Source organism: Delphinapterus leucas, chromosome 16 (genome assembly GCF_059928025.1).
Source record: "Delphinapterus leucas isolate spDelLeu-1000000601 "Yukka" chromosome 16, BTC_Dleu_Yukka2, whole genome shotgun sequence".
NCBI classification, from domain to species: Eukaryota; Metazoa; Chordata; class Mammalia; order Artiodactyla; family Monodontidae; genus Delphinapterus; species Delphinapterus leucas.
The window spans coordinates 50,639,725-50,928,082 of NC_143144.1; the positions used below are offsets into that span (position 1 = coordinate 50,639,725).

At 39.2% G+C, this 288,358-nt stretch overlaps 2 protein-coding genes and 1 non-coding gene across 9 annotated transcripts; 1 reads left to right on the plus strand and 2 right to left on the minus strand.

Annotated features, from left to right (window-relative positions):
* Positions 1-36,570: 36,570 nt before the first annotated feature.
* Positions 36,571-148,026, minus strand: PANK1 (pantothenate kinase 1). 2 transcript variants are annotated; one of them, XM_089897905.1, is made up of 8 exons: positions 147,465-148,026; positions 141,761-141,907; positions 63,884-64,236; positions 55,034-55,287; positions 49,843-50,019; positions 49,211-49,334; positions 40,959-41,084; positions 36,571-37,677 (listed from the first exon to the last, which is right to left on the minus strand). In XM_089897905.1, the coding sequence occupies exons 3-8, from the start codon at positions 64,217-64,219 to the stop codon at positions 37,618-37,620; spliced, it is 1,077 nt and encodes a 358-aa protein (XP_089754031.1). In that variant the 5' UTR covers positions 64,220-64,236; positions 141,761-141,907; positions 147,465-148,026; the 3' UTR covers positions 36,571-37,617. The 2 variants fall into 2 exon arrangements, with proteins under 2 accessions (XP_089754031.1, XP_022425087.1); XM_022569379.3 differs by lacking the exons at positions 141,761-141,907; positions 147,465-148,026 and adding an exon at positions 104,771-109,305.
* On the minus strand, positions 57,110-57,217 carry LOC115801515 (U6 spliceosomal RNA). The gene has a single exon (XR_004021819.1). It is a non-coding gene; the product is annotated as a U6 spliceosomal RNA (small nuclear RNA).
* Positions 148,027-148,124: 98 nt separating the features above from the next.
* Positions 148,125-222,926, plus strand: KIF20B (kinesin family member 20B). Of its 6 annotated transcripts, none has more exons than XM_022569373.2 (33): positions 148,125-148,229; positions 151,644-151,791; positions 159,976-160,062; positions 160,164-160,280; positions 161,044-161,182; positions 162,089-162,273; positions 164,272-164,308; positions 164,774-165,001; positions 166,539-166,650; positions 167,766-167,837; positions 167,929-168,075; positions 168,729-168,891; positions 169,449-169,739; positions 173,640-173,779; positions 174,053-174,191; positions 175,058-175,286; positions 176,058-176,110; positions 179,049-179,202; positions 188,336-189,566; positions 189,907-190,045; positions 195,867-195,986; positions 198,320-198,380; positions 204,112-204,237; positions 204,872-204,999; positions 206,497-206,652; positions 210,369-210,545; positions 212,533-212,679; positions 214,085-214,282; positions 215,072-215,140; positions 216,844-216,945; positions 217,558-217,708; positions 221,000-221,142; positions 222,292-222,926. In XM_022569373.2, the coding sequence occupies exons 2-33, from the start codon at positions 151,645-151,647 to the stop codon at positions 222,367-222,369; spliced, it is 5,466 nt and encodes a 1,821-aa protein (XP_022425081.1). In that variant the 5' UTR covers positions 148,125-148,229; position 151,644; the 3' UTR covers positions 222,370-222,926. The 6 variants fall into 6 exon arrangements, with proteins under 6 accessions (XP_022425081.1, XP_022425080.1, XP_089754030.1 ...); XM_022569372.3 differs by lacking the exon at positions 148,125-148,229 and adding an exon at positions 148,255-149,327; XM_022569377.3 differs by lacking the exon at positions 148,125-148,229 and adding an exon at positions 148,256-149,327 and having other exon boundaries at positions 175,178-175,286; positions 222,292-222,924.
* The last annotated feature ends 65,432 nt before the right edge of the window (positions 222,927-288,358 follow it).

A 288,358-nucleotide genomic window follows, 5' to 3' on the forward strand; every position in this document is an offset into this window, starting at 1 on the left:
GCAGTTCAGAAAAATACTTATCTTAGTTAAACATTGCTTTGGGTGGTCAAGAAGACCCAATTTCCACTTTAATGTAGGACAACCAGTTATTTCTTTTTTCTTCTTTTTTTTTTCTTTTACATCTTTATTGGAGTATAATTGCTTTACAATGGTGTGTTAGTCCCTGCTTTATAACAAAGTGAATCAGCTATACATATACATACAACCCCATATCTCCTCCCTCTTGCGCCTCCCTCCCACCCTCCCTATCCCACCCCTCTAGGTGGTCACAAAGCACAGAGCTGATCTCCCTGTGCTATGTGTCTGCTTCCCATTAGCTATCTATTCTACATTTGGTAGTGTATATATGTCCACAGCAATCTCTACTTCGTCCCAGCTTACCCTTCCCACTCCCCATGTCCTCAAGTCCATTCTCTATGTCTGCATGTTTATTCCTGTCCTGCCCCTAGGTTCTTCATATCCTTTTTTTTTTTTTAGATTCCATATATATGTGTTAGAATATGGTATTTGTTTTTCTCTTTCTGACTTACTTCACTCTGTATGACAGTCTCTAGGCCCATCCACCTCACTACAAATGACTCAATTTTGTTTCTTTTTATGGCTGAGTAATATTCCATTGTATATATGTGCCACATCTTCTTTATCCATTCATCTGTTGATGGACACTTACATTGCTTCCATGTCCTGGCTATTGTAAATAGAGCTGCAATGAACATTATGGTAGATGACAATTTTTGAATTATGGTTTTCTCAGGGAATATGCCCAGTAGTGGGATTGCTGGGTCATATGGTAATTCTATTTTTAGTTTTTTAAAGAACCTCCATACTGTTCTCCATAGTGGCTGTATCAATTTACATTCCCACCAACAGTGCAAGAGGGTTCCCTTTTCTCCACACCCTCTCCAGCATTTATAGTTTGTAGAATTTTTGAATATGGCCATTCTGACTGGTGTGAGGTGATACCTCATTGAAGTTTTGATTTGCATTTCTCTAATGATTAGTGATGTTGAGCATCATTTCATGTGATGGTTGGTAATCTGTATATCTTCTTTGAAGAAATGCCTGTTTAGATCTTCTGCCCATTTTTGGATTGGGTTCTTTGTTTTTTTGATATTGAGCTGCATGAGCTGCTTGTAAATTTTGGAGATTAATCCTTTGTCAGTTGCTTCATTTGCAAATATTTTCTCCCATTCTGAGAGTTGTCTTCTTGTCTTGTTTATGGTTTCCTTTGCTGTGCAAAAGCTTTTAAGTTTCATTAGGTTCCATTTGTTTATTTTTATTTCCATTTCTCTAGGAGGTGGGTCAAAAAGGATCTTGATGTGATTTATGTCATAGAGCATTCTGCCTATGTTTCCTCTAAGAGTTTTATCGTGTCTGGCTTTACATTTAGGTCTTTGATCCATTTTGAGTTTATTTTTGTGTATGGTGTTAGAGAGTGTTCTAATTTCATTCTTTTACATGTAGCTGTCCAGTTTTCCCAGCACCACTTACTGAAGAGGCTGTCTTTTCTCCATTGTATATTCTTGCCTCCTTTATCAAAAATAAGGTGACCATATGTGCGTGGGTTTATCTCTGGGCTTTCTATCTTGTTCCATTGATCTATATTTCTGTTTTTGTGCCAGTACCACACTGTCTTGATTACCATAGCTTTGTAGTATACTCTGAAGTCTGGAAGCCTGATTCCCCCAGCTCAGTTTTTCTTTCTCGGTATTGCTTTGGCTATTCGGGGTCTTTTGTGTTTCCATACAAATTGTGAAATTTTTTGTTCTACTTCTATGAAAAATGCCAGTGGTGGGATTCCCCGGTGGTGCAGTGGTTGAGAGTCCACCTGCCGATGCAGGGGACACGGGTTTGTGCCCCAGTCCAGGAAGATCCCACATGCCGCGGAGCAGCTAGACCCGTGAGCCATGGCCACTGAGCCTGCACGTCCAGAGCCTGTGCTCCGCAATGGGAGAGGCCACAACAGTGAGAGGCCCAAGTACCACAAAAAAAAAAAAAAAAAAATGCCAGTGGTAGTTTGATAGGGATTGCATTGAATCTGTACATTGTTTTGGGTAGTATAGTCATTTTCACAATGTTGATTGTTCCAATCCAAGAACATGGTATATCTCTCCATCTGTTTGTATCATCTTTAATTTCTTTCATCAGTGTCTTATAGTTTTCTGCATACAGGTCTTTTGTCTCCTTAGGTAGATTTATTGCTAGGTATTTTATTCTTTTTGTTGCAATGGTAGATGAGAGTGTTTCCTTAATTTGTCTTTCATATTTTTCATCATTAGTGTATAGAAATGCAAGAGATTTCTGTGCATTAATTTTGTATCCTGCTACTTTACCAAATTCATTGATTAGCTCTAGTAGTTTTCTGGTAGCATCTTTAGGATTCTCTATGTATAGTATCTTGTCATCTGCAAACAGTGACAGCTTTATTTCTTGTTTTCTGATTTGGATTCCTTTTATTTCTTTTTCTTCTCTGATTGCTGTGGCAAAAACTTCCAAAACTATGTCGAATAATAGTGGTGAGAGTGAAGAAGACAGCAACCTTGTCACGTTCCTGATCTTAGAGGAAATGGTTTCAGTTTTTCACCAGTGAGAATCATGTTGGCTGTGGGTGTGTCATAGATGGCCTTTATTATGTTGATGTAAGTTCCCTCTATGCCTACTTTGTGGAAGGTTTTTATCATAAATGGATGTTGAATTTTGTCAAAAGCTTTTTCTGCATCTATTAAGATGATCATATGGTTTTCTCCTTCAATTTGTTAATATGGTTTATCATATTGATTGATTTGCATATATTGAAGAATCCTTGCATTCCTGGGATAAACCCCACTTGATCATGGTGTATGATCCTTTTAATGTGCTGTTGGATTCTGTTTGCTAGTATTTTGTTGAGGATTTTTGCATCTATGTTCATCAGTGATATTGGCCTGTAGTTTTCTTTCTTTGTGACATCTTTTTCTGGTTTTGGTATCAGGGTGATGGGGGGCTTGTAGAATGAGTTTGGGAGTGTTCCCCCCTGTGCTATATTTTGGAAGAGTCTGAGAAGGATAGATGTTAGCTCTTCTCTAAATGTTTGATAGAATTCACATGTGAAGCCGTCTGGTCCTGGGCTTTTGTTTGTTGGAAGATTTTAAATCACAGTCTCAATTTCAGTGCTTGTGATTGGTCTGTTTATATTTTCTATTTCTTCCTGGTTCAGACTTGGAAGGTTGTACTTTTCTAAGAATTTGTCCATTTCTTCCAGGTTGTCCATTTTATTGGCATAGAGTTGCTTGTAGTAATCACTCATGATCCTTTGTATTTCTGCAGTGTCAGTTGTTACTTCTCCTTTTTCATTTCTAATTCTATTGATTTGAGTCTTTTCCCTTTTTTTCTTGATCAGTCTGGCTAAAGGTTTATCAATTTTGCTTACCTTTTCAAAGAACCCGCTTTTAGTTTTATTGATCTTTGCTATTGTTTCCTTCATTTCTTTTTCATTTATTGCTGATCTGATCTTTATGATTTCTTTCCTTCTGCTAACTTTGGGGTTTTTTGTTCTTATTCCTCTAATTGCTTTAGGTGTAGGTTAGGTTGTTTATTTGAGATGTTTCTTGTTTCTTGAGGTAGGATTGTATTGCTATAAATTTCCCTCTTAGAACTGCTTTTGCTGCATCCCATGGGTTTTGGGTCGTCATGTTTTCATTGTCATTTGTTTCTAGGTATTTTTTGATTTCCTCTTTGATTTCTTCAGTGATCTCTTGGTTATTAAGTAGTGTATTGTTTAGCCTCCATGTGTTTGAATTTTTTACAGATTTTTTCCTGTAATTGATATCTAGTCTCATTGCATTGTGGTTGGAAAAGATACTTGATATGATTTCACTTTTCTTAAATTTACCAAGGCTTGATTTTGACCCAAGATCTGATCTATCCTGGAGAATGTCCCATGAGCAGTTGAGAAGAAAGTGTATTCTGTTGTTTTTGGACGGAATGTCCTATAAATATCAATTAAGTCCATCTTGTTTAATGTATCATTTAAAGCTTGTGTTTTCTTATTTATTTTCATTTTGGATGATCTGTCCATTGGTGAAAGTGGGGTGTTAAAGTCCCCTACTATGATTGTGTTACCGGCAATTTCCCCTTTTATGGCTGTTAGCATTTGCCTTATGTATTGAGGTGCTCCTATCTTGGGTGCATAAATACTTACAATTGTTATATCTTCTTCTTGGATCGACCCCTTGATCATTATGTAGTGTCCTTCTTTGTCTCTTGTAATAGTCTTTATTTTAAAGTCTATTTTTTCTGATAAGAGAATTGCTACTGAAGCTTCCTTTTGATTTCCATTTACATGGATTATCTTTTTCCATCCCCTCACTTTCAGTCTGTATGTGTCCCTACGTCTGAAGTGGGTCTCTTGTAGACAGCAAATATATGAGTCTTGGTTTTGTATCCATTCAGCCAGTCTATGTCTTTTGGTTGAAACATTTAATCTATTTACATTTAAGGTAGTTATGGATATTTATGTTCCTATTACCATTTTCTTAATCGTTTTGGGTTTGTTATTGTAGTCCTTTTCTTTCTGTTGTGTTTCCTGCCTAGAGAAGTTCCTTTAGCATTTGTTGCAAAGCTGGTTTGGTGGTGCTGAATTCTCTTAGCTTCTGCTTGTCTGTAAATGTTTTAATTTCTCCATCGAATCTGAATAAGATCCTTCCTGAGTAGAGTAATCTTGGTTGTAGGTTTTTCCCTTTCATCATTTAAATATGTCCTGCCACTCCCTTCTGGCTTGCAGAGTTTCTGCTGAAAGATTAGCTGTTAACCGTATCGGGATTCCTTTGAATGTTATTTGTTGCTTTTCCCTTGCTGCTTTTAATATTTTTTCTTTGTATTTAATTTTTGATAGTTTCTTGGCATGTTTCTCCTTGTATTTATCCTGTATGGGACTCCGCACTTCCTGGACTTGATTGACCCTTTCCTTTCCCATATTAGGGAAGTTTTCAACTATAATGTCTTCAAATATTTTCTCAGTCCCTTTCTTTTTCTCTTCTTCCTCTAGGAACCCTATAATTCAAATATTGGTGCGTTTAATGTTGTCCCAGAGGTCTCTGAGACTGTCCTCAATTCTTTTCATTCTTTTTTCTTTATTCTGCTCTGTGGTAGTTATTTCCACTATTTTATCTTCCAGGTCACTTATCCGTTCTTCTGCCTCAGTTATTCTGCTTGGTTCCTTCTAAAGAACTTTAAATTTCATTTATTGTGTTGTTCATTATTGTTTGTTTGCTCTTTAGTTCTTCTAGGTCCTTGTTAAACATTTCTTGTATTTTCTCCGTTCTATTTCCAAGATTTTGGATCATGTTTACTATCATTACTCTGAATTCTTTTTCAGGTAGACTGCCTCTTTCCTCTTCATTTGTTAGGTCTGGTGGGTTTTTATCTTGCTCCTTCATCTGCTGTGTGTTTTTCTGTCTTCTCATTTTGCTTATCTTACTGTATTTGGGGTCTCCTTTTCGCAGGTTGCAGGTTTGTAGCTCCCATTGTTTTTGGTGTCTGCCCCTAGTAGCTAAGGTTGGTTCAGTGGGTTGTGTAGGCTTTCTGGTGGTGGGGACTGGTGCCTGTGGTCTGGTGGATGAGGCTGGATCTTGTCTTTCTGGTGGGCAGGACCATGTCCAGTGGTGTGTTTTGGGTTGTCTGTGACCTTATTATGATTTTAGGCAGCCTCTCTGCTAATGGGTGTGATTGTGTTCCTGTCTTGCTAGTTGTTTGGCATAGGGTGTCCAGCACTGTACCTTGATGGTCGTTGAGTGGAGCTGGGTCTTAGTGTTGAAATGGAGATCTCTGGGAGAGCTTTTGCCGTTTGATACTATGTGGAGCTAGGAGGTCTCTGTTGGACCAGTGTCCTGAACTTGGCTCTCCCACCTCAGAGGCACAGGCCTGACACCTGGCTGGAGCACAAAGACCCTGTCAGCCACACGGCTCAGAAGAAAAGTGAGAAAAAAATAAGTTAATTAATTAAATTAAATTAAAAGTTATTGAAATAAAAAATTATTAATATAAAAAATAAAAAAGTAATTAAGAAAAAGGAAAAAAAAAGAAAGAAACAAAGAAGAGAGCAACCAAACCAAAAAACAAATGATAACAAGCGCTGAAAGCTATACTAAAAGAACAACAACAACAAAAAAAAACGGACAGATAGAACCCTAGGACAAATGGTAGAAGCAAAGCTATACAGACAAAATCACACTAAGAATCATACACATACATACTCACAAAAAAGAGAAAAAGGAAAAATATATCTATATCTATATATATATATAAAAAAAAGAAGAGAGCAACCAAATCAATAAACAAATCTACCAATGATAATAAACTTTAAATACCAAACTAAGATAAACATAAAACCAGAAACAAATTAGATGCAGAAAGCAAACCCCAAGTCTACAGTTGCTCCCAAAGTCCACTGCCTCAATTTTGGGATGATTCGTTGTCCAGGTATTCCAGAGATGCAGGGCACATCAAATTGATTGTGGAGACTTAATCTGCTGCTCCTGAGGCTGCTGGGAGAAATTTCCCTTTCTCTTCTTTGTTTGCACAGCTCCTGGTGTTCAGCTTTGGATTTGGACCCGCCTCTGCATGTAGGTCACCTGAGGGCGTCTGTTCTTCGCTCAGACAGGATGGGGTTAAAGGAGCGGCTGATTCGGGGGCTCTGGCTCACTCAGGCCCGGGGGAGGGAGGGGTACGGATGCGGGGTGAGCTTGCGGCGGCAGAGGCCGGCGTGACGTTGCACCAGCCTGAGGCCTGCCAAGTGTTCTCCCGGGGAAATTGTCCCTGGATCACGGGACGCTGGCAGTGGCGGGCTGCACAGGCTCCCAGGAGGGGAGGTGTGGATAGTGACCTGTGCTTGTACACAGGCTTCTTGGTGGCAGCAGCAGCAGCCTTGGCGTCTCATGCCCGTCTCTGGGGTCCGCGCTGATAGCCGCAGCTTGCACCCATCTCTAGAGCTTGTTTAGGCAGTGCTCTGAATCCCCTCTCCTCGTGCACCCCGAAACAATGGTCTCTTGCCTCTTAGGCAGGTCCAGACTTTTTCCCGGACTCCCTCCCAGCTAGCTGTGGCGCACTAGCCCCGTTCAGGCTGGGTTCACGCAGCCAACCATAGTCCTCTCACTGGGGTCTGACCTCCGAAGCCCGAGCCTCAGCTCCCAGCCCCCGCCCGTCCCGTTGGGAGAGCAGACAAGCCTCTCAGGCTGGTGATTGCTGGTCGGCACCGATCCTCTGGGTGGGAATCTCTCTGCTTTGCCCTCTGCACCCTTGTTGCTGTGCTCTTCTCTGTGGCTCTGAAGCTTCTCCCCCTGCCACCCCCTGTCCCTGTCAGTGAAGAGGCTTCCTAGTGTGTGGAAACCTTTCCTCCTTCACAGCTCCCTCCCACTGGTGCGGGTCCCACCCCTATTCTTTTGTCTCTGTTTTTTCTTTTTTCTTTTGCCCTACCCAGGTACGTGGGGAGTTTCTTGCCTTTTGGGAAGTCTGAGGTCTTCTGCCAGCGTTCAGTAGGTGTTCTGTAGGAGTTGTTCCACATGTAGATGTATTTCTGATGTATTTGTAAGGAGGAAGGTGATCTCCACGTCTTACTCCTCTGCCATCTTGAAGGTCTTTCTTCCAACCAGTTATTTTTTAAAGTTTTGAAGAAGAGAAAGAAAACCTCACAGGCTTTCTTCCATGTAGGTCACCTCACCAGCTATAGAGACTCTAGCAAAGCACAGAGCAATTCTTTTGTTTATGTCATTAAATGCTGTGTGTGTGTGTGTGTGTGTGTGTTTGTTTGTTCAGGTTTAGCTCGGCTGATTCTATCTGTGGCAGAATGATTTTCATCTTTTGAGAGCTGAGTAACTGTGGATCGTTGATGCTGCTGCTGGAGAAGGTCACTCCCATCTGCTTCCCCCTTTGGGGCTCCCACAACCCAAGGCTGTTGAACAAGCTGGTGCCATGGGGTGGGCAGCGTGGAGGTGAAGCAGGAGAAGGTGGAATGAGGAATCTCCTTTCTCTAAGCCTGGAGGGTTGGAGGAGCTGGGAACGGGAGAAGAAACCCCTTTGCTTGCCTTGGAATCCAACCAGGGAGGAAGGGGGAAATGCAACATTTCTCCTAAACAGTGCTATCCAATAGAATTTTCTGCAATGTTGAAGGTGTTCTATATTGGCACAGTCCAAAACGACTATGAAATGTGGCTATTTACATTTAAGTTTTAATTAAAATTCACGTTTTTTGTGTGTTTGTTTCTTAGTGCGAGTCTGTTGCAGTAATCACATTTCAAGTGGTCTACATTGATGTGCAGCTCGTAGCTGCCATACTGGACAGCATATAAAACATTCCCTTCATCACAGGAAGTTCTATTGGACAGCGGTGGCTAGAGGCCAGGATTTGGGCAAGGAGGTGAGCCCAGATATTTCAGCTTTTCCTAATTCTACTCAGAACCTCATCTGTCCTAAGGGAAGTGGAGGACTTGATCATTAAACCTAAGCCATTGAGTCCTTTTGTGAGAGTCAAAATGGGATAATCCATAGAATGTGCTGGATGCCATGCCCTGCACATAGTAAATGTGCAAGAAGTCTTAACCGGTATCAGTATTAATAATAATTTTACATTTTTAAAAGTTGGGGGGGACATGGTACCACAGTTGGATCGTTATTAGTTAAATAACCTTTCGCTAATGTGGTCAGCTACTCTGGTACCTCAACTACCATTTATGGCTGTGCTCCAACCCCCTCCCCTAGCTTCTTCCTTCCCTCTCTGAGTTGGACACCACCTGTACTGTTCTGGCCTAGAGACACAGCATACCTAGTCAAATCCCTACCATTTGTAACCAATAAATAACAAGTGTGTGAACTAAAATCACACTGCACCATGGTTCAGGGGAATCAATTTTCACATGAGATTCTCGGAAGCATAACACCTTAGGGCACATCCGTTATAGAAGGAATTGTTTGTTCCGTCGTTACTTTGGCCAAACAAGGATGTGTGGACTCAGCAGAGAGAAACGAGAACATTGGCTCCAGATAAGTGATATCTGGGGTGTCCACGTCAGACTGGAAGCTACCAGAAGGTTGGGGGTAGGGGATGGGAATGTGAAGCTTTTGCCTAAAGAGAATTTGAGAGTTTATTTCCATGGCTAATAAAGATTCTAAGGATAACTACAAACAGCATAAAAAAGATGCAAGTATATTATGCTGTCAGTTATACAAATGAGGGCAATACATGGCATGGGAAATTGTGATTCTTCCCAGGACACCAAGAAACAGACTTCTGAATAAGCTTTTCTCCAATTCCTGTTCTTCTGACCTCTTTAACAAGATCACATCCTATGGGCACCTTTCAGATTCCACTTTCTTTATCGTCTTCCTTGGTCCCTCTTTCATCACTTCTTTTCTTATGAAGGTTTACTTAGAATTTAGCCCCTATTTCTCTGCTTTCCCTCCTTTGCCCAAATCCCGATCCCCCTCTTGTCATGACTGTGGCTAACACCTGCCTGTCAGAAGCAGTGCATTTCCAATTCTGACCTCTCTCTGAACTCCCTTTATCACCAGACCCCCAGCGGATATTGTCACTTAAATCCTTCCCACCCCATCACTTCGAATGTTAACCTATCAGGAACTTGCTAGCTGGGTGACCTTGGATAAGTTACATAACAACTCAAAACTTCAGTTTCTTCACTTATGAAACAAGCAAAATAACAACACCGTCCTTCCAGGGCTATTGTGAAGGTTAAATGAGACATATATGTGTGAAGTGCCTAGCACAGTAGCTAACGCATAGTAAGTACATAATGAGTGTTAGCAGAATGATTCACAATAGCCAAGACATGGAAACAACCTACGTGTCTGTTGACTGATCAATCGATAAAGAAGATGTGATCTATATATATACATATATATATGTGTGCATATGTATATATGTATATATATATATATATATACACACACAATGGAATATTATTCAGTCATAAAACAAGAAGCTGCCATTTGTGACAACATGGATGAACCTGGAGGACATAATGCTATGTGAATAAGCCAGACACAGAAAAACAAATACTGTATGATCTCACTTACATGTGGAATCTAAAAAATTTAAATTCACAGAAGCAGAGAATAGAACAATTGTTGCCAGGGCCTGGGTGTTGTGGGAAATGGGGTCAAAGGATATAAACTTTTACTTATAAGATGCATAAATTCTGGGGATCTAATGTACGGCATGGTGACTATAGTTAATAATACTGTATTGTGTACTGAAATTTTCAAAGTAAGTAGACTTAAGTGCCCTCACCACACACACAGAAAAGGTAACTCTGTTAGGTGATGGGTGTTTCAATTAGCTTGGTTGTGGTAATCGTTTCACAATGTATGCATATATCAAATCATCACACTGTACACTTTGAGTATGTTGAATTTTGATTTGTCACTTATGCCTCAATAAAGTTGAGGGGAAAATTAAAAATAAAATAAGTGTTAGCTGAAAATACAGCAAATACAAATACTCTTCCCTTGACCCCATAGAATATAAGCTATTTGATGGCAGAAAACTTCTCAGTCTCATTTACTGTTCCCCCAATGCTGACAGAGTAGGAACTTCAATAAATCTTTGTGGAATGAGTGAATGTTAGCTACTCATCACCTTTGTTGTCACCTCTGTGATTCTTCCTCTTATAGATTCATTCGATTAGGATTTATGACATTTATTCTGAGCTAAGTCAGCAACTGTGGGCAGGACCAAGATAGCCCCACACTATGACTTTCTTCCTGGTTCAGGGCTGCTGTGCAGTTTGAGAGTTCTCTGACCCAGCTAGGACTCCTTCCGAGAACACATCGGGGATAAGAAAGTTTACGTGGAGAATGGGAAAGATAGAGAAACTGCTGGTTTTATCACCCAACCAGATGGGGAGTATGACCCAAAAAGCGATGAGAAAGTCCCCATGGTCTGCCCCACAGACTTTGTGACCTGCCCTTTCTTGCTCCCATAGGATCAGCTCAAAGGTCCTACTGATTTTAATAACATTGAGCTTTGTTTCCCAGTTAATTTCTTCAAAATCTTTCAAATGACTGCTCAACCTTTTATGTCATTTTTTTCCCGAATTATGCATTTGGGTTTAGCGTTTGGTTTCTCCAAATCAAATTTAAATAAAATTATCTAATTTTCATCATGTTAAGAGATGATGTACACCTCTTTCCCTTCTCTAAACAGCTGTTGGGAGAGCTGTGAGGAATTTAATGAGTTCCTATAATGTCCCAGGCCCTGTGTATAGATTTCCTTTGAGTCTTACAGGACCTATTTTCCAATTGAGGGAAAGTGGCTCAGAGTGGGTAAATAAATTACCCAATATTATGCAACTAGAAAACTGTGCTGGTATATGAAATCAGGTGTGTCTACTCTGGGATAGGTTGATTGCAAGAACAGCTGGGGTTCTCCATCCTTGTTTCCATATCCTTTGCAATGTGAATTAGCTCTGCCCATCGGGAAGTGGGGCCTGTTTCCCCACCCCTTGAATCAGTGGGGAAGAGGAACAGTGGTGGGCCAGTGCTGAGTCTAGATATTAGGCCACCACTTGCTCCACTGGCTCTCTCTCAGTACCCTGCATCACCATGAGAATGAGCCTGAGCTAGCCTGCTGGAAGATGAGCGAACACATGGGGCCAAGCTCAGTCAGCTCAGTCACCCCAGCCAAGGCCCCAGACACCAGGAGATCCAGACCAACATTAGCAGAGCCGGCTGCTACCCCCATGGCAGGCTTCAGGGGCATGAGTGAGCCCACCTAGACTAGCTCAGATCAGCAGAACTACCCAGCCAACCTACGCGCTCATGCACAAAAATAAAGGTTTCTTGTTGTAGCCACTGCAGGGTTGTTGTGGTTTGTCACGCAGCGTTATTTAGCCAAGAGACGACTACTATAAATTCAGTGTCTGCGGGTCTTGTATTTACTTTAGAAGAGTATAAGAGAAAAGTTTTTGCAAACACATCTATCAGAAGTCTTTTTTGCCCAGTTTTTATTGTGCTTTTCAACGACTTAAGGGAAAAAAAAAAGTGTTGTGAGCAATATATTAGAAGAGAAAATAACTTATTTGTGTTTAATGGGCCAACTTAATGAGCGACTGAATTGAAACTGAATTACAGTGCGTGTCTCTCCATCTCTATCATCAGACAAATCCAACTCAAACAAATCAACCAGTATTTTTGAGTGTCTAGCCTGTGCGCAGTACAATGGTATTTAAGACAGCGTTCCTGTCTTCAAGGAATTTACAATCTAGTTGAAGTAACCATGCAAATGAGAGAAGTTGAATAACAATAAAGGATTTCAAAAACACCTTCACCACAATCTAACATTTCAAAAAGAAAAGGTGCATGATCATTTTGATAAAGGAAGTCAACACCTGCTAGAATTCAGAGGAGAAGCTAAATGCTTGGGACAGATGCTGCTTAAGATAAAGGCTGACTTTACAGGTGAGCCTGGAACTCCTTGGAGCATGTCAATAAGCAGATAAGAAGGCTCTCATGGTAGGTGAAACTGCAGGTAATAATATTAGCAGTGGGAAAGTGCAAGGTGTATTTGGTGGTGAGTAAATAAGTCATTTTGATGAGAACAGGGAAAATCAATAGGACAAAGTGACTGATTAGAAAGGGAGTGAAAGAGACACGAGAAGCATGTGTGTCTCCAGCTGGGAGGATGGTGATCATTAACAGAGAGAGGAGTTAAGAGGTAGCAGTTGGTGAACTATTCAATATATGACACGTGGGGCTTGAGATGGGAGTGAAATACCCAGCAGACTGTTGGAAATTTAGGTCGGGGCCAAGGGAAAAGGTCAAAGTTAGAGATAAGGCTCGAAAATCTTCAGAGCAAGAGAGCTGAGATGAAACCAGAGCAGAAGGACAAGGCCTGGACCTCGGGGAATGCTCGCAATGTCTAGTGGGGGAGATAGGAAAGATGCACAGCTGACTGCTAAGCGGGATGGAGCGAGTGCGTCATGAGTCGCATAAGTGTGATAACCATTCAGAGGCAGGAGAGAGGTGTACACCAGCAGAGCGGAAACATTCTCTTTCAAGAGAAGAATGAGTGATAATGAGCAGGACCTGCTCACAGCAGGACCAGACGCTTCTGTAAGTCATTTGAAGGGATGCATGGTTCCAGCTAGACAGCTCATCTGCTAACATCAGAAACACAGGGAAGGCTGATTAGACTTTATTTACAAAAAAAAAAAATCAGCCAGCTTTGTTTGGGGCTGACTTACCCTCTTTGACTCTCTGTGTTGATCTTGTTAATGGATTAATTAGCAAGTTCCTGCTTCACCTTTATTCATTTTTGATAAATTCAGAAAGTGCAAATCGAAGCAAGTATTTGATGAGGATAAAGCCAATCCAAATAAATAAGGCATCAAGGTAAAAGAACAATGGCCAAATGCCCTTTTAGTTTCTGTGCTAAAGTATATCTTAATTGTTACACAAATTAACACATACTGGGTACTGTTGTATCAGTCTTTTTCAGCAGAGACACATTTATACATTCATATGAATTAGTTCTCGTGATTATAGTCGATGACACGATAGCATCATTAAGTGAAGAAAATACAATATCTCCCAACCACTGGAAGAACCACTCAAAGAGTTTCTAGCGATATAAATAATAGCCATTGGTTCTATTTTATTTCAGTAGAATGTGAAGAGTGGAAAAAACACGAAGTAAAAAAAAAGGCTACCTTGGTTTTTACACATATATAAAAAGGGGCCATAAGTCTGCCAGCAAACGGCTTGCCAGTTGCTTTAAATGTTTCCAACCAATCTGAAGGTTAGTTGAAAGCAGTGTAGCTTGTAAGCAGACACATCAACATTAACCTTCTGGTCTATATCTGCTTCAAGTGCTCTGTTCCAGAAACACTACATGTAGAAACCGGTATGTTAATATGCTTTCCAAACGGCTCAGCACCCTAAAATTTAAGAATCATGACCTAGGTATCCTAGGGAGACCCAAGGACAGTTGCGAAGGCGCCCCAGTGGACAGGACCCAGACCTCCCCTTTTCCTTTTCTCTCTCTTTAAGCAGAGCAGTTCTCCTCTATGACTTTATTGTTTTGGGCTTCCAATCCATTCCATTCATCAAGCCAGAAATCTAAGAGTCGTCCCTTACCTCCCACATCAATCCATCTGCAAGTCCTGTCAATGAACTCATCAAAATCTAGCTCAAAATCTGCCTCACTTTTCTCCATCTGCATTGCCAACACCCTAATACTGCTTGCCACCTTCTCTTGCCTACTCCTGTCATAGCATCCTAACCCATCTACTTGTTTTTGCTCTAAGCCTCTGCCAGTCCATTCTCACGAGAACACCAAGAATTTTTTTCTCAAAACTTAAATTAGATCACATTGCCTCACAGCTTATAACTTTTCTATGGCTCCCAAAGCACCAATCTGGGCTCCTCTGACCATGGCCCCTAAGTGTGTCATGCCCCTGCCTATCCCTGCATCATCTTGTGTCACATTCCCCATGTCTGTTTTTTTTCTTAGCATCAAGCCAAGGACGTAGAGTCTTTACATCTGTTCTTCCTCCTGCCTGGAAAGCTCTTCATCTTTTTTTTTTTTTTTTTTTTTTTTTATTGCAAAGACCTCAACTTAAATATCACCTCCCCAGGGGTCTTCTAAGACCATTCTATTTAAACTCAATCTCTCTCCTCCATTATTCTCCATCTTAGCATTTTCTTTCTCCTTCATCATTTTTATCTCAACTTGAGTTTTTGTTGCTGCTTGCTTTCATTTTGTTTGGCCCTAAACTAAAAGCTCAATGAGAATAGGAACCATGCCCATCGTGTTCACCACTGTGCCTCTGGTACCTAGCATGGTGCTTGGCATATATCAGGAACTCAGTTATTGGATGAATGAATGGTTAAAAGGATTCGAAGTTTTCAAGGTGTGGAGTCCCTGAGATAGACAAGTTAGACATTTTGGTTGGGGTGAGAGTGTGCATTTAGAAATTAAATTCCATTCCAGAGTTATACTGCTGACCGGTGATCTGAAATTCTCAAGCCCATGCTCTTCCAGCCTAGTGGAACTACATCACATCATTGTTGGGAAACTTCTATGAAGCTAAAAGGTTATTTTGCCCCTTATGAAGAGAGATGTATTCCTGTTTATCTGTAAGTACAAATTTATCACAATAAGAATTTGAGCTCTTTGGGGGAGAATGCCAATTGATTATACAGCATGCATTATTAATACTTGTTACGGTTATATTAAAACTCATATGGGGGCTTCCCTGGTGGCGCAGTGGTTGGGAGTCTGCCTGCCAATGCGGGGGACACGGGTTCGTGCCCCGATCCGGGAGGATCCCACATGCTGCGGAGCGGCTGGGCCCGTGAGCCATGGCCACTGAGCCTGCTCATCTGGAGCCTGTGCTCTGCAACGGGAGAGGCCACGGCAGTGAGAGGCCCGCTTACCACAAAAAACAAAACTCATATGAATCTCATGTAATTTCATTTTAAAAGTATAGGCTTTTGGCCAAGAACATTATGACTATCTAGTTTGGCCTTAGCATCATCTGGAGAGGGTCTAAGGCAGGATTATTGAAGTAGATTTGACTGCTTGCTAACAGCACATTGTATTTCCCATCACTGACGGAGGGGAACATGGAAGAGGAGGGGCTGGTATCGTGCTGGGAGGGGTGGAATGGATGAGGATGCTGAGAACTAGCTCTAAGCTCCCTTCCAATTGCTTCTGATTCTTCAATTCCAGCTGAGCCAATTCAGCCTAACTGAACAGTTATTGACGACCTTCTGAGAGCCAGGAACTGAGCTGGGAGCATGACCGTGAACAATATAGACATCCACTCTGCCCTAACAGAATCTGGAGACGGTCAGTGAGAGGTGAACACGACTTGGTAAAACCAGGTGGTGACATCAGTCAGTACTTGGCTGTCCTCTTGGAATGTCAGTTTGGCACAAGAATTAGCCACGTGTAGTGAACAATAAAAAAATTAGCACTTTTGGGCTTCCCTGGTGGCGCAGTGGTTGAGAGTCCGCCTGCCGATGCAGGGGACACGGGTTCGTGCCCCGCTCCGGGAGGATCCCGCATGCCGTGGAGCGGCTGAGCCCGTGAGCCATGGCCGCTGAGCCTGCGCGTCCGGAGCCTGTGCTCCGCAACGGGAGAGGCCACAACAGTGAGAGGCCCGCGTACCGCAAAAAAAAAAAAAAAAAAAAAAACTTTCTTAAATGGTATAAAATATTTCTAGCCCCCATATAAAAAAATGACCACTGGACATGTTGGAAATGACCCCAGAATTTGAAGTCCCAACTGGCTTCACTTAAATGTTCCTTCATCCCCTCATTTGTTTGAGCTCTTTAGCAATACCTACATGTTTATTGTATTTCCTGTGTGATATTGAGCCATTTTTTTCTTAATTTAATAGTAAACTCCATATGCACTTCTCTTATTAGATTTATGAAATAATGGAATGTCTGACTTGCCCAGAATTTCTTGATATGTAAGCCTGCAGCTGTTTTCCAATACCCTGTTGTGTGCATAGTTACTTACTGAAATTTGATAGAACCATCACGGTGCTGATTTGTAACTCATGGCAGTCAGAGCATCTTTTATTTTCTCATTAGCCCCTCTGCAATCATCATTTTCCACATTAGGTACTACATTCATTGTTAGTATAAATCATACTCTTCTGAATTGTCTCAACACCAGCATTGCCAAGTAGCTGGCTCATATCGCACCTACCTTTCATTTAAGTTGACAATAGTTGTCTCACTAGTTGTAAGACATTGCCTCCACTTTTTTCAGCTATTTTATGACTTAGAGGAAAAAATACAGATTATGTGATGATGTTGGGCAAGTCATTAACTTCTCTGGGCCTGTTATTTAATCTGTAGAATTAGAGGATTTAATTAGGTTAGAGGTTAAGCTACTGGACAAATGAGGCAAAGTTAGCTCTCAGATGAGCTTGGAATGGCCTTCACAGCATTGAGATAATTCATTGGCACCTCTCTAAAATTGGGAGATTCCCCATGAAACTCCAGATTTCTGACTTCTCTTTGAAAGATCAACATCTGAATTCCCTTGACAAATCTGGCCCCAGAGACTCCTTGCCTCCATCTTACATTCACTAGTGACAGGGGAGGAAGACACAGCTACACCTCGCATTTCTCTTCCGACAGCACCTGAAGATGGTTACACTGCCCTGTTCCTGCTGAACGCTAACAGGAGACTTAGAAAAACCAGACTCAGAAAGGGAAGCTCTCTTAATGGCCTAGAAAATTCCTTGAGGAAGGAGAAAAACAGCGACCTCACCTATACCGTAGCCTTTGGCCGCTGTTCATGTTGTGGTCTTGCATTGCTCAATATTTATCATGGTTTGGGTTAATATATTTGTTTAAAAATATTGGGGGGGAGGGGTGGGGTGGAGGACAAGGTGATTTATCTTGACTCCTTGCCCTTCCTGGTTCTGTGAATCCACCTCCCTTAAAACAGTTCTTTCTGTTTGGTAACTTTAGGAGAAGGCGTGTGTGTGTTGAGGGGAGCAGGTCTTGTTTTGGGTTTAAAAAAAAAAAAGAAGAGAGAAGAATATTCTAGCCTGAGCTTATTGGGAGAGAGTGGTCTTTAAATTAGACACCTGCTCTTCACTTAATTGCAGAGCCCAACTGGCCCATTTTATTTATCTGTCTGGCCCCTCTAAGCATCTGAGTTTCCACTAGGTAATCTCTAAATCCTCTTCCATCTTAACAAACCTAAACGTTTTAAAGATATGCTTTCAAAGGGGCCGAGCCTCTGCAGGCAGGTATATCCCTCCCTCCCTCTCCTGACAGAATATCACCAGTCTAAACACAAAGATACAACCCTTGTCTGGGTTCCATTAAATCCCCAGAAAAATCCCTAGCACATAGAAGGCACTTAGTAAATATTTGTGGAATGAAGTATTCAGGGTTAGCAATTACCTTTGGAAAGGATCTATGGTGATTAACAGAGCAAATTAGTGTTTAAGAGAGTCCAGACAATCACCTTAATGGCAATATCATTATATTTTATGTTACCCAGTAGAGAGGGATAGCCAGCCTAAAATGCTTTGGTTTAAGTATTTTGTTGTTTTTTAAACTCCCTATTAACATGTCCTGGATATAAATACAGTCAGGCTTTTAGATTTCAATTTTATTTCTACAGAAGGGTAGGTATATATTCCAGGCAGTAGTGAAGAAAAACAGCAAGCCTGAGTCTTAAAGGAATAAGGATTTGCCTCCTTAACTAAGACAGGCTTAAAAAAAAGCACTTCATGAAAATCAGGTGTCTGAACGGAGCCAGGGCAGGGATAAGTGGCAGAACGCTGCCCCCTTGTGTTTAGTATTAGAACTTACAACCTAAGTGCCCACACAGATACGGAGAACAAACCAGTGGTTACCAGCGAGGAGAGGGGAGGGGGACGAGCAAGATAGGGGTAAAAGATTAAGAGATACAAACCTCAATGTACAAAATAAATAAGCAACAAGGATATATTGTACAGCACAGGGAAATATAGCCATTATTTTGTAATAATTTTAAGTGGAGTATAGTCTATAAAAATACTGAATCACTATGTTGACCACCTGAAACTAATACTGTAGATCAGCTGCACTTCAATTAAATTAATTAATTAACTAAAAGTTCAGTCTGGAAAGCTAAAAGAAAAGAATGCTGCAGTATTTGGAAAAGTACACGTAAATAATCTTGTCAGAGGAAGAGACTGAGAAAACTGCCTCATTTGACCTCAGTATAAACTAGCAGTACTAACAAACCAGCCGGCAGCTCTGGATGGAGAGCAAAGATTTTAGACATTTAAAATTACTTTAAAAACCCACCAACAAATACATATTGAACATCTAGATGGAAGTCATTGGAATGGAGGTGGTGTATAAGTTCATGGAGTTCCAAGGAAGAATTTCATGCCCCTAAATTTGCATGGTTCTTTGTAGGGTTTCATTGGTCCTACTTCTCTGCAAGACAGGGAGCTTTGTGTCCACCACCACCCTTCCTTCAAAGCCTTACCATCCTAAACCCCATGCCTCAAGACTGTCAAAGAGTTGATACCACTCTGCCTTGTCTGTTATTGAGAAATAGTCTAATATTGATAACAATACCTAACGTTTTATGGAATATATACATTTGCCATGCACTGTTCTATGTGTTTTACATACATTCAGTCATTCACTCTGCATAATGACCCAGCGAGGGGAATATTAGTATTGTCTCATTTTACAAGTGAGTAACCAAGCCACGGAAAGATTACTCTGTTACAAGGTACCCACTGGTAAGCTGGGGAGGCTGACTACTCACTCTGTCATGCTGTCTCTCGATGACAACAGCTAGTTGGAGGGCCTCCAAAAATTGTTCTGCAGGTTGTTCATTGTGCAAGGTTGCTGCCCAAGGGAGCTTGGGAACAGTAATCCAATCCCCACTCAGCTTGCCAAACTGTAGGCCTGCAGGGCTGCATCTGTCCAGAGAGGTCTTTACCTAATTAGCACAAAGGTGCTGGGAGCCAAGTACTGAATTGAATGCTTTGTATTATCTCATTTCATCCATTTGTCCCCAAGCCTCCGCCCATTCTGTTTTCAAGACCCCAGTGCTTCCTACACATGCAAAGAACTCTGTATTGCTTATGTTTTAAGAACTTTAGGGCACATGAATCATTTGTAGACCTACCTATGAACACTACTTACCTGCTTTGATTTTTTGTCTGTCAAAAGATGCGCCAGGTGTTAACTGCTTGGGCAGCTTTAATTAAGCAACTAGGTCAACTAGGGGAGAATGCACAACTTTGAAATAAGCTGTTAATAATTTAAAACATAAACTATTTTAAACCTATATTTTCTGCATCTTTAGTAGCAATATTTGTATCCAGTAATTTACTCATTTTGCATACAATGAATGCTTCTTTTTTTGTTTGTTTGGTTGGGTTTTTTTGTGTTTTTTTCGACTGCCAGGCACTATTTGGCAATGCGAATTCAATAAACAATAAAATTATTGTTACCCTAAATAAACTCCTAGTCAAATAAAAGAGAAATATAGGAAATGGAACTCACTTATTTGTCATTATATGTTTAAGGGTTATTATATGTCAAATTCTCTTGGGCACTAGAGGTACAAAGAAGCTCTGAACTATTATCACCAGACAGGACAAATGCTTCTCATACTAAAATATATTTCATTCAAGTCAAAGTTACCTCACCTAACTAAACTAAACAAACTAGGAGTATCCAGTACAGAGATCACTTACTTAAAATTGCTGTAATTTCCTCACAGAATCTTCTCAGACCACTCCTCTGATAATAGTCTCAAGAAGATACTCAAAACGGAATTGCTTTCTAAACTGTTAAAATTCTTGAGAAGCCCTGAGCTTAATGACACTGACTACCTTAAAGAGAATAACATTTTTATGCATAATATAAACACGGATGAGTATGAATCTTTAAGTCTTCAAAATTGGTAACAAGTAGCATAGTGCTTCCCAGATTACAATGCATTTTCACTGTCATTTTTCATTTGATACTCATAAAACCCCAAAAGGAAGGTTTTAATTTACTTTCATCTCTTTCTAGAGGATTAAGCAAGACCAGTGAGATTTGTCCATGGTCCTTTAGGTAATAGGAGGAGCCAGGTCTATAAATCAAACCAAGTATCATGTAGATTTCACAATAGCATTACAAAATCCCCTATAGTATTTTGTTATTCCAGTCCTGACTGGGGTATTATTATTTACTGCCAGATTAATAAAACGATTCAAGCTACAATAATTCAGTATGAAATAGATATTTTAAAAACACATCTGGAAAGTAATCTCTACTTACCCAGAAGCCACTGTTGCTTATAACAGCATGTAATGGCCAGATCCACGGCATATTGTATGCTGTAGTGTCAAAGCAGCCATAATGGCTGATTCATTAGGGCTCATTTGGCTTTGCAGTGAAAGCAGTTCTTTTTTTTTTTTTTTACATCTTTATTGAGGTATAATTGCTTTACAATGATGTGTTAGTTTCTGCTTTATAACAAAGTGAATCAGTTATACATATACATATGTTCCCATATCTCTTCCCTGGATAGGGAGGGTGGGAGATGCATGAAAGCAGTTCTTGAATTGATATAATGTTACAGTGTAATTTAGTTAATTTCACTAACTAGTATTGGGACAGACCAGGAAATTCCCAAGAAAGTAATGCCATCTAGAGGTAAAATCGGGCAGATGACATATACCTGCAACACATTGCAAATGAAATATATAGAACAGTTTATTTAACCACAAAAAGGAATGAAATATTAATACGTGCTACATCATGGATGAATCTTGAAAATATTGTGCTAAGTCAAAGAATCCAGACCCAAAAGATGATGTACCGTATGATTCCATTTATATGACACATCCAGAATAGGTAAATCCACAGAGACAGAAAGCACGTTAGTGTCTGCCAGGGGCTGAGGAAGTAACTGCTTTATGGGCAGGGGGCTTTCTTCTGGGGTGATGAAGAGGTTTAGGAACTAGATAGTAGATGCATAAGGTTGTGAATATATTAAATGCCCCTGAATTGCTCTCTTTAAAAGGGGCAAAGTCGGGCTTCCCTGGTGGTGCAGTGGTTGAGAGTCCGCCTGCCGATGCAGGGGACGTGGGTTCGTGCCCCGGTCCGGGAAGATCCCACGTGCCGCGGAGCGGCTGGGCCCGTGAGCCATGGCCGCTGAGCCTGCGCGTCCGGAGCCTGTGCTCTGCAACGGGAGAGGCCGCAACAGTGAGAGGCCCGCGTACCGCAAAAAACAAACAAACAAACAATAAATAAAATGGGCAAAGTCAATTGAAACACTTCTGGAAAGGATTCACCCTTCTAGATGCCATTAAGTGAATTTTGCCTCATTTTAAAATGTTTTAGATAAAATAAATATATAGAATGTATTCATCTATAATACCTTCATTTATACAAAACGAGTGTTAAACCATACGTGTCCTGTCATTTGTTGACTGAGGCAATGTTCTAGGCACAAAGAGAATATGAAGATGCATAACCCAGTTTCTATCCTTAAAAGCTACAAGTTAGTGGTGAAGGGTTGTACGTTCAAAAAACAGGACTAGGGCTTCCCTGGTGGCGCAGTGGTTGAGAGTCTGCCTGCCGATGCAGGGGACATGGGTTCGTGCACCGGTCTGGGAAGATCCCACATGCCGTGGAGCGGCTGAGCCTGCGCGTCCGGAGCCTGTGCTCCGCAACAGTGAGAGGCCCGCGTACCGCAAAAAAAAAAACAAAAAAAAACAGGACTAGATGGTGGAACGTGATAAGTGGCATAAGGGGGAGAAAAGATAACTACAGGCATACCTCAGAGATATTTTGGGTTTTGTTGGAGACCACGGCAATAAAGCAAGTCACATGAATTTTTTGGTTTTCCAGGGCATATACAAGTTAATTTACAATATACTGAAGTCTTTTAAGCATGCAATAGCATTATGTCTAAAAAATATATACATACTTTATTAAACAAAATTTATTTTATTTTTGGCTGCATTGGGTCTTTGTTGCTGTGCGCAGGTTTTCTCTAGTTGCAGCGAGTGGGGGCTACTCTTCGTTGCGGTGCGTGGGCTTCTCATTGCAGTGGCTTTTCTTGTTGCGGAGCACGGGCTCTAGGCACGCAGGCTCCAGTAGTTGCGGCGCTTCGGCTCAGTAGCTGTGGCTCACAGGCTCCAGAGCGCAAGGTCAGTAGTTGTGGCGCACGGGCTTCGTTGCTCCACAGCATGTGGGATCTTCCCAGACCAGGGCTCAAACCCGTGTCCCCTACACTGGCAGGCGGATTCTTAACCACTGGGCCACCAGGGAAGTCCTACATACTTTAATTTAAAAATACTTTATTGCTAAAAAATGTTAACCATCATTGGAACTTTCAGTTATTTGTTATCTTTTTGCTGGTGGAGGGCCTGGCCTCGAGGCTGAAGGCTGCTGGCTGATCAGGGTGGTGGCTGAAGGCTGGGGTGGCTGCGGCAGTTTCTTAAAATAAGACAACAGTGAGTTTGCCACATCAATTGACTCTTCTTTTCATGAACGATTTTCCCTGCAGCATGCACTGCTGTTTGAGAGCATTTTACCCACAGTAGAACGTCTTTCCAAATTGAAGTTAATACTCTCAAACCCTGCCACTGCTTTGTCAACTACGTTTATGTACTATTCTAAATCCTTTGTTGTCATTTCAACAGTCTTCACAGCATGGTCACCAGGAGTAGATTCCATCTCAAGAAATCACTTTCTTTACTCATCCATGAGAAGCAACTCCTCACCTGCAAAAGTTTTATCGTGAGATTGCAGCAATGCAGTCACATCTTCAGGCTCCACTTCTGATTCTAGTTCTCTTGTTGTCTCCACTACATCTGCAGTTACTTCCTCTGCTGGAGTCCTGAACCCCTGAAAGGCATCCATGAGGGCTGGAATCAACTTCTTCCAAATTCCTGTTAATGTTGATATCTTGACCTATTCCCCTAAGAATGTCCTTAATGGCATCTAGAATGGTGAATTCTTTCCAGAAGGCTTTCAGTTGACCTTGCCCACATCCATCAGAGGAATCACTATCTATGGCAGCTGTAGCCTTATGGAATGTGTTTCTTCAATAATAAGACAGTTGCAATGACTCCTTGATCCCTGGGCTGCAGAATGGATGTTGTGTTATCAGCCATTAAAACAATATTAATCTCGTTGTATATCTCCATCGGAGTTCTTAGGTGACCCGGTGTTTTGTCAATGAGCAGTAATAATTTGAAAGGAATCTCTTTTTCTGAAGCAGTAGTTCTTAACAGTGGGCTTAAAATATTTAGTAAACTATGTTGTGAGCACACATGCTATCATCCAGGCTTGCTGTTTCATTTATAGAGCACAGGCAGTGTAGATTTAGCACAGTTCTTAAGGGCTCCAGGATTTTGGAATGGTAAATGAGCATTGGCTTTAACTTACTGTGTGATGAGCTGCATTCGCCTGTAACAGGATAGTCAGCCTGTCCTTTGAAGCTTTGAAGAGAGGCATTGACTTCTCCTCACTAGCTATGAAAGTCCTGGCTGACATCTTCTTGCAACAGAAGGCTGTTTTATCTACATTGAAAATCTGTTGTTTAGTGTAGTCACCTTCATTCATTATCATAGCTAGATCTTCTAGGTAACTGGCTGCAGCTTCTACATCAGCCCTTGCTGCTTCACCTTGCCCGTCCAACTTGTGGAGGCAGCTTTTCCCCTTAAGCCTCATGAACCAAAACCCCTGCTAGCTCCAAACTTTTCTTCTGCAGCTTCCTTACCTTTCTCAGCCTTCGTAGAATTGAAGAGAATTAGGGCCTTGTTCTGGATTAGGCTTTGGCCTACGGGAATATTGTGGCTGGTTTGATCTTCTCTCCAGACCACTAAAACTTTCTCCATATCAGTAATTAGGCTGTTTTACTTTCTTATCGTTCCTGTGTTCTCTGGAGTAACACTTTTAATTTCCTTCAAGAACTTTTCCTGGGAGGGGGGAGAGATAAATTCGGAGATTGGGACTGACATATACACACTACTATATATAAAATAGATAACTAATAGGACTTACTGTATAGCACAGGGAACTCTATTCAGTACTCTGCAATGGCCTGTATGGGAAAAGAATCTAAAAAAAAAAAAAAGAGGAGATATACATATATGTATAACTGATTCACTTTGCTGTACACCTGAAACTAACACAGCATTTTAAATCAACTATATGCCAATAAAAATTTTTTTAAAAACCCAACTTTTCCTTTGCATTCACAGCTTGCCTGACCAGAGCAAGAGGCCTAGCTTTCAACCTATGTAGCTTTTAACATGCCTCCCTCATTAAGCTTAATTATTTCTAGCTTTTGATTTAAAGTGAGAGACGTGCATCTCTTGGGAATTCCCTAGTGGTCTAGTGGTTAGGACTCCACGCTTTTACTGCCGTGGCCTGGATTCAATCCCTGGTCGGGGAACTAAGATCCTGCAAGCTGCACAGCGGAAAAAAATGAAGTGAGAGGTGTGCATCCTTCCTTTCACTTAGAGGCCATTGTAGGGTTATAAATTGGCCTAATTTCAATATTGTGTCTCAGGGAACAGGGAGGCCCAAGGAGGGGGAGTGAGATGGAGAATGGCCGGCCAGTAAAGCTGTCAGAACACACACAACATTTATTGATAAAGTTCTTGGTTGGTGCCCCCAAACAATGACAATAGTATCATCAAAGATCAGTGACCACAGATCACCATAACAAACATAATAATAACAAAAATGTTTGAAGTATTGTGAGAATTACCAAAATGTGACACAGAGACATCAAATGAGCAAATTGTTGGAAAAATGGCACCGATAGTACCTGCTCGTTGCAGGGTTGCCACAAACCTTCAGTTCTTAAAATATACAACATCTGTGAAGTGCAATGAAGCGAAGCACAACGAAAGGAGGCGCGCCTGTATTCTGCCAACTGGAGAAGGGCGTCACACTTCACAGTGGGGGCCGAGGCAGGGTGGGGCAGTGCAGGAAGCCTCCTGGAGAAGTTGGCTTCAGATCTGGAGTTTGATGGAAACCAACACACTGTGCAGAAAACTCAGCTTAAATTTAAACACGCTGCCACGAAGCCCAACCGGTGCAGCACTGTGCGTCTCGTTGATGCCTGTTCTAGCAGTGAGATCCAGGCGCTAATATTCTGAAAGGCAGCTCTCACCTATGGGCACTAGACAAATAGCTGGAAGTGAACTCTCACACTCTGTTGTGACTGAGAGAGGAGGGCAGCTCTTTCATAACCTTATCTTGAACTTCATGTTTATTATTTCCACGCATATGTTTATATGTCTAATATATAAGTATGCATCCGTAACTAATATATGTTATTAAAATGATATATTTCCATGAGTGCCTATAAATGCAAATGAATAGGAAAAAATTGGCAATGTATGTACCGAACTGACATCAGTGCTTACTTCTGGGGAGACAGGAAGAGTGGAAATAGGTAAGAGTAAAGTGGGACTCTCATTTGATGTGTTATTGAGTTATGACATGGAGGTTGTGTTAGTTTTATAATTTTTAAATCAGCAAAACAAAGAAACATGGTTTATTATTTTTTAAATTTGTTTTATTAAAGTGTATAGTTGATTTACAATGCTGTATTAGTTTCTGGTGTACAGCAAAGTGATTCAGTTATACATATATGTAATAATTTGCATGTGCTCATCCCAGACTCCCAATCCATCCCTCCCCACCCCCCACCTTGGCAACCACAAGTCTGGTCTTTATGTCTGTGATTCTGCTTCTGTTTCATAGATAAGTTCATTTATGTTGTATTTTAGATTCCATGTATAAATGATATCATATGGTATTTGTCTTTCTCTTTCTGGCTTACTTCACTTAGTATGATAATCTCTAGGCCCATCCATGTTATAGCACAGGAAACTATATTCAATATCTTGTAATAGCCTATAATAGAAAAGACTGAAAAAGTATATATGTGTGTAACTGAATCACTTTGCTGTACACTTGAAGTAACACAACATTGTAAATCAACTATACCTCAATTTTAAAAACCCAAAAAGGCTGAGGAAAGTCTAGCTGGAGAAAACATTCCGTTGTTCAAGATTTACTGAGTACCTACTATGTGCCAGACCCTGTGCTAAGCTCTTAGAATCTTTAAGATTCTACCAAGATATGGACTTTTGGGTCATTAATAGCTGAGGTCAGCAGAGAAATGCTGGACTTTGCATTTTGCCTTCACACAGTCTTCTATTCTTTTCTTAATCTTTCCTGATGAGGAAAATGAATTGTCTCAGTGTGGGAATGTGTGCCAGCAATAAGTCTCCAGAGACCCAGAAAATGAAGTAAACGCCTTAACAAGGAGACAGAATAAGTGAGCTGGAAGGGGAGGGGAGGGGAGAATCCTACGGGTACCTGCCTCTTATATTCACTCTCCTAAACAGCTGCACACATCTTCAGTGTCATGATTTCTGAGTTAGCATCCCTAACCAATTCTGTGCTCCCCTAAGGACAGAGGAAAAGAGAGTCAATTATGTCCCCTCAAGCTTCAAAGCTGCAAAACTTTAAGAAAGTTCAAATGGTCCACTTCTGCCAGTAATGCACAGTGCCAATATAGTCCTGCCATCTGTTTTAAATTCTAAGTGCAACAACTGCTACATATCTTAAATAAATATTTAAACCAGCTGCCAAGACAAAATTTGGTTAATGGCATATTTTTAAAGTATCTAATTCCGAGTGTGATATGGAACAGAAGTATGAAGGTTTTTTAAAAGGCTGGAAAGCCTTTTTCAAGTAGAATGGAATGCAAAGGTCAATTATATGCTTATTTTGTTTCTCTACTAAAACCAGAAAACTTTGCCCTTCCTAATCATGCCAGCTGACTTTTTGAGTCAGTGTGTGTTATTAATCGCCCTTATAACCCTGGCTTAATTTAAACACAAAAATGTGGTGCGGTCATGTGATTGGAATGTTCTTTATAGTCCTTGCCTTTGGGGGATTAAAATACTAACTTTAACTTTTTTTTTGAAAGAGTGGTCCCCATTCCCCAAATTAGTTCCTTCAGGAAAGTGAAGATTATTGAAAATAAAGTATTGGGGGAAAAGAAACAAAAAAGAGAGAGAAATAATCACTATGCAGTGTTGATTCTGGAAGCAGAATATGTGCCTCAAAGTCTTGACAAACAACCCTGCTTGGTGGGCCGGGTGGGTAGCCAGCCATTAGAGCAGCCAGCTGAGATTTTAAGAACAAAGAGTCTTGGCTTAAGTGATGTGATTGGTCCAAATGTCGAAATCACTTGGGGATTTTGTATCCCCCCTGTTGACTCTTTGTTTAAGTGCTACAAGGAAGCTGTAGGAGGTCATAATTACATGAAATACAACAATTAGTAAAAGCTTGCTTTGAATAGAGTTTTTTAAAATTTTAAAAATTGTTTTTATTGAAGTACAGTTGATTTACAGTTAATTTCAGGTGTACAGCAGTGATTTGGTTATATACATAAATGTTTATATATATATTTTTTCAGATTCTTTTCCCTTATAGGTTATTGCAAAATATTTAGTAGAGTTCCCTGTGCTACATACTGTTGGTTAACTATTTTATGTATAGTAGTGTGTATATGTTAATCCCAACCTCCTAATTTATCCCTCTCCCCACCCTCCTTTTCCCTTTGGTAACCATAAGTTTGTTTTCTATATCTGTGAGTCTCTTTTTGTTTTGGAAATAAGTTCATTTGTATCTTTTTTTAGAGTTTTTAATATAATATAAATGTTTATTAATGATAAGATATAATAGCAATCTATGAACACATATTGAAAGTCATGAAACAGCTGTATAGACGTAGATATAGATATATGTATATACCTTTGCAGTGAAACGATTCATATACCTTAAGCTTTCAAAATGATGGACCTTTCGGAATAATAGAGTGTATACAAAGCAAAAACAAAAAGTGGGCTTTTTTCCTTTCTATTTTCACTTCATCATCACCTCCTTAAGTGGGAAAAAAAACGTGCTTTAGTTTTAGATAAATTAAATGACCCCGGGGAGAACATTTTTAGCAATTACACAGTAAGACTGAAGAAAATATGTTTATTTTAATGATCTTTAATTTAATATGGTGCAGGTTTTTCAAAATAACAGTGTTTCAGGATATGCTGGAAATTTATACCTAAATACCTAGGTGAATAATGTACCGAAATAATTAGGTATATTAATAAATATACCTAAATACCTAGGTGAATAAGTGACTTGCAGTCATTGGGAATTTAGAGTAACTCCTCTTCCTGAGCCTGAAGAATTTATTTTTTCTTATTATTTTTAAAAATTAATTAATTAATTATTTTTGACTGCATTGGATCCTGGTTGCTGCGCACGGGGTTTCTCTAGTTGTGACGAGCTGGGGCTACTCTTTGTTGCGGTGCACGGGTTTCTCATTGCCGGTGGCTTCTCTTGTTGCCACGAACACGGGCTGTAGGCGTGCGGGCTTCAGTAGTTGTAGCACGCGGGCTCTAGAGTGCAGGCTCAGTAGTTGTGTTGCATGGGCTTAGTTGCTCCGCGGCATGTGGGATCTTCCCCGACCAGGGCTTGAACCCGTGTCCCCTACATTGGCAGGTGAATTCTTAACCACTGCGCCACCAGGGAAGCCCAAGACGTGGAATCTTTAAGTTTCTGTGCAAATTGTCCTTAAAGTTTCCGGTGTGTTTGCAGAGCACTTCAAAAATGCAAAGTGTTTATTAAGTAACCAGAGTTGACAGCAGTAGTAAGTGCAGGCTGACCTTATGAAGATGTCTTTTGTTGCTTCCATTCTTGGAGAGAGACTAGTGGCTCATCCGAGATGAACCTCAGACAATCTTAAGCAGAGTAACTGCCCAGCTAAGAGATTCCTTCTTCCCTACAAACTATATTCAGAACACCGAAAGAGGTATCAGAAAAATGTGGGAATGGAACAGAAATTGAAAACCAAGCTATAAAACTGTGCTATTTGTGTCTATTGTTTTGAAGGGTGTCAGTCATTATGTAGTGGCCATGGTTGATTAATATCTATGTGGTGCCATCGTTTTTAACAGACAGCAGCTGGGTTTATTTAATCAGCAGTTGATCATCGAACAATGTTGCTTTCCTGCAAATGGGTGTGACCTGCCAGAGAATCAGGAAGGTTTATTTAAATGTGGATATGATTTTTAATGTTAGTAGTAATATAACCTCTAAGACAGTGATTCTCAAATTTTAGGTTTTTAAGGATTATTTGAGAAGATCTTTTTTCATGCATTCTGGGACCCCAATCTTAGAGATTCAGATACAGATGGTCCAGGGAGAGGTCCCCAAATAGTCGTGTTAAACAAACTCTCCAGGTTATTCTGAGGCATGTTGGCCTATACCACAATGTAAGATATTCTGTATCCCGAACATCTGCTTTTGTTAAAGCCATCTGACATCTGAGATGCTATGAGTATTTAAGCAATTTATCTCTGCGCTAAGTTATTGAGAACATAGGATTCCCTTTGAAAAAGAAAACTGTCTTTGACCTACATCATTTCTAGGGACAAAAAAAAAATTGAACAGGAATAAAAATAACTCAATAAAGAACTCTTCTTCTATCTTTGAGGATGACAGTGGATTTAGAAGACACGCTCTTCCTAATAAAAATCATAATCAAGACAAAATGATAGGTCATTTAAATATTAACTATTGAAAAGAGGTTTATTTGCTGATACTAAAAATTGCATAACTACTAAAAATTTAAAATCTAGTGAGAAACACTTAAAAACCAAATACCATAATGTCTATATACTCTTTCAAAATTTAAGAATTGAAAGATTAATTAAAAATCACATCAAGATGAACTGTTTCATGAGAAGAATAAATTTTCAAAAGTAATATCAGAGCTCAGAAATGTAAGTTACTGACTAAAATAGAAATTATTTCAAATTATAATAGAAAAAATTAGTACAGAAGTCAATAAGTATTCCATTTTGCAAAAATAATTTTGGCATGGGTCTTCACAATAAGCCAGTATTTTGTAGACTCAAATATTTCTTCTTGGACAAGATGAAATACAGATTATTTTAACTGCATAGAAGTTTAGTCAATAAGCTTTTTGTTTTCTGTCTGTTTTATAAGCACTCTAGTATGTGCAAGTCTAGCATCAACGCTTGTATAGAGTGTGGTGGAAGTGTGACTAAAGAGGAAAGAGAGAAGGCCAGGTGGGGAATGTTACTATTAACCGAATAACAGAGAAGGAAGGCCCTTGAGCTAGGACCTCAGACCAGCCAATGTGAAATATTGAGCCTGGGTATGAAGAAATTTCAATGAGATGAATGGTAGGAGTGATAGTTACACAGTCAGACATTGTGTCTATATACAATCCCTTTGGAAAATGGAAGTAAATGTCTGGATCATTTGGACTCAAAGAAGCCTTGATTTTTCCCGAAAGGCCATTTCAAGATTCTTGGTGATGGGTATCGTGGGCATGCTCCTTTACCTCTCCAAACCTCAGTCTTTTCTGTAAAATGGAGACAGGAATCCCCACCATGTTCATTTGCTGGGTAGATTAAAGGAGGTTATGTACACGGAATGCCAAGCACATGAAAGGCTTAATCCCTCAGAGCTGTCACTGTTATGAGCTCTTTTCCGTGTAAACACCATTTATTCTCATGTGATAACTTTATAAAGGGTAGGCTCAATGCCCAATTCTTAGAATCAAAGAAATGCAGGTTTGGAAGAATGTTAAAGGTCTTCTCTGTCCCAAGCCCTCCCTCTTCATCCGGTGCCAGGTCAGAACCTGTGAGAGTTCAAGAGAGTTTAAAGCAGGCTAATAAGTTGGCTCCTTCCTAACTGATATTCCCTAAACAGTTCACATTTATTTAGGAATTTAAAAATTAGAATAAAGGCAAAAAGTTTAATTTTCGCTTCTCATACTTGGTAACCTTACTCTGGGCAAGGCTTTTAGCATAGTTTTGCAACTTACCAATTGAATGATCAAAACTGATTTCCCCTGAGTTGAAATGTAAGACTCCATCATTGCTTCCAAATTCTCTTTTGCAGCACTGGGTCAATAGGTAAAAGCTGACATTAAAACATGAGCTTTAATTAACTAACTAATCGATAGTTAACATTATATAATGAGTTAATAAATCTTAAAGTTTGCATGCCAGTGTTTGGAAGTTGCGTGGGATCCGAAAATGAGACTCAGTTTGGCGTTTTCTTTTTAAAGCAAATCTTAATGTCATATACCCTTTTTAAAAGGTTAATTTCTTATATCCAAGGGTGGTTATATCTTGGTAGTATCTTTCTCGATGGCCACTAAAATAGATTATGCCACAGGTGAAATGGTCCTTAAGGTTCCCCGAGACCAAGCTTTGTAATGGACAGGGATTCCTCCAGCTTGATTTTGCTGAGGCAGTCGTCGTGGTTAATTAACGACCACAGTCATGACTGACACGGACAGCTGAGGCCAGGCATGGAATGTAGAAACGCAGGCTAAAGGACAGGAAGAATTGCATAATTAACTAAATGTTCAGGGCAGAGTCAACAAAACAGTTGTTCTTGACAACCAACCCATTTTCTCTGCAGTTGCTGAAAACTGTGTGGGTAGGATCCACAGATAATTGGTTCCCTTCTCCATTTCATTTTGCCTGTCTAAACATTGCATAAATAATTACTTGATAAATTCAATGTTGATGTTGGCACGTGAACAGACAGACAAGAGTGACTGCTTCTTTCAAAATTTATAAATCCAATATAAATAGTAATCAAACCCCAAAGGAGAATGCTTAAAAATATTCCTGTTTAACGTTCACAATCCAATTTAACTTGCCTAATTTTAACCCACACACTTGTGGAGCTTAATACAGAAACACTCTTGGCCTACATTTAAAATAATGTAACATTTGACAAACTGTTCAAGTACTGAATTTAAAAATACACTCTGCATAAATTATGGTTCTCATATAAACTCCAGATGCATTACTTGCAGGATTAACCTGGGGTTTATTTCTTCCTCAATGCACCATGTATACACACTCACACAAGTATGCAAACACAAGAAAAATGCTAGAAAACATAGTCTGAGAACATACCATGAAAAAATATTTAATAAGTCAGGGTAAGTAAACGAGTAGTCAATGGAAAACAATTATTTTAAAATTTAAGTTTTCTTTAAAATTACAATTTAAGTATCTCTTAAAGGTACACAAGAAGACATAGACTACCTGCCTCACTCTGGAACTAAAATAGACAACTCATTAGCCACATTATGGCAGCCAAATGACATGAGTTCTTTAGATGCTGAACCTGGTTAAAATAGCAAGAGCAAATTTCATGAACAGAGTGAAGGGGAGGAAGAGAAGAGAGAAGAAAAAGTCTAATATAAAAAAAGTCCAATTCTTTCTAGTTGTTTTAAATCTAAGGGAAAATTAAAACTCTTATTAAGCTGTAACTGCAAAAATTAAAAAGGAAATCCATTTGCTCAAAAAAAAGAAACCTTAGGCAACGGGGGCTGAGGCTGCTGACATTTATTTATTATTTACTATTGTAACCACATCAACTCTGCCATACACATCTGACTAAATGCACTTGGTTGTTGTGTCTAAAAATGTTCAAGGAATGTACAGGAGAAAGAAGGTAGAAAATCAAATACAACGAGTAGAATATTTTACAAAACTGAAAATGACACCAATTAGGTTAAAATAAAGAATATCCAATTAACATACCTAATTTCACTTTTGTGCTGTATTTAAAGGATTTTTTCAACCTTCAAATTTAACTTATTTTTGAAAAGTACCTTTACTGAAATATAATTCACATACCATTTAATTAATTCAGTGGTTTCTAGTTGAGTTGCACAATCATCACTTCAATCAATTTTAGAACATTTTCATCACCAAAAAAGAAGCCTCGTAACTATTAGCAGTAAGTCCTCATTTATTCCAAATCCCCAGCCCTGGGAAACCACTAATCGAATTTCTGTCTCTTTGCCTATTCTAGACATTTTATATAAGCAGAATCACTTTGCTCTATTATCACTTTGAAGCCAGATTAATTCTAGTTTCACTTTACTTGACACTCTTTGATGGCTTCACACTGACTACAGAAACATCTTTTACATGGAATACGAGTCCTTCCATAATCTGTTTTCTTCTCTCCTAGTATCTGGTTTCGCTCCCACTAACCACACTCCGGCTGAAGCAAACGGCATCCCGGACAAGCCAGGTTGTTTCTTCTCTCAGTGCTTCTCTCATCCTGCTCTACTCGGTGGTCTCTACTTGTTGGTTAAGACTCTGTGAAAACTTTTCTTGCACCCTCCTCCAGGAGAGGGGACCAATGCCTCCTTCAAGGGCAGTTTTCTACCCCCAGTTGTGGGACTTTGTATAGGACCTGGTCCACGGCTACTCCTAAAACTGCATTTCCCACCACTCTGCCCGTTGTTTACTCCAGGCAGACTGGCCTCCTTACAGGTCTTCACAACCTCCATTCTCATTTTCCAGGAGTAAAAGTATTTTTCCCAGGTATTTCCATGGTGTGTTCTCAGCTTTATTCACCTCTGCTCCAACGTCACCTCCTAAGAGAGATTGTCTTTGAGCACTCTAACCAGAGAAGTTTCAATCCCCTTTTCATTTTCTAAACAGAATTACCTCCTTCTGAGGCCCCTCTACCTTACTTTTTCTCTTTGTAGTACTGATGTAACATTATGTAATTAGGTATGTATCTGTCTTTCCTTCCAGAATGTAAGGTCTGTGAGGATGGGTCTGTTTTGTTCACTGCTGTGAATATTTGTGAATGAATGAATGAATGACACCTGTGACACTTAATTATATGTGTTGGTTTAAGACTTCTGTCTTCCCCACACTGGACAGCAGGGGTTGTATCCTATTCCTCCTAGTTTACTCAGTGCTCCTTCCTGGCACAAAATAACTTCTTAATATTCCTTGTATGACTGAATGATGTCAAGTATAAATTACCTGTAACAATGGTTCCCAACAAAGGGACTCTGAATCCATGTAAATATGGAATATGGAAAAGTACATAAACTGAAGAATACAGGTAAATCTTTCCATGAGTCCTTTATCTGAAACTCTTGAGACCACTTTTAAGATTCACACTTGTTCCCTACTTTTTTTTTTTTTTTAGAAGATGTTGGGGGTAGGAGTTTATTAATTAATTTATTTATTTTGGCTGTGTTGGGTCTTCGTTTCTGTGCGAGGGCTTTCTCTAGTTGCGGCAAGCGGGGGCCACTCTTCATCGCGGTGCGCGGGCCTCTCACTATCGCGGCCTCTCTTGTTGTGGAGCACAGGCTCCAGATGCACAGGCTCAGTAGTTGTGGCTCACGGGCCCAGTTGCTCTGCGGCATGTGGGATCCTCCCAGACCAGGGCTCGAACCCGTGTCCCCTGCATTAGCAGGCAGATTCTCAACCACTGCGCCACCAGGGAAGCCCTTGCTCCCTACTTAATTAACACCTCTGGTAGGGTCTCGGGCAGACCCTGTAATCAAACACATTAATAGCTTTGCAACAAAACATGTGAAGAGCCCTCCAGAGAATGATAAATAATGCTCAAATCAACTTTTTCTGTCTTGAATTTTTCTGTCAGGAGAAATGTTAAGAGTTTGGGATTTTGGAAGTGTGGATATGGGGCTGTAGACGTGTACTAGCATATGCAGATCTGTGTGATGTTTTATGCTAAAATGGATTCCCCACATTCCAGTTTAGAAATCACTGATTTAATGCATTAATTTACAAACATCTATTTTTTTTCCAGCATAGCTAGCATTAATGACGCTTTTACTATGTGTTAGCCCTTGTGCTAAGCTTTTTAAATACATAGGTAAAAACTACTATTTGCCCCATTTTATGAGTGAGAAAATTAGGGTTTAGAGAGAGGGTTAGCAGCTTGTCCACAAAGCTTGTGAATAGCTGAGCTGGATCAAAACTGCAGCTGTCTCAGAACCAAAAGTCATGTTCTGGACCACCTGGTCACCCTGAATTCATGGAGTTCAAGATAAAAATTCTTTAGTCTTGCCAAGTTTCTTCATGATGTTGAGACAAAGGAAAGTTTCTATAATTCAAGTGAATGTAAAAAAATTCCTCAGGCTACAACTCCCTCATTAAAAAAAAAAAAAAATGCTGGCTATAAGTAAACAACATTTAACTGATATTTGTATAACGGAGTAATTTATCTCCTCATGTTTTAAACATTTGTAATGAGAGATCAAGTAATTCCAGATAATTAAAAAATTATGTAGTCATACTAACTTGCCCTGATTTTATTTTTTGCAGAACCATGATCCAAGGGGTGCTATTCCCTAACAGATGAGAGTAGGAATGGCAGAAGAGAACAATCTAAAAAAGGTACTATCACAGAGGATATGTGGATTTTCACACTTACCTTTTTCAAGAGCATCTTAATTGCTTGAATTTTTTTAAGCCAGGCGTAAGTTGATCAAATATAATTGTGATGACCAAATTTTGGAACTCTTTCAGAATAACAAAATATAGTAGTGATCTTTTGGGAATAAGGAGTTAGTTGTATAAGAACAATAAAGCTACATTAAAAAAAAAAACAAAAAAACCCTGCATAGGGCTACAGCTTCAACTGAAGACACAGTGTTTTGGACCTTACCATGCTTATGTGAAAGCTTCAAGTTATGAAATGTAGAGTAGCAAAAGTACAACACATATTCATTTTATGACACAAAAGCAGATAAGATGGACATAAAGGTTAAGAAATGAAAATAACATATACACTAAAAAAAATCACAACAGAAACAGGCTTTATTTCAACCAGACAAGAGAATACTTCCATTAACATCAACTTCTTCAAGACTTGAAGACATGGAAATTAAAGATAGTGCCCAGAGGCAGAGAAGGAAAGTTTCATCATGGAGCAATTGTACTGCCCTTCAAAAATCCCTTTCAGCAATATGCTCAATTCAAAAGATTAATTAGTTCTAAATCATTAGATCTCATGTGTTTCAGTATTTGTATGAGACTCTCATTTGAAAGTTACCCATCAGTCCCAATGATCTTTCAAACAAAAAAAATATATAGATCAGTATAATAATTTTTTTTAATTTTAGAAAGTGGGATTGAAATACAGTTTAAAATATTTCAAATAAAAAACAACTTTATTATTATTTAAGACGCCTTGTTACAAAGCTCCTAGCTACATACATGTACAAAACACAGATATTACCACATGACATCTCAACCCATGACTTCTCCTAAACATCCCAACGTGAACAGTTAATCTACCGGGAGACTTTCCCCTGTAAATCCCAATATCTTGCACAAGGATTTGTTGCCATTCATACGCTGTGCATGGATGAGGACACTTCATCAGAGAACATTTCAATTTAACATAGCCTAACATAAAATAAATCTACCGCAACACAACATGTTCATAAGGGATACGACAAAATTGCATATAATTTTCAACTTTTGCCAGACTCACTAAATTCATGAACACTTTTTCAGAGTTTTCTCTTCAAGGGCACTTTTGAGAGCTTTAGATCTCGTGCTTAACTTTGTATTGAGTTGGTCAGCACCTTGATTAATATGAACAATTACATTAAAGAACGGTATTGGAGGGGGGATGGGGAGTCATCTGAGGACAGAAACAGGGGGAAGGACTCTCTTTTTCCCTAAGACATTCAAACAGAAAAAACAAGACCCAAAAAGGTAAACAAACAAACAAAATAGTGTTCACAGTAAAACATGACAGATTTGTAGTTTCATTTGAAACCAACAGCAAATCATGAAACGTCATGAAAAATATAAGTCAAGGTAAAATCTCCTAGAGTAATTACTAAATGAAGTTAAAATTACCACACTGATCAGTAAACCCCAGAAGAAAAATAAACAGCACTTACATTTCAGGTCCTTCTTAAACATCATATCATTTTTCAAAGTCAATGCATAAGACTGGTAGGTTTGGCCACGCTGCACAAATTTTTTTTAAAAAATACAGTATACAGAAAAGACTCTTGTATTCCCCATTTTGAATCATAAGCTCAAAACCCAAGAGTAAAAGATCAGCTAGAAGGATTTTAATTATTTACAAATCCAGCAGGTTCATCTGCCATAATGGCTTGGCTTCCGTCCCACAGTGGCTTTCACCCTCTCCAGCCGCAGAGCTTGGATCCCTGTCCCATCTCTACTGGTCATCAGTCATTTTGAACAGTTCCAGCAGTGCCCCAACAGCTCCAAAATAACCCTACAACAACAATGAGAAAACTTCTGTACGATTATCTCTGAACCTTAGTCCAATACCTACTGTTTTTCATAATTCGAGGAATGCTACCTCCTAATGCTATAGATACAAGATACTTAAAACCTGACCTCTGGCATGAAACATGATATAATAATAATAATAATAATAAATGCATTGGATATCTATTTGTTTATATACATTAAATAAATTAACTGATGTAAAGTGCGTAGAAAAATATCTGGCACCACAGTGTATACTACATCAGTGTTGACAATTTTTAGGATTAGGACTATTTCATTTTAATCCTTGTCATGGCAAAATTCACATTAGTACTCCCATTCCACAGATGAGAAATGGGAGGTCATAAAGTAAATTACCCTTTCAAGGTCCCATGAGTTGTGCCAGGGTTCAATCGCAAATCTATCTGACTTCAAAGTTGTAATGTCTCACAAGGTATAGCTCTAAGCTTCCCTCAGTAGATCCCAGAAAGGCATCTAAATCAGCTCAAGTTTCCCTTTGCTCATCTGTAAAGGAAAAGCTCACGTATCTGTGAAAATGAAGGAAGCTAAAAAATGGAAATGTTTAGAGAAGCTGGTTTCCAAAAGGCAAGAGACTCTACTCCTCTGGTATTTGCCTGACTCAACAGTTACTTACTGCGAAATGGGTGGCATCTGGCAGAACACTACATGGTAGGATCTTTGCCTCCACTGCCAGCTGACCTCTGAGGGCTCACTATATGCTAGAAATTTACATGGATTTCCTCACTTAATCGTCACAGTAACTTTATGAGACAAATAATATTATCACCCCATTCCACAAAAGCTAAAACAGAAATGGAAAGGTAGAGTCATTGCCTAAGGTCTCCAAGTCAGTGAGGGCCTGTGCTCTCAACGGCTTGGCTAGACTACTTCTCTTAGGAGACGTGCACTTACATAAGTGGAGTGAGTGGGACTGAGTGAGTGAGGACTCCAGGCAGGGCAGGAAGGCCACCTCACCAGCACCTCCCAAAAGTCCTCTCTCCATAATATCCTCCAGGAAGACCTGCCTAAGTGAGAGTGAACCTAAGAAGGTAGAGAAATTTCTGAGAAACACCTACAAGGAGATATAAAATTGCTCTACTTTCATCGGTCATAGAGACTGAGTTATGATACTTAGTAACAAACCAAAGCCATCATTCACAGAGGCCTAAGATTGTACAAGGGGATGCCTTTTTATCCAGAGAAGTAGGTTTCCCCCAAATGCTGGCTCTTTTTCCTTATCTTACCATCAACTAACTACCTGTGTGCCCTTGTAGATGGCTTTTTTTTTTTTTTTTGCGGTACGCGGGCCTCTCACTGTTGTGGCCTCTCCCGTGGCGTAGCACAGGCTCCGGACGCGCAGGCTCAGCGGCCATGGCTCACGGGCTCAGCCGCTCCGCAGCATGTGGGATCTTCCCGGACCGGGGCACGAACCCGTGTCCCCTGCATTGGTAGACGGACTCTCAACCACTGCGCCACCAGGGAAGCCCTTGTAGATGGCTTTTAATCCCTGACGGCTTCCAGGGTTTGTTTTCTGCCTTAGTCCAAGAGGATCTAAACTTAGGGTTGCCAGATAAATGCCAGGTAAAATAACTGTGTCCTATATTTTTAATCGCTAAATATGGCAACACCAGATGGGCTAGAAGAGTGGTCTTCTTTTTCATTTTAATTATTTTTTAAACAAAATCTTACAAGGGAAATTGGTAACTAAGCAGATAAAAAAGGAGCTGCTCTGGTTGGAGGAGGGGGAGTGAAAATTCTGAGACTCCACTGCCCTCGCCCCCCATAAAAAAGTTATATCACTTCATGCCTTAGCCTCCTTAAAAAGACAAAAACAAAAACTTTCTTTAGTACAGTTAAACAGTTAACTATTTGGTATTTAACTTCGTATTGTTTTAGATGCTTTAATAAAACAAAACATAGGCTTAGAGAGCTCTAAATAATTTATAAGTGCATCAGCAACTTTTCAAATAAATAACTCAGTTTGGAGATGAGAAAAATGCCACAGTAGTTATTCATTACAATTAAAATTTATGACACTCGTTCTCCCAATGTTCTTTCTGCTGCAATATACCCAAGGCTTTGGGTACCTCCCGTGATAAACAGCTGCTCTCTACAGTATTGATTTTAAAGGGGAATAGAAGAGGTGGGAAGAGATGAGGGCTCCCCACTCAGTTTTAGAAACCTCCGATTTGTATTAGTGTAGAAACTGGATATAAGGGCCCCTTTGCATTAACCGGAGCGCTCCACTTCTTCTGTAAACAGGCTGCCTAATGGCTAGCACACCAGCCTCTCAAGGCCACCAGGCTACTCGGAGCAGCCCAAGCACTTCTGTTCTCACCAGCTGAGTTGTTTACTTGCCAAGAGTCACCTGTGTTTATCCTCAAATTTGTTTATGACAGTTTGATTGTTAATGTAATAATCTAATGTAATTATATGCCACCTAAACCAATAAAAAGAGTACAAGATGAATGGTCACCTCTTTGAAAATCCAGTTAAATTCTTGAGAAAGATTAAAAAGCTAGTTAACAAGTGAAAGTTGCTAGGAAAGTAGATCTTAAAAGTTCTCATCACAAGGAAAAAAAAATGTAACAATGTGTGGTGATGGACGATAACTAAACTGACACTGATAACCATTTTACAGTATATACATATATCAAATCATTGTTGTGTACCTTAAACTTATACAATGTTATATGTCAATTATATCTCAATAAAAATGGAAAAAAATGAAACAAAGATTGAAAAAGGTAGTCACAAACCACTGCCCTCTATTTAGGTGGATCCTACATATGAAAGATTGGGAAAATCTAGAATGACTCTGCAACCAAATTGCTTCATAAGTATCTTTAATTTCTTGATCTACTTTAAAGAAACAAACCAGAAATCATAAAAGGTGCATAATACTTGTGGATTATGGAAAAAAAAAAGACAATTACAGAGCTCTGATCAGCAGAACCCATGCTCAAAAATAGGTCTTGGTCCTACATCAAGAAATTGGTGAGTGAATGAACATTTATACATTTTATATTAAAATAGAATGGTAAAAGTAGGAAGATATTTTTTCCATGATTAATCATTTAAACATTTTTTTTGTTTTTTTAAATTAACCATCTACTAGTCCTGATTGTTGGATAATAGAGCTTCCATTTTATATAATGTTCTTCCTTATCTTTTGCATAAATGCAAACTAAGGAACCCACTCATATGTTAGACAACCCAAAAACTTCCATGTAGGACAACTAAGTCCATGTGAACTCAACCTACCTCATGTTCCAAAAACAGAGCTTTTAGCTGTCCTTTGGACCAAAAATCCATGGCATATGCTAGCAGCTTCATGGAGACCATATTGATTCTGAGAAAATTCCCAACAAACACAACTCTGTCAATATTCTGGAAAAAAAAATGAAAGAAAAACAATTGAACCATGACATAAAAATAACATTTAGCAACAGACCCAATGTGCTGTGTATCACTGTACTCCGGGACCTTGCAGAGTGAATTTTTTTTTTAAGTGGAATTATTTCAGGATTTCCAAGATGAAGTTAAACAAACCTCAGAATGCATTCCACAAGAACATGAGGGGGAGAATTTGGTTGGGGGAGGCAGAGACTAATACTGGGCTCATTTACAGGTATTATGTTAGGCTGCCTTAGATCTGATATGAAATTCAGCTCCCAACATTCACATATGAAATTAAAACTGGAGTTCATCTAAATTTGCCTGTGTATTCCTTAAATCCCCCAAACTTCCAACTATAAAATATATTATTACCAACTCATAAATTATTTTTTAAATTTTATTTATTTATTAAAAAAAATTTTTTTTTAAAATATTTTGGCCATGCCATGCGGCTCATGGGATCTCAGTTCCCCGACCAGGGATCGAATCTGGGCCATGGCAATGACAGCTCCAAACCCCACCACTAGGCCACCAGGGAACTCCCAACCAACTCAATAAATTAAATGGCTATGGCATGGTTATTCATCTAACAACTGTGGTCAGGCTGCTCTGTGCCAAACACTGGGAATACAAAAAAGAAACAATACCCAGTCTCTACCTTTAGGATATATGGTGAAATATCCTGTTTGGTCAGTATGTGGGTTACAATATGATAACAAAAAATACATTTATATTTTTGTTGTCACGGATACAGATTTGTATTCTGAACACACCGCTCACACTGAGCTCAGCCTATCTGCCACACAGACACTGCTCACTCCTCACTCGCTCACAGAGCCAGTTGCTATGGTCACTCATATCAAAGGGAAGGGAGTCTTGGGAGCTGGCATTATTTTCTGTTCAGTCTATCAAGAGCAACCAGGGTCTGGGAACATCGCCTTCTAACTGTCTCAAGCTTTAACAATACATGAACCCATTAACCACTGTGAAAATTTTCCCTGGGTAGAGGGGTGGGAGGTGGGCCCACGATTAGGGGTCCAGCAGGGACAGGGGAGACCCTGGGTGGGGGTAGGCGTGGAGGAAGGGAAGGGAACGTGGCCAGTGCTTTCCTTGTCCACTTAGGCACTGGGGAGCCTGTTGGGCTCCCAGGCCTAATCCTCTGCCCTGGAGCCTCCCTCCTACCCTGCAGAGCCCAAGCCTCACCCCACACCCCCACCCACGGCCCTGCCTCTGCACTCGGAGACCCCCTCTGAGACCCCCTCCAACACGCTGGGCATAAACCCCAGCCACACACCCTCACCCAGGGCCTTACCTCCAAACTCTGGAACTCCACACTCCAGAGGCTCCCGTTTGGACGTGCTGCCTGTCCCCTCCTGCACAGGTCCTAAGCAGAGGCCCCACCTCATGCTTGAGCATCACCCCTGCCTAAGTTCCACCCCCTGCCTAAACTCTGCCCCCCATAGCCAAGGCTTTTTTTTTTTTCTTTTTTCCTCTTTTAGATTGGGGTTCTGTTTCACCTTGTAGTTGATTCATTTACATTTTCATTTTTTCTAATAATTCTTTTATTTTTGGAATTTTATTTTGTTCTTTATACTTTGTTATTATTCTGCTCCTTTTGACTTGTTCCCCCTCCGTTTTTTTTCCTTTTTTCTGTGGTGGATTTGTTTTACCTTGTTGCATTTGTTTCGATTATATTTTTATTTTTCCTAATGTATTTTTATCTTTCTAATTTTATTTTAGTTTTTATTCTTTGTTATTGAACTGCTCCTTTTTTTTCTCTTTCTTTCTTTTTTTTTTTGCCACACCATGTGGCTTGTGGGATCTTGTTGGGCCCGAGCTCCTGTGGTGGGAGCACCAAGTCCAAACCGCTGGACTAACTGAGAAGCTCAGACCCCAGGGAATATTAATCAGAGTGAGGACTCCCAGAAGTCCTCATTTCACACCAAGACCCAGCTCTACCCAACTGCCTGCAAACTCCAGTGTGGACGCCTCAGGCCAAACAACCAGTAGGACAGGAATACAGCCACACCAATCAAAAAAAAAAAAAAAAAGAAATGACAAAAATATGTTACAGATGGAAGAGCATGGTAAAAACCTACAAGACCAAATAAATGAAGATGAAGTAGGCAACCTACCTGAAAAAGAATTCAGAGTAACGATGATCCAAAATCTCGGAAACAGAGTGGAGAAAATACAAGAAATGTTTAACAAGGATCTAGAAGAACTAAAGAGCAAACAATGACGAACAACGCAATAACTGAAATTAAAAATACTCTAGAAGAAATCACTAGCAGAATAACTGAGGCAGAAGAACGGATAAGTGACCTGGAAGATAAAATGGTGGAAATAACTGCCAGGGAGCAGAATAAAGAAGAAAGAATGAAAAGAATTGAGGACAGTCTCAGAGACCTCTGGGACAGCATTAAACACATGAACATTCGAATTATAGGGGCCCCAGAAGAAGAAGAGAAAAAGAAAGGTTCTGAGAAAATATTTGAAGACATTATAGTCGAAAACTACCCTAACATGGGAAAGGAAATAGTCAATCAAGTCCAGGAAGTGCAGAGAGTGCCATACAGGATAAACCCAATAAACTATCAAAAATTAAATACAAAGAAAAATTATTAAAAGCAGCAAGGGAAAAGCAACAAATAATATACAAGGGGATCCCCATAAGGTTAACAGCTGATCTTTCAGCAGAAACTCTGCAAGCCAGAAGGGAGTGGCAGGACATATTTAAAGTGATGAAAGGGAAAAACCTACAACCAAGAAAAAACCTACAACTTTACTCTACCCAGCAAGAATCTCATTCAGATTTGACGGAGAAATCAAAAGCTTTACAGACAAGCAAAAGCTACGAAAATTCAGAACCACCAAACCAGCTTTACAACAAATGCTGAAGGAACTTCTCTAAGTGGGAAACACAGGAGAACAAAAAGACTCATAAAAACAAACCCAAATCAATTAAGAAAATGGTAATAGGAACATACATATCAACAATCACCTCGAATGTAAATGGATCAAATGCCCCAACCAAAAGACACAGACTGGCTGAATGGATACAAAAACAAGACCCTTATATATGCTGTCTACAAGAAACCCACTTCAGACCTAGGGACACATACAGACTGAAAGTGAGGGGATGGAAAATGATATTCCATGCAAATGGAAATCACAAGAAAGCTGCAGTAGCAATACTCATATCAGATAAAATAGACTTTAAAATAAAGACTGTTACAAGAGATAAGGAAGGACACTACATAATGATCAAGGGATCAATCCAAGAAGAAGATATAACAACTGTAAATATTTCTGCACCCAACATAGGAGCACCTCAATACATATGGCAATCGACAGTAACACAATAATAATGGGGGATTTTAACACCCCACTTACACCAATAGACACATCATCCAGACAGAAAATAAATAAGGAAACAAAAGCTTTAAGTGACACAACAGACCAGATAGACTTAATAGATATTTTTAGGACATTCCACCTGAAAGTGGAAGAATACACTTTCTTCTCAAGTGCACATGGTACGTTCTCTAGGATAGATCACATCTTGGGTCACAAATCAAGGCTTGGAAAATTTAATAAAATTGAAATTGTATCAAGCATCTTTTCTGACTACAATGCTATAAGATTAGAAATCAATTACAGGAAAAAACAGTAAAAAACACAAGTACATGGAGGCTAAACAGTGCACTGCTAAATAACCAAGAAATCACTGAAGAAATCAAAGAAGAAATTAAAAAATACCTGGAAACAAATGACAACGTAAACAAAACGATCCAAAACCTATGGAACGCAGCAAAAGCAGTTCTAAGAGGGAGGTTCATAGCAATTCAAGCTCACCTCAAGAAACAAGAAAAATCTCAAATAAACAATCTAACCTTACACCTAAAGCAACCAGGAAAAGAAGAACAAAGAAAACCCAAAGTTAGTAGAAGGAAAGAAATCACAAAATCAGAGTAGAGATAAATGAAATAGAAACAAAGAAAATAATAGCAAAGATCGATAAAACTAAAAGTTGGTTTTTTGAGAAGATAAAAAAAAATGATAAACCTTTAGCCAGAGACTCATCAAGAAAAAAAGGGAGAGGACTCAAGTCAAAAAAATTAGAAATGAAAAAGGAGAGATTACAACTGACACCACAGAAATACAAAAGATCATAAGAGACTACTACCAGCAACTATATGCCAATAAAATGGACAACCTGGAAGAAATGGACAAATTCTTGGACAAGTACAGCTTTCCAAGACTGAACCAGGAAGAACTGGAAAATATAAACAGACCAATCACAGATAATGAAGTTGATACTGTAATTAAATATCTTCCAACAAACAGAAGTCCAGGACTAGAGGGCTTCACAGGCGAATTCTATCAAACATTTAGAGAAGCGTTAACATCCATCCTTCTCAAACTCTTCCAAAAAATTGTGGAGGGAGGAATACTCCCAAACTCATTATATGAGGCCACAATCACCCTGATACCAAAACCAGACAAAGATATCACCAAAAAAGAAAATTATAGACCAATATCACTGATGGACATAGACACAAAAATCCTCAACAAAATAATAGCAAACAGAATCCAACAACACAGTAAAAGGATCATACACCATGATCAAGTGGGATTTACCCCAGGGATGCAAGGATTCTTCAATACACACAAATCAATCAATGTGATACACCATATTAACAAACTGAAGAATAAAAACTGTACGATCCTCTCAATAGATGCAGAAAAAGCTTTTGACAAAATTCAACACCATTTATGATAAAAACTCTCCAGAAAGTGGGCACAGAGGGAACCTACCTCAACATAATAAAAGCCATATATGACAAACCCACAGCCAATATCACTCTCAATGGTGAAAAACTGAAATCATTTCCTCTAAGATCAGGAAAAAGACAAGGATGTCCACTCTCACCACTATTATTCAACATAGTTTTGTAAGTCCTAGCCACAGCAGTCAGAGAAGAAAAAGAAATAAAAGGAACGCGAATTGGAAAAGAAGAAGTAAAGCTGTCACTGTTTGCAGAAGACAAGATACTATACATAGAAAATCCTAAAGATGCCACCAGAAAACTACTAGAACTAATCAATGAATTTGGTAAGGTTGCAGGATACAAAATTAATGCACAGAAATCTCTTGCATTCCTATACACTAACAATGAAAGATCAGAAAGATAAATTAAGGAAAAAATCCCATTTACCACTGCAACAAAAAGAATAAAATACCTAGGAAAAAACCTACCTAAGGAGGCAAAAGACCTGTACTCAGAAAATAAAAAACACTGATGAAAGAAATCAAAGATAACATAAACAGATGGAGAGATATACCATGCTCCTGGATTGGAAGAATCAATATTGTGAAAATGACTATACTACCGAAAGCAAGCTACAGGTTCAATGCAATCCTTGTCAAATTACCAATGGCATTTTTCACAGAACTAGAACAAGAAATTTTACAATTTGTATGGCAACACAAAAGACCGTGAATAGCCAAAGCCATCTTGAGAAAGAAAAACGGAGCTGGAGGAATCAGGCTCCCTGACTTCAGACTATACTACAAAGCTACAGTAATCAAGACAGTATGGTACTGGCACAAAAACAGAAAGATCAATGGAACAGGATAGAAAGCCCAGAGAAATCCTCCACACATACGGTCCCCTTATCTTTGACAAAGGAGGCAAGAATAGACAATGGAGACAGCCTCTTCAGTAAGTGGTGCTGGGAAAACTGGACAGCTACATGTAAAAGAATTAAATTAGAACACTCCCTAACACCATACACAAAAATAAACTCAAAATGGATTAAAGACCTAAATGTAAGGCCAGACACTATCAAACTCTTAGAGGAAAACATAGTAAGAACACTCTATGACATAAATCACAGCAAGATCTTATTTGACCCACCTCCTAGGGTAATGGAAATAAAAACAAAAATAAACAAATGGGACCTAATGAAACGTAAAAGCTTTTGCACAGCAAAGGAAACCATAAACAAGATGAAAAGACAACCCTCAGAATGGGAGAAAATATTTGCAAATGAAGCAACTGACAAAGGATTAATCTCCAAAATATACAAGCAGCTCATGCAGCTCAATATCAAAAAAACAAACAACCTAATCCAAAAATGGGTGGAAGACCTAAATAGACATTTCTCCAAAGAAGACATACGGATGGACAACAAATACATGAAATGATGCTCAACATCACTAATCATTAGAGAAATGCAAATCAAAACTACAATGAGGTATCACCTCACACCGGTCAAAATGGCCATCATAAAAAATTCTACAAACAATAAATGCTGGAGAGGGTGTGGAGAAAAGGGAACCCTCCTGCACTGTTGGTGGGAATGTAAATTGATACAGCCACTATGGAGAACAGTATGGAAGTTCCTTAAAAAACTAAAAATAGAACTACCATATGACCCAGGAATCCCACTACTGGGCATATACCCTGAGAAAACCATAATTCGAAAAGAGTCATGTACCACAATGTTCACTGCAGCACTATTTACAATAGTCAGGACATGGAAGCAACCTAAGTGTCCGTCGACAGATGAATGGATAAAGAAGATGTGGCACATATATACAATGGAATATTACTCGGCCATGAAAAGAAACGAAAGTGAGTTACTTGTAGTGAGGTGGATGGACCTAGGGTCTGTCATATAGAGTGAAGTAAGTCAGAAAGAGAAAAACAAATACTGTATGCTAACGCATATATATGGAATTTTAAAAAGTGGTACTGGTGAACCTAGTGGCAGGGCAGGAATAAAGATGCAGATGCAGATGTAGAGGACAGACTTGAGGGCACAGGGTGGGAAGGGGAAGCTGGGACGAAGTAAGAGAGTAGCACTGACATATTTACCCTACCCAATGTAAAATGGATGGCTAGTGGGAAGCTGCTGCATAGCACGAGATCAACTTGATGCTTTGTGATGACCTTGAAGGATGGGATAGGGAGGGTGGGAGGGAGGCTCAAGAGGAAGGGGATGTGGGGATATATGTATACATATAGCTGATTCACTTTGTTGTACAGCAGAAACTAACACAACATTGTAAAGCATTTATACTCCAATAAAGATGTGAAAAAAAAATATTGTGAAAGGAGGATGTCTCTCTTGTAACTCCAGAGTTCAAAGGCAGGGCTGCCATCCACCTGTTATAAAGACTGCCTCATACCCTGTTTAACAGTCCGCTATTCAACTAGAAGGGGCTTGGAAAGGGTTTCTGCAGTACCTGTAATGTTCTAATTCTTGATCTTTGTGGTGGGTATTAGGTGTGTGTGTGTGTGTGTGTGTGTGTGTGTGTGTGTGTGAAAATTCGTCAGGCTGTACACTTGTGATTTGAGCCCTCTTCTGTAGGTATGTCATATTTCTCTTAAAATTCATATTAAAAAAAAAGTCTACTACTGATGCTACTAGATTCTTTAGTGCTTCTTCTACTATTACCTATTCCATGCCCCCTCTTTCTTGTCTTCCTAATACAACTCAGCTGTATTACACATCTACTTTACACATCTTGTATTTCAGAAAAGCGTTCCATTCTTTGCAAAGGAATTTTGCAGTGTTTTAACACATGGTACCAAAGCTTGGTCTGTCATCAGGTCCACCCTTTCTTGTGCCTGGGGCTCTGGCTGGCCCCAGCTGTAGCAAGCTCTCTGTGCTTTGATAGCCCTGTACAATGCTGCTTGAACTCCATGCCACAAGGCAACACTGTAAAGAAGCTGAAAGCAGAGAGAATATCAAATATTGCAAGTGGAATGTTTTACCTGCAATTATTTGCAAGGATGCAGAGAGATTTTCGCCAGCTTTCATTAGGTGTGTGTCCATGAGGTTGGAGAGGTTATGGTATAGATTGTCATTTTTACCATGTTTCCACAGTTAGATGGTTTTGTTTGTCATCATCTAGTGCCTACTTAAAACTAAAACATACTCCTGTCCCTCCCCGCAACACACGCCCCTCATGTCCTACCAGGTGTGACTACGAGGAAGGGCAGGTTTCCTAAGGATCTGTGGTTTCGTGAGGGTCAACAGTTATTGCACTGCCAAACGATGTTTATGAGTGACACATGGTTTTCCCTAGGTTAAGGCCTTACCTCATTCAATGCACACATCCGAGCAATGGAGCCAATGTTGTTGGTGATGGTGACCAGGGTGGCTCGGGCGAGGTCTTCCTTGCTGATGGAATCTCGCTTTTCCTTACTCATCATGTTGCCAAAGCTATGTTGGAAATAGTAGCGAGAGTGTTCAAAATCATCCTTAGGCAGGCCCCATGCTTCCACCAAAGTACTGTGGAAAGCTTTATGAATAACTCTGATTGAGCTCAAATGACCTGATTTGGCTACCATGGTTTACAAGCAGACAGGATTACGGTATGAATGGTTGGCTGCCCTTTTCTTAATAGGGACAAAGTAGCATGGCTATTAACGGGGAAAAAAAAAAAAAAATTAAATGCCTCTAGATATCTGGACAAGAATGGAACGGGGGAAACTGTTGCAGTTTTCCAGAACCTTCTTTCAAAGCTGCCTTATTTTAAGCACAAGCATCAGGAGCTAAACATCTCAGTGCTTCATCAAGGGCAGGAGATCAAGTCTGAGCTCCAATGCTATAGATCCTTGCACCAGGCTGGTGGGTTGACATTTAAAAAAAACAACAACTAAATGAACAGCCAGGGTGGAGAGGTTGCCTTGTGTTTAATCGCTACTGCTCCTAGCTACTTAGTCTCTACCTTGATGCTACCGCAGATCCTTGAAGGCCAAATCGTTCATAGTCTCCTCCGTAAATGTCCTTCACCAGCTTATCAACATTGGTGCTGTCGCCTTTAGCTGCCATTTCCAGAGCTTCTTCAAAGGTCTCACAACCAGTCAGCAAGCAACATAGGCCTAGGAATGTTCCACCTCCAAGACTGAAGGAACAATAAGGTTTATTTTTTAAGTTTTACTTTAAGAGATGCCCATCCAAGTCCCCAACTACATCAATATCACTAATATGGGTTAATAAGTACAGAAGAAAAACAAAGGGGCACTTGAATCAAAGTGCTGGGTGAAAAAGAGCTTTAGGGTAGATTGGATAAAAAAAGAGGGCAGAGACTAAAAGAAACATCAAGGAAAACTCGCCCTGAAGTTTAAGAACAAAACCAGAGAAAGACTCTCACTGATTTCCGTTGTGAGACCTTGAACTAGCCACTGACCTAAGTGCTTCATGCAATCTTCCCACCTATATAATGGGGCCAAATCATGATCTATCTCCCTTATTTGCGTGGTCTGAAAGCAGCAAATAACCAGAGAAATGACCTCTATTAAAAAGAAAAAATACAAACATATGTAGCTAAACAAATACTTAGAAAAAGAAACTGTGTGTACCTGAAGCACAGTTCATATCTATAGAGACAAACTCTGTGGTGACAAAACTGAACTGGGACGCTGCCCGGAATAGCTGGTCCCCAAGCTGTATCTTTCATCTGACCTTGCTTCTCTAGCAGAAATAATTTCATTTAAGCTCCTCAAAAATTTCAAAAAGGAAACCACCGATGGATCTCATATTGGATTTTTTCTAGTAAACTCTAGAAAAGGTTATTAGTACTTTACTTACCACCCAATAGTCAAAAAATAGTAACAAAGATCTTAAAATGGTTTCAATGCTCAAACCATGTTTTAAAAGCTTTCAGTTGTTTGGGGGGAAATTCTTCTAAAATAGTCTTTTGAGAAAAAATTAGAAACCAATTATGATAGTTGAAAGTGAACTCAATTGTGTATTAATATCAAAGTTACCTGAGGGGAAGTAAAGCAGATTCAGAGTAAAGCTGTCACCAGTGAGCTCCTGGCAGGAAAGAGCACTGATATGGCCATGAATGGGCCTTACTCTTTACCTACTAGACAGAAGAGCAAATGCACATCAATTTGTTCTGAAGCCTCAAGAGCTGCTAGCCCTGGGAATTCCACATGTGTTTGGCTACTGGCTTTTAAGAGAAAATTCAAGTTGAGATCGAGGTTATTTTTAAAACTTAAATTTGAAAAAAGAAAATTTAGGGTAAATTATACTGACTGTCAATAACTGTTACCAAGAAGGCACCAGATTATAGACACACGGTTCTTTAAATCACACCTAAGGACTAACTGTGATATTTCTTAAACAGTGATTCTTACAAAAATACATACTTGATTGAAATGATGGGTTCTCATGGACAATTAGGTAGCTGGGCACAAGTCACAGTATCCAAACTGTAGGTGCAGTACCACAAGGACAAAAAGAGCTCTGTGGGCATTATTGCCTTGACACCTCAGTCACAGTAGAAAGTTTGGATTCCCTCTAAGAAAGTTCGTCTTCATTTACATTTAACAGGGCACCTCATGCGACGTCCTTAGTTTCAGTCTACCCTAGAAAGTTAGCGTGGTTTAATGGGAACACTTTTTGGTTTGCATGTCATCTGAATTTGCCTTGTTTTCTCTCTTTATAGTCTTTTAAAAGGGTTGGCTCACATTTCTAGTTCCTACCTTTCATCCACACTAATAACCTTTCTTTGAATATCAGGTATTTGGATTCATCAAGGTGTTCAACAACCAACTCCAAACACAGGCACCTGAAGACACTGGCTGACTTAGAAAGAAGGCAACTCATCATCTGATGTGTTGGTATGAGTGAAAAAGGACACGGGCTTTGTATGACTGGAAAGTGACAGGTGACTCCAGACAAAGAATCAGAGCTGAATGGAGAAAGCGAGCATGAATTGGCACAGCTGGAGCACTGCAGATAGGAGGAAAGAATGCACGGTTGCAGAAGAGCACTTTATTGACCTCCTTAACCTGGCTAACCACTCTCTAGTCTAGTGATTCTCTCATAATCAGATACATGTTTGTTTCAGCAGACACACAGCAAGATCCTCAGCAAATCAGAGACCAAAACATCATTTTTTAAAAAAAACCCAACCAACTTGTAGTGAGGAATTTTCGGAAGAAGTAGAAGAATCCAATTACTTAATTATCCATGCCCTTAAAACTGATTCCAAAAGAATGAAATAAGCTGCACTGTTCGTTTCACTGAAGTTTTAAAATTCTTTTCATTCCTCTTTTAATAGATTACACATTCTAACAACGTTAGCTGTTAAGTTCTGTTTTTTCAGTTGACTTCTATAATAAAATTGGACTTGGTCAACAGAAATGTTGCTACTAATCTAGGATGCAGTAAAGTTACAGACAACACTGAAACAAACCATTTAAAATCACATGCTTAAAAGAAAACTGATATCCTGTAACGATGTGGCTTCCTAAAAATAAAAATGCTTAATGGGAAAACAGGGTATATGAGAATAACAAAAAACCTAGAGTTATAGCTATCACAGTAGGAGTAACAAAATTAAAACTGAAGCCTTTGCTTAAATCAGTGATTCCCAAAGTGTATTCCACACACTGATGTTCACTGCTGACCAAAATACAGGCACACCTCATTTTCCTGTGCTGTCCTTTATTACACTTGGCAGATATTGCATTTCTTACAAATTGAAGGTTTGCAGCAATCCTGCATCCGCAAGTCTATCGGTGCCATTTTTCCAACAACATTTGCTCACTTTGTGTCTCTGTGTCACATTTTGGGCAATTCTCCCAATATTTCAAATTTTAAAGTTATTATTATATTTGTTATGGTGATCTGTGATCTTTGGTGCTACTATCGCATAAGGATTATTACCCACTGAAGGCTTAGATGATGGTTAGCATTTTTTAGCAATAACATATTTTTTAATAAAGGCATATACATTTTTAAAACATAATTCTAGTGCACACTTAATAGGCTACAGTACAGTGTAAACACAACATTTATATGCACTGAGAAACCAAAAAATTTGTGTGATTCGCCTTATGGCGATACTCGCTTATTGCGGAGGTCTGGAATGGAATCTGCAGTATCTCCGAGGTATGCCTCTAGTTTAGATCAGTGGTTTTCTAACTTGGATCAAAAAAAACCTTTGGCAGAACAACTCTGGTTGGACAAGATCTGGGGCCCAGAAACTTGATATTTCATTCCCCTCCCCCACCTGTGGCAGCCCAAGAAAGGGCTCTCTAGCAACCTTCAGTCTCCTGTAGCACCTTTCCAAAACTACTGGTTACAGAGAGCTTGTAAGGAAGCTTGGGCATCCACACAGGATTTGTTGATGATTGCAAATCAGTGATCATTAACTGGCATTTACCAATAACTGGAATGGATAGGCATTATTGCACATGTGACAGATGCCAAACGTCACAACTGGGCTCATTATTCAAAGACAACCCAGATCCTTGGAACCCCCAAGTTTGAGAGAGCGTACCTGTGATATAATTCATGAATTTGTTAAGTGTTAATGAACAAAATTATAAATATCTCTAATTCTGGAAAATGTTTAGCTTGTTGTTACCTTGAGACTAGCTCTACCAATTCAATGGCTCCTTTGGGGAAGCAGTTTGTAGTTTCTTAAAAATTATACCATTCTCAGGAGATCACTCTCTCAAGGTAAAACCAGCTCAGCCGAATTCTTCATTTGTCTTGGACAGTTCTGACAGTCCTAATGAGGCCACTGGGCCCGTTGTGATTCTCATGGGAGCAAGTAAGGTTAGTGCTGTATTCTCAGTGAGAAAATGTATTGACTAGCGGCAATTAACGTACACACCAAAGCCTATATTCCGGACACAAGCGGGATCAGTCAGAATGTGTGGTTCAGGGTTTCTTAACACCACTAACTGTTAACATTTGGGGCTTGATACTTTTTTTGCTGTGGGGGACTGACCAATGCACTGTAGGATATTTAGCATCGTCCCTAACCTCTGGTCACTAGATGCCATTATCATTGGACCTCCAGTTGTGACAACCAAAAAATGTCTCCAGACATTGCCAAACGTCCCCTGGGGGCCTCAATCTTCCCTTCCCCAGTGATGAACCACTGATGTCTGCAGAACCCATCACAAGTCATGTCAATACGGGAGAAAAGCAGTGCTCTCCTCCTAACGGGTGAGTAGAACCGCAGAATTTCAGTACTGGAAAAGCTTGTAGAAACTAAGAAACAATTCACTCACTTCATGGCGCAAACAAGGAAACCGAGGCCCAGAGAAGTTATGTGATATCTTCATCTATCAAAAACAAGGGTTTCAATACCATGTTTCAAAGCACATACCACACACTAGTTCCTTAAGTTGTTCCTCCAAAACTGGGCTCTGTGGTCCAATAAGTTGAAGAGACACTTCATACCAAATCTTCTTATAAGTAAGGAAAACCTGTTTAATTTTGTTTATACTACAATTTCTCAAAGACTTCTGACCCTGGGTCTTTTTCCCGTGTTGAATCCCCATTAACAGGAAGCTGAGCCCACGTGCCCTTGGGGAGTGTGTACATTAAGAAACATGGTACTCTGCTCTGCTCTAGTTGCAGGGCTGTTTTCCCGTCCACTGCACTCCCAAATTCCCTGTGAGGTGTGCTGACTATTCCAGTTTGCAGCTGGAGCATTTACCTGAGGGTAAAAAACACTCTTTGTAAACCCAATCTGGCTCACTGATTGGAACGCCTATTTCAAGCAATTCTTCCTGTGCTAGGCACCAAGGTACTTCCAGAAAGAAGCCCTCTTTGACCATCCCAAGCATCCTTCCACCTGGATTCTACTGTGCTTGTGGTCCCTGCCATTCACCTGGCACTTAATATGTCTGCCTTTGGGAAAATTTCTGGTATGTGCAACACTTTTTCCCACAACCTCACCAGTTTCCAACCAAGGCTGTGTTTTATTAACCTTTATAAATCACCCTGTGTAACATATCCAATAGATCCTTTTTGGTTGGCTGAGGAGGGTAAGATCTTTCTTTTAAAAATGTATTAAATATAAATAACATTTTCAGAAAGTGGTCTTCAAGGAAGAGGCCTGGGTTTAAGCACAAAAAGGTTCTTCTAGTGGAAACCACGTTTACCTGGTCCCTGTAACTCTTTTGTAGTTGTCCTTGGAGTACACTGCTAGGATGCTGACACCTGAGCCCATGTTCACCAGCAACATAGGGTACGGGTTATCCAGACAGTACGGCCTTTTTTGACACAATTCGGGATTTGTGGGATTTTCAAAATAGTAACATTCCGGCTTGCCGTTGAAGCCAACAGAGTCAACGTAAAGCAGGCCCTGAATCAGACAGTCCAGTTCGTCCAGTTTGTGGAGCTGAAGGTCAGCAATCTGAAAGAGAAGGAACCCTTGTGAGAGAGACCACTACCACCTCAGGGGAAGCCCCTGGAAGCTTTCAGCTGAACTTAACATGTGTCATGAACAGGAAAAGCATGGAAACATCCTTCAAGCACCACGCTGTGAAATCTTGTTGAGAACCAGTCATTCCACTGGAAAGGCAGCCTTTACCGGATGTCGTGTCTACCCACGGTGCCTGCTGAGAGACAGGACCCTACCTGATAGCTGGCAAGGAAGCCACTAGCACGTGGGGTAGGCAGAAGTGTTGCCCCTGAAAGTTACGTCCATGTCCTAATTTTCAGAACCTGTGAATGCTGCCTTATTTGGAAAAAGGGTCTTTGCAGGTGTGATTCAGTGAAGAATCTTGAGATGCAGAGGGCATCCTGGGTTATCAGGGTGGGCCCTAAGTCCACTGACAGTTTCCTTACGAGACACAGGAAAGATCTGACAGACACAGAGGAGAAGGCCGTGTAAAGACGCGAGGCACAGCCTGGAGAACTGCACCACAGGCCAAGGAAGGCCGATGGCCACCAGACGCTGGGAGAGGCAAAGAATGGATTCTGCCCAGGAGTCTCTGAAGGAAGTGTGGTCCTGCCAACACCTTGATTTCGGCCCTCTGGCCTCCAGAACTATGACTGAGTAAATTTCCGTTGTTTTAAGCTGCTAGGTTTGTGGTAATTTGTTAGAGCAGTCACAGGACTGTTAGAGCACTCACCCAGCATACCTCAGGGTGAGGCAAGTGAGAAATGTTCTGAAAGCAGAAAGGCTCCTACACTTCTTGGCAGGATACGGAGTCCTGAGGGAGGCATGTGAGCCTGGGAGCTGGGGACAATCTCCTCTGAGCCCACACAGCCCAACTCTCCTTTTCCCAAGCCTGGGCTTTGGAGTTCGACAGACCTGGCTTTGAAAGCTATAACTCCAACTCTTACCTAATTGAGGGATGTGGGGCAAGTTACTTAACTTCTCAAGCCTCAGTTTCCTCCTCTGTAAAATGGGAATAATACCCACAGTGCAGTATTGTGAAGGTTACATGATGATAATATATGTAAAATGTTAACACAGGGCTTGGCAAGTGCAAAGGACTCAAAAAATATTGACTCTTTTATTAATAGCTGAGGTGGTCCCAGAGTGTCCTTTCATGCTCCTATGAAACAAAAACTCCTATTCTCCTAGGTACGGGGGAAAAAAGTAAAGGGGAATAAGCTGGCTGAGGGCTAGCCTTAGCAGAGGATGGGTACTTTGCATCCTCAAAAGTTTATTCACGATCCTCAAGAGTGATATTACTGCTGGTCCAAAAAAAAAAAAAAGAATCTAACATTCACCAACATGAAACTGAACCAACGATCGAAGATCATTTTCAAGTTTTAATTTAAATTAAAAAAAATCTCTTTAAGAAAATAATAACTGGTATTTATTATTTACTATATGCCAAGCACCTGTACTGGATCATTTAATTCTCACAAAAGCCCTATGAGGAGGTATGGTTAAGGCTCATAGAGCTTAAATAATTTTGCCTAAGTGATACAACTAGCAAATGCCTCCTAACACCTCGCTGTTCTTCTCTTGTCTTCATTCATCATGAGTCCTGCTTCTGGGATCTGGAAACCACCTACACAACTACTATACTTAGGTATTTTGCCCCAAAAGCATCATCTTCATTATAAAAGTTAATAGCTAGAAGAAAACTTTTGACTTTTTATCACTCACCTGAATGTCCCATTCAACAAAAATCCACTGAAGCTATACCTGCAGAGCAGAATTAGTTAGAATAGGTTACCAGCAAGGTGGTAGACGTGTTCTTTTTTTTAACATCTTTAAACATATGGAACACTTCACAAATTTGCGTGTCATCCTTGCGCAGGGGCCATGCTAATCTTCTCTGTATCGTTCCAATTTTTAGTGTATGTGCTGCCGAAACGAGCACTAGACGTTTTCTTGATACACAGAAACAATCATTCTAAATGACACTTGGTGATAAAGTTCATCTATCTCATAAGTGATTTTGAACATTTCATTTTTCACCAAGTGGAACTTTTGGGTGAGATGCATGTCATGATTCACGTGTTCAGGGGGTAATACTATAGGTATAAGGCTATCTGGAGACCTAAACGCTATAGTGACACAGCCGTGTAAACGCTATCTTCTCATCCTCCGGGATTCCCTGGCCCTATCAACGTCTTCCAACGCGCTCACAGCGTGGGTCACATTCTGGCTTGTTTTTGGTTCAGTGGGTGCCCCTGAGCACCACGCTCAAAGGCCTGTCCATAATAATGGCTTAATAAACACTTCTTAAATGGAACAGGGAAAACTGTCCCCTCCTGGATCACCACAAACGGAAAAGTAGCGATTTCATCACCCAGTCTTGGGGCCATAGGTTCACCTGCTTAAAAATTAATCGGAGGTCCATCAACAATATTGACAGCAGTGCCCAGAACCAACATCACAAACACGAACAGTGACACCGTCTGTTCAGGGGACATCCTGAAACTATGTTCGGGAAAAAGAAAAACCTGTCAGGGCAAGTAAACAAAGCACGTAGCTTTGCTCTGAAGGGAAAGATCTCACCTTTCCCCTCAAAATCACTTTCAAATAAAGTGCTAGCAGCAAACGAACATCTCTTCTATAACATTTTACTGAGGGATGGATATTTCTGAAGCCTGAGGTCATGCATCCCCAACCTGGGGAACAGAAATATTAGTCACTTTCATGGAGACCTATGGAGGCCTCCCTCAAAGGTCTTTTCCATCCAGGAATAGAGACAGGCTCCCAAGTGTAAGCGATGAGTCAAATCATTACTTGGACAGTATGTTCAGATCCCAGCTATGCAGAAACACTCTTTCTTTGGGTTTAGTTTTCTTTATACCAGGGTAACAAAAGCAAATGCTGCAGGAGCCAATAAAGGAGTGAAGTCCCTTGACTAAATGTTAAAGTAACAGAATGATGGGGATTGTGGCACACAGACAATCAACACGTATTTAAAATTCACTGCAGCCCGTTGTTGCCATGTGGTAATAAGGGCTTAATGTTGCCAAATGATTCTATTTCTCAAGAGCTGGAAACCCAGATTTTTATGTGAAAACTTCCAATTTTTAAATGCTGGCAGCTAGTTTTAAATTAAAAAAAAAAACCATCAGATCCAGCAAACATACAGATGAAGCTTCAGTTAATGTGAACATAACCTTGTCACCAAGGCGTGCGGGTAAATGTTTAACAACCAGCTCCCTGGGAGCAAATGCCCTGGTTTATAGCATTTACCAATTTCCACGGTATAATCACTCCCACCATAGCCAGCTTCAAGCTACCAACACGATGTCACTAAACACAGCGTTGGGAAGACACAATGCGCTCTCATGCACACAATGGGCTCTCGTGAACCAGTAGGAGCTGATTTCAGCACCCCACTGCTTGTGACTCTCCTCAGCACTTTTGGAAAGTATGAGTTCTGCCAATTCCTAAATCATTAAGCTTAAACTATTCCCCAAACTTAACACCAACAAACCAAACTTGCCCTAAGACTCAAACTCTGTAAATAACGGAAGTAGGGGAAGAAATAAAGTAAAAAAAATAATTTTTTTTTCAAACTACTACTATGATAAACTAACTTTGCTTTGCCTAGTCCCAAAGTCACCCAAGCAAGCATGGGTGCAGTGGGGTTCTCAAATTTTAGGTGCCATCAGAATCACCTGGGGGGGCTTGTTAAATCACAGATCGCTGGGTCCCACTCCCAGAGTTTCTGATTGCATGTCTAACAATATCGCAGGTGACGTTGACGCTGTTAGTCCTAGGACCACACAGACTTTGGAGCTGAAGAGCTGGGATTAATGCATGACCCCACTCCAGTACAGTGACAACAGGCCTTCAATAAAATCACATACTCTCCCCAATAGCAGCTGCCTTGGCTAACCGGCAGGGCTGTTTTCAAGAATCCAGTGAGATGGCTGTGTGAACACGCTTTGGAAACATGAGTTATACATGCATTTTATATAAGAAGTAAAATAATTCAGGTCTTCTTATCTCAAGTTGAAATACATTTGGAAACATCATTTTCAAACTGAAAACTCTAATTTCTCAAAGGAATTCAGTGATTCCCTGTATGATGAAATTAGAAAAAATATGGATTCTAAACACATGTTCAGGATACAACTCTAAGAGGTTCTCCTTATGTGCTTCAGTCTGTCAAAAATAAATACTGTTACATATAAGATGGCTAAACAACAAGGTCCTACGGTATAGCACAGGGAACTATATTCAATACCCTGTGATAAACCATAATGGAAAAGAATATGAAAAAGAAGGTATGTATATATGTATAACTGAATCACTCTGCTGTATAGCAGAAATTAATGCAACATTGTAAATCAACTAGACTTCAATAAGATAAACTTCAAAAGTAACTAAATAAATAGCTGAGTAAATAAATCCGGTAAAAACCATCCCAGGAGGTTCCATACCTACTCTCTCTATGGACCTACCCCAAACCAGTTCCATCACTCTTGTGTGCTTGAGAAATGAGTCACCAAATCGTTTTGCACGAAATGAATAAAATACACATCTGTGCAATACCCCACACTTCCCAAGGTGCTTTTGCTGACCCTGGCTCCATAAATCATAATGGAAGTGGCAGAAGAGGTTATCTTACTAAACCAAGAACAATTTGCATATAAAATGGTTGACTCTGGATTATAAATTACACTCGGGGCTCTTTTCTCCTCACACAGGACAGCTAACTGAGACCTGAGAGAGAGATGAATTTCAAATGTGTTCTGTGAGTGAGAAAAATAACAAAACCTCAAAGATGGCTTCTTCCTCCTGGCACCCAATGATAAAAGGGGTACATGAATGGCCAAAAGGGTCGAGCCAGAATGAAGTGTAGGATGACGGTATCTACAAAGCTTATGGTCCTGCAATATCACAAATCAGTTCCTGGATTAATAATAGGAACCCAGCTAATAATGAATGGTCTACTTAGATTTAGAATTTCACACATCCACAATTACCTTATTATCCCCTCCTGATGATTTTTCCACCATTATTAACTTTTTTCGGTTGTGTCCTTGGAGATTTCTGGCTTAATGAAGGCCAATTCTTAAGTCCTCACACCTTGAAAAAAATGTAGTGAAGCAATAAGAGAATCTTTTACTGTTCCCTAAATCTCATGTAAACCCAGTAAGATTGTTGTTATATCCTGCTTGTTTAGACGGTAGGTATTTGTTTTCTTCTAAAAAATGAAAAGAGTCACTTCTAACTTCTAATAAATGTTAGTCTTGGACTGAACAAAACTTACAAGGAAAAGTATCTCTTGTAATGAAGAGCTAAGTGGACAAAAGGGATGACTTTTTTCTGAATATTTTCTATCATTAGAATACTTTGCATTCTAAATAGGACTCCTGTTGAAGTTGGGAAGTGTACTTGTGGATGAAAATATTAGATTTGGTACATAAAATATTCTGGTAGGTTATTTAAAACAACACTCGCAGAACATAGACAGTGGGGAGAAACACAAAGTTCAATAAAATCTACAGGATTAAGTGCCCTGGTACACAACCACATGGGAGCCTCCCCTCTGAGAACCACTTTCTCAGATTGTAGGATTCTTTATTGGCCTACCAATCTCTTGGAGCATATGTTGTTTAAGTTTGTCTTTTGTGTTCCATTTTGTTGAATCATTAATTTTGAAGGCAAACTTTTGCCAGATAGAAATTTGTTTGTGACAGTGATCCTAAAATGTTGAAGGAAGGAAGGAGAGAGGAAGGGAGGGAGGGAGGAAGGAAGGAAGGAAAAGGGGAAAGGAAGAAGGAGGAAGGAAAAAAAGAAAGAAAGAAATGCAGCTTTGTTCAACTGAAAGTATTCTACACAGGGGTCTAGTTTAATGCTTGTCTCGTGGCTTTGTAACTCTTTCTTGTACATTCTAAAATTGATGAAGACTAGTTAACATTATCTAAGGATTTAAGTACATTTACTATATATGAAAAGGACACAGTCATCAGACATAACAACTGCTAACTATTCAGGGTCGGCTGAACATCATTTAGATAGCCCTAGTTACTCGGGTTTTTAAAATACATGTCTGCAAACTTGTATTATGCTCAAGAGTGATTTTATATAACAACGACAGGACTTTACAGGTACGTATATACACTGCTTTATTATTTGTCAGATTGTTTACTACATAGTATAGTAGCATATATTGATCCTTTACAACTTAGGGTGCACCTTCAATTTCCCATTCTGGAAAAGGGAAGAGCTTGGATACATTATACCTAAGGGCCTTAGCACTTACTAACCCTAACTCTTCCCCATACCAGCCTGGTTTGCTCTATTTCTTCTTCGGGTTCCTACTCCAATGTTACCTCATCACGCAAAGACCTGCCCAGCACTTCCTATCCCCCTTACCTATTTATTTTCTCCACTTATTGCCATTTGATATACTCCATAATCACTTATTTGATTATTGACCATCTCCCTGCACTAGAATATAAGCTCCAGGAAGGCAGGGGCTTTGTTTTGTTCATAACAGTACTTGTTGCATTGATAGAGTATGATAAATACTTGTTGAATGAGAATGAATGCTTGGGAAAGAGAATGATAAAACCTATTCATCCTCACAAACTTTGGAAGGATCAGGGCATATCACTTACTGACAGACGGGCTACAGGAAGAGATCTGTCTTCAATTGTCTTCACTTTGGCCAAGACTGAGCATGGAAATAGAAGGCAGGCCATATAATACTTTCTTTTATAGATGGCCAGGCTGTTAGGCAAATACTCCAAACTTGCTCCCTGCACCAGTCTGTTCATTAGGCTCCAGAAACCTCCTGAAGGAGCAGAGGCTCCTTTATCTTGGCTGTAATAAGATATGACCTTTCTCAGTTCAGAAACTTGAGAAACACACTTGCTCGTGGCCAACACAGATTGAGTAACTTTCTGGAATCCAGGGCATTACCCAAGAGGAGGGACGGAGACTTTGATGGAGCTTGCTTAAATGTCCCAGGTCACCTTGGTACACTTCAGGTTCCCTAGTCGAGATGGACACAGAGGACATCCTTGAGGGACCTGGGGAGCTCACAGCACTAGGGGTGGGTCAGCACTTCCTGAATCAGAATTGAGCCGACACCCAGCTCTCACCTAGGGGACGGTATTTAGCACCTCTTCATCTCTCTTTAGCTTTAGTTTCCTTATCCGCCTAAACACCTTACTGCCACTTTCTGAAAATGATGAAACTGAGGCCCACAGGAGGGACATGTCTTGCCCAGTCACCCAGCTAGTTAAATGCAGAAACAGCACTAGAATTCAGGATCAGTGCTTTTTCATTTATGAATTTGAACTTAATTTTCATGCCCCTGGATCTCAACTTTCTCAGTTTCAAAACTCTTCAATCACTGGGTCCCTTTAGTGGGAAAAAGATCCCATGGATCATTTAAGTAAGTGGCAGTGTCAGATTCTGCTGGCAAGGGAAAGGCGACACAGGAGGAAAAGCCAAAACCTGAATATAATCAATCTGACTTGATATAATGCTCTAGGGCTCTATTGCCAGCTCTTGTAGAAACTACTTATCAATGAGATAAATGATGTTACTTTTGATGATGCAAATAAAATTTGCAATTATAGCTTTATTAAGTACCATGAATAATGCATTGATTTATTAATTTATTCATTAATGATAAACTTTCTGGCGAGACTAATCCCCACATCTTCCAACCCTTCCTTCTCCTATGTTCAATCACTACTGTTAATTGAATTTTCTTTATTTTCTCTATCTATTGTTTCTCTTTCTTCTCATTTTATTCCCTGTGAGATGAAGCTAGACAGTATCGAGATTATCTTGACTGTAGAAATGGGGAAATTGGAACACATAGGTGTTAGGGATTGCTTAACAAAGAGAAAGTTAGGACTCCATGTCACTCATCCATATCTTCCACTTAGCCAACTTTGTCAAATCTAAAGAAGCAACACTGCCAGTCAGGATATAGTATTATTCTTATTATGTAGAGCCATACTCCCTAAATCATATTCACCAATAATGCAATTCACCTCCAAATAATGTCAAAGATTTCATTTTTGTTTGTGAGCAAAACTTCTGAAGGACATTCATAAAACACAAATGATACAGAGCAAATGGGTAGAAAGAAGTAATCATTTTTAGTAAGATGCGTAGAAAGCCTTTCCTGCAGGCCTCAGTCTATATATCTATGAAACTGGCACAGTGATTATGGTTTTCATGAAACATAAGAGTCTGTGGAAAACTAAAATACTTCAGAAGGGGATTTACATCACCTCGTCTTTGGCATATTGTGCAGAAGTAATTGTAACAAAAATGATGAGGACGGCCAATATGTATTGAGCACTAAGGGCTGGGTACATATTATCTCATTCAATCCTTCATGTAACAACCCTATGAGGCAGAAACTATTTTTACTCTCCTATAGATGAGGAAACTGAGGCACAGAGGGGTGAAGTAAGCTTGTCCAAAGTCCCAAGCCTAGTGGTCAGGTTCTTCCATAAAAGATGCCATGATCATGGCCATGGGAGAGGTTTTCTTTCTTTCTCTAAGAGGTGGTTTTGTTGTTTGCAGGGGGGTAAAGCGGACCTACCGTTCTGAAGTCCTCTTCGAACTTAAAAGCCCCGCCTCCCGTGGCACAGAGAGTGGTGTGGAGGCTGGAGAAGTTCTTCTCGCTGCCCATCTGGATGAACCTGTGCATCGCGCAGCTGGGAAAGCGGATGAAATGCAGGTTCCCCTTCCGCCCACACATGGTCAAGTTTTTCAGTTCCAGGTGAACGTCTCGGATCCCGGTTTTCCCGTAAGCCGTGTTCGAAGTCAAATACTTCCTGATGCTCTTCAGGTTCTCCACTTCCTCTTGTTCCTCTTCAGCTGTAATATCCTTCGGTTCAAAGTAGACCAATTTAACCAGCGTCCCACCGATATCCATGCCGAACCACGGGAACGCTAGCGGACAGAAAGACAGAGTGCCCTTGAATTCTGGACAAAGAAATGGGCCGCCTTTGAATAGTCAATAATGAAATGCAGTGGTGTTGCATCTATGGCTGCATTTACCATGCAGTTTACCTGAATTCAACTATAGGTGCCTAAAAGAAGAGACAGGCGAGGAGAAATTCACACTTTAAATGGTGTCCATGATTCTGCCTACATTTCATTCAGAATCGGCCTCGGAATTGAGTATGAGATGAGAATAAGATTCCCTAAGCCAGTCTCAATTCCCACGTGGTTCTCAGGGCTCCAGAATCTCACCAAATAGAGTTAACTCCCATACTTAAAGATACATATTTTGCATACACTCTGGCTCCCAAATGCTATTTTATCAGAATCTCAGCCAAAGAAAACAGTGATCTGTTCTGATGCCAGAGGAAACGCTGGCTATGCTAAGTGTACCAAGAGATGGTACGTTGACCTCTACGCCTCACGGTGTCTTCCTAGCTCATTCTTCGATGATCATTTTTACAGCATTCAATTTTTGCCTTCATGAGCTGACTTTATATGACATGACTCCACTGCTTTAAACTACAGAATAAATAGGAAAGAGAAAGGAGAGAGAGTGGGCTGTGAGAGCTGAGGGGCACACATGATGATCCCTATGGCGACAGGATTCTCAGAAGAACAGCTTGAGCTACAACTCATTTCTTTCTTTATTAAGGAGAGAAACTCTCTCCATCTCAAATGGCCCGCCCAGAAGTCCTCACCTCACCCATGTGTCCTCTGCCACAGATTCTGATTTAATTCGGAGGGAGGATCTAGGCATGAGCATTTTTTTTTTTTTTTTACGTTCCCCAGAGGTTCCAACTTGCAGGCTTGCAAACAGCTAAGCCACAAGAACCATGACCACTGAGAGTCAAGCCCACAAATAGCATAGCTCCTGACCAGGTCTGCAACACAAAGGCATGTTTTGTCTGCAACACAAAGGCATGTTTTGTGTTTTATATTTATATATATATATATTTTGCAGTACGCGGGCCTCTCACTTGTTGTGGCCTCTCCCGTTGCGGAGCACAGGCTCCGGACGCGCAGGCTCAGCGGCCATGGCTCGTGGGCCTAGCCGCTCCGTGGCATGTGGGATCTTCCCGGACCGGGGCACGAACCCGTGTCCCCTGCATCGGCAGGCGGACTCTCAACCACTGCGCCACCAGGGAAGCCCTGTGTTGTATTTTTATATATAAATATATATTTATATTTTAATCTGCTGGAGAGGCTTATCTATGACAAAATGAATTTCCATCGTAATTATTTTTATTGTTATTACAGAACGGGCTGAGCTCCCTGAACAGGCTGACTTTATTTAGAGGCAACCTGGAAAGTTAACGCTGGGCTGTCATATGTTCTGTAATGAACACAGAGCAAACCCAAGTGGGAATCCAAAATTTGGAGTCTCCCTTTTCACCTTCCTCAGCAGACTCCATGGGCTAAAGCTGAAACTTCTATTAAAACTGAGTCTAAAGACTCAAGAAAAGTGGCTTCTTTCAAAAAGCTTATTTTATTCAGCCCTAGAGAACATCCATTTGAGCCCTGGTCAAACTGTGCACATTACACCTAGAGATTACACTGCCAGGAACATACCTGGGACCTAGAGGGCTTCTTTTTTCTAGGCAGCCCCACTATTAAGGTCTCTTCATGGGTACACTGGGGAGGGAGGAGGAAGGAGTACATAGGAGGAAGCCATTCCTGAACAGAATCTTCTCTCCTGTGCTTCCCTGTTGTCATTTTAGCTGTGATCCAAGCCAGCTGCTCCACACTTAGTAAGCAGTAACTCTAATGGTATAGAAAAATAAAACCTCAAACTCCCAAAAAGATTAAGAGCAGCAAATGCCACTGACAAGACCAATTTAACAAATGTCCTATTATCTTTGCAGAAGTTTGCAAAGCAAATCCCACACAGCCCAGTGTAGGGTGGGAAGCTTGCTTATCCAGCCTAGCAGGAGAGAATAGAAAACTGGAAACAGTTTATCCCTATCTCACAGATGACATTTCTTGGTCCATTCTCTAAAAATTACTGTCAGCATGGCCCACAGTGTAGGTAGTAGGTAAATCCTTGATTTAGAATTCAGACCAATTGCTTCCCAGAAGCAGCAGCCAGTAACTAGCTCACATTAACTCCCTCCACCTCCCTGGATCTCAATTTCCTTATCTGTGAAAGGAGTGGACTGCATAAGAATGGCCTCCAGTTCCCTCCCTCCCATAAACTTTCCTTGGATTTTTAAAGAAACACACACAAAAAATCGCAACTACCCCTAATCACACAGGCCATCCAGAGCCGTAGTTTTAAACCCCACTGAAATACGCTATAGTACATCAACAGGTGCCCAGGCTATGCAATTGGGGCTGCAGGTGTAATCCATTCTCATCAAAGTAGGAAAGACGTACTACTGGATAGGATGGGGGAAGGGTATTCTGGAACATTGCTAGGATAACTATTTTTGAAAGACAACAACATCTATTAAACATCTAGCAACATCTATTAAAATTAAAAGTACACATACATTTTAAATGCAGTTACTCCCTCTCTTGGACCATATTAGAAAAAGGACCAGTATTCAAGGACGGGTATAAGGAAGTTCACTGCACCCCTTACAGTGGCCAAATTTAAGAAAAACAAAAAAGCAAGATCAAGACAAATTGGAAACAATGTGCATACCCTTTAACAGAGAAACTTCAATAAAGCATGACTTCCAAACCATGGAATATTAGGCAGACATTAAAAAGAATGAATGAGATCTATACTAACTGCCTAGAGGGATACACCCCCAATCTTCTGTTAATGAGAAAAGCAAGAGATACCTAGAAGTGTAAATAATTTATTAACCCCATCTGGTTTCAAAAAAAAGTAGGGGAGGGAGGGAGGAAAGAAAGGAGGAAGGGAGGGATGAAGGACAGCAGGCAGGCAGGTGGAAAGAAGACCCTTAAGTGTTTATGATTTTATGAGCCCACAGGAAGGTACAGAGGGCCACCCCTTCAGGTTGTTAATATTGTCAGAGGGTGGCAGGATAAGCAGGTTTTATAGGTAGAGGTTAGAAGTCAGGGGAGAGGATGAGAAAATTCTATACTTAGAACTTGCAGTATATAAAGAAGTAAAAAAAATAAGAATTCAGTGATAATGGAAAATAGGAGACACCTTAGCACAGAATGGACAGAATAAGTTGTGTGTAACCCAGAAAAGCCCCTACATGGCCTTTATTTGGTTGGATATTGTTAAGTACAGGAAACTGAAAAGAGGTCTCACTTTTTAAAATGCATCAGGGGACAGCTAAGCATTTTATAAGTTATTTACAATTCCAGTTTCTTCTTCCTGCTTCACCTCCTGCGCAGTTTTGAGCCATTTCAAAGCTTTTGTTAGCAGCTCAGCAAAACAGGGGGGGAAAAGTGTAGAGTTTTGGAAATTCAGTTAAATGTCATATCAGCAGTTTGGGTTAAGGTAAAAGGGAGCAAGGATTGGAAAACTATAGTTTGAATGGCAATAGAAATTGCTTTCACTTACCTATATTCATTTCTTACCTTCATGAAAAATTAAATGCTCTTCTATTCACATTTTAATGCTTTTATAGGACACTGTCATATTTTAAATGTTCAGTTTTATTTATCTTCCTGATATCAAGGTCTACCTAAACTACACTTCCCGTTTACGAGCTGTGGATGGGGACAGAAGAGAAGGGGAAAGAAGAAATCCCAATGTAGCTATAATCCATGACTCACGCTTTCTTTAATCCAGGGTATGCAGATGCTTTGATAAGTTCAGCTGAACCACTAAGGGCCTGTTCTGTGTTTGCCAGAAGTGATGCTCGTTCTAGATACAGAATGTCTGCATTCACCCTTTACTCCTCCCTTTTAAACCCAGATGCCTTTTTTAGTTCAGAAGTCTCTAGATCAAGAGGACCCACATCCAGAGTTGATGTCAAAATGACCCCCTAATTTAGTGCCAACTGTGCATCATCCAGGTGCTGTGACTGGGTGGGACTGTGGGGTTCTCTCCTTTGGGGAGGGGATGACTGTTTCACCTGCAGGAGGGGCAGCAAGCCAAATATCTGGTAATCAGAAGAGCAAACTGTGGTTGTCATTAGGGCTGCTGCTTCCCTTGCTTCCTGGCCCATGGGGTCAGACTACAGTTCCTGGCCATTTCTGAATGGAGCCGGGCAATGTGCTTCATCTGGACAGTGAGTTAGGAATGGAAATGGTGTGTGTCACTTTCAGGCAAGAGTACTTACGGCTAGTGTCAGACCTTGCAGAACTCTTTCTCTGTTACCGTGACCACCAAAATTAAAGATAATGATTGCTCCATCAGCCAGGATGCAGAGTCAAGACGAGCCATATTGGAACCCCAGCTGCCCATCAATGAACTTACAGTGCGAAGGAGAAATAAACCTTTGTTGTTTTAAGGTACTGAGATTTGGAGGTTGTTACCGCAGGATGATCTTGCCTGTCCTGACTAGTATACTTTCCATCAAAATCTTTGGCTGTTTTTTTCCCTGGAGCCTTCCCTCTCCTGCAGAACCAGATCCAGGGACTGCCAGTATCGCTGATAAACATGTGGTAGCCGAGTGTTAATAAAAGGGTACGTAGGCTCTGTTGCATTTACTTGTGTAAAAATTTCTGGAAACACAAACCTGAACTGGCAGTCTGATAGTAGTTAAAGCCCTGAAATAAATCTGTATTCTACATAGTGTGGTGAAAATATTTAAAAATTTTATTGGTAGTCAATGGCTTTAAGACAAAGCCTGTTTCTTAAAGACCTTTTTAGAACACTAGAATAGTCTCTGAGGGGCACTTAAATATATATAACATCTTTACCGGAGTATAATTGCTTCACAATGAAGGACACTTATGCTTCTTGCAGTAAATTTCAAGGGTTACACAGTGAATTCCAAATAGCATAAATGAGTAAAGACTGAGAAAAAACCAAAACCAAAATCAAAAACAAAACAACCACACACAAACAGAGAGAAAAGGTTTCCTACAAGTCAAGGAAACAATCTTAAAGAGCTAAGGGGGCCTGACATGAGAAAATCTACCTCCTCTCAAACAACCGGCCACAGAGCTTTAGGGTATTCCTAGTGCAGCAAGTTTCCCTACCATCGGTATGTCTTCCTGTGTGTAAAGTAGGTGCCCAGTGCTCAAGATTAGCTCCTCTGTGCACGGGTCTGACTCAGCAACCTGCTGCTGTCATGGACAGTTTTCCCTAGGTTCACCAACTTGAAATTTGTTATAATAGTTGTGAACAGGAAGCAAAAGGACTGCATTTCTTTCCCCACTATTTGTTAATAGGTTTGTTAAGCAAACTAATAAATAGGTGGAAAAGATGTTTGAAGATGATGTGTGATCAACAGAGAAAAGAGACTTTTCAAGCACTTTGGAGATATTTTTACACTATGTGAATACTGACTGTGTTCAAGTTGCCTAAGGATCTCTGCAAGTTAAAAACAACCACAACAACTTTAACTTAGATCCAAGTGTGTAATACAAACTGTATTTCTTTAAAAATTTCCTGAGTGCTAGCCTTCCCTTCACTATGTCTAAATTTGGTTGATAGTATAGTGAAATTCTTTGCTAATATATTCATAGAAACATTGAACTTTAAGAGGTAGAAGGGACCTTTGGTGGAGTTCAACACCCTGTTTACAGATAAGAAAATCAAGGTTTAGAAAGATCAAGGAATTACCCAAGGTCAGTCACAGTAGGTAACAGAACCTATTTTTAGTTTCGTGAGCAACAAATTCCCCATTTCGCACCGCTAGTCTGAGTTGCCTGTCACTTGCAAGAGATAGAATGATTGTGGGTAAGTTTCTTTCTTGAGCCATTTACTAATCTGTAAGATGGAGGTAGACTAACCCAACTAACTAAAGTTCCGTCTGGTTCTCATATTCTATCATCCTAAATACACACACACAAAGTTCTCCAAAACCGTACTTTTAACAGCTTAAAACGTAACAGTTGAGACCCTAAGAACTATTTAAGGACCTTGAAGAAAATGGTAAATGTAAAATTTAATAAAAGGGTTTTCATAACATTGTGAAGAAACCCATAATTACTGCACACAGAGCAATCTGCTAAACATTAAATACTCTTATGCAAAGAAACCTGAATCATGGTTTCTTTCAAATTAATGCATACCAGATTTCTTTAGTTTATATTTCAGTCACATGGCAAGGATACAAGAACACAAGCGCTTACAGAGTACTAATGGGAATATAAACTGTTGCAATCCTTCCTCTGCACTATTTGGAAATATGCATCAAAAAGTTCCAGATTCCTATGCCCTTTGATACATTAGTTCCACTTTACCCTAAAGAAATAATTATGCATGCATTTAAAAATTTATCTTACAAAAATCATTAAAGTTTTACTAATAATGAGGATGTGAAATTCAATGTCCAAAAATAGAAGGCTGGTTAAATAAATGATTATCCACTAACACAAAGGAACAATACATCACCATTAAAATCATTTTGTAGGATGGAAATTAATGATGTAAGGAGAATGTTCATCATATACTGTTAGGTGAAAAGTGTGGATGATTAAATGGTACATTTCATACGATTACAATTTTGTATAAAAATTAAACAGCTATTGTTCGCAGAAAACAAGACTAGAAACTTCAGGCCAAAATGTTAACAGGCATTATGTATAGTGGATTAAGGTGTTTTTCTTCTTCTGGCTTTGCTGATATGATGTTTTTCAATTTTTTACAGTCAATATGTTGAATCTTCATAATCAGAGTTATTTTAGAATTCTCAAACAAAAACTTCTCTGTAACGATGCAAAAGAAAAAAAAACTGTTTTAATTTTGCTTCAGTGAGCAGAGAGCAGATCTGTGGTCTTGTCCATGAAAAAAAGTATGCCTGCATTCCTCATCTCAACAGTTCCTTCCTGTCTCAAGCAATATTCTGCCCATCTCAAGCCTGTTACCGAAATCCAAGATGGCAATATAAAAAAGATGTGGTACATATATACAATGGCATACTACTCAGTCATAAAAAAAGAATTAAATGTTGCCATTTGCAACAACATGGATGGACTTGGAGGGCATTATGCTTAGTGAAATAAGTAAAACAGAGAAAGACAAATACTGTATGCTATCATATGTGGAATCGAAAAAATAAAACAAACTAGTGAATATAACAAAAAAGAAACAGACTCACAGATATAGAGGACAAACTAGTGGTTACCAGCGGGGAGAGGGAAGAGGAGAGGGGCAAGACAGGGGTAGGGAAGTGAAAGGTACAAACTATTAGGTATAAAATAAGCTACAAGGATATATTGTACAGCACATGGAATATAGCCAAGATCTTGTAATAACTATAAATGGACTAAAACCTTTAAAAATTGTGAATCACTATATTGTACACCTGCAACTTATATAATATTGTACAGCAACTATACTTCAATTTAAAAAGTTTAAAAAAAAAAAAAAAGAATGACAGGGGAAGCCTGACACCCAAGAGCAGAGTCCTTTAGCCAGTTAGATGCTTGACATCACCAGGGCTCCTTCAGGTAGAAAGAGACCTGAATTACTCCCTTATTGTCAAGGCAAAACCTGTATGTTAAACTTGGCAATTCAAAACACAGTTAAGGAAGCACAGGTATGTTTGTGGGGATGGATCACCACAGGAAAGGCTACATACCCCCGTGTGACAGTAACCCTTCTTCCACTGACACAGCCTCAGATGCCCATCAACTTTCTCCCTCTCACCCGGACAAGGGTGGGAACAAAAGGGCTGATCATAGTATCACATGGGTAAGAGCAAAAGGATAGTGAGGATTCCTTTCAGAACTCCCGAGACAAGTAGAAGTATTATCACATCAGCCTCCAGGACTAACTTCTGGATTTCACCACCTCTGCCATGCAGGCCCAAATTAACTGTTAGGCACAATGGGCTCGGTGCCTATAGTATTTTTAAGCCATCACGAAAATATTGCAATTTCTTTTAAAATCAGAAGAAAATATATGAATTTTCAGGTCAAAGAAAATGTTGTAATACATCTTATCAACACATCCATCTTTATATCAAAAGAGTCGTAAAATACAATTTTTATTTCTTTTTTATGGAGCAAGGGGCCCCGCAAAGGCAAAAGTGCCTGAGGTCTATGAAAGTTAACCTGTTTATATTCTGCTCTACACCCAACCCCAGGTTAGAAATGACAATACGCGACCAGAGTTTACTTTGTGTGTATAATTTGAACTGGATCTCTACAATTTGTTTACAATTCTATTTCCGGAAAGCAACTTCCATTTTAGTATTTTATGCAACTAAACTTTAAAGTCAAATGTTTTAATTATCTTTATTTTTTAAAACTGGCTGTATTCAACCACAATGTTTCTCAAATTTGCCTCATCATAAAAACCATCAAGGGCACTTGTTAAAAATATAGACTCCCTGGGACTTCCCTGGCGGTCCAAAAGACTCTGCACTTCCACTGCAGTGGGTGTGGGTTGATCCCTGGTCGGGGAAATAAGATCCCACATGCCGTGAGGTGTGGCCAAAACGTTAAAAAACAAAACAAAACAAAAATTCCTAGGCCACTGCCTGGAGAGCCCAAAGCAGTAGGACTGGAGAAAATGTTTTCAAAGAGGGGCCCCTGGAATTCTCACAGGTCAAGCTCAAAACCACAGTTCTAGCTGAATCGCAATGAATGCTCTAAGTAGCTGGACCACTATTTGAAAGTGACAATCAGAGTTTGAATGAGCTGCCTTTGCTCCTAACTGCCAGGGAACTCAGGCTGCCAGCTGAGGGCAATGCACGGTAATTACCCAGCTGACATCCCATTCCCAGGAGGGACTTGGGAACAACTTATCACTTGTTAATTAAATTATTTCTGGGCAATTTATAACATGAGTGCCACAGGTGATTTTCACATCTTAAATACAGCTTCTGAAGTTTCCAGTTATCATTCATCTGGGACTAAACCCCACGGATATGGGTCTAGAAATGTTCCATATATAATTAAATTTCATCCATGTGCTCTTCTCTCCCAGTGACTCCCATTTTTAAAAATTTAATTTAATTAATTTATTTTTTATGCAGCAGGTTCTTATTAGTTACCTATTTTATACATATTAGTGTATATATGTCAATCCCAATCTCCCAATTCATCCCACCACCCTCTCCCCCCACTTTCCCCACTTGAGGTCCATACGTTTGTTTTCTACATCTGTGTCTCTATTTCTGCCTTGTAATCTGTACCATTTTTCTAGATTCCACATATATGCGTTAACATACGATATTTGTTTTTCTCTTTCTGACTTACTTCACTCTGTATGATAGTCTCTAAGTCCATCCATGTCTCTACAAATGACCCAATTTCATTACTTTTTATGGCTAATATTCCATTGTATATTTGTGCCACATCTTCTTTATCCATTCATCTGTCAGTGGGCATTTAGGTTGCTTCCATGTCCTGGCTATTGTAAATAATGCTGCAATGAACATTGGGGTGCAGGTGTCTTTCTGAATTATGGTTTTCTCTGGGTATATGCCCAGGAGTGGGATTGCTGGGTCATATGGTAGTTCTATTTTTAGTTTTTTAAGGAACCTCCATACTGTTCTCCATAGTGGCTGTATCAATTTACATTCCCAACAGTGCAAGAGGGTTCCCTTTTCTTCACACCCTCTCCAGCTTTGGTGTTTGTAGATTTTCTGATGATGCCCATTCTAACCGGTGTGAGGTGATACCTCATTGTACTTCTGGTTTGCATTTCTCTAATAATTAGTGATGTTGAGCAGCTTTTCACGTGCCTCTTGGGCATCTGTATGTCTGCTCTGGAGAGATGTCTATTTAGGTCTTCTGTCCATTTTTTGATTGGGTTGTTTGTTTTTTTAATATTGAGCTGCATGAGCTGTTCATATATTTTGGAGATTAATCCTTTGTCCGTTGATCTGTTGGCAAATATTTTCTACCATTCTAAGGGTTGTCTTTTCGTTTTGTTTATACTTTCCTTTGCTGTGCAAAAACTTTTAAGTTTCATTAGGTCCCATTTGTTTATTTTTGTTTTTATTTCCCTTACTCTAGGAGGTGGGTCAAAAAGGATCTTGCTGTGACTTATGTCAAAGAGTGTTCTTCCTATGTTTTCCTCTAAGAGTTTTATAGTGTCTGGTCTTACATTTAGGTCTTTAATTCATTTTGAGTTTATTTTTGTGTATGGTGCTAGGGACTAATTTCATTCTTTTATATGTAGCTGTCCAGTTTTCCCAGCACCACTTATGAAGAGACTGTCTTTTCTCCATTGTATATCCTTGCCTCCTTTATCATAGATTAGTTGACCATAGGTGCGTGGGTTTATCTCTGGGCTTTCTATCCTGTTCCATTGATCTATATTTCTGTTTTTGTGCCAATGCCATACTGTCTTGATTACGGTAGCTTTGAAGTCAGGGAGTCTGATTCCTTCAGCTCCACTTTTTTCCCTCAAGACTGCTTTGGCTATTCGGTGTGTTTTGTGTCTCCATAGAAATTTTAAGTTTTTTTGTTCTAGTTCTGTAAAAAATGTCACTGGTAATTTGATAGGGATTGCATTGAATTTGTAGATTGCTTTGGGTAGCATAGTCATTTTCACAATATTGATTCTTCCAATCCAAGAACATGGTATATCTCTCCATCTGTTTGTGTCATCTTTGATTTCTTTCATCAGTGTCTTATAGTTTTCTGAGTACAGGTCTTTTACCTCCTTAGGTAGGTTTATTCCTGGGTACTTTATTCTTTTTGTTGCAATGGTGAATGGGATTGTTTCCTTAATTTCTCTTTCTGATCCTTCGTTGTTAGTGTATAGGAATGCAAGAGATTTCTGTGCATTAATTTTGTATCCTGCAACCTTACCAAATTCATTGATTAGCTCTAGTAGTCTTCTGGTGGCATCTTTAGGATTCTCTATGTATAGTATCATGTCACCTGCTAACAGTGACAGTTTTACTTCTTTTTGAATTTGTATTCCTTTTCTTTCTTTTTCTTCTCTGATTGCCGTGGTTACGACTTCCAAAACTATGTTGAACAATAGTGGTGAGAGTGGACATCCTTGTCTTTTTCCTCATCTTTGAGGAAATACTCTCAGTTTTTCACCATTGAGAATGATGTTTGCTGTGGGTTTGTCATATATGGCTTTTCTTATGTTGTGGTAGGTTCCCTCTGTGCCCACATTCTGGAGAGTTTTTATCATAAATGGTGTTGAATTTTGTCAAAAGCTTTTTCTGCATCTATTGAGACTATCATATGGTTTTTATTCTTCAATTTGTTAATACGGTGTATCACATTGATTGTGATATTGAAGAATCCTTGCATCCCTGGGATAAACCCCACTTGATCATGGTGTATGATCCTTTTAATGAGTTGTTGGGATTCTGTGTGCTAGTATTTTGTTGAGGATTTTTGCATCTATATTCATCAGTGATATTGGTCTGTAATTTTCTTTTTTTGTAGTATCTTTGTCTGGTTTTGGTATCAGAGTGATGGTGGCCTCGTAGAATGAGTTTGGGAGTGTTCCTTCCTCTGAAATTTTTTGGAAGAGTTTGAGAAGGGTAAGTGTTAGCTCTTCTCTAAATGTTTGATAGAATTCACCTGTGAAGCCATCTGGTCCTGGACTTTTGTTCATTGGAAGATTTTTAATCACAGCTTCAATTTCATGACTTGTGACTGGTCTGTTCATATTTTCTATTTCTTCTTGGTTCAGTCTTGGAAGGTTATACGTTTCTAAGAATTTGTCCATTTCTTCCAGGTTATCCATTTTATTGGCATAGAGTTGCTTGTAGTAGTCTATTATGATGCTTTGTATTTCTGTGGCGTCCACTGTAACTTCTCCGTTTTCATTTCTAATTTTATTGATTTGCATCCTCGCATCCTCTCCCTCTTTTTTCCTTTTTTTTTTTTTGTTGGTACGCGGGCCTCTCACTGTTGTGGCCTCTCCCGTTGCAGAGCACAGGCTCCGGATGCGCAGGCTCAGCAGCCATGATTCACGGGCCCAGCCCCTCCGCGGCATGTGGGATCTTCCTGGACCGGGGCACGAACCCGTGTTCCCTGCATCGGCAGGCAGACTCTCAACCACTGCGCCACCAGGGAAGCCCTCCCTCTTTTTCTTGATGAGTCTGGTAAAGGTTTATCAATTTTGTTTATCTTTTCAGAGAACCAGCTTTTAGTTTTGTTGATCTTTGCTATCGTTTTCTTTGTTTCTATTGCATTTATTTCTGCTCTGATCTTTATGATTTCTTTCCTTCTATTAACTTTGGGTTTTGTTTGTTCTTCTTTCTCTAGTTCCTTTAGGTGTAAGGTTAGATTGCTTATTTGAGATTTTTCTTGTTTCTTGAGGTAGGATTGTATTAGTATAAACTTCCCTCTTAGAATTGCTTTTGCTGCATCCCATAGGTTTTGGATCATCATGTTTTCATTATAATTTGTCTCCAGCAAGTATAATCAAAATTTTTTAAATTTCCTCCTTGATTTCTTCAGTGATCTCTTGGTTATTTAGTAACGTACTGTTTAGCCTCTATGTGCTTGTGTTTTTTACATTTTTTTCCCTGTAATTGATTTCTAATCTCATAGCATCATGGTCAGAAAAGATGCTTGATATGATTTCAATTTTCTTAAATTTACTGAGGTTTGATTTGTGACCCAAGATGTGATCTATCCTGGAGAATGTTCCATGTGCACTTGAGGAGAAAGTGTAATCTGCTGTTTTTGGATGGAATGTCCTATAAATATCAATTAAATCTATCTGGTCTATTGTGTGATTTAAAGTTTGCGTTTCCTTTAATTTTCTGTCTGGATGATATGTCCACTGGTGTAAGTGAGGTGTTAAAGTCCCCCACTATTAGTATGTTGCTGTCGATTTCCTCTTTTACTTATTTTTTTTTTTTTGCAGTACGCAGGCCTCTCACCGCTGTGGCCTCTTCTGTTGCGGAGCACAGGCTCTGGACGTGCAGGCTTAGTGGCCACAGCTCACAGGCACAGCTGCTCCACGGCATGTGGGATCCTCCCGGACCGGGGCACGAACCCGTGTCCCCTGCATTGGCAGGCGGACTCTCAACCACTGCACCACCAGGGAAGCCCGATTTCCTCTTTTATAGATGTTAGCATTTGCCTTACACATTGAGGTATTACTATGTTGGGTGCATATATATTTATAACCGTTATATCTTCTTCTTGGATTGATCCCTTGATCATTACGTAGTGTCCTTCCTTGTCTCTTGTAACATTCTTTATTTTAAAGTCTATTTTATCTGATATGAGTATTGCTACTCCAGCTTTCTTTTGATTTCCATTTGTACAGAATATCTTTTTCCATCTCCTCACTTTCAGTCTGTCTGTGTCTGTAGGTCTGAAGTGCGTCTCTTTTAGACAGCATATATATGGGTCTTGTTTTTGTATCCATTCAGCGAGCCAGTGTCTTTTGCTTGGAGCAGTTAATCCATTCACGTTTAAGGTAATTATCAACATGTATGTTCCTATTACCATTTTCATAATTGTTTTGCATTTGTTTTTGTAGGTCTTTTTCTTCTCTTGTGTTTCCCACTTAGAGAAGTTCCTTTAGCATTTGTTGTAGAGCTAGTTTGGTGGTGGTGAATTCTCTTGGTTTTTGCTTGTCTGTAAAGCTTTTGATTTTTCTGTTGAATCTGAATGAGATCTTTGCTGGGTAGAGTAATCTTGGTTGTAGGTTCTTCCCTTTCATTACTTTAAATATATTGCGCCACTCCCTTCTGGCCTGTAGAGTTTCTGCTGAGAAATCAGCTGTTAACCTTACAGGAGTTCCCTTGTATGTTATTTGTCATTTTTCCCTTGTTGCTTTTAATAATTTTTCTTTGTCTTTAATTTTTGCCAATTTGATTACTATGTGTCTCGATATGTTTCTCCTTGGATTTATCCTGTATGGGACTCGCTGCACTTCTTGGACTTGGGTGGCTATCTCCTTTCCCATGTTAGGGAAGTTTTTTACTATAATCTCTTCAAATATTTTCTCTGGTCCTTTCTCTCTCTCTTCTTCTTCTGGGACCCCTATAATGCGAATGTTGTTGCGTTTAATGTTGTTCCAGAGGTCTTTTAGGCTGTCTTCATTTCTTTTCATTCTTTTTTCTTTATTCTGTTCCGCAGCAGTGACTTCCACCATTCTGTTTTGCAGGTCATTTATCCGTTCTTCTGCCTCAGTTATTCTGTTATTGATTCCTTCTAGTGTATTCTTCATTTCAGTTATTGCATTGTTCATCTCTGTTTGTTTGTTCTTTAATTCTTCTAGTGGTCGGTTCTTTAATTCTTCTAAGTCTTTGTTAAACATTTCTTGCATCTTCTTGATCTTTGCCTCCATTCTTCTTCTGAGGTCCTGGATCATCTTCACTATCATTGTTCTGAATTCTTTTTCTGGAAAGTTGCCTATCTCCAGTTTATTTAGTTGTTTTTGTGGGGTTTTATCTTGTTCCTTCATCTGGTACCTAGTCCTCTGCCTTTCCATTTTGTCTGTCTTTCTGTGAATGTGGTTCTCATTCCACAGGCTGCAGAACTGTAGTTCTTCTTGCTTCTGCCGTCTGCCCTCTGGTGGATGAGGCTATCTAAGAGGCTTGTGCAAGCTTCCTGATGGGAGGGACTGGTGGTGGGCAGAGCTCAGTAAAACTTCAATGCACTTGTCTGCTGATGGGTGGGGCTGGGTTCCCTCCCTGTTGGTGGTTTGGCCTGAGGCGACCCAGTACTGGAAGCTACCTGGCTCTTTGGTGGGGCTAATGGCAGACTCTAGGAGGGCTCACACCAAGCAGTACTTCCCAGAATTTCTGCTGCCAGTGTCCTTGTCCTCAAGGTGAGCCACAGCCACACACACCCCCATCTCTGCAAGCGACCCTCCAACACTAGCAGGTAGGTCTGGTTCAGTCTCCCCTGGAGTCACTGCTCCTTCCCCTGGGTCCCGATGTGCACACTACTTTGTGTGTGCCCTCCAAGAGTGGAGTCTCTGTTTCCCCCAGTCCTGTTGGAAGTCCTGCAATCAAGTCCCACTAGCCTTCAAAGTCTGATTCTCTAGGAATTGCTCCTCCCGTTGCTGGACCTCCAGGTTGGGAAACCTGACGTGGGGCTCAGAACCTTCACTCCAGTGATTGGACTTCTGTGGTATAATTGTTCGCCAGTTTGTGAGTCACCCACCCAGCAGTTATGGGATTTGATTTTATTGTGATTGCGGCTGTCCTACCACCTCATTGCGGCTTCTCCTTTGTCTTTGGATGTGGGGTATCTTTTTTTTTTTTTTTTTTGGATGTGGGGTATCTTTTTGGTGAGTTCCAGTGTCTTCCTGTTGATGATTGTTCAGCAGTTAGTTGTGATTCCAGTGCTCTTGCAAGAGGGAGTGAGCGCATGTCCTTCTACTCTGCCATCTTCAACCAATCTCTCCCAGTGACTCCCATTTTAAAGGCAACCAGGCATTCTTCCATAAAGAAGAGCGCTCTGGCAACAGTACTCATGTATTTAGGTCAGGCAGGCAGATACTCTTTGATTTGCAACCCATGGCACAGACAACCACATGAAATCAGAAGAACACACAGATACAACGACATAAAAGCTATGTCACTTTTTTTTTGTAGGTTAAGATTTGGGAGGAACAAAAGGTCTTGCAGGGCGCCATTCTGGTGGCACCAATAAATGTATTCTTAGCTTGGGTCTGGGCCAGGAGTTAGCAGGACCAAGTTGGAGGCAGACATGAGGGGACCCAAAATGTCAAAGCCATGAGGTTAAAACAAACTTTTCCTCGAGTCTCTTCCTCAAGTCCCTGAGAGGCTCAGTGAGGTGCAGTTTCTTTCCCAAGGTCCCAGAGCCTCTTTATGCCAACTTCTTATGAGAGAAATCAGAGCAGAGAGACCACCGAGCTCATCTTCTCCCCCTCACCCCTGCAGTCAAGCCCTGAATCTGTTCCAGGTCTTAAGGAGGGAAAATGAGAGGCAGATGAAATTTGTTTCCCATTCCACAGCAATGTTCTCAGGTTAAGCGGGGGAGCAGGGGTGGGGGGTGAGGAAAAGACAATTACAGACAGTTACGGTCATCGTCCCTATTTCTCACCCAGAAACTGCCTGTCCGGCCCAGTCTAGAGGCAAGGGAAGGTGAGTATCAACCTTCCATGTGGTTCTCACCTTTAACTACACCGCCTTATTCATAAGAAATAGTCCATGGACTAAAAACATTCCACCGTTTTGACCATGCAGAGATATGCCATGGGGACCTGAGTACAGTGCACCTGTGCGACTATCACCAGTGTGAGCGTTTCAGCCACCAGAGCTGATCCCAGCATCCACCCAGGAATGGTTCTTCCAGCTACCTAATGCCATGCACTGAGGCTCAAGATGGTAATCTCATTACCTACTTAAACAAATCCCAGAATAAACCACCAAGAGGTTTAGCTTTCTGTCTTGACAAGCCACCAGAGCATGCTTACTTACTCTAGGCATGCTATTGACAATTTAATACCAGGGAGTGGTTAATTAAAGAGGCTTCGGGGAGAACAGCATTGCTAGGCGGCACTGCGGGGCAGAACAACAGGGCTACCAGAAATGGGCTTTGTTCATTTATTTTAGCTGTGAAAGCCTGTCAAATCTTTCAAGTCAAGATGGGTGGGGACCGAGAAAAGATGTGCTACCTGCTCACATGGCAATGCAGGCTGCAATAAAGAGGTCACAACGACCCTCCTCCAACAATCTGAGACCAAGCTACATGCTTATGCCTCCACTGATTCATTAAACAGATATTTTGTTCCTACAGACAGTGGGAGCCACTGTGGCAGAGTCAGGATGCAGCAATGAACCTGCTTCCCTGGCACTTACATTCTCGTTTACAAGGACTGATCGTTAATCAAGAACAGTCTGGACTCACAGACTTAGAGAACGAATTTATGGTTACCAGGGGGGAAGGGGAGGTGGGAGAGATAGTTAGGGAGTTTGGGATTGACATGTCCACACTGCTATATTTAAAATGGATAACCAACAAGGACCTACCGTATAGCACAGGGTACTCTGCTCAAAATTCTGTAATAACCTAAATGGGAAAAGAATTTGAAAAAGGATAGATACATATATATATATATGGCTGAGTCACTTTGTTGTAACCTGAAACTAACACAACACTGTTAATCAACTATACTCCAACATAAAATAAAAAGTTAAAAAAAGAAAGTCTGGAGAGGAGTGAAAACTCTGCTATGAGTTAAATTCACATTGCCGTTGTACCAGACACTACTTAATTAAAACAATCCTTTAATATTTACAAATGGCAGCAGCTCTTTGCAGGGTTCCCTTCTGAGCACAGTAACTGTCACAAAGTAAAGCCTGACACCAATTCCTAGCCATTCAAGAATCTTCTTTTTTTTTTTTTTTAAAGTCCTGGGATTTTTTAAAAAAATAAATTTATTTATTTATTTATATTTTATTTTTGGCTGTGGTGGGTCCTCGTTATTGCGCGTGGGCTCTAGTTGTGGCTAGTGGGGGCTACTCTTTGTTGCAGTGCGTGGGCTTCTTATTGTGGTGGCTTCTCTTGTTGCAGAGCATGGGCTCTAGGCATGCGGGCTTCCGTCATTGTGGCACGTGGGCTCAGTAGTTGTGGCTTGCGGGCTCTAGAGCGCAGGCTCAGTAGTTGTGGCGCACTGGCTTAGTTGCTCCGCGTCACGTGGGATCTTCCCGGACCACCGCTCGAACCCATGTCCCCTGCACTGGCAGGCGGATCCTTAACCACTGTGCCACCAGGGAAGTCCCCATTCAAGAACCTTCTAACTAAACTGGATATAAAGTTTGAACATACAAAAAGTTTCAAAATCACAAGGATGTTAGTGTTTGAGGGATGTAAGACACCTTTTAGGGAAATGCACATCAAAACCACAATGAGATACTACTTCAAGCACACTAGGATGACTATATTTAAAGCACGGAAAATAACAAGTGTTGGTGAGGATGTGGAGAAACTGGAACCCTCCTACACTGCTGGTTGGAATATAAAATAGTACAGTCGCTCTGGAAAACAGTCTGGCAGTCTGCAAGAGGTTAGACATAAGCTAGTATATGATCTAGCAAGCTCAGCCTCAGGTATATGCCCAGGAGAAGTGAAAATATATGCCCACACAAAAATTTGTATGTGAGTGATCAGAGCAGTATTACTCATAATAGCCAAAAAGTGGAAACAATACAAATGTCCATCAATTGATGCATGGGTAAATAACATGAAATATTATTTGGCAGTAAAAAGGAACGACATACCGATACATACTAAGACACGGGTGAGCCTTGAAAACACTATGCTAAGTGAAAGGAGTCAATCACAGAAGACCAGGTATTATATGATTCCATTTATATGAAACATCCACAATAGGCAAGTCTATAGAGACAAAAAGATTAGTAGTTGTCCAGGGTTGGGAGTTACGGGTATGGGGGAAAAGGGGAGTGATTGCTAATAAGGTTTTTTGGGGGGTGATGATGTAGTCTAAACTTAATTGTGGTGATGGCTGCACTCTGAATATACTAAAAAACACTGAACTGTACACTTTAAATGGGTGAATTCTATGTGAATTCTATCTCGGTAAAGCAGATTTTATAACATGTATAAAGCTCTGGCCCAATCCCTGCCTTTTATAAATGACTTTTAAGATATAAATGCCAAGTTATAAATTGTTTTTTAAGGAAATCTTCCTAAAATGCATGACCCACCTTCTCATATTCTTAAAGAAAATAGAAGAAAATCTTAGCTCTTTCTGATGACTTGGAGTCATGTAAGAATCAATTACTGTACTACACCACTATATACTGATGCCCTCAGGAACCACATAAACTTGTGCTGCCCAGGCTGCTAGGTTTGCGTATTCTTCTGTCTCTGTTATAGCTTTCTGTGTCTTGCTTTTTAGAAGCTAACGCTGTTAATTTCTTGGCTGCTGTCAGTGTACTGCAATGTCTATCCCGAACCTGCCATGTATGATTGCAGAGAAACCAGAAAATCAAGTCTGGTAAAGCTGTGACTTTGGTAAGAGTAAACAGACTCCGAGAGAGCCCAGAAAGTACTCCAAGTGTAAAATGCATGAGCATCTCCAATTTAATCTACTTTCCAACAGTGATTTTTGGTGGCTCAGAAGTGTTTGCTTCCCTCTAGGTTCTCAGCTGCCTTCTGGGTTATCGCTGCCAAGATGCCAGAAGTGATGATCACTGTGATTAGTAACAACTGTTTTTTTTACTGTAACAACTTTTGTCAAAGGCACAGCCAGATTTAATATCTAACTGGGAAAAGAGATGAAAACTTTACAAATATAAATATGAGTATTCAAAATATTTTATTTATCTGGTACCATTTAGTCTGGGGGCACACTGCCCTTCTCTATCACTGAGAGATTTTCAAACTCTTTAGCACTGGAACCTTTATTTTTTACACTTTAACTCTGGACCTCACATTTGAAAGAGATCAAAGCAACATCTTATTTAAATTGGTTTATTTTAAAAACATATCACACATTTAATGTAAAGTTAACCAATAAGAATGATGCTGTTTCGATGAACATAAAGGCTGGTTAACTGTCATTTATGGACGATAGCTGCAGTTTCAGGAACCTCCAGCATCCAGTTTATTTGTGTACCTTGTTTGGATTACACAATATGGAGACAAGCTTGATTCGCAGAGAGCAGGTGCAAATCCTAACTGGTTTTCTGAATAGCTTTCCTCACAATCTCAGAGATTTCTTGAATCAAAACTGATGCAGTAGCTTGAAAAGATTTACTGGAAAATTTTCACAAAAAGCTGAATACTAAAATATCTAACAACTCCTCAGTTTGCTTGTAATAAATATAAAAATCGAACAAAAAGCATCAAAACCTTATAAAAAGTGCTAAAACTCTAAGACAACATAATCAGGACTTGACAGGTTACCCACTTACTTGTTAGAGCATTTGCTAAAAGCAAATATGCCTAAGCCTTGCCCCAAATTTAATCGAGTGTGGTAAGCATGTGCTGAAGTGATGTATTAGCTTGTGTAAGTTTATGTGGACGTAGATGCACAGGCCAAACTTCAAAAAATACTTCAGAGCTGCACACTTGCCAATCAATGGTCTGCTGATAAGAATTCAGAAGAAGCTTATTCCAGGGTCTGTAAAAAAATGCAGCAGCATTGTATCAACTAACATTAAGGGTTTACTACGTGGCAGGTGCTGTGCTAGGAGCTTCACATGTAATATTTAATTTAATTCCCATAGCCCAATGAGGTAGGCACTGTTATTATGCTCATTTTACAGATGATGAAACTGAGGCTCAGAGAGGTTAAGGAAACTAGCCAAACATTAAGTTGGGTGATCTCCACCTTTTTAATTACAGCTTTTAAATAGACAAAAATATTTTTAAAGAAGAATTTTGTATGAAATATTTGGATCCCCTAAAAGTTCTGTCCTGTATAAAACTGAGGTATAACAAACATCCATTGACTGGAAAACAAAAGAGCAAACGCAAACACTTTGTACGCCATTACTTTTATAACTCAGCATAAAAAATGATATTAATAATGTCCCTAGATTGTTAGAAGATATTAAATGACACTCATTATTCCATCAAAGAAGGCAGGGGTGTATAAAATGCATTTGAAGCACTTTTTTCACAGAACTGATAAAGTCATAAAACCGACAAAAGTAAACCAGTTCTAGCAGTTATATAGATAAGAATTCACTGATGTTTAACTGGTTGTATTCCTAGGAATGCTTAACAAACAAGAGTGATATTAGATAGATTCAGGATCTTTTTCTTTGCTTTTGTGGTTAACTTGAAATACAGGGTCATAGGTAGGGAGATTGCGGAGAATCCCGAATATCTCACAAATTTCAGCAATGCCTCTGTTAGTTCAACCCTGAATCTAGCACCTCCAGATTCCCAGGCCTGAGTCCAGACCTACATCCTCCTAACTGTCTTCATCTTCAAACTGAGTGCTAGCTTGCCTGTTCCCACTCTGATTACTCCAGGGGAAAGGAAGGGTGTGGAATTCTTTTAAGACTGTTCCTAATCTCTCAATCTCAAGATAAAAACTGTGTAGGAGATAACAATCGCTTCTAGTTCAGTGATTTTGGGGTGATCCCAAAGCACCTATTTTGGGGCACAGGACCATTTCATTACAAGAATTAGGTTTCAAAATCTCAGACCATAAAGAAATGGTTGAAAATTAATCATAAACAAACAATAAAAGGTACTGGCAAACAGAGGAATCCTCCAGGGCAACATGATACCAGATTTTCATCTATCAACAAACAGGATGTAACAATTTTAACTGTGGTTAGATAACTGAATTTCTACATCTAATTGTGCACCATAAAATACTATTGTCTCAACTGGATATAATATGTTGTTAATGTTTTTAACAAATAACAGATTATGGTTATGTTTTTTTAAAGAGTTCTTATCTTTTAGATATATATATGAAAATATTTACCATTGAAATGTTATGATATCTGAGATTTGCTTCAATATCATCCAGTTTGGGAGGGGAAGGTTTGCATGTAATAGGCAAAATAAAATAAGATTGGACATGAGTTGATAATTGCAGAAGCTGAGTGATGAGTAATTAGCAGTTAGTTATACCATACACTCTAGTTTTGTATAATGTTTGAAATTTTCCTAAATAAAAAGATTAAAAAAAAAATCCCAACACTTTCCAAACAATTCTTCAGGACAGTGAGAGAATAAATGGAGAACAATGAGTTACCTTTAGAGTAAAATGCAAAGGGGTATGAACTGGGAAAGTCCCTCCTGAGAGATCCTGTTCTGGAACCAAACATACACACCAAGTTCCTTCTCCTCTTGGCTGGGACAAATCTCAACCTTCCCACCCTAACCATAAACATGATATGAAGATATTCTGGCAACTCCACCCTGCTGTTTCAGCAGCAATAAATTCTAAATCACCTTACAAAGGTGCAAGGCTCAACCGAGGCCAGATTTACACCTATTTAAAGAAAAAATTATACTGTTCCCCCATCCACAAGCAATAAGTGTAACTCAAAATAATTTGTCATTCAAAATAAAAACAATAGTGAATTGTGAAATAAGTATAAAGAAGTCCAAAGTTATGATTTTCCTATGATTAATACTTGGGTGAAAGCGTGTGTGTGTGTGTGTGTGTGTGTGTGTGTGTGTACACATATAAAGACATGTATGTTATCTTCTCCTTTCCGTGGTTCCCATGCTGGATTGCTGGTACACTAACACCTGCTTGTTCTACCTATTGGGTCATCCAGCACTGAGCCCAACTATTTCTGGTGTAGGAATTTCAGAGGGAAAAAGGGTGGCAGATAATAGTTGTCCAACAAAATCCGAGGGGGATTCGTTCCAGAACCCTGAACCCCTCCCTGCCCAGCAGATACCAAAAAACTTCGGATGCTCAAGTCCCTTATGTAAAATGGCATCGTATTTGCATATAACCTACACACGTCCTCCCATATACTTTAAATCATCTCTACATTACTTATAATACCTAATACAATGTAAATGCCATGTAGTTGCCAGTGCATGGCAAATTCAAGTTTTGCTTTTTGGAACTTTCTGGAATTTTTTGTTCAAATATTTTTGACCTGTAGTTGGTTGAATCCGCAGATGCAGAATCTGCAGGTACAGAGGGCTGACCGTAATGTGGTTCTAAATTCTACTCTTATACTACAGTGGGCTCTCAAAAATTTGTAGAATACTTTCTTTCCTGAGAATGAGGGTCCATCACCTAACTTCTCATCTTCTGGCACTGTCCTACGTATCAGAGGATATGTTGAGCTTTTTCTCCCATTCTCTGCCCCAAATGCTTTAATAATTCAGTTTGTATTACTGATGCCCTCTGGGACTTTTCTCTGAGTGACATGTGATATGTATTGCAGGCAGTGGTGCACTGGTAAGTATTTCACAATTAAGTATTTCAGGGCTCTGAAAATAAAGCCCTGATTTTCAGCATTTGCCAATTTCCACTGTGTAAATACACCCACAGTGGCCAATTTCAAGCTACCAACACAAGGGCATCAAATGCAGAGTTGGGAAGTAATGTGTACAACCAGCTCCCAGAGCCTGTAGGAGCTGGATCCAGCACACCACTGGAACTCCTGGTTTGCCCAAGATGGTCCTGGAGTAATTATTAATGTTACCCTCTACCTCCTTTTAAGATTGCTGATGAAACATTATGTGGTCACTCCAAAGAATAAATCACATTTGGGCCACTTCTTCATAGTAGAAAGCTTCCACAGAAGGTAAGATGTGATATCTCCTTGACCAAACTAATACTACCTTCCTTCCCCGAAACATATAGTATCTCTTTAGGTGTTTTTCATCAAATGTAGGTAGTGGGGGAAATATGAATGGTAAACAGCCTCAACTACGTTCAAGCCCTCTGACTCAAACACACAATTTAATGACTTAAAGGAACTGCCATAGCATTTGAGTAAAATCAAGTCATGTAACTGGCTTCAGGCTACACTACAGCTTGGAATCACATGAAACCAAGTATCACACCCAGGGTCTAGCACGGTGCCTTGGCCCAAAGGAATAAAAACTGACTAGCCCCTGTGCGACCCATGAGGAGTATTAAATCTCCGCGTTCAAGGTCACCCAGGTCAATACTTACCTGATCTCCTTTATGACAACACAAAGAAGCCACCCTGCAGTCTAAACTTTAATACTTTCTAGTATTTCAATACAACCTGTACTGAATCACATGGGTGATGGAGTCTGGCAGGTGAGAGCACGGCTTTTGGTTCTTCAGAGGGTAGGACCCCAAGGAAAAGTCAAAATAAAATAGCCGTCTTTAAATATCTAATGAGCTGCCATGTATAAGATAAATTAGATGCACTGTACTGCCAGGGAACACAGGGTAGAAATTATGAAGCAGGTTTTTTTTTTTTTTTCATTTTAACTTCTTTATTGGAGTATAACTGCTTTACAATGGTGTGTTAGTTTCTGCTTTATAACAAAGTGAATCAGTTATACATATACATATGTTCCCATATCTCTTCCCTCTTGCGTCTCCCTCCCTCCCCCCCTCCCTATCCCACCCCTCCAGGCGGTCACAAAGCACCGAGCTGATCTCCCTATGCTATGCGGCTGCTTCCCACTAGCTGTCTACCTTACGTTTGGTAGTGTATATACGTCCATGCCTATGAGGCAGGTTTTGGTTTAGCATAAGGAAGGACATCTAAGACCACCCTCCCATAATTTTTATTGAGTGATGATGTTTTGATGGAAGATTCACCATCCTGCTGACACATGAGTTTCAAGCCAACTAAGTCCATCTCTGCCTCTTTCACTCCTGAACTGCCTACATCAGGCTGTAAAGGAGCTGTTTGTCCAGAAGCCCCAGAGGATTTCCAGTAACTGGCACTGCCCAGGCTGGCCTCAGCTCAGAGGTCCATGCATGTCCAGACCGTCCTGAGCCTCTATCTAAAGTCCTGTGGCCTCAGATTCAGTGTAGAGTCAAGGCCAGGCATACCAGAAGGTTCACGTGCTAATCTTGAGGGCAAGAAGCACCCAGAAATATCCATTTTATCATCTGCCAGAACAAAGTTTGCTAGGCTGAGGGTCCATCGACAGATGAATGGATAAAGAAGATGTGGCACATGTATACAATGGAATATTACTCAGCCATAAAAAGAAACGAAATTGAGTTATTTGTAGTGAGGTGGATGGACCTAGAGACTGTCATACAGAGTGACAGAGTGAAAGAGAAAAACAAATATGGTATGTTAACACATATATATGAAATCTAAAAAACAAAAAAGATATGAAGAACCTAGGGGCAGGACAGGAATAAAGACGCAGACGTAGAGAATGGACTTGAGGACACAGGGAGGGGGAAGGGTAAGCTGGGATGAAGTATGAGAGTGGCATGGACATATATACACTACCAAATGTAAAACAGATAGCTAGTGGGAAGCAGCCGCATAGCACAGGGAGATCAGCTCCGTGCTTTGTGTCTACCTAGAGGTGTTGGATAGGGAGACAAGAGGGAGGAGATATGGGAACATATGTATATGTATAGCTGATTCACTCTGTTATAAAGCAGAAACTAACACAGCATTGTAAAGCAATTATACTCCAATAAAGATGTTAAAAAAATAAATAAAATAAAAAGATAAAATAGAAAAAAAAACACCTAGGCCTAAGAACTAGATGCGGCTGTTCTGAATTCTGAAGCCGTGTTCAACTCATGCAGCTTTTATAAAGGAAAAGCGCTCCCTTTCCTAATCTTTCTCCTCTCTTTGGTGCCTATCTGCCTCACACAAGGGCTGAGATATCAAACAGTAAAGATCAAAGAAAGATACTTCCTGTTTTAAAAATAACTTTGTCCTGACACTAGATTAGCAGTAAAATAAATTACACAGTCTTCTTATCCACAAAGTTGCCAACATCACTCTCAGGCAGGGCATGCTTGTACTTGGTCTCAGGAGTTGCAATGGAGTAATCTATGAAAGTGACAATGAGATAAAGACCTGACACACAGGCCATGTGTCCTGCCTCCAGAAACCTCAGAGGGAATTAGGGAAGCTTCCATTCAGGAGGTGATGTCAGAACAGGTTGGAGGATACCCTGAAACCCGGTCCCCAAAGGTTTTCAGTTGGAGCAAGATGAGTTGATGAAAATCCTGAGATTTCAGAAAGTTTTGAAAGCTTCTGTGACTAAACAATAGCAAAAATATTAATATTAAATACCATTTATGAATAGCAGCTAGTATTAATAGTAAAATATCTTTTACTATGCACATATCAGGGTCTAGGCATTCTACTATAGACTTTATCTACATTTTTGATGTCTGGTCCTCACGAGTGGTAAGATGGACACCAGTTATTTCTAGTCAACAAAGTGAGCCTCTGAGAAGTTAAGCATCTCAACTGAGGCTACACTGGTTAGTAAGTAGTAGAACGAGGCTCTGAATACAGATTTGGTGGCTCCAAAACTCCTTCCACTACAAAACACTACCGACACGTCCTAGGAATCCACTAGGGTCCTGAATCTGGTCCCCTGGCCCAGCAGAGTCCAAATCTGAGCTCCGTCTTCCCGAGTCCGGGAGCCCTCGCACAGTTTCTTCATCTGCAGAAGGAAGATCGTGATGGTACCTGTCTCAGGCTGTTCAGGCTGCTGTCACAGAATACCGTAGACTGGGTAGCTTATAAATTACAGAAACTTATTTCTCACAGTCCTGGAATCCAAGATCAAGGCACTGGCAGATTCGGTGTCTGGTGAGAGCCCGATTCCTAGACAGCTGTCTCTTTTGTGCTGTAACCTCTAGAGAACTCTCTGGTCTCATCCTCGTGACCTCATTACCTCCCAAAGGCCCCACTTCTTAATACCATTACCTTGGGGGTTAGGATTACAATATCTGAATTTTGGGGGGACACAAGCATTCAATCTAGAGCAGTACCTATCTCACAGGGTGCTGGGAGTGTTGGATGAGATAATCCATGTACTGTGTGCCTTCCTGGCACAGAGTAAGCATCTCTAAATGTTGGCTACTGTTAGTTCCACAAATACATGAATGAGCTTTTTGCCAAAGGTGTACCAACTGCACACACTTATCTCTTCTACAAGTTTTACAGAATGCACTTCCTTTTCGCACAATAATAGGCTGAATGTGGCATAAAAGAAAGCTGGCTAGCTGGCAATGGAGTTAGACTTGTTTTTGAATTCTGGCTCTGCCATTCAGACTTCAGGCAGCTTGCTTCACTTCTCTGGGCCTTGCTTTCCCCATCTGTAAGATGGAGTGTGGGAGTGGTAATCACATGCTTTAGCAATGGGACACATAGTTGTTGCAAAATAATAGCTACGCTAATTACTCGGTCAATCAAAGTGACTACCATAAGTATCCATTACTGTCATGAGTCTTTTCACCCGCTTTCCAAACCATAGAGAAATCTGTTAGAGGCCCAGATCATTATTTTGATGTAACTGCCCCTAAAAATAACATTCCCTTATCCCGTGGAATCATCGGCTGCGTTCAAATATATTCCCAAGGACAAAAAACAGTCCCACACGTACACGTGTATGATTAAACAACTCTAAGCATATAAAAGATGTCTTAAATTAAGTAATGAGATACGATTACCATTGACGGCTGCACTAACTAGAGAAAAGGTCTACTTAGAAATTCTGGGGGGGACCTTTAAGATGGCGGAGGAGTAAGATGTGGAGATCACCTTCCTCCCCACAGATAGATTAGAAATACATCTACATGTGGAACAGCTCCTACAGAACAACTACTGAATGCTGGCAGAAGACCTCAGACTTCCCAAAAGGCAAGAAACTCCCCACGTACCTGGGTAGGGCAAAAGAAAAAAGAAAAAACAGAGACAAAAGAATAGGGATGGGACCTGCACCAGTAGGAGGGAGCCGTGAAGGAGGAAAGGTTCCCACACACTAGGAAGCCCCTTTGCGGGTGGAGACTGCGGGTGGCGGAGAGGGGAGCTTCGGGGCCGCGGAGGAGAGCACAGCCACAGGGGTGCGGAGGGCAAAGCGGAGAGATTCCCGCACAGAGGACCGGTGCCGACCAGCACTCACCAGCCAGAGAGGCTTGTCTGCTCACCCGCCGGGGCAGGCGGGGGCTGGGAGCTGAGGCTCGGGCTTCGGAGGTCAGACCCCAGGGAAAGGACTGGGGTTGGCTGCGTGAACACAGCCTGAAGGGGGCTAGTGCGCCACGGCTAACTGGGCAGGAGTCCGGGAAAAAGTCTAGAACTGCCTTAGAGGCAAGAGACCATTGTTTCGGGGTGCAAGAGGAGAGGGGATTCAGAGTACCGCCTAAACAAGCTCCACAGATGGGCGCAAGCTGCGGCTATCAGCTCAGACACAAGAGACGGGAAAGAGATGCTAAGGCTGCTGCTGCCGCCACCAAGAACCCTGTGTGCAAGCACAGGTCACTATCTACACCTCCCCTTCCAGGAGTCTGGGCAGCCTGCCACTTCCAGGGTCGTGTGATCCAGGGACAACGTCCCTGGGAGAACACACGGTGCTCCTCAGGCTGCTGCAATGTCACGCTGCCTCTGCCACCTCAGGCTCGCCCCGCACTCCGTACCCCTCCCTCCCCCCGGCCTGAGTGAGTCAGAGCCCCAGAATCAGCTGCTACTTTAACCGCATCCTGTCGGGGCGGGAACAGACGCCCTCAGGCGACCTATACACAGAGGTGTGGCTAATCCAAAGCTGAACCCCAGGAGCTATGCAAACAAAGAAGAGAAAGGGAAATCTCTCCCAGCAGGCTCAGGAGCAGCGGAATAAATCTCCGCAATCAACTTGATGTACCCTCCACCTGTGGAATACCTGAATAGACAACGAATCATCCCAAAATTGAGGTGGTGGACTTTGGGAGCAATTGTAACTTGGGGTTTGCTTTCTGCACCTAATTTGTTTCTGGTCTCATGTTTATCTTAGTTTAGTATTTAGAGTTTATTATCATTGGTAGATTGGTTTATTGATTTGGTTGCTCTCTTCCTTTTTTTTTTTTTAATATATATATATATATATGGTTTTTTTTTCTTTTTATCTTTTTGTGAATGTGTATGTGTATGCTTCTTTGTGTGATTTTGTCCGTATAGCTTTGCTTTTACCATTTGTCCTAGGGTTCTGTCTGTTTTTTTTCATTTTGGTTTTTTTTTTGTATAGTTTTTAGGGCTTCTTATCATTGGTGGACTTGTCTTTTGGTTTGGTTGCTCTCTTCTTTCTTTTACTTTATTACTTTTAAATTTTTCTTATTTTTAATAATTTATTTTTTATTTTAATAACTTTCTTTTCTTTCATTTTCTTTTCTTTCTTGCTTTCTTTTTCTCTCCCTTTTCTTCTGAGCTGTGTGGCTGACAGGGTTTTGGTGCTCTGGCCAGGGGTCAGGCCTGTGCCTCTGAGGTGGGAGAGCTGAGTTCAGGACATTGGTCAAGCAGAGAACTCCCGGCTCCATGTAGTATCAAACGGCAAAAACTCTCCCAGAGATCTCCATCTCAACGCTAAGACCTAGCTCCACTCAACGATGAGCAAGCTACAGTGCTGGACACCCCATGCCAAACAACTAGCAAGACAGGAATACAATCACACCCATTAGCAGAGAGGCTGCCTAAAATCATAATAAGGTCACAGACACCCCAAAACACACCACTGGACATGGTCCTGCCCACCAGAAAGACAAGATCCAGCATCGTCCACCGGAATACGGGCACCAGGCCCCTCCACCAGGAAGCCTACACAACCCACTGAACCAACCTTAGCCACTGTGGGCAGACACCGAAACCAATGTGAACTACAAACCTGCAGCCTGCGAAAAGGAGACCCCAAACACAGTAAGTGAAGCAAAATGAGAAGACAGAGAAACACACAGCAGATGAAGGAGCAAGGTTAAAACCCACAAGACCAAATAAATGAAGAGGAAATAGGCAGTCTACCTGAAAAAGAATTCAGAGTAATGATGGTAAAGATGATCCAAAATCTTGGAAACAGAATGGAGAAAATACAAGAAACGTTTAACAAGGACCTAGAAGAACTAAAGAGCAAACAAACAATAATGAACAACACAATAAATGAAATTAAAAATTCTCTAGAAGGAATCAATAGCAGAATAACTGAGGCAGAAAAATGGATAGGTGACCTGGAAGATAAAATAGTGGAAATAACTGCTAGGGAGCAGAATAAAGAAAAAAGAATGAAAAGAATTGAGGACAGTCTCAGAGACCTCTGGGACAACATTTAACACACCAACATTCGAATTATAGTGGTCCCAAAGAAGAAGAGAAATAGAAAGGGACTGAGAAAATATTTGAAGAGATTATAGTCGAAAACTTCCCTAATATGAGAAAGGACATAGTCAATCAAGTCCAGGAAGTGCAGAGAGTCCTACACAGGATAAATCCAAGAAAAACACGCCAAGACACATATTAATCAAACTATCAAAAATTAAATGCAAAGAAAAATTATTAAAAGCAGCATGGGAAAAGCAACAAATAACATACAAGGGAATCCCCATAAGGTTAACAGCTGATCTTTCAGCAGAAACTCTGCAAGCCAGAAGCGAGTGGCAGGACATATTTAAAGTGATGAAAGGGAAAAACCTACAACCAAGATTACTATATCCAGCAAGGATCTCATTCAGATTCGATGGAGAAATGAAAACCTTTACAGACAAGCAAAAGCTAAGAGAATTCAGCACCACCAAACTGGCTTTACAACAAACGCTAAAGGAACTTCTCTAGGCAGGAAACACAAGAGAAGGAAAAGACGTACAATAACAAACACAAAACAATTAAGAAAATGATAATGGGAACATACATATCGATAACTACCTTAAATGTAAATGGATTAAATGCTCCAACCAAAAGACATAGACTGGCTGAATGGATACAAAAACAAGACCTGTATATATGCTGTTGACAAGAGACCCACTTCAGACCTTGGAACACACACAGACTAAGAGTGACGGGATGGAAAAAGATATTCCATACAAATGGAAATCAAAAGAAAGCTGGAGAAGCAATTCTGATATCAGACAAAACAGACTTTAAAATAAAGACTACTACAAGAGACAAAGAAGGACAGGGCATAATGATTAAGGGATCAAGCCAAGAAAGATATAGCAATTGCAAATATTTATGCACCCAACATAGGAGCACCTCAATACATAAGGCAAATGCTGACAGCCATAAAAGGGGAAATTGACAGTAACATAATCATAGGAGGGGACTTTAACACCCCACTTTCACCAATGCACAGATCATTCAAAATGAAAATAAATAAGGAAACAAGCTTTGAATGACACACTAGACCAGATGGACTTAATTGATATTTATAGAACATTCCATCCAAAAACAACAGAATACACTTTCTTCTCAAGTGCTCATGGAACATTCTCCAGGATAGATCATATCTTGGGTCACAAATCAAGCCTTGGTAAATTTAAGAAAATTGAAATTGTATCAAGTATCTTTTCTGACAACAGTATGAGACTAGATATCAATTACAGGAAAAAAATCTGCAAAAAAATACAAACAACGGAGGCTAAACAATACATTACTAAATAACCAAGAGATCACTGAAGAAATCAAAGAGGAAATCAAAAAATACTTAGAAACAAATGACAATGAAAACATGACAACCCAAAACCTATGGGATGCAGCAAAAGCAGTTCTAAGAGGGAAGTTTATAGCAATACAATCCTACCTCAAGAAACAACAAAAATCTCAAATAAACAACCTAACCCTACACCTAAAGCAATTAGAGAAAGAAGAAAAAAAATATCCCAAAGTTAGCAGAAGGAAAGAAATCATAAAGATCAGCTCAGAAATAAATGAAAAAGAAATGAAGGAAACAATAGCAAAGATCAATAAAACTAAAAGCGGGTTCTTTGAAAAGATAAACAAATTGATAAACCTTTAGCCAGACTGATCAAGAAAAAAAGGGAAAAGACTCAAATCAATAGAATTAGAAATGAAAAAGGAGAAGTAACAACTGACACTGCAGAAATACAAAGGATGATAGATTACTACAAGCAACTCTATGCCAATAAAATGGACAACCTGGAAGAAATGGACAAATTCTTAGAAAAGCACAACCTTCCGAGACTGAGCCAGGAAGGAATAGAAAATATAAACAGACCAATCACAAGCTCTGCAATTGAGACTGTGATTAAAAACCTTCCAACAAACAAAAGACCACATGGCTTCACAGGCGAATTCTATCAAACATTTAGAGAAGAGCTAACACCTATCCTTCTCTAACTCTTCCAAAATATAATAGAGGGAGGAACATTCCCAAACTCATTCTTTGAGGCCACTGTCACCTTGATACCAAAATCAGACAAAGATGTTAGAAAGAAAGAAAACTACAGGCCAATATCACTGATGAACACAGATGCAAAAATCCTGAACAAAATACTAGCAAACAGAATCCAACAGCACATTAAAAGGAACATACACCATGATCAAGTGGGGTTTATCCCAGGAATGCAAGGATTCTTCAATACATGCAAATCAATCAATGTGATAAACCATAATAACAAATTAAAGAATAAAAACTGTATGATCATCTCAATAGATGCAGAAAAAGCTTTTGACAAAGTTCAACACCCGTTTATGATAAAAACCCTGCAGAAAGTAGGCATAGAGGGAACTTACCTCAACATAATAAAGGCCATACATGACAAACCCACAGCCAACATCACTCTCAATGGTGAAAAACTGAAATCATTTCCTCTAAGGTCAGGAACAAGAGAAGGTTGTCCACTCTCACCACTATTATTCAACACAGTTTTGGACGTTTTTCCCACAGCAATCAGAGAAGAAAAAGAAATAAAAGGAATCCAAATGAGAAAAGAAGAAGTAAAGCTGTCACTGTTTGCAGATGACATGATACTATACATAGAGAATCCTAAAGATGCTACCAGAAAACTACTAGAGCTAATCAATCAATGAATTTGGCAAAGTAGCAGGATACAAAATCAATGCATAGAAATATCTTGCATTCCTATACACTACTGACGAAAAATCTGAAAGAGAAATTAAGGAAATACTCCCATTTACCATTGCAACAAAAAGAATAAAACACCTAGGAATAAACCTACCTAAGGAGACAAAAGACCTGTATGCAGAAAAGTATAAGACACTGATGAAAGAAATTAAAGATGATACAAACAGATGGTGAGATATACCATATTCTTGGACTGGAAGAATCAACATTGTGAAAATGACTATATTACCCAAAGAAATCTACAGATTCAATGCAATCCTTATCAAACTACCAATGGCATTTTTCACAGAACTAGAACAAAAAATTTCACAATTTGTATGGAAACACAAAGGACCCCGAATAGCCGAAGCAACCTTGAGAAAGAAAAATGGAGCTGGAGGAATCAGGCTCCCTGACTTCAGACTATACTACAAAGCTACAGTAATCAAGACAGTATGGTACTGGCACAAAAACAGAAATATAGATCAACGGAACAGGATAGAAAGCCCAGAAATAAACCCACACATATATGCTCACCTTATTTTTGATAAAGGAGGCAAGAATATACAATGGAGAAAAGACAGCCTCTTCAAAAAGTGGTGCTGGGAAAACTGGACAGCTACATGTAAAAGAATGAAATTAGAAGACTCCCTAACACCAGACACAAAAATAAACTCAAATGGATTAAAGACCGAAATGTAAGGCCAGACACAATAAAACTCTTAGAGGAAAACATAGGCAGAACACTCAATGACATAAATCATAGCAAGATCCTTTTTGACACACCTCCTAGAAGCAACTGACAAAGGATTAATCTTCAAAATTTACAAGCAGCTCATGCAGCTCAATATCAAAAAAACAAAGAACCCAATCCAAAAATGGGCAGAAGACCTAAATAGACATTTTTCCAAAGAAGTTATACACATTGCCAACAAACACATAAAAGGATGCTCAACATCACTAATCATTAGAGAAATGCAAATCAATACTACAATGAGGTATCACCTCACACCAGTCAGAATGGCCATCATGAAAAAATCTACAAACAATAAATGCTGGACAGCGTGTGGAGAAAAGGAAACCCTCTTGCACTGTTGGTAGGAATGTAAATTGATACAGCCACTATGGAGAACAGTATGGAGCTTCCTTAAAAAATTAAAAATAGAACTACCATACGACCCAGTAATCCCACTACTGGGTATATACCCTGAGAAAACCATAATTCAAATAGAGTCATGTACCACAATGTTCATTGCAGCTCTATTTACAATAGCCAGTACATGTAAGCAACCTAAGTGTCCATCGACAGATGAATGGATAAAGAAGATGTGGCACATATATACAACGGAATATTACTCGGCCATAAAAAGGAACGAAACTGAGTTATTTGTAGCGAGGTGGGTGAACCTAGAGTCTGTCATACAGAGTGAAGTAAGTCAGAAAGAGAAAAACAAATACTGTATGCTAACACATATACATGGAATCCAAAAAAAAAAAAAAAGGTTATGAAGAACCTAGGGGCAGGACAGGAATAAATACGCAGACGTAGAGAATGGACTTGAGGACACGGCGAGTGGGAAGGGTAAGGTGGGACTAAGTGAGAGACTAGCATTTACATATATACACTACCAAATGTACAACAGATAGTAGGAAGCAGCCGCATAGCACAAGGAGATCAGCTCGGTGCTTTGTGACTGCCTAGAGGGGTGGGATAGGGAGGGTGGGAGGGAGATGCAAGAGGGAGGAGATATGTGGACATATGTATAGATGATTCTCTTTGTTATAAAGCAGAAACTAACACACCATTGTAAAGGAATTATACTCCAATAAAGATGTTAGGGCTTCCCTGGTGGCACAGTGGTTGAGAGTCCGCCTGCCGATGCAGGAGACACAGGTTCGTGCCCCGGTCCAGGAAGATCCCACATGCCGCAGAGCGGCTGGGCCCGTGAGCCATGGCCGCTGAGCCTGCGCGTCCGGAGCCTGTGCTCCACAACGGGAGAAGCCACAAGAGTGAGAGGCCCACGTACCGCAAAAAAAAAGAAAAGATGTTAAAAAAAACTAAAGAAATTCTGTGTGCCCTATCTGATTCAGAATATTGTCATCCCAAGGTGAACACTGGCCTACACAGTAAAGCTAAAGCACATAATTGAATATAATGGAAGTCAAACCTTGATTGATTTTCATGGTAATTGGTTTGTATTAAAACATAACACACACTATTAAAAGTCAGGCTATCAGACAGATAAAAAAACCAACCTCAAACCTGTTAATTAAAACCAGTACTCTGTGTTTACCTACCAATTATGTCTCCAAACACCAGGCTGGAGTTTGTTTCATTCACTTGTTGAATGTCCGACATGTTAAAAAGTAACAGTACTTTTTCCATCTTTTGTTACTATGCCGAACAAAATATGCTTTGTATTAACGTTGAAATTCACTTACTGGCCTTTTGGGGAAAAGCGGTGTTCATGTCCCTAATAAATCCTGATATCTGACTTAACCACTTAGACACTGAACACTTGGGCCATTAAATTCTTAAATCTCCAGTTCAAATGTGCATTGTACAATTCATAACTTCATTGACAAACTTAGAAATCTGACCACACCCTAGAAGGGAGCAATCTAGAATGTGCCCTCGCTTTCCATTTTAGTCTTTTGCTCTCGATTCGCAAAGTTCCCTGTCCATCTAGAAGTTCTGATTGTTTTTAAAAATGCATATATATTCACACTCTATGCAGATACAACCAGAAAATTCTACCTGTTTATCTTTTTATCCTGGGTTTTCTAATTAGCCTGACTCAGAAGTAGGGGAAATTCTAAGTGCCAAAGGTAAATATCCCAATATTTAGAAAAGTGAAGCCTTACACTTTGACAATGGTGGCTAGCTAAAACCGGTAACAGGTTAGGGTTTCTTCAGTTTGCACCCACGAATGTGTTACATGCATAATGAACTCTCACCCATCTTCTGCTATTTTTCTGTCTGGAGAATCTCAGAATTCGGAACTTCCACCAGGAGGCTGCGGGCACTGATCCATCCCTTATTTTTGCCTGTTGCTACACACTGGGACGGAAGAGCGCAGCTCACATCCTTGAGTCTTCTGATGGTACTCAGGTATTTAGCTTTCTGCAGCATAGTGTTTGCTGGCTCAAACAATTACCTCCTTTGCATTTTTCTCCTCTCTTCACTAGTGTGGCTTGTCTCCAAGCATCCTTAGAGTCTAAAATATCCAGGTATGGAAACAACCTAAGTGTCCGCTGATGGATGAATGAATAAAGTGTGGCATATATGTGCACAATAGAATATTATTCAACCATGAGAAAGAAGGAAATCCTGTCATTTACAACAACATGGATGAAGCTGGAGGGCATTATGCTAACTGAAATAAGCCAGACAGAGAAAGACAAACAGTGTGTGGTATCATTTATATATGGAAACTTAAAAAAAAATAAGTGGAACTCATAGAAACAGAGTTGAATAACAATGGTTGCCAGGGACTGGGGTGGTGGTAGTGAGGGAAATAGGGAGAGCCCGGTAAAAGGGTACAGGCTTTCAGTTATAAGATGAGTAAGGTCTGAGGATTTAATGTAAACATGGTAACTATAGTTGATAACACTGTATTGTATAACTGAAATTTGCTAAGAAAGCAGAATTAAGTGTTTTCATAAAAATGTAAATATATGAGGTGATGGATGTATTTCTTAACTTGATGATGGGAATCTTGTCATAATGCATGCATATATTAAATCATCATGTTCTACACTTTAAATATATTGCCATTTTAAATGTCAATTATACCTCAATAAAGCTGAAAAAAGAAACTAAATGAATAAAATATCCAGGATTTCAAGGCAACAGCTACATACTCCTTTGTGCCATTTCTGTTCCTTCTCCAAAAAGTACATATTCACCAATTTCATCAAAAATAAAGAGTTATGTACAAAGTTGTTGCTGCAGAACTGTTTATGATGTTTAGAGACTCTAGCTGCAGCCTAAAGCTATGAGAGACAGGTTAAATAAATTATGGTATATCTATATAATGGAACATTGGGAATATAATACAACCATTGCAAATGATGCTCTAATGCTGTAAGAAAATGCTTTTGCTAACATTTTTAAATAAAAAAGGATAAATTGGGAGTTGGGGACTGACATATACATACTACTATATTTAAAGCAGATAATCAACAAGGACCTACTATATAGCATAGGGAATTCTGCTCAATATTCTGTAATAATCTAAATGGGAAAAGAATTTGAAAAAGAATAGATATAAGTATATGTATAACTGAATCACTTTGCTGTACACCTGAAACTAATACAACATTGTAAATCAAATACAGTCCAATAAAAAAAAGTTATCAAAATCTTATCTTAGGGTGATCCAAAATTACCTTTAGCACATTTTAAACAGTCATTTTCTCTGAGTGATGGTACTGTGAGTACTTTTTCCTGCTTTTTTCCTCCATTTTTGTACTACCCAATATTTTGGGAGGCAAAGGGGGGAAAAAGGTAATTGTGGGGCTAGGAGTGTCATAGTTAATCAAATAAAACCTTTTGGTCTTTCTTATTGTAGCCCCCCCCCTCCTTTTTAAGTAAGGAAGTCATTCTGAGGTGTCTCTGCCAGCTCAGTCGTCTTGTCCTGTGGGTTAGTGGTGGACAGTGTTCTATATGGCGGTGATGACAGCTGGCGTTTACTGAATAACTGCTATGTGCCAAGCAGGAATCTAAGTTCTTTATATACATATTATCTTATTTAATCCTCACATCAACCTGGTGAGGTTGTATGATTAGCTCCATCTTACCAATACTGAAACTGAAGCACAGAGGTTAAATAAATGGCCCCAGGTCATCCAGCTGCAATTCACACTCAAGCCCTCCAGAATTTGAATAACTACACCATTTACAAACATTAGGCTCTTGGCATTTTACTAGGACTATCATTAGTTTAGAAATATTTGGTATATGAGTTGACTCCATAAGGAGTCAGCTACTTTTGTATGCTTCAAAAACATCAGAGCACTAAGGAGCACGCGAAAGGAGTCTCCCTATAGAGACCTCATGGAAACTCCACTGAAGGACTTTCGCCATCGTCTGTCGTACAGATGGAAATGGCTACTTCAGTGAGGTGGTGATGATGTCACCTGTACCTGTTTCATCAACATCAATCAAATACTCAAATATCTGTACCCAAGTTGCACAGCATATGAAAAAAACTACCAACTATAATAAGACTTCCAACTTAATTGCGGAGAAAAGACCAATAACGTACATGGAACAATCAGCACAGGGCAAAAATAAAAACTTTTAAAATAATAATAATAAAACGTTAAGCCATGTGGCAGACTGGATAACTAGTGTAGAAGTCATGTAGAAAGAACCATCAGCTCTGAAGTATCTTAGAATCTGAAGGTACAGTATAAGAAACAATACTTGAAGATCATCTAGCCGACTCCAGCATTCCAAGAGGAGAGCTAACTTGGTTGAGGGCACCCAGTTGCTAGAGTAACCAAGAAAGCTTGAAGAAGCAGTTAAGTCTTGGAAAAGCTTTCCAAGGATAATAAGCACAGTGGGTGAGGTGATCTTTTGATTAAAAGAGTGGACAAGATTTCCTGATTTAGCAAAATCAACCTGCCACTATTCTGATTTTTAGATTACAAGGTTGTGACTAGTCCTTGCACTGAGAGATCAGATTTAAAATTTTTAAATAATCAAAAACTACTGAATTGTTTGTTTCATTCCATTCATTGTTTTTAAACATGAAGTTTTTTAATGTTTATCACACTCTACCCAAAATATTAGCAAACAGAAACATACCTACTCACATATGCAATCCAGGTGCCTATCTGAGAGAAGTGATATCTGGCTGCCCTAAAACACCTCTGGTTTGGACAGAAGCAGGAGTTTGAAGTTGCAAACTTTAAGTAGGAATTAATTATTTGTCCAGCTTTGATGCTTTTATCAACCACATACTCAAATTTCATTTAAAGCATGTAAATACTCTTTGTAATAATTGCTTATGTAAAAATCTATCAGTCATCAGAAAATAGGGATGTGCTTGAGTCTAAGTAGATTTGTCTTAGATTACCTAAATATCAACTGATTGGGCAGTATTTTTTTTGTAAAAAGATACTTGAATGCTAATAGGCAAGGTATAAAGATACTAAATTAAGCCTAGTTTTAACTAAGAGATTTTGGTAGTCAACACAGCAGATGTGGCTCAGAACATATAAAATTTATTTCAGAAATGTTTGTTCAAATTTGAGAAAAAAAACATGATAGGATAATGAAAAGTCAATTTTGATGAATTCTTTTTAAAAGATAAATAAGTATGATCGCTAGACTTAAAATAACTATGGTTTTCATTAAAAAAAATACAAAACTAATACCTGACAAAGCACACAGGCATAAAGTTATACTTTCCTGTATTCTAGAATAATACTTCCTGCGGATCTGCAAGCAAAAGTTAAGGCTCAAGGTTATTTTTTCTCTGCCTTCATGCTATTGTTAAGAGAGTGTATCTTCAATTCCTCAAAAATTACTTCAAGAGGTATTATACACTCAGTTAAACACAGACCATTTAAGCTAGCAATACTATATACTCAAAGCAGTTCTCTTTCGTTATGTTTTAGCTATTTACATTGTGAATTCTCATACAGTTTGTTAATGTAAATCAGAGAAATAACTAAAATGTGGCTTCAAAATAAGTAAAACAAGATAATAAATCATTAGGAATCAATGCTAAATCCATAAAGAAAGTCATTTTCTAACAAGACTCAAAAACAAAAGTAAACAGAAATTTAGGTGTTAGATGCCTTCCTTATAACCGTAGCCAATCTGCTGTATGGGTTCAAAGTTCCCGACAAGACGTTAACTTTCAACCGAAACATTTCAGACCTACAAAATACAAGTATCAGAGTTACCGCGTCCCACAGTCGAGTTAAAACGCTTTCCAAAGTCTCAGAGACTTTAACTGAATGCAGAAAAGCTAAGAGTCTAAGTTGATAAACAGAAACAGAAAAAAGTGAAGCTGTGTGCCAAATATCAAGCTTTTACAGACGAATCCAAAGCATATCTAGCAATTTCCCTATGTGAAACAGAATAACCTGTATGCAAAAGGTGCATGTTTGAATGCAATCACTTATTAGCATGCATTCTACTTACTTTGCTTTCTGCCATTTATAAGCTTCATTAAGGAGACCCAGAAAGAGGTAACAAATTGAATTAAGTTCAGTTCAGATAAGAAAATCCTGTTGTAAACTCGAGCTACAATTTGCATCTCAGAATTCCAAATCCTCTGGCGGATTTGGCGGATTTGGAGAGGGAGAATTCCAGCGGGGAAGGGACTCTTCACAAACTAACATATATACAAGCTTTAGATGGTGAAATAACGCATTTCAGCATTCTGCACTGTACGGTACTATTAGAAACCTCAACTCCACCTCCCCACTCCGCGAAAAAATTCACCTCCAATCTTCATTGGTCCACATAGTTCCGGCCCACATGGTATCAGTGGGTGTGTCCCTCCCAACAGGTCCTCTCATTGGCTGCGAGGAAACAGCGTTTAATAGGCTGTGATTTTCCGGGGCTGTCAAACTCCACGCCTCCAGACCTCGCGCTTGCGAATAGGCCCAGCGAGCTGGCGGCTTCTCTGCGATTCAAAGGGCAAGCTGACTGCCCTGAGCGCCAACCCAGAAAGACAAGCTCTCATAAGGGAAAGGGGCGAGGAGAAGAACAAGGGCAACTCAGGCTCTCCACCCACTGCTGCTCTACCCCTACTCCCGGACCCCACCAAATGTTGACACACGTGCATTTCCCCACCGACAAATTAGTAAGGTAGCCAGTGCATTTGCCTTCCATTGAGCCGTGACCTGAGGAGCAGCTCAGACTCCGAGTCCAATCGCCTATTCTACAGATGGAAGCAAGCAAGGGTCAGGCTTAGGCAACGATCTGTAGTGCTTGCGCCCCCTCAGAGCGGTCCGCCGACGGTGGGCGCTGGTGTGCACGACGCGCGCTTCGGTGCCTGGCCCGCCGCTCCCGGGTGCCGGACCCCGCGCTGCGCCTGCCTGGCGCCCGCGCTCCCCTCCCGGAGGGACTTACGCGGCCTGTTCTTCCTCCCCGAGTCCATCCTCCTCCGCAGCCGGCATTTCTTGGCCGGGGAGTCGTGCTGAGGGGGCGGCGGCTGTGGCTGGAGCTCTGGCTGGAGCGGGAGGCGCGGGGGCGCCGCGTCTCCGCCGCCCGGGAGGCTCCGGCTACAGAGGCGCGGCGGCTGGATGGGCGGCGGGTGGAAGCCGTTGTGCAGCACTCCGTTCACGGCTGCAGCGCCGGCGGGAGTCCCCGGGGCATGCGAGGCCGAGCGCTCCGGCTGCCCGCCGTGGTCGCCCATGCCAGGGGCTGGTGGGGCGGCGCGCGGGGCCCGGCTCAGGCGGCCTCGCTGGAGGTCATTCTCGGGCGTCTTTATTTCCCCGGATCCTCCTTGCGGCTTCCGATTCAACAGCCGCAGAGCCGGCGCCGAGGGATGGCGAGCCGGGCGCTCCTCCCCTCCTGCCGCCGGCGCTCCAACCTCCTCCACGCCCTGCCCCCCGCGCGCCGGCCCCCCGGCGCCGGCCTGGAGCATGCCCACCCCCGGCGCGGAATCGGGGATACCAGCGCACCCCCGGCCGGGGCCCCGGCAGCCCGCCTTCCCCGGATCTCCCAGCCGCGCGACTTCAAACGCGGCTTCCTCGCCTCCCAGACCTGTCCCCGCTACTGAGCATGCCCAGTCCTGCCCGCCACCGCCGCCGCCACCGCCACCGCCGAGCTTCAACATGGGGACTGAAGTTCTCTGGCTTTGCAAAGGAGAGATGGGCGGGTTGGGCTTTGTATGGCGGAGCGAGCCGAGAGGGGACCGGGCGAGGCCGGCGCGAGAGGAGCGAGCAGCTTCGGGAGGAATGTGCAGGGAAGACAAATATCTGTAGAGGTTTGGGTTTGCTAATCCTGTCCCCAGTGAGCTAGATACCTTTGCAAGGTCATTCACGTCGTACCCTCCTCCCCGAAACCTTTGTGAGTGTGTGTGTGTGTGTTTAGTGAAGTGACCAAACTACTCACAGGCCTGAGGGGAAGGAGAACGATTATTTATAGAAAGATAGGCGGATTTGGAGAGGGAGAAGCGTGTAATTTCTTTGCTGGCACACACAGACACCATGTGGCCTCGTGGAGTTGTCTTTTGCAGAGAGGAAGCCTAGGAATTCAGTGTAAGGACAGTGAAGGTCACAGATGTAGGCGGGATTAACCGGTGCTGGAAGAGACCAAGTAAACAGAAGCAGTCCCAAGCTATAAAAAGCACTTTCCTCACCCAGAAAGGACGTTTAAGAGACAATGTCACTCTATTTATAGAGTAAGGAGTTGCCTGTGTTTTATGAAGGGAAGGCAGCATCGCAGGGTAGACAACCCCATAGGCTCCGGAGTCAGAGCTGGGTTCAAATTCCAACTCAGCCCCTGATCAAACCAAGAGAAAGTCACTGCTCAAGTTAACACACCTGGTGACAGGGGACAGGACTGGAGACGCTCAGTAGGCAGGACAAATTTGGGTGGTGAGGACCTTCCTAAAGCTGTGTAATCCCGTGAGGCCTTTTGAATCTAACTAGGAGCTGTCATGAGAAATCTATCTGAAAGTACCTGGTACAGTCCTGGCACACAGTTAAACGCCCACAAGAGGTGGTTATCCTTATTACACCGTTATTATTAGCAGATCACCCTTCACTTCCAACAAGGGGAACAAACCATACTCACAGCCATATTTACTGTGTAACTTATTGTGTGTGATGTTCTCCATCATCTGTATTTACTTAATCTACAGAGGAGTCAGAGGCCTCGGTGCATCCAGCAGCAGCCAGGGCTCGCACCTTGATCGGAATTCCTTCCAGCAGAGCCTGACCTAGAATCAGAACTTTAGAACCCATGACCACTTGAGTGCTTTGGTCCATTCACACATTTTTTCAGATAAGGAAACGGAGCCACAGAGGGATGGCTGAGGTTAGTAAGAACAAAGCTAAGAATAAACCTTAATTCTCCTATCTTTGCTTCCCTGACCTTATTATACTTTTGAAGACATGGAGAAAAAACCTAGGTGATCTGGCCCCTGTCTACCTCCCCTGCCTCGTCTTGATCTCCTGATGGTCCCTCTACAGAGAAGCCTTTCAGTTCCTCAAACACACGAATATCCCTTTGCATCTGCTGTTTCCGTTGCCTGTTCCCAGACCTCTTTGTCTACTAGATTCCAACTCAATCCTCAGATCTCTGCTTCAACTGCTTATATTTAAAGAAATCTTCCCTGACCCTTAGGACAAGATTAGGGCTCTCTCCTCCTACACTTGACCTTCATGACTCTATCAGATGCAATGCTACAATGGGGGTAATCACAGAACATCACTGAGTTGTTACAGTGACGAAATGAATAGATACGTAAAGTGTCCAGCACATCATAGGTGCTATGAAAAAGTTAGATATTATTTGATTGTCTCCCTCCACTACACTGTAATCTCCATTAAGGCAGATGACTCTCATTCATCACTGTATCCCTAGGAAGCTCTTGGTAATCATTTGTGACTGAATAAATGACTTTGGTAATATTTCACCCAGGGTGTCTCTCACTTTCTACTGTAAATTTGCTAAAAAAAACAGAACAACAACTAAAACCTCCATTGTTACACCTAAATATTCAAACATAAAGTTTTCAAATTCCTACATAATTTAAGCTGAGTAGTTTAGGAAGCACTTTACATCCGAAATGCAAATAGAAGATTTAGCAATGCAGTATCTCCAAGGACTTATTCTCTCCAGCTTGGTTCCCAGGCATGGTGAGGAAGGCCTGAGCCAGGTGGCTCAGACCCAGGTAGGGCAGAAGTACTGGTTTGGGGACAGAAAGTCCTCCACCTGCTTCCTTTCTCTCATCATCGTCAGGCTGGTGCCCTGGATCAGTTACACCCTGCATGTGGTAGAGAGGAAGCCAGGAGGCATCTCACAGGTGTATGGGGGCGGGGGGGGGGGGCGGGTTCAGAGGTGTAATTTTGAGGCGTGAGCTATCATGTGCTCCAGCAGGGGAGTTGAACAGATAATATTTGGAAGAGAGGGAGGGAGGAGAGTGCCACAAGGCACTCTCTCCCTCTGTTCATTTTTTTATTTACTAATCATTTATTAAGCATGTACTATATTGTAGGCAGTAAAACAAATGCAGGGAGTACAAAGCCAAAATAAATGTCTTCGTTGTCCTCTAGGGGCTTACAATTCAGAGAGAGAGGGAGAGGAAAGTCAATGTTCTCCATCATAAGAATAACCTAGGGAGCTTTTTCCTTTTAAACTTTCTGTTGAAAATAACATACATACAGAAATGTACACATACCCTAAGGGTAAAGCTCAGTGAATTTTGCACAAATGAACACCCTGTGTAGCCAGCACCTGATCAACAAACAGGACATGACCAGTAACCTCGGAGAATTTTTAAGAGCCAGTTTTGGGCCGAGGTTCATAGACCTTCAGTAGGTTTGGAGCACAGGAGTCTGCATGGTGATGATGGTGATGATGATGAAAAATATTTTTTCAATTAAAGAAACAAAACAGTAACTTTTTTCAAAACAGGATTAAAAAAAAATGCAGATGGTCCTTCCTTGGAGCAACAATGAATGAAACAAAGTATGTCACCAATGCCATGGAAGGGAATTCCAGGGGACTCCAGAGAGTGAGCAATGATGGAATAGGAAGACAGAGGAGGAAGATGGTGCTGAGATGGATGTTAAGACATGCTTCAGAGAGGAAATGACCCGTAAACTGAATTTTGAACAATAATGGGATTTCATCATGGAAGGTGGAAGGAATTCCATTCAGAACTGAGGGTGTGGAGACTCTGCAGGTGTTTTGAAACCATCTGGCATGTTTGGGAACCTGCCAGGAGTTCAACAAGGCTGAAACACAACCTACGAAGGGAGGAGGTAAGTGATGGACAAAAAGGTTAGATGGGGTCCAAACCTCAGATGGCTTTCTGCACCATAGGAAACAATTTGGACTTTCTCCTGAAGGCCATGAGAAACCATTAAAGAGTTTTAGGTTGTGGAAAAACTACTAGATTTGCATCCTGGAAGGACCTCTGGCAGCAGTCTGGAGAATAAAATAGGGGAGGAAGTTCCTAGCTGGAAAGCCTAGATAGAAGACTACTGGAAACAACCAGGAAAGAGGTGAGAAGGGACTGAGTGAAGGACCATTCAGAATGAGATCATCAGGCGGATTTAAAAATTATTTAAAGAATCTATAGGATTTAGTGGCGAATTGCAGGGTGAGGGAGAGGTAAGCCTAGGATAATTTCTGTGTTTCTAGTTTGGGCAACTGGGAATGTGGTGGTTTCAGCGTGCAAGATAAAATACGCAGAAAAGGAGCAAGATCTTCTACCTATATTCTCTCTGGGTTTTATACTCTAAGAAGGGTGAGCCTTTAAAAATACAGATCTGATCATGACATTCTTGTACTTAAACTTACATTGATATGTGAGCCATATCAATATTTGCCTATTTCAGTCTAACTCAACCCTTCCTCCCCTCCCCTCCCCCTTCCTTCCTTCCTCCCTTCCTTCCTTCCTTCCTTCCTTCCTTCCTTCCTCTCTCCCTCTCCCTCCCTCCCTCCCATTAAAAAAAAGGGACATCAGCACTAGTTTTCTATTACTCTAAATAAGACTTGTAATTTACTGTTGTTTTTTGAAGACACAGATAAAACCTGTCCACCATGCCATCATTACACATTATCACTGTAGAAATTCTAGTTCCTTGCTAAAATGGAAATAAAGCCAAATTTGCCCAAGTTTCTACCCCTTAATAGCCACACAGATGGCAGTAAGAGCTCGGAGAAAGGGTACTCTTCAAGATATAGTTTAAAAAGAATTACTAGAACTTTAACTGCCAGAATTATATCGACCCAAAATGACTTCTTTTTTGCTTTCTTGCCTTTTTGCTATCGGTGTTGGTACCTTTCTTAGAGATTCACATGGGGCACCTCACACAAGACACTATTTTCGAGGACAGTGCTACTCTCAATGACCCTGCTTCTCATGCTGCTTTCTTCAGGGCCCCGGGGAGGAGCGCTGCTGCAGGCAGTCAGAGGCCACCAAAAGCAAACGCACGCTGCTCTGGTGAGTAACGTGCTGTGGGGAGATTCTGATGACCCCTGCATCAGAGCCTCCCTCTTTTCCTTTCTTCAGAATTGAGCAGCTACTACACAGCAGGCACCAAGCTAAGTACCAGGGATATACTCTTAAGCAAAAGCCAAGTCCCTGTCTTTATCTAGATGAAAGAAAAGACAAGCCTTAAGCACATAATCACCACAAGAGCAAAACTGTAAGTGCATTCCGCGAAGTGCAAAAAAAGGTAAGACTTGGGGCTTCCCTGGTGGCGCAGTGGTTGAGAGTCTGCCTGCCGATGCAGGGGACGCGGGTTCGTGCCCCGGTCCGGGAAGATCCCACATGCCGCGGAGCGGCTGGGCCCGTGAGCCATGGCCGCTGAGCCTGCGCATCCGGAGCCTGTGCTCCGCAGCGGGAGAGGCCACAACAGTAAGAGGCCCGCGTACCGCAAAAAAAAAAAAAGGTAAGACTCCTGGTGCCATGAGGGCACACGCCAGGGGGACCTGGCCTAGTCTTAAACTTTAGTAGCTGAAATGATATTTAAGCTAAATTCTGAATATCGAATAGAAGTTAACTAAGGTGGGGGTGGAAGTGGAGGAGGTATTCTTAGGAGGTATTCTTACCATAAATATGGTAGGCACTTGCTGACTGACAGGATGAATTGACCCTGTCCCTCTCAATAGGGCAAATCAAAAGTAAGGAAGATTATTCACTGGAACAAACCATTGGAGAGGGTTCTGGCCAATCCCATTCTCTTTACTGTTTTTCTATATGGGTTGATGGAGCATTTTCTACTCGATACTATTGTTGCCTATTTTAGTTTTTTGTTGTTGGGTTGTTTTTTTTGTTTTGTTTCTGGTCAACAGAGGTGGAAAAATATATCATTAGCAGCTGCCACTACCAGTAATAACCGTGTGTACAGGACTGTAGCCCACCTCACATGAACCAACTTCCTGTCAGTCACTAATATTTTTTGAGCAGCTACCAATTATGATTTGGTGAAGGGAGGTGGAGTGTGGCTGCCTAGAAATTTGATAAGCTATAATCAGAGCGACCCCAAGTACTGGGCATAAGTTTAGGAATGGAGCTGGGTTTAGCAAAATGATAGCAGTCTTCTTATCTAACATTTATTGACTTCTTACATGTACTAAGCACACTATTGTCATCTTTTTAAATTAGCACAGTAGTCACTTGAGTTGGGTACTGTTATTATCCTCATATTTTGAAGGAGAGAACTAGAGCTTAGGGGGGCTAACCTGCCCACTTTCACACAGCAGGAAATGTATAACAGACATTTGAAGTCAGGTCTGGGTGGCCCTAGAACCTGCACGTTTCATAACTCAGCCACAGTGCCTCCCAAAAGGTGGCGTATCTCCGGTCACCTGCAGACTTTACGCCATGGTTGCGAACACCTGATATAGTATTCCACTGCCCACACAGCATTGCTCTTCACAACAATTACTGGGTCCCTTTATTTCTCACTGAAATGTTTTTGCAGTCTAGTATCTTAAATTTTTGTCTCCAAAAGAGCCTTTTTTCCCTTTTTATTTTTTAAATTATTTTTAAAATTTATTTATTTATTTATTTATGGCTGCGTTGGGTCTTCGTTTGCTGCACGCAGGCTTTCTCTAGTTGTGGCGAGCAGGGGCTACTCTTCATTGCGGTGTGCGTGCTTCTCATTGCGGTGGCTTCTCTTTGTTGCGGAGCGCAAGTTCTAGGCACGCAGGCTCAGCAGTTGCGGCACGTGGGCTCAGTAGTTGTGGTGCATGTGCTTAGTTGCTCCGCAGCATAGGGGATCTTCCTGGACCAGGGTTCGAACCTGTATCCCCTGCATCAGCAGGCGCATTCTTAACCACTGCGCCACCAGGGAAGTCCGTCCCATTTTTTAAAATTAATTAATTAATTTTTGGCTGCATTGGGTCTTTGTTTCCCTTTTTTAAAAAAATGTCCTAGCGGGTTTCCCTGGTGGCCCAGTGGTTGGGAGTCCGCCTGCCGATGCAGGGGACACAGGTTCGTGCCCTGTTCCGGGAAGATCCCACATGCCGCGGAGCGGCTGGGCCCGTGAGCCATGGCCGCTGAGCTTGCGTGTCCAGAGCCTGTGCTCCACAACGGGAGAGGCCACAACACTGAGAGGCCCGCGTACTGCAAAAAAAAAAAAAAAAAAAAAAGTCCTAGCTATTACCATTCTCTATTTTATATACTTATTCAACTAATATTTTTAAATGATGCTACCACGTGTAATCCACTGTTCCCAGTTACAGTGATGAGCAAGGTAAAAAGTCCCTCCCATCATAGAGCACACCTTCCTCTGGGGAGGGGGGCAGGGGAAGTCAGAAAATAAACAATTAAATAAATAAATACAGACTGTGTTAAGTAACATAAAAATCAAATAAAATGATGTGAAAGAGAATTATTGGAAGAAAGGAACCAGTTTACATGGGGGTAGTTGAGGAAGCCACATTGATACTGGTTCCTGAAGGTTGAGAGACTGAGGTGCGAAGTATCATGTAGAGAGATTTGGAAGAGCATTCCAGCATATAGAAGAGGAAAAAAAAATGTGTATCTATATCCATATCCATATCTACATCTCTGTGTGTATGTGTGTGTGTGTATATGTATTCATCTCTTCAACACCAAAGTTCCAATATTTGGGGGGATGCTGGTGAAGAGGGGGTGCGCACATTCCTTTGAGAATATTATCAGTGGAAGGGACAGGCTTTGATTAGGGTCCCAGCATTCAGGGCATTCAAATTTGTCTTATAGCTTCCCTGTTGTCTGGGCGAAGTCTCCTATGAATACTGAAGTTTCTTCAGCTGCAAGTGATAAAAGCCACTTTAGCTCATTTCCTCATAAAATGAATCAGTGCAGGGAATTGGGTAAATAAAAATCACTGGAAAGTTTGAAGGAACAGCCTCTAGGCTGGGCTCCCAGTAATGAATCCCAGAATCCCACCACAGGATCAGCTTCCTAAGGGAACTTCTGTAAGGGAACTGCTACTTCTTGTACAACAGTAAACCAAGAAATCAGGGAGGGCTTCCCTGGTGGCCAGTGGTTGAGAGTCCGCCTGCCGATGCGGGGGACGCAGGTTTGTGCCCTGGTCCGGGAAGACCCCACATGCCGCGGAGCGGCTGGGCCCGTGGGCCATGGCCGCTGAGCCTGCGCGTCCGGAGCCTGTGCTCCACAACGGGAGAGGCCACAACAGCGAGAGGCCCGCGTACCACACACACACAAAAGAAATCAGGGAGTCACTGCTCCTACCGCCGGGTCCAAGACTGACTGTCTCAGGCTGAATGGAAACCTACAAAATTCTTGTCCTGTATTCTGTCTCTCCAAATCCATGATTGTATTTTTGTTTTAATTAATTTACGATTTTACGATTTTAAAAAATTAACTTATTTTAAAAACCACTTTATTGAGCTATGACTGACATATAAAAAAACTGTATATATTTAATGTATACCACTTGATGAGTTTAGAGATAAGTATATACCTGTGAAACCATCACCACAATTTTTGGCATAAACTTATCCATCACTTCCAAAAGTTTCCTTTTGGCCTCTTTCCCTACTATTACATTATGATGATGAGATGATAAGAACATTTAACATGAGATCTACCATCTTAGCAAATTTGTAAGTACATGCTATTATTAAGTATAGGCATTATGTTGTACAGTAGATCTCAAAGACTTAGCTTGCATAACTGAAACTTTGTACCCTTTGACTAATACCTCCCCATTTTCCTCTCCCTCCAGCCCCTGGCAATCACGGTTCTAATCTCTGCTTCTATGCATTTGAGTATTTTAGACTCCTCATATAAGTGGTATCATGTAGTATTTGTCCTTCCGTGTCTGGTTTATTTCACTTTGCATAATGTCCTCTAGGTTCATCCATGTGTTGCAAATGTCAGGATTTCCTCTTTTATAAAAGCTGAATAATATTCCATTACATGTACATACCACATCTTTTTTTTATCCATTCATCCATTGATGGACATCTAAGTTGCTTCAATGTCTTGGCTACAGTGAAGAATGTTGTAATTGACATGGGGGTGCAGATATCTCTTCAAGATCCTGAGATCAATTCCTCTATATATAATCCCAGAAGCGGGATTTTTGGATCATATGGTAGTTCTGTTTTTTTAAGTTTTTAGAGAACCTCCATATTGTTTTCCATAGTAGCTGTACTATTTAAATTTAAATAGTAACATGTGGCCGCTAGCTACCGTGTTGGGCAGCAATGTATACAGTGGGGATAACAGTGGTATCTACCTCATTTGCTTATTTATTCAACAAATACTTATAGAGTACCTTCTGTGAGCACCTACAGGTATTGTGCCAGGGAAAATATCATGAAGCTTACAACCAGTAAGGCAATCAGACCCATTTAACAGGTGAACAAATAAAATAACTACAGTTTACAGCTAGTAGTATAAAGGAAGTAAACAAGATAGAGCCTTACAGAATAATAGGGGGTGCATTCTTTAGATGAGGCATGAGAGGAAACCTCTTGCAAGAGATGGTGAATGATCCAAACTACCACTACCTTCCAGCTTAGCGGAGCCATGTGTCAAAACTCTGGCCAGCGGGACAGAAGTGGAAATGAGCCAAAGGATGTTTCAGGAAAGATCTGGGTTTTTTTCATAGCAAAGGAACTGGTGAACCAATTTGAGGACACTCCCAAAGGGCAAAGATGAGACAATTTTAGCATTAATAAGGATAATAACTGCAACGTATTGAAACTCATCAAATATGTTTAAATCCACAAGTTCATAAAGACAACTTTTTAAAAAAGGCTGACTGGTTATCATTGGAGGACACTAGTGAATCAAGTCATTATTTTGAAAACTGGTAAACTAAGGAAAAGAATCAAGCATTTTATCTTTCCTTTGTTTTCTGTACCCATTGAGTAACCTAATAATAAAGGCAGGAAGTTTCTCTTTATAGAAGTATTCCAGCTAATAAATGAAGAAGGAATGATATAATTAAAACATCACCATTTTATAACATAATTAATGGAGCTAGGCAGCAATCATCAAAAGCTGCTAGTATCACAAAGAGAAACAGTCAGACATTAGGTGCTTTCAGATAGCAGAACATAACGAAAAACCTGAATCTAATCAAACCTGTAGTTCCAACTATGAACTTCCAAGATATAGAAGGCAGAGGACACCATCCGGATGCAATTAGGAAAATCCAGATTGTAGGAAACTGTACAAGGCAAATGACCTGGTTTCTTCAAAAAATAAATTGAGAGAAAACAAAAGAAAGGGGATCCTACAGATCAAAAGGGACTTCAAGGATATATCAGTTGCAAGTAGTAGTCTTATTTGGATACTTTAAACTATAAAAAATATGACTTTTATGGGACACTTGGAAATTTGAACACTGGATATTTGATGATATTAATGAACTGCTAATTTTTGCGTGATAATGGTATTGTGGTTTTGTTTAAAAAAGAAGAGTTTTATCTTTTAGAGATACATAGTGAAATATTTGGGGAAAATGATACAGTGTCTGGGATTTGCTTCAAAATAATAAGGGGAGAGGGAGCGTGTGTGCAGAGGGTATAGATGAAATATGACTGGCCACAGATTGATAATTATTGTAGTTGCATAATGGATCCATGGATGGGGAGTGTCTTCATATCATTCTCCTTGTTATGTTTGGAATTCTGCGTAATAAAAAGTTAAATCAGAAGTGGGCTTTGCTCCTTTACTCTCCTCTTATTTTGCCTTGAAGATAGAGTTAAGGCCTTAAGGTATACCAGCCATCTGTGACCATAAGGCAGCAAGTATGAGGTCAGACATGAGAAGGACAATACATGAAGGATGGTAGAGCTGAAAGATAGAAAGAGGCTGAGTCCCTATAAGCTCACGGAGCTGTTGTGCCGGCCCTAGAATGCCTACTTCTGGAAATTTTGTTATAAGAGATAAACAAACCTCCACGTGTTTAAACCCCTCTTGGATTTGCGGGCAAGACCGTTCTTAGATCGTACTGTTAAGATCCAAAATATGAAAAGCAGCAATCTAGGTGAAGAGCAAAGCAGAGGGCATCACAGTCAGAAGACCCTGGGAGAGTTAAGAATCTGGAACTCACAGAAGGCCTGTGTGACTACAGCATGATGAGGGAGAAGAAGAGTAGGGTAAGATAAGGTTGAAGGTGTAGACAAGGGCTTGAAGGCTTGAGGCACGGTAGTCTCTGGTAAGCACTTTAGATTATTCTAAGCATAATGGGAAACCCGTGACAGTTTTGAGGCAGACACGTGACAATAACTGATTTATTTATGTTTAGAAAGATAACTCTGGCCGCTACATAGAGAAAGGACAAGGGCAGGGGCAAGTGGGAAAGCCTGGAGGCAGCCATCCAGATGAAAGATGATGGGAGTCTGGCAGCAGAGATGGATAGGAGTGGGCAGTTTTGAGACCTATTTTGGAAGTAAAATCCACAGAAATTATTAAATAAATTTATAAAATTAGGGAAGGGGAAAAGTCAAGGGTGGCTCCTAGTTTTCTGGTTTTAGCAATAAAGTAGAATTGGACGAGGTAAACTTCATATGCCAGTTGGATATCCTAGTAGGTATGTCAATTAGGCAGTAGGGATGTGAGTATGGGGATGGTAAGAGAGGCCTGAACTATAGATATACATTTGGAAGCCATCAGCATAATATTGCATTTAAAGCTTGTGATGGATGAGATCACCTAGGGAAACAGTGTAGGTACAGAAGAAAACAGGACCCAGGATCGAATCTTGAGAAATACTAACATTGACACATGGAGCTGAGAAAGGAAAAAAGACTGAGGATGGAAACTCTCACAAAGGAGAAGGAAAACCAGGTGATAATCTGGTTTGGTTCACCATAAGGTATCCCAGAAATTAAGAGCAGGGAATATTTCATAGTCCAAGTGGGCCTCATACTGCTGAGAAGTGAAATAAGAAGATAACAATAAAGGAGACACTGCTGTTGATAATAAGAAGGTCATTGGTGACCCTGACAGGAACAATCTCAGAAGAGTGGTGGAGCTGGAATCCAAATCTGAGTGAGCTGAGGAGTAAATAGGTGGCGAAGGAGAGACAATGTGTGTAGAAACTTTCTTGAGAATCTGCCATAAAGGGAGCAGAGAAACAAGGCAGTAACTGGAGGGACTTTAGGTGTCAAGTTTTCAGACAAAGAGATGCTGGAGCCTATCTGAATGCCGATAGAATGATCCATTGGTGAGAGTAAAAGGTGATGGGATTTAGAACACAAATGAAGGACTGGTCTTTAATGGGAGGAGGGGCACTTCCTCCATGGTTGAAAGAGCAATGGAAAAGTAGATGCAGATGCAGGGAGAAGTCTAGATTTGGTGACTAAAAGATGACATAGTTTCCTTCTCTTTTATTGGTGAAATATGATGTGAAGTCATCAGCTTAAAGTGAGGGAAAGAGGGTCTGGGGAAGGTGTGAAGAGAGAGGAAGGGTATAAAATAGTGCAAATTCCCCTTACTTCTGAAACTGCCAGGGAGTATTTCTGAAATTGCCAGGCAGTGTTGAGAGACCTCTTGAGGATGGTGATGAGGGATTTAAAGTTATTTGTGAGATGCTCAGTAAATATAAGCTATCATTATTCTTAAATGCCAGTTAAGTATTTAAAGTTATTTGTGAGATGCTCAGTAAATATTAGCTATCATTATTCTTAAATGCCAGTTAAGTAAGGCTCACTTAACCCTAATAACATACCTACAAAGTTAGATGTTATTACCCTCATTTCAAAGAGAAAATTCAGTGTCCCCAAATTCATTAAGTTGTCCAGAATCATACACTGGTTTAGGCGGTGGAGTGGCATTTGAACCCAGACTGGGTACCCATAAAAGCCAGAGCCTCCCCCACCAAACCAGGTAAGCTGAGGTAGCATTGTCGTATCTAGCTGCAGAGTGTCTGGAGCACCCTCTGCAAGTTAGAGGAACACCAGCTTTCACAGATCACTCCTGGTCCTCTGAGCTAAAGCAGTTGAAGAAAATTCTGCCAGGGTAAGTTTTCAGATGCCATCCCTGTTGCTGCTCTGCAGAGGTCACACATATGACTTTGAATCAAAGTCAATGCCAATAACGAGCTACTGTTTTTTTACACAGGAGCCAATTCAGCAGCTAGGGTAGGGATGGCACTTATTTTCAGCCAGTGTTTCTCATTCAAATACCTTTTTCAAATTCCATGGTGGATAAAAAAAGGTTTCGTTTGTTTACTGGCATTAAATAGCATGTATTATGCTCCTGATTTTGTGGATCTGGAATTAGGACAGGGCTCAGGGAAAATAGCTTGTCTATTTCATGATGACTAGATGGTTGGGATGATTCAACTAGGGCCATATATCTGAGGCCTTAATTCTGATTGCAGTTTAGTTCCTCAGTTTTTCTCCCCATCGTGTCTGCTGAAGCTGAAATGTCGAGGATGACTTCCTCACTTCCACGTCTGGCACCTAGGCTGGGGTGGATGGAGCAGCCTGGGCTGGCTGGTCATCATTCTCTTTCCACATGATAAGTCTGCTGGGCTGGCTTGGGTTTCCTCACAACATGGCAGTCTCAGGGTAGTCAGACTTATGTGGTGGCTGGCTTCAAAAATGTATATTCCTGTTGTATGTTCTATATTCATATTATAGAATAGTATAATAGTATTTTTATTTTTTTAATAGCCACTTCTGAGCTATTACAAATAATGCTGCTATGAACATTTATGCACAAGTTTTTGTGTGGGTACCTATTGACATTTTTTTTTTTTTTGGCTGGGCCCGCGGCTTGCAGAATCTTAGTTCCCCAACCAGGAATTGAAACTTGGCCCTTGGCAGTGAAAGCGTGGAGTCCTAACCACTGGACCACCAGGGAATTCCCTCATATTGAGTTTCAAAGTATAAAAATGCACAGGGGGATGAGGGATAATTTTGGGGGGCAATGGGTATATTCTATATCATGATTGTGGTAGTGGTTACATAACTGTATATACTGGTCAAAACTCATTAAATTGTACACTTAGATGTATTTGTATTCAAAGTATATCTCAGTAAAGCCAACCCCCTAAATAAAGGATGGAATGGTAGGGGGACAGATTTGGAGGTGTATTAATATATATAATGTTTCAAAAATATATAATGCTTTTCTGTATACCAATATCTTCACATACATTTTCTCAATAAAGCAAACAAAAACTATGATCATTTCAATAAGCCAGTGAGATAAGTAAGAAGATATTACTGTGTCCATTTTAGATATGAGGAATTTACACCTGCATAGTTTGGTTGTGTGGATTGTCCAATATCACAGAGCTGCCAATTGGCAGAGGCAGAATTTCTTCTACCTTTTTTTACCTCTGAAGTTTTCAAATGCTTAATCAAATTTGCTTACAAAAATTGAGGGAGAAAGAAGCTACACCTGTACAGATTTCATATTTGGACACAGAATAAAGAAGTTCCCCCACATGCTGGGTCTTCCATGACCTAAAATAAAAAATGAAAAAAAGTGATGACTCAAATCACAACTAGAACAGGACCTCTGAAAAGCAAGAAATTTAAAAATATCCCACCTTTGATTGCAACACTCTTTTAAGTTGCTCTAACACTTGAGCTTTGATTTTATTGAGAATCAAATGTTCTGTATCTCTTCCTTCTCTTACCAGATTCTGTGGGTCCTATGCTTATGTGCTCAGATCCTTTGCCTGCCATACCTCTACCCTGCTGCTGGCTCCTGAAGGCCGGCTCTCTCAGGATCCAGGGTCAGCTGTCTTCCAGCTGGCTTAGTCAATGGGAGGCGCTGGTGAGAATGGCAGAGTTGTCTTCTCCTTCCCTTGCTGCCTTGGGAGGCATCTCCCCGAAGCTGCTGCCCCTCTTCTGAGTCTCCAGCAGGTATGGGACATGCCTGTCTTGACTTTGTCTTCTGCTGGGTGATCGTAACTCCTGGGATCTGATGATACCACCTTCTTGCTGCGTCTTGTCAGCCTAAGGATGGTGGTGGCTTCTTGCTGTTGCTAAAGTCTATGCTGCCTCGCTGTCCTCTGATTAGCTTCTCTGCCTCTTCTTTCCTGTACCAACCCTCTCTTTTGCGGGATGTTTTACAATAGACCATCTGTGATATTGACTTAGGATTGGGCCTAGGACCATACCTGAAAATAGTTTTTTTTTTTTTTTTTTTTTTTTGCGGTACGCGGGCTTCTCACTGCTGTGGCCTCTCCCGTTGCAGAGCACAGGCAGGCTCTGGATGCGCAGGCTCAGTGGCCATGGCTCATGGGCCCAGCCGCTCCACAGCATGTGGGATCTTCCCGGACCGGGACACGAACCCATGTCCCCTGCATCGGCAGGCAGAATCTCAACCACTGCACCACCAGGGAAGCCCCTGAAAATAGTTTTAACCACTTCCCTTGGCATCCGTTTCTGGTCCACCCTTCAGGCATGTTTAGATATGACATTCGTTATTCCATTATGGATGGGTATATTTGTGTCATCAATGCAACCCCCAGAAAATTAAAATTTATTTGTCATATCAGCTAGTCTGCAGTCATCCAACAGCTGAAATAATGTATTTAAAAGTTCTGGAATCTCCGAGTAAACCTTAAGCTGCCCATTGGTCATAATAACATTTAGCATGTTAAATTAGTACAGTGGAAATTTTATTAGTCAGCATACTTAATACTAGGTTCTGTAATAAATAAATCCAAAATCTCAGCGACTTAATACGATAAAAGTGTATTTGTTGTTCACAATGAGTTCAATGTTGTCAGCTGGGGGTGTCTGCTCTGTGCAGTTAATTAGGAAACTGGTGTTGCCCTAGATGTTGACATCAGCTAGCAGAGGAGTGACGACAGAGAGGATTGTGGAGGTGTTTTAGGAACCAAGACTGGAAACAGCATACATCAACTTTGTCCACATCTCATTGGCCAGAACTCAGTCATGTGCCCCTCTGCCCACCCACCCCAATTGCAGGAGAGCCTGAGAAATATAGTTTAAATTAATGCCTAGGAAGAAAAAGAAATGACCTTGGAAAACACATGGTCAGTCTCCGCCACTATTTTCCCTTTTGGTCAATAACTTTCCATTTCATCCTTCCTCCCACTTATAGAATAAACTCCTCTCCACCCAACTCGCTAGAACATTATCCGAAGTCACTGCTGAATCCAGCTCAAAGCCCTGGGTGATGCTCAGTCAGCTCTATCTGGTTCACATGTGGTTCTTTTTGGTTGAGTAATTTGTAAAGTAAAAAGAGGAGTCATCTGCCCCCTGCTCCTTTCTCCTCCCCAAATATACACTGGTAAGCAGAGACAAGGAACTTCAGTATCCCATACGGAAAGGGAAGAAATGAAAGACAGAAAGCCGACAGTGGTCCAAAGCGGTAGGTCAGGCACTGTGACATCTCCCTGACCAGGAAGCACTGGAAAATGTCTTTGACTGGACTCTGTTTCTCCTCTATGAGAGATATTGTTTTGTCCATATTTTTCTGTGACCCCTGGTTCCACTCTTCAGGAATTCTCTTCGTTGTTTATTATCCTCTGTGGCAATATCTAAAGTGGGTGATAGAGGGTAAATTATTTCCGGGACTATGCAGAATTTGGAGTCTGCTTCCTTCTCATGGAAACCTGGGAGTCCAAAGCTGGTTGTTGTTTCCTGCCTTGACTAGGCTTTGTCCCAGACTTCTGTTTTCTTTGGAAATACTATTTCCTCAGAAACCTAACAGGCTTCCCATTGATTTCCTTCTAGACAGTTCCTCTGCCACAAACTACAGCCCAAACACTTTCCTAGACATAGTTCTCAATATCCTTTCTGTCTTTGTTCCCTTATCCTCATGCCTCCCTCTTCTTACTGGCAGCCACCTTGATGCTATCAGGTTGAAAGGGAAAGCCACGTGTGATGTGGCTTGTGCCAAGAGGTGGTGGTGACTGAGCAGTCCTGTGTTGCTCACAGTTTTCTCACTCTTATTTTCTACTATTTGGGGTCTAGAAGTAGTCTACTTCAAGACCCCCAATTTATGTAATTTTCCTATTTTCTTTCATTTCTTGCTGCAAACTGCCGAAACTTGCCAGTCACTTGTGGCCAAAATGCACTAACAGTTTGATTCCTTCCAACTGCTTCTCTTGGAGCCAGCAGTCTGTAAGCATATGGCCTGCCTCTCAAGAGAGAATTTTTGCCAAGTGTTTTGCCATGCACAGCATGGATTGCCACCTTTTCTGCCTCTGGGATCAGTTTCCTTTCTTCCCACAACTGGCACGCTAAGCCAGTGCCACTTATTTTAGGTTTTGGGGTTTTTTTTAGGAGTACCCCACTTCAAGGTCCCATTTGTGGCTTTTGTTATAGTATTATTGCTAGTCGCATAAAAAGAACTTCCAAATCTCAATCTCAGTACCTTAAGACAGCAAACGCAATCAAATTCATTTCTCACTCCACAGTCCAGAGTAGGGGTGAGGGCGAGTGTGGAGAGAGGGAACTCTGCACCGTGCAGTCAGAGATGAGGCTAACAGAGGCTCTACCATCTTCAGTGCATGACTCGCAAAGGTGCTCTGAGTATGGATATCCAGCCAGCAGCTGGAAGAGGACAGAGAGCATGGACAACCACATGGATGTTTTAGGAGTTAGGTCTATGAGTGGTGCATCACTCTGCACACATTTCATTTGTCAAAAGTCAATGATATTGCACAGGAGCTGAGTAGGTTACATAAGTGAGTTGAATGGGAACCAGGATGAATTCAGGAAGTGCATATTCTTTCTAAGTGAGCGGTAGCCATTCAACTCCAACTAATCACTGTCATGTGGGAATGCAGGGCTGCCAGATCTGATCTTTCTAGAGCAGTCAGAAATCCAGATTCCTATGTGAAGTCTTGTGATGTTTAAATGTTCATGTGATAGACAGTCCCTGAGATGATCTCCAATGATCTCGTGTAGTCACTTGTGTAGTCATAAGTGACTGTATGTCCTTGTGTAGTCACTTACACAACGTATATCATTGTGTCAGGGCTGGTCTGAGTGACCAATAAAATATGACGGGATTGATGATATGTGACCTACTTCCAAGGTTAGGTCATAAAACATATGAAAGACTGTCTTGCTTTCTCTGGGATTACTCACACTAGGGGAGGTCAGCCACTGTGAAATGAGGACAGTCAAGCAGTCTGTGAAGAGGCCTACATGGGGTATAATTGAGATCTCCCATCAACAGTCAGCACCATCATGCCGATCATGTGAGTAAGCCACCTTGAAAGTGAATCATCCATCCCTAGTCAAGCCTTCAGATGATACAGCCCCAGCCAACATTACATCTGCAACCTCACAGGAGACCATGAGACAGAACCACCCAGCTAAGACACTGAGATAATAGATTCTTATTGTGTTTTAAGCCACTATTTTTTTTTTTAATATTTTGTTGCTCAGCAATAGGTAACTGATAATGGTCATAACTCACTTTAAAAAATTTTTTAAGTTAAACATTGTGTATAAAAAATTTCCTTTTGCTGAATTCAGGCTACCAGTTTATAATATCTATAGAGAAGAAAGCAAGAAACAGTGGGCTTCCATTTTCTGATTTTTGCTTGCTTTGAACTGAACTTTTCAAGCATCATAAATCCAAGAGGAAAAATGATTTAATGAACTGCATTACTTTTGCCAGATTCAGTAAGACTTGTGTTCAAACACAACTCCACTACTTACTAGTTATGAGACCTTGGAAAGTTTACTTAACCTCTTTTGGCTACAGTTTCCTTATTTGGAAAAGAGGAATAACAACAGAAGTACTTCTCAGGAAAAATTGTGAAATACTCTGAAATGAGTATAAGAAAAGATTAGTGGGTGTCCTATCTAGTTTATTCATCCAGATTATCTCTGCATTTCACTGTCTTTGAGTTAATTCACAACTCTATAATTTGTAGAAAACAGAGTAATGCAATTTTTTTTTTTTTCGGTACGCGGGCCTCTCACTGCTGTGGCCTCTCCCGTTGCGGAGCACAAGCTCTGGACGCGCAGGCTCAGCGGCCATGGCACACAGGCCCAGCCGCTCCACGGCATGTGGGATCTTCCGGGACCGGGACGTGAACCCGGGTCCCCTGCATCGGCAGGCGGACTCTCAACCACTGCGCCACCAGGGAAGCCCTAATGCAAATGTTCTTATTCATAGAAATGCAAATTGTGTCTACTGGTATGCAACTGATTACTGCCCCATGGATAAAGATCAGTTTTACACCAATAAAGTGAGTTCATTTAAGCATTCCTGACGGCTTAATGTATTTGCTCTTTGGATTCTCATTTGGACTGGCTGTAACATCTTAGTTATTATGTCATTAATTGATATGTTAAATAAAACCAGAGTCATATGTTTATTTTATATTTGTATGTGAGTCATGATTCAACTTAAAAAAAATTTACCCTTTGACAGATATCAGTGTTGTTATGATGCATAAACAAATCAATGCATGTGAATCCCTTAGCACTGTGCCTGACACAGAGTGTTCAATAATAATTAGCTCATTTTGTAATGCTAACGAAAAGGGTAGTGAAGAAGCAATGATGTGAGGTCACCAATTTAGATGAAACAAAGGTCCACTGGTCCACCTATTCACCCATTCCTGTTTTCCCAAAAGGATACTCAGAGAAAACAACTTTGCAAATCAACAAAGTAGCACTCAAAATGCTAACCAACACAGTAATTACACAACAAGATCTCTGAAAAATCATCTAACCTATCCTATCCTGATGAGAAAGATAATACTTACTTTGACAGTTGCTGGTAAGGCTTGCTAAAGTAACACACATGGAATGGGGTTACTGTGAATGAGCTAGAAGGGGTGTTAATATGAAAACAGATTTAGAAGGCACATGTCTGAGTGTTCTTTCAATTCTGTGCCTCCTGGTAAGTAACTGAAATGCCTTAAGTGGGCCAGGTATAAGGAACAGCTCTATCAATTTTTGTTTTAGATAAAGATCAAATATTTAATAGAGAGAATATTTTTTATTATAATGCCAACTAAAACTTGTCACTTGCCATCTGCCTCCGCAAGGATTAGGTCACCAGCCACTGCAGTCGTTGACCTGCTTACCCTGAAAGGAGTTCAGGGTGGAGATCAGGAATGAGGTACTCTGTGCTTCGGGAAAAACTGGCAGAACAGGTCTTCCCATAATCAGATATTTTCAGCATATTTTATGAGCTCGATTTCTTGCATCTCCTCACATCTAGAAAAGCACTAAAATCATTACTGGAGACATCTGCTCCTCGTGACCAGCAGCAACCTTCTTGTGACCAGCAGTAACCTGCCAAAATGTGTGCTTGATTGCATGTATCCCTCTTCACCAAAATCACATATATATATACTGACCTCTTTGGAGCAGTTCCTCAGAGCTATCTGAGAGGCTGTCTCCCAGGCTATAGTCTTCATTTTGCCCCCAATAAAACTTAACTCACAATTCTCATGTTGTGCTTTTTTTTTCAGTCGACATTAAGAAGAGAACAAACCTGATGATCATTGGAAACAGATACTCTGGCTTAGCATCAGAGAAGCAGTATGGAACGGAATGGTGTACTGGAGTAGGGGCAGCTCCAGTCAAATGGTGCCACCCAGGAATTCAGGCCACGGTTTTGTAAGAGCAGCAAGAAATCTCAATTATTATGGGATATTTCTTAGCTCAAGCAATTAATTAAGCATCCAAGCCGACTAATCAAAACACATCTACCATTTCTTTGTGACCTCTGACTTATGCCATGATGTTTTGGATGTGCTCTGTGGGTGGCAACTACTTGTTGGTGACACTCATCAGGAGTTGGCTTATCACAGTTTGATGCCTTATTTACTGGCATGAGTAGAAGATGAAGTGTCAGTGGTCATGTTTGCTTACCAGACTGGGATTGCTGGTAGTCAACAAAGAGAACGAATAAGTAATATTTGTGGCTCTGCCGTCAGACATTGGACGTTTTGTTTTGCCCATCACACTTTGCTTTGTCCATCAGACTGTGTGAATGGGGGAAGAAAGAGTTCTGGATATGTTCAGGAAGCTTTGTACTGTAGTAGAAAATAGACGCCTCTGGAGTCATATAGACGTAGATTTGAATCTCAGCTGCACTGCTTAAGAGCTAACTGACCGTGGATAATTTGCTTAACATCTCTGAGCTTCAGTCTCCTCATTTATAAAAAGAGAAGACCGGGTGCAGAAGGAACCAGGTTCCTTTAATCTTCCTGCCCTGCCATCTTTAGTATGTGGCTTTCTGCCCCTAGGTTGCAAGCTGGCTGTTACATCTACAAGCATTGCTTCTGAATTCCAGGCAGGAAGAAGCGGGGAGAATGAAGGTTAAAAGGCACATGTCAGCTGTGTCTCTTTTATCAAAATTCAGCAGCTTTCCTTGAAGTCACCTCTAGCAGACTTTTGTTTCCTGGCCATATTCGCCACCTCTGACCGCAAGGGAACTTGGGAAATAAATTTTTTTTAGCCCATAACATTTCCACTTACTCATACAGCAGAGTTCTACTATGAATGGGAGATTGGCTCCTGGCTTAAAAAAAACCCCAGCAGTATCTGCTAAAGTGCTCAATAATCCTGGATATTATGTTTATAATACTTTTAATCTCAGCTAGTCTCTCTCCTTTGTCATTACATCCAAAGTGCTGGGCATATGGCACGCGCATGCACGCGTGTGTGTGTATATTCAGTGTGCTTTCTTGCTCATTTAACTGGTACATCAGAAGTATTTTCTTCCCACTGAGATTTACTAAAAGGCTAAAAATTAAAAAAAAAAAAAGAAAGAAAAAAGAAAGGGCACTTTTTACTTAAGGAACTAAGCCAAGAAAGTACCTTTGGGTTTTCTTTTTATTGAAGATTCTTATAATAACCAAAATCATTATTATAATAGCTAAAAATTTACTGAGCATTTATGGTATGCCAGAGACTGTGCAAAGTTATTTCTATTCATTATAACCACCATAAAAACTCTATAAGGTAGACTGCTTAAAACCACACAGCTAATACACAGTGGAGCCAATATTTGAATGTGAATCTGTCTGATTCCAAACTGCTCTTTATCACCTGTCAGATTGCGAGATATTCCTCACCTACTTCTGGAGACTCTTTCCAATTTTATTCTAAAGCCCAAATCTTGGCCTCACATTTGGCCAATACCACAGTAATAATTGCTTTAGGTTAAGACTCATCAAATTAGTGGGACAAAGTTTGATGAGAAACAGGATATATGCATATTTAAAAAGTATCTCCACACGAGATACTTTTAATTATAAAGAGAATAACAGGGGCTTCCCTGGTGGCACAGTCATCGAGAATCCACCTGCCAATGCAGGGGACACGGCTTCGAGCCCTGGTCTGGGAAGATCCCACATGCCCCGGAGCAACTAAGCCCATGTGTCACAACTACTGAGCCTGTGCTCTAGAGCCCGTGAGCCACAACTACTGAACCCACGTGCCACAACTACTGACGCCTGCATGCCTAGAGCCCTTGCTCCACAAGAGAAGCCACCGCAATGAGAAGCCCGCACACTGCAATGAAGAGTAGCCCCCGCTCGCCACAACTAGAGAAAACCCGCGCACGGCAATGAAGACCTGACACAGCCAAAAATAAAATAAAAAAAAAAAGAGAATAACAGTAACTTTACAGTGGTGAAATCAGGCTCACAACACCGTAACCAAGTAATCAAAGTTAACGTCACTAGTAATGAGATACACCAACACCACATGACTCCTCAAATGACACCCTGAGAAGGACACAGCATCACTTCTGTAGTATTCTTTCCAAAAATGCATAAGCTAAATTTAATCATGAGGACCTCAGACACACCCAGCTTGAAGGACATTCTACAAAGTAACTGGCCAATATTCCCCCAAAGTATCAATGTCATGAAAGACAAAGAAAAGCTGAGGAAATGTCTTAGCCTGAAGAAGACAGAAAATATGACAACTAGATGCAATATATGATCCTGGATTGGATCAAGGACCATAAAAAATCATTAGTGTGACAACTAGGGAAATTTGAATAAGATCTATATATCAATTAATAGTATGGTATCCAAGTAAATTTTCTGTTTTTCATAATTGTACTATCATTACATAATTGTGTACATTTGGAAACTAGGTGAAGGATATATGATAACTGATTTTTGTTTCCTGGTGACTTTTTCTTGCATCTTTTTATAAGTCTGAAATTATATTAAAATGACAAATTTAAAAAAACAAAACCCTTATCTATCCCAGTTCACCTGGTAAAGGTGTTTACTTATCAAAATTATGTCTGAACTACAAGTCAATGGACTGCAAGTACATCTCCACCAGCTTTCTCATCTGCTCGGCATTCTGTGTTCTGTCTCTAAGAGGATGCCCTGCTCTATGTCCAGATGGTACCATGCTCAATGGTGCCAGATATAAGAGAGAACTATTTACACCCTAGATAGCATACATTTGTATATTCATTATGACAATTTTCTGGCAAATGAGAGAAAAATATTTTGTGCTAACACAATCAATATATTGTGACAGTTTACCATCATATGGAAGTAAAGTGTCTTGGGAAGGGCACTTTTTTTCTAATTCATAGTATGGGTTAGCAGTAGCCCTGCCCTCCATTCCCTTCAAAGTCATCAGCAGGGTACAACCTCTCTTCTAGATTAGGTCTAGTCATAGGCCATCTCCTGAAGGAGGGATATCCCCTTTCCTCATCTCTCCTTCAGCTACAAAATGGAACTTTCTCTTAGATTTTAAAATGTCCTGGGGTGCGACATCCCCAGGTTGGTGGTGGGAAGACTACACTGACCAGCCAACGTGTAAAGAGGAAATGCAGCAGGAGCAGTTAGACCTCAGAGTTGTAAGATGGATAGGTAATTCTCAAACTTTTCCCCAAAGGTTCCTGAATAGCAGAGAAGAGTTATATCAGGTAGGATGCTTTGGGCTGCAAGTAACAGAAAACCCAGTTCAGACTAGCTTACACTGTGAAGAAATTTATTAACAGGCAATCCAGAGCTCAAAAGGGCTCCAGGCCCAATGTCATAAGGGCTGCACTCCATTTCTTTGATATTCTCTTGGTTCAGTATTCCTTTGTGTATCAGTTTTGTCTCCAGACCAGGGTCCTCACTGTTAATAAATGGCTTACAGGAACAAATAGCGATACACATTTCTTTGTTCATGTTCTGTAGGAGAAAAAGACCTTTTACCCATTGTACCACAGAAACTTTTCCCTTCAGTCTGACTGGGCCAACTTAGGTCACATACCCACTCCTCTGCCAGTAACACTCCCCAAGAAAGAGCTGTGCCGTGAATGATTGAAGTCTGAGCTCCTAAACCATGCAATGGCAAGGTTGTGGGATTCCCATGAGCGGTTTAGAGTAAGCAAGATATACTCCCAAAGCTGGGGATGAGGTTAAATTTCTTTGAGTAATGGGCCTTCTGAAGAAAGAATGGATACCTGAACAAAAATCAGGGCTTTGTCAGGGAAAGGAATGGGGACAATTGACATGGGGAAGTGAATTCCTGCCCCTTGTGAATCAAGAATGTTGGTCCAACATGACCTTCTACAAATAGGATGTTTCTTTGTGTGTCTTCTTCCTTTTTAAATGGGTTATACCACTATGGAAAATAACATGGAGGGTCCTCAAAATATTAAAAATAGAGCCATCATATGATCCAGTGATCCCACTGGGATATATATTTGGGTATATATCCAAAGAAGTTGAATGCAGGATCTCAAAGAGATATTTTCACACCCGTGTTCATGACAGCACTATTCACAATAACCAAGAGGTAGAAGCAACACAAATGTACATCAATGGATGAATAGATAAACAAAATTTGGTTTATAGGAATATTATTATCCACCCATAAAAATGAAGGAAATCCTATCACAAGCTACAACATGGATGAACCTTGAGGACATTATGCTAAGTGAAATAAGCCAGTTGCAAAAAGACAAATATTGTATGAATCACAAAAGACCATCACATTGCAAATATTGTATGCATCACAAAAGACCATCACATTGCAGGATGCAATGACATTTCACAAATGTTAATATTTTCTCTTCTACCACATTTCATTTAATTTAAAAAATCCTTTTCCTGCTTTATCTTAAAAATCATATACATTTCTTGTTCTATTCCATAATTCTGGACTGGGTTTATCTAGAATGAATCTCCTCTTCCAATTTTGTCAGAAATTGGTTACTTTAAGAAGGTATTTATCCTGTGGCATCCAGAAACCCCTGGCACTTAAGCCACATTTGAGAAGCAAGGTATGGAATCCAGAGGAATGGATTTTCTGGAAGACAATCCCTCTAGTTAAGTGAATTGTAATGCAGCCATATGATAGACTATTAGCCATGAAAAAGGCTTATGAAGACTCTACTTTTTAAATGGGAGAAATACTTATTTTACAATAATAAGTAAAAAAGAAAAAAGAGAATGCAATGCCGACCATGACTATAAAAGAAAGAAGTTACAGTAACAATAGTGGGAATCTGAAACACATATATAGGAAGACACCCCAAAAGAAACCGATGAAAATGTTAACAGTGGTAGCCTTTGGCTGGTGCATCTTCAGAAGAGTTTTTCTTTGAACTTTCAATTTTCTTGTTTTTGTTTGTTTGTTTGTTTGTTCCATAATTTACAACACATCTAGAATGTTTAGTAAAGGAAAAGTGAACCGGGGTAAACACAAAAATTGTGGGTCCAAGGGTCTCACTTATGAAAACATAAACATTATAAACACTATTTTGGCTGTCAGAGGAATTACACCATCTCTCACATCCCTGTTTTTTTATTTTTAATGTGTTTTTGACAGTTGAGGTCAATATAAAAATACCACTGTATACATAAAAATAAAGATAGATCCAAAATTAAGTTGTTCAGTTTTCTCTGTGATTTAACTCCTTGGCCATTTAACATTTTATATCTGAATAATAACAAACTATTCGTATTAGCATTGCAAGTAAATTAATTTAGAACAAAATTAAATTCTTGGTTGTTTGAAGAAGGATTAAAAGTCTTTCATCTAAAAATATGAAATTATTGTTCAAAGGGATATAATCCGAAAATCTGTAAGCACATTTATGTGTAAAAAGTCATTTCCTTTTAACTCTCCCTTACATGATGCATGTACTAAAATCTGAGAAAGTGCCTGGGTTTGTTCCATTTAAGTGCTTTTTAATAGTGTTGTCATTCTGTTTCTGGCAAGCAAAGCTTTACATAAGCCTAAAGATGCAGAAATTCTAAGATTAGAATTTTTTTTTTTTTTTTTCGGTACGCCGGCCTCACTGTTGTGGCCTCTCCTGTTGCGGAGCACAGGCTTCGGACGCACAGGCTCAGCGGCCATGGCTCACGGGCCCAGCCGCTCCACGGCATGTGGGATCTTCACGGACCGGGGCACGAACCCGTGTCCCCTGCATCAGCAGGCGGACTCTCAACCACTGCGCCACCAGGGAAGCCCTAAGATTAGAATAATTTAGATTCTGTCCTTGGGACACACTGTTTGTCTAGTGTAAGATGATGGAATGTCCCTGTAGGTGAGTCAGCTCTCGGCTCGGACTGCAGACTCTGCTAAGACTCTAGTCTCTGGATCTCATCCACTCGTGATCTCCATCAATGTGGTTACAGGGCCACTCTGAGCTAGAATCTGCAGCTGCTGCTCTCCCCTGCCCAGGAGCACCTGCTCTGCAGCGACTGGAGCTTGGTCTACCCGTGCGTGTCCTAGTCAGGTGGTGTTGGTGTGCCTCTTACTACTGCGGGGCTTTGGGTCAATCAGTGACTTAATTTTTGAGGCAGGAAAACTTAGAATCAATTTTTCATATTCTCTATATCCTGTGCTCACCACTCCCTTTCTCAGCAAAAGACTCATGGTATTTATTGCCTTGGGGTTTTTTTTGCACAAGGAAAGCAGACATTTCCATGGAGCACTTTTTGTTTTGTTAAAGTTCAAACTCTGCTAGAGTCTTCTACACATTCTTTCTTTTTTTAAAAAATATTATTTATTTGGTTGTGTTGGGTCTTAGTTGTGGCATGTGGGCTCCTTAGTTGTGGCTCAAGGACTCCTTAATTGTGGCATGCCAACTCTTAGTTGTGGCATGCATGTGGGATCGAGTTCCCCGACCAGGGATTGAACCTGGGCCCTGGCATTGGGAATGCAGAGTCTTATTAACCACTGTGCCACCAGGGAAGTCCCCTACGGATTCTTAGAAGGAGAAAGGGAGACTCTTCGAGGGCAGCAAGAAGGAAAAGACAAACATACCTGTCACTAAAAATGGGGGTCTGTGGGTGGGAGGATTCCTGAGATCTGAGTAGCCTCAGTGCAGTGGCCGGAGGAGGAAGCTAGTGCTCAGAGAGGATGGCTGTGAGGTGGGGTGTACCTTGACCTGCCCCAACCCCTCAAAGATCCTCGACATCGCAAGTCACACAGAAGCCATGGAGTGGCTCACTCCAGAGGAAACTTTTCTAGTACAGAAAATGGGGATCCAGCAGATATACAGGCAGTTGGAAGAGAGAGGACAGGACAGGCCCTCTCCATGCGTTAGCACACTGGGCAAGAGCCAGAATCCCGAGTCAGGTCCCTGAATGGCTGAGATGTCATTTCCTGCCAATCTAGTGGAGTCATGCTAGGAGTTAGTTTTAATTAAATTTAAGAAAATAAAATAACTGGACACTTCTTACTCATTTGAATTTGTGTACATTCCTGCTATGTCTGTCTGAGCTCCTATTTCTTCATCATATCCTGGAGATCAAACACTTGCCTCATAGCATCACTGTAAGGATTAAGCCAGGTTAACATGTGAGGGCCTGGGAGAGTGCCTGGGTATATTTAGTAGGAGCTCAACTGCTGTTGATTCTGTAAAAAAATTGTTTTCCTTCTCTCCAAGATGGGACTGCCAGAATGAATGGCAGAAGTTGGTATGAGGACCTACGGAAGGCCTTGGGCTAGGGAAGGTAGAGGGGCAATGTTGTTAACAGTAATAATAGTGATAGTTACTTTTTTTTGTCTATTAATTGGGGACTTTTTTTTACTGAGTTATAAGTTGATTTACAATATTATACGTTTCAGGTATACAGTACAGTGATTCAGAATTTTTAAAGATTATACTCCATTTATAGTTATTGTAAAATATTGGCTATAGTCCCTGTGCTGTACAATATATCCTTGTGCCTTATTTATTTTATACACAGTAGTTTGTATCTCTTATTCCTTTACCCCTGTCTTGTCCCTCTCCCCTTCCCTCTCCTCACTGGTAACCACTAGTTTTTTCCTTATATATGTGAGTCTGTTTCTTTTTTGTTATATTCACTAGTTTGTTTCATTTTTCAGATTCCACATATAAGTGATATCATACAGTATTTGTCTTTCTCTGTCTGACTCATTTCACTAACCTAATACACTCTAGGCTCATCCACGTGGTTGCAGATGGCAAAATTTCATTCTTTTTTATGGCTGAGTAGTATTCCATTCCATCCGCACAGCACATCTTCTTTATCCATAATGATAGCTAGTATTTATTAAGAACCTATAATGGGCCAGGCATTCCTGGACTATAAATCTTGTCAATGGTTTTTCATCTGTTCTGCAGAGCTCTAAGATTCCATAGAATCTTAGAATCTTAGATTCCACAGAATCTTAGGGTTGGATTCCATTCCAACCCTAAGTTCCTGAGGGTCTCAGGAACTGCAATGAAGAGCCAAAGGGAGACCAATGAGTTTACATGCAGGGCTGCTTCCTCTACTTCAACTAGATCAGTTTTGCTTTTACCTGTTTAATATGTTGATCCTCTACATGAGATCTTGTTTGAAAAGTAGTGTGTCTCTTAAAAATGTTGGAAAACTTCTACAGAGATATTGGATCAATATGGCAATATTAACAAACACATGTTCAACCAGCCTTCCTCCCCTGATCTAAACCCTAAAACTAACCTAAAAGATATATATATATATGTAGATATAGATATTTGGAGGTCATGTTGACTTACAAGATGAATGGCTCTAAATGGATCAAAAATTCTGCAGAAATTGCTGAAAGACAGAAAGTAGAACTGGGATAACACTGAAGGAGGGATCCACTGCCCAACACTAAAGAAGAGGGCACCTGTAAGTTGTGAGTCAGGCTTCAGTACTGCTCCAAGCTTGGGGAAAGCGAATACAGGGACGGGAGGCAGTCCCAAACTAACATTCAGTGTGATTTTGGTAGCATTACAGCAGTAGGAACCATCAGGCAGTTCTTCTTCTCCTTCCACCTGTGCTATGCAGCAAACAGCAAAGGCAATTCCAATGGGACCCCCTGGGCATTATAAGCAGGATAGTAACCAAGAGGTGTGTGTACCCCAAAAGAAAGTGGGAGTTCCCGTGCCCAGAAGATGAGCTACTGATCCACTCAGTCTGGTAGCATGTCCTGCCTCTCCCCTATAACCACAGGAAGCAGAAACATTGAACAGATAAGCACTCAGACATACAGGGAAGGCTAAGAGACAACTGAAAATGCAAACAGAAGGACAACCGAGAATCACCAAACGTTTGAAGAAAAACAAAGAGGAGTCCCTGAAGGAAAGAATAGAGGGAACGAAGAAGAGGAAATATTCAAAAAACAACAGAATAAAACAGCTCATTGTCAATGAAAGATATGACACCTCCAATGAAAGGCCCCATGGGTGCTGCTTAGAATGAACAGAAAAACAAACAAACAAACAAACCCCAGATCACGTCTAGACACTTGATGGTAACATTTCAGAAAAGCTCCATTAGTAACTTGCTTTTCTGTTTCTAGTCAGTCTCCTAAAATTTGGTCACTTTATTGGACAAAGAAATTTTTTTGGTATTGTGTGCCAAGATGATTTGAGTTGGAATATTTTTTAGCAAAGGAACCTGATACTCTTGGCTGACTGACACAGCCAGTAGTTGAGCCCCATGCTGGATAGTGTGAAGATGTGGTAAGAAGAGGCTGGATAGGCTAAATTTATAGTCATTGAATATAGATGTTTCTTTTTGTCCCAAATGATCTGTTTGGTACTTAATCTGCCTAGTTACTTATTGCCCCACAATGAGTAATCAGAACAAATGAAATAAAACAACCCATTTCGGATCTGTCCCAAACACTCCTACAAATATCCCCTAAATATTCACTCATTTGAATGGTTTTGGTTTTTTTTAACATCTCCACAAATTGTATATCCTAACTGTGACTCAGAATTATTGTTAATCAAGTTCAGAATTAAAAACGTATTTTAGACATTCTACTGAAATATTTCCTTCAACTTAGAAATAATTCATTAGAATTCTGAATGCCTTTTAAGTGTTTGTGGTTTGGGCCCTACACCATGTGTGATTTTATGAGTTCTTTTTGGACAGCCAGCTTTTCTCCCTCATTCTTCTCATCCTCTCATCATATTTGTTCAGATCTTCATCGAACATCTAACATGAACTGAAGGTTGTTGATTCAGTCCCAAGTCTTTCGTCTTTTTCCATTAGGTGCAAGAGCAGTCCTTAGGACTGAGGAGTTTGCAAAAATGAGTAAAGCACAGTTCCTGTAAACCCAGAAGTGTTTAAAATCTAGTAAATAAATATGAGAAATGTATAAAATCCAATGAGGATTCTCTCCCTCAGGAGAGGAGAAGATCATATTTGTTATGATCTAGGCCATGCTCATGTTATTTTTCTACATGGGTCTCTCCTGTAAGATTGTAATAAGAACTGCCATTTATTGGTACCTTCTGTACCCAAGAGAAGCTGGCGTTTGATGACCTAGACGGGTGGGATGGGGGGAGGAGTGGGAGGGAGGTCCAAGAGGGAGGGGGTTTATGTATACATATAGCTGATTCACTTCGCTGTACAGCAGTAACTAACACAACACTGTAAAGCAACTATACTCCAATAACAAAAAAAAAAAAAAAAAGAGAGAAGCATCAGACTCAGAAAGGTCCATTGACCTTGCCCCGTGTCACAAACTTCTAAGTGACAGAGCCTGGAATTGACCTGTCTACTTGACCATAAAGCCCTATTTATTTTTCCCCCAGCTTAAACATACTCTTTCCTCTGTCTTGAGCATACATTCTATGTTCCCACCTCTCCCTTTACTATGGTCCATTCTTCTACTTTAGAAAAGAAAGGCATACACTCACTTATCTGGAATCTTCTTATGGTGCATTGTCCCAAGAAGTAAAAATCTCCTGGTTACCTAAGAAAGGGACAATTCAAATGACTGGGGAAGCCTCCTTGAATAATTAATCAAAGCACATAAAAAACTGCCCAATGCCTGTCTTCCTTATATGTATTTCTGATAAGAGCAAAATGTTGCTTTAGAACCAGGGTATTTGGGCTGATGTTGGGATATTCTGAATTAAATCAGAATGGGTAGTGGGGGGTGACTGTACTTCTGCCCTTTTTGGACTGCAATCAAAGAATGCAATGCCCTTGAAAATTCTATGACAGCAAAGCAAACACAGCTTAAAAAAATTTTTAAAGGAAAGCAATTCTTTTCAGATATTTCAAAAATACTCATCCTGGCCCTTGTCATTAGCTAGAAAGGAAAGCACCTTCAAATAGCCTATGAACGGTGGTGGTAGCGATGCCGATTATTTTTCAGTGTAACTGGATTTTTTTAGGAATACCAACTTTTTAAAGATACATTGATTAACACCCACAGGTAAGATTTTTACAAGATTTTTCTCAGATTAGTTGTATATCATCCAATAAGGGAGCTAAATCCTATTTTATCAAATCTAGATCATGAGATATTTATTCTGATTATAGTACATTCCCATTTTATTTCATCTTCTGAATTATTTACTTTTTACTATCTCCTAATAACAACATGTGAATTTGCTAGCTGCTGGACCAATTAGTTATTAGCTATGTGACAGGGATGGGCTATGCGCTCATCAGCTGGGCTTCCTCCTGAGTGTGCAGGAAAACCACATTTCCCTTTCTCCCCTGCAGTTAGATTGAGGCCACATGCCTGGGTTCCTATCACAGGAACATGAGCAGAAGTAATGGACACCACTTTCCAGGCCTCGTTATAAACTCCCCCAGCACCATTATTCAAGCTCTCTTTCCCTTCTTCTGGGCCCATGGAGTTCAATATTGCAGATTACCAGATGAAAGGAAACAAGCTGCTATTTTGAAGACAGCTGCCCCGGAGTCACCCTACTTTCACTGGGGCTATGAAATGAATGACAAATAAAACAGTGTGGGGCTTCCCTGGTGGTGCAGTGGTTAAGAATCTGCCTGCCAGTACAGGGGACACGGGTTCGAGCCCTGGTCCAGGAAGATCCCACATGCCACAGAGCAACTAAGCCCGTGCTCCACAACTACTGAGCCTGCGCTCTAGAGCACGCGACCACAACTACTGAGCCCGCATGCCACAACTACTGAAGCCCGTGTGCCTAGAGCCCATGCTCTGCAACAAGAGAAGCCACCGCAATGAGAAGCCCGCGCACCGCAGTGAAGGGTAGCCCCCGCTCGCCGCAACTAGAGAAAGCCTGCGAGCAGCAGCAAAAATAAAATAAATAAATTTATTAAAAAAAAAATTAAGAAAAAAAACAGTGTGGAATTTTTTTTTACAGCAGCTAGCTTCAATTACCCTGATTAATATAAACAGTGTATACTTTTATTAAGCATTTCAGATTTTGAATCATGTATTGTACATTTCCTAAAGAATATCATACCTGCTCTCATAGGTCCTGATTCATACATAACTTCTACTCTGGGTACTACATTGTATTACTGCAAATTAAGTAATGAAAAATGTATTACTTTGTTTCAATGAACTAATGTAAAATTAATTATATGAGAGTTGTATCATTTTAATCTTGATTGCTTTTAGAAATATATTGTACAACATGGATTCTATAACTTACTTCTCAGTGTTTTTGATACAATTGCTTAAAAGAAATATTAACACATCTGAACTGAAAAATAAAATAAGACGTTTTTTGGGAGAAAATAAGTCGGATTTTAGTGATTAGCTTGCAAATGAGGACTGGCTTTGTCAATTAGGTCATATGGCTTTGTCATTTGTGGTCTGGTTGACCACAGGATAGGACCGCTTTCCATGCATTCAATGAAGGAAAGCTTTAAGTTTTGACATAACTATATTTAAAACATGTGATAAGTTTGTAAAAAATACTGTATAAATGTATAAATTTGCAGGCCCCTTTACTGTATAAATTTGCAGGCCCCTTTACGTCTCTAATATTCTATAACTCTGTGACTAAAGACTCAGAAATATTCTTTTGGATGACTGAAAACAAAAAATATCCAAATATGCATTTCCTCTTTTTCCCCTTTCTCATTTCCCTTCTTCCCTCCCAATATCACTAAGGCCCTGTTGGCATAGAGCAAAGATTGTATGTTTTGAGGGATTTACTAAAATTGGTCTCATTATGTATCAATTAATTACAGTAATTCATTGGCTTCCCTCAACCAAAAAATAATCAAACTATTCATGACATCATTATTCTCTCTAGTAATTGAAATCTGAAAAGCATATAATAAAGATAATATTTTCTAAAATAAAAAGATGATATTGGCACGATCCTGCTTCCTCCTTCTGAGGAAGCTAGAATCTTGAAATAGCTCATCAGAAACAGAAGTCTTTAGAATAGAAAAGTTGACCAGAAAGGCTATAATTGTTGTTAAAAAATATGTATGTGAGGTCCACTAGCACCGCCTTGTGCTATTTATAAAACAATACAAGATATGATGTATAAATAGTACTATTTTGGTTTTAAATATTTCCATTTTGGTAACAGAATGTTGTGGTTTTTCATATTTGCAGTGAGAAAAGGTCCTGAAATATTAATGCTGTGTTTTTCTTTCTTGCCCCACACTTCCGTGTAGTTACATGTATCCATGTTGACTTGTGGACAACTGAGATTGTTATATCATGGATTCAAAGAGAAAGAGACATTTAATATTCAATTGACTGACTTCCACAAAAGGGCAGAGTGGGGAGAGAGCCCATGTGAGATGGTTGCTGACCAACCCTGGAGAGCTATGTGGAAGGGAGGCCAGTGACTGCAGCCCATCCCCACCATTCAAGTGAGCATGCCTCTTTGTGTAGAAGAGCCACAGGTGCTACTGTCATCACTGTCAGGTCATCACAGCACCTGCGCTCGGCCTCTTAGCTCATCCAGGTGAAGGATGTCCACCTGTGTCCTACGACTTTGGTAGCCTCCCACGTGAACTGCTGTCTGTTAATTTTACCCTTGTTAACAGGACACAAATCTTTTCAAAATAGTGTGAGATCCTTCACCACCAGAGGACATTGAAAATGAAGAAGAAAGAGAAGCCACAGTTTTGGCACTTGGAAGAGTCTGGACTGTGAAACCCATCTCTGGTGTATGTGTGTGTGTATATATATTTACATGTATATATTTATACTGGAGAAGTATTAGGGTCTTAAGACTAAATGAGATGGCATATAGGAAAATGCACAGTACTAATTCATCTATACAACCAATTAATAAAATTTTATTGAATACCTAATGAATATTTATTGAGCACCTACTATGTGCCATGCACTGTCCTAGGTACTAGGGACATAGTAAACAAGATGGATGAGGTCTCTGTCTCATAAGCTTGCACTGTGGTGGGGGAAGACATAGTGTAAACAGATAAATAAGGTAATTTCAGTTATTGTAAGTGTCATGCAGAAAGTAAAAGAGGCCAACTGGATTGAAAGTGACTGGTTGGAGGGTGAAGGGAGCAACTCCAGGGAGGGTGGGCAAAGACAGCCTCTTTGGGGAGGGTAACATTGAATAATGAGGTGGACTTAGTCATGCAGAGACATTTGGAAGGAACAGAGGGAACAGAAAGTGCAGAAGCTCTCAGGCACATAGTAGTTTAGCATGTTTCAGAAAGATGGCAAAAGATGCAACCTCTGCAGGCTCAGGAGTGGGGAGCCTCCTTCACTAAGATGATGGGGTCTTACAGCTGACACAGAGTAAGTGCTTAATAAAGAAATGTGTCTTTGCTCTGACACATTACATTAGAAAATGTTTACTCCAAATTTTAAAAAAGTTTATAACGAAAAGCTTCCCCTGCCCACAACTCCAGCCCTGCTTCCCAGAAGCAATCACCCTCATAATTTACTTTTGGTTCTTTTGACATACCTTTGAATATAGCATGCTCTTAATGTTATCTCTTCATGTATCAATTATAGATATTATCTATTTACTTCCTACAATGACAGAGAAGCATTTAGCCAAGAGAATTATGGTTATTTTTCTGCCTCTACTGGTTACCTTTGCACCTATAAATAATAAACTTCTATGTCTTGTCCCTTCATATCTTGACTCCCAGATCATGAGACTGAGATATTATAGATCTAATTCCTTCTGCTGCTTCTCTTCCTCTACTTTTCCCTCCATGTCTCTGCTGGGCACAACCTCCTATGCCCTATAAACTTTAGTAGTTCAACTCTTTTTAGCAGTTATACAGGGCTCTTCATGCTCTAGGTCCCACCTACTTTTTCATCTCCTGACATTATCCACTTTCACTATTCTCACAGTTTTACAGAACTATGTACTTACAGTTTTTGTAAACTTTTGTGTGCTCTTGTCTTTTTTCTTATTGCCTCATATGTTTTCATTGCTGGGAAGGGCTTCCCTCTGCAATTCACTGGCAAATCCCATTCATTCATTTTAGCCTACATGCCACTTTATGAGATCTTCCTTGCTGGATGCCATTTATTAATTAAATACAAAAAATATTTATTCAGTGGCTGTTATATGCAAGGCACTGTTCTAGGTGTCAGGGCTATAGTGGTCCTAGACAGACATTCATGAGCTTGCATTCCAGTGACTTAATAAGCAGACGATGAAAATAACCACCATAATGAAACACACGATGTGTCAGGACTTTACTAAATAACTCACAAATGCTATTTTAATCCTCACACCTTTATGGGACTTTAAGAAGTTAAATATCTTTCCTGAGGTCACTTCCTGTAAGTGGCTGAGCTTATATTCAAATTCAGATCTGCCTAACTTCAGAAGTGTCACTCTTAAATCATACTCATTCTGCAGCTATTACTCCTTGTACACTTCTACCATAACATTTGTCATACTGTTTTGAAACTGTGCATGGAGTTCCCCATATAAACCACAGGACATAAAAGAATTATTTGTGTCACTATTTTTCCAATTTTCTCAGGATGGTACAGAAGTAATACCGTTCTAGAGACACAGGAGTGAAATTAATGCATTACATACAGTGGGTGCCTTAGGGATTAACTCTTGAAATCTCAGACTGAGAAAGGCTTGCTCTAAACTGAAGACGTCTTAAGGGTAGAGATACCTGCTGCATAATGGGTGCTCGATAAATGTTCATTGAACCTGTTATTCAAATCTTTGTAATCAATACATGTCGAGTTTTGGGATTGTAAAACTATGTTTGTCCTGCGTTTGGAGGTGGCTTTGCAGCAGGAGCTAGGCACTCAGTCTTTTTAATAGAATTCCAAGGGTGTTCAGTCCAAACTTTAAGAGGCAGTAGAATGCAGTGGTTAACTGCACAGACTCTACAGCCAAACTACCCAGATTCCAATTCCAATTCCATTGTTTACTGTTTATACAACAAATTATTATTTAACATGTGCCAGCCACTTTTATAAGTACTTTACAAACATTACCTGAACTAAACCTAACACCTCCACGTAGCAGATACCTTTACTATTCCTCAATAGTGCCATGTCTCAGTTTTCTCCTCAGTTAAATGCAGGATACTGATAACAAAATATAGGGTATGTAGGATTGAATGAGTGTAAAGTGCTTAGAATAGCAACTGGCACATAAAAAGTTAGCTATTACTACCAGTAGACGCTGTGACCATCGGCTTGACGTAACTTAACAATTTTTTCATCTTATGCTAATGTTCACTTCAAGGGAATTATTTGGAATGGGGACTAAATCTTAAGCATCTCCCAGTCAAGTTGGCTCTATGTTTCTAAGGGAAAACCCAGCGGCTGGTGCTGAAATGGAAAACGTAGGGAAAAAAATACCTCTGAAATCCGTCCAGTCTTCTGCATCTGCTCAGGCATCTCCCAAGTCCACATTATTGTCACCTCTTGCTGGGATGCCTGCAATAGCCTCCCATCTGGTTCAACGACATTCTCCTTGGCTGCCTCTATTCTCTGCTCCAGATTAACCTTTTCAAAACACAGAGGCAAATTGTATTGTAGGGTGCGCACGTTTACAACAGTCCATTGATTTCTCATTGTTCTTAGAATAAGGACCCAAATCAGTAACTGAGCTGACTAAGCCTTGTGGGATCTAGCCTTGGCCCATCCCTCTCCGTGGTATCTACCCACCCCAGGCACATCAGCCTTCGTTCATTGTTCAGCAAATATTTATTTGATCACCATGTATTTATGGAGTCATTGAGGATACATCAGTGACAAAGAGAAACACAGTTTTTGTACTCATAGAACTTACCTTTAGGAGGTGGGAGAACAACAAAAACCAGACATATAATAATTATTATAAAAAATATAATAATTGCTGGTTGTAAAAAGTAGGAAAATGGAATTGAGCCCGCAAATAAAAAGAGGGTCATTTGAGATAAGATGGACAGAAAGACTTCTCTAAGCAGGTAATATTATATAGATGAGATGTAAAGGAGGAAGAGAAGTGAGCCACATGATGAATGGGGAGGAGAGAATTCAGGTGGACAGAACCCATGCAAAGGTTCACATATGCTGGAAACAGCCTGGTGTGTTTGCGGTACCCAGAGTAGATCAACTCACTGCGCAAAGGTAAGAAAGTGGGGAGTGAGATTGGCTGGCGCCTGGTCCTGTAGGGCCTGGTAGGCCATTGTAAAGAATTAGGAAGCTTTTTCCCTGTTCTCTTTATTTTAGAAAAGCTCCAAGCTGTTTTGAAAAGTTGAAAGAGTGGCACAATGTACATCGCTATACCGTTTATTTAGATCCACAAATTATTAACTTTTTGCCACATTTGCTTTTTTGGTTCTATTTTCTCTGTTCTTTTGTTCTCCCTAACATCTTTCTATTTTGTTTTTGTTTTATTTTTTCCCCAAATCTTCTGAAGGTAAGTAGTTGCAGACACTGTGACACTTTGCTGCTAAATACTGAAGCAAACATATTCCCAAAACAAAGACATGGTTCTACATAGTCACAAATTATCACACGTCCAAAATTTAATACTGATTCAGTATCATCTACGTTGTAGTCCATATTTGTATTTCCACAATTGTCCACAAATTGTTTTTTGCAGTTACTTTTTAAAAAATCTATGAACCAATCAAGATTCATGAATTTCATTTAGCAACACCTCTCTCCTGACTAAAGCAATCCACCACCTTTTGATTTTCTCTTTCCCGAACACTGACATTTTTGAAGAGCCTGGGTCTGTTGTAAGATGTTCTACTTTCTGATTGTTTCCTCGTGATTAGATTCAGGTTAAACATTGCTGGCACAAATAGTACCAGGTGATAGATAGTCCCATTACTGGTGATGTTGTTTCCTCACTTGATTAAGGTATGTCTCATAAATAAATCTCTACATTGTAAAGTTACCTTTTCCCCTAATTAAGAGTTAATCTCTAGGGTGATTCTTTGAGATAGTGTTAATATCCTGTTCCCCAACAACCTTTTAGCCAATGGTTTAGCATCCTTTATCCATTGTTTTAGTATTCTTTGATAAGCTTTATCTATGTCAATTTTTACAATGGGAGTTGCAATATGGGGAATATTTTATTATTCTTTTTGCATTCATTTTTGCATTCATTAACTGGCATTCTTGTGTAAAGAAGAGCTTTTCATTGTTAGTCCTTTTCTCCCCCATCCACCCCGCTAACGAAGAGGACTTAAAAAATTAAACCTGGGCTTCCCTGGTGGCGCAGTGGTTGAGAGTCCGCCTGCCAATGCAGGGGACACGGGTTCGTGCCCTGGTCCGGGAAGATCCCACATGCCGCGGAGCGGCTGGGCCTGTGAGCCATGGCCGCTGAGCCTGCGCGTCTGGAGCCTGTACTCCGCAACGGGAGAGGCCACAACAGTGAGAGGCCCACATACCGCAAAAAAAAAAAAAAAAAAAAAAATTAAACCTGTTTTAATCTATTACCATCATTATTCTTATTCTTTTTGAGGTTCAAATTGTTCCAAGCATGGTTAGTGGAAGCCCCTTTAGGCCAGATCCAGTGTCCTTTTGGAATGACCCTATTAATTTCTAAGGACTTCTTTGCTTTCTGACAAGAATGTTCTAGGCTCACTTTATAATTTCCCTGCTCCAGTCCTGGAATCAGCCTTTTCTCCAAGGAGTACTGGTTCCTTTTAGTGATAAATGGTATTTAGAAACCATTTGTGTGGCTTGGTCCTAGGGGTGCTCATTGTTACTGGGGTGCCAGGGCTTCCAGACCTTCAGGCCCTCTCAGTGAACCCAATTAAGATAAAAAAATAATAATAATAATGTCATTCTACTACCAACTCAAATCCATCATCATGGGGTTCTTCCTTACTTTCTATCATACCATATTTGTTATTTCCCTTCTCCCACAGTGAGAGCCCCGGTACCAAACAACATGAATATATTCACTCCTTTGCTTTTTCCTATAACACATGTATAATAGATTCAAGATTACTAAACCAATACCACTTTAAACATCAAACCTACTAAACCAAGTTATTGATGTCTTTACATTTCTTTTGCTCTTACATTGGATCCCACAACTCCTAACTCCAGTATATAGAGTACTATGCTCAAGTTAATTGAAGAAGTTATTTTTCTCTGTGTGGCTATGCTGACAATTTGATATACAGGTAAGTTCATCTCTTTCTTTGTGTTAAATTTTAGGGCTTGCTTTTATTTCCATTGTTTTAGATTTAATTTTTTGAAAAGGCAAAACTCTTTTTTTTAAATTTATTTTATTTATTTTTGACTGCATTGGGTCTTCATTGCTGCACGTGGGCTTTCTCTAGTTGCGGTGAGCAGGCGCTACTCTTCGTTGAAGTGCTTGGGCTTCTCACTGCAGTGGCTTCTCTTGTTTTGGAGCACAGGGTCTAGGCACACGGGCTTCAGTAGTTGTGGTACATGGGCTCAGTAGTTGTGGCTTGTGGGCTCTAGAGAGCAGGCTCAGTAGTTGTGGTGCATGAGCTTAGCTGCTTTGCGGCATGTGGGATCTTCCCAGACCAAGGATCGAACCCATGTCCCCTACATTGGCAGGTGGATTCTTAACCACCACGCCACCAGGGAAGTCCTCTTTTTTTAAAAAAGAAGTTTATTCAGAAAGCCACACTCCTATCACTAATCCTTGCAAAATATTCCCATCTCCTATAGATAACCATTTTCAACTAATTTTCTGTTTTATAGTTTTTGTATTTCTATCTTCAAAAATAGGCCAAAAATGGGTGTGTGATATACATACATATAAGTATGTAGACTCTCATTTCTCCTTCTTGCTTACACAAAAGTTAGCATACTTTGTATATTCTTTTGCACTTTTTCTTCACTGAACCATATAAATATTATTTTATTCTAAAAATTCATTGAAGGGCTTTAAGCTAGGGACTGACATGATCATTTCCATTTTAAGATTGGTTTCGTTGCCCTATAAAGAATGGAGAACAGGACCTGAAGCAGGTAGACAGATGGGAGGCTGCAGTGGTCGGAGCAATGAAAAGGGAAAGGAGTATTTATTTCACTTATAACACAAAAGTACAACAGATACATTTATGAGCTGGATGAGAGTGGTGAGGGAAAAGGAGGACTCAAAAATGATTCTTTCTCATGAGTAACAGGGTAGATACATGGTGGTGTCATTTACTGAGACAGAGATTTGGGAAGAGAGGCTTTAAGTTTTGGAATGAAAAATCAAGGTCCCATACTGAATATGTTAAGTTAGAGATGTCTGTTATACATCCAAGTGGAGATGATAAGTGGATAATGAGATATTTGCATTTGGTTGAAGTTCAGAGGAGAGGTCTGGGGAGGATAAGGAATTTAGGAGTTATCAGTATAAAGATATTTAAATCCATGGGAGTTGATGAGTTTGCCAAGAGGAATACTGTAAAGGAGAGAAAAAGGTGGGGGAGAGGGGAAGCTCAAAACCAAGCTCTGAGGATTCCCATAATTTAGAGTTTAGGCAGAGGAGACAGAAAAGAAGACTAAGCTGGGCAGCTAGTAAGGTTAAGAGTAAACAAGGAGAGAATAACCTTTTGCTGACCCAGAGGCCAAGTGAAGTTTCAAGGCTGAAACATTTAACTGTGTGGATGAAACAAACTGTGTGGAATGCTTCTGGGAGCTAGAATAAAATAAGACAGAGAATCCATTGGATCTTATATAGTATTTATCCTGCCCCTGTGCCTGGTATTATATTCCTTATGCCTGGAGTGCTTACTCGTCTCTTTTTTTTTTTTTTTTTTTTTTTTGCGGTACGCGGGCCTCTCACTGCTGTGGCCTCTCCCGCTGCGGAGCACAGGCTCCGGACGCGCAGGCTCAGCGGCCATGGCTCACGGGACCAGCCGCTGCGCGGCACGTGGGATCCTCCCGGACTGGGGCACGAACCCGCGTCTCCAGCATCGGCAGGCGGACTGTCAACCACTGCGCCACCAGGGAAGCCCTCCTCTGTTTTTTAAACCTAGTTAATGCCGAATGACCCTTGGAGATCCAGATCAAACATTATTTGCTCAGGTTCCCCTGTGACATAGTCTTTCAGCTGTAAACATTTCTTTCAAACCACTCAGTACAGTTGTAATTTCTCAATTATTCGTCTTTGCAATTTTTTCTCAATTATTAGAATATAAGCTCCTGAAGGGTTAGGGTCTGTTTTGCTAGCTCTCCTCCACTGTTTCAACTGACTCCTAGCCTAGTGTTTGGCACATAGAAGGTTTTCAATAAATATCTATTGAACATAAATAAATGTAGCACCTGGAGCTGGAAATCAGTAACAGCTAGTAAAAGCAATAAAGGCATTATGAGGTATGGCAGGAAGGGCAGATTTAGGGGTAGAAGTGCCTGAAGGAGAAATGGAGACTTTGACACAGCGGCCCCTAAAGACTTAAGTTCCAGACAGTACAGTAAAGCACCGTTTTATTCTATCTTCCCTCCTTTCTTCCCTTTCACACCTACTTTCTCTGTTCATTTTTACTCCTGGTCCTGCATCTTCTTCTCTACTCCAAACTAGCTCACCACAAATATGATTTTTTTGTGGATAAAGAAGGCAAACTGAATAAGGAGGCAGTGGGAAGTTAGAGAAGGAAGGGGGAGGTTATGGGAAATATAAATATAGAATAAGAAAAGGAAGACAGTAAGCTCATCAAACCAGGTACTATTCTACAAATGCTACTAACCAAGTAAAAGAGTCAAAAATAAGATCACATGTGAGAGGGTGGGTCTTGAAGTCATTCAGCTGAGTTTAAAATCCCAGTTCCACCATTAATAGCTGTATGCCTTTGAGCAAATTACTTAATCATATGAACTCAGTTTCCTCGAAACCTATAAAAGGGGCATAATAACAGTACCTATCTCACAGGGTTGTTCTCAGGATCAGTACAACAATCAGTTTTAAATGCTTAGCACCATGACTGGCACAAGGTAAATGCTCAATTAACGTTAGCAGTTACTTTTCTTTAAAATGAAGTACAGCAGGGAGAGATGGCCTAAGTAGTAAATACTTGTCATATGACTGTAGTAACACCGCATCAAAAGAAGAGGATCACTTTAAAAGAAGCAGATAAGATGTACTGGCACTTACATTTTGGGTACAGCAAAGACCTTGCCTGTGCATGGAAGATAGACTGTCACAGTACAGCGCCTCACGCCGGTAGTTGCATTATATTTTCAGAATGGCAAAAACAAGAAAACAAAAAGAGAAAGAATGCTTTTGAAAATCTTTTCTGGGAAAAATGTATCTCGTCCACGAGGGCCGCTGTGGACGACAGGTAGGATCATGCAGCGAAGGAAGTGACCCTCCGAGGGCGGGCAGCGCTCAAAGTGACTCTCCCGATGCGGAGCCTATTCCGGCCCGCAAGGACAAGGCCTGCCATTCGTTGGCTGGTCCCTAGTTGTAGTCGCGGGGCTAAGTGTGGCAGCTACCTCACCTCGGGGCCTCCGCCACGTCTTTATTGTCTCCAGGATGGAATCCGAGATCCGCGCCGCCGCCAACAGAGGGTGGTACCCACTGCAGCCCCGAGGCAGCGCCCTACCTAGCCCGGCAAGCAGAGCCCCAGGGAAACTCCGCCCACTGGCCGCTCACCAGGCCGCTTCCGCCCATTGGTCGTCCGGCATTCCGAGACCCGCCCCCAAATTTGAAAGCTTCTCCCGGGACCGGGTGGGAGGGAAGCCCACAGCTCTAGCCGGCTGCGCTCCGGGGCGTCGTTCCGGAAGCTCCGCCCACTCCCAGCGTTCCGTTTGAATTTGAAAACGAAAATAACTTGGAGCTGCTACCAGGTTGGGCCGGCGGGGCAACGTTTGCAAGTGAGGGTACGCGGAAGGAGGTGGGGGACTGCTCACATACCAGGTGAGGTGAGGAAAGGTCTCAGGCAGTGTGAGCACCTTCCGACGGGGCTCGGGACATCCCTGAGGTTACTCTCAGGACCTGGGTTGCGAAGCAATGAAGACGCCTGGGCCACCGGGTGCGCTTCTGTGGGGAGTTGAGCCGTTGTACTCGCGTTGAGGTTTAAATCTGGTCTCCGCCGCTTATTGGCTGTGTGACGCAAGGCAACGTCTTTAATCTTTCTGGGCCAGTTTCCTCATCTGTAAGAGGGGGTAATAATAGAACCTACCGCTTCGGGCTCTTATGAAGATGAAATGATAATATGTAAACCTGTTAGAAAGTGCCGGTGTATAGTAGGCACTAAGTATTTGCAATCATTAATATTTTTATTATTGTTGCTGCTGTTAGTGTTGAGGATCAGGCGTCCATTGCCAAATCTGGTGTCCTGAATCCCTAAGGTGAGCAGTTTGCTCGGCAAGTGACGTGCTGTTATTTGGGAGGGATGGGGGCCCTGTGGTGGCCGTCTGTGCAGTTATTTACAGGCTGCTGCCGGTGCCCGGGGCTCGCCCTTCTTGGGCTTTGCAGTGCTAAGCGGAAGGGGGTGTGTGTGACGAGTGCAGTGACTGCTGTCATCGCCCAGTTTGGGAGGTTTCCCCCATCTCGTTCTACTTTTTGGCTCAGTGATTCCTGCCTGGTGCAGCTCTTTAATATTCCTTACTGAAGGACTAATTGACAAAAGGTCATGCCTTATAGGTTAGCTTATTTTTAATCCCCAAGGTGATCAAACTCAGGTTTGTTTTTGTTCTTAAAACAAGGCAACATGTTCACCCCGAAGCAGCATAACAGCGTGTACTTTTTATTAGATGTCCAAGACCTGAGACTTCAGCTTGCAAAATAATATAAAGGACTCATCAGTTGTGAAGACTTTTCTTGAGACTATATTTTGTGGATGACATTCAGAAACGTCATTCAGTAGCAGATTTTATTTTTCATCAGTCTTCAACCATGAAATCTCACTGGAGAGAAGATAAAAGATGCTGTTTCTCAGTCGTGGGAACAGCCTTCCGAAATGAGAAATGAGGTCTTGAACCTTGCTGTTGCTAAAGATAATATCAGAAAAGAGTAAGACCAATTTTTTTTTTTTTTTTTTTGCAGAAAGGATTTTATTTATTATTATTAAGCCACTATACAGGGAGTTTTTATCACTACATAAATCTCTGAATTTGTTGTAGGGGATACAGAGTAGTATAAGACAAGGTCCTTGCCCTCAAGAAGTTTCTAGTCTAGTTAGGGAGGCCACACATAAGTAGAAGTTAACTAAAAGTACAGGAAGTGATAGTACCTCTCATTAATTTTATAACTGTTAAGAGGCAGTTTATTCATTGAAAACTGAACATATGAGCATGTACAAACTACTGTAACCTTACTTTTTTAAGGAGGTACAATATTCTTTTTAACTTAGTAATTTCATAAAAGATTTATCAATATGTTTTTTTTAACCAAAAATTAATTGAAAGCAAAGATTGAAGCTTACCTTCCAGTTTCCTGGGCATTTCTATGAAATTTGAGTTATGAAATGTCAAGCCAGTACTTTCATATTTTTGCACACTTTCCTCCCATATTCTAGATCAGTGATTATTTTTTATTCTATCAGATACCTTTTTTCTTAATTTTCACCCATAAATTGCATGTTTGAAATACTCTATCAAACTGCCTTTAAGTAATTTTCTCATTTTGATTACATCACTGATTATACAATAAAAAAAGCAATAAAGATATTAAACTTACTTAATTGTATGATTGGTGATCTTGTAGTTTGCTGGGTTTTGTTGAAGGTAAATGTGTAATTTCTTTAACTCTTTTTGCAGTTTAGGAAAAACAAAACCAAAAACAGCCCTGTTGGATTGAATTTGGGGGTTTCAGGACTGATCAAGGAAAAAGATACACCGCAAGGTGGCAGTAACGTACGAGGAGCTTTACTGGGGTAGCACTTTGACAGGCACTTTGCGTGCTTGGCAAGTTGCCCACAGCATGAGACTTTCCAGAGACTAGAGTGAAGGGCCAGTCACCTAGAAGGGGACGAGGGTAAGGGAATTGGGGAGGGGTGGGGGTAATAGGAGAGGGAGCTCTGTGTAAGTGATATATTGCTCAGCAGCGCAGTAGGGAGTCACTATGTCAGAGACCTCCAAAGGGTAGCAGTGGCTTGGGGGTCTTATAGTCCTGGCTTTTATCTGTGGCTAAGCAGATGGTTGGGTGCCGTTTCATGGGATGTGGGAACCAGTTGGGCTCTAAATGGCTAAAAATGAGCTTATTTTGGCTATATGTAAAGCAAACAGATGTGTAAAAATTTGAGTTTGACACCTCAGTGGGTTTTGTTTTTTTTTTTTTTTTTTTCTGCGGTACGCGGGCCTCTTACTGTTGTGGCCTCTCTCTTCCCGGACCGGGGCACGAACCCGTGTCCCCTGCATCGGCAGGTGGACTTTCAACCACTGCGCCACCAGGAAAGCCCCTCAGTGGGTATTTGAACTAATGATCTTGGCCTGCTGTGAAGAAGTAAACAATGCAGGGCCAGTATACAGGGGCCATCTTTGGCTCATTTATTTAACCCCCATGGTTGCCCATTACTAACTACCTTCTTGAACCAGGAACTCTAGTGGGCAGTCACTGTTCTGAATATTTCATAATATTCAAAGAATAGAGTGCTCTCTCCATTTCTCCCTGGTATTGTTCACCTAGTAGATTCTCAGTAAATATTTTAATGTTAATATTTTATCAGTGAAGATTACCCCTAAGTTTACCTTTAAATTTAGTGACTTGATGTTTAATTTAGTTGTAATAGTTTACTGATGCATTATTCCATGTTCACCTTAATTTTTAAGACCTGTGATGTATCAGGTACTGTTTTGAATATGTTCACATACGTTATTTCACTTTTTACTTGCATTATTTGGAAGAATTCAGTTGAACGTAATTGTCCAGATTACCGACTCCTAATTGCTAAAACATTACAAAGTCTGTACGTAACATTCTTCAGAAGACACTAGATAACTAAAATAACACAAGGTTATAATTTACTCCGCCCTTACTGTTTGATTTCTGAGAGGATTTCAGGCAGAGTCTGAGTGTTTTATACTCTCTTATTTTATGGGTTACCTTTACTCATGAAATCTCTTTGGCTGAATCTCCGCATAGGCTGCAGCACATGAATAGTAGTGGTAGGCTGTATCCAGTATTATTTGACTTAAAATCTGTAAATAATTGTCTTTTGTCCTTTCCATGGGTCATCATGTTATAGATGAAATAGTCTAATGTTTTCCTTTTGGAAATGTAGTTACATGGCAAGAAGTAGTGGGCTGGACTCACAGACTTTATAAACTATGGATAGCTTATATGCTGATTTATTAAGGTTATCTAAGGAAGTTACTGTTATTCTTGCAGAATGGAATCTAATGTAAATCAAGATGGAGTGCCTAGACCATCTTATGTTTTCAGTGCTGACCCAGTTGCGAGGCCTTCGGAAATAAATTTTGATGGCATTAAGCTTGACCTCTCTCGTGAATTTTCCTTAGTTGCTTCAAGCACTGAGGTAAGTACAAGAAAAGTATTATGTTGATTATCATGATTGACAGCAAGTGGGCACACACACACACACACACACACACACACACACTTGTGGACAGGTACAACTAGAGCAGAGCTTTCCAAACTTTGTAGGTTTAAGGCAAACTTCTATCTCAGCAATTTTTTCATGGTGCCCTAAATACATAACAGTTCCTTTTCACATAGTAGGTGCAGACATCTTAATGACTATTTATGCCCTGACCTAGTAGCCATTTGAGAAAAAAATAACTTATGAAATTTTTAAATATTAGTTTTCAATAGCCACGGTTAGTTACTAATGGGCAATGTGTGCATTGGGGGTGCTGCACAACTTCTCAAGCTTTGGGATCAAATTAGACACTGCCACCTGCATTTCCTGTTCTTCATTGTTTTGGGGTCATACTTGCTTTTTATCACAACCACCACTGGAAAATCCAGCTTCACTAAGATATGACATCATCAAAAGAAATAGTGTGATCTAAGGTTGAAACTGAACTTCTTCAAGCTAATAGTTCGTGGTGTTCAACATGTGTCAAGTACTGCTGTGGTTCCCTCAGAAATGTAAAATATTCCACTATGCCCCTAGGAATTGCAGGCCTTAGTTTAAAAAATAATGCAGATTAAAAAAAAATTAACTTAGTAGTGTTTAAGAAATAAGTCTTTCTACTACCCTACCTACTGTCACTATGTTTGCTGTGTTTATAGACTTTTTCTTATACATTTACTTTCAATCCATTTATATTCTATTTATTACAGATTAGATTATTAATTTCGATGCCTTAGAGAGATGGACTAACCCATTTTATAAAGAAAGATGGAGGGGGAAAGAGGAGTACAGGGAACATAGATAAAAGGATAATAATTATTTAATACCCATCATGTGCTAGGCTCTTTTACTTTAGCTCATTTAATCATAGATAAAGAAGAGAGGAAGGGATAAATGCCTCTTGGTGTATAAATGGAATTATACATTACTAGACTTTTGTGTGTGCCTTCCTTCACATAATACAAGGGTTGGTGAATAATGGCCTGGTTTTATATTTCCTGTTTTTGTATTGCTTACAAGCTAAGAATGGTTTTTATATTTTAAAATGGTTGAAGAAAAAAAATCAAAAGAAAAATCATGTTTCATGACGTAAAAATCAAATAGCACAAGTCACATTCATTGGTTTACTTATTTTCTAGGTCTGCTTTTGCAACCGAGTGGCAGAGTTGTGTACTTGTGACAGTCTGTAGAGCCTGTAGAGCCTAAAAATATTAAGTCTTTTTTCTTTACACACAAAAAATTTGCTGATCCCTACTTAGCATGTTGTTTTTGAGCTCCATCATGCATCATGTGTCAGTAATTTGTTACTTTTTATTGCTGAATAGTAGTTCATTGTGCAGATGTGCCACATATCCATTTACAGTTTGATGGACATATGAGTGATTTCCATTTTGGGGCTGTTATAAATAATGCTTCTCTGAATGTTTATGTGCAAGCCTGTCTGTGGACTTCTGTTTTCATTTCTCTTGGGTCGACACTTAGGAGTAATTGTGGGTCACATGGTAAGTGCATATTTAACTTCATAAGAAAACTGAGACTGTTTTCCAAAGCGACTGTACCAGCACCAGCAATGTATGCAGGTTCCAGTTCTTCCACCTCTTTGCCAACACTTGGTAATTTTATGAGTGTGTAGTAGTACCTTGTTGTGATTCTAGTCTGCATTTCCCGAAATGAGCACTTTTTCAAGTATTTCTTGGCTATTCCTATACCTTCTCTTGTAAAATGTCTCTTCAAATAATTTCCCTACTTAAAAAAATTAGGTTGTTTGTCTTATTACTGATTTGTGAGAGTTCTTCACGCATTGTAGATACATATCCTTTATCAGATCAATAGTGTCTTGATTAATAGAGGTTTTTAATTTTAAAGAAGTCTAATTTAACTTTCTTTTCTTTTACAGTGATTTCTTTTGTAAGTCCTAAGAAATCTTTGCCCAAGGTGGTGAAGGTTTTTTAAAACATTTTCTTCTAGAAATGGTTAGAGCTTTTGTTTTAATGGTTACATTTGTTATCCATCTTGAATTAGTTTTTATGTATAGTTGGTGTAGGGATACAGGTTGATTGGTTGGTTGATTTTTTTTATTTTTTTAACCTCCATTTATCTAGTTACTTTAACATTATGTGTTGAAAAGACTTTCTTTTCCCCATTAAATTGTTTTGGTGTCTTTATTGATAATCAAATGGCTGGGTATCTATGTGTGGATCTATTTCTGGATTATTCTCTTTCATTGACCTATTTGCTTATCCTTATGCCTATACTTCACTGTCTATTTCTGTAGGTTTATAATAATACGTGAAATCAGGTAGTATGAATTCTCTAAATTTGCTTCTCTTTTTTAGGAATATTTTCCCTTTTCTAGGTTCTCTGTAAATATATTCATAAATTTTAGAATTGATTTACCAGTTTCAACAAAACAGCCTACTGGGATTTTTGACTGGGATTGCATTGAATCTAGAATCAATTTGGAGAGAATTGCTATTTTAATAATACTGGAGAGTTTTAATTCATGATTGTGGTATATTTCTCAATTTATTTAGGTCTCTAAGGTTTTAGCAATGTTTTATACTTCTTTTGTTGAAGGCCCGTGTAGGGGCCTTCAATATCTTTTGTTAAATATATTCTTAAGCATTTCATGGCATTTGATGCTATTGTAAATTATATTTTTAACAGCTTTATTGAAGTAAAATTAAGATACAATAAACTGTACATATTTGAAGTATAGTGTTTGACAAGTTTTGACATAATGCATATGCTTGTGAGAATGTCACTACAGTCGAGATAGTGAATATTTCCATTACTCCTAAAAGTTTCTTTGTGCCTCCTTGTAATCCCTCCCTCCCATCACACCTGCAAGTAACGGCTGATCAAACATTAGTTTGTACTTCTAGAGCTTTATATAAATGTAGTCATAAAGTATGTACTCTTTTCTTACTAAGCATAATTATTTTGAGTTTTATGCATGTTGTATGTATCAATAGGTAATTCCTTACATTGTTTAGATATGCCACAATTCATTTATCCGTTTATCCATTCACTTGCTGAGGGACATTTGTGTTTATAGTTTCTGGCTATTACAAAGCTTCTAGGAACTTTTGTGTACAAATCTTTATATGGACATATATTTCCTTTATTTTTTTCCCCTTGGATAAATACCTAGGATTGGAATGGCTGGATCATTTTTAAGAAACTACCAAACTTTTCCCAAGTGATAATAGCATTTTATATTCTCAGCAGCAGTGTAGGAGAGTTGAGTTTCTCCACGTCTTCACCAACACTTGGTGTCGTCAATCTATTTATTTACTTATTTGTTTTTAAACAGACTATTTTTTAGAACAGTTTTATGTTTACAGCAAAAATGAGCAGAAGGTACAGTGATTTTCCGTATACCCTCTACCCCCATATAGCTTCCCTCATTATTAACATCTCCTACCAAAGTGGTGCATTTGTTACAACTGATGAATCTACTCTGACACATGATAATCACCCAGAGTCCTTGCTATATAGTTACATTGTGGTTCACTCTTGGTGTTGTACATTCTGTAGGTCTGAACAAACGTGATGACAGGTAGCCATCATTATGGTATCATACAGTGTATTTTCACTGCCCTAAAATTCATGTGTTTCACCTGTTTGTCTCTCCCCCACCCCCAGTAACCACTGATCTTTTAACTGTCTCCAAATTGTTGCCTTTTCCAGAGTATCATATAGCTGGGATTATACAGTAGCTATTTCAGATTGGCTTCTTTCAGTTAGCAATAGGCATCTAACGTCTTGTCATGGCATCTTCCATGTCTTGTCATGGCTTGATGGTTCATTTGCTTTATTTCTAAACTATATTCCATTGTATGGATGTACTGTATCCATTGTATGGATATTTTTATGTATTGGTATCAGATAGATGTTTGCATTTACCTAATGTCTAAAGATGTTGAATATGTTTTCATGTGGTCATTCATTCACCTATTGAAGGGCATCTTGGTTGCTTCCACGTTTTGGGAACTGTGAATAAAGTTGTTATGAGCATTCACGTGCAGATTTTGTGTGGATGTTAAGTTTTCAGTTCCTTTGGTTAAGTACTAAGGAATGTGATTGCTGGAGTGTATGGTACTAATATGTTTAATTTTGTAAGAAATTGCCTATCTTCCAAAATGGGTGTAACATTTTGCATTCCCACCAGCAGTGAATGAAAGTTCTTGTTGATCCATATCCTCAACAGCACTTGGTGTTGTCAGTGTTCAGATTTTGGCCATTCTGATAGGTGTGTAGTGATATCTCTTTTTAATTTGCATTTTCCTGATGACATACAGTGTGGAACGTCTTTTTATATGCTATTTGTCCTCTGTATATCTTATTTGGTAAGGTGTCTGGTAAGGTCTTTGGCCCATTTTAATCAGTTTGTGTTCTTATTGTTGAATTTTAAGAGTTCTTTGTATATTTGGTAGTAGTCCTTTATTTGATATATATTTTTGCACATATTTTCTCCCAGTCTTTTCATTCTCTTTACTATGTCTTTCACAAAGCAGAAAACTTTAATTTTAACGAAGCCCAACTTATCAATTATTCCTTTCATAGATCATTTCTTTGGCATTGAATCACAAAAGTCATTGCCAAAGCCAAGGTCATCCAGATATTTTAAGTTATTTTTGTGAAGGGTGTAAAGTCTATGTCTAGGTTAATTTTTTTGCATATGGATGTCCAGTTGTTCCAGCACCATTTGTTGAAGAGACTGTCTGCTCCATTGTATTGCCTTTGCTTCTTTGTCAAACGTCAGTTGTCTATATTCATGTGGATCTATTCCTAGGCTCTCTTCTGTTCCATTGCTTCTGTTCTTTTGCCAGTGCTACACTATCTTGATTACTGTAGCTTTATAATATGTCTTGAAGTTGGGTATTGTCAGTCCTCCAACTTTATTCTTTCAATTTTATGCTGGCTATTACGGGTCATCTTTTTATTTTTAGTCATTCTAATAGGTGTATATTGGTATCAGATTGATATTTGCATTTACCTAATGTCTAAAGATGTTGAATATGTTTTCATGTGGTTATTTGCCTTTTGTATATCTTTGGAGAAATGTCAATTTAAATCTTTTGCCCATTAAATAAAATTGGATTGTTTTCTTATTGAATCTTAAGTGTTCTTTATGTTTTCCAGATACATCTATCTGTCAGATATGTCCTTTGCAAACATTTCCTCTATGGCTTGTCTTTTCATCCCTTAAGTGTTTTTGGAAGAGAAGTTTTTAATTTTGATGAAGTCCATTTTACCAGTTTGTTCTGTTACTATTGTGCTGTTTGTGGCGTATCTAAGAAATCTTTACCTAACTCAAGGCCACAAAGATTTTCTTCTGTGTTTTGTTTCAGAAGTTTTACAGTTTTAATTTTATATTTAGGTCTATGATCCATTTGGAATCAATTTTTTGTATAATGTGAGGTATATATTCAAATTCCTATTTTTTTATTGCATATAGATATCCAGTTGTTCTAGCACAATTTGTTGAAAAAACTATCCTTTCTGTACTGTATTTCCTTTGCACCTTTGTCATAAATTAAATGCCCTTGTATGTGGAGGTTTATTTTTGAATACTCTATGTATTCTGTTTCATTGATCTTTTTGTCTGGCTGCCAATACCCCACTGTTTTGATTACTGTAGCTTTAAAATAAGTGTTGAAATCAGGTGGTAGTGTTAGCCTACCAAATTTCTTCTTTTTCAGAGTTGTTTTGACTGTCCTAGGTACTTTGTATTTCTCTGTGAGTTTTTAAATGAGCTTTTAAATTTCTACCAAAAAAAAAAAAGCCTCCTGTGGTTTTGATTGCAATTCCATTGAATCTGTAGATCAGTTTTGGAAGAATTGACATATTAACAACATTGAGTCTACGAAATAATGAACAAGGTGTATCTCCATTTATTTTGGTCTCCTTTACTTTCTCTGAGCACTGTTTTTTAGTTTTCAGTGTATAGGTGTTTCATATCTTTTGTAAGATTTGTCTCTAAGTAGTTCATAATTTTTGAGGTTATCCTAAATGGTATCGCTCTTTAAAATCAACTTCTATTTCTTGCCAGCATGTAGAAAAACAATTGATTTTTGCATTTTGATCTATTATGCTACGTTGCTAAACTCATTTAATAGTTCTAGTAACTTTTTTGAAGATGTCAGATTTTTGTATGTTCATGTTGTCTGTGAATAAAGATGATTTTATTTCTACCTTCCCATTCTGGATGCTTTTCCTTTTTTTTCCTTTTCCTCCTCCTCTTCCCTTTCTCTCTCTTCCCCCGTCCTTCTTCCTCCTCCCCCACCTCCTTTCACCTGATTACATTGGCTAAAACCTCTAGAACCTCTAGTACCGTGTTGAATAGAAGTGAGAGCAGAAATCCCTGGGTTGTTACTCATCTTGCTACTCATCTTTGATTCAGTCTTTCATCATTAAGTATGATGTTAACTATAGGTATCTTATAAATGCTCTTTATCAGGCTAAGGAAGTTCCCTTCTATTCCAGTTTGCTAAGAATTCTTATTATGAATGGATGTTGAATTCATATATCAAATTCAAGTCATCATTCAAATGCACTTTTTTTGCATCTATTAGAGATAAAAGTTTCTTCTCATTCTTTTAATGTTTTTAAGTACCCTAATTGATTTTTGAATGCTAAATTGACCTTGCTTTTCGGGGATAAACCATTTTTTGTTAGGATGTACTATCCTGTTTTACATATTAGCTAATATTTTTGTTAGGGGATTTTTGCCTCTTTTTTATTCTGACAGAGAACTTTTATCCAGAATATATTTAAAACAATTACACGTTAATAATAAGAAAACAAACAGTCTAATAAAAGTGGACAAAAGATTTGAACAGACACTTCACAAAAGAAGATATTTGTAGGGTCAATATGCACCTGAAAAGGTGCTCAACATCATTAGTCAAAAGGGAAAGGCATAAATTAAAACCACAATCAGATACCACCCTCACACCCACTAGAATGGCTATAATGAAGAAGACTGGCCACACCACCCATTGGTGAGCATGCAGAGCAACTAGAATGTTCATCCATTGCTTGTAGGAATAGAAGATGGTACAACCACTTTGGAGAACATTTTTTTTTTTTTTTTTTTTTCCGGTACGCGGGCCTCTCACTGCTGTGGCCTCTCCTGTTGCGGAGCACAGGCTCCGGACGCGCAGGCTCAGCGGCCATGGCTCACGGGCCCAGCCGCTCCGCGGCATGTGGGATCCTCCCGGACTGGGGCACGAACCCGTGTCCCCTGCTTCGGCAGGCGGTCTCTCAACCACTGCACCACCAGGGAAGCCCATGCCTCTATCTTAATAAAGGATATTGTTTTGTAATTTTTTTCTGAGGGTATCTTTGTCAGGTTGTGGTGACCAGGTTATGGCAAACTCAAAATTCGTTGAAAAGTGTTCTCTCTTCCTTTATTTTCTTAAAGAGTTTGTCTTTAATTTGTGTGATTATATCCTTAAATGTTTGAGAGAATTTACCAATGAATTACCAGGTTTGGAGTTTTTTTGTGGGATTATTTTGTTTGAATGTAAATTTAATTTCTTTAATAGATATAGGGTTATTCAAATCGTCTACTTCTTGTGTCTTGTTTGGTGAGTTGTGTTTTTCAAGTCATTGTTTCCTTTTTTAAAAAAAAACATTAAAACATTTATTTAAAATTATTTTTTAAAAAATGAACTAAGCTCATTTCTTCCTCAAAGGAAGCAGTAAAGAGAATGCCATACAGCAAAAAAAATTCTGTGTGTGGTGCAATTGAGCATTTGGGTTAATAGACTATTCTGGTTACTTTTGATTTATTCTACATTTCTGTGTTTTAGTGACTTAGAGCCTTGTTATTTGTATTGGTTTTAAAGGTTAGGATCTTATGGCAAAGAAGCATATTGTAAACTTCAAGTATAAATATAGAAGGCAGAGGAAATTGAGTCTTTTGTGGTATTTTTGTTTTTTTAAAAACAGATTTGTTTTTCTTTAAACATATAAAGTGGTTAAAAACAGAGTCACTGTTTGCTTAGAGGTTTTGTATAATCTCAGATTGTTTTATAGCAATCAGCCACTTTAAAGAAAGATGATCTCTGAAAAGCCATATTTTTTATTTTTAAAATATTTTCTCCTTTTAAGGCAAGCAGTTTGGAATCCAAAGATTATCTCCAGGTTTGTCTTCGAGTAAGACCATTGACACAGTCAGAAAAAGAACATGAGTCTGAGGTTTGTGTTGAATTTAATATGTTTTACTTCCATTAAATGGGCAAAATACCATTGTTTTAATTTACTTATTGTTAGTTTTTATTTATTTATTTGTGTTCTAGGGCTGTGTGTATATTCTGGATTCACAGACCATTGTGCTGAAGGATCCTCAAAGTATCCTTGGTCGATTAAGTGAGAAAAGCTCTGGGCAGATGGCACAGACATTCAGTTTTTCCAGGGTAGGTACCCATGTGAAATGGAAGATTTTTCTTTTCAGGAAAAGAAACTTGGCTTAGGCTAAATTGCTACCTAGTTATATATAATGAACTATATACATCTTGTGCTTATGAAACTTAAATCTTAGGTACTGGTATTTTTTTCTCAATGGTAGGACTCAAATTTCAGGTGTGTAAATATATAATTGGAAGTGAGAAAATCTTTGTAGAGTTCTTGCAATCTTTTTTTGGTGGAGGGAAGTATCCTTTTCAAAATCTAGATGAAAAGTTATTGGTTGGGGGCTTCCCTGGTGGCGCAGTGGTTGAGAATCTGCCTGCCAATGCAGGGGACACGGGTTCGAGCCCTGGTCTGGGAAGATCCCACATGCCGCGGAGCAGCTGGGCCCGTGAGCCACAACTACTGAGCCTGCGTGTCTGGAGCCTGTGCTCCGCAACAAGAGAGGAAGCGACAGTGAAAGGCCCGCGTACCGCGATGAAGAGTGGCCCCCGCTTGCCACAACTAGAGAAAGCCCTCGCATAGAAACGAAGATCCAACACAGCCAAAAAAAAAAAGTTATTGGTTGGGTCAGATTTCTATCTTGAAAGCTTTTTGAAAGTAGTTAAACTAGCAGGTGTATTTGTGGGAATTGGGGATATGGCAACTATTTTAAGAATGAATCTTGTAGGACAAAATCTTTTAAATATTAAAAACATGAAAGGGTAGAACTCATTGTGGATATTAACTTGAACATTCTAAAAAGATTTTTTTAAAAAAATGCTTGTTTAGGTTTTTGGCCCAGAAACTACACAGAAGGAATTCTTCCAGGGTTGCATTCTACAGCCAGTTAAAGACCTCTTGAAAGGACAAAGTCGGCTGATTTTTACTTATGGGCTAACCAATTCAGGAAAAACTTATACATTTCAAGGTAAATAGTTTTATTTTTGCTAGAAAGGAAGAAAGAGGCACTAATAATGTACTCATTTTCATAATACTTCTTATAGTTATGTTTCCATTGCCTAGCACATTTGCTCCATTTTTAATAGTAATAGCATATTGAATGTGTATTGCCAATGGCTTTTAATTCAGATCGACTACTTTACCCATATGTAGAGAATTACATGATGATAAAAACTCAGAACGGGGCTTCCCTGGTGGTGCAGTGGTTAAGAATCCACCTGCCAATGCAGGGGACACGGGTTCAAGCCCTAGTCTGGGAAGATCCCACATGCCACGAAGCAGCTAAGCCTGTGCGCCACAACTACTGAGGCTGTGCTTTAGAGCCCGTGAGCCACAACTACTGAGCCTGTGTACCACAACTACGGAAGCCCACACACCTAGAGCCCATTCTCTGCAGCAAGAGAAGCCACTGCAATGAGAAGCCCACGCACCACAACGAAGAGTAGCCCCCGCTTGTTGCAACTAGAGAAAGCCCGTGTGTAGCAACAAAGACCTGATGCAGCCAAAAATAAATAAATTAATTAATTAAAAAAAAAAACCTTAGAAAAAGGATTGATGTGACATACGGAATTAAGCATGGATAACCAGGGAAACACTTTATATTTTATTTTACTTTTATACTTTGTGATAATGAATGATAGCCAATCTTAAAGCCTGATCTGAATGTAAAATTTCAGGTTTTGCATCAGAATAATAGTTGATAAAATGTCAATTATACAGTGAAGACCAAAATGATGGAAAACCGAGTAATCCTTCAACTTCTCTCACTTTTGTCTCAGCTTTTTACTCTTGCCTGTTAGTGGTATAAAAGGAGCCTTGGTAGTTCAAGAATGTTTTTTTCTAAGAGAGTATAAAACAAAAATTCTTTTCATAGGCACAGAAGAAAATATTGGCATTCTACCTCGAACTTTGAATGTATTATTTGATAGTCTTCAGGAAAGACTGTGTACAAAGATGACCCTTAAACCACATAGGTCCAGAGAATACTTACGTTTATCACCAGACCAAGAGAAAGAAGAAGTAGCTAGCAAAAGTGCATTGCTTCGACAAATTAAAGAGGTATGGGAGTATTTTAGTATGTAAAATATACATAATCCTGACCTTTTAGTAGCTCTTTAGTTTGTTTCAGCCTATATTGGACTGTTTTGTGGTGCTTGTGGCTATTGTCTTTTCTTTTTGAGAAAAGCATTAAAAGCTTTTTTGAAGTCATCTCTTCTTATTTCATACTGTACAAACAGCAGAAATGTTTAAACAATACAAATGTAAATGGTTCTTAAATCTATTTTGGTTGCTGTAGAAACAGCAACTTTCTATATAATGATTTTTAAAAATTCTTTTTTTTAATTGTAAAAGTAATATGTATACACAAAATCTAAACAAGAGGATGTGAAAAATAAAAGTGAAAATTTCCTATAATTCCATTCCTGAAGAGAAAACCAATATTAGCAGATATGAACATATCCTTTTTGATCTTTTTCTCTCTGTACACACACAAAAAATCTATGTACAGAGCTTTCTGTATGTGTCTATATATACACACAGAAACATAGTCATATATAGTTGCATATATCTTCATATCTTTTTCTCTATATGTAGGATATGGTCTTTTTTTTTTTGCGGTACGCAGGCCTCTCACTGTCGTGACCTCTCCCGTTGCGGAGCACAGGCTCCGGACGCACAGGCCCAGCGGCCATGGCTCACGGGCCCAGCCGTTCTGCGGCATGTGGGATCCTCCCAGACTGGGGCACGAACCTGCGTCCCCTGCATCGGCAGGCGGACTCTCAACCACTGCGCCACCAGGGAAGCCCTGGTCTTTTTTTTTCTTAAACAAAAATGAGATTTTATTATACAGACATTCTGTAACTTGCTCTTTCATTTAACATGTTGTAAATCTTTTACTACCTTAATTCATGTGTCTTATCTGTTAGGTTATGTTTTTTCCTCTTTTCTTTCTTCTTTTTAATAGTTTTTTATTTAATAAATTTTTTTTTATAAAGTATACTTGTCTATTTATTCCTTCTTTGCCTTGTGGATTTTGTGTTATGCTTTCAGACATTTATTTTATCTATTTAAAATTGTTAAAAACTATTAACAGTCTTTATAAATATATTCAAAACACTGATGGGGATTTTCTTCTTAAAGTAATTTAGAAATCAGTGTTTCAAGGTAATAAAATATTGTTGCTCAGTGGAGAGCAAAGTTCAGAATCCATGATTATGGTCTCTGCAAGTAAAATTGTGAGTATTTTAACAAAATTTATGGAGATTGGTGGATAATTGCATGGATAATTCATAGAGGAAATTAAAGTCATTAATAATGAGAAAAACTTTCCCTATCAAGTTACCTGGTTAAAACAAAATATTATTTTGCCTATGAAATTATTAAAATTTTAAAAACTTGATATATGCACTTTTTTTAAAAGTTCTTTTTATTGAGGTATAGTCGATGTACAATATTATAGAAGTTTCAGGTGTACGATGTGAAATACACACTTTCACTTTCATATATTGGTTGTAAAATGTGTCTCTCCAAAGCAATTTGGCAATACTATACTAAGAGTGAGAACTTTAAAATAAGTTCATATTTTCATCCACCAATTCAGATTTAGGTATATGGCCTAAGGGAACAATTAAATTACAGAAGAAAAAAATAATATATTAAGACGTTTATCTTAGTATTATTTAGTTAAGTCATTTCACATCACATCTCCAGTTAGGCAGCCACCAAATGTTTACAAATAATTTTTAATTACAGAGAGAAAAAGCTTACAATGGAATAAGTGTAGGGAAAAATATAGAAGGGAATATATTGAAATTTTACTAGTAATTGCCCCTGAGTGGCAGTGATTATATATGATGATATTCTTTTTAATATTTTCTGTGGTTTCCCAAATTTCCTATTATTAGGATGTATTATTTCACTAGGAAGGAAATTAATAGAGGTCGTTGAATTGAGTAGATGAAAGGCAGGTGGCTTACTTGGATAGGCAATTAATAAGCTGGTTATTTAATCTTAACTAACAATGTTTTTTAACTTTTTAAAAATAATCTTTTTCAGGTTGTTATGCATAATGACAGTTATGATACTCTTTATGGTAAGGTTTCCTTTCTCATTTACTTTTAAAATGTTGATTATTTGAAAAGCTTTTAATTTTTGAATCACTTCTGGTGATTTAATTTCTTTAATAAACAGTAATACTTGGAAAATTGTACATAACTATATGAAATATCAGTCATTGTAAAGTTTTATTTTGACTTAATAAATAAGTCCCTTTCACTGGTTAACTTTCATGTTGTTTCGAGAGAGACACTATTTTTCCTTTGTCCTTTATGTTTAATTTTTACGTAAAATTATTTTTACATTTATTAGCATATTTGCAGAAAAGAAAAGAAAGATAAGCGGATTTTGGTTAATACAAATATTTATATCTGCTTTGGTCCAAAAAGTTTTTAACATTGCTGGTCAAAAGATTAAGGATACTTAGTTTTTCAAGTCCAGGAGCCTTGATCTATCCTATTGTCTCATTTAATTTTGTGATTATCTTTTTTATTTTCTGTAGGAAGTTTAACAAACTCTTTGAGTATCCCAGAGTTTGAAGAGTCCGTGAGAGACTGTGAACACGCGAGCTTGAATATGGATAATAATATAAAATTTTCTGTGTGGGTTTCTTTCTTTGAGATTTACAATGAATGTATTTATGATTTGTTTGTTCCTGTCTCATCTAAATTCCAAAAGAGAAAGATGCTACGCCTTTCCCAAGATGTAAAGGGCTATTCTTTTATAAAAGGTATACTAGTGAGTATTTTTTACTTTATTGCTCTGAAATTCCTTTCTAGGCTTTGTTATAGGAAAGCAGACTGGAAATTGAAAATTTTTATACTAATTATTTTTCCTTTTTTAATCTATTTATTTTTGGCCGCATTGGGTCTTCGTTGCTGTGCACGGGCTTTCTCTAGTTGTGGCGAGCAGGGGCTGCTCTTCGTTGCAGTGCACGGGTTTCTCATTGTGGTGGCTTCTCTTGTTGCAGAGCACGGGCTCTAGGCACGTGGGCTTCTGTAGTTGTGGCACACGGGCTCAGTAGTTGTGGCTCGTGGGCTCTAGAGCACAGGCTCAGTAGTTGTGGTGCTCGGGCTTAGTTGCTCTGTGGCATGTGGTATCTTCCCAGACCAGGGCTCGAACCCGTATCCCCTGCGTTGACAGGCGGATTCTTAACCACTTCACCACCAGGGAGGTCCTGTATACTGATTATTAACATCAAGATAATAGTTTGTGCTTTGAAAGTATGTTTTGGTATGTTAATTAAACTTGAAGGTGAAGGGGTCTAGTTTAATGTTGTATTTGCTAGAGTATTATTGATTGGATTTTAGCGGACGGGAAAAGCTGTGTGTGTGGGTATTCACATTATTCTGCTGCTTTGTAACAGTATTCAAACTTCAGAGCCATGTATCAGTAAATGTTTCTGTTCCATAGTGCTGTTTTTCCAACCTTTTAAAAATCACTACCCCACAGTAGGAAATACATATTAATAACATCATGATCCTGTACCTGCATATGTATATATATACATATATACAATTGAAAAGTTTCATTAATTATACTTACCCTTACTACAAGGAATGCACTTTGTTGTTTTCTATATTGTACCTCATTTTTACAAAATGCTAGTTGTGACTCAATAAATTTGACTTCATGACTCACAAATGAATTGCAGTCTATAATGTCTCATAGCTAGGTAATTTTCTAGGTTTAATCTGTAATGTATTTTGTCTTTTTTTTTTTTCTGGATGTCTAATTCTAAGGAATCTTACCTATTTTTAATTTTCCCTGTGGCAGATTCTGTTGAAGAACATTTACTTTCTGTGTTTGTACTACTTAAATACTGGAAAATCATTATAATATCCTCTTCTTGCATACTTCTTTTTTTATATTTATTTATTTGGCTGCATTGGGTCTTAGTTGTGGCATGCGGGATCTTCATTGCAGCACATGGGCTTCTCTCTAGTTGTGGCATGTGGGCTCTAGAGCGTGCGGGCATAGTTGCCCCATGGCATGTGGGATCTGAGTCCCCCGACCAGAGATCGAAACCACGTCCCCTGCATTGGAAGGCGGATTCTTAACCACTACACCACCAGGGAAGTCCCTTGTGTAATTCTTTTCTAATGGAGTATGGAATAGCTGAGTTGACTATACCTAGGGCGTGTTATTAAAAGAAAGATTTTATTATATGTCTTTGGGAAAGAGATTACATATCTTCAAAGAGATTACATTGTACTGCAAATGCTGTGTTTTTATAAATTGATATGTGTCCTCTTTATTTTTTAAAGATCTACAGTGGGTTCAAGTATCTGATTCCAAAGAAGCATATAGACTTTTAAAACTAGGAATAAAGCACCAGAGTGTTGCTTTCACAAAACTGAACCATGCTTCCAGTAGAAGGTAAGGAGTAAACCCTGTGGTGTAAGGCTGAGGTGTGCTAATTTAAACACAACTAATTTAAGATTAAAGTGGACAGTAGGTTCTCTGATATATTAAATGAATCCATAGGCATAAAAACATTCTGTAAACTGAAGAGCACTAAACACATAAGATTATCAGGACTGTTTCTTGTTCTAACGTAAGATTTACTAATTTACACTCAGTCTGAGGTATTTTTACTCTTTCTGTATGTGAATATCTAAGCTCAGTATTTTAGTTACCTGTAACGGTGGACTTTTCTCTGTGTTTTTCCTACTTACCCCATGAACACAGACACTATATGCATACTGAGTTGGGCCAAAATCTCAAAGGGCTAAGGAAGGATTTTTTTAAATGTTTATGATATATGATATACATATCACGTATCATATATGATATGTGATATACATATCATATATGATATGTGATATACATATCATATATGATATGTGATATACATATCATATATGATATGTGATATACATATCATATATGATATGTGATATACATATCATATATCATATATGTATGATATATGTTTTTGTATAGCTAAAGAAAAAGGAAGGATGTTTTTGATGGAAGGGATTGGTGGATGAGAGGCAAAAGAAAATAAGTTTAAGTTTATACTTAAAACAGGTTTTCTCTTAAGGGGGAAAGAACCCTGTCCCCCATGTGTGGAGTGAAGGTAATATATAATCCAGATAAGCCTGTATTTAGGCCAGATGTATACTTTGCTTTAGGTATATATTCAAAGTAGATTAGCTGTAAATAACACCATTTTAACTAGTAATATCTCTGCAAGCAAATTGAGACTTTATTATAAATGATTTCGTTAATAGAAATAAGAAGAGGAGTAGGTTTGAAGGATTTGGGGCTAAGTGCAAGAAAGATAAGATTTGGTTTTAGGTAGTTGGGTGGTATGTAGGTGATAGTGGAGCACTGAATTGAAATATCTGACAGCTAGTTGGAGAATGCAGTGCTGGAGCTATGGCTAGTATTAGGATATAAATAGATGTTGATTTAGATGCTTGTCTCCTATTTAGAATGCAGAAATTAAAAGTGAACGATAATATTTGATCTTTGTTTACTTCTTTTAGTCACAGCATATTCACTATTAGAGTATTACAGATTGAAGAATCGGAAATGCCTCGTGTAATGCAAGTCAGTGAGTAAGTTGAGCATTCTTTAAATTGTAATTATTCTGAATTGTTTTGTTTTGAAGAATTTTTTAAAGTTTTTTTTTTTTTTTTTTTTTTTTAGATTGTCTTTATGTGATCTTGCTGGTTCAGAACGAAGCATGAAGACACAGAATGAAGGTGAAAGGTTAAGAGAGACTGGGAACATCAACACTTCTTTATTGACTCTGGGAAAGTGTATCAATGTTTTGAAGAACAGTGAAAAGTCAAAGTAAGAGTTGCTGAACATGTTATTAGCATATTAAGTATTACAATATTTAGACCTTCAGCTTTGCTGGTTTTAGAAAGTTCTCTTGTTTTTAACTTGCTTCTTATGACTATATATGGATTGTAATTAAAATTACTTAGAAATCTTGGATAAAAAAATGATAGAAATAAAAAAAAATGTCAGTCAGTGCCAGTGGCTCATCAGGTAAACACAATATTTTCCATAGCAAATATATATCAACAGACATCTTGGATAGTGCTTCTGATGATGCTGGTTTAGCATCTAAAACCACATTATTCTTATTAATGCATTCTGTTTTTCTAGATGTGATAGATTTCTGCATTAATTATGAATCAGCCTATACCATTTCTAGTTAAGGTGTATATATTGTGTAATTGGCCTACACTGGAAAACACAACCTGATTCAATGTGACTTTCTTTACATTTTGCCTAGTATTAGAATTACTAGTATAACTAGTAGTAGTATTTAAAGAAAACAACATGAATAAACAGAAAATGATTATTATGGGTGGAACTAATTATTAACCTAGAATTTAAGTCCATGATAGCTATATTATTTCTTTGTAAAATTTATCAGCATACTGACTTCATGAGATATGTTTTAACTTACAGTTTTTTGAAAAATTTTTCCGTAGGTTTCAACAGCATGTGCCTTTCCGGGAAAGTAAACTGACCCACTATTTTCAAAGTTTTTTCAACGGTAAAGGGAAAATATGTATGATTGTCAACATCAGCCAATGTTTTCTTGCCTACGATGAGACACTCAATGTGTTGAAGTTCTCAGCCATTGCACAAAAAGTAAATATAATTAAATTTCTGCACAATTTATTAAGCTTCCTATCATTAGAGTATTAATTATTTTTTTCTTGGAGTAGTTAATACATTTTGCACTAGCTCTAAACCTAGAAAATAACTGAAAATTTAAAATGTAATACTTGATCAAGTAGTAGGACATAGGAAAAATATTGAAAGTAACCCCTGCTTAAGAGTAAAATGACCTCAGTAATAAATAAACTTACCCATTACAAATTTCGAGTAATTCTTGCAGCAAATTGTCAGCTCTGCTGTCCATCTGGTTCATTTAGTGGCTAATCAGGAAACCCCCTGCTAGGAATAGTATTGATACTAAGAACTTAACCCAGGAAAGTAAATTAATCTGTAGTATACATGTGTAATTAGCTTTTTTCTTATCAAATATTTATTTAAGGATGCTAATTCCTTCTTGCATGTTTGTTTGCATTGTTTTTGTTTTTTAATTCTCAAGTTGTCATTCGACTTAAATTTATAAAATTTTTGTTTTGTGTGGACAGTTCTTGCCTTTTCTGTTTTAAAAGTTACATTGAATATTTTAACAGGTTTGTGTTCCAGACACTTTAAATTCCTCTCAAGAGAAATCATTTGGACCTGCCAAATCTTCTCAAGATGTATCACTAGATATTAATAGTTCAGATAATAAAATACTAAATGAAAAGAGATCCACAATTTCATGGGAAAGTAGTCTAGAAGACGTGGTGGAAGATGAAGATTTGGTTGAGGATCTAGAAAAAGCTGAAGAAAAGCAAAATGTGGAAAGTGAATTTACTGATGAAGATCTAGATAAAACATTAGAGGATGATAAGGCTTTCAGTAGCCATGAGGAGAAGAGAGTATGTATTAAGAACTCATATTCTAAAGTTGGCTTATTTATTATTCTGAAGTTAGGGTTAATAATTCTTAAGGCTGTTTCTCTCATTTTTTTAACAATACACTAATTTTGTCTTTCATCTTCATATTTTGAAAATTTTCACATCCACAGAAAGAATAATACAATGAATACACATTTGCACTTCACCTGAATTTGCCAGTTGTTAACATTTTATCATATTTACTTTAATTCTCTTTCTGTGAGTGTGTGAATACACATCTTTTTGGTGTATCATTTGAAAACATGATGCAGACATAATGACACCTTACAAATAACTACTTCAGCATGTTTCCCAAGAACGTGGACATTTTCCTCATGATCAAAAGACCATTTTCATACCTAAGCAATTTCACATTGATACAATAACGTAATGTTATATTGTCCATATTGAGATTTATCCAGTGGTCAGTATTTCCTTTATAGCCACTTTGTTATTGATCTACAACCAAAGTTAATACATTGCTTTTGATTATCATGTTTCTTTAGTTAATCTCTAATCTAATCTAGTGTAGATGGTGAGTTGTCTTGTAGAGTATCTCCAGTCTGGATCTGTCTTATTATTTCCTGATTCAGGTTTAACACTTTAGATAAGCCTATTATATAGGTGAAGTTGTGAATTTCCCATTACATCACATCAGGAGGCAGCTGATGTCTGATTTCCCCATTTTTGGTGATGCTAAATTTTGCTCATTTGGTTAAGGTTTTGTGTTTAGATCTCTCTTCATTGTAAAAGCGTATCATCTGTGAAGATGCTTTGACACCATGTGACTATCTTGTTCCCCAGTATCCTTTCACCCAGTGATTTTAGCATACTCCACCAGACTTTTACTTTGCGGTCTTAAGTACAATTGTGCAAAATGTCTGCCCAGTACTGATTATCCTATTTATTCAAAAACAAAAATTATTTGGTTGTCTTATATTTATGGTAAACAAATAAGATTTAATGGTGGTTCTTTTTTTTTTAATTAATTAATTTATTTTTGGCTGCGTTTTGTCTTGGTTGCTGCACGCGGGCTTTCTTTAGTTGCAGCGAGCGGGGGCTACTCTTAGTTGTGGTGTGTGGGCTTATTGCGGTAGCTTCTCTTGTTGTGGAGCATGGACTCTAGGCGCGCGGGCTCAGTAGTTATGGCTCACAGGCTCTAGAGCACAGGCTCAGTAGTTGTGGCTTACGGGCTTAGTTGCTCCGTGACATGTGGGCTCTTCCCGGATCCGGGCTTGAACCAGTGTCCCCTGCCTTGGCAGGCAGATTCTTAACCACTGCACCACCAGGGAAACCCAGTGGCAGTTCTTTTATCCTCTGTCCAAATACAATTCACACATATATTTAAGTTGTTATTCATCCTGAAATGTAGATCATGTCCACAGTACCAGTTCCCCTCATGAACTGCTCATAACTATTACATATGTATACATGGAGTATTCTTACCAGCGTCACAGGAACACTAGTAATCCTGTGCTCATGGATGTGCTTCACTGGTATTGCCACATCTGACATCATAGTACTCTTTTGGACTGTAGAAGTCTAAGTAAATGGATGATGTATTGAGTTAAATACTCTCATTTTAATAGTTTATTTCAGTGTCCCTGAAAGCTATAGTTGTGCCTGTGTTGTTTGGACATGAAAATGAAAGCTTCAGATGCCACTAGTCTCAGTTAATCTGGTTACTATGTGATTGGACCTTGTTTACCTTGGATCTCTGTAATGTAGTACTTCCCTCAGTGACAAAATGAGCCATTAATAGTCCTATTTTAGGTTTTATTGATCTTCTCAAAACTGAAGTTTATATAGAATATCCATTAAACTTAAAATGTTAGTAGAATTTCAGAATTTATTAGGGAAAAATAGTGTAGTTTATAAAGGATTATATAGTGTAAATGCATATCTTATAATGTTGACTAGGTACTTTATTTTTATTTATTTATTTATTTTATGACTAGGTACTTTAACATTTAATCGAGGTTTTTTCCTAATATTTTAAAAAATGATTATAGACTTTGCATGCTTTACATTATTAGCATTTTAATTAGAGGATTGTATTAAAGATCATTATGAAATATATTGATATTAGCATATTTACACTTACAATTCATTTAACTAGGCTAATCAACCAGAATTTTTTTCACCAAAAACTTTGTCAGATGCTAACAATGATAGAAAACTAATTGTTGTTGAGAATTATTGAAAGAAACCAATTTTCCAAGGTTTCCCACATTCATGCAGATTTCTCTAAGTCTCCCACATTTCTTCTTCAGTAGTTATTATTTATTATTTTAAACAGTGGGAAAGTCTGTGGTTATTCAAAATTATAAAAGTATTATATAATCTTGGTGGAATCTAGAAAAAGAAAAAGAGGAAAATAATTAAATATAAATCTCTCTCTAATCTACTGCTCACGTTAGTAGGTTTTTACTATACATTATAATATTGTAACCTAATTTTCTTCACTTAAAAATAAATTGTGAAAAGTATGGATTATAAATATGTCATCATAATTCATTACAGTAGTTTACTGTATGATGGTACCATAGTTGAACCCATCTCTTTGACTGTTGAGCTGGGTTTCACTTTTTCTTTATTTGCATATAACCACTCACTGTCGCAAAAAACACAGTGACCATTCTTACAGCCAAAACGCTGGGTCCTATTATATAATTAATTCCTCAGTATAAGTTCTTAGAAGCAGAATTTCAAAGTCAGGATATCTATAGAAATATTTTCAAATACAAAATTGAAAAACTGAAAGATCTGTAACTTTGAGAGAGTTTATTAATTTATTATTGAGAAACTTTAATCAAAAACCTTGAAAAAGAATATTAGGCTTTTTTCTTGAATGCTATAATTTATTACATATCTATGCTGGCTATGATGTCAAGTTGTAATTGCCTTACTGTTCATTGTCTGTATTACGTGATTAATTATGTATGTGCTTTCAAAGACAGAGTTGTTGCTCACATTTGAATAGTTACAAAAGCCCAATAGGATAAGTTTTTAAATTTATTTTATTATTTATTTATTTATTTTTGGCTGTGTTGGGTCTTTGTTGCTGTGCGCGGGCTTTCTCTAGTGGCGCGCAGGCTTTTCATTGCGGTGGCCTCACGTGTTGCGGAGCACGGGCTCTAGGCGCATGGCCTCAGTAGTTGTGGCTCGCGGGCTCTAGAGCACAGGCTCAGCAGTTGTGGCTCACGTGCTCTAGAGTGCAGGCTCAGAAGTTGTGGCACATGGGCTTAGTTGTTCTGCGCCATGTGGGATCTTCCCGGACCAGGGCTTGAACCCATGCCCCCAGCATTGGCAGGCGGATTCTTAACCACTGCACCACCAGGGAAGTCCCCAATAGGTTAAGTTATGTAACATTCTCTTTGTCATTTTGGAACGTGTTTGGGGGTTCTTAGTAACTACTCCATATAATACTTCAACTTTATATTTTGACAGACTAATTTTAAACTCAAACTTAAGCATGTACCACAGACCTGGTCTTTACTTTCTCCACCTAAGAAATGTGGATGCTGCTACCAAGCTTACAGAGGCTTGTGTGGATTAAATGAAATAAAATATGAACTCCCCAAAGTAGTTTCTGGTAGATAATAGATGCTCAAATTTTATTTTCTCTTCTTTCTTTGTGTAGCTAGACAGTGAGACATTTGAATTACTGTATGTCTGTTTCTAAAACGTGGAGAGGTGTATTTGATTTTTCAGATTATTGAATCTCTGCAAATACATAATTTTCAGTGAAAATATCATCTCCAATAAAAGGGTGCATAATTACAACCTAAATGGAAAAGGTTTTATTTTTGAACACTTGGACAGTCTTTCTCTTGGAATATATTTGTTTTTTTAATTAGAATTTTAATATTTATATTTTAGAAACTTTTGGATTTAATAGAAGACTTGAAAAAAAAACTAATAAATGAAAGAAAAGAAAAGTTAACATTGGAATTTAAAATCCGTGAAGAAGTTACACAGGAGTTTACTCAGTATTTGGCTCAACGGGAAGCTGACTTTAAGTAAGTTTTTTCGTTCATGTCCTGGTAAAAATTGAGAATTTTATTTACTTGTTTAAATTTTTTTTTGGCTTTTTATTTTATATTAGGTGAATTCTGACCTTCATGCAGGCTTAAAAATAGCTGTTACTAATCCCCATGGTGATTGTGAATTATACATGAATGATTATTTAAACTGACTTTTAATTTATAATGTACTTAATCTTAGAAATTTAAAATAAAAGCACGAAGTAGTGCTTTTTCTGTTTTTTAATGGGATTAATTTCTGTTATGAAGGGAAACTCTCCTTCAGGAACGAGAGATATTAGAAGAAAATGCTGAATGTCGTTTGGCTATCTTCAAGGATTTGATTGGTAAATGTGACACTCAAGAAGAACCAAACAATGAAGATCGTGCCGTGAAAGCTGAAACTGAAGTATGTTAACTGAAATATTAAATCCATGAGGTTTAGGTACCAGGATTTAGTATACCACATCAATGATGAGAAATATTAATATACTTTAGAATTAAAACAAAAAACTTAATATGTAGCTTTATTATAATTAAGCATGCTTTGTTAAGAATGTAAGCACAAATAGTTTAAATATAGCTATTGAACTTATAAAAATATATATCTGTTACATTTATATCTCAGTTTGGTGTTGATTGAGTCATTGTGTTGATTGTAGGTAGATACCTTTTTGTCTGATTATGGGATACCCCTCTCAGACTTGTCTTAAACTTAAAGAATTTTAAATGGCTGAGAGATCTAAAGGGTCATTTAGTTCTGTTCTGATTAAAACAAAAACATTTATATATAGAAAGATCACTCTTGCTTGGCTGACTGACCATTCCCTACTGTTGAGGAAAGTAGGGAAACAAAGCCTTTGAAGGCTCATTATATAACTGAAAGTATACCTGAAACATTATTTCTCCATAAAAACAATGTCATAAACTATGATAAGTCATTACAGAACAATTACGATTATCTAGTTCAGGTTATATAATGAGCCTTCAAAGGCTTTGTTCGGCTAGCGCAGGAAACAAATTTCCAGTTTCATAATTCAGACCAAATCCCAAACTATGTCAGGGACACATAATGTTTCATGTTCCATAGAACAGAAAATGAGTAATGGAGCACAACTTTTTCATAATTGGAGGTAGTTCTATATAATCTATTTAAAAATTTTAAAGTTGTGAATTTTTTTGCTGTTTATTTTTAAAACTCTCAATCAGATGATACCACACTGAAATAGTGAAGGCCACTGTTAACATTAGGTATGTGGTTTTTGCTATTTTTAGGAAGGACAGAATTATGTAGGAATTGAAGATATTATTGGTTCTCTTCAAGATGATGTCACTGATATTAAGAAACAGGCTGAAATTGCTCACTTATGTATTGCATCTCTTGCTGACCCCCAGGAAGCTATTGCTTGTTTAGAATTAAAGTTTAATCAAGTTAAAGCTGAATTAGCTAAAACCAAAGAAGAATTAACCAAAACCCAGGAAGAGTTAAAAAAGAGAGAAAATGGTAAGTGGATGTATTTTACCCCTATGTAGATGTTATAAATTCATAAAAAGACAGTTGGTAAGTATGAGATTTATGCAGCTTATTTACCAAGTGGCCAGAAAATGATGGCGGTAATGTATTTAATATTTTACCATTTGTATGAGTTTATAGTAACTTACTAGTACAAATATTTTTTTGCTTTACTTTTAGACCAATATTACTAGAAAACGGGCTTCTCAAAAAAAACCAAAAACTAAGTATAGCTTTATCAGCAAATTAAGAAATCTCATAGGAAACTGTAAAGCTGTAAATTTTGTTTATATATATATTATATATTTACTTAAATATAAATATAAATATATATATATATATATATATATATATATATATATATGGTTTGTCACATCTGAGTTTCAAGTGTTAGATGAAATACTCGGCCCTTTTCTGTGTGAAACAAGATGGGTGGAAAATAACAGGTAAGTGATGTCTCATTCTGAAGTGTATCAGAAAGGTACCAGCTAATTCCTTTCTGACATTATACCAGAAATTTTTTACTATTGAGCATACGTGTTTCATTTTTACCCTGAGTTTTGAAAGTGGCTTTTTCAGAAACATTACTCTCTGGTGGTAGAATTTGTAGCTAAGTGCTTGTGTGCTTCTAGTGCTGTGAAAATTCTTTTTCCTGAGTATAACAATAAAGCGTCTACTATAGCAGCTTATGTTTCATGATTATTCAGTGATATATTTTTTTAGGTGCTTAGATATTCATTTTTAATATTCTTATTTTTTCAGAATCAGAAATTAATTTAAATTCATTGGTTCAAGAGCTTGAGAAATCTATTAAGGTAATACTTTTAAGTTTTATTTTGTCTTGATAAGGAAATTAATAATTAAGTAAAATAAGCAGCATGAATTATGACTAGGTACGTCTATTTTAAAAATAAAGTAATAAATGAATGTGATAAAAAAAATTGATGAGCATAAATGCCTTCACCCTCATACCTCTTTCCGAAGATGGCCTCTGGAAAGTTTCTTTAGTCTTTCCAGAAAAGATTTATGTGTGTGTGTGTGTGTGTATATATATATATATATATATATATATGAAACAAACACACTTTTAAAAAAATTTGTACAAATGGGATTGTAGTTCTGTGTCTTGCTTTCTTCCCTTAGAAGACATCTTAGAGATAATTCTATGGCAGCACATACAGATCTATGTCATTCTTTTACTAGGTTTATTGTGTTGGTTAGATATATTTAAATGGTGTTTATTTTGTCTGAAGTTACTGAGTGTTTTAAAATTTAGGATATGGCCTGAGCAGTGTGCAGCATTGGAATCCTGAAAATCTCTAGCACTTTGTACCTTCATATCAGATAATTACTCTAAATGGTTGTAGATGAATTTGACATTGATAGATATAAATATGAAATTGCAGGTAGACATAGAGGTGAAGTGAATTTAAAATTCTAAGCTTAATATTTTTCCTGACCTTCTCTTAACTTACATTTGTCCTTCTAAAGAGCTGAATATTTTAAGATATGATCAGATATAAATAATTCAGGATCTTGGTATCTAATGCCCAGTACTTAAAAAGGTAACCAAAATAATGTACTTAGTACAAGACATTACAGCTATTGTTTACACAATTCATGATCTTTTCCTTTTCCTTTATTTTTTCTAGTTACAAAAATAGCTGCTAGTTGTAAAAATTCAGCTATATTAAAGTATGTAAAGTAGAAAGTACAGTAGTACCCCATAATGTCTCTCCTACATCAAAAACAAAACAAAACCAACTTGGCTGGTAGCTCTTTGAGACTTTTATATATATCCATTTTTATAGAACATTTACTATGAACTCTTAAGTTCTTTACATATATTTACTTGTTTAAATCTCAGAACAATCTTATGCTGTAGATACTGTTATTTTTTATTTTTATGGAGGTGTCAGATAACTTGCCTAGGGTTAAGAGAACTTAACCTCATGGTGTTGATTAACTGTTGATCTAGGGTCACTGTTCCAAAGGTTGTTTTGAAAGCAGACTCTTTTAATGATTAAAAGTTTGTTTTGCATGGTTCTTTAGCATCCTTCCTACCAAGCATACCCTAGGCAGAAAACATTACTTTGAATAACTGAGATTTGTGGAGGATGGATTTTCTTGGTGAAGATTGTATAATTTGAAGGAGGAAAAAAATGACTAGGTGATTATGATAGGTCTGAGAGTGGAAGAGGAGACAACTTGAAATTGTCATGGTCTGTTTGAAAACTCAAAGTTTGTCAGAGGTCTGATCCCTCTACCCCAGGATTTTGTCATTTATCAGCGACACCAAGAGACTAATTGTGAAAAAGCATGGAGGTTGTTCTTCATGATATCCTTTGTTTAGGGATATCTAAAAAGACTTTGCTTTTTTTTAATAATGCATTACTTTTTGACTTAAAGTCATTTTATCTATATCTCTTAAGAACGTTTGCTGATTTTACGATGTAAAATGATGTTTTGTTTTCTCATATAGTTTTTTTTTCCCCAAAAAATGGATTGCTACCAGTATGTAGGGATTTAATTAATCTCTGCTTTTAAAAAAATCTCTGCCTTTACCATACTTTTAATTACTTTATAAACATACACTTAACTGCTGAGGTTTCACCCTTCCTCTTTCTGGGTACCTTTTCTTCTGCTGTCCTTTTAGGGAGGCATAGTCTTTGCCTTAAAAAATAAAAATCTAAATGGCTTTTATCATCTAGATAAACTAGGAGCTCATTTTTTTTTGTTTTTTTTTTTTGTTTGTTTCCACGTGCAGAAGGATTCACATTTATTGGTTCAAATACAGTACCTAACATTTGCTAAACATGCATTTCACACTACTTGGTCACATTTCCACAGGTAGTCAATGCACAGAAGAGGGTCCATCCTTTGCCAGATGGTAGGGTGGGAGGTAGCAGCAGAGGGACTGGGTAGCAGAGCTTGCCAGCTATCATTTGGTCATGAAGGGTTGATGGAGCCAGGTTGGCAGGCAGCCCTTTGTCCAGCCCACTGGGGACAAAGGCCCAGAGACATCCTGTTTGCTCGACTCATATATAGGACTGTGGGTAGAGGTGGGCCTCGGGTAGGCAGCCCAGGGGTAGGCTCACGGATGCATGTTGCCACCGGAGCTCTGAAGGTGGTGTCATGGGAGGTAGTGCTAGGAGTTCACTTTTAAAGCAGTGTGTAGACTGTGTATCTTTGATATACATAAGCTAGAAGCTAAGGCTAGAACCTTTTCTGCGACTTGTGAACAAACTAACAAAGACATTGTTACTTTGAGAAGCTTTGGTTGTAAAACAATTGATGAGTTTCTCCAGTTACTCAAGATTACTCAAGATTTTAAGTAAAAGCACCTATAAGAAACAATTTTGTCATAGTGTTTTCATACGTTTCTTTTCAAAGCACATTTTGTTTATGACTTAGGGTAAGTGTTTTAGGGTTCTGTGGTTATCTGTAAATAAGTCTCTAACCCACCTGATTCCCATAGAAAATCTAAAGATGAATTTGTTTTTAGTATCGGGGTGAAACTACACACTTAACAAGTTTTTTTTTGTCCTTAGTGAGTGTACAAGTTAGTTAATATTGCTCACTTCCTAGAGTCATTGGTTATTTTAGGGTGAGATTTAAGAAATAACTTAGAAAATGTTTCAATAAACTTGAAAATAAAATTTTTATGATACAGTATTGAATCATAATTTATATAGTTCTTAAATGTATTATAGCTTTCTATATGTGAACTAATTTTAATTTATTTTACTTTAGGACAATGCTGGTACATCTACTTTAATAATAAACAATAAATTGGTTTGTAATGAAATGATTGAAATGTCTAAGGACAGCAAAACTAAAACCTATTCAGGAAGAAAAAGATTAAATGAAATTGAACTTCAACAAGATGAACCACCAGCAAAGAAAGGTACTCTTCAGCTGCTAGCAGGAGGCTTTTAAGAAAGCTAACTCCTAAACCAGGAAACAGAAGAGTTGTAAAGAGAAGGAAATTTACTTATCTAAGGAAAAAAAAACTGAGAAAATATAAATGTCCCTAAGTTTTACACTAACATGTTATAAACTGTCTAGAGGATGGGTATATTTAAAGCTGCCTTTATTTTAATAAGTATGTTTTTAGATATTGTGCTTTTATCACTTTAACATGACAATAATTCTTTTACTTCTGTGCCTATAGTAGTTAAAAGTCATCACTTTCATCTTCATGATTATAGTACATTTTCTGCCAGAATTTCTCCACATTGTTTTTTCATTTGAAGAAAAAGCCATTTGACAGTAAGACTTTGAGCTAAACATTACTAAAGACAAATGTGGTCAAGTTTTGTTTTCTATGAAATTACTAAAAAAAAAAGTGGGCACATGCTTCTCTATACTATACATCCCTGGTTATATGGAAGAACATGGCAGCTTTCACCTTGTCTCTAAGCTATTCATTCTGTCTTTTGGAAAACTTTTACAGTCTGATACAGGGAGGGAGGCCTTTCTAAGAGAAGGTGCATTAGCTTTAGAAACCTAACTAGCAGAAAGAGAAAAACAGATCTCGTATATTAATGCATATATGCAGAATCTGAAAAAATTGCTATAGACGATCTCATTTACAAAGCAGAAATAGAAACACAGACGCAGAGAACAAACATATGGATACCAAGGGGGAAGAGGTGTGTGGGATGAATTGGGAGATTGGGACTGACATATATACACTACTGATACTATATATATAAAACACATAACTAATGAGAACCTACTGTATAGCACAGGGAACTCTACTCGATGCTCTGTGGTGACCTAAATGAGAAGGAAATCCAAAAAAGAGGGGATATATGTATACATCTATAGCTGATTCACTTTGCTGTACAGTATAAACTAACACAACATTGTAAAGCGACTACACCCCAATAAAATTTTTTTAAAAGATGGATTTAGAATGTTATTAATATTTATGAGTAATAATATATTATGAATTATGAACCAAAAAAAACCCAAAGAAACCTAGTTAGCTGCTTCACCTTGAGAAAAATGGATAAATTAAGTCTTTCTTTGGTCATTAGTAAAATAAGTTAAATATACCTGACTCCTGAGGTTGTTAAGAATAAAAACAATTGGGTAATACAACAATATAATAAACACCTCATAGAACCTCAGTAAAATTAATGTTTTCAAAAGTAGATAACTTAAAGGATAATATAGCACTAGATATATTAATCCAATAAAGTGTGAGCTAATAGATTGAAACTAATATGCATGGTCACCTTCTGTTATCATTGAAGGAGTGGTACCTTAGCTACAGGGCATATAACCTTGTTATGATTTCCATAGCACTGTTCCTCTAGTTTTTCACCTTGATCGGTGCCACAGAGTAGTTGAGAATATAGGGTACTTGAGAATGCAGGAACAGTAGATCACTAGGAAGTGGAAGTGAAAGTTGGCAGAAGCGAGTGATCTACGTGGTATGACTAATCCTAAGGGTAACCCATTCATGAAGAAGGTGATTGTATAATAACTCTAGTTGTCAGTGACAAATAATTTGGATATGGGTAGATTTAAGTAAGTTTAGGTAACAAAGTATTTTTTTTTCCTCCTTAAATTCGTAACCACTGTGGCTATTTCTCGATTATTTGTTGTTAGAGACTAAAGGGACTACATAAAGGATCATAAAATTGTAGCTATAGCCACCCTTCTTCCCCTCTACCTGCTACTAAAAAAAATCTCCAGAACAAAATATGTGACTCCTTATAAGTACTAGGATAGGATTAGGGGGTTGATAGTTTTACTGAATGTATGTTTTCTGTTCTTAAAGGGAATGCAAAGCCATTTCCCTATGAAAGTGAATTTACTTGTTTGAGGTCAATGTATCTGTATTTTGGGAAGCTGATAACCATGTAAACGGTTCAAGAAATAAGCCTTCAGAATAGTGATAAAGGAGACAAACCAGAGATATGCTACAATCTGCTTACCTGTAACTTTTCAACCAGAACTAATTTTTGTAGCAAAATATAGGTAAGCAGTATATGTATAGGTTGAATGTGATAGAAATATTGAATTAAAGTAATTATCTTTCTATTTATGTTTACTTTTTATGTTAACCTATATTAGGTTTATATACAGTAAAACCTATTTCATCTTTATTGCTAGACTAATGCTTTAATTTCTCACTGACAAGGCTGTTCTGAATATGTTCTATGAATCTTTTGATATAAAACATAAAAATTTCTGAAAGAATAATATGAATATCTGAACAAGAAAATCAGGTGCAAAACAAATTTTCTGAAGTACCTTATGTAATTATCCTAGTTATTTTTTTTTTAAATAAATTTATTTATTTATTTTTGGCTGCATTGGGTCTTTGTCGCTGTGCGCATGCTTTCTCTAGTTGTGGTGCGTGGGCTTCTCATTGCGGTGGCTTGTTGCGGAGCACAGGGTCTAGGCGCGTAGGCTTCAGTAGTTGTGGCACACGGGCTTAATTGCTCCACGGCATGTGGGATCTTCCTGGACCAGGGCTTGAACCTGTGTCTGCTGCATTGGCAGGCGGATTCTTAACCACTGCACCACCAGGGAAGTCCTATCCTAGTTACTGAAATATAGTAAAATTAAGAGAACAACATTACTTGATCACAAAAGCTTTATTGCACTTACTGTAATTCACTTCAGGGTTTAGGGACTATATCCATATAGTATGCATGACCCAAATCTCTTCTCAGGATATTCAGGATTTATTTGTGAGCTCTGAATTTCTGATTGTTGTCATTTTTAACTTGCTTAGATCCCATCTTTCTCTCCTGATAAAGGGTTCAGACATCTTTATAACTTGTCTTCTTAAAGGGCAAAAGCATTAGTCATTTCCACTGATGAAGTCATAGGTGAGAAAATTACATCATAAGTTCAGAATTACTTAAAGGGAAAGTAGAACAGAGGTATGAATCAGTGGAAAAGCCAGTTATTCCACTTTGGGATGACTTGCCACAGCTTTGTAAGATGTTAGGAGACAATCTGATAAAAATAATGCACTGGTTGAACATTATTTTTAAAAATTCATAAGAGTAAATGGGCAAGTTTGTTGTAAACATAAATAGGGGTAAATCTCTAAGTCTCCAGAGTAGATGGAATCCTTAGAATAAACTGAAGGAACTAAATTAGGAAAATGTAAGTACAAACATAGGAAAATCATCAAAAATAAACTCAACAGCTTTTCAGAAAGCAGGCTATAGAGCAGGGGTAATGCCATGTTTTTCCTGTCCTTTTTGAGGCAGAAGAGACAATGTAAGTTATAGGTAGTAAAACCTTGTCCAGTGAGCTTTTAAAGTTAGTCTGTTAAAGAGATCTTGGAATCCTATTATGGGATTACATAATTACTGCTGCCCAAGAGCATTTAAACAATCCGGTGAAGGAAAAGAATATGGATTGTATTTGAAAAATGGAAACTTACAAATAAAACTTGCTTTTACATGTATACTACTGAATGTAAAACTGGATAAATTCTTGGATGGAGTAGGGAGGTGAGATTTCCAGATTATATAGTGATTTTTGGGGTGAGGGGATACTCTCACTGGGGACATCAGTATCTTGAGAGGACTGGGATTTTTTTCTCAGCCTTATTGAGGTACAATTGACCAATAATTTTGTAATATATTTAAAATGTTTAACATGATTTGATATACATTGTGAAAAGTTTCCCACCTTATCACCATTAATTAATACATCTGTCACCTCACTTATTCACCTATTTTCCCCCTCTTTTTTCTTTTTTGGTGAGAACAGTTAAGTTATACTCTCTAGGCAAATTTCAGTTATACAATACAATGTTATCAATTATAGTCACCGTATTATACTTAGATCCTATGACCTTATTCATCTTAAACTGAAAAATTATACCCTTTTACAAGCCTCTCCCTATTTCCATCACCCCTCATCCCCTGACAACCACTGTTCTACTCTCTGTTTCTATGAGTTGGATCTTTTTTCTCCTCGTATTGATACCACACAATATTTTTCTTTCTCTGTGTGGCTTATTTCACTTATTTCACATAATGCCCTCCAGGTTCATCCATGTCATTGCAAATGGCAGGATTTCCTTCTTATTTAGGCTGAATAATAATATTCCATTGTATACATATTTATTCCACATTTTAAAAAATCCATACATCCATCCACGGACACTTAGGTTGTTTCCATGTCCTGGCTATTGTAAAAAATGTTGCAATGAACATAGAGCATGAACTTGCATGAACTTTGAGATAGTAATTTCATTTCCTTTGGATATATACTCAGAAGTGGGATCGTTAGCTCATAAGATAGTTCTATATTTAATTTTTTGAGGAACCTTTATACTGTTTTTCTAGTGGTTGTACTACTTTATATTCCCATCAACTGTGTGCAGATTCCCTTCTCCCCTCATCCTTGCCAGCATTTGTTATCTCTTTTTGATAATAGACATCCTAACAAGTGTTAAGTGATATCTCACTGTAGTTTTGATTTGCATTTCCCTAGTGATTAATGATGTTGAACACCTTTTCCTGTACCTGTTGACTATTTGTATGTCTTCTTTGGAAAAGTGTCTGTTTAGTTTCTCTGCCCATTTTTAAATTGGATTGTTTGGTTTTTTGGTTGTTGAGTTGTATGAGTTCCCTATATATTTTGGATATTAACCCCTTGTCAGATAAACGGTTTGCAAATATTTTCTCCCATTCCACGGGTTGCCTTTTCATTTTGTTGACTGATTCATTTGCTGTGTAGAAGCTTTTTAGTTTGATATAGTTTCACTTATTTATTTTTTGCTTTTGGTGTAATATCTAAAACCTGTTGCCTAGTCCAGTGTCAAGGAGCTTTTCCCCTATGTTTTCTTCTAGGAGTTTTATGGTTTCAGGTGCTATGTTTTAAGTCCTTCATCCATTTTGAGTTAATTTTTATAAGTGGAGTAAGATAGGAGTTCAATTTCATTCTTTTGCATGTGGATATCCAGTTTTCCCAACACAATATTGAAGAGACTGTCCTTTTCCATTGAGTATTCTTGGCTTTCTTGTTAAATAAGTTGGACATATGTGTGTGGGTTTAATTTTGGGCTTTTGAAACTATTTCATTGGTCTATGAATCTGGTTTTATGCCAGTATCATACTGTTTTGATTACTGTAGCTTTATAGTATAGTTGAAATTAGAAAGTATAATGCCTCCAACCTTGTTCTTTCTCAAGATTGCTTTTGCTATTCGGGTCTTTTGTGGTTCCATGTGAATTTTTAGATTGCTGTTCTATTTCTGTGAAAAATGCCATTGGAAATTTGATAGGTATTGAATTGAACTTGTAGATTACTTTGGGTAATATGGACATTTTAACAATATTAATTCTTCTAATCCATGAACATGGAATATCTTTCCTTATTTTGTATGTCTTTTTTCATTCTCTTTCACCAGTGTTTTATAGTTTTCAGTGTAGAGGTTTTCACCACCTTGGTTAAAGTTATTCCTAAATATTTTATTCTTTTTTATGCTATTGTAAATAGGTTTTCTTTTCTTATTTTCTCTTTCTGATAGTTTGTTGTTAGTGTACAGTTTTTTGTTTTGTATAGTGTTTCTTGTATATTGATTTTGTATCTTCCAACTTTAGTGAATTTCTGTATTCTAAAGGTTTTCTGGTGGCGTCTTTAGGATTTTCTATAATATAAAATTCTGTCATCTGTAAACAGACAGTTTTACTTCTTCCTTGCCAATCTGGATACAGTTTGTTTCTTTTTCTTGCCTGATTCTCTGGCTCAGATTTCCAGTACTAATGTTAAATAGAAATGGTGAGAGTGGACATACTTGTTTTGTTCTTGATCTTAGAGGAAAAGCTTTCAGGTTTTCATGGTTGAGGATGACATTAGCTGTGGGTTTGTCATATATGGCTTTTATTATGTAGAGGTATGTTCCCTCTCCAGTCTGTTGAGAGTGTTTATCATGAAGGATGTTGAATTTTGTTAAATACTCTTTCTGCAGCTAGTGAAGTGATCATTTGATTTTTATTCTTCATTTTATTAATAGAGTATATCACATTTACTGATTTGCATATATTGAACTATCCTTGCATCTCTGGGATAAATCCCCCTTGATCATGGTGTGTGATCCCTTTAATGTGCTGTTGAATTCGATTTGCTGATATTTTGTTGAGGATGTTTCCATCTATGTTCATCAGTGATATTGACCTGTAATTTTCTTTTTTCTAGTGTCCTTGCCTAGTTTTTTTATCTGGGTAATGCTGGGAGAGAGCTGTGATTTTAATTTATCAAATGGGGTCATAAGATTAAAAATCTTGTACAGTCACTTAAGTTTTTTCCCCCACATTATATAATAGTATCTGAAAGACCTTTCATAAATGCTTGTGCTTTTTCTTTATTTTTCTCACAATGTCAACTGTGATTAGCATATAGGAAGATAGAAACCTATTTGTATGTAGGATAGTAGATTTAATTTTAAATATCTTTTTATGATCTTGAAGATGCCTTCTTAATTGAACAGATTCATTACATAGGGTACTATTATCTCTCATCTAGGCTTCATGAGAGCCTGCCACAGACAGGAGGAAAAACTTAAGGGCTTGTATGTCATTACTATGTGATATTTGACATTTATCTCTTATGGAACAGTTACATGTAGGGCTGCCGTATAGGGGCTTAGTAATGAAGCAAACTGATATGTTAAGATCCTAAATGTTATTACACGGGTGACTATCAAGGTCTTCCAGAAATTTAGAAAAATAGATTCCTGGAGTAGTGTGCATGTACCCTCAAAGTGTTTGCGTGTACAATACATTCCAGATTTATCAAGTCAGTATGTTTGGTATTTGTTCTCAGGAATCTGTATTATAAGCTCTTTTGCCAATTCTCTAAAACTAGAGAACCACTGTTATAAAAAAGGCGCTGTAAAGAGAACAGCTTAAAATTTAAAACATAAAATTGCACTAAAGTAACCAAGTTAATATAACTGAGGCATGTTAGATTATAAATTTGCACATATCTAGAACCAGAATAGTTTACTGATGACAAAAGTTATGTTTTTCTGATATAATGATACATCTTAGAGATAGAAAAGGAGGACATAAGCTATGTAGCTAAATTTCAAAAATAATTCATTTACGGGGACCTCCATGGTGGTCCAGTGGGTAAGACTGCAGTCCCAATGCAGGGGGCCTGGGTTCAATCCCTGGTCAGTGAACTAGATCCTGCATGCATGCTGCAACTAAGAGTCCGCATGCTGCAACTAAGAAGCCCCACATGCCGCAACTAAGAAGCCTGCATGCTGCAAATAAGACCTGGCACAGCCAAAACAAATAAATAAATATTTTAAAAAATTCATTTAGGATTATTGTTCATGTATATAAAGATGCATTAGACACAGAGAGTCTGCTGTCAGGAAGTTTGGAATCTAGTAAATGAGAGTGACAAGTAAACATATTATTTCAGTATAATCTAATGTGCTCAGATGCATAGTATAATATGGTGGCACACACTAAAAAGAAAACTATAAAACACACTTTTTAAAGATTCATTGGACAGTTACCAACTAAAAGTAACAGGTTTCTTAGTGAGGAGAATTTCAGTCCACCTCTCCCTTATAACTGTCTTCTGCTCTTATGGATTTCATATTATATCTGGGGCCTTTAAGCATGAGGAATTTGATTCTCAACGTGCTTAGTGAGACTACCAAATAAAAATATAGGTAAAATTGACAGATAAGTGGCCAGTGGGGGAGTGAATGAAGGTCAAAGGACATGTTGAGTTGATTATATCAGTACAGTATTGTGTAGAAAATTCATAAAAATTGTATTAGAGTTGTGTATATAAAGTTCACACATATAAACATCAAACCATGAAGTGAAATAGAACAGGAAAAAAATTTAAAAACCAAAGCATCAGATTCTTATATGTTTTGAAGTAATTTTCCTAGGATATGAGACACTCATCAGATCAGTTATTATATCAATGGAAATTGTATGAAGACATAAAAAGATAAATTTGTGTATCTGGAGAATTGAGAATTATGTTTCAAGAGTTAATCATGTAATCTGTGAGAAAAATTTGAACATAGTTTATACTGGACAGTTGTGTGAGATGAGTTAATTTGTCAAATATTAAGAATTAAGTTTTAGCTAATAGTGCACCTTCTCTGGACATAGTTTAATCTATACCAACTATGTTCTTGTACTTATATAACATTCACAGAATGCTTTAACATACATTATATATTAACTTATTTGGCCCTCTTACCACTATCCTGTAGTAAGTAGTGCAGAAATATCCTTATTTTAGAAATGTAGATATTAAGCCTGAAAAAGACAAACTTTTATTTATTTTTAATTAGCTGAACTCTTCTGTACAGATTTTCAGTTTCTAATAATATCTAACTATATCCCAAACACAGTGTTCTAAGTTCATTGATTATCTTGATCTTCACAATAACTCTGAGATAGGTGGTATTATTGCTATTATTTTCCATTTTACATTTGAGGAAGCAGCCATGGGGTCAAGCAGTTTATTGACAGTTATGCAGCTAGTGAAGGGTAGGGCTACATTAGACTTGGCATAAATTTAACCATTTTTCTCCTAATTTTACCTGTGAAAGTATCAGGTACTCAGTTTGCAAATCACTAATTTAGTAGATCTATAGTATAATTGTACTTCAAGACTGTTCTTTAGTCTGCCTTAGGGTATAATTCCCTACCTTCTATCTCATAGTAATAAGAAAGATTTGTAGTAGACAATTTAAATAACATAAAAGCTATAAAAAGAAAGTAGAAGTAACTAGTAATCCCACTCAGAAGTAGTTACCAGGATTTTCTTGCACATCCTTTGCTAACTTTTTTGCTGTGACTTAATGGAACTACAATTTTTACATAAATTGGTGTATGCTATGTATGTTTTGCAGCCTGATTTTTCTTTTTTACTCAATAGCTTATTTCTGTTTTTCATTAAAAGTGTGCTTTCATATGTTTCCTATGTTTGAATATTGGCTTATATGGTAACTTTTTGATTTTTATTAAGGTTTGCTAGATTAATAATAATTTTTTTTTGTTTTTAAAGGACCTACACATGTTAGTCCAACCATCACTGAAAACCAAAAGAAAAGTGAAGAAATGCAAGAGAGCATTTCAGAAGATGAGGAAAACATTAGAGTTTTACAAGAAAATAATGAAGAGCTGAAAACACGTTTACTCATTGTTGAGAACGAACTTAAAAATGAAAAGGAAGAAAAAGCAGAATTAAATAAACAGATTGTCAGTTTGCAGCAGGAACTCTCTTCTTCTGAAAAAAAGAGTTGTAGTTTTAGTGTAGAGGTCCAACAAATTCAGTCGAATTATGACAATGCGATTTCTGAATTACATGTTCAGAGAGGTATAAATCAAGAACAGGAGGAGAGGATCATGAAATTGTCAAAGGAGATAGAAACTGCTAGAAGAAACATCACAAATAATGTTTCACAAATAAAATTAATGCAAGCAAAAATAGATGAATTGCGTACACTTGATTCAGTTTCTGAGATCTCAAACATAGATTTACTCAATCTCAGGGATCTGTCAAATGGTTCTCAAGAGGATAATTTGCCGAATACACAGTTACATCTTTTGGATAATGATTATTTGATAAGTAAGCAAGTTAAAGAAAATGGTATTCAAGAACTTGGTAGGGAAAGGTCTTTCCACTCTACTGTTGAAGCCATTTGGGAAGAATGTAAGGAGATTGTAAAGAGTTCCTCCAAAAAAAGACATCAGATCCAGGAACTGGAAGAACAAATTGAAAAATTACAGGCAGAAGTAAAAGACTGTAAAGATGCAAACAATAGACTAAAAACGGAGGAGAGGGAGAAAAAAGATCTACTAAAAGAAAAAGAAAGTCTTATACAGCAGATGAAGGAAGAATTGCGAGAAAAAACTGTTGGTCTTGATATTCAAGTACAGCATGTAGTTGAAGGAAAGAGAGCACTTTCAGAACTTACACAAGATGTTACTTGCTATAAGGTGAAAATAAAGGAACTTGAAGCAATGTTAGAAACTCAGAAAGATGAATGTAGCCGTTCAGCCAAGTTAGAACAAGAAATTATGGATAAGGAATCTATCATTTTAAAGCAAGAAAGAAATCTGAAGGAATTTCAAGCAAATCTTCAAGATTCTATCAAAAACGCCAAAGATTTAAGTGAAAGGGAAGTCAAATTGAAAGAAGAAATCACAAAATTAACAAACAATTTGCAAGATGCAAAGCATTCACTTCAATTAAAGGAAGAAGAAAAAGAAACAAACTGGCAAGAAACAGAAAAGTAAGCTAAAAGTTATTAAAATGTTTGAAAATATGGAAAACATTTATTGATTTTTCTGTGTAGCTTTTAAAGAATCTGGGTGGGCATATCTTAATCTGGTTAAGTATAACATGTATGATGACTGAAGAGCTTCAATTTTGTTTATATAAACCTTTGGAACCAAAAGTTATATGCAAAGATCTGTTTATAAAATCTCCTGAAATCCTCCTTGAAAGATTTCTTCATGGTTTGGACATTCCAAATTTGTGAAAAGATCTAATTTTGTATATTATTAGTAGCTCACACATATGATTCTAAGTGATTAGTGATATGTCACTATAGATAAGTGATTTTTTTTTAGGTTGAAAGAGGAGCTCTCTGCAAGTGCTGCTCTTACCCAGAATCTGAAAGCAGATCTTCAGAAGAAGGAAGAAGATTATGCTGAGCTGAAAGAGAAACTGGCGGATGCCAAAAAGCAGATTGAGCAAGTACAGAAAGAGGTAGGTTATTTGAAAAAGTGTGTGGCCAATTTAAATGATAAAGATTGTTTTCCTTATATATCAAGTTTAGACACTAAGTTGAGTGTTGACCAGAACATTTGTCAACTCCATAATTTTTCTTAAATGATGAGAAAAGTTATTTCACAAAAGAAAATTTAGTCAGATTAAACAAACTGAAGGATGTCTAATATTAAGAAAAATATGTGCCTTATGTAAGATTAGAACCTTTTTTTTTCTTTTAAGGGCTGCTAAGTTCAAGTCCCCCCAGAAAAGTAAATAGCAAACTTTTGTTTGCAGATAGTATTTAGGAGAGTATGTAGTGCAATTGTAACAACTTTTTATTATAATTTGATTTAAAAATAGGAAATATAATCACATGATTCCAAATTTAAAATATATGAAAATATGTATAGTGAGGGAAAAAACTGCCTCCCAGCCATCAAGTTTCCCTCCAAGGCGTCAGATGTTACCAACTATTTCTTTTTCTCTTCACTTCTCCCTCCTCCCTCTGTTTTTCCTTCTCTTCCTATAAAAAATGGAAACATCCTATAAACACTATGTGAACCTTGGTTTTCTTCTCTCAGTATTTCCATCTCAGGATATAAAGAGTCTCCAAATGAGCTTTTTTTCTTTTTTATGACTCTGAACATTTATTTACCATTGATCAGCCCCATATTGTTGGACAATTAAGGTAATTTCCAGTCTTCTGTTAATCATGCAGTGATGCCATTTTGAATATTTGCAAGTCTTCCTTTGGTATAAATTCCTAAAAGTGGAATTTATGGGTCACTGGTTTGTACATTTGTAATTTTGATATTTATTATGCTTTTTAGAGATTATGCTAGTTTACTCACCAGAACTAATGTATGAGAACAAGAGAGTATTTTTCTGTATACTCTTATCCACAAAGTAGTATTTTATCTTTTTTTTGTTGTTTGTTTTTGTTTTTTTGCGGTACGCGGGCCTCTCACTGCTGCGGCCTCTCCCATCGCGGAGCACAGGCTCTGGACGCGCAAGCTCAGCGGCCATGGCGCACGGGCCCAGCCGCTCCGTGGCATGTGGGATCTTCCCGGACCGGGGCACGAACCCACACGTCTCCTGCATCGGCAGGCAGACTCTCAAACACTGCGCCACCAGGGAAGCCCCTGTCATTTTTTTTTTGATATTTGCTAATTTGTCATGTAAATAGTGTATCTCAACTATAATTCTAACTTGCATATCTCTAATTATGAGTGAACATTTTTTGGTTTAAAATTCATTTGTATTTTTTTTTCCTGTGGTCTGTATATTCATATTCATTGTATTTTAGTTTGGGTTATTGTTTTTCTTTTTATTATTGCTTTGTGGGAGCTTGTTACATACTTAGGAAATTAACTTTTTTTTTTTTAATTTAAGGGTGATTTATTTTACTTAAGGGTGGCAGTGGGAATAGTCATAGATTTCTAATACAAACCAAATACAAAAATCAAACAACCATAAGCATAATGAAAATCTAAATATGAAAAGCTAATCTTTTAGGAGAAAAATAAGGAGACTATCTTTTTGTTTGTTTGTTTTTTGCCAGTGGTAATGGATATGTAAGGATATTGACAACAACATTGGAATAGCAGAGGAATTGAAAATGCTATACATTGATCAATGGGAAACTAGCTAAATTAATTATATTGCATATACACAGTAAAATACCATGAAGAAAGCAAACACATATATAGTGTTTGGTTGAACCATATACCATTGTAAGTGCTCTACGTTACATATACTATCTCACATAATTTCCCAACAATACTACTACTATCCCATTTTACATATCAGACAAGAAGTTAAGTAACATGCCCAAGATGACACATATATATATATATTTTTTTTCTACGTCATAATATTGACATTCAGTCCAGTAATCCTCCACTGTAGCAGCTCCTTTACTTTGCAGTGAAAATTGATTTGTATATTTTCTGGAACTTAACTTTTGAAGGATATTAATTATAGATATCCCCCTATCTCTCCCCCACATTGCCATTTTTCTTCATTTTGATTGTGTTCTTTTTTTTGCCTTGGAGCAACTTATTTTTCTTTTATGACTGTTGGATTTTGAATCATAATTAGACTTTTTTAAAAAGCTGAAGTAATTTTAAATATTTTTCATTACCTTGAGTTAGTTACAAAAGAATACTTAAATGTGTAAGGTCTGAAGAATATTGATACAACAAATGCTTGTGGGTCTTATCGATTTTCTATGTTTCCTACCCCCACTGAGTTTACTGTAATGAATGTTTTGTGTTTATCTTTTTTTAATCTTTTAAAAATATAAGTTAAATCATATTTGTTTTTTTATCTCTAAACATTATGTCGTGTTCTGAGCATTTTCACATCATATTCCTGACATTTATGTATGGTTATAATTAATCACTTTCACTGCTGTGTAATACTCCACGTGTGACTATACAATTTAGTTATCTATTCTACTGTATTTAGTTATACAATTTTTGATTAATGGAAGAAAAATCCAAAAAATACCACCATAGATAAAATGCAAAATATATGTTGTTTCTGATAATTATACACAGAAAGTTTCTAGGCCACACAACAAGTATTTCAAAGTGGACTAGATTAGAAATGTAAGACAGTAAAGACGACCTAAACTGTAATTAGGCATAGGAAAATGTTTAGTCAGATCAGCAAGTTAAAAATCATAATTTGGAAAAGCACTTGTTTGTCATTCAGAAGCCTGAATTGTTTGCTTTCTAGGAATGTAATTTTGGCCAGGGCAGCCTTTGTTTCTCCCCTCATTGGATATAAATTACTTACCTTTGGATCTAGTGTAGATTCTAAACTTGTAAAATAAATTTCGAATGACATTTCGTTTTTAACACCTCAGGATCAAGACTAGAGTTCCTATAGGTGGTAGACAGGCTTGAAAGCTTTATAAATTCTGGGCAAATGACAGGTAAATGGATTAAATTACTCCAAAATATAAACTGCCGTCCTAGCCCTATGCACCTTATTGCCTTTTGTTAGGTTCCTTTCACTTAGCTAAGTAGTCCAGAGGGAACTTTGGATTTACATTCCTATTATCAGTCCATATGTTGTTCATAGTATCCTCAACAAAACAAATAAGGAAATAACCATTAGGCTGTATTTAAGCCTTCATACATTTTCCTCATTTCTATCAAATGTAATGTATGAGCAAGGCCTGTGTAGTTTGATTTTGAATTACTGATTGTGAGATCTGGTCTGCCTCTCTTGACTTTACTACAGGATAGGCTAGAACACCATTCCTTTGTCTTTTCTGATCTATTTAAAAAAAATTTTTTGGGGGGCTGTGTTGGGTCTTCATTGCTGCGCATGGGCTTTCTCTATAGTTGTGGTGAGCGGGGGCTACTGTTCGTTGCGGTACGTGGGCTTCTCATTGCAGTGGCTTCTCTTGTTGCAGAGCTCGGGCTCTAGGCACGCGGGCTCAGTAGTTGTGGCTCACGGGCTCTAGAGCGCAGGCTCAGTAGTTGTGGCACACGGGCTTAGTTGTTCTGCGGCATGTGGGATCTTCCCGGACCAGGGATCGAACCCGTGTCCCCTGCATTGACAGGCTTATTCTTAACCACTGCACCACCAGGGAAGTCCTCTTAAAATGTTTTTTGTTTTAGATTGTTGTAATATAGGTTGTTTATTTCTGTTAAGTGATATCCTGGCTGAAGATTCTTGGAGTATAGAAACTTCCTGGTTTAAGATACTATTTCTGAACACCATGATGATCAGTAAGCATTATCAAACATGGTATAATTGACTTGTGTTCATATGGAGCCAGTTACTCAGTTCTTTAAAAATGGCTTATTTTTCCAATTAAAAACTTTTCATTATAATACATTATTAGGAAATTTTTAAAAAATTAATTTATGTATTTTTGGCTGCGTTGGGTCTTCCTTGCTGCACGCAGGCTTTCTCTAGTTGCGGCGAGCAGGGGCTACTCTGTGTTGCGGTGCATGGGCTTCTCATTGCGGTGGCTTCTCTTGTTGCAGAGCATGGGCTCTAGGCATGCAGGCTTCAGGAGCTGTGGCTTACGGGCTCAGGAGTCATGGCTCGCGGGCTCTAGAGTGCAAAGTGGCTCACGGGCTTAGTTGCTCCACGGCATGTGGGATCTTCCTGGACCAGGGCTCAAACCTGTGTCCCCTGCATTGGCAGGCGGCTTCTTAACCACTGAACCACTAGGGAAGCCCAGGAAATATTTTTTAAGAAATGAAGGTAAAAGTGAAAGCCTTCTCCCCAGTCTCATTTTTCTCTTCTTAAATATGACCACTCTTGACAGTCGGTCCTTCTGTGTTCTTTTAGATCTTTTTATATGCATTTTACATAATAAATATATGTAAATAGTGCTTGTATGGTTTTATTTTTATAAATGGGATCAACTATATATACATAATTCCTTTAAAAATATATTATAATTTTAAGATTTTTTTATAGCAGAATTTAGGTATCTCTTTTTAAGTAATGTTTTATTGTATAGATGACTATTTAACATTCCTCTAAGGGTGGGTATTAATAGTGTTTTCTGTTTTTCAAAATAAACAATGTATGATGTCAATGCTAATAATAATAGAAGCTTAGTCTGGATTGGTTGTTCTGAGTTTACATGTATCATCTCATTTAATTTTCACACAAATATTAGGGATAGGCATTTTTTTAACTTCCATTTTATGACTAAGGAAGTAGGCATTGAGAGAGAACTTGTCCAAGTTCACTTGGCCAGTAAATGTTAGAGCCAGGATGGAAACTGAAGCAGTCCTTATGTGCATCTTGGTGCAACACGTAGTTTCTGTACTTTATTGGCAGACAGTTTATATCTGTAAAATTGATGAAGATGGTGTTTATTACTGGAAGTCCCATATTTTTGAACAAAATAAGCCAATAAAAATAAATATTATTAATGTATGATTATAAAAGGAATATATATTTATTGTAGTAAATTTGGAATATACAAAAAGCCTAAAAAGAAGTGTAAAAATCACCTGAAACCAAACCCCTCAGAACTACTATTATTTTATTATTATTTATTTTTATTATTTTATTATTATAAAAAGTTTGGAGATACCATGCTTTTTATGAAGGGGAACTTTGTTCAATTAACTTCCTTCAGCTTTTGAGATCTCTAGGATTGGTATCATGGAAATTGGCCTAAAGGTGTACATAGATTACCTGCTATCTCTCCTCCCATCCCCTTCCCTTTCCCCTCCTCTCTCCTCCTCTCCTCTAAGATTTGCATACTAATCATAGTGCTTTTTTATTTCTTTAATAGGTTTATAGAATTAAATTACCAGTAATACCAAAAATCAATTGACCTTCACTTGCATGGGTACCTTTTGATCTTGTAATTGTTCCATTTTCATTCTCTATGTGCCATTATTAGCTTTTGAAGTATTTCTTATATTACTGGATCACATTACTTAATAGATCTTGGAAATCAGAGCCAGTGTTTTTCCCCTAGAGTATCTCTATTGATTTTTCCATGATAATGATTTTGCTGTTGCATGCAAGGGTCTATGTTGTTTCTTTTTTGAGAGCACTTACAGGGTTTGAGAGTCTTAAAATATTGTAAAAAGAAAATGGCCTCTTCATATGTATCTCCCTTGGAGTATCAGGAAATTTTCTGATAATCTGAAGCCATATCATCAAGAAATTTTCTGATAATTTGAAGCCATATCATGTATGTTAGAATCTGTAATTTTTCTCACGTGATTTAAAGGACATGAATCTTTGAACGAGTGGCCATGAATCTTAAACAAAAAGCAATTCGTATTTCTAGAAATATTTAATTTGATTTATTACTTTGTAGGTATCTGTAATGCGTGATGAGGAGAAATTGTTGAGGATTAAAATTAATGAACTGGAGAAAAAGAAAAACCAGTGTTCTCAGGAAATAGATATGAAACAGCGAACCATTCAGCAACTTAAGGTAACAGTTTTGTTTTTAAAGGTGATTTTAGTAGATTCTGTTGGTATATTTTAGTGTTTAATTAAATGTATCCGTTCTTGTTTGTTTTTTTTTAAGTAAGAAATGGATAGTTTTATTTGAGCCAATCTGAGGGTTATAACCTGGGAGACAGTCTTTCAGAAAGCTCTTAAGAGTGTTCTACTCATTAGAGGCCAAAGCAGGCTTTACATACCTTTTGAGACAAAGGGTTGCACATCAAACGGTATATTGTTGACAGTTTACACAATCCAGATCTGCAGTACAAAGGGAGTAGTGGGTAGTCATGGCCCCTTTCACCATAAGAAGGAAGGTTATCTCCTAAAGCGTTATCTTGCTGGCACCAGGAGAAAATAGCTCTTTACAATCCAGCAGGCATTCCTGTGTCTTCTAAGGAAGGGTTAATGCAGATGCATCATGCACACTAAAGTGGGGGAGGGGGTGGGCAGAGAGAGAACTTCACATTTGAAAACAAAAAAAATTTTTTTTTTCCTTATCCTGCCTTAAAAATGTTTTGTTTTATCACAACTTAGTGAGAACTCTCAGGTGGTAAACCCAGCCCAGTTGTCTGGTCAGGGTGCGGCGGCACTGCTGGGGTTGCAGCAGAGGTGCGTTTGCATTTGCGGTCAGGGAAGGGTCCTGGAGCCCCAGCTCTGCCAGGGTCAGAATTAGCTGGGGAGCCCTGCCCGCAGTGCCCAAGTTCGAGGCCTCCCCACCCACCCTGGATTTCTCGGTATCCTGGGCACCGTCTGGACAGCAGGTGGCTGCAAAGTGTGGGCTGCGGCTCCCAAGCACCACACCCTCTCCTCGGTGGAGCCAACTCCACAAACCCCAGCTTCTGGGTCTCAGACCAACCCTTTCTCCATCTGTCACTGCAGTAGGACGTCCCAAGGTTTAGGGAGATTTCCAGTCCTCGGGAGCAGGGTTTCGGGGGGACCGTCTCCTAGTCTGCCTGCATGTTCCCCTACACCCACAGAACAAGAGTCATGGTGTTTTCAGGAGACTTTTTGGAAGCCTTTAGGAAGATAAGCTGTTAAAAAAAATCCTAGGGACTTAAGGGTCCAGTAAGATCCCACATGCTGTGGAGCAGCAGAGCCCGTGCTCCACAACAGGAGAAGCCACCGTAATGAGAAGCCCGCGCACCGCAAGGAAGAGTAGCCCCCGCTCGCCACAACTAGAGAAAGCCTGTGCGCAGCAACGAAGACCCAGTGCAGCCAAAAATAAATAAATTTGTTAGTTAAAAAAAAATCCTACTTTCAGGAAGACAATTATTTCACGATTCCAACACCTTAGGGGACTTTGGGGAACAGCTATGAGTACTTGGTGATAACAGATGATTTTAGTGTCAACCCAAAGGTATGGTGAGGTTTCAAAACAGATTGAAAACCTGTTACAGTGCACCCCTATGTAGCCGGACACCATCTATTGATAAGTTCTTTCCATCAGTGCCCGAGCACCTCCGTGGTTCTCTGTCTGTTTCCGTCCTCTTCCTTCCACCTCCGTCGCTCTCCCTCTGTTTCCCTCCCCGTCTGTCCACCTCTGTCGTTCTTCGTCTTTTTCCGTCCCCGTCCGTCCACCTCAGTCGACCTCCTTCGTTCTCCGTCTGTTTCCGTCTCTGTCCATCCACGTCCGTAGTTCTCCGTCGTTTTCCTCCTTCATTCTTTGTCTCTTCACCGTCTTTCCATCTCCAGCTGATTTCATAATAGTATTCAGAGATTTCCAGGTTCTGTAATGATTATTCTAAAACTTATAAAATGAGAAGATATTGCTGAAGTTAGATGAGAGAAGGAGTGAAGGTTGGGTTACCTGGCAGGTTAAAACTAGAATTGAAGGATTTCCAGTGCCCAGAAATTAACCTTGCGTCCTTTTCAAACCTCCCAGCTACTTTTTACAGGTATGGCATGTGGGGATTCTATTTTTTCTGCATTTTGAGTTTACTGTTAAGGAATTTATTTATGGTTTTCTTTGTCCCTCCCACATTAAATACATAGTAAACTTTCATTTCTCTCTCTTTATGCTTTTTGTGTTGTGTAAGAGAACATACATGCTAGCTTGAAATGTTGAGTGAAGAAGATGATTTGGCATTTTGGGGGTAGATTAAAGGTTAAAGTTTGGGGGTTTTGTTTTGTTTTTTCTTATTACCACTCTCACCCTGCCCTTTTCTCTGAGGTGAAACAAACTTGGGAGCTTGAGACTATTAGCCTTCTAGGAGACAGATTTCAAACTTAATATTAAGCCCTGTTTTCAAGTCCCACTATTAAATAATGGGGTGTAGTTAAGTTACATTTGCATTTAATTCATATTCTTTTATTTTGCAGGAGCAGTTAAGTAATCAGAAAGTAGAAGAATCTATACAGCAGTATGAGAGAGTGTGCAAAGGTCAGAAACAAACCTCTACTTCCAGTACTAAAATGACTGCAAAATAAGTAGTTAAAATAACAATTGGTTTAATATTTTCCTTTGAAAATTGTAAAGTTAAAGAAGGGTAACGTAAGATGTAACTTTACTAAAAGAGAAAAGCATTGATTCTAAAGAGTAACTTACCACCATAAAGTTTATCCTTGGAGAAGTAAAACATTAAGAAATATTCAGTCAGGGCTTCCCTGGTGGCGCAGTGGTTGAGAGTCCGCCTGCTGATGCAGGGGACACGGGTTCGTGCCCCGGTCTGGGAAGATCCCACATGCCGCGGAGCGGCTGGGCCCGTGGGCCATGGCCGCTGAGCCTGCGCGTCCAGAGCCTGTGCTCCACAACAGGAGAGGCCACAACAGTGAGAGGCCCTCATACCGCAAAAAAAAAAAAAAAAAAAGAAATATTCAGTCAAAGCAACATTGATTTCTAGGTGTAATGGCCAGTATTTTGTGAAAAATAAAATTAAAGTTATATAGGTCACAATGAATGGAATGGATTTCTAGTCAAAGCAATAAAAAGGTTATACTTCAAATAAAATATCTTTAAAATTAAAAAATGTTTTTAAAAACTAATACTTTAGATTGAAATTGTATGTGCTAAATTTTTTTTCTCAATTTGGATTGATTTTTTTATTTGAAATATTACAAAATTATCTTTGTAGATGATATATACATATTTCTGTTCATAAAATTATGCAGATTCCTCTCCTTCCCATCAGTCACCCCTTAACTTCTTAGTTGTGTGAGTAGTAGAGCTGGGATTTGAACCCATGTCTGTTTCAGTCTTAAGTTCCAGACTGTCTTCACTAATTCATGCCATTTGTACTTGGCCAACTAAAGAGCAGGTGTAAGACAACAAGATTATTACTTATTTGGATGACTTGGACTTTTGTGGGGTTCACTTGGATCAGTAACATCGATGTGAAAATATATCTCTGCACACAGTCCTATTTTCTCCTACCTTTTTAGGCCACTGTCCTCTAATATCTCCTATTTCCGTAATCTTTTTGGAGTTTCCCTTTACTTTGGCTGCTTTGTCATTGTTGGTAGATGTGAATAGATATTCTGAAAAGCATTCTTTGGACCAGGATATAGTTTTTATCGTATTTTAATTTTTTCTTTCTTTGCCAGATATTGAGACGTGTGGCATAGGCCCATTTTGAGTACTTTTAATCTTCCATCTTCTCCATGCTCTTTAAACTTTCTCCCAGATCACTTGTAACCTACATATTTTCAAATCTTTTAGCTTTTTGCAATCTTTCCTTTATTTTTTAATTATTTTGAATTATTGTCTACTCACTTTCTTTCATTTTCATTTTTTAAGTAGTATTTATTGTGTATGAGCATATTTTTTCTAAATATAAAGGTAAGGCGTAGCTTGCCCCCTTTTGAAACTCTTACCTCGGCTTTTGTGATCTATTCTTAGGGTTACTGCCTTTCTCTCAGAATGAGCCTCAGCCACTTTGACAAATTTCCTGATTAAGCCATCATCATTTTTTTTCTTTGTATTTTCTCTCTTGAGAGTTCATTCACTCTTGTGATTTTAAGTATGTATGAGACATTCCCTGACCAAAAAAAAAGTGCATTTTTAGCTCTTGAGGCTTTCCCTGGCTTCTACATTTCTATTTAAATACTGAATGCCATTCACTTAGCTATCTTATTAATTTTTTAAAATGGAGATATACATACCATAAAATTTACCCTTTAAAAGTGTACAGTATGGTGGATTTTAGTAAATTCACAAGCTCGTACAACCACTACCACTATCTAATTCCAGAACATTTTCATCACCCTAGAAAACCCTGCACCCATTAGCAATCACTCCCCATTCACACTTCTGAGATAACTCCAATCTCTGCCTCTGTCTTAACATGGACATCTTCCCTCTGAATGTGTCTGTGTCTTCACTTTATCTGTCTCTGTCCAAATTTCCCTCTTATAAGGACACCAGTCATATTGGATTTAGGGCCTACTCTATCCAGTATGACCTTATTCTTAACTTGATTACATTTGCAAAACCTCTGTTTCCAAGTAAGGTCATATTCACAGGGAGTAACAATCAACATATCTTCTAATCTACTCTCCAGTAATATAACCCCTTTTATTAACAAAAATTTTTTTTGGTTATTTCAGACATTATTTTTTGTTACAGACATTAACATGAATATATTTGTATAAAAGTCTTTGGGCACACATGTAAATATATTTGTATGGGAAATTCCTAGCAGTGTAATTGTTGGCCCACATGTTGTGTTTAAAATTTTGATGAATATTGCTAAACTGCTCCCCAAAGTCATTATACCAGTTTATATTTTCAATAATAGTGTATAGAGTGCCTGTTTCCCCACATTTTTGCCAGTATTAGGTGTTATCACACTTTGAACTTACAGCCAGTGTGATAAGTGAAACAAGGTATCACATGGTCTCAATCTTCTGTACTTGTGTACGTCTGGTATACTGGTATTCTGAAGTACATTTGAACTATCACTGAGTATTTTTTTTTGTTTTTGGCCACGCCGGGCGGCTTGCGGGATCTTAGTTCCCCAACCAGGGATCGAACCTGGGGCCCTGGCAGTGAGAGTGCCGTGTCCTAACCATTGGACCGCCAGGGAATTCCCAGTCACTGAGTATTTCTAATGCAGAGTTTTACATGACATTTGTGTGTCATTTCTTTATATAGCTTTCAGTGATCCTCTCCCCTGAATGTTAAACACTTGATTGCTTGTTCATTTGCCAGGCATTTATTTAGCTATGATAGTTCATAGATATCTTTAGATAGCTTTGATGAGCTATCTCATTCCTGTCTTTATGTTGCTTTATTTTCTGTTTTATTTGTTGCATATTTCTGGATTCTTTCCTGAGATAAAATGTAAGTTATTGGAGGCAGTGACTGATATAAGAATGCTCTTGTTTCTTTTACTGTTTCTGCCTTTCAAATAATAGGTGGATAGCCACTAGCGAAGTTAACATTGGTGTCCTGGGGCCTTACTGATTGCTATCTAGATACTTAAACTCCTTCTTTTGAGCCCTCCAATTTAGAGCAATAGATAGGGTGTAAAAGGAACAGATTCTTTGAATAAAATTATAATTAATTGTATAATCTGAATATATTTGCAAATCATGCTTTTTGAAAGAAAAAGTTTTAGATAGAATACCAGTACTCCTTTAATCCTAAAGAGGAATTCTGTTTCATTAGCTCTCCTGGCAGCTTACATCAGTGAACAGAAATACTGAAAATTACTCATTAAAATTTTTTCTCACTGTTTTGTTTTAAGCTTACTTTATATTAAGCATTTTTAAGGGAGCCATCTTTTGATATTTGTGTCATTTTTTTTGTCACTTTTAGTGCCCTGAGTTTGAGCTATGCATTTATAGATTATAGATCTCTGACATTCATAGCAATCTTGGTAAGAGGTGTCAGAAGTGAGCCCTGCTACTATGTGTCTATCACCAGAGATGATAAACCAATCTTTCCTCCTTATCTCTTTCTATCAGGCAGGATTAGAATAGAATTGTTTATAAGCCATTATTGTAGTCATTTTTCAAGGGCCAGAAACAGTTTTGGTAAGGTTATAATAGTACAGTTATTCCTGATGAGTTGGTTTTAAAAACACTAGGAGTAAATACTTGGCTTTGAAAATTTTTCTAGAAAAAATAATTACTTGAGATTTAAATTTGGGATTGAGAATTTATTGTTTTTAGGAGGTAAAAGTTTTAGTTTTGGTTTGAGAATATTAACACTAAAAGTAAGTGTTTTGACAAATAATGTTTTTTCTAAATCCCAAGATCTGTGTTATTAGTACGGGCATACCTCAGAGATGTTTCATGTTCGGTTCCAGACCACCACAATAAAGTACAGATCATAGTGAAATAAGTCGCACAATTTTTTTTTGGTTTTCCAGTGCATAAAAGTTATGTTCACGCTATATTGTGGTCTGTTAAGTGTGCAATAGTATTATGTCTAAAAAAACAGTGCTCATACCTAATGAAAAAATACTTTATTGCTAAAAAATGCTAACCATCACCTGAGCCTTCAGGGAGTTGTAATTTTTTTGCTGGTGGAGGGAAGGCCTGGCCTCGATGCTGAAGGCTGCTGGCTGATCAGGGCGGTGGTGGCTGAAGGTTGGGGTGGCTGCAGCAGTTTCTTAAAGTAAGACAACGAGGAGATTTGCCACATCAGTTGACTTTTCTTCTTTTCGTGAACAATTTCTCTGTAGCGTGCACTGCTTTATAGCATTTTACCCACAGTAGAATTTCTTTCAAAATTGGAGTCAGGCCTCTCAGACTCTGCCACTGCTTTATCAACTCAGTTTATGCTATATTCTGAATCCTTTGTTGTCATTTCAACAGTCTTCACCAGGAGTAGATTCCGTCTCAAGAAACCACTTTCCTTGTTCATCCATAAGAAGCAACTCGTCATCTGTTCAGGTTTTATCATGAAATTCCAGCAGTTCAGTCACATCTTCTGGATAACTTGCTGCAGCTTCTACATTAGCACTTGGCTGCTTCACCTTGCACTTTTATGTTTTGAAGACAGCTCCTTTCCTTAAACCTCATGAATTAACCTCTGCTAGCTTGAAACTTTTCTTCTGCAGCTTCCTTACCTCTCTCAGCCTTCGTAGAATTGGAGAGAATTAGGGCCTTGCTCTAGATTAGGCTGTGGCTTAAGGGGATGTTGTGGTTGGCTTTGATCTTCTATCTAGACCACTGAAACTTTCTCCATATCAGCAATAAGTCTGTTTTGCTTTCTTATCATTTGAGTATTCACTAGAGTAGCACTTTAAAGTCTCTTCAGGAACTTTACTTTGCATTCACAACTTGGCTGTTTGGTGCAAGAGGGCTAGCTTCTGGCCAGTCACGGCTTTTGACATGCCTTCCTTACTAAACTTAGCTTAATCCTTTCATTTCTAGCTTTTGATTTAAAGTGAGAGACATGTGACTCTTCCTTTCACTTGAACGCTTAGAGGTCACTGTAGTGTTACTAATTAGACTAATTTCAGTATTGTTGTGTCTCAGGGAACAGGGAGGCTGGAGGAGAGGGAGAGAAGGGGCACAGCTGGTCATTGGAGCAGTCACAGCACACACAGTGTTTATGGATTAAGCTTGCTGTCTTACGTGGGTGTAGTTCATAGTGTCCCAAAACAATCAAAGGAGTAACATAAAGATCAGTGATCATAGATCACTGTAACAAATACAACAATAATGATACAGTTTGAATTATTGCAAGAATTACTAAAATGTGATACAGAGGCAGGAAATGAGCAAATGCTGTTAGAAAATGGCACTGATAGACTTGCTTAATGCAGGGTTGCCACAAACCTTCAATTTGTAAAAAAACACAGTATATGTGAAGCACAATAAAGCGAAGTACAGTAAAATAATAGTTTTTATTATTTTTATTAATAGTTTAATTATATTGAAAATTGTTAGTTTTATCTGAAAAGATTCCTTTTCCATCCATTTATTCTTTCATTCATCTAAGCATCCATCTGTACATCAGTTATTTAGTTGATCCTTCAATATGCCAGTACTGTTCTAGACATTGAAAATATAGCAGTGAACAGGACAAAGTTTCTATTTGGAACTCATATTCTCTTATAGTTAATAAAAGTGTATTTTAATTTTAGAAGAACTCAAAGGAAAAATTGGATATCTAGATGTAGATGTTAGTAATTTCTAAAATGTTCTTTCCAAATTTTTAGATCTAAGCGTTAAAGAGAAAATAATTGAAGACATGCGAATGACCCTAGAAGAACAAGAACAAACTCAAGTAGAACAAGATCAAGTGCTTGAGGCTAAATTAAAGGAAACTGAAAGACTGGCCACAGGTGAAACAAGATTGCTTAAATATCTCAAAGCATACTTTCATTTTCTTTATTTTCCTAGATTTCTTTCCTTTTTAAACATAGTTTAGTGTTTATAATAATTCATAATGAAAAAGTATTTGGTGTGTTTTTGGAACATCCTGTCCCTTGTCATTTTTCATTATGATGAAAATTGTTGTACCTAAGTCAGAGAAGGAATAAGGACACTTTCATAATAACTGGATGGTAGCTTGCAGTGTTCCCCAGATGTTAAGAATAAACTTTCAACTGAGTTTCACCTCTGTATAGCAACTGGTATCATCTTATATGTTTATCTCAATAAATGCTCTGATTCTATCCTTCAGAATACCATCAGCCGGTTGTTTTTGTTTTTAATTTTTGAGAACATGAAGTTTCCTATATATTGGCATGCATTTATACTGTATAGTCAGAACACTATTCAGTGGGTTATTGAGAGGTTTTTGTAGTTCTTCTCTAAGAATTTGGTAAGCTCTTAGAAGGGTCTCGGTTCTATCTTCGTCTGTGTACTTCTGCTTCTGGCCTCTGCTGATTCTTGTCTGTATCCCATGCCACATGTAGCTCTATGTGGTATAACTTTTGCATGTACTTTAAAAATAATTTTATGTTTTCAAATCAGAATTGGAAAAATGGAAGGAAAAATGCAAAGATTTGGAAACCAAAAGCAATCAAAGGTCAAATAAAGAACTTGAGGATAACACAGATGTACTTAATATAAAGCTCAGTAAGCTTCAAGATGAGTTACAGGTATGATTTTTATCTATATATGTAATTGTATCTTTATATATATTCATTATATTTCTCATAAAAGGATAATTTAGTAAATATTTTATAATTAATTTAGATATGGATGAACCAATAGCTGGGCAATGTTAATATATAATTTTTCAGTATACACTCAAGTGACACAGGGAAGAAATTCCCAAGATACAAGCTGCTAAGTAAGTGCCAATGAAAATGCAGTGGTTGGGTCTTCAGTTTTACATATTTAATTTTTAAATCATCACTTCTTATGTCTTTGTACCTATTTTCTACGCTTTAAACTTCTAACTCATCAAATACTGCTGTGGAGAAGATGACTATTAGGAAAATTATTTTGATTATTGTAAATTTAATTATTAAGCTGGAAAAGAATAGAGTTGAATGTCTGAACACTGGAATACATTTGAAACTATACTACTACAGAGAAGATATTCTGTTTTGTGTTTATATGTTTTTCCATGTTTAGCTTTCACATACTATGTGTAGAATACAACATATGGGGGAAATATTTTTTTAATGGGACTTAAAAATACTACGTAAAATTTTGTACATTTTATTTATTAGGAGTTGCAATCCAACTGTAGTTTTGGGACTGAAGAAAACATAACAGTGATTTTGAAAAGACTGCATCTAAATTATTTTCTTAAATTTAGGCTGTATATAATCAGATACTGAACAAATACAAAAGAAATCAGTTACTTTCTTTTTTTAGCTATTAATTATATACTTTAGAATTTATCCTTTCCACTCCATTAATTTTGAAAAAATAACATTAATTACATTGAGAATGTTCATATTAAGGAATACCAGTATGTTCTACATTGTTCTAAAATAATGTGATCACATATCTTAGATAATAAACGGGATTTTTAAATACATAGCTTTTAATGTGGTATTACTGTTTTTGTTTCAAATGAAGTTTTACTTGAATTTTGAATGTATAAATTAGATATTTTTGAACCCAAAGGATCTATGGAAGCCTCTTTGAAATTTACTGATCAACTATATTTTCTGTCCAGCTGTTCCTTAAACTAATAAATGTTTGCCCTGTTGCACAAGTTATTCTTTATTTGGCATCCTGTATACCCAGGAAAATTTTATTTTTGGAACCATACAATTAGAAATGACTACCATAAATCATTTTTTTTTTAATCTGGCATTTAAGAAGGCGTGATTCTGTAACTCTTTCAGAAATTTCAATTGTGTCTTCTTAAGCTCACTGATGATGGTAAGTCCCCAAATGCACTTTATAGCAAAGTAAAGTTTATAAATGAAATAACTGTTTAGGAAAGCAAACCAACAATGTTCTTTTGATAGTCTGAAATAAACTCAAATCTTGTCATTATTTAAAGAAAAACACTTGTTTTAACTTTTTGAAGAGGTGAAATGAAAAGTGCTGGATTACATGGAAATGTTGTAAATACAGATTTATTAACTGCTTTTGAAGCATACGATAGTTACTTATGCTATGTATACATATAGGAATCTGAACAGAAATATAAAGCTGATAGAAAAAAATGGTTAGAAGAAAAAATGATGCTTCTCACTCAAGCAAAAGAAGCTGAGAATCTACGAAACAAAGAGATGAAAAAATATGCTGAAGACAGAGAGCATTGTTTGAAGCAACAAAACGAAATGGTTGGTAACAATTATACTTTTTCCTCTATGTATTTCGCCTGCTTTCTTTGGTTTCTTAAATTTTTCCCTGGGATTCTTATATTCTTATCAGTATCTACATGGTTGCGTGGTTTTGTTTTTTGTCTTTTTTTCAAAGGCAGTTTGTCTGTTTGTAAGATGACTTTTCTAGCCCATTTTATCTTGAAGTTCTTATTGTTGGGAAAATAATTATATCTCAATATTTAGATTCAGAACTTAAAAATCTCTTCTTTTGACTGCCACAGGGTTATCCCTACTGTATTGTAAAACATTTACATTTTGAACTGTAGATTCCACTAACATGGTGTTTATATTTTACCTCAAAAGCTCATTTTATCAGGTCCTTTTTTTAAAGTCAACTAAACAGTTTCTAGAAGACTATAGGTAGAAATAACGTTCAGTTTTACATTGACTGGCTCTAGTTCTTAAGTGATTCTATCTTAGCTTGTCTTTTTTCCTCCTATTTAAATCGACAACTTAGTCTGTTTGACACTCAATCAGAAAAAAGAAGTTTAAAGTCATCATTGATCCGAGGAAAGCTGTTGAGTAATACATTAACATTATTTTTAAATGAAAAACTAGTTCTCTATTTACAGTAATAGTAACGTGGCAGTATCAAATTGTCATCTATTGGCATTTCCTTTGTTAATGACAGAATTTTACTTATACCAGCTAAACTTTCCTGTACAAACAGGAATGTTAATTTTCAATAAGTTAGGGATGATTTTTTCCAATGATTTAAAAAATTTTTTTATCTTTTTATTTTGAAATCATTTTATTTCCAGAAAAGTTGCAAAACTAGTACAGGGAATTTCTGTATACCTATCACCCAACTTCTGATGTTAGATCTTACATAACAACAGTACAATGATCAAAACCAACAAATCAATATTATTATAGTACTGTTAGCTAACTTATGGACCTTACTAGAATTTCACCAGCTTTCCCACTGTTTTTTTCTGGATATAGGATCTAATCTAGGATACTACGTTCCATTTAGTTGTTGTGTTTCCTTAGAGACTTGACTCTCTTTGTCATGTGACAAATTATGTGAGACTAATACTTGTCATTACTACAGCAATGAGATGGCAATATATTTCACTTCATGTGCGAACTCCACATGACTGGAGGTACCTTCAGGAAGTGTTGGGTTGAGCAAGATTGTAATGCTGCATTTATCTTAACAGGAAATGTTACTGCTGGTCCTCTTTCTGTCCACAGCCCATCCAACCTTCCTGGACAGTAATAAGAGGCAAGAAGTGAAATCAAAGCTCTTGGCTGTCATAGTCAGTCACTCTACCTCCAACCTAGGAATGGGCCTACTTTCTTTTCCTAATCAGTAGTCCCTCTAGCAGCAATGCCAGCAAGTAAACCTCCTTTGAGTTTTTAATCCTAGAGAAAGCTAGCTTTCTCCTTTCTCCCATATATTTCTTTACAGTCGTACCTAGGATATGTGTCTATGATGTTTAAGAAATAAATTGTTGATGTTTTTTAAAGCTTTTAAAATTGTAACATACATAACACAGTAAGTAAACAAAACATATAGTTCAGTGAATTATTATTATAAAGCCAGCCCCTACTTAACTACCACCGAGTTTAAAAAATAGGACCCTCTTCTGAATGGTAATAACTGTTCTATCTTTTAATGTTAAACTTTAGTTTTGCTCATTTATGAATTTTATATAAATGAAAACATAAATATATAGAATGCATTTCTTGTGCCTGGCTTCTCTCACTCAGTATTATGTTTGTGAGGATCATTTATACTATTGCAGGTAACTGGAGTTAGTCTGTTTTCATTGCTGAATATTTCAGTGTATAAGTATACCTCAGTCTATTCAGTTTAAAGTTGAATATATGTGGATTGTTTCCTGTTTTGGGCTGTTAATGCATAAGATCTCCTGTTAACATTTTTATATATTTCTGTTAGTGCACATGTGTATACATTTCTGTTGCCTATATAGCCAAGAATAGAATTGCTAGTTGATAGGGTAAACGTATGTGGAACTCTAGTAGAATGCCAGACTGATTTTCAAAATAGTTGTATCCATTTATACTCCAACTAGTATTGTTGGATGTTTAGTTTATTGGCTCTGCCTATCCAAGTCCCCTTGCTTATCTTCTATTGGACTATCTTTTTTTTTTATAGGAGTTCCTTATACTTTTATACTTTCTGGATAGGAGCGTGTTGCAGTTACCTTCTTTCAATCTCTGGTTTACTTTTTTACTCTCCTGTTGCCTTTTTAGAACAGAAATTCTTAGGTATTGTAATTCATTTTCCCAATCTTTTCCTTTATGAACCTCAAGGGCATAAAGATGTTTTCTTACATTATTCCTGAAAAGTTGGGGGTTTTACCTTTCATATTTAGACCCTAGAACTAATTTTTGTGTTGGAGTGAGATGGGGTAAAAGCGGTTGTTGTCACTGTAAATGTGTATTAACGATCGACCTGGTAGTACATGTTGAAGAAACTTTCTTTTTTACTGCCCTGCAACTTTTGTCATAAATCAGTTGTCCAAGCGTTAACTTTCATACATTGTGTGAGATTAAAATTAGGGTTTTTTTTCTTTTTTTCCATTTGGCTATTCAGTTGTCCCATCACTCTTTGTTGAAAAGACTGTCCTTTCCTCCATTGAAATTCTTTGGCATTTTTATAGAGTATCAATTGACCATAACATTTGTGGACGCTATCCTCTGCTTTCTGATGTCTGTGTATCCTTACGCCAATATCACGGTCTTGATCATTATTATTATTATAGTAGTCTTGAAATGATGTAGTGTGATTGCTCCTACTTTTTTTCTTTTCTTTTTTTTTTTTTTTTTTTTTTTGCGGTGCGCGGGCCTCTCCCGTTGCGGAGCACAGGCTCCAGACGCACAGGCTCAGCGGCCATGGCTCACAGGCCCAGCCGCTCTGCGGCATGTGGGATCTTCCCGGACTGGGGCACGAACCCGTGTCCCTTGCATCGGCAGGCGGACTCTCAACCACTGCTCCACCAGGGAAGCCCGTTCCTACTTTGTTCTTCATTTTCAACATAATTTTGACTTATGTCATTTGCATTTTCATATTATTTTTAGAGTCAGCTTTTTCATTACTGTCAACACACACACACACACACACGTGTGCGCGTGCTTGCTTGAATTTTGAAGTTGCTTTGATTCTAGATCTTTTGGGGGAGACCTGGCATCTTAACAATATTGAATCTTTTGATCCTTGAACACAGATTCTCTCTTTGTTTATTTAAGTGTTCTTTTATTTCTTTCAGCAATGTTTTGTAGTTTGTCATGTTTAGGTCTTGCACATATTTTCTTTAATTTACCGCTAACTATTTCATGATTTTTGAACCCAGTGAAAATGGTATTTTTAATTTTCATTTCTTTATTGTTTGTTGCTATTAGTTTTGTCATTTGTTTTATTGTAATTTTACCATCTCATTTCTCAAATATTGGGGGAAATGCTAGATTTAGTTTAAAAGCTGTAATTTTTTATTGAAAGAAGTGCCCAATGTGAAGATACATAAGATATATGAAGGCATTATGTGTTTGGCTTTATAAGTAAATATTTTATCGAGACTTGACTACGTAATTTGTTATATATCCTGTTCACAGTTGTATTTATTGTGTTATTTAGAAATTCAGAAATTTCTTATGTTCATAATTTTGCAAGGTTTATTTTAACATTTTGTCCATATTCTGTTTAGGAAATGCTTCAAGCACAGTTGGCTGAGAAAGATGGTAACCTCCAACAGTGGCGGGAAGAACGTGATCAGCTGGTTGCAGCTTTAGAAATACAGCTGAAAGCACTGATCTCCAGTAACATACAGAAAGATAATGAAATTGAACAATTAAAAAAGATCACATCAGAAACTTCTAAAACAGTCAGTAGAATCATGTTCTTTCTATGCCTTTTTAAATTAAACATAGGAAGTATTCAAAATTATTTAATTGATTAACTTTTAAAGAATAAAAATGTAAGTAGATCAGTCGGGAATCATAGTTTGAAAAAATTATTTGGATAGGGGCTTCCTTGGTGGCGCAGTGGTTGAGAGTCCGCATGCTGATGCAGGGGACACAGGTTCGTGCCCCGGTCCGGGAAGATCCCACATGCCGCAGAGCGTCCAGGCCCGTGAGCCATGGCCTCTGAGCCTGCGCGTCCGGAGCCTGTGCTCCACAATGGGAGAGGCCACAGCAGTGAGAGGCCCGCGTACCGCAAAAAAAAATAAATTAATTAAAATAAATTATTTGGATATTGGTCATGAATTTTGAGTTTTCAGAGTTTATCATTATGGTTGACTCATCAATGACTAATTGAGAAATAGTACTTTCTCCAATATTTTGGTCATATCTCTTAGATAGAATAATTAGAAAATAAACAACTGATGATTTAGTCCCTAATCTGCCTTTAAAATGTGGAAATGTGACTCAGCCTGAATGCTTGGTGATATTTAAATGCTTGAACCCATCCTAAATTTATGATAAAAATACAAATTGTTTTTGGAAATAAGCACAATGGTGAGGAGATGTGAGTCATTCAGGAGCTACTTTTTTTTCCCCCCTCTGGCTGCACCACGCGGCTTGCAGGGATCTTAGTTCCCCAACCAGGGATTGAACCCAGGCCCCGGCAGTGAGAGCACCGAGTCCTAACCACTGGACCACCAGGGAATTCCCAGGAGCTACTTTTGTAATATTGCATTGGGGCTAGGAACCCTAGATAAAGAAAATATTGCATTTCACAGATAGCTATTTCCCAGGTAAATTGAATCAGGGTACATCTGAAGCTAGTCTTTTCAGAGTAAATAATCTGCATTTGAAAATCTGCTGTTCTGCAGCCTTCAGACAATAATAAAATTAAATGTGTTTGTGTGTATATGTCTCTTACATCAAAAGACTTCATGATTCTAAGAGAAAGACTGCTCAAAACAGAGGTATTAGCATGTGGTATAAATTGCACAGAATAGAAAGTTAGAAAAACTAGGTATCAACTGCTGTCAGTGTGGTTTTGGGACCTTTAGGAAAATTACTTAACATTTCCAAACTTTAAAACAGAGACGATAATGTCTTTCTAATAGATTTGTGAAAATTAATCGAGAGCATTTGTAAAACAGTTAGCACAGTTATTACCACAGTGGAAGTCAGTACATGCTAGTTGCTTTCCCCATTATGAATGCAATAGCATCTTTTTTATTTGACAATTATGGGTAGGTGACATAAGAGATGTATTTGACTTTTGATTTTGATGGTGGTGATTAGAAGGTGCACGTTGGAATTTATCAAGTTTAAAAATGTATTCTGATTTTTTTTATAGATCCCTTAAGTAGGGTTTAGGAATAGAGCATACCCTATGACTGACTGAGATGAAGAGTGGGCAGCGAGGAAAGGTTTAGTTATCAGTATGGTCTTTTCTACTCTAATGCTATAGTTGCATTCCTAAGACACCTCGTTTTTCAAAATTGTGTTACCAAAGTGATTTTGGGGGTTCAAGCTCCAACTCAGTACAGACAGTGGTCATGTTATTTAATTTCTCTCTGTTTCTTCATCTGGAAAGTAGGAATAACAATTCTTGCCAAATCTCAGAGTTGCAGTGAAAGTAAAATGAGAGAATATATGTAAAACACCTTGGAAGTTGAAAGTAATCTTTCAAATTTCTCTTTAGATCAGATTCAGAAGAGGCTGGAAAGTTGCCCAGCCTTTCCTAACTCTCTGAGGATGAAAGAGAAGAAGAAGGAGAGTTAGTTGGTCATTGAAGAAGTCTTTAATTACTTCCACTATTTAATTCACCCAAATCTTGATATTATATTCTTTAGGTGAAGTATTTTAATGTATATTCGGTTACGGTGGCTTGTTGCTTTAATATTTCCTTACTAGGAAAAACAGACCATGGATATCCAGCCCAGACATATGAGTTCAATGGATCCTGGCAGGGTTGAAACTGAACCTCAGTCAACAAGTTTTGGCAGGGTTGAAACTGAACCTCAGTCAACAAGTTTTGAAATTTCCAGGGATGAAGTAGAAGTGAGTATTTGATAACACAGTCCACTTTTTAACCCTCTTTACCAATGACCATTAATTACTAAATAATACTTGCAAGTATAATTTAATCAGTTGTTGCAGGTATCCTGCTATACCTACAGTTAGCTGTGTGTGCTCTTGGCTATGGAAAGGAAAACTGAAGGCTTTTTCGGGGAGATGCAATTCTTTTGGGGAAATTTGATCCCCAAATGGTATTAATTTCCTCTCAAAATGATACTGATCTCAAACAGATCTTTGATTATAAACAAATTTGATGGTCAGAAATAGGAAATCCCACAGAAGATAAAATATGGATGACTATTTTCCCTCATAAGCAGTCCATTTAATAAGCATTCTATTAAATAGCATTTTTTGGAAATTTTACCCATTTTATAACTTTATCACCAAATTCCAATAACCTCACAATGAGTTTCCTTAGTTTGAAGTGGGCTTAGGGTTCTGTGACTTGCATTGGATAACGTAGTTTCTCAGATTGCCTATGAAATAGATACAAATTCTATGTCACTTGTTGAAAATAAAATTACTTTTTAAATATTTATTTTAAAAACACATTTATTGGGAGCATTCATTGTTGGGAACCTTGCTGCACTGAGGATAAAGTCATAAGTAAGATATGATCGCCATCCTCAAGGAATAAGAAGTCTAATAAGACAGGTATTTAATGACTATCTTGTTTCACCTTATGGACTAAGTGTTATAAAGAGAGTGCTAAGAAGGCACACTGATGAGGAGGATATGATGAATTTTGCCTGAGTGGTTGTGGACGTGGATTAGAAAAAGTAACATCGTACTGGGTCTTGAAGGTGAATAGAAGTTTACCAAGCAGAGAATGGGAAGAGAAAGGCATTTTGATCTGGGGAAATAACACAAGCCATTCCTTACAAGGCTTCAGAAGAATCATGTGACTTCCACCACATGCTATCAGTCATGGAAGCCATTAAGGCCAGCCCCAATTCAAGGAAGGGGAATGAGACTCTCTCTCTCAGTGGGAAGAACAGTAAAGAATTTACAGCAAACTTTAGTTTACCATAACTAGGGCGCTTATTAAAAATCATTGACTCTTTCCTTGGAGAGTTCTGATTTAGTAGGTTTGTGGTAGGGTCCAAGAATCTTTTAAACAATTTCTCTAGATAATTCTTACGCTGACACAGGTTTGGGAAATACTGATCTCTAAGTTTCTCTCAATTTTAACATACCATGTATAAACGTGGAGAAAGTAGATGATAACTCAGTCTTTCTGTCCTTGCTGTAGCAAATTTGATCAAGCAAACTTTTTATCTTTTCCAATTTATTGTTTTTAATAGGTAATTGAGACAGTTAATTTTTGGCAATTTAGAAATTCATATTCTGCAAATAAGATTTGTTTTCCTTTTAAATTCTGTTTTAGGATGGATCTGTAGTCCTTGACTCTTGTGAAGTGTCAACAGAAAATAATCAAAGTACTCGATTTCCAAAACCTGAGTTAGAGATTCAATTTACACCTTTACAGCCAAACAAAATGGCAGTGAAACACCTGGGTTGTACCTCACCAGTGACGGTTAAGATTCCCAAGGCCCGGAAGAGGAAGAGTAATGAAATGGAGGAGGTAAATACTTAACTATTAAGTGAATTAAACAAGTAAACATTATTATTAAGCTCAGTGATAATATATAGTTAAACTCTGTTACATTGCCCTTCTATTCATAAGCACTGCTATTAGAGACCAAAATCATAGTTTATGGTATATTTAATACTGTTTTAAGAATATTACTGTGGTGAATAGTCCTCAAACAAAAAGCTTATAGATTTTAAAATATATAGATTATTCCTTCTTTCAGTGAAGCTATGACAGGTCAAATGGTGGTGAATTTTAGTAGCGAGCTATTTCAGTATACCGGTCCTGTTCAAACTCAGTCACTTTCCCTCCAATGGAAGAGAAAAGGGGTTGATAAAAGGAATTAGAGAAACTGAAACGACTAACTTGCTTGAACATAATCTTTGTCATTTAACTAAAATCTTAGGTCTCTGTGATCATAGTTGGTTTCAGAAGAGAAATTCTTCTTCTATGAGCCAGTATTAAAATTTGGGTCTCGATTTAGTGGTAGGCCAAGAACTATTTACTTCTTCCTGCTGGAGCTTTCTGATCGTGGGGTTACCAAACCTTCTATCATATTCTAGCCAGTCACATAAACTTTCCAATCCTCACTTTCCTCCTTTCGGAGATAAGGAATTAGATATAATATGTTTAAAATGTTTTGCTTTTGTTCCACATGTGGTAGATACATAATAAATGGCAATATTTATGTTAACAGGAATATTTATGTTTAAAACTATAATTATAAACTCTCTGGCACAATAACTTTTTTTCCAACTTGTCTTTTTCACGCCTTTAAAGAGTAGTATATTTTCAAGTTGGTGGAAGAGCAGAAATAATATTAACCATACTCCTGAGGCTCTCTGTCAGGTAATACATTTGCTGAATGAATATTATTTAGCATATTTCCTTCTACACATAGAACACCTTTAGCGATTGTTTTGGAGCGCCTTAGTTAACTTTTATTCTATAGTTATTTAATTTATATTTAGTACACTTTAGATACTATTAAGATACAGTTGACCCTTGAACGACATGAGGGTTAGGTGCCAGCCACAGCACAGAAAAATCTTGTGTAACTTACAGTCGGCCCTCAGTATGTGAGGTTCCTCATCCATGGATTCAACCAACTACAGATCATGTAGTAATGAAGTATTTACTATTGAAAAAAATCAGTGTATAAGCAGACTCATGCATTTCAAACCTGTTTTGTTCAAGGGCCAACTGTACCAAGTAGCTTAATTTCATCATCTTTGTTAACATGGTGACTAACATCTATGTTGACTTGATTCATTTTTTTCAAAGGAAAAGGAAAAATTGGTTGTATACTCAGGGGGTTAAGATAAAATTATTTTATTCATTTTACTGCCGGCATATACTCCCAGTTTCAGAATAGATACACAGATTGTTGTAGGGTAAACCATGTAGAAACTTAAAAGTTTTAACTGATTTTGCTAACTCTTTACTGCTGTAATAAACTGAGTGTTGTAAAGTCCTCAGGAAAATAATTTATACAGTGCTATATTCTAATCTAGTGAAGACTCCAAAGAGCTCTTTATTGAACGCTACAAGTATGATGGAGTTACAATCTTTCTTCCTTTGCTTCCCCTGATTACCATCTGTCTTTCCTCTTTTACGAAATCTTCTTCTTGTGATCCTTAAGACTTTACTGGGTAATTTGAATTCTGAGGTTCAGTCATGATGTCTCTGCTTCTGTTCTTGCCTTTTTTTTTTTCCTTTTATGCTTGTAATCTTTAGTACGATTAATATTTGCACAAGTTCAGTTCAGTTAATGTACTACAAAAGATTTTGTCTTAAGATTAAGTGGGGAAAAGAAGAGTGAGATGTCATGCCTTTTTAGTAGCAAAAACAGATTGTATTTCTTAACTTTCACATTTTACCTGTGCTTATACTGCAGAGTTTTGTTTTGTTTTCAGTGTCACTAAATATCAATGAGAGGTTATGCTCAGCATGATTTGGGAGTTGGGAAAAGGGTAGATAAATATATTGCTATGTTGTATTGTCAAGATGGGGTTCAAATAAAAGATGTTATCCCTTCATTTAACTAATGTAATTTCATCATGATGCATGTGAAAAATTCATACCTTCAATCATTTTGTGATAAAAACATGTATTGCATCATCATGCTGTGTGCTTAAACTTACATATGTTACATATGAGTAATATTTCAATGAAGTTGGCAAAAAACATTGTACCTTCAGTCAGGGTTTCTCAACTTCAGCGTGATTGACATTTTCAGCCAGATATTTCTTTGTTTAGGAGAGTTCAATGCCCTGTACATTTTAAGGGGTTTTTAGCAGTATTCCTGGCCTCTACCCACTAGTTTCCATTAAACCTTCCCCTTATCCCCAGCAGTGACAACCAAAAATATCTTCAGACAATGCCTATGTCCCCTGGCGTCAGAATTGCCCCTGGTTAAGAACCATTTTCTCGTTTTGTTGTTGTTTGTTTGTTAGTTTGCTTTTGTTCTTTTTTTTTCCTCCCCTGGAGTCTAGAGAGAGAAAGAAAACACTGTCAAGAAATTAATCAGTGCTGAAATTCATTACTTTTAGGACTTTGTGAATTTTGAAAATAAGAAGAATGCTACACCCAGAACTAATTTGAAGTCCCCTGTTTCTGAGCATAGAAATTCTTCTGTCAAAAAGGAACAAAAGGTTTGTCTTCTAATTTGTCCAAAATTGACCATTTTCATAACTTACATTTATAAAGTAGCAGATGAAAATAAAAATGTCAAATTTGATTAGTAATAATTATTCAGAAGTTGGGTTTTGTCCAGTTATAACTTATTTGTCTTTCATTTTCTATTCATCTAATTCAGCTCTGAATATATAACCTTTGGCATTTGGCAAGTAGCAGGTACCCCTTGATGTGTTCACCTCTGACTTATCATTCTATCACACTCATTCTTCGGCCCTTTCATCCCTCTCCTTATAGTCTTTTTTTGTGTGTGTGGTACGCGGGCCTCTCACTGTTGTGGCCTCTCCTGTTGCGGAGCACAGGCTCAGTGGCCATGGCCCACGGGTCCAGCTGCTCTGCGGCACGTGGGATCTTCCCAGACCGGGGCACGAACCTGTGTCCCCTGCATCGGCAGGCAGACTCTCAACCACTGCGCCACCAGGGAAGCCCCCCTCTCCTTATATTCTTAATCTCAAGTTCCCTGCCTGAGAATTCATAACCTGTGCCTGACCTCTTTCATTCAACTATGGCTATAACTGTTTCCTTCTAACATTCCTCATCAACAATAACAAGAAGTGTTTGTTTATTAGGTTTCCACACGCCCATCATCTAAGAAAACGTATTCTTTACGGAGTCAGGCATCCACAATTAGTATAAACGTGCCTGCTAAGAAAAAAGAAGGAACGCTACAGAAATTTGGAGATTTCTTACAACATTCTCCAACTATTCTTCAATCAAAAGGTTTGCAGAATATTAATTAAATGACCTTTTACGTTAGATATATGGTGTTTTCTAATATCTGATTGGTGTATAAACTCAACAACAGTGACTATTATATTTCCAGTAGACAGTGTCTTATGTTAGGTATTTAGGGAGGAAACATGAAAGGATGATATGCCTTGGTGTTCACTGGGTAATGGAAGAGAAAGATCTGTAGTTAAGTAATTGATGCAGAGAAGGCTGCTTAATGTAATAGTTGCAGAGATACAAGGAAAGTGCGTTGTAGTATTGGAGGAAGAGAGCTGTTTGTTTGGGGGCTATGGGAAGATTTTATAGAAGAGATGGGATTTCACCTGGGTGTTGAAATGTTGGAAGATTATACCTCCTAGAGATAACCACTGTTCGTATTATGGTATATTTTCTCCTACTGTTTTTTTCTCTGCATGTATAAACATTACCTAATCATATATATCAAAAGCATATATTTCTATAAATATGTATTGAGTTTAGTTGCTTAATGTTTTTTTCTTTATAATATAATGTAGACATACTAATACTTTTGTATTAATATGTGCTAAGATATATATTCTCTCTATACACGTATACATAAATATATATTTATATACACATCTACCAGAGGGAACAGTTTTAACACAAATAGAGTACCAGGAAAGTGTAGGGAATGTGCAGGCGATTACAGGTAGCAATATGCATCTGGCACCTAGAATGTGGAGAGATTATTGGGAGGAAGGGGGCAGGAAGGAGTGAGTTTTCATTAGAGTACCTGCACGGTAGCAATAGGATAAATTGGAGACTGGAGGTGGGGAGAATGAGGAGGGAAAGGGACTGAAAGCAGGGGCAGTTGAATTTAGTCAGATTGGTTGTGTAAAAATACTTTCTGTAAAAACTTAACCACAGAGCTTCCCAAACTTTCTTGGTTCACAGTGCCCTTAATGTCTCAGTAATTTTTTTCATTGTGTCCATGCACCCAAAGAAACACCTAATAGTTCCATCCGTTAATACTTAAGGCCAAACAATCACTGAAAATTCAGCTCCTGAAAATCCAGGTTGCCAAAATACGTAATCATCAGAAGGAAGGTAATGTGATACCTTTTTGAAACTGAACTACCCTGAGTTACAGAGTGTCACTGTTTTCCTCAAAAATTTAAAATATTCGGAGCTGCTCTCATGAATTTGCTGCAGCATGTCTTGGTACACAGTTTGGGAACTTCAGACTTAGACCCATTTGTATATATTTTTCAAAAAATATATACATTCTTTGAAAGGTATAGTTTGTATAAGCATAGAAAATATCTGGAGAGACAAACAGCAAACTGTTAAATGTCTAAATTTGGAGAGGTGGGACTTGTTATTTTAGATGCTTCTGTATTTTATTTAAATTATGTTGACCGTTGCTTATATATTAAAAAGAAATATGTTTTCAAGGAGAGGGAGGTACCCACCTGGTAATGACTCCCTTGCTTGGTTGACTCAGCTCCTTAACAGCTTCCCTACCTATATACCCGGTGTGGAATTTTTAAAAACTTATTTCTAGTAATATAAAGTATCCCTGTTTGGGATTGTAACTGCAATACATGTCTGTTGTTGATCACTTGGAAATAAAGGGAGAAAAGAAGAAAACAGAGATTAGTGCTTAAAATTCTGCTGCTCTGATAACTACCGTTAATCCATTACTCAGTAACGCTGGTTTCCCAGTTTATCCCTTTTGTCTATCTCTTATCCATTCAGTACATGGAAGCCAGAGTGATCTTTTCAAAGTGCAAAATGAATTATTTAAACTATATAATGTTTTGTTTTCTTATCATCTTTTCCAGTAGAATGTAAGCTCTACAAGTGCAAAATGTCTGTCTAGTTTACATCCTCAGCTCTTCGCATAGTGGTTGGCACACAGTAGTGAGGAACTCCGAAGCTCCGGGCCAAAATCCTATGTGTGATTTGTTTCAGGCTGACCTTAGGCAATTACAAAGGTTTTACCTGTTAGGTCTCATGAGGGAAAGCTACCGTCCCCACATCAAACTTGATACACAGCCAATGCATCCTAGTCTGTGAAGGGAGTTAGTCAAGGACTCAGGTCTCTTGCCAGCCATACCCTTACACATATCTGCGTTCCTAGCCTAGGTGCCTTCATTTGTATCCTATTAATTGGGAGCCTTCAGTAGAGAACGTCCTCAGGCATCTCTGCCAAAGACGTTTTGACGGGGAAGTGGAGGGAAACTTGAAGACACTTTTCTCCACTCTGACTCTACTTTTCCGCTTCTAGCCCTCCCCACTGGTCTCCAGCACCAAGGCCCATAAAACTGCAAGTGCAAGAGCCTTTTGTTTAGGGCTCACTTGGCAATAAGATCACCCCAACTTCTGTGCTGATCCACCTGACCCAGACTGTGCATTATTCCACGGGGGAATGTAGAAGGGCGGTGGGAGTTGGCGCTTTCTCAGGTTTAGCCTCTTGCTTATTCAACTGCAGTTAAGTGGTTAAAGGCTTTAACTTTCATTTTGACTTGTCTTAATTAGCCACTCTGACATCTGGCAGCTCAGCTCTCAGGCTCAGCTCAGCCCTTGACAAGTAGACCTCAGTTGAGCATGTTTCCTTAAATGTGTTTTCTATTTAAAAAAAAATATATAGTTGATATCATATGTACATGGATTTTCTATCCAGAAGTTTTCCCAAATAGAAGTATGTTTTCTGTTAAAATCAATATGTGTCTATTAAAAAAAAAAGCATATGTACAAAGTAAGAAATTTTAAAATTCCTATTGAACTTACCAGAAGCAATCAACTGTTAACAATTTGGTTTCTTTTACTCTATGTGTGCATGTGCACGCGTTTGTTAACTAGAAGTAAAGGGCTCACAAGTTACTTTCACTTAATATTCATTGTGGACGTCTTTACGTGTGAGTACTGAACTAGCTCTACCACCTTATTGTTCTTAGTGATGCATGGTCCACTATATACGTATCCTGATCTTTTCTTTAATGTAGTATAAACCTCTTCCAAGTCATTAAAGATGCCTGAGTTTTACTGGTTGTACTGTAATTTACCAAACCTTTTCAATATGTTGAACATTAGTGAAGTGATATTTTATTTATTTGCCCTTTTATTTTTGCTGTTGGTCATTAATTTGTGTGTTTATTAGGCATTTATTTCTTTTTTCTTTGTGAGTTTTCTATTTGTGTCCTTTTACCATTTATAAATTGCAGTGCTTTTCTTTTTAATATGATTCTTTATTAAGGATTTCAAATATTTGCAGTTAGAAAATTATTTCAAGATTTAACTAATGTATTTTTTTCATAGCAAAGAAGATAATTGAAACAATAAGCTCTTCAAAGCTCTCAAATGTAGAAGTAAGTAAAGAAAATGTGTCTCGACCAAAACGGGCCAAACGGAAATTATACACAAATGAAATTTCATCTCCTATTGATATATCTGGCCAAGTGGTAAGCTACTATTTCAGTTTTCTTAAAAGTAAAACTGTTTATGTTCTTCTTAATTCTGAAGTATTCATAACAATTTGAATTATATAATGGTTTGAACTTTTATTCTGTAGACCATATCTCTTAAAACACGCTTTAAATGTTGTACTTTTGGTACTGGATGTGTTAAATTTATAGTAATTGAATATAAACGCTGCATTAATGTATACAAGTTTCACATGCATCTGCATTTATAAACTCATAAGAGGAATTTTAATTCCATCAATAGAATTATCACTATTTAATAATTTATTGGCTTCTAACATCTGTTTTTCTTATTATCTTTATCACAAGAGTTGTACAAATCTGGGCCTAAGTCTGCCTGCTAAAAATATAGAATTGACATTCAGTCATTTCCTCCCACTTTCCCTCTAAGGCTTCCAGGTTTTCTTAAGAAAAGACTGTATAGATTGTCACCCTGACTTTATGACTCATTCTCCTTACTTAGAACAGGCTGTTCTATTACAGGGAAAGTTCTAATTCTCTATCATTTTTGCATCTGCCTAGTGGATGGAAGTGAAGATAGAAAAGGAATTAAAGAAAAAGCCTTCAACAGAAAATGGCCAAGAAAAATCGGGAGAGACCTTTTGCAACAGTAGCTATCAGATATAAGATAGACACTTGAAGCAAGTAGTAAAGAATTAGGATCATTAGGTCATGCTTTTGGAAGTACTGTTCTCTTGGTTACTTTTCTCCATCTGTCTGATAAGTACATAATTTTCTCCCTTGGCTGAAGTTATTTCTTTCTTAGTTGCAAAATAATGCTGTTTCTACTTTCTAAGTTATATACTTGTTACTGCAAAAAATCATTTCCTAAAAATTATTTGAGGCACTTGTCTCCAAATATTTTAGTAATTATTTCAAGCTATGAATTCAGTAAAAGTGTGGATTATTTTAATTCCAGAATTAGGTAGTGTTGAAAGAATCTTTTATAAAATCTACTACCTTAGGCATGCTTTTTTATAGAAGATTGTATATCTGCAGTCCAGGAGGACAGAAAGTACTGTCATGTACTTATTTCAATTATTAAGAACGTGAACATAGCTTATTAATTGTAAGCAAGCTTTCATTTTTATTTTTATTTATAAAAAATTATGAAATTGTTAATTTCAGATTTTTATGGACCATAAAGTGAAAGAAAGTGATCATCAGATTCTCAAACGACGACTTCGAACCAAAACAGTCAAATAAATCACTTATGGAGAATGTTTTAATATAAAATTTATATTCATAATCATTATAACTTGCATCCTGACTTTTGAAAGATAATTGTATATACTATGGTGCATCAAATCCCTTTGTATGTACATTGCTATTTTATAATAGTGTAATTTTAATTCAATAAAGAAAATAAGTCAACAGTAAGTTTGCTTGTCTACTTTTCTAAGGCTTTTAAATAATAGCTTCTTTTCAAACTGTATGTATTTTCCTGTTATCCCAGGCATGGGACCAGTGAGGAACCTAGGAAAGATGCTGTTATTTTTTGTTTGTTTTTCTATACATAGGTATCACAGGTCAGATATTTGGTTTACTTATATTTAACAGTGTTTTAGGAATTGCTTTTACTGTATCTGTTAGGAAATACAGGTAATTTTACATATCTGTTTGGATTATAGCCGAGATTCAGGGAGTAAGTGTGTACAGGTCTTCTAGTTGCTAAAATATGTATGCACATAATTTAGAAAAGATCTCAGGCCTTTAATTAGAATGTCTTTTATTTTTAAATAATTGAATAGAGTTGATTTTCTGATTTTTCCAGGACACAGAAGATTAGAAGCAAAAAGTTAGAAGGGAAGAGGCGATAACATCTAGAGGCCAAAAAAATTATACTGTTATCTAGGGAAGATAGAATTTTAGACCTGGAGAGACCTTAGAAATACACTTTCCTCATTTTATAGATGAGAAAACTGAGACCCATAAAATTTACTTTTTCAAGTTCACACAACTAACGTATATTAAGCTTTGGTTTAAAAAAATACCAACAAGAAACAAAAAACAAAAAAGAAGCCTCAAGAATTGTTGCCAACTGGGGCTTTTTAAGAGCACGCATTTATGCATCTGAAACCTTTAAGGTTTCATTGGATTTTAGCATTGTTTACTATAATCATGTCCCTGAGACAGGAATAAAAGTTATCTTTGGTGTCTTGTTTAGGAGACATTTATATGTGTTTGGGGAAAATTTCCATCAAAATAGTTAATTTAAAACTGAAACCTCTTTAAGCATGAACATGTTTTTATTATGCTACATGGTTTCATGCTAATATATATATATATATACACACACACACACGTGTATATATATAATTGATCCTCATTATTCACAGATTACATGATTACAAATTTGCTTATTTGCTAAAATTTATTTGTCATCCCCAAATCAGTACCTAGGCATTTTTGTAGTCATTCTCAGACATCCCCAGAGTGGCAAAAAATTTTAGTCACCCAACATGCATGTTCCCAGCTAAGGTTGAACAAGATTACACTGGCTTCTTGTTTCAGCTCTCATACTGTAAATGAGTGTCTACATCCCAGAATGTAGACTGAAATCAAGCCTCAACAACATCTGCAAAGGAGACAGTTTGACAATTGGAAGGGCTTGAGAAATACCTTGGGCTTTCCACACGCTTATACTAACAAAGCATAACACCAAGTCTGCGTAAGTTGAAAGCAATCAGTAATCAAAATGCCTACTGGAACAAAAATCAACACTTCAGAGGAAGATATAGCACAGATTCTCTTTAACATATCTTTTATAATGTGTGACATACAGTCAAAAATTAGTATATATGGAAAGAAACAGGAAAATGAGTCCTGTGGTAAAGAAAAAAACATGAAAATAAATCTTGACATGGCACAACTGTTGAATTTTGCAGAAACTTTCAAGCAGCTGTTGTGCGCATGTTCAGATTTAAAGGAAATGCTATCTCAATGAGTAAGGCAAAGGGAATCTCAGCAGAGAGATGGAAACAATAGAGAAAACAAGTGGAATTTTTAAAACAAAAATAACTGATGTAAACAATCTGGATAGATTTAACAGCAGATTAGAGGTGTCAGAAGAAAGTATCAGTGAACGTGAAAACAGATCAATTAAAATTGTCCAATCTGAGGATAAGGGAGATTGGAGAAAGAACAGAGCCTGAGGGTCCTATGGAATAATATCACATGGATTAACAGGTGTAATTGGAGATCCAGAAGGCTAAAAGAATGAAAATAGGGCAGAAAAATATACTTGAAGAAATAACGGCCAAACATTTTACAACTTTTATGAGGAAACATTGGCTTTGAAGCACTGTAAACTCCAATTGAGATAAATCCAAAGAATAGTACACCTAGGAAAATCATAGTCAAACTACTAAAATCCAACAATAAAGAGAAAACTTTGATAGGAAAACCAGCAAAGTCTTGAGAAATACAACAGGTTGTAGATAAGCCGCTGACCTGGAGAAAATATTGGAGTATGTACAGGCAGAGCACGTATATATAAGAATGTATTAAAAACTCTTAAAATTGTAGTGAGAACATACCAACTCAACAAAAATCTGGTAAAAGACTTGAATAGGTGCTCCACTAAAGAAGATACAGGCAGTGATCAGTATACTGTATGTATATTGTATATTGTCACTGTACATATGAAAAGATACTCAAGGTTATTGGTTATCATGGGAAGGCAAATTAAAGCCACAAGTAGAAGGAAAACTGCAGTGAGAGAAGGAAGATCAGTGATTGCCTTGAGGCTGCGGTCAAGAGATGGGATCCGAGGACATGAGGAGACTTCTTGGGGAAATGGCTATATTCCATGCCTTGATTGTTTTGTATTCTGTATGCAATTTGTAAAAATAAAATTGTCTTTGAGGGCTTCCCTGGTGGCGCAGTGGTTGAGAGTCTGCCTGCCAATGCAGGGGACGCGGGTTCGTGCCCCGGTCCGGGAAGATCCCACATGCCGCGGAGCGGCTGGGCCCGTGAGCCATGGCCTCTGAGCCTGTGCGTCCGGAGCCTGTGCTCCGCAACGGGAGAGGCCACAACAGTGAGAGGCCCGCGTACCGCAAAAAAATAAATAAATAAAATTGTCTTTGAAATGAATGAATTTTATTGTATGAAACTTTACCTCAATAGAAAGATTTTGGCTTCTAGCATGATATTTAAAAGAAAAAAATTTTTTTCCCTGTAGAGTAACTGCACTCGTTCTTTATTGTGGCAAGAGATCATACTTTGGAAAATGTTTTGGAGGCATATTTTGACAAAGAACTGTAAGGTATGGTGACTTAAAAGTAATAGAATTATAAATGAAGCATTTTATTAAAGCTCACTTTAGAATACAGGTATTAATAATTCCACTTGATGAAGTGGTTGATAGCAGATTTGGGCGACAGTTTGAAAATCTGTAGCTGGAACTCAAAATGGAATGTAAGACAAGTGTAAGTTGAATTAATTCTAAATGCCTTAGGGGAGATCATTAGAGGAATCTTGTTGTGAAGCCTTTTGTAAAGGAAATAAGTGTTAATACTTAGGGTAATCACTTTCTAATTTATGTGTTTTATAAGTTTAATTTTTTTCTTATGTAAAGTTATACCTGATTTGTGATTACAAGTCAGGTTAGCAAATGCTTATCAAAAGCTGATGATAAATACTATTTAAAAGCATAACAGAAGAACGCTAAATGTTGTATATCTAAAAATGGAAAGAGGATGTATACTGCTGAGTTCTCCTTTGGTTACAGTTTTTTTCATCTTCAGTAGCATTCAAGAGAAATAAAGACTTTACATTAAAGTTAACGGAACAACTTCAAAGAAGATTAGTAAAATATTATTGGTAGTATGTTAAACAAGCCTGTTATATTTTGTCCCTATGGCTTTCAGAGGTTTGTTCATCACTTGATCCAATTATACCAGTTTTTGCAAAGTCGTAGTCCAATATTCTGAATATTCTCACTGATCTGAGTCTCGAATCTCAGCCAGAAGGAGGAACCCACGAACGTGATGTTCTGATTACTATAATCCACCAAACCAAATCGTGCTTCACTTACCAGCTGCCCAGCTTCCCTAACCTTGGTCGTCTTCACTACTTTGGAGCAAGAGGAAAGTACTGTACTTTACATATTTGATCTCCGCCTACAGCCATCACGGCAGATGTAATTTCTATGATTGCAGTTTGGTCAAGATGGGCATTTTCCTGCCCCTCCACATATTTGGTAAAGCATAGTAGCTATCAGTATATCTGCTTTGGCCAAATCCCACAGAATGACCAGACTGGGCACTAGACTGGAATTTTACTGGCTAATTTGAATCTTCAAAGCTTTTCATTTATTATAGGTGACCAGCAGCTTTGAACCAATATCTGAACTCTGTCTCAGTGTCACACACACAGTCAAGTCCCTAGTTTCCCCAAATATGGAACTAATTAAGGAGCTACTATGTATAAAATAGGTAACTAATAAGGACTAACTGTATAGTACAGGGAACTCAATACTCTGTAATGCCTATATGGGAAAAGAATCTCAAAAAGAGTGGGCATATGTGTAACTGATGCACTTCTGCTGTACAGCAGAAACTAACACAACATTGTAAATCAACTATACTCCAATAAAAATTTTAAAAATTAAAATCAGTAAGAAAATATCTATATTCCCCCCCCCCAAATAAAAAGGAAATTTAGGCTTTGCTTAGACCTGTTTCATGGCCAAGTAGGCTAAACTTTCATAAATGGGAGGCTTCATTGTGGCTTTTTGAACCTAAGGCTTGAGCTAGCAGAGACTAGTATAATTAATAGTTAGCTAAAAATTTGGTCTTTGGTTCTAAAACTCACTTTTTATTTTCTCTGATTATACCTTCCATGTGCATCAAGAACATGAGTTTATGTAAAATAGCAGATGGGCCTCGTGGTATGGACTTGGCATGACTAGGTTCTATATACAATCTAAATTGAGAGATATAATTTCTGTGCAATGTGTACACCAATTCAGCAATATGATGACCGATGGCTAGTCCCACGAAACTAGTGCAGTTAGGCCAGTAGTCTAGCACTGTATGCTTCGAGAATACGATTTATATATTAACACTTAGCCCCCCTGTATTATCATTCTGTTTATCATTTGTTTTGGGACACTGCTTGTCCTTAGAAGACCATTTTAAAACTTTAGCAACGAATAACCATGAATAATCATTTACAACACCAAAATGATGTTCTTGAGATAAAATATGCACATGGATTAGTGGTAAAAGTTAAAACTAGTTTTTGAAAATTTTAATAGAAAACAAATGAGAGATTTAAAATATTCTCTCATAACACATTAAGTGGAAATTTGAAGACAAGATACATATCGTTGACCAGTGATCCAGTAGACCAGGGATCTATTTAGTAGACCACAGCCATGCCCTTCACTTATATATCTATAGTTATATTCATACTATAGTGACAGAGTGGAGTGGCTGTGACACCATGTGGTCTGCAAACCCTAAAATTTTTACCATTTGGCCCTACACAGAAAAAGTTTGTTGGCTCTTGTAGTAGTAGTAGACAGTCCAACATACCTAATGCCAGTTGGTAACTGGTATATATCCATCAAGGTGCCAAACATGTTTGTTCATCATAAATAAGAGGAAGAGCCTAAAAGTGCTTAGTATTATTTTTTAAAGTAAATTTTGATTAAAATTTTAATAGATTTAATAACATCTATAAATGATTTGTGAAGCATTACTTTTTGAGGAACATAGTTTGGAAGGACTGCCCGAGGTCCTTGTTACTTAAAGTGCAGTCAATGGCCCGGCAGAAGCTTGCTAGAAATACAGAAGCCTGGGCTCCACCCTAGACTCCTGGAAAAAAGCTGCCTTTTTAAACAGGATCTCCAGATAAGTCATGTACAGTAAAGTTTGAGGAGCACTGCCAGTTACATCTCATCAATTAAAACTTTTCCACTGGGCTTCCCTGGTGGCACAGTGGTTGAGAGTCTGCCTGCTAATGCAGGGGACACGGGTTCGAGCCCTGGTCTGGGAAGATCCCGCAGGCCGCGGAGCAACTGGGCCCGTGAGCCACAACTACTGAGCCTGCGCGTCTGGAGCCTGTGCTCCGCAACGGGAGAGGCCGCGATAGTGAGAGGCCTGCGCACCGCGATGAAGAGTGGCCCCCGTTTGCCACAACTAGAGAAAGCCCTCGTACAGAAATGAAGACCCAACACAGCCAAAAATAAATAAATAAAAAGCCAAGCATTTGAAGCCCTTTAAAAAAAACAAAAACATAAACAAAAAAATTCCTCCACTTAAGGAGAAAAGCACAAGGAAGACTCGATTCTTAACGAAACTATTTTTTAATATCCTGGTTTTTAAAAATCTTTTAAAAATTTGAAGTACACAAAACTGTATACAGCTCAATGAATTATCACAAAGTGAATACATCTATCTAATAAAAACTCAAAGCAAAAATTCTATCATTACTCTCTTTCCCCGTCCCAGGCATGACATCTCCCTATTACTGAAAGGTACGCAAGAGAGAGGAGGTATGGGGATATATGTATAGCTGATTCACTTTGTTATAAAGCAGAAACTAATACAACATTGTAAAGCAAACTCCAATAAAGATGTTTAAACATATTTTGTATAATTTTTAAGTAGTACTTAGTGAGAGAGTTGATCAGAACCATCTAGTCCAGTATTGCCAGAAATAGAACTGGTCTCCTTTGGAATAACTAAATTTTGTACCAATAATGCATGTATTATGATGAAAACAGCCATTATCAGTGGGAATTAGTTTGAGAAGATTTTAAAAAGACAGCAACCAGTTTCAATCTATATATCTTCATTTGAAATCTTCTAGAATATGTAAAAAGGAATAAATAAGATGTAGCTTCCATGTTACATGTGTAAGAACGTCTATAGTTGTATATATGCCTTTTTTAAAAAAGAAGTTTATTTATTTATTTTTGGCTGCATTGGGTCTTCGTTGCTGTGCATGGGCTTTTTCTAGTTGTGGCGAGCAGGGGCTACTCTTCATTGTGGTGCACGGGCTTCTCATTGCGGTGGCTCCTCTTCGTTGTGGAGCACAGGCTCTAGGCACACGGGCTTCAGTAGTTGTGGCACGGGGGCTCAGTAGTTGTGACTCACGGGCTCTAGAGTGCAGGCTCAGTAGTTGTGGTGCACGGGCTTAGTTGCTCCATGGCATGTGGGATCTTCCTGGACCAGGGCTCAAACCCGTGTTCCCTGCATTGGCAGGCGGCTCCTTAACCACTGCGCCACCAGGGACCAGGGAAGTTCAGATTTAAATTTCTCATATTCTTAACAAGTCCTTGGTGATTTCCCCTCAAGAAATTGTAAAAGGGCCTTTGGAAGATTATAGAATTTGCATACATAGATTCTCTTTTTTCTTTGTGGCAATCTTAGAGGAGGAATGAATGTCCAGTATTCATCATTGATTTAGAGCTTCTTTTAACTCAGTGTTTCTTAACCCTAATTGCACATTAAAATTACCTACGTATCTTTTAGAAAAAATACTGATGGTTGGGTCCTATTCCAGACCTGATTGAATTGGTCTGGGATGGGGCCTGGGTATTGGGATTATTGCAACCCTGGTGATCCTAAAGTGTAGCCGGGCCTGAGAACTACAGCTGATGTTGCAAAGATAAGTTTGTTCACCAGAGGGAGACAAAGCACTTCTTTAGGAAAAAGCCCCCACATAAACAAAACCCATTCTCTGACTTCACAGCTGCATCAACTCCAATTTATGTAATGTGCCAAGCAGGGCAAAAATGTGGGAAGATAGGTAAAATTATCTTTGGTACTGTTGCTTGCCAACCAAAGAAGTTCTTGCTATCACTGAGGAAAATTCCAGGAACTAATTTTAAAAGTAATGTGGTTAAAAATATATCTTATTCACCCAATTACCTGGACTAGCATCTAGAAATATTTTCAATCCTTTCCTACCTCACTTTGATAAAATAGACTATATGATAGAAGAGGGTAATATTCTTCCTATAAAGTGGGAAATTTTGACATAAGATTACTCCAAGAATCTTGCAAATAGAAATCAACATCAGCAAAAATAAATTAGCTTAAGATGTACTTGCAAGATTTTAGGAAATATGCAGATATAATAATGTGACTTAGAAATATTTTTAAGTCTACAAGTACTTGATTGGCATCTCCCAATTTTCATTTCTCCCATCTCATGCCTACTTCCATCATAGAAGCCATAAAAGCTACAAACTTGATCTCTGTCCCCTTGTAGCTGGAAATGGTCAATGAGATGGAGGTGAAAATCACTGGGGAGGGCTTCCCTTCGTGAATAAAATGACAAAGAAGTTTCTTTTCTCTCTTTTTTCATCACCCCATTTTCTCCATCTTCTTGGGGACATTAAACTTGGAGGTGGAGCAACCATCCCCATCCAAGAGATGACAAGTGTGAGGATAAAGCCAGTATTGCTAAGGATGGCAGAGCGTACAGGCAGGAGGAGCCTGTGTCATCGGTCCTGGGCAGCTACTATGCTAGTGAGGGACTGTCTGTCTCTGAACTTGTTAGGGGGAAAAGGGCTTCCTGTTATTTGCAGATAAATTCAGTCCTAACTGACCCATCACTGAAAACTTATATAGTGGTACATAGACATAAATATATTTATTGTATTGACCTTGGGTATTATCCTTTCTAGTTATTGTTTTTTTTAAACTCAAGTTAAAAAAGCCCTGTGGGCTTTAGACAAAGCCAGGAATTTAGAAGCCCAACTTCCTTTTTCAGTTGTTATTTCTAAAAAGCATATATATTTCTAAAACATAAAAATTATAAATACCAGGCAATTTACCAAGCATTCCTGCCCCAACCACCTTTTCTGAGCCAAAATACATAGTTTGACGTATCACCTGGCTATAGGGTGAATATTTTTAATAGGATGGTGCTCAAAAATCCAGGAGGTCTGGTCACCTTAACTGACGTAGCCTGTGATTTCTTAGGGTCCAAACTAGGTCAAAGCACACAGACCCCTGCTGTGGCCAAAAACACAGTCAACCGACTAGAAACAATAAACCAAATAGTAATAGACCAACAGGACATCAAGACAGGCTGAATCTGATATTAAAGGTAGATGTCAAAAAAAGGTATCTAATTTGAAAAAGAACTGGGAAAGAGTAAGATTTCTACATTTTTTTTTTTCTTGCGTTATGCGGGCCTCTCACTCTTGTGGCCTCTCCCATTGCGGAGCACAGGCTCCGGACGCGCAGGCCCAGCGGCCATGGCTCACGGGCCCAGCCGCTCCGCGGCATGTGGGATCCTCCCGAACCGGGGCACGAACCCGTGTCCCCTGCATCGGCAGGCGGACTCTCAAGCACTGCGCCACCAGGGAAGCCTGATTTCTACATTTTGATTAAACAGAGTGGCGGGACTTCCCTGGTGGTGCAGTGGTTAAGAATCCTTCTGCCAATGCAGGGGACACGAGTTCAAGCCCTGGTCTGGGAAGATCCCACATGCCGCGGAGAAACTAAGCCTGTGAGCCACAACTACTGAGCCCGTGTGCTGCAACTACTGACGCCTTCGCACCTAGAGCCCGTGCTCTGCAACAAGAGAAGCCACAGCAATGACAAGCCCACATGCTGCAACGAAGAGTAGCCCCCACTCTCCGCCATTAGAGAAAGCCCGCGTGCAAAAATGAAGACCCAATGCAGTCAAAAATAAAATAAATTTAAAAATATAAATTAAAAACAAAGAAAGCAGAGTGGCAATTTGCTATTTGATGGCCAGGATATTCAGGATAATTGCTTTTCTATGGTCCAATGTGGGAGGATTTCATGGAAGAGGCTTTCCTGGAAATCGGGGGTTGTTTAAAGAATTTGGGAGAACCGAGTTGCAAAACGGTGGGAAGATATTATAGGCATATGATGTCTCCTTGGAAAGGTCATAAAGGTTGGGCCCTCCCTGGATCACAGCACAGAGCCGTGTCCCCTGGAGCTGCCATATGCTCCCTCTGTGAGCTGCCCAGGGGACAGTGACAGTGTACTTCCAGAAGACAAATGCAAAGGTAATTGACTAAGAAGTAGGTGGAAGGAAATCCCTTTAAATGTTGAACTTCATCAGGTCTGCTCCTGATGCCCTTCTCACTTTTAGGCTTTTATTATATGTGGGTATCTCTCAAGTCTTTATCTCCAAACCTAATCTCCCTGAGTTTCAAACTCATTTCTAGCTGCTTCCTGGTTATCTACACCTGGAGGTTTGCAGTCATTTCAAATTCACGGTGTCCAAAAAGGAACTCATTAAAGGTGTCTTTTTTCCTATATATTCTCTCTCATTCTGTATTTTTTGGCAACTATTTATTTAGCCTTATTAAAGTATAATTGACAAAGTTCTAAGATATTTAAAGTATACAATGTAATGATTTGATATATGTATACATTGTGAAAGGATTCCTCCCACCAAGTTAATGAACACATTTTTCATCTCCCATGTTTACCATTTTTTTTTGGATGAGAACATTTAAGTTCTACTCTCTTAGAAAATTTCAGTTATACAATAGTATTGTCAACTATAGCCACCATGTTATACATTAGGTCCTTAGACCTAGTTTTTCTTATAACTGAAGGTTTGTACTCTTTTATCAACTTCTCCCTATTTTCCCTACCCCCTCCAGCCTGATAACAACTTTTCTATTTTCTCTTTCTAGGAGTTTAGACTCCCCCCCTTTTTTTTTAATATACCACACATACAATACCATGCAGTATTCAGTATTTGTCTTTCTCTTTGATAACTATTTATTGAGTGCTGGTTATGTACCACTCACTTTGCTAGTGCTGGTGGTACAAGGATGAGCAAAACCAGACATGATTCTACCCCACTGTGTTTTCAGTCTGGAGGGGCAGACTGCTACTAAGCAAATAAGCACACAAATGAGTACATATTTCAATCTGTGATGACAAAGGAATGGACACCAGAGGGTATCTGAGAGTCAACAGGGGGACTGCTGTCTAATCAGGCAGAATATTACCCACCCGGTCACCAGGGCGTCATCCTCTCCTTTCCCTCTCTTACCATTTACATACAACCACCCACCACATCTTGCCTATTTGACCTCCGAAATATTTCTCAAGTCCATCTCCTCTTTCCCTTCCTCATTACCCTAGCTGAGACTGCCTCCATCTTCGATGTGGACCAGGCATGACTCCTTGAGGCCAGGCTTCGTACATTTTCTCCCTTGCCCTTCATCCCACCCTGCATCCCTTTCTATACTGCCTCCAGACAGCTTTACCCAAAACCTATACCTGACCGTGTCACTTCCCTGCCTAAAGCTTTCCTAGTGGTTTTCTATTTTATGTTATAAAGTCAGGTCAGATTTTTAACCTTGTCATTTTTTCTCATCTTGAACTTTACGCTTGAGCAACACCAAACTACTCCTAGTTCCTTGAGCACACCGGCATTTCATGCCTCTGTGCCTTTGATCATGCTCTCCTGTCCCTGTGGTTGCAACTCACCCTCTCATCTTTGCCTAACTTCCAGTTTGCTTCTATCTCACGTCCCTCCTCTCCTCATAGTGGTTCATGCTTCTTTACCCTCATTACAGCACTCAGGATCTACATTATATTTCCCGTTTACCTCCCTTTCTAAAATGTGGGCACGTTAAGGGTGGGGGTGTCTTACTTTACCTGTCTCTCTGTCTAGCAGCATGCTTGGTAAATGCCATATGTGATGGAGCTCATTATGGGATGGAACCAGAGTGAAAAGATATTTGTTTACCTGGAAAGAAATGTATTGATAATTTGATGCCCAAGACAAGGAAGCAACTGACGATTTATGGTTTGAGTGTTTAGTTGGCCCTCAAAGTCAGCAACACAGATATTACACCTCCCTTACACAAACACATGTTCTCATCAGTCCCACATGGACACATCTGCTGGATCCACTGAATTGCGAACATGTGGAGGGCATTATCTTTAAGGTAACACTGAGCAGTTGTGCCTTTCACTTTCGACAGGAAAGCCTTCATCTACCCTAATGAAGGTCAGGATTGTTGGGGTAATGGCTGCTCCATCCGTAATAGCACATGGAGAGTATGATTTACGAGCTGGGTTTTTATTGTTCAAACTGGGAATTAAAGAATAGTCTCTCAACAAATATCATATGATATCACTTACATGTGGAATCTAAAACATGACACAAATGAACTTATCTACCAAACAGACACAGATTCACAGACGTAGAGAACAGATTTGTGGTTGCCAAGGGGGCGGGGGGTGGGTGCGAGATAGATTGGGAGTTTGGGATGAGCAGATGAAAACTATTATATACAGAAAGGATAAACAAGGTCCTACTGTATAGCACAGGGAACTATATTCGATATCCTGATAAGCCATAATGGAAAAGAATGTGAAAAAGAATATACCTATAATTTCTGCTGTACAGCAGAAATTAACACAATGTAAATCAACTACACTTCAATAAAATAAATTTCAAAAAAAGAGTAGTCTCTTGATAACAATACACTGAAAGCCTTGGTGCTGTAGCAGCTTCAAAGATGAAGCATTTATGGACCCTGGTGTTTGGACAGCTGGACAAGTGCAGCTGAATTGGAGACATACTAAAAAAATTTTGTGTTGTTTGTCTGATATTCAAATGTAATGGGCATCAGGTGTTCCATTTGGCAACTCTGCATGGAAATGGCTTGAAAAAACATACCCCAAATTAGGGGCTTATTTGATGTGCTAGGAAGAACTTTGGGAAAAGCGTCAGAAGAACTGGTTTCTAGCCACAGCTCTGCATCTTTCCTCTGCTGTTTCCTTCCCGCATGAAATGAGAGGGTTTCAGATTCAGTGATTCTGAGACTTTGTTTGTCTTCAAAAACTTGGCACAAGTGAAATTTTATTCAGAAGCTCAATATATAAAACAGGTAAAAGCTGAGTTGCTCAGATTAATGCTGAGTATGGGTCATTCCCCATCCCAAGGTGGTAGAAAACCACTGGACTTGATTTCTAAAATTCCTTCTGCCTGCCACAGTCTGTGAGTCCAGGTGAATTCACTTTACAGGGAGCAATCATCATCCAGTTTGTGGTTAATCATACCTTGTCCTTTTCTTTGGCACTTAGGAAGGACAAACTAGAACTATTAACTGCCTTCATTTATTCTTTCCACAGACATTTGTTGAGTGCTCACTACAGGCAAGGCCACGTATTAGGCACTTTGGAGTGAGACTATGAAGAGAAAACTTTAGAAGGACCTCTTAATTTACTAGGAGAGCTAAAACTTGTGACAGGTAACTATATCTGCACTTATTAAGATTTGCTATGTGATAGGCATGTATTGCTTCCAATTTAAAAAAGTATTTCCGTGAACATTGATCTGACTCACAGTTCTTGTTCCTTTCCACTTGCTTTCATCACAACCTTATTTCCTTTCAAATATTTTTCTAAAACTAATGAGGAGATGGTTCCTCTCCTTGTTTTATCTCTGAATTTGCCTGCCTGATTTAGGATATTTCTAAGAAGCCCTGCCGTTGCTAAGTGTAGGATGATGAAGTTATAATGTGTTTTTTTTAAAAAAGGAATTCCAGAGACCCCGCCTCCTCCCATAGCATGCCGTGTCCCGGGTCTGTAATAGAAGAAGTCGTTTTGGACATTCTTCTCATCGTCACCCATCCACATGCTGAGGCTCTTATCAAATTTCACCATTTCTTGCTCTTTAGGATTCCTGGCTCTCTCCTTCCGTCTTCCTCTGCCAGGCCTGCTTCCCCACCTAAGTTCTGGTCATCTCGCATTGACCTCACGGCTATTGTCTTCTCCCAAGTCTCTTTCTTCCTCTCTTTAATATTTTTCATGGCTCAGCAAAAGTTCTTCTTGGCCACCTGAAGGCAAGCTGTTTGAACCCACTGCTTTGTCCTTGTCTTTCTGCTACTGAAAATTCCCAGGTGCACATCTGAACAAATGTCAGCATTTTGACATGGCTCTCAATGGCCAGGTATTATTTTTCATTTGCTTTTGGTATTTAAAAAATATTTTTGTTTTTCTTCCATGGATTAGAAACTATCTGTTGATAAAATTTAAGCATGTGCCGATTTTGTAAAAAAGTAAATAAAAATCATATGTAATTCTACCTCCCCAGGTCGGGAGGAGAGGTGGGGGGGGATGAACATCTCTAAGGTATATTCTTTTGGATTATTTTTCCCTAGGCCTATATATTTTTTTCCTCAACAAAAATTTTTAAAAAATGTGCATATTGTTTTGTAGCTTGCTTTTTTTTTTTTTTTTTTTTTTGGCGGTACGCGGGCCTCTCACTGCTGTGGCCTCTCCCGTTGAGGAGCACAGGCTCGGGACGCACAGGCTCAGCGGCCATGGCTCACGGGCCCAGCCGCTCCGTGGCATGTGGGATCCTCCCGGACCGGGGCACGAACCCGTGTCCCCTGCATCAGCAGGCGGGCGCTCAACCACTGCGCCACCAGGGAAGCCCTGGGCTCAACCGTAAAAACAACAAGGCAAAGTGAGAATTTATAGCCAAGAAACAGTGTATGTGCAGGACTTGGTGCGTGGAAAATTATTAAGAGGAAACATCAAGGGGAGGGGAGGGATTCTGGCTAAATTGATCTAATGGGATTCTTGCTGAAGGCAGGCTGGGTTGATCAGATGTCACCTGGGGAATGGTGGTGACTGGAGACCCTAATTAGGTATGGAGATGTGGAGGATGGGGGATTCTGGCTAAACTGACTTAGTAGGGTTCTTGCTCTTGAGGACATGCCCAAGGATGGGGCTTAGTTGAAAAAGATCTCAGAGGATACTAGTTAGAGTTTGGTCAAGGAGAAAATCTTTGTCACCATATCTCTATGAGAGGAAAATGTGGCTAGACTCAGGTAACTTTACATTTATACCCTGACAGCAAGAATCCCTTGAATCAGTAACTGTTCTGTCTGGAATCAAGCTTGGGGTACATTTCAAAGGATACAGACTACTGCACTTGGTAGATTTGTTTACCCTGCTCATGCTAGGGCAGGAAGAGATTCCGTAATACTTTTAGCCACGTCTTGAAGACCGTTCATACTAGTGGAAAACGATACCTCATTATCACTACCGGGAATTGATAAGGACGGTAGAGACAATCGTAGGAGCCACCTCTGAGGTGTCACTTTCTGTCACAGTCTTTCAAACACTAGATGCCAACTAGATGCCACAACGGTGAGAGGCCTGCGTACCACAAAAAAAAATCTTCCTTTACCCCTTCAAACGTCAAAACATCAAATGCTAGATGCCAGCTATGGAGTGGTGTTCCCCTTAGGGTGATGGACCCCTCGGGATTATAATGCCAAGCACTTAATATAAATTGCAGACTGCAGGATAGTGGAACTCAGGATTAAAAAAAAAAAGTCTGTAATCATAACTGGAATAAAGCAAGCATTCTTGTGCTGCTTTCTGGTGTAGTACAGCAGTCATACATGGTAGTGATTTTAAGAAAACCCGTATCAACAACAAAGGCATAATTTTAAAAAAATTTCTCAGTCTAATGAGGTGGCAAAGAGCATTCCTAATATATAGCAGAACTTAAAATATTTGTCCCAATCATCGCCTCTCTTGAAATATTCCTCATGGACAGAAGTTCCTTCCAGAAGATCTCATTTTCTCTCAACTCACAAATTTCAATATTCTTCCAAACCCAGACTCACTTCTCTGTCTCCTCTCTTTTCTTTTCTCTCATCATCATTTTTTTTCCTTTCTTGTGGAAATCTAGGCTTTCCTGCTCGTTTCTCACCATTCTTGCCATCAGCAGAATGAAGCACAGAAGTGAGAGGTAGGTGGGGAGTTAGGGAGAAAGGCAGGGCCATGGTCAGAATTGTTGGGGGAGGGGAAAAGAATGTGAATATATTTCTTCCCCACCTGTTATATAACTTAAACCCCAGTTTCATGGATCAGTAAGACGTCTCTATATACAGATGATTCATTTTGGATCTCTTATAGCTCTTAATCACTCCCCTCCCATTACTATACATAATACTACTACAATTAAAAATAGTTTTGTTTTAGATTTACTGTAGCAATAACATATATGCTAATGGCATTATTACAAAATTTCAGCCACTGATGGAATTACCATTTTTCTTGTGCTTAGAAATGATAGCAAAAAAAATTATTCTCAGCTCCACCACTGCAGTGTTTAAACACACACAAGATGATAAATAGAGCAACAGGGGGCCTGTAACTATATAAATATCCTCTTCAGAGAGAGTTGGCTTTGGTTCCTCTCACGGTGGGAGTCACGTTATTTGACCTGGTAATTAGTGGGAAAAGGAATGATGAAAGATGGAGAATCCTCTCTCGTCGTTGTGCTTCTTTACTATTCAGAGGAAAGAATATCTGGAGAAGGGCGAAGGTTGTCCTAAGATTAAACCAGCTGGTTAGTGGCCAGAATCTGGTGCTCTTTCCTCTTTTTCATGCTGTCCCTTTGCCAGATTTTGGCTGGCAGAAAATGGTTTGTTTTGACTAGGATATAGGAATGTAGAAAAGGAATTTTATGTCTACGCATTCGCAAAATTGAGCTTTGGGTAACTGGAACAGTTTGGATAAAAAGAAATAAAGGAAGAGTGCATCCTCATGCACCATAATGCAATTTGGCATATGTTCTCCAGTTTGCTCATAACAAAAGGAACTCAAGCGCATCTCCTAGGCTGTTGCTGTTAAGTTGCAAAGTAGCAGCTGGGAAACATTGCTATGACTGAGACTTCCCTTGGCCTGCTGCGAACAGGCTGGGGAATGGCCAGAGCCTCAAAAGGAGGAAGTCTACTTAAAAGAGAAAAGGTTGGCAAAGAAAAATTGCACTGGGTGGAGTTAAACAGGCAAGGAAGACTTAATTTGAGACTATTGCAATAGGGGTCTCAAGACTATGCAACAAGGGAGGGAACTCAACTCCATGGGAAAATGAAAAGCCTGGAGGGCTTTTAATATTGAGGTGTGCCAATGGGAAAGTACTGGAGAGTGTTAGGAGAAGGTTGGTTGATGTGATTAGGCCACCTGTGTTTGCTTGTTGAAGTTAGCCTCCTACTGCCCATGGATTAGGGCAATGGGAGCCCAATCTTTTTTGATGATTACATTTCCAAGCGCTGCTCCTGGCTGCCCCCACCCCCGCTTCCTAGAGAATGATTCCTAGGTCGCAGAAGCTAAGTGGCAAAGGGGCAGAGAGAGAATTTACAATACAAATTTTCTAAAGTTAATGCTCTAAGAAAAGGGAGGTCAGTAATGGGTCTATAGTCAGAAATTAACCAGTCTAAAGGTTAGTCAAGCTGAGGGGCAGGTTAAGGCCTTCTTTGTCAGGGGGTTGAGGTCTGGAAGCAGGTAGATGCAGGTGTGTTAACTGAGATAAGCTGGGTTATACTGGGAAGAGTCCCTGTTCAAAAATTCCCTGTCACAGGTAAGCCACCTATGGAAATCACAGGGAAAGTGATTCATTCCTCTAGTGTAGGCTTACCCTCCCCGCCCAGTCCACTTTGCAAACAAAACAGTGAATGGATCTAAGGGAAGGTGGAGAAAGAGCCCCGCACAAGTGGCCACCTCAGGGAAGCTGGGAGGGGAAATGTTTGAAGGGGTAAAGAGAGATTTTTTTTTTTTTTTGGTACGCGGGCCTCTCACTGTTGTGGCCTCTCCCGTTGCGGAGCACAGGCTCTGGACGCGCAGGCTCAGCGGCCATGGCGGGCCCAGCCGCTCCACGGCATGTGGGATATTCTCGGACCGGGACACGAACCCGTGTCCCCTGCATCGGCAGGCGGACTCCCAACCACTGCGCCACCAGGGAAGCCCAGGAAGATGGTTTTAAAACATTTTTGAAGTGTGATCTTAGTGAAAATTTGTCTTCAACGTAGAGAAGCCTAGAGCAGTCCATTTTTTTTCACACCTGCATGCAGATCCAGTGAAGCTCTTCCCTCTCCTAGGTGTAACTCCCTTATGTTTACCTTGGTATCCACAGGCACAATGCTTGGCACCTGGCGGTGCAGTCACTGCTGCTGCAAAGCTCTGCATTGCTCAGGACCTACAGGGGTCTGGGTCTCAACCCTTCTGGCACAGAGGAAGCCCATGGCTTGGCTTCTCTGAGTCTTGGTGGCTGTGAGCGCTCCTCTGCAGAGCAGCTGTACGCCTCACCCCAGGGGCTATTCCCTGTACTGCCACAAGGGGGTGCTGTGCGCTTAGAGTACAACAAGAATGATGCCCCCACCCCCACTACCCCGGAGTTGTTCAAGGTGAAGGTTGTAGCTCTCCATCTCTCCCAACGTCTACTTCAACCTCCCCCTCTTCTTTGGCCAGTGGGTGTGTTTCCTACATACTGAAGAACGTGTGGAAGGAAGACCTTTGCTGTCCTGGCTCTCTTGACCTCTGAGGTAGGTGCTCTTTCTGAATCCCAGAGTGACTGACAAAAGCTGTTCCAGAAGGTAGATGGGCAGGATTCAAAATGACACACTAAGCTCAAGAAATCTCTTTCTGGAGCATCTTGTTTTCCTCTCTGGAAAACTCTAATTTTGCATGACCCAGCTCAGATGTTACCTCCTCTGCGACATTTTCCCCTCTTCCCCCGGCAGGATTAGAAGGTTATCGGGGTGGATCCCCTTCCTCTGAGCCTCGTTAGTGTACTGCTTATCCCCTGTAACAGGACTGACCTCATTTATTGAGCACAATCCCCTGTGTCAAGTGTCTTCCTGGGTGTTTTAAATGCATGATCTCATTTAACCATCTCTGGAATGCACTGAAGTGATGTTATTTTCCAGGTGAGGACCGACCTCAGGAAGGTCAGTTAGTGTGAAGTCACCCAGCTAGCAAGGAGTGGAGCTAGGATTCAAACCTGGGCTAATCTGACTCCAGACATGGGCGTGCTTTTCCTCCTATGCATCCTGCATCCTCCGGGGCTTCTGCATCGCTCCGTACTGTAATCAACTACCCGCAGCCAACACAAGACCAGATCTGTGAAGTCAGAGACCACATCTTATTACCTTTGAATCTTTGACTCTTAGCAAGCTGCCTGACGCACACAGGAGACCCGCAGTGAATGCCCAAATTGCCGCTAATTAGTAATTCAGTTGCATTATCCCACCACTCATACCTCCTTAAAGTTTCCTGAACACAGTAGCAAGAGTGATCTTTTCCCCTCAGATTGACTAAGATATAATTGGCATATAACGTTGTGTAAGTTTAAGGCACACAACGTAATAATCTGATACACATATGTTTTATGAAATGATTACCACAATAAGATAGTTAACACCTCCATCACCTCACATAATTGCAATTTTGGGGGGGAGTGAGGTCATTTCAGATTTACTTTCTTAGCAACTTTCAAGTATATAATACAGTATTGTTTACTATAGTCACCGTATTATACATTAGATCACTTGGAACTTATTCCTCTTGTAACCGGAAGTTTGTACTCAGCCAATATTTCCCCTACTCGCCCCCAGTACCTGCCAACCACTCTTCTACTCTTTATGAGTTTGGTTCTTTTAGATTTCCCATGTAAGAGAAAACATACAGCATTTGTCTTTCTCTGCCTGACTTATTTCACTTAGCTTAATGCCCTCAAGTCCATCCATGTTGTTGCAAATGGCAGAATTTCCCTCATTTTATGGCAGAATAATATTCCATTATATATACTATTCCAATGTATATGTATTCCATATTTTTTTTATCCATTAATTTCATCCATTGATGGGGACTTATGTTGCTTCCATGTCTTGGCACTTGTGAATAATGCTGCAATGAACATGGAGGTACAGATATTTCTATGAGATAATGATTTTATTTCCTTCAAATATGTACCTAGAAGTGGGATTGCTGGGTAATATAGTAGTTCTATTTTTAATTTTTTGAGGAAGCTCCATACAGTTTTCCATAGTGGCTGCACAAATTTACATTCCTAACAACAGTGCAGAAGCGTTCTCTTTTCTCCTTATCCTCGCCAACACTTATCTCTTGTCTTTTTCATAATAGCCATCCTAACAGGTGTGAAGTGATATCTCACTGTAGTTTTGAGTTGCATTTTTCTGATGATTAGTGATGTTGAGCATCTTTTCATGTACCCGTTGGCCATTTGTTTGTCTTCTTTGGAAAAATATCTATTCAATCCTCTTCCCATTTTAAAAATCAGACTATTTGTATTCTTTGGCTATTGAGTTGTATGAGTTCTTTATATATTTTGGATATTAACCCCTTATCAGATATGTGGTTGCAAATATCTTCTTCCATTCCATAGATTGCCTTTTAATTTTGTTGATTGTTTCTTTTGCTGTGCAGAAGCTTTTTAGTTTGATGTAGTAACACTTGTTTATTTTTGCTTTTGTAGCTTGTGCTTTTAGTGTCACATCCAAAAAATCATTGCCATGACCAATGTAAAGGAGCTTCTTTCCCATGTTTTCTTCTAGGAGTTTTATGGTATTAGGTCTTATGTTTAAGTCTTTAATCCATTTCAAGTTAATTTTTGTGTGTGGTGTAAGATAGGGGTCCAATTTCGTTTTCCTGCATGTGCTTATCCAATTTTCCCAACACCATTTGTTGAAGAGACTGTCCTTTCCCCATTGCATGTTCTTGTCTCCTTTGTCAATATTAGTTGACAGTATACGTATGGGTTTATTTCTATGCTCTCAGTTCCGTTCCATGGTTCTATGTGTCTGTTTTTATGACAGTATTATACTATTTTGATTATTGTAGCTTTGTGATATAGTTTGAAATCAGGAAGTGTGATACCTCCAGCTTTGTTCTTTTTTCTCAGGATTGTTTTTGCTATTTGGGGTCTTTGGTGGTTTCATACAAATTTGAGGATTTTTTTTTTTTTTTCTGTGTAAAATACGACTGGAATTTTGATGAGTATTGCATCAAAACTAATAAACAGCCTTGGGTAAAATGACATTTTAACAGTATTAATTCTTCCGATTCATGAACATGAGATATCTTTCCATTTGTGTCTTTTTTAATGTCCTGTAGTTTTCAGTGTTCAGATTTTTCACCTCCTTGGTTAAATTTATTCCTAAGTATTTTATCTTTTTTGATGCCGTTGTAAATAGGATTGTTTTATTTTCTTTTTCCAAATAGTTCATTGTTAGTATATAGAAATGCAACTGATTTGTGTATGTTGATTTTGTATCCTACAACTTTACTGAATTCATTTAGAAGTTCTAACAGGTTTTTTTGGTGGAGTTTTTAGGATTATTCTATATACAAGATTATATCATCTATAGAGACCATTTTACTTCTTCCTTTTTAATTTTAATGCTTTTTACTTCTTTTTCTTGCCTAATTACTCTAGCTAGGACTTCCAGTACTATGTTGAATAGGAGTGGTGAAAGTGGACATCCATGGTGTAATTTACTTCCTGATCTTAGAGGAAAAGCTTTCAACCTTTCACCATTGAGTATGGTATTAGCTCTGGGCTTGTCATATAGGGCCTATATTATGTTGAGCTATGTTTCTTCTATACCTAACTTGTTGAGAGTATTTTTAATTGTGAAAAAATATTGAATTTTGTCCAATACTTTTTCTGCATATATTTAGATAATTATATGAATTTTATCTTTCATTCTAGTAATGTGGTATATCATGTTTATTGATTTATGTATGTTGAACCATCCTTGCAGCCCAAGGATAAATCCCACTTGATTATGGTGTATGATCCTTTTAATATGCTGTTGAGTTTGGTTTGCTTGTATTTTGTTGAAAATTTTTACATCTATATTTATCAGGGTTTTTTTTTTTTTTTTTTTTTTTTTGTGGTATGCAGGCCTCTCACTGTTGTGGCCTCTCCTGTTGCGGAGCACAGGCTCCGGACGCGCAGGCTCAGCAGCCATGGCTCACGGGCCCAGCCGCTCTGCGGCATGTGGGATCTTCCTGGACCGGGGCACGAACCGCGTCCCCTGCATCGGCAGGTGGACTCTCAACCACTGTGCCACCAGGGAAGCCCTTATCAGGGATATTGGCCTGTAGTTTTCTTTTCTTGTAGTGTCCTTATTTGGATTCGTATCAGGGTAAGACTGGCTCCATAAAATAAGACTGGGAATGTTCCCTCCGCTTCAATTTTTGGGATGAGTTTGAGAAAGATTGGTGTGAATTCATCTTTAAATGCTTGGTAGAATTCATCAGTGAAATCATCTAGACCTGGACTTTTCTTTATTCGGAGGTTTTTGATTACAAATTCAATCTCTTTACTTTTTATTTGTCTGCTCAGATTTTCTATTTCTTCATGATTCTGTCTTGTATGTTTCTAGGTTGTATGGTTATATGTTTTGAGGAATTTATCCAGTTCTTCTAGGTTATCCAATTTGTTGGCATAAAATTGTTTAGACTAGTTCATTATAATCCTTTGCATTTCTGTGGTATCAGTTATAATGTCTCCTCTTTCACTTCTCATTTTATTTGTCTTCTTTTTATGTTATTTTGGTTAGTCTAACTAAAGGTTTGTCAAATTTATTGAAAAACCAGCTTTTAGTTTTGTTGATCTTTTCTAAAGTTTTTCTGGTCTCTATTCATTTATGTCTGCTCTGCTCTTTTTTTTTTTTCCTTACTTCTGCTAACTTTGGACTTAGTTTGTCCTTTTCTAATTCCTTGAGGTGTAAGGTTAGGATGGGCAAGAGTGCTGTGTGGCTTGTTTGGTTATTCATTTGTTCATTCATTCACTCATTCAGGGAATATGTGGTAGGCACCTACTATGCGCTAGGCTCCTGTGACATAGAGATGAATACGATGTGATCCCCACTGTAAGTCAACTCATGTTCTGGTAGTGAAGAAATACATAAACAGATAATTGCATTACAGTGTGAGAAGTTTAATGATAGAGAGGCATTCTTGTTGCAGTAGGGGTAGAAGAAGGCTCTGAACAGGAGGAGCTCTTTGAGTCCTTCTTAGTGACTCCTGAAGTTAACAGATGTTAAAGTTAGCATAGGTGCAAACTGAGCCAAAGAGAGTAATTTTGGCTCATGGATATTAAGAATTTTAAGTTCACAAAGAGCCCTTCAAGGTTTCTGTGAAACAACTGACAAAGCCTCATTTCAAAGGTAGCAACATTCCTAAATGGACACATCTTCATGCTGAAGTCTTCAGGATTTGGAAACCCCATCTACTAAATAAATGCTTTTGATGAAATGTGGGTTTCAAATATTCCATTGCACCTCAGTTCTGCTGGCCATCTGTTGTGCCTGAATTTCTATGGAGACAGCATTTAACCTTTGGGTTAAATAGTTCTTAAATGACACTGTGGTGAGGATATTGTCATATTGGCAAACTATGAATTGCCTCTGTCCTTCAGGTGATATTTTGTGCTTTGTGAGACCCCAAAGTACAGTTTAATGGGAACTGTTGTCACCGTAGATTGGGTAAGGGTATTTTGTCTCAGATTCAGTACTGGCTTAGAGACGGGAAGCAAACTGAGTAGGGAGTAATGCACGTTTGTTTAGAAGGAAAAGGATAAGCACAGTGGGGTTCCTCAGGGGTTGGTCTGAGTCAGTCTTATTTAATACCTTTATAAATGATCTGCAGAAGGGTTTGTACTGTGAAATCTCCAAGTCTACAGCTAATGCTACTGAACTATTCTGAATAGGGAAAAACCAAGTTGATGAGTACCAATTCCCTGGTGAGCAGGGAAGACTTAGGAGGCTGTGCTAATGGGCAGGAAAGTGGTAGATGAGTTTAAGTGTGGACAAGTGCAAAGTAATGCATTTAGAACAGGAATATTCAAAAAATTTAAAAGAATGATTCTAAAATGTGACAGGAAAAGGACTCTAGAGTCGTGATAAATTTTTGCCTAATGACATAAACCCAGAAGCTTCTGCAGCCAAATATGTGCATTACTGAGAGGGAAAACAAGGACAATTGTCATCATAAATATGACGTTAGATTTTCTAAAGCTCAGGCTCTTGATCATGCATTAATTTATATGTTTATGGAGCACTTACTATGCGAAATGTGTGTTTGGCTCTGTGCTGAATAGGAACAGGCCTCCAAGGGAGATGGACTGATAAGTATGCCTCATCTGATAAGTGAAAGTGTTGGGAGGAAACTAGCGAGGGTCCCTGAAATTACCAGGAGCCTGGCAGGCAGCCTAGAGTGAGAAGCAGCCAAGAACCTCAGGCACTGGTGGGAACAGCCACTGATAAGGAAACAGCGATGGTGTCTTAGGAAGGATACCCTTTACTCTTCTGTTGATTTGATACAATTGCTGCCACTTAGAAGGGCCTACTCTGTGCTCTTAGACTTTGTGCTAAATGCTTTATCTACTTTATTTATTTTATTTTTTTGCGGTACGCGGGCCTCTCACTGCTGTGGCCTCTCCCGTTGCGGAGCACAGGCTCCGGACGCGCAGACTCAGCGGCCATGGCTCACGGGCCCAGCCGCTCCACAGCACGTGGGATCTTCCCGGACCGGGGCACGAACCCGCGTCCCCTGCATCGGCAGGCGGACTCTCAACCACTGCGCCACCAGGGAATCCCTACTTTATTTTGACAATGTGCAACTTTATCTGAGCCCCGTGTTCCTGGAGAGCAGCACTGGTAGAGAAATCCCCCCATTCTTGTGTTCTGGGAAATGGCTAACTGCCCTCACATGTGCCAAGGTAGGACCTGTCTCCATCCTTCTTCATGAGACTTGAGGATGACGCCCTTGTCTATCCAACTCTGTAAAAGCCCAGACCCCCTCCCTTTCTTTGATAAAATGAACATTCTCCCTGTTGCACTAACCTAGATAAAATCATCTCCTTAATTGTCCAGTACATTTTGTTTTTCACTATTTCAAGTAATCAACTGAAATATTTATTCAGTCACCTATCCTCTGTACATTTGCTCATCAAGTGTACTGGCTCTGTATTGGGCTCCAGATGTATAGCACTAAGCAAGGCAGACATAGCTCTCTCCGGAACCCCCAGTTCACAGTCTAGTAAGGGCCTCAGATGATTTAACAAGGAATTACACTAACGTGTGATGATTACCGAGATAGGTGATGTAAGTGCATTATTGATTGGAAAACAGAAAAGGTCTAATCCAGCATTGAAAAATGCAATGTTTGCATTCCTATTAAATGCTTCTTTAATTTACATCTTAAAATACGGACATTGCTTTTACCAAGGAGCAATATGACTAATCATACAGAGGCCTGATGTATTTGAGAGGGGGCTTGCCATGCCTCTGTCCTGGCTGCTCAGGGGGCTCCCAGAATGAATAGATGGATTCCCTTTGTTCCTTCATGCTGGAGAGGACTCCACTGTTGAACAAGCAGGCCACCAAACCTCAGGTCTGCTGCAGTCACCAGACACAGGTTTGAAGGTGGAGAAGGGGATGAAGGTATGTTTCCTTATGTGGTGTGTAAACCTGAATTGCTCTGGATTTTTGATGTTTGACAGAGGGCAACAGGAACTTACTGATGGTCCATTTAGAAGACAAGATCTCTGAACCAAGGCCTCTGAACAAGAAAGCATTAAAAATATTTCCTTTGAGCCTATTTTATTTAGTGGATTACCATGGCAATGGGCTATTGGGAGGAGACAGTTCTACTTACAAATTTGTGTGTGTGTGAAAACTTTGCTCAGAATTGGATTTGGTCTAGGAATTTGCCCGATTCCCGTAGTGTGGAAAACTCAGTGTTCACTATTCCCTAAGATTCTGGTGCCCAAATTTTCTAAATTTTTAAAAGTTACCCTGAGGCCTTGAAAGGGGCCATGGTAGATATAAACACAGGTCCTGGTTGCCATGAAGACTTTATAGTAGTAATAAATATTACTGTTTATGATAATGATGATCATGAAAGTGATCAATATAAAAGTGATTAATTATAAACATTCAGAGAAAAAAATAAGAATAAAATAGTTTTTTTTTTTTTTTGGTACGCGGGCCTCTCACTGTTGGGGCCTCTCCCGTTGCGGAGCACAGGCTCCGGACGCGCAGGCTCAGCGGCCACGGCTCACGGGCCCAGCCACTCCGCGGCATGTGGGATCTTCCCGGACCGGGGCACGAACCCGTGTTCCCTGCATCGGCAGGCGGACTCTCAACCACTGTGCCACCAGGGAAGCCCAAATAGTATTTATTAATATTCCCTTCTCAACGAAGTAGTGATTATCACCTTCATTTTGCATATGAATAAACTAAGGTTTAAGGTTGAACACCCAGGTCCATCTGGCTGCAAAACCCACACTCAGATCCCCCTCTGCTATACAGCTTCCAATTCTTAACACTGTCATGTGAATTCCCATGGCCATTACCTTTAAACACACTGGCTACTATAAAAGAGAAGTTGCCCCAAACCTGGTGTAGGAAAGAATCTTTGTATATGACATAATAATTTGCAATCTCCTTTCTGGGAAGAAATGAACATTCCCAATAAAATGCTTAAGTAATTTTCTGGTAAAAATTAATGGAACAAATTCTTGTTCTGGGAAACCTGTCACTTATCCACCCTGCTGACTGACCCTCAACAATCTAGCATGTTCAGCAAACATTCTTTTCTTTTTGTATTTCCCTGTAACATTTTCCTATAAAGAATGCATTTTTGATCCCCTTACTAGAGAATTTTGCCCTTGCAGCAAGATTGTAATAAACTGTGACAGTGCCCATAAGTAAATAGCCTGAAGGGTTTTCATGAACACTCTAGACTCACATCTCTGCTGTGGAATCTAGTTTTGTTATAAATCCAATGGATGAAGATTCTTTCAACTGCCTACTGCTTACCAACCCCTTTCCTGCTTCTCCATTGTCTTCCTCACTGCACAGTGATTTCTGTTCCTAGCTGATCTGGACCAGAGGCACTGAGATGGCTTAGTCTTTGCCTCTATTGGCACCTTGTCTTGGAGCATGCTTTTCCTTAAATGATTATGAGCCATATCTCAAATGCTAAGTGCATTTTTTCAGAAAAGATGTCACGGGAGGATGGCTCATGAGGATGAGCTTAACTGCCCAAGATCTAACCTGGAAAGAGGAGAGGTGCATCAGGAAGTAAAATCCCAGCTCATCTATACGATCAACAGTCTGATTTGGGTGTCAGTAGAAACTGTCTCACCAAATCCTGAACACAAAAGAGAGCAGCCTCCTTTGGAGCTTAAGTTAGACATGCTTAGGATAAAAAAAAGGAGATACTACTTCCTGTGGTGGACAGTGAGTTGAGAGAAATAGTAATAAGAGATTAAAAATATTTTGATACGTTCACCGTTAAAAGAGCCATGATTACAGGACCCTAAAATGCTTGGGAAGTGTTGTTCTTGTTCAAATTGTAATCAGGGGCAAATTACATCCCAAATGTATTGCTGAAGTTGCTGTTGGACTAAATGGACCATTGATCCAATCCAGAAAAGTTATCATTTCTTGTTTTTGTTTTGGCTGTGGGGTTTTGTTTTTATCATTTTGATAAAAATTATAGAGAAAGAGGCACACTACTTATTTAGCATCTTGCTAAATTCCCCTGTGATAAGGGAAGCAGGGCAGTGGCCATGAAGAGGGCTCAAAGAGAATTATATATCGTTCCCTAAGGTCTTCAACATCAAGAAGGTTGAAGAGTATAGTGGCTCAGAGTTCAGACTTGAGAGTCTGAGTCCCACCCAGCTCTGCTATGTGCCAGACTTGAATTTTTCAGCAAGTAACTTCACCAAACTCAGCCTGTTTCCTCTTATACAAAGTGGAAATAACCTTTTCCGTAGTATATGTACAGCAGATCTACTCCTGTTTTGTTTTTCTTTGTATCACTTTCTGCTTTTTTTTTGTTTGTGGTAATAATTTTCCTATAGAGAATAATCTCCCCTTAACTTTGATCCAAACAGTTTAAGACTGATCTCGCAGAATGAGCTCGAAGGGTCAGCAGGTGACCCAGACGTGACCCTCACTGCAGTGATTGTTTCAGTAGTGGACTATGACCTGAACAAGGCCAATCAGAATCAATTCTGGGACTTTTGCTGAGGTTGCTGGGGAAACCCTTCGAGGGTTGTGTATTAGTCAGCTGGGCTGCCATAACAAAATACCATAAACTGGATGGCTTAAATAACAGAGATTTATTTCTCACCGTTCTGGAGGTTGAAACTTCCAAGATCGAGATGCTAGCAGAGTCAGTTTCTGGTGAGGATACTTTCTGGCTTGTAGGTGGCTGCCTCCTCGCTGTGTCCCCACATGGTGGAGAGCACAAACTCTCCAGTGTCTTCATCTTCTCTCATAAAGACACCAATCCCATCAGATTAGGGCCCCAACCTTACAACCTCATTTAACCTTAACTGCCTCCTAAAGGCAGTTATATCTCCAGTATAGTCACATTGGGGGTTGGGGCTTCAACATATGAATTTAGTTGGGAGGGACACAAGACAGTTCACAGCAGGTTGTTTTGTTGATAGGATGTAAACATGGAGCTAATGGCATTCATTTCAAAATAACATAGAGACAGCCTGAGAATAAAACAATTTAGAAGGAAGTAGAGCTGAGAGAAAAAAGTGTCTGGATGATATCAGTGAGGCTGTGTCATGTCTTTAGCCAACTATGTTCCAAGACCTCCAGGTACGCAAGCCTATGCCTTTTCTTTTCCTTAAAAATTTTTGAGGTGGACTTTTGCCATTTGCAACCCAAAGATTCTTGACTAATGGTGGGTTATTGAGAAGATAAAATGAGTCTGCACATATAAAATACTTAACACATCACCTGGAGGAGACTGAGTGCTTAATAAATACTAGCTATTATTATTATTATCAGCGATTGCATCAGTGACAGACTCAAATGATTTTGGATTTTCTGAGACATCTAATGGAAATATGGAACAACTTTATCATCTGAAAAATGTTGAGAGGGTATTTTGGAGAACTATGAGTTTTGTGGAAACTCATTTTTGAAGGGCAGAGGGTGGGTGGACAGATTGCTCTCAGCAAAAAAGAAACAGCTACAGCAGCACACAATCCATAACTTTTAGACAATGTGATTTGTCTTTCCAATGAGTTGAAGGAAGGCCCAGTAGAAATATTTTTAAATGGAGAGCTGAAATTACAGAAGATGGTTACTTTTGGTCTTCAAATCAAAAAAAGTATGAGTAGAAGGGAGAGGAAGAGAAATAGAAAAACATATAATGTTTCAACAAATCATTTAGCTGTTTGTACAAACATAGAACAAAACTAGTGGTCTGATGTTTTGGTTTTCATACTTGGTGAGATATTACACTGATGAAAAAAACAACTCATGACATCAGTTGTCACATTTATGATTGACTTTCATAAACATCACTAGATTTACTTTGTTTTAATGGAAGAAAATATTCTTACTAGTTTGCTTATGGAAATATTTTCTATACAGATCTTTTAAGAAACTGTATTCCATTTAAAATTTTGATTTTGAACATTATAAGTTTAAACTGATTTCTCTCTCTCTCCCTTCCTCCCCCTCCTCCCCTGTACAGGGGAAATTTTTTTAAAGGATTCTGGTATTTTTATCTAGAGCTTAGATAACTCTACTTAGAGATATTAACAGGATTACAGTCTTCACCAAGTGAGGAAAACCTAACAAAATGTGTGTGTATGTGTGTGTGTGTGTGTGTGTGTGTGTGTGTTAAGGTGGTATAAAAAATTTTCAGAGCAATGAAAATGCATAGTGATGTGTAGGGGTGTAGAACCTGGAATTATAATTTTTAGAAGTAACTCATCCCCAATGCTCTCTGTCAAAATGTAGAAGACCCAGGGCTTTAGAAGAGTCTCTAGTTTTTGTAACCTCAAAAAATAAGAAAATAAATACAAATCCTTAAACTTTTGGCATTTCAAGGGATGAGGAAATAGAAAACATAAAAAAAATATCTAGACAGTACAAGGATGTGTTATTATCTTCATTTTAAAACTATTGATATAAAACAAAAATTCCTGTTTTGTGTTTAGCACCATGTTTGACGTGATAAGGATTTTCAGCAATGTGATCTGGACTTATTTTTGGTGTTGCCATTGGCAAGGACAGACTCTTTATAGAAACACACATTTCGGAGTATCTTGAGTTTAAAAAGCCAATGTGGAATTGGGTCACTGACATCCAAGTGCCTAACTTCTTGAGAGCAGAACTAAAACGGCCCAGGTGAAATGTTCTTGTGTCTTTCTCAAAACTTCCAAGAGTGTAAATATATGATTTTACTTTTTATTTAGCCCACTAGTAGAAGAGAAGGGAAAAGTTCCTTTTAAATTTCAGAGTGCTAAATTTGCTCAAAATTTGCTATGCAATAATTACCAAATGGATGCTTCCCACAATTATCTCCCTATAGTATGTGATATAAAGAAACCAAAGAAAGAAAAAAAAGTCTATTAAAAATGGTGGCAAGGGTGGTTCATTCATTGCCCTCAATCACTGGACAAGGATTTCTATAACACCTTAATATGTCCCAAACATATTAAGATAGAGGGCATAGAATGATGTGGAAGACAAGCATTACCCTGATGGAGCTTCTTGTTTAGTGGGGGAGACAGGCCAAAGATTCAAAGGCCTAGATAATAGAGGAGAGGGACCTAAGTCAGTGACATGACATGAATTGTTGGAACCTGTGACAAACCAAAAAGAGGATTTACTGACTGAAGTGTTTCAAGTTTAATGAAGAAGAAAGTGCTCTATGGGATGTACCTTTCTGTAGGCACTTTAGACCCATACGCCATTTGAACCCTCTACATTAAAGGAAGATTGCACAAATAATGCTGTAGGTGGAAAGGAGAAAAAGACTATCAAGAACAGTGCAAGATGTCATGAGGAAGTGGCTCCTTGCTATAATTCCTGAGGAAGTTTCCATTTACCAGTGACCTGAAAGATTAGTAAGAGTTAGTTAAGCAATAGGGATTGGGGAGAGATTTACAATGAATGCAACATTAGCACAGATTGTGGGATGGGAAATATCAAGGGATGGGCTGAAGTTTTAGGGACCAATGTGAGATTGAATAGGCTGTCTTGGGAATTTTAAACTTGTCCTAAAATGAATAGGAATTCATTAAAGGATTGTAAACAAAAGTGATTTAATCGTACATATATTTTTATAGGAATACTCTGGTTGGAGTGTGTAGAACTGAATGGAGAGAGGTCGAGATTGAATGTGGCAGGAACAGTTAGGATGCTATTGCAGTAGTTCAGGTGAGATGGGCTGGGCTTGGACCAAGTGGTTGATGGTTGAAATGGAGAGATGTTTTATCATTTGAAATTAGGAGTAGCTGTGACTGAAAACTCTGTATTATAGTAGCTTGGGAAGAGAAGATGTTTATTTCTTGCTCACATAATTGAACTCTGCCCATAGTTAGCCTAGAATTAGACTGGTGGCTTCCCAATCGCCGGGGACTAGATCCTTCCATCTTATTTTCCAACATGTAGTCTCTACCTCCTGGTCCAAGATGGCTGCTCTAATTCCAGCCATGTTATTTTAATTACAGTCAACATGAATGAGGAAGAGAAGAAAAGGTTATGTCCCCTCCCTTTAAGGGCATGTATAGAAATTACACATGACATTTTAGTTACAGATCGTTGGACAGAACTTAGTGGCATGGCCCCATGTGGTTGCAAGGAGTGTTGAGAAATAAAATGGTTATTCCAGGACTACAGGTCTAGTTGAAAACCTGGGGTTTTATGACTAAGAACAAAGGGAACAATGAACAATGGAGACAACTAACATCTTCTGCCACAGAAGTATACAAAGTTGAGATATGTTTTGGAGGTAAAATTAGCAGGACTTAATGATTGATTTAATGCAGGGAAGGTGACAGAAAGAGAAGGAAGAAAACTGATTTCCACTTTCCTGACATTATCAATGGGATAAGTGGTAGTACCTTTTTGAATAGGAAGAAATGAAAGAAGGGGCAAGTTTGAGGCAAAGAACTAGAATTAACTTCTGGGAGCTTGTCTACCCTGACTTCAACACTGTAGGGAAGCAGTTTATCAGTTTGTTGTTGCTGTTGTACCTTCCCAGATGTGCTCTGTGACCACACAGTTGTGTGGGTGTCAACGTGTATACAACCTGTGTGTATACATACTTACTTAGACTCATATACGTGCACATTCATTTCTAATTTTATTTTTATGAAATGGTAGTGTTCAATTATCACACCATTATATACCTTGAATTTTTCACTTAATATATCTTGGAGATATTTCCATGTAAGTGTATAAAGAGGTGCCTTACTATTTTTACCCATCACAGAATATTACACTGTATAGCTGTGCCATAATTTAACCAGTCCCTAAGTTGTTTCAAGTTGTTTCCTATTATGAAAAATGCTGAAATGCTGTAATGCATGTCCTTACATATGTCATTACCACATGATTGGATATAACTGTGGGAGAAATTCCTTTAAGTAAAATTGTTGGGTATAAAGGCACAAGCATTTGAAATTTTGATTTGCCTGTTTCACTTCGTGGAGGGTTAAGCAATTTATACTCCCACCAACAGTACATTAGAATGCCTGTTTTCCTATACTCTTGCCAACTCAATGTGTTAAACTTTCTGATCTTTGCCAAGCATATCGCTTAAAAAATCATACTTAGATTTGGTTTCATTTTGTGTGTTTCTTACTATGAGTGAGATCAAACATGTCAAATGTTTAAAAATCAGTTTTATTTCCTTTTCTATATATGTCTTCAATTTTGCTGTTGCATTGTTAATCCTTTTCTTATTGATTTGAAGGATTAGTGATATACTAAAGAGATTATCTGTTATGTTTTGCAAATATTTTCCTCAGTTTGTTTATTCTTTTATTGCTTCTGTTTTCCTCACAGTAAATTCCATTTTCTGAATTAAATTAGATTATTATATTTTAATTGAGATATAATTGGCATATAATTGGTTATATTAGTTTCAACTGTAAACATAATGATTCAATATATGTATATATTGCAAAGTGATCATCACAGTAAGTGTAACTAACCTCCCTCACTGCACATATTTGCAAAGTTTTTTCTTGTGATGTAACTTTTAAGATCTACTCTCTTAGTGACTTTCAAATAGACAATACGGTGTTATTAACTATAGTCACCATGCTGTACATTACATCCCCAGGACTTATTTATTTTATAACTGGGAGTTTGGACCTATTGATGCCCTTCACCTATTTCACCCACCTATTCCTGCCCCCCTCAACTATCAGTCTGCCCTCTGTATCTATGAGGTTTTTTCTTTAGATTCCACATATGAGATCATATTATTTGTTTTCCTCTGACTTACTTCACTTAACATAAGGCCCTCAATGTCCATCCATGTTGTTGAAAAATTGCAGGATTTCCTTCTTTATTATGGCTGAATGTTATTCTCTTTATTAGTAATGGCTTCTTATTACATAGGTTCAATATAGGTACTTTCTGGGGCTTTGAACCTTATTTTCCTTTGCCTACATAATTTTACAAAACGTGCTCACACCATGCATACTATTTAGGTATCTGCTTTTAATCCCGCTTAATAATGGAAATCCTTCTATGTCACTCAATATTTTAAAAAAATCATTTTTAATGGTTGCATGTATGATTTTGTCACTTGGAGGTACCATAATTTAACCGATCTCCTTACTGTTGTTTAGGTTATTTCCATCTTTAGAAACCAATATTTAGCTACACATTCATGGTAATTTCATTAGAATAAAGTCTCAAAATAATACTTGTAGCTCGTAGCGCAAAAGTCTCTCCTGGCGCTTCAAGGCCTCTGGCAACTTCGACAGTCCCGGGAGCTGCGGCTCCAAGCGCGGCCTCGGGGGCGTGGGCGCGAGGCTAGAGGCCTGTGGACAGCCCTGCAGCTCCGCTGCTCGCGCCTATCATGGCCATTAAGGATGCTGGTACGTTACCAAACCGCTGTCTCAAAAGCCAGTCACGATTTGAACTTCTTTCAGAAAAAAATCAAATATTGCGGGAGAAGAATTGGTTCTTTATTTGGGTACCTACTTTGCAAATTATGTAATACCGACTTTTTCTTTTTTTCCACCCTCCATTCTCCTATTAAACATAACATGTGTCAACAGTAGTTCAGCTTATCTCGTAGGATATTAAAAGGGAATGTGATTTATCTAGAAAAGGAATGGACATTCCCTAAAGATAAAGTAACCTGTGGGACTTCATATCCTCGTCTGGGGAGAGGTTTAGCGTGCTTTTGGCTGCATCAAGAATAGCTGCGTCCTCTTAGGGGAAAGCTAGATTTTGCTATTGGAAGTTAAATATGGCTAAAAGAGGTAAGATGCCAATTTGACAAGGGGTGAACAGTGCTGGTATTGTATAGTCAACTGGCCTAAGCTGGAACTACATTTTCTTTAAGGTTCCGTGTCCGAGTTGGCAAGAGAGATACTTGTGTGAGATTTAGGAGGTGGAAGTGGAGCCGCAGCCGTTAGTGGCTGTAGGTGGAGCTTCGATGTAGTGAGAGGTAGAGGCAGATGTGCTAGCGGGTTCTAGCTTGTTCTCCATCTCCTCTGTTTTGCTTCCAGCTTCTTCCTCTCAGTCTGCCCTGCTGGCCAACAGCAACCCCAAGTCCACCATCAGATGCAGAGGCCACAGCCTTCGTTGGATTTCTTCACCAGCTCTCGTCTGTGTCCCATTCTTACCGTGTTGTTCCCCAGATTTTCCTGCGAGTTCTGAGCTGCCCCTCATATGACTACTTTGGGAGGACTCAACAGTGGCTTTTCTCTGCTCCTCTCCCTCCTCAGTGTGGACTTTCCTTCCTCAGCCCCTCCTGTTATTGTGTAAGTTCTAATTCTATAAGTTATTAGACCATAAACTCTGGGAAAGTAGGCATAGTGTCTGTTTTGTTCACAGCTATAGCACCAGTGCCTGGCATCTAGAAGAAATTCAATAAACATTTGTTGAACTAGTAAAGGACCTAATACATGTACTTGGCCCATAATTAGCACACAATTAATGATAGCCTATTATTTACCCAGTACTCAGATTCTCAAATATGAGGGTGTGGCCTGAGAAAGAAGGTACATAAGCAACTTGCTTTTTATCTGGCTTAAAAAGGCTATTAAGGAAAACTACTTTTTAATATTTTGGTCGGCATTTGAGGGTCTCCTGGGCCTCTAAATTCATTCCAGTCCCTGGGAAGCCCCAAATTGCCTTGAGTGCTGTAGGTAGGGGTGGTCTGAAAATTTCTGGCATGTACCTCACTGCTCACTGATACCTTCATCATAACTCTTCTCTGCTTTTCCTAGATTTTTTTCCTCTTCAGTATGCTATGGTCTGCAGAAATTTCTTTCCCTACTTCCATAAAGTGGTGTGGACTTCTTTAAACACTCATTATTTTATACATAACTATTTATTCATGTCCGAGAGAAGAACCATTTTCTTTGCTTTTGTTTTGGCTCAGAGTATCTTTTTTCCTTATTTCCTTTTCAAAATCACACCGCTCACCCATCCGTGGATGAGTGCACAGCATTGCGGTATGAACATGCTATTGTTGGAAAGTTGTTAAGGACTTCAAATACTCCATAAAAGACACATTCTGAATTTTAGGGGGAGGGTAATTTTCTGGGAATAGATTTTCAAATATCTTCAAGGTTTTTGATATACTATATCCTACCTAATATATGCCATTTTAACAGACCGTAATAGTCATTCATAAAATATTAATGGTATTTATTCTCTTGTTTAGCTCTTCCCTCAGTGTCTTGTTATGGGGAGCTCATATTTATAACCTATTTTATATTCTTCCGTACTGACTATAACATATTGGCTGTTTCTGGCACTTCTGTTTGATTAGGTTCAGCATTTTTCACTTTCCTCATTTTCAGTCATTTTCCTCTTTTTGAAGTATTTCTCTTCATCTCCATCATGTTAGAATTTCACTTTGGCCTCACAGTCTACTCAGTCTCTTTAACGTCCCACGAGCACATCTTTCATGGGTTCTAAGTGTTCTAACATGCAATTCAGTCATTTTTGCACTTTCTAAACTTTTAAAAATTTAAGACACAAATACTTAGAAAAATAGAAAATTCTTCAAGTATATTAACACTCAACAATGCTTATAGTTCCTTTAATTTTAGTTTCATTAAAGTAACATATGTTCTCCATCATGAAGTAAAATGTTATATGTCATAATGCAAGCCAGCACCCTGTTCTAGTCTTCACCACCCTCTACTGTCAGTCATTCTCACTCTCCAAAGGCAACAACTTACACCTCTTTTAACTGTTTCCTCTGTTATTTAGCTTCACATTTCTATAACATGTCTCTAATACTATTTATTTTTTAAAGTATAGTTGATTTACAATGTTGTGTTAGTTTCAGGTGTACAGCAAAGTGATTCAGTTTTATATATGTGTGTGTGTGTGTGTGTGTGTGTATCTTTTTCAGATTCTTTTCCATTATAGGTTATTGCAAGATATTGAATATAGTTCCCTGTGCTCTACAGTAGGTCCTTGTTTTTTATCTGTCTTATATATAGTAGTGTGTATCTGTTAATTCCAAACTCCCAATTTATCCCTCCCTCCCCACCCGCCTTTCCCCTTTGGTAGCCGTAAGTTTGTTTTCTATATCTGTGAGTCTATTTCTGTTTTGTAAATAAGTTCATTTGTCTAATACTGTTTCTTAATTTTTCCATTTATTTTTTCTCTTTCCTTCCTACTGTAGAAGATGAGGAGTTGGTTTTCTTGCAGTTGGACACACATCCCCCTTTCCTGTCTTCCTAATCTAGAAATGTATATTATATCAATTTTCAGTGCTTATTTTGACAATGTATTGTTCACAGCTGATCTAGTATATATTAAGATTACATCTCCTTTCTTATAGACTCGTCTTCCCTTTACTATGTATTGTCTTATTTTTTCTTCGCTTAGTTTTTTCTGTGTACTTATTACCAGTCCATCCTGCCAAATTCTGACTGAAGTCTAGGTCACAGTTCCGTCTGTTCAAATAAAGCTACCCAATTTCTTTTTTTGCCTGGAGGCCAGGGCCACATTATGACTTTTGTAGATCCTAGGCAGTGTTGCCTTTGTGAGCCCCTTCCTCCATAAAAAATAAAAATTATACTTTACAGCTCCATTGGTATAACAGTGAATATAATCTAGGCTGGATTCATTATTATATATTCACTGTTACTAAAATTTTTCATAATTTTAAAAGAATTAAAAAGAAAACATTTTTGTAAGTCCCTAAAGGTATCTTGGGCCCTTGGCACTGTGTCTATTGTGCCTAGTGGATGAGTTGGCTCTTCTGATGGCATCCATGGCTCCTGGAGCCTTCCTCTCTCTTGCTCCAATCTGGACTTCTTCTCCAGGCCCTGGCATCTCCCTTACCTTCATCCTGACAATTCCTTTCATTCCTCACATATATTGGATCCTCTATTTCTTTAGATCTCATATCTACCCCACCCCCGTATCATTCCCTCATTCTGATGGACTGCAGCTTTCAGAAGTTTCCTGCTAAGTGATATCTGGGAGGTAAATTTACATTTCAGATCAAGGTTTCAGTTTACCCTTATAATTGGTTGATAGTGTGGCTAGATATAGAATTATAGGTTGGAAGTAATTCACCTCCTAAATTTTAACTACATACATGTCATTGTAAAGAACTCAAAAACATATAAACAGTAAGAAGAGAGTAAAGGTAGCCTGAAAGCTGCACCTTAAATTAACCCCCAATATTCGGGGAGCCTAGTGGACAAGAGGCTCACTGTTTGGTGTGTAGATTCTCACTTGTTCCCATGTTTTCAGCACAGCCTTACTGCCTACAGGGGAGGCTGGGGTCCTAGAGGCCAGAGCTTTGTTGAATGAGCATCTCCAGGGAGTAAACCTCCAGTCTTCAACCAGTGGAGTGGATACGGGCTTCCAGCCACTGTGTTCAGACTTGCATTGACTTCCCCGAGTTTACACCCACCTGATCCTCCACAGGGTCCCTGACGCCTCTGGTCCAGAGCTTCCAAGGGGCTGCAGCATGGAAGAGCTTACTCACACTCTGTTGCTGCTGGTTAGGGTTTGGCTTCCCACGTTTGCAGAAAAGTTACTACTCATACACGCATTCTTGCTCCCCAACTTTTATTGCTATTATCTTCCTGCCATTTCTGCTTATCCTTGTGGTTTGACCTTGTAAATTATTCCCTCTGCTGTCATTTTAGGAGTTACAGGAGGGGAGTGGAGGTAAATGCCCTTGTTCATTTTTTGATGATTGGTGGGAAGTGTCTCATAAAATTCTTATACACATTTTTATACACTATTTAACTTTAGTGTCCTAGAACCCTTAGAGCAGAGTAACTGTTTTGCTGTGCACGCGCACACACATGCGTGCATGTGTGTGTGTATTGAGGATAAGAGGGCATCAGATGGTAGATGAGCCTTAATTTTATGCTATTACTATATTTATTTAAATCACAAATTAATCTACTTTACTCATTTTTCCCCACATTGTTATAAATAGCTTAATTTTAAAAATCTATTCTTTCTTTCACACACTAATGTTAAATCTATGTCAAAACAAGTTCCTTTCCAGGAATGAATAGAGCCTGTCTTACTTGCAACTTAAAAATAATTTTTCAAGACACATTAGACCTCTTTGTTCTTTTTGTTAAACATGCTTGTGTCCCGCCTACACCCATTAGGAAAAACTTTAAAAACTTTGGAAAAATTTTAAATATAAAATTTGTAATAGCTGTAGATATGAAGGTTATAAAAAGACATCTATAATCATTTCCGTTTTTATTAACTCATTTACTTATGATATTAAAGGTCTCTCATGTAAGTCCATTTATGTCTGTAGTCCAAACTAATAGAATCAACAAATGTTAAATACCAATAATATTTAAATACATATATTTTTTTATTCTAGAATCTCTTAGGTACAAGTGATGGAAACTCATCTCAAACTAACTGAAACCCAAAAGGTAATTAATTTTTATGAATACTTGGGAATTCCAAGAGTTTATTCTATTCACCTCTAGTTATAGCTGGATCAAAGCGGGTGTTAAAAGATATTGTCAGGGTTCTAGTGTTTCCCTCTCTCTCTCTATATATATATATATATGTATACCTATATCTATATGTGTATACAGATATATCTATATCATAAAAACATTTTACAGTAAAAATTTTATCATGTTATCAATAATATTCAAACAAATATCCAAATGAATGTTAATAATTTAAGGTCTTTTTTTTAGGAGGCTAAAACAGTTACTAAAAGCAAAAGACACTTTTTTAATTTTTCTTTTGTATTTCCTTCTGAATTAAAGCCACAGAAATCAGTCTGGTAATTTTATAATCATAGTTCATTCACTGGTTCCCATCTGATATACTTTCTCTTATGGACACTTGTGTATTGCATCTGTAATCCCTTGGATGTTTGGTCTTTCCCCAACCTTATTAGCCATAGTGGGATGGAGAGGTTGCCTCACCCCATGGGAGATGAAAATGCCAAACTCTTGCTTTCCTGATAAAGCATAAATCAGCTTATGTCAGTTCTCTGTGAAAACTCTCCAGTGTCTCCCAATTCCTCTCAGATTAAAAGTCTTTATAGAGGACTAAAATTTTTCCCCTCAAAACATTCTCTTTACTACACATTTGATCCCTAGGAGAAACTAAGTGCAGGAGGGGATGCTGTGAGGGGACGAGCCACTTGCTGGGGTCCCCCTGGCCCCCACCCCATTTGGGAGCAAAGGCATGTTTTCTTGGACCCCTCAGAGCATCCAGCCTGTTCCACGGGGCAGGAATAGGGAGTGGAGGGGAAGGGGAGCCCTTGGTCTAAGGGAGGGATGCAGTGCCATCACTGGCCAGCGCCCATAACCATCCGTCTCCACACCAGCTGCGGGGTTAGCAGGCAGGGAGCCACTCTGCCCAATCTGTCCCCCAGCCCATGGACAGGCGACATTGTCAGGAAGGGATGGCTGGGAGACAGAAAGCTGAGGCAGCAGGGTCCGGTGCGAGGAGCTCACTGCAGAGGAACTAGATGTGGCCCAGATCAATGCAATCCAGGGAAGCGATGGGGAAGAGGATGGTGGGTGGTGGCATAGTGGTGCTTTTAGACAAAGGCTCTCCTAGAACGGAGAATGCTGTGTCCCTGTCACCAGGGAGACCAACGACCCAGGGGCCCCAGGGGGAGCCTAATGTCCCTGCAGCCCCTCCACACTCCCAGCCCCAGAGTGCGTGGGGGAGGGATGGCACAGAGCTGGCAAGGAGGACAGCCACCCCTTGCCCAGCGCCCTGTGGAGAAACGCCAGCTCTGGGGAAGGAGGGAGGGCTCACGGCGCACGGTGGAAGGAGACCAGAGCCCCCCCCCCCCCACCTCTGCAGCCCAGGGGCTGAGGTCGGGACAGGCTGCGCTGGTGGTTTGCTTGGAGGGGAATGTGGGGCGGAGTGGGCAGAGTAGAAGTGGGCCCTGCTAGGGGCCCGAGCCCCTCCCAGTCTCGGCGTCCCAGTGGAGCGGGGAGGAGAGGGGGCCGCTGGCCAGCAGCTTCCATCAACTCGCCCTGAGCCTTCCCTTTCCACCTGGGAGCTTCCTACCGCCCTGCCTGTCTGGGGTCCCCGCCAGACGCAAGTGATGGTGGCGACTCCGCGGACTCTGAGTAAACAGCTGTGTGTTCTCACTGGAGCTGTCTTTACTCAATACCAACAAACTAATTTAAAAAGAAGAGACTAAGTGAAATAAAGAGAAACTGAGAAAAGTAGAAATAAAAGAATAAAGAAACAAGAACAAAAATGAATAAAGAAAAAAAGGGAAAAATGAATAACAAACAAGACAAACAGAAAACCCACAGTACCAAAGCGGAAAAAGCTAACTTTGGTCAAATCCTCCCAGATCACTGAAAAGCAGCTTTCTGAGCTAGAAGGACTGATGACCTAGGCTCAGCTAGAGATTTATCTAGTTCTTGGAATTTAAAAACGATGGCTCCATTTGAGGTCACAGAAGAAATTAACCTGTCATGACTGGGATCATCCACGTGATTTCTCACTTTTTGGTCTCCAGAATCCTTTACTCATTTTTTTTTTTTTTTTTTTTTTTGCGGTACGCAGGCCTCTCACTGTTGTGGCCTCTCCCGTTGCAGAGCACAGGCTCTGGACGCGCAGGCTCAGTGGCCATGGCTCACGGGCCCAGCCGCTCCACGGCATGTGGGATCTTCCCGGACCGGGGCACGAACCCGTGTCCCCTGCATCAGCAGGCGGACTCTCGACCGCTGCGCCACCAGGGAAGCCCCTTTACTCATTTTTTAAAAAAATATTGAGTACCCCAAAGAGCTTTTTGTTTATGTAGGCTGGAGCAATCAGTATTTACCTTGTTAGGAATTAAAACCTGTAGGATGCTTCAGCAGCCTTTTCATTTCTAGTTTGAAAAGCTGTAATATTTTTTGGCTTTTAAAGAGCTTATTATGTCTACATTTAAAATATTTAATCATCTTTTCTTTAAACTCTAAGTGATTGCTCTCAAAATGGTGCCACAACTTAACTGGTATCATGATTCTATACCAAAATGCTCTATTGCATAAGACACAATAAGGTCCTTTATTAACATCTGAGGGAAGATAGCTATCATCATATTTCCATTTCTTGTTTATAGTTTTGCCCCGTTTCTTTGCAGTGGATTCCTCTCTTCCGTGAGCCAAAGTTTTAACATCTTTAAATGTAGAAGTTGCAGCTGTGAGTTGAGAAAACATATCTACTCTTTTTAAGCCAACAATCCACCGTGCTCTGTGTCCCTCTTATTCGGCTTGGGATGGCGGGTAGGGTAGTGGCATCTGGGTGTTGTCACCAGTAGCTCAGAGTAGGAAACCAAGATGCCCCTGCATGATTTTTTTAAAACGTTTTATTGACGGATAATATAGATACAGAAAAGTGCACAAATCATGTGTGCCACTTGGTGGCTGCTCACAAATTGAACTCACGTACTTAACCAGCATCAAGGTCAAGAAACAAGATGTTACCAGCTCCCCCCACCACAAGCCCCTTTCCAGTCACTTTCTCCATGACAGTAATCACTATTTTGTCTTCTAACAGCATAGATGAGTTTTGCTTGTTTTTGAACTTCACGTAACTGGAATCACACAGTATTACCCTTTGTGTCTGCTTTCTTTGCTCACTATTTTTGTGAGATTCATCTATATTGCTTGCTTTGTTATTCTAAATGCTGTATAGGTAGCCCAATTTTTATCCATTTTGCTGTCACTGGGCATTTGGGTATTTCTCAGTTTGGGGCTGTTAAGAATAGTGCTGCTCTGAACATCCTTCTCCAGTGTTTGATGAATATTTACATGGCTTTCTGTTGGATATACACCTAGAAATGGGATTGATTGCTTAAGAGGGCTGTATATTTCTGGTTTTAGTAGACACTGCAATTTGTGCCAATTTATACACCCTCCAATGCTAATACATAATATTGCCTGCCCTTTAATTTTAACCTTTCCGTGGGTGTGTGGAAGTGTAGCATAGTGGTTTTAATTTGCATTTCCCTGATGCCTAATAAAGTAGAACACCTTTTCATGTGTTTGCTGGCCCTTTCCTTTTCTGTGAAATGCAGGATCAAGTCTATTGTCCCTTTTTCCATTGGGTTGCCTGCATTTTTCTTACTGGTTTGTAGGTATTCTTACATAGTTTGTCGTGAATGTTTTGTCGGGTTTGGCCCTGGACATACATTTCCTCTCCTACCCACCCATACCTTTAGCTCTCTGATGCCGCCTCCTACTATTTGATCAATTGCTCATCCCTTCCCTGCAGTTGGACTTCCTTCTTCCTTGAATATGCCCTGCTAGGCACACTCCCACCTCAGTGCTCTGCACTAGCTCCTACTTCTTCCTGGAATGTTCTTTCCCCAGATCCACTTAGCCCTCTCCCTTACCTCCTTCAAGTATTTCCTTCCAGTGTCACCTTCTTAGTGAGGCCTTCCCTGATTTACATCTTTGGTCTTATAAGGTGTGTTGCAAGAACTACCTGCCACCCCCAATCCATTGCTTTCTTTCTTTTTCTAAAACTTTGTATTATGTAAAATTTTAAACATACACAAAATTAGAAATATTAGTATAAAGGCCCTTCCTCACAATCTTATTGCAATCTTATTTTATCCATAAATACTTCAGTCTGCATCTCTAATAGGTAAATACCTGTTTTTTAGAACACAGACATCATGCCACCAACCAATCTAACAAAAAGTAATAGTATCATATAATCCTAGTCCATATTCAAATTTCCCATTTGTCTCAAAGATGTTTTGTTACAGTTGATATGTTTGAATAAAGGTCTAAACAAGATGTACCTGTTGCTCTATTATTTTTTCCCATAGCAACATTACCATTCAAATGCTACATATTTTGCTTACTTACTGGCTATTTTTCTGTCCCTCTCCCATTTGACTATCTATTCCATGTGAGCAGTGATTTTTGTCTGTTTTGTTCTTTACTGTATCTCCAGCACCTAGAATAGTTCCTGGTACATAGTAGACATAAATGTTTGTAGAAGGAATGAGTGAATGTGTGGGCAAGATGGATGTAATACTCCAAGGGTTATGCTGTGTCAACAGGGTCACATCTGTTGTTTTCCCTTTCTAAAACTTGGGGCAACTTTTCTGAGCCTCAGTTTTCTCATCGGTGATATGGGACCAATAACACCAACTTTTCAGGGTTATTTTGAGAATTAGACAAAAATGAGTGTACAGTGCCTGGCCTCTAATACACAATGTAGCTACTAATTTTATTTTTCATTGTTAACTGCTTTTGTTAGCCATATCTGTAAGACAAACAGATGAAAAGACTGTAGTGAAGAACTTGGCCTTTCCCAAAGAGAGGTCTGGCCTTTGTCCCTGGCTCCTGGGAGGTAACCTCTAAACCCTTGGAATTTTCTGAGTGATAGGAATGTCTTTTTAATTTAGTGTCGCACTTATGCTAATGAGGTGACTCCTGGTGGGCCCCTTGGGCCCCTTGATATCAGCCCTATTTCTGGGGTAAGGGAGACAGCTGAATGCTGAGTTTAAGGACATGGGGCCAATCAATCAATTAATTATGCCTTCATAGGAAGTATCTATAAAAACTCTAGACACTGAAGATTGGGTGAACTTCCCTGGTTGCCATGCTCCATGCCTATTTTCACATATCAGTGATGGGAGGGTAATCTGTCCTGAGGATAAAGAAGCTTTATATTTGGAAACCTTCCAGACTCTTCCCTACCTGTCTCTTCACTTGGCTAATTTTTTTTAATCTGTATCGTTTCTCTGTAATAAACTGTAACCATGAGTATAAGCTTTTAGTTAACTCTGTGAGTCCTTTTAGTGTATGATCAAGCCTGAGGGTGGTTTTGGGAACCTGCTGCATTTACAGTTTGTGTCATAAGTGAGGACAGCCGTGGAGCCTGTGCCTTTTAACTTTACAGTTGGACTCTATCCTGGCAGTTAGTATCAGAAGTTTTGGGAGACTTGACATTCTGAAGGACTAGACCCTCAAACCTCACCTTTGGGCTAACTGCAAGTAGTTGGTGTTAGGAGAAGGGGGATTCAGGGGAATGACCCTGACTCACTGAAATATGTGGTTTGGGAAGAGAAAGGATGAGAGAGCAGGGCTTGACAAACCTTTGATTCCTGGTTGGCCACAGGGTCTCCCATGGTATGGAATGGTGGCTGTGCTGTAATAAGTTACTGGAAGTAGAAAAAGTCACAAGTGGAATCTAGAAAGGATGAATCCAACTCCTCACGAGTTAGCTCATTGGATGCATAAGGAAATGCAAAGTAACAAGAAAAAGGCAGAATATACAGTTCTTTGGTTATTGTTATTTATAAAGAGCTAATATAAAAGTAATTGAGAGGAGTGGTGGACCCAGTGACCAAGCTTGGATTTTGGCAGGACTGAGCTTCTGCTTCCAGCCTAAGGACCACTGCCACTGGGTGAAGTTCAACTGAAAGAAAAAAGTGTGTGGTACATCCTGACACTGGGACAAAATTGAATTCTGGCCATTCTGTGTTACATCCTCTAGCCTCAGGGCCCCTAGCGATGGGTAAAAAGAAAAGCAGAAGAAAGTCTTGGGTAGATCCTGACACTGGACAAAACTTGGATCCCAGCCTGTCCATGGTACAGCCTCTGGCCTCAGGGCTGCTGCCACCAGGTCAGGTTAAAATGAAAGTAAGAGTAAGTGAGGGTACTTTCGGATGCTGGGCAAGCTTGAATTCCAGCAGGCTGAGCTAGACCGCCAGTCTCAGTCACTTCCAATGAGAAAAGTTATGATGAAACAACAGCACATCAGTGTATATGTGTACAAAGGTTTCATTTTACCTCTCTGAGTTCCTGGAAAGTGCAGAGCTTTGTCTAAAGTCAGGTCAGAAATGGCATTTAGTAAATACTTTTGCATGGTGTATTAGAATACTAGATTTGGTGTCCGGAGATCTGCTTTTAAATCCCTTCCCTACCATTTATTATCTTTTTGACTTGGGTTGCTAAACAGAATACCAGTGACTGGGTGGCTTAAACAAGAGAAATTTATTTTTTCATAGTTCTGGAGGCTAGACTAGGGTACCATCAGGATTGATGAGTGAAGCCTTTCTCCCGGGCTTGCAGACTGTGTCCTCACATGGCTTTCTTCTGCATGTGCACACAGAGAAAGATAACTCTGGTGTCTCTTCCTCTTCTTATAAAGATACCAGTGCTATAGGATTAGGGCCTCATACTTATGACCTCATACAACCCTAATTACCTCCTTAAAGGCCTTATCTCCAAATACAGTCAGATTGGGGGGTTGGGACTTCAACATATGAATTGGGACTGGGGTGGGGTGGGATACAGTCCAGTCCACTGTAGAAATGTTGCTTAATTTTAGTTTGTATCTCATATGTGTCTTGCTTGGTAGGCCTGAAGATCAAATAAGGAGATGTATATAGTAGACACTTAGTACTTGATTTTAAAATGTGTATCAATTCACGTTGTAGACCTCTGCTATGCACTAGACTATTGAGAGGAGGGGAGATGATGAAAGGAACTTAGAATTTAGATAAGGAGACTGAACAGATTACATGTAATTTGATTATATGTTGATTTTCAGCTTATAAATTGATTTTCAGCATTTATGAAAAACACGTAGTTTTTGGAGAAAGAAAACATTCATTTCCTGGATTTATATGCATTCTTTTTACAATGAGCACAAATTTTAAATAAGCCACTTATAGTCTTGACTGGTGGGATTGAACATCACCAGAAAGTAATTGATGTTAGCGACCTTTGAAATCTATGAAGTGAAACACAAATATAAAGCACTTGTGTTATATTTACACCGTGCATCTTTCTCCAAAAGGCTTTGAGGCAGTTTAAAAAAAAAAAACCCAAACCCCAAAATGCACTTGGTTGTTTCAGTTTTCTGTGGCTTATTGACCTCAGTCATGGAGTAGTGGGGCTAGCAGTTTGAGGGATTTGTCATTCGTGTGACTGAGAACAAGCCACAGCCAATTAAAAGAACTTTTAGGTTGCAGTTGGCCTGACACTTTTCGTGCAGATCTGACACAGGTAACATAGACTGCGTACATAACCAACTTCTTATTCTGTGCTTTCCAAACAACATTTGCCACACAATCCGGATAGTTTTCACCATGTGAAACACAAGGACTCATCTGGGGGTACACAAATCCTAATACAACTTTACAGCAAACATTATGTATGTACTTGCCATGAGCCAAGGATCAATGCCTACTTGCCAAAACCACCAGGAACACATCACTAGTTGTACCATTTGGGCTTATGACTCACTGCAGCAAGGGAGAGAGCACATCCTAAGGAGCTGAGGGGCTTCTCTGTAAGAGGGTATTAGGAGGTGCCTATTATAGGATTTGGTTTCTTTTAGGCGATTTTGTGGAGGGCTTAAGGAAGCAGGAGTTTGCTTTGAATTGGATGTCAGGAAGCTGGGTTCATTCTATGAAAAAAAAAAAAAAGGCTAGGAGTGAAGCCATGTATGGTCAGACCACTCAAGATGGCTGTTCTCTTGCTCTCAGTTCATCCCCTGCCGGACCAGTGCCTGCTTCTCCTGTACCTTACTCACCTGACTGACCTTCCTACATGCCCCAGGCCCCAGCTGGTGATTGTTCTTATCAAAAGGGCAGGGAGGGGCGTGCCCTTCTGCTGGTTTCCCTGGTAACTAATGAGCCCACCTGTTGTCAATTCCCCTGTAACTGATAATCTTCCCCCTGCCGCCCCAGGAGTGAAGACTGGCGCCATGTCCTGCCGTGGTGGAGTGTCTCTCCAGCACCTTGCTTCAGACGTGTAAGCTCCCCCATTCATTAAATCTCTGTTGCTGACTCCGGGCTCGCTCTTTAGTCAGGAAGCTGGGCAAGCACAGGCCCGGTAGGCCAGCGGGGTGCTGCTCAACAAGCCATCAGGAACGGCAGGAGTGGAGGGCTCACTGTGGGAGAAGGTGAACAAAATTAATGAAGCGAAGAGTTTATCTTGTGCATTTGGGGGGTGGGATGGGCAAACAATAGGCCCTTTGTCGGGGGTGGGTGGTTTGTGCAGTTAGTGGCGGTAAGAGAGGGCTAAGCAATAGGTTGGGGCCAGATTATAGAAGGCCTTGAATGTAGGAAATGGGGAGCCATTGAAGATGTTTGGAAGGAGTGCTGAGAAATCATAAGGAATATTAACCAGCGCTCACAGCTCATCCTGATGTTCCTAACACAGAAGTGGCTTTCATACTCTTCTGACCATGTTACAGTAAGAAATACATTTTCCACCAAAATCTAGTACACACGCACACACGCACACACACGCCTGAAACTTAAGTTCAACAGAACACGACTCAGCCTCACTGCATGAGCTGCCCTCTATTTCCCATTCCCTTCGACTACTCTCCACCTTTCTCTATGCTGCTTCACTCTGTTCTATTTCATGCTGGCTTTTACTCACTAAATTGATTTTTCTTCCTACTCAGGAATGGCCCAAGGTTTGAAAACTATTGTTTTAAGGAGATGAATCAATGTGGTGAGGGGAGATAGGAGTAGGATGGCTGTTCATAGGGAAAAGCAATAGTTCATTTACCAAAAATTCATTAATTCATTCCATCAAAAATATTTATTAAGTATCTCTTACATACCAAGCATGAAGATACAAAGATACCCAGACCCAGTAGTGCCCTTGAAGAGCTCACAGTCAGCAGGGAAGACAGGTAGTCGATTCACTGTTGCAAGTCTTTGATAGTTGAGAAAATATCGCAGGATGATCTAAACTACCTGAGGAAACTAGGGAAGGTTTTACAGAGAAAAGGGCATTTGAGGTGCTTCTTGAAGACTGAGTTTGTTAAGGGGAGAGGACTGGTGGAGTGTATCCTAAGGGGAAGAGTCCTATGACAAGGACATGGAGGTTTGAAAGCACAAAGTGTGAGCCGGGTAGGGTTGCCAGATTTAGTAAACAAAAATAGAGCATGGGGAATTCCCTGGCGGTCCAGTGGTTAGGAGTCTGTGCTTCCACTGCAAGGGACATGGGTTCTATCCCTGGTCGGGGAACTAAGATTCTGCCCCGCAAGCCAAGAGCACAGCCAGTTAAATTTTAATTTCAGATAAACAATAACGTTTAGCAGGAGTATATCCCATCAATGGCTGGAACATAGGTGAACCTGGGGGTGTATTGGGATCACGTTGTGAAGTGTCATGAGAGAATAAGAATCTCCCCTCTAGACTCAAGCTCACACTGAAGGCTAATTTGAGGAATAGTTATAGAATGCTTGGAAAGAAATTTAAAAAATAAACACAGAAAAATATTCAGCCCTTGATTCTTTAGCTTATTAACAATAAAGGTAGAATCCCAGTGTGTGGGTGGGATGATTTTTAATTATTAATGATTATTCATTGCATTTGAGTAATTCTTTCTCACCTTCTATCCTGCTGATTTTAATTGTTTCCAAGAGGCCTTTGTCCCCGTGTTTAGTTGAGAAGAGGGAATGAACACATTTTGCCCTGTGTACTGATTTCCTATTACATTCTAGCCTGAAGTCACATTTAGGTTGGTAACAGTCATGAAATGAATAACACATGTGTGATCAGCCAAGTGAATCTTTGTTGTGTTTAAGCAATTTCCCAGATGTAATAGACACAGGTCGTCTATATTTCATCCTGTCCCCTCTACCCGCCTCCCATCCCCATTTGTGGAATCGGTTCCCCTTCCTCAGCTACTCTTTTTTTTTTTTTAACATCTTTATTGGAGTATAATTGCTTTACAATGGTGTGTTAGTTTCTGCTTTACAACAAAATGAATCAGTTATATATATACATATCTCTTCCCTCTTGCGTCTCCCTCCCTCCCACCCTCCCTATCCCACCCCTCCAGGCGGTCACAAAGCACCGAGCTGATCTCCCTGTGCTATGCGGCTGCTTCCCACTAGCTATCTACCTTACGTTTGGTAGTGTATATATGTCCATGCCTCTCTCTTGCTTTGTCACAGCTTACCCTTCCCCCTCCCCATATCCTCAAGTCCATTCTCTAGTAGGCCTGTGTCTTTATTCCTGTCTTACCCCTAGGTTCTTCATGACATTTTTTTTTCTTAAATTCCATAAATATGTGTTAGCATATGGTATTTGTCTTTCTCTTTCTGACTTACTTCACTCTGTATGACAGACTCTAGGTCTATCCACCTCATTACAAATAGCTCAATTTCGTTTCTTTTTATGGCTGAGTAATATTCCATTGTATATATGTGCCACATCTTCTTTATCCATTCATCTGTTGATGGCCACTTAGGTTGCGTCCATGTCCTGGCTATTGTAAATAGAGCTGCAATGAACATTTTGGTACGTGACTCTTTTTGAATTATGGTTTTCTCAGGGTATATGCCCAGTAGTGGGATTGCTGGGTCATATGGTAGAGCTACTCTTCAAAATATTGGAAGGGTGGTTCCTGGCAGGCCAGGGGGGCACGTGACCCAAGCTGGACCAGGCTGACTTCCGTCTCTCTTGTCATGATTGTACTTGTGACTTTAAACTCAGGAGCTCATGGTAGCCGTGTTTTTCTGCCATAGGGGCTGGAAAATCAGAGGAAGTCAGTCAGTACTGGGAGGTGGGGGAACGGGACATGGGCAGCCATTCAGTGAAGGAAGGAGAGAGTGCGTGAGCGTTTGTGTTAAAGCAAAAGCATACTAGAGTGAGAAAGTGAAGAACAAAGAGACCCAGAAAAAGAGGAGAGAGAGAGAAGGAGCTAGAGACAGAGACAGACAGAGATAGACAGACAGACAGATAGATAGGGTTGATTGCATTCCTATCTTTGGGTTTTGTGCCATTTTACCTTCTGATGCTTTGATGTTTAAGATCACTTATGGTGGATTCTGTGACTTGAAACAAGAGTACTAATTAAAAAATCAGATCACTAAAGTTGTATTGAAAACCACTGTGATTCTCGTCGTTGAGTGGGGATTATGAGAGGGGTATTTACTCACTAGGGAGAAGCTGACCCCAGAACTCCTTCATGGCACCCAGGAAGAAGTATAGTTTTCATTAAACTGTGTGCACTGCTGCACATGGCAAAAACTACCCAGGCACACAGTTTCTCTTTTCCTCCTGGAGCGAGTTCGGGATTTGTTCTAGGAAAAACCCGTGGGTTTAATTTGAAGCCAGTTTATTTTGGTTGGTTGGGTAGCTGTTTTGTGGTACTTTTAATACTACACAAATTGGTGTTTCCCAGGGTGAGTTCTGTGAAGCTGCTAGTTCAGCCATGGAATAAAGGGGGGAGGGTGGTTCTGTGGTCAGGTCATGCTGGGGTTAGGTAAACCACTTTGTAGTACCTTGCGGAGCCTCTGCTCTGCTCATATGCATTGTGAATTTCTAAAAGGGAGAGAGCTGATGCCGCATTTCCTAACTCACTTGACCATGGCATGGAGTATTTCATTGGACTGGCATCTCCCAGGACACACTGTGGGATAGGATGGCCGAGCACATATGGTGTGGCGGGGTGGCCATCCCTCCTCCTTTGTGTAAGAGGGGACGTCTCCCACCCAGTGCCTCTGGCACATGGCTTTGCTTTCCAGGTGACAAGAAAATGATCTGACTGCCAGTGATTCTCCAGTACTCTTGATGTTGCTAAGAGAAGAACAGATTATTTAAAAAAGCATCACCCAATAGAAGGGGAAACCTTGGCACTCACGGTGTGTATCTAGGTCAGGGGGTCCACAGACAAGAGATCCATGGAGAAAATTCAGGTGCTCTGTAAACCTGGATAAAAAAGAAAACTGTGTGTTCATTTTCATTAACCTCTGACCGAAATTTAGCATTTCCTATGGTTATGAATGTGGCAACAGACCCCAGTAGTATGAGCAGAACCTGTGACTTTGTCAGCAATAGAAATCATAGGTTTAATCATTATGTCACAGTTGTTGCAGGTTTTTCAGAATATCATTTATGCTTCTTGCTAGTTTGAAGTTATGGTAATTATTATGCCTGCCATGAGATCGATCTTGTTATTTAATGCATTACTAAAGAAGCACATATTTACCAAAGTGGATTTTTTGGCCACAGTGTGCAGCATGCAGGATCTTAGTTGGGGAACTAAGATCCTGCATGCTGCACACTGTGGCCAAAAAATCCCAACCAGGGATCAAACCCTGCCCCCTGCAATGAAAGCATGGAGTCTCAACCACTGATCCGCCAGAAAAGTCCCTCTCTGGGATTTAGGTGCCTTTTGTGTAATCTTCACTGGGTTGTTTCAGACACAAAGTGGAAAATTAGCCAGGTGAGAATATAATCTGTAGTAGGTTAAATTGTGGCCCCTAAAAGATATATCTAGGTCCTAATCTCTGGTGTTTGTGAATGTGACCTAATTTGGAAATAGGGTCTTTCCAGATGTATTTAAACTAAGAATCTTGAAATGAGAACATCCTAGATTTAGGATGGGCCCTAAATCCAATGACAGTGTTCTTATACGTGACGGAAGGAAAAGACTCAGAGGCACATAGGGAATAGGGCCATGTGAAGACAAAGGCAGAGACTGGGGTGATGCAGCCACAAGACAGGGGATGCCAGCAGCCACCAGAAGCTGGAAGAGGCAAGGAACACACTGTGAGGACACAATGAAAACGTGGTTGTCTATGAACCAGGAAGCAGGCCCTCACCAGACACCACATCTGCCGGTGTCCAGATCATGGGACTTCCCAGCCTCTAGAACTGTGAGAAATAAAGTGTTGTTTATAAGCCGCCCCATCTATGGTATTTTGTTATAGCAACCTGACTGGACTAAGACAGACATTCTTATGCAGCTTCACCACATTTTCCATTGATTCAGAGTCCAGCCCCAGTTGGTTTTGAGCTTCATTTATCTATATTTCTCTCCAGCTACTCTCTGTCTTTTCTTCTACTTTTATGATAGGAAGTAATTATTAGGTCTTTTGGTGCCTTCGATTCTGTCTCATTCAGAGAGTTGTGTCAATGGCCCCAAATCAACAGGCGTGACTATACCTACCTGATCTGATTCTGTACAAATAGATTTTCCCTCCTCTTGTGAAGGTCAGGAGGCTGGAACGATGAGAGACCTGGAAGGAGAAGATTGAGGGAGGTCCCACTCTTGGCATTGCCCTGCTCCCACCCCAAGAGCCTATGTCCAGACCCTGCCTCTCTACTTGTCCCTCTACTTTTACACACAGGAGCAGGTGAAGAAGGCTGTGCATGGAGGCAATTGTTACTGGCGTGTCACTGTATGGGGTGGTGCCCTTCCAGGGGCCATTTGTGGAAATGACTAGGAGTCTCCTGAGAAGGAATTTAAGGTAAGGGAAGAGAGAATGGGAGAACACGAATTTGGTCTGGGGAACGCGGTTCAGTGTGAAAGGGAGGGGAGACTTTGGTTTCCATACGTGGTGACGCGGGTACATGCAGGGAGTCAGCAAACCTTTGTCTTGGGGAGCAGGTGGCCTGGCCAAGGACACCAGGCTCAGCTTGGGCTTTGGAGAGAGCAGTGGCAGGAGTGTCACCATGGCACGGGAAGCAGGAAGGAGAAGCCCCATGGAGATTCCATGGAGCTCCCAGACATATTTGGGAGTGGGGGGTAGACTAGGGCAGGGCTGGATTCTGCTCTTGTGGGTGGAAATGGAGCCAGAGAAACAGGGTTTTACTTCTCTCTTCTGTTTCTCTCATGGAGATGCTGGTTTTGACTCCAGGCTGGAATGACCTGGGAGTCACTGGTGACAATAGGGGTATAATGCCAGTCACATCTGCTGAAAGCTGTCAGTGCTGGAGCTCATTGAAAAACAATAAGCTCACTTTTAAAAGCCAATGAAAAGAACTTATAAAACTTGCAATTTAGTGAAATTGATCAATAAAGATAATTTATTTTGTATAGCTGTGGATGGTAAACTTGAATTATGAAATAGATCTTCAGGGTTAGAACACATTAAGGGCATCATATCCTTTCTTCTGTTCCCATCATAAACTTGCAGTCGTATGGCCAAAAGCTACACCTGCAGTGAGAGGGTAGCTTTGGTCCTGCCCCTTCCTTCTCTGCACCCTCGGCCAGCTCAGTGATGAGCATGTGTAACGCTTCAGGGGGCTTCCTGGTTCTCTGAGTTGAAGGTACTGCTCCAAGGAGCTTCCAGAAAATGTCTCTGTGGCTCTCCTCTCTCCCCTCAGTCTCTCTCAGCTGTCTCAGGCCTGTCAGTCAGGAGGTGTCCAGTACCTGCGAGCATCTCAGCATCTCCACTCAGGCCTCCACTCACCCAGCAGCTTCTCCTGGAAGAGCAGCTGGGAATCCTGGGGATCAGGGACTCCCACTGGGTCACCTTTAATTATGGGGAAGTGTTCTGCTTTTCAACCAAGTGCTGTGGTTACTGAGCTACCATGGGCAAGGCGCCGTGTGCTAGGCAGAGTGGGGAAATCTGCAGGGCTCCACATACCGCCGCCACCCTTAAGAGTGTTTAGGGAGAGAGAACGCACACTGAAATTAGAAAAGGAAGAGAGAAGAAAGCAACAGGACGGTGTCATGTAATGGCTAAGAGCTTGGGCTCTGAACTCCCAGTGGCCCTGGGTTGACCCCGTAGGTGCGGGTCTCAGAACTCCTTGTCACCCAGTCGACACTACGCTTATGTAAAGGAACTGGCATCCTGTCAGGTCCCAGGTGCTGGTGGGCAACCTAGTAAATTGTGAGGAAGTCCCTTCAGGAAAGCTCAGGTTCCCCTGAGGTGTGGGACAGAGGCATGAGCACTTCATCTGCCTGTATCTGCTCCTGTGTTGCTGTGAGGATTACTAGAGCTAATTTATGAAAAGCAGTCAATTAGCACAGCTACTAGCACATAATAATCTCTCAAAAATAGTGCTATTATTATTATTATTATTATTTTTTTTTTTTTTTTTTTTGTGGTACGCGGGCCTCTCACTGTTGTGGCCTCTCCCATTGCGGAGCACAGGCTCCGGACGTGCAGGCTCAGCGGCCATGGCTTACGGGCCCAGCCGCTCCGCGGCATGTGGGATCGTCCCGGACCGGGGCATGAACCCATGGTCCCTGCATCGGCAGGTGGACTCCCAACCACTGCGCCCCCAGGGAAGCCCTAGTGCTATTATTGTTTCAACAGGAAGAACTGCCAGACTCCTGAGGATGGAAGAAATTCCTGGAGGGATTTACTAGACGGAAGAGATTTAGGCAGTAGGGTGGGGGGATCTGAGAAAAGGTGACATCAGGCAGATGTGCTGTAAGATGGCCTTGAAAGTGTCATCAAGATATCACCTAGTGACTGGCCTAAGAACTGTGGAGGCAACCTTTATTAAAGATCTGTGGCTTTGTTACTGACCAGGGTTCTTGGCCTTCCTTAAACAATAGAAATTGATGATAGGCCAGACAAGAAGTTCAGGCAAGGCTTTAGTGGGGCCCCAGCTGCAGCAGGGGGGAGTGAAAACAAGGAACCGTTTCCTTGCTTGTTCCCTGACGGGGGCGGGGGCTTTTGCCTTACATGGGGTGAGGGTAGAGGTGTGTCCAGGGGTCCGGCCAGAGGGAGGGCTGAGGTGGCCTGCCCACCCCTTTGGTGGTGGTGGTGAGTGCAGGGGGCATACGCACAGTACCCTGCTTTTGCTCTGGGCCCTCCAGAAGTGGAAGTTGGAATTTTGGTCTTTTTGTATCTTATTGTCCATAATTTGCCCCAACTGTGCATGCATGCAGGTATTTTTAGTCCCTTATAGTTTCTTTGTATTCTGTTGCTGAAGGAGACATTTGTCCAGGTGCAAGCACTGCAGCAAAGGGTCCTGGGTCCCAGGTCCCAGCCTGTCTCAGCTTGAGTTCCACAGACCCAGGAGCGCAGGAGGTGTCTTGAGTGGCAGGACCTCTGGGGAGCCAAGGCCCAGAGGCCAAAGTTCAGGGGATGTTGAGGGAACAATGGGTAAACCCCACCCCTTCCCAGTTGGAGTAGAGGTTGGGTGCAAACTGTAAAATCACAGAGAGTATCTTTGAGGCTGTGACAAAGGGAGGAGAGAGCTAAGGGGAGAAGAGCAGATACCCGGGAAGTCTAGAGCAGCCCCAGAGGGAATTCACCTGCAGGGCAGTGCTGGGGTGTATGTGGGATGGGGTGCGGGATACCTCCCCAAAGCAGGACTCACCAGAGAAATCTCTCTCTCGGCCCCGCTGGAGTGTACACCCTCCTCCCCAACTAATTCGAGGCTCACCCCCCCCTTCCCTGCCCTGGGCTGCTGAGCGAGACAGTGGGGAGGCCCGAGGGGTGCCGCTGACTTTAGCAAACAGCTGCAAGCCTGTGCCAAAGAATCCTGAAAACGATTAAGGCTGCAAATTAAAGTTTAGGAAACACACAAAATGAAACAAGGACTTTTTTTTTTTTTTTTCTTTGCGGTACGCGGGCCTCTCACTGCTGTGGCCTCTCCCGTTGCGGAGCACAGGCTCCGGATGTGCAGGCTCAGCGGGCCCAGCCGCTCCGCGGCATATGGGATCTTCCCGGACCGGGGCATGAACCCGTGTCCCTTGCATCAGCAGGCGGACTCCCAACCACTGCGCCACCAGGGAAGTCCGAAACAAGGCCTTTTAATACGTAGCCCCAAATAGGCAAACTGCTCTGTTGGAGCTCTTCAGCTGCTGTGATGCTGAGCTGCCTGCAGCTGCGCCCTTACAACTAAGGTAGAGCAATGCACGAGGTGACCACAGCCTATGAGGAAAACGGCTCTGCATTGCGGCTCTCCGCCCTGCACCCTCCTGGCTTCCTGTACACCCAGAATGCGACGGCCTCCCCTTTCCTGTCAGTAGGGGCAAGCCCAGAAGGATAAGGCTGAGAAAACGTCATTCATTGGCTTTGGAAGCTGGAGATTGGGTGACCTTTGCAAGGGCATCTCTCACAGGCCCTGGAAAGTGGAGGGCGCCGACGGGCTCCCCCACTAGGGGGCGTGCTTGGCCGACTCACCAGCCCCTCGGCAGCCGGCCTGTGCCAGGGGGAGGGGGGGCCTCCACCTTCCTCGCCCATGGTGGCCTTCACACCCTCTTTACAAGTGAGTACTTTAAACAACACCATTTTTCTTTTGTGTTTTTTATTTCAAAATGAATATACGGAAAATTTGGAAAATACAGAAGACCACAGACAAAAAAAAAAATTGGCCACAATCCATGAACTACAGAATTCCTCTGTTAGCATTTTAGTGTGTAATGAGTTGAATTTTTATTTTTCTTCCTTTTTTAAATTAAGTAACAGCTAGCATCGGCATTCATCTTTGGGGTGAAATTCTTTTTTCTCTTTTTTTGAGAAAATAAACTTGTACATTTTCTGGTTCTTTTCTTTTTTGAGAAAAATAAACTGGTACGTTTTCTGGAGAACATCTTGCAAGAAGTAGAGAGATGGGGTGTGGGGACTGGGTGTCCTCTGACAAAGGGGATTCAGAGGTGGGAGGAGACTGGATGACCTGGCTTTTTTCTTTTGCAACAAATTTAGAGAACATTTGTTGCACTGTGTGAATGGGTATTTTGGGGGTGTGGTGCGGCCGTGTTAATCTCAGGTCTAGATCAAAACAAGCAGCATAAACATGGAGTCTGGGAAGAGGGAACTCAGGAGGCCATGAGCACAGAAACCCACGTGAAGCTGCAGAAATCTCGGGGCAGGCGTTTTGGACATACAGTCTGTGGTGGACTGACAGGGGTGAGTCAGCTATATACAGAAATTTGGGGAAGGAAAACATCCAGCTGGGTTATGTGTTGTGCTAGAAATTTATCGGAGATCTTATTTGCTTTTTTTTTTTTCTTGTGGTACTCCGGCCTCTCTCTGCTGTGGCCTCTCCCGTTGCGGAGCACAGGCTCCGGACACACAGGCTCAGCGGCCATGGCTCACGGGCCTAGCCGCTCCGCGGCATGTGGGATCTTCCCGGACTGGGGCACGAATCCGTGTCCCCTGCATCGGCAGGTGGACTCTCAACCACTGCGCCACCAGGGAAGCCCTCTTATTTGCTTTTTTTGATTGTAACTGTAAGGAACGGCACCAAAAACGGAGGAGAGCTTAAACTTTATTTGGGAGCGCTCCCGGGCGAGGTTCACTGGTCCGAGAGAAAGGGGCCAGAGAAGTTGCGCCCGGGCGAGGGTTTGGGCAGAATTTATAGGGGAAGAAGGGAAAGTGGTGTGGTGAATCCGGGAGGGCGCAGGTTATTCCTTATTTGGTGGTCTTTTCGAGTATCGTGGCAGTATCTGGTGCCGGTCGCATCAGTCTTGGGACCGTTAGTCCCGCCCCTTGGGAGGCGGGAAGGCTGGGCCGGGTGGAAAGTCCCCAGGTCAGTTCCTGGAACTGGGTGGTCCGGAAAGTCTCCAGGTCAGTTTCTGGAACTGGGTGGTCCGGAAAGTTTCGGTCTGATGCAACCTGTGGGGCTGATTGCGTTCCCCTGCCTCGGGCCAGTTGGCCTTACAGTAACGTGCCTGACATTAAGCTTTTGATTGCTAAGGCATCCACTTCAAAGACATACATCTCCAGCAAACACATTGCCAGCTACACAGCTAGATAAAGAGCCAGACCTCTTCCACCCATGAAGTCCCCCCTTTTTTTAGAAAGCTCCGGTTGCCCTAGATAACTGACCTTTTGACTGACCACTTGCTTTTTCCTTCCTGCGCTTTAATTCTGGATCTTATGGTTTGTTTGATTTTGAAGGGTGGTATTGAAATTATTTTTATTAACTGCAGGGACATAGACAAATTCTTCACCTTGCCTTGTGTTATTGATAGAAATGTTACCGACTTAGGTTCTTGGATCCTTTAATTAATGGAAATTGATAAGAGGCCAGAGGAGGAATTCAGGCACTTATGCTGTAGCACCAGGGCGAGAAAACAAGAAACAGGTGCCCTGGTTTGCTCCCTGGGAGCTGGTTCCTTAAATGGGGTAAGGGTAGGGGTGATCGGTGGGTTGACCTGCAGGGGTGGCTTAGGTGTTCTGCCCACCCCCTTGGTGGTGCTGTGTGCAGGGGTTATAATGCAGTACCCTGCTTTTGCCTCTCAAAAGTGGCAGTTGGCTTATGGCCTTTTTGTACCTTGTTGTTCATAATTTGCCCCACCTGCTCATGCACGCAGTTATTTTTGGTTCCTTATAGTTTCTTTGTATTCTGCTGCTCTAGGGGATGGAGGAGATGTTTGTTCAGGTGCAGGCACTCTGGTAAAGGATCTCAGGTCCCAGGTCCCAGCCTATCTCAGAAATAATAACAAAGTTCAAAAATACAAGATTCTGGAGGGAGAGTAAGGTTGTTCTGTAGTCTTTGCTTCCACAAGTGAGTTGTGACTCTTGATTCACAGGGTCTGCTGGGGATTTTTATGCTTTATCTCTTTTTTTTTCTTGATTTAGTTTTTTGGTTGTAGTTTTTGTTTAATTGAGTACCTTTATTGTTTTCGTTCCTGTTTTTGTCATGTTCTCATCTTTTTAAAAATTATGTCTTTCTTTTTTACTAGCTATTTGTTGAAGGCTTACTTCAATTGCACTGTTCTTTGGATTTGCTCATTTAAGATATATTTATCTCTATTATTGTAGTTACATCTCACAACTCTTTAAATGTAATGTGTTCTTTATTATCCTGTTCTAAATATTCTTTTTCCCGCAGTTTTATTGAGATATAATTGACATACACCACTGCATAAGTTTAAGGTCTACAGCATGATGATTTGACTTCTATATGTCATGAAATGATTATCACAATAAGTTTACTGGACATCCATCATCTCATATAGATGTAAAATAAAAGAAAATATATTTTTTTCTTGTGATGAGAAGTCTTAGGGTTCACTCTCTTAACAACTTTCATGTATAACATACAGCAGTGTTAGTTATATTAACCATATTGTACATTGTATGCCTAGTACTTATTTATCTTGTAACTGGAAGGTTGTACCTTTTGACTATCTTTTTCACCGTACAAAAATATTACATAATTATTGACTGTCTTCTCCACGCTGCACATTTCATCCCTGTGATTCATTTATTTTGTAACTGGAAGTCTGTACCTCTTAATTTCCCTCACTTATTTAACTTATACCCCTTCCCACTGGCAACCACCTTTTTGTTCTCTGTATCTGTGACTCAGTTTCTGTTTTGTTATGTGTGTTCATTTGTTTTGTTTTTGAGATTCCACATATAAGTGAAATCATACAGTATTTGTCTTTCTCTGGCTTAGTTCACTTAGTATGGTAATCCCTAAGACCTTCCGTGTTGCTGCAAATGGCATTATTTCATTCTTTTTTATGGGGAGTAATATTCCATTGTATATATGTACCACATCTTTATCCATTCATCTGTCAATACACACTTAGATTGCATCCATTGGATCTTACCTTTTAAATTCACCAGTGAAGAGTGAACACATGAAACACTAGGCAGCCCACCCTTGACCCCAATAAAGGCAGAACTCCAGGTCCTTTCTCTTTCTCTCTCTCTGTCTACCTGTGACCTCTCTGTGTGGTCTCAGGTGTACCATATACCTTCCAGGACATGTGAGTAATAAGTCTTGAGTTTTCAAAATTCCCTGATAGTCATTGCTGAGGGTGTCTTGCAATTACAGTAAGAACCACAAGGGTCAGTCCAACCAAAATATTGGCTCCAAAAAGGAAACGTCTGTGGGGCTCGCCACAAGTAGTACAGGCCCAGTTTAATGTCCCCAGGCATTTCTAGTCAGTAGCATCACTATCAGTAGACTGAGACTGATCCAAAACAATATTGTTATTATATATATATATATATATATATATATACATACATTTATATATATATACACACATATATATATTTACATACATATATACACACACACACACACACACAGTTTTTATCCTGTTATAATATTTCTTATTTTATATTCTTGGTTATTTTCCCTGTCCATTAAAAATATATGTATATGTGTGTAGAGATATATATATCTGTTCACACATGCATGTATGTATATGTATATACATGACATATATATGTGTATAAATACATGTATGAAACTTAAAATGCTTACGGCAGTATTAAAGAAGACCTCCTGACCTGATTTTGAGGTCAGGGATTGAATATTCTCTTCTGAAATATCTTCCACAGCTCTGGCCTTTTCTGCCCCAAAAGACCACCCAGGAGTGCCCAGGCACGGTGGCGACGATTCTTGCATTGCACTGGACTATTTCAGGTGTGTGTTTCTACTTCCTCCAGTGCACTGGGAGCTCCCTGGTCGCAGGACACCTCACGTCTCATCTTCGCAGCACAGCATCAAGCATACTGAAGGACATGTTTTAAATAAACATGAATATTGAGTCAATGAGCAGACCTCCCCGCCCCCACCGAGTCATGGGCGGACACCCACCTCCATCAAGCTTTTCCCATTTTAGTGAAGTGGTATTCTAAGCGGACAGTTAAATCTGCTCCCCACAGTGCTTAGTTGAGCCCTGAGGAGGTGAGCTTTCATGATTCCTGCATCCAGGTAACTGGACTTACATAGATTCTTTTCATGTGTGACACCCAGTGGGTTTTCCCAAGAGTGTTTTGTGTTGTCCATCGTTCTGCTTTCTGAAGCTGAAAGTGAGTGGTGGAGGAGATGGGGAAAGAGGGGACAAGCTGACATGCCTTGATATTCGGTTATTATTTTGACTTTCCGTAGGTAAACACTAAAGATTGAATTCCCATTCTGTAAGAACTTAAGACCTCTAGAGGAAAAATGTAAGAACCAAAACTCATGTCTTGCTATTTTGAATTTGAATGGTTCAAAGGATGTCCATGCACACAATTTCACCCAGTCTATGATTCTGTAAACTTTATTATTGTTTTTAACATTTCTGATACCCGAAGAATTGAGCTAACTAAAAGATAGTCTTCTTTTTATTGGCATCTGAGAAGGACCTTCCAGAACCAACACATCCTTTGTGTGGGAAGTGTTTCCTTTGCTTTTTTCCCCCCAGTAGTTTCTGTTTAGAGAAGCTGAGTCCTGGTGCCTGTGTCAAACAGGTCTCTTTCAGTGGCAAGTAGAGTAGATGGAGTGGCCACTAGGCAGCGTGATTCCTTTTTCAATTCCTACACCACTTGTCGAAGAGAATGCAATACATACAGCAAGCTCAGAGAAAAAGAAAACTATAGGTGTTTTTCAGACATTGCATTCAACAGAAGTTGGCCTTCTCCAATTGTTTTTTCCGCTCTTTCACCTTCTTATTACTGTAACAGAATTTCAATGAGTTAAGATACTTAAGACCAAATCAACTGCCTGGCTATTATACGCTTTGCAAAATAAAAAAGGAAACTAACTTTAAAAAACAGAGAAATAAATGATGTCTTCAATAAAAACACATGCTTTTCAGAGTGCATGCAAGCTTAGAATCTAGAATCTTAGAATCTCAAATCCCTAAAAGAGCCCATGGAGTTGACATAGCTAAACCCCTGGGGAATCTGTACTGAAAGATAGTGGCCACGGCAGACACCATTAACTGATCGCAGTATTTTTCACACTGTGCAGAGACAGGACTTCAGAATTCTTCTCAGCAAACCATTCTGGTTCTTCTCTATTGATTCATGGGAGGTGGTATTCAAGATGAAAGCTCTTTGCCCATTGTGACTTAGGCATACTACCCACTGTATAAAGGAAGTTTCTCTTATGATGCCTTGGATAGGTGATTCAGGGTTTCCCCTTTCTGCTTCCTATTGATCTCTGTAGCTCCCAACAATTATATATACCATGAAGTTCAGACAAATGAAATGGTCTCTGGTTCCCAAATAAAGCCTTGGTTGTTCTTCTATTACTTTGTACATCTCCAGCATTGTTACTGCCCTAATAACATTCCAGCATCCTTCAATGATCCAAAAGCTGCCATTGCAGTAAAGACATCTAACCATTTGTACCTCACAGAATTTTATGATTATTTTATTTTTTTGGCTGTGCCACGCGGCATGTGGGATCTTAGTTCCCTGACCAGGGATCAAACCCGTGCCTCCTGCAGTGGAAGCACGGAGTCTTAACCACTGGACCTCCAGGGAAGTCCAATGACTACTTCTATAAATCCTCACAACACTGCATCTTTTAATAAAGTCTAGTAGGTGTTTTGTTTCCAAGACTTTTTAAAATTTTATACTGGTTTTAAATTCTCTCTTGGTCAACATTTTTGGGCTTTAGAACATCTGGATGAAATATAAAAAGACTCAGATAATCTTCTAATGTTTGGCTTACCCAGTGCCAAAGTAGTCTGAAAGTTTTTCCTTTTCCTAGATTTAATTGATTGGAAATTTGATGTTGTTCTCTCCAGTGTGAAATCACTTATTCTTGTTTTCATTGCCCCAGTCAAATCTGTGTCTCAGCAACTATTTTTGAGGCTCTTTTCAGTAGCATATGTTTTTATGCAAAACTAGATAACTTTCTTTCCCAAAGCATAATAAGTATATAGACAGCTACAGGCTCATTAGGCTGACGATCACGAATTTTATGGTAGAAACTCACTGACATCTCCATAATGTTACTATTCACAGTAAAATAGAAGTGAGAATAAGGCAAGTCTCTCCTAAGGGTGCTCATTTCTCTACTTCTGTGGCTCAATTTCTGCTCTGCAAACTGGATCATCTGTACCATTTTCTAGGTTCCACATATATGCATTCATAACGATACTGGTTTTTCTCTTTTTAACTTCATTCTGTATGACAGTCTCTAGATGCATCCACGTCTCTACAAATGACCCAATTTCGTTCCTTTTTATGGCTGAGTAATATTCCATTGTATATATGTACCACATCTTCTTTATCCATTCGCCTGTCAATGGGCATTTAGGTTGCTTCCATGACCTGGCTATTGTAAATAGTGCTGCGATGAACATTGGGGTACATGTGCCTTTTTGAATTATGGTTTTCTCTGGGTATATGTCCAGTAGTGGGATTGCTGGGGCATATGGTAATTCTATTTTTAGTTCCTTAAGGAACCTTCATACTATTCTCCATAGTGGCTGTATCAATTTACATTCCCAACAACAGTCAAGAGAGTTCCCTTTTCTCCACACCCTCTCCAGGATTTGTTGTTTGTAGATTTTCTGTTGATGCCCATTCTAACTGGTGTGAGGTGATACCTCGTAGTTTTGATTTGCATTTCTCTAATAATTAGTGACGTTGAGCAGCTTTTCATGTGCTTCTTGGCCATCTGTATGTCTTCTTTGGAGAAATGTCTGTTTAGGTCTTCTGCCCACTTTTGGATTGGGTTGTTTGTCCTTTTGATATTGGGCTGCATGAGCTGCTTCTGTATTTTGGAGATTAATCCTTTGTTGCTTCGTTTGCAAATATTTTCTCCCATTTCTGAGGGTTGTCTTTTCATCTTGTTTATGGTTTCCTTTGCTGTGCAAAAGCTTTTAAGTTTCATTAGGTCCCATTTGTTTATTTTTGTTTTTATTTCCATTACTCTAGTAGGTAGATCAAAAAATATCTTGCTGTGATTTATGTCAAAGAGTGTTCTTCCTATGTTTTCCTCTAAGAGTTTTATAGTGCCCAGTCTTACATTTAGGTTTCTAATCCATTTTGAGTTTTTTTTGTGTATGGTGTTAGGGAGTGTTCTAATTTCATTCTTTTACATGTAGCTGTCCAATTTTCTCAGCACCACGTATTGAAGAGATTGTCTTTTCTCCATTGTATATCCTTGCCTCCTTTGTCATAGATTAGTTGATCATAGGTGCGTGGGTTTATCTCTGAGCTTTCTATCCTGTTCCATTGATCTATATTTCTGTTTTTGTGCCAGAACCATAATGTCTTGATTACTGTAGCTTTGTAGTATAGCCTGAAGTCAGGGAGTCTGATTCCTCCAGCTCTGTTTTTTTCCCTCAAGATTGCTTTTCCTATTTGGGGTCTTTTGTGTCTCCATACAAATTTTAAGATTTTTTTTCTAGTTCTGTAAAAAATGCCATTGGTAGTTTGATAGGGATTGCATTGAATCTGTAGATTGCTTTGGGTAGTATAGTCATTTTCACAGTATTGATTCTTCCAATCCAAGAACATGGTATATCTCTCCATCTGTTGGTATCATATTTGATTTCTTTCATCGGTGTCTTATAGTTTTCTGCATACAGGTCTTTTGTCCCCCTAGGTAGGTTTATTCCTAGGTATTTTATTCTTTTTGTTGCAGTGGTAAATGGGAGTGTTTCCTTAATTTCTCTTTCAAATTGTTCATCATTAGTGTATAGGAATGCAAGAGATTTCTGTGCAGTAATTTTGTATGCAATTTTACCAAATTCACTGATTAGCTCTAGTAGTTTTCTGGTGGCATCTTTAGGATTCTCTATGTATAGCATCATGTCATCTGCAAACAGTGACAGTTTTACTTCTTCTTTTCCAGTTTGTATTCCTTTTATTTCCTTTTCTTCTCTGATTGCCATGGCTAGGATTTCCAAAACTATGTTGAATAATAGTGGTGAGAGTGGACATCCTTGTCTTTTTTCCTGATCTTAGAGGAAATGTTTTCAGTTTTTCTCCATTGAGAATAATGTTTGCTGTGGGTTTGTCATATATGGCCTTTCTTATGTTGAGGTAGGTTCCCTCTATGCCCACTTTCTGGAGAGTTTTTATCATAAATCGGTGTTGAATTTTGTCAGATGCTTTTTCTGCATCTATTGAGATGATCATATGGTTTTTATTCTTCAATTTGTTAATATGGTGTATCACATTGATTGATTTGCATATTTTGAAGAATCCTTGCATCCCTGGGGAATCCCACTTGATCACGGTGTATGATCCTTTTAATGTGTTGCTGCATTCTGTTTGCTAGTATTTTGTTGAGGATTTTTGCATCTATATTCATCAGTGATATTGGTCTGTAATTTTCTTTTTTTGTAGTATCTTTGTCTGGTTTTGGTATCAGGGTGATGGTGGCCTCATAGAATGAGTTTGGGAGTTTTTCTTCCTCTGCAATTTTTTTGGAAGAGTCTGAGAAGGATGTGTGTTAGCTCTTTTCTAAATGTTTGATAGAATTCACCTGTGAAGCCAAATGGTCTTGGACTTTTCTTTGTTGGATGATTTTTAATCACAGTTTCAATTTCATTACTTGTGATTGGTCTGTTCATATATTCTATTTCTTCCTGGTTTAGTCTTGAAAGGTTATACCTTTCTAAGAATTTGTCCATTTCTTCCAGGTTGTCCATTTTATTGGCATAGTGTTGCTTGTAGTAGTCTCTTAGGATGCTTTGTATTTCTGTGGTGTCTCTTGTAACTTCTTTTTCATTTCTAATTTTTTTGGTTTAAGTCCTCTCCCTCTTTTTCTTGAGGAGTCTGGCTAATGGTTTATCAATTTTGTTTATCTTCTCAGAGAGCCAGCTTTTAGTTTTATTGATCTTTGCTATCGTTTTCTTTGTTTCTATTTCATTTATTTCTGCTCTGATCTTTATGATTTCTTTCCTTCTACTAACTTTGGGTTTCGTTTGTTCTTCTTTCTCTAGTTCCTTTAGGTGTCATGTTAGATTCTTATTTATTTATTTATTTTTTTGCGGTACGTGGGCCTCTCACTGTTGTGGCCTCTCCCGTTGCAGAGCACAGGCTCCGGACGCGCAGGCTCAGCGGCCATGGCTCACGGGCCCAGCCGCTCCGCAGCATGTGGGATCTTCCCAGACCGGGGCACGAACCGGAGTCCCCTGCATCGGCAGGCGGACTCCCAACCACTGCGCCACCAGGGAAGCCCATGTTAGATTCTTTATTTGAGATTTTTCTTGTTTCTTGAGGTAGGCTTGTATAGCTATAAACTTCCTTCTTAGAACTTTGTTTGCTGCATCCCATAGGTTTTGGATTGTCGTGTTTTCATTGTCATTTGTCTCTAGGTATTTTTTGATTTCCTCTTTGATTTCTTCAGTGATCTCTTGATTGTTTAGTAACATATTGTTTAGCCTCCATGTTTGTGTTTTTTTATGGTTTTTTCCCTTGTAATTGATTTCTAATCTCATAGCGTTGTGGTCAGAAAAGATGCTTGATATGATTTCAATTTTCTTAAATTTACTGAGGCTTGATTTGTGACCCAAGATGTGATCTATCCTGGAGAATGTTCCA

Bases quoted from the DNA above. Each gene is read 5' to 3' on its own strand.
- KIF20B (XM_022569372.3), top strand. From the start codon at position 149,275: ATGAGAAATGAGGTCTTGAACCTTGCTGTTGCTAAAGATAATATCAGA. The intron at 164,309-164,773 runs GTAAGGTTTCCT...TATTTTCTGTAG, and splicing joins CAGTTATGATACTCTTTATG to GAAGTTTAACAAACTCTTTG. The intron at 168,892-169,448 runs GTAAATATAATT...ATATTTTAACAG, and splicing joins TCTCAGCCATTGCACAAAAA to GTTTGTGTTCCAGACACTTT.
- PANK1 (XM_022569379.3), bottom strand. From the start codon at position 105,479: ATGTTGAAGCTCGGCGGTGGCGGTGGCGGCGGCGGTGGCGGGCAGGAC. The intron at 64,237-104,770 runs GTAAGTCCCTCC...TCTGTCCGCTAG, and splicing joins GGGGAGGAAGAACAGGCCGC to CGTTCCCGTGGTTCGGCATG. The intron at 41,085-49,210 runs GTAAGGCCTTAA...TTTTTTTTCCAG, and splicing joins GGATGTGTGCATTGAATGAG to AATATTGACAGAGTTGTGTT.